General features: G+C 42.6%; 1 protein-coding gene and 1 pseudogene across 5 annotated transcripts; both read left to right on the top strand.

Annotated features, from left to right (window-relative positions):
• Window positions 1-58,742: 58,742 nt before the first annotated feature.
• On the top strand, window positions 58,743-221,612 carry SH3RF1 (SH3 domain containing ring finger 1). 5 transcript variants are annotated; one of them, XM_036425398.2, is made up of 12 exons: window positions 58,743-58,868; window positions 60,484-60,974; window positions 160,914-161,189; window positions 162,038-162,133; window positions 180,458-180,760; window positions 186,261-186,371; window positions 196,600-196,748; window positions 197,915-198,085; window positions 200,537-200,796; window positions 201,644-201,984; window positions 210,717-211,102; window positions 219,164-221,612. In XM_036425398.2, the coding sequence occupies exons 2-12, from the start codon at window positions 60,582-60,584 to the stop codon at window positions 219,330-219,332; spliced, it is 2,655 nt and encodes an 884-aa protein (XP_036281291.1). In that variant the 5' UTR covers window positions 58,743-58,868; window positions 60,484-60,581; the 3' UTR covers window positions 219,333-221,612. The 5 variants fall into 5 exon arrangements, with proteins under 5 accessions (XP_036281291.1, XP_036281294.1, XP_036281297.1 ...); XM_036425399.2 differs by lacking the exon at window positions 58,743-58,868 and adding an exon at window positions 59,084-59,198; XM_036425401.2 differs by lacking the exon at window positions 197,915-198,085.
• A 3,449-nt stretch (window positions 221,613-225,061) lies between these two features.
• Window positions 225,062-225,858, top strand: LOC118711809 (annotated as a pseudogene).
• The last annotated feature ends 1,887 nt before the right edge of the window (window positions 225,859-227,745 follow it).

Here is a 227,745-nt window from a genome sequence, read left to right as displayed (position 1 = left end):
AAACCAAGTTTCTTAGAAGCAGATCCCCACACAAGGATTTGTGTGCTGGTGATTTCCTAAGGAAGTGCCCCCAGGGGAGGCTGGTATAGAGGACCATGAGGCTAGGACAGGTTTTACAAAGGGTAGCTTCAGCTAATCTCCCGGGGAGGAATTTGAGGACTTGTTCAGATCCAAGGTAATGGGGGAAGGGCTTTCATAATCCCATATCCTCAGGCACTGGTTAAAAGCCACGTCCAGGAGGCAAAGCCCAGGCTCTGCAGGTGTGGACAAAGTGGCTTCGGTCGCCCGAGGGCAGTGAGTCAAAGGGAAGTCACTGGCGTTGAGTGTTGGAAGCAGAAGCACACTGAAGCCTAGAGAGCACACAAACGTTTAAAAAGACCCAAGGGGGACATTGTCCACCACAAACACTGTTGGCAAAATGTAACTAGAACATCAAAGACTGGATTTAATTTTTTATAAAGTAAGTCATTTAAGAGGAGAATGTCAAAATCGGGGCATAAATGGTCCCTCAGGTAAAAATGATTGAACTGGCACATGCTGGCTTGCGTATTTGTTTTCGTTTATATGGCACAGTCAGGGGTTCAGTTGCCACTAGGTGATGGCCACTGCAGTCTTCTCTGACATTCTGCATGCCCTCCTGTTAGCCCAAGACAATGCTAATCTTGTACTTATTACATTCCATAACAATGACTGATTTAATATTCCTTCCCTGTGAGGGTCTCAGTGCAATGACTGCGCCTTATTCATCTTTGCATTCTAATGTCTGCTTCAAGTCTAGCTTTCAGAAGGGAGTCAGTAAATTTTTTTGGAATGGGCGAATACAGAAACCCTTTACAAGCCTATGGAAATTCTAGAAAATAAATTTTATCTTCAGTATAAAGTTTGTGTCTTGAATTAACTAGACAAAAGCAATTAAAATGATAAGTTCCCGCTAGCACACCAATAAACGTTACTGAGCCTTAGCAGATAACTTTTACATTGGCACAGGAAGGTTTTTACCTGAAAATGGAAACTTAAACCTTTAGTTAAGAAAAGCATTCTTGATTAAAAGCTCTTGATTAAAAAGAACTCATTAATGAAAAACAATACTATTTTTATAAGGACTCCGCTCCTTTTATCTTGCCCTGGTTCGGTTTCACGCTTCAACAAATAGCACCCTTTGGCAGTCACGGCTGCTTGCACTGCCAAATGCGGTATCCGGGGCTGGCGATGCCCTTCCCTGACGTCACTCTGGAAGGGTCATCAGCTAATTAGCTGCATTAACTGGTCACCATCATTGTATCCAAGCTTCAAGTGGTGCCGTCTAATGGAATCACGACTTGAAAAAAAAAGTTGTTTTTTTCTTGACATAACAAAAATGGTCCTTAGGACAATTATAACGGAATGGAATGATTAAAGCTGACCTATAGATGTTCAGGAGAGCGGAAAAAACCCTCTTGCATAGAAATGAACACTTACGGCTTTTTCTCCAGATCAGACATGGAAAAATGTTCTATTTCTCAGATTTTAGCTTCTCCCTCTTCAACTCCCATTTCCTTCAATTGTGTCTGCCGTTCATCCACATATAGGACCAGTTACTGCTGCTGCTCACGAAACAAGTCTGTCATCTAGGCTCCTCTGCTCACATGTCTCTAACTTTGTTCTCTGAATGGTCAGCACCTTCAGAGGCGCGCAAGCCCCCCCCCCCCCACCACCCTCAAGAGGTCTCGAGTGTCCGACTTGAGAAGATGATGCTGTTCCAAGGCAATACCTAGCTTGCTTGAAATTTGTCACTTAAATCTATGTAAATTGATTTATGGTCAATCTTCCCATCATTTTAGATAAAAATCGCTCAAAGAAGCAACTCTCTGAATGGTACACCTCACTGCAGACTAGAAGGGGGAAGCACCATAGAAGAGGGGAAAAAACTCTAAATAGAGTCAACTCATGACTAGAGCCGAAGGCCATTACAAAATACAACATAGTCTTTAAGGAATATAGCACAGAATAAAGACTTGAATTGCAGGCACAGAACTTTGTAATGGAAATTCCACGTTTGTTTGAAATACGTACTGACCTAATCAAAACGTAACAAGGATTAACTCACTGAGTTGTGAGTTCCATAGTTGGGAAAGGAACTAGATTTAGCTCACAGTGGTTTCCTTATGGTATCCAGCTTGGAGCTTCACAAATTTATTGAATTGGAGTTTTCTTAATACTCTTAAGGCAGTTAATTTAAGTAAGAGGCTGCTTCTTTCAGTTCACAGACTTTTTATATAAAACAGTCATGTACCCTGAGGAAGTCCTTAGACTGAAGAAATTTGCTCCAGAAAGAGGTGATTTCTAGTCTGGTAACCTTGCTCAAGTTATAAAATAGGCCCTCCTTTAAGTATTGAGGTTAAGTGAAATAACGTACAGAATGCTGTGTTGAGATTGAGATAACATATAAAATATGTCTGGCCCACCGTGAGCACCCAATATATGTAAGTTTTCTTTTTTCCTTCTTTCAGGCTTTATCTTTGGTAGTCATGATGCATGTGCAACATGGTTGCAGACTCACAAACTACATAGATCAGAGTGAAAGGTACTCCCTAACTCAGGCATTCCAAATGTAACTACTTACAGCACTGAAAATACTCTACCACCCTTAATGGTTGAGATCTGTGCTCATTTTGTTACATTACTAGAGAACCGATGCACAAAATTCGTGCACTCTGGGGGATCCCTCAGCCCAGCCTCTGGCTTCTCACAGTCCAGGAGCCCCTGGGGGATGTCAGACTGATGGCTTAGGCCAGCTACCGGGCAGTGGGACATCTTTAGCGCTGCCACAGAGGCGGGAGAGGCTCCCACCACCACCACTGCACTCGCCAGCCATGAACCCCACTTCTGGCTGAATGGTGCTCCCCCCTGTGGGAGAGCACTGACCACCAGGTGGCTGCTCCTGCATTGAGCATCTGCCCCCTGGTAGTCAGTGCACGTCATAGCGACCAGTCGGTCTGCCATTTGGTTTATCGGCATATTAGCCTTTTATTATATAGGATACCCTATTAGTTAAAGGCCCCTGGGGTAATATATGGTCCTGTATTAATATTAGAAGTAGATACATTTCTCACAAGCAATAGATTGACACTCAACCACTGAGCCACACTGACTAGGCACGCACACACACTTTTTTTTTTTTTAGCCCATATATATATATATATATATATATATATATATATATATATATATATATATATATATTTTTAAACAGGCATTAAATAATAAAACACATTTCTAGCACATTTTCTTCCTAATGAAGTATAACCCAGTCTTATGGGTCACTATAAGAGTTTCATTCCCACTCTAGTTTCAGCACATTCTTGTCCCAACCTACTTAAGTGGGTATTAATAACACCTCCTATGTGAAATAATGTAGAAAAGGGAAAATGAAACTTTCATCTTAATTGAAATATATAAACATTTTCTTTTAATTGAAAGGAGGTAGGTATTACTCATTTGGATCAATATAGAATCTGTGTCCTTATTAAAATGTACACACATAAAAACAGATTTTAAAACTTTATTTTCTAGTTAAAATTTGAGTAATAACTATGGGTATAATTTATCAACAAACATTTCTGAGCTGCAGTTTGCCCTTAATAGAATGTTTTGTTGAGATTTATGAATTCATTATTATTGTAAATGATTTAATTATATAGTCTTGACTGTTTTGCATATAAAATTTTAATAAACAGGACTTCCAGTATCATCCAGGTTCAAAATGAAGCATAAAAGCTGTGGTTATATTATATAAATGATACATATTTATGATATATGCATCTCTAAGGTATCTACCTACTTTAAATTTCTAAGTGTACTAAATATAATTTCTTCTTTAAAGTCTCTCTAGATTGAATACCATAGGATTCTGACTTCCTTTTAAAATACTGAATTACTAGAAACATTTAAAATATATATATATTTTATTGATTTTTTTTTTTGTAGAGATGAAGGGAGTTAGAAACATCGATGAGAGAGAAACATTGATCAGCTGCCTACTGCACTTTCCCCTCTGAGGATGTGCCTGCAACCAAGGTATATGCCCTTGACTGGTATCAAACCTGGGACCTTTCAGTCCACAGAGCAACATTCTATCTACTGAGCCAAACCGGTTAAGGCACATTTTTAATGTCTTCCTCTAGAAAAGTTTTATTGCACAGGCACTTAATTCCCTCCTATGAGTAAAACAGTGCACTGGAGTCATTCAGGATAGAAGCTGGAATGAACCACGGAGATACGTAGTCTAGTCAAACACTCTTCTATGGCAAATGGCGAAGAAGGCCAATAAGATGAGATTAACTTCCCAAGGCTACATTGCTCTCAGGTCTTATGATAGATTCTTCTTGAAATCTTTGTCAGAGATGACAGTGTTTCAAGCAGATTTGAGGGCTACGTGAAGCACGATCACTTGCAAGAATTTTATCCACTCATAGCTCTCTGGCATCCCCATATTAAGGAGAATCTGTGGTCCTTGGATGGGAACTTTATGGGCCCATAACAAGAACAGCATCCATAGTGTCTTATTCTTTAGAATACTTTCAAATATTTTATTTAGACTCATTGAATTTGTGAGCTGAATGGTGACTTAGATATGTAGAGTCATTCTCAGTCTTGGCTACATAGTGGAATCACCTGGGGAGCTCCAAAAATCAATGCTGCTGCCCTGGCCAGGTAGCTTGTTGTAATACATTAAGGTTCAATTCCCGGTCAGGGCACATACAAGAATCAACCAATGAATGCATAAATAGGTGAAATAATAAACTGATGTTTCTCCCCCATCCCCTCATTCTGTTATCTCTAAAATCAATAAATTAAAAAATACTTTAAAAAAAATAACTGGTGTTGACTTAACCATGCAGGTTCTTATTTAATTGGCCTCAAGTGTGGTCCATGCATTAGGACTTTAAAAATATCCCCAGATGATCCAAATGTATCATGGGGGTTAAGAATCTTTGATCTAGAGCTATTTCTCAATTTTCCTCCACATTCATTTTGTAGATAAAAGGGAGACTTGGAGAGTTTGAGCATTGCTCATAATCACCAGCTGGTTAATGATAGCTTACAACTTCAATTTAGCCTTGTTTTCCTAAGAAGCAGGGCCAGTGACTGACCTTGAGATTCTCACCAGCGGGACTCCTTTAGGCCGACAGAACACAGAAGCATCTGTCCTTGGGGCTCCTGGAACGAACACACAGGACAAGCCTCTGTTGTTGGATCAAGACATCTCCATGAGGTTGGCATGAATCACCCTATTTTATAGATGATAAATTTCGTGGTCAGATAGATTTTCATAAGGTCACAGTTATTTTAAGTTCTATAAGAGCTTTTGAATAAAATCCTATTATATCAATAATTACTCTAAATTACATCCAAATTATTCTGTTTTATTACTAGAAACCATATCCCTTAGCACTTCAAACTTAATTGATTCACAGTCCCACTTATGAATTAAATGAAAGGAAGCATTCTTAAAATAAAAAGAAATGTATGAAAGGGTAAACACTTTTACCCTTGTGGCCATGTATAGTTAAGGTTTTGGGTTTTTTTTGTTTTTGTTTTTTTAGTTATGCCCATAATTCATTTATAATGACATCCATATAAGAGGATTTTCCTTAAAATAAAATACCCTAAGAAACTTAAAGTCTAACTGGAAATAGTGAATTAGCATGAGTAAAGTGCATGAGATCGTGTGTAAAAGGAGCATGCATAAATCACGCATTTGTAAGTCCTGTTCTGAGAGTGGAGGGTAATTATGGTCTCACTAAGAAGGTGTGTTTGAGTCAGCATTGGCCTATGAGGCCACTGGCATTTGGAAGACTGTTGGAGGAATTTCCCCTGTCACCACTAGATCTGTGGCTAGGGGCTGGCACTGCAGTGGAGGAAGGGGTGGCATGGAGCAACAATGCCTTTGGTTGATGAGAGGGGGGTGAGTGCCTAAAAAAGGGCCACACTTGGCTATGATTCACAGTGACTCACGCTCTGGCCTCTGAGGAGACAGTCACATATTTCACGCTGTTGCTTAGAACATTTCTTCTATCATAAACCCAATGATTATTGAGAACGGGCTGCTCTGAGTGGGCAACCACTTCCTTAGCACTCAGTCCCTTCCAGCTGCTGGCCAGACCCAGAAACTGGTGGGCTTATCCTCTTCCAGCCCCTTCTGAAGCTGGCTGTTTGCTGATGGCAGTCCCTGTCTGCTGTGCAGGGTAATTGTAATTGGGTATAGTCTTGGGATTTGACAGACTGCCCTTAAAAACTACTGCCTCCATCCTTTGTCTTTCTATAATGAAGGTGAGAGAAAAGGGGCATAAGAACTGTCTCTTTCATGGATATGATTGATTTCTAGAAAAAAAAATATACATATACTAATACATAGATTTATAGACTTCATTAAAAAAATCTTTTAATACATAGATATATAGACATCTCTTTATCTCTTGATCTGTGGGGGGGGTGTTTGTCCCTCTTTCAGCAAAGAAAAATATTGAAAGAGAATACAGGGTGGAGCAAAAGTAGGTTTACAGTTGTTATTATGGAAAATAATACAATAATTAATAAATAATACAAGAATAAATTGTTTTTGCATACTCACAACTGTAAACCCACTTTCCCCCCACACTGTGCATCACATTGGTAAATAGCAGTTGCCTCTGGAGAGTAGATGATTTTTCCCAATCTTTGTCACTGTGCTTCCTAAGCGTTCCATTCATTATGAGCTGTTTATGTAGCTCTTAATGAACACTCTGTAATTTTTTAAATAAAATGTAAAATATTTTCTTGTTAAGTGTAAACCATCTTATCCCTTTGATCTCTGGCTAACAGTCTGATTACCTAGAGCCACTGATTTACCTTAAAGCCAAGAAGATGGGTTACTTAAAACCTTATCTCTTCACAAGTAAAATGAAAAATTGTGGTTAACAAAGAAAGTTTACTTAGAGAAAACTGGGAAGGTTAAAGAGATATTGCTGGCTATAAAAAAGACAAGGTCGATCCTGGTGATGATAAAAAATGTTCTGTCTTGTTTTTATTGATGCCAGTAGCCTGGGGTGATACTGGTTTGTTTTTTTGTTTTGTTTTTTGGGAGGTTTGTTATCACTGGGAAAAATTGAGTAAAGGCTATATAGTATCTCTCTAATTTTTCTTACAACTCCTTGTGACTATAATTATTTCAAAATAAGTTGATTTTTTTTTTACAAGTTCCTAAAAAAAATATTGCTCTGCTACTTCTTAGGAGCATTAAAGGCAAAAAGGCTTCATCATTATTATCCATCTCAGAATCATTCTGGAGTGAATAATATAATATGCTCATGATTTTCTTGATACAAGTTTTGTTGCATTATCTTTTCATAATTTAAGCCATAGACATGCATTTCAATATAATGAAAGCTGGAAGAGCCAAGTATACTGTCAAATAAAAACATGTATTGTTGGGACCAAACCTTCATGGGTCTTGAGTTTCTATACATCTTGTGAGTGAGGTACTAACTGCTCTTCATTCTAGATACTATCTCCAAAGAGGTTTTGTTTAGCGAACAGCCTTGGGAGAAAGAGTGTGTCCCTGCAGGGCAAAGGACAGGCATGCCTATTGCCCATTTAAAAATATTTAGGTTCCCTAAGCTCAGAGTCCCTCTCTGTAACACAACCCATTGGGTATATAGGTGTCATCTGGATCCCTTCGTGCCACTGTAGAATTAGGACTCAGAACCAGTGCAAACAATGCTGACGCTCAGGCTACTTCCATTGCTAAGCTGTGCATTGTCCTTTGCCTCTGACCCATGAGTCTCATGTTTTCTACCAACATCCATGAAGCTGTACCAGGCTAACTTGTTAAGTTGTAAGTAGGATAAAAATTTCAGACCCTTCAGAGTTGTTGACAGTTTTGGTGATGAGTAGAGCGTTGACTTTCTGGAATAGGAAAGATGAGGGCCTTGCAGCTAGCTAATGGGATTTGAGGAATATCTATGGGAAATGGCAGGGAGCGTGGTTAATGAAATTTTATGGTCAAGGAGGTAATAAATGGTCTTCCACTTTATTTCCTACTAAAGAGGGGAAATTGGGAATTGGATTGCAGATCAAAGATAGATTCAAAGACAGCTTCCCAAATGGTGCCCTAGTGGTTTCTGCCTATGGCCGAGATGGAGGATTTCCTTGCCAATCTGGCAGGCAGCCTCAGATCCACACCTCATTGTAGTAACTTGTACCAATATTTGTCCTGGGCAGCAGGGCCAAAGGTTCTTCTCTTTTCAAATAAAATTTACTGAGATCTTTATCTACATTTTGTATGAAAGAAGAGAAATTCATGGCTGCTATGGCAGAGAGCAGGTAGATCACTAGAACTTGGTCTGGTTTGCGTGAAAGATGAGATACCTTGGGACATATAATGTTTATGAAGAAAGACAACAGCTGTGTGTCTTATGGCTCAAATCCTCCTGAAGTTCATCAGGACAACCTTAGATCCCTTTGGAAACTAGGGTGAAATGTCTCTCAGATTTCTTTTTTTCCAGTGGGTCCTGTCTACTATAGAGAAGCTTTGGCCATTTTAGGGGCATTTCCTCGAGACAAATTAGTTCCCACAGGAAACCATAGATGAGAGGCATTGACTAGTATTTGGGCTCTTACTACCTTGAATTGGGTCTATTTAAAATGCTGAAGCAGATGACAAACTTGAGAATGATAATCTGACTCAAAGAAATACAAATTCTTGTGGTCAGTCTTGCCACCCTGAAAAATTCACCTGACCCTGATCTGGAAACAAGATGAGAACATGAGATGTTATCTGAGTAAAGGGCTAACAGTTGTCACAAATTATGGTGACACACTCCTCAAAGATGGTCACAGCTGTGTGAGCCATGCTTGAATCAACAGAGGGTGCAGACCCCATGATCCCAGGAAACAATGTGGCTATAGCTGCAAAGTCAAGAGATCCCAAGGCTGAAATAAACAGTATCAGCCATGAGGACGTCACCATCCAAAATAGAGCCAAGAACAATGGAAGTTCACTGGGTTGAGCACTGAGCCACTGCTATACTGCCTGAGACTGAAAGTAAATGAAAAGCCTTGTTTAATGCACAGAGCCACAGATTTAATCTGCTCTGGCTGGCATGACAAAATACCATGACTGTCTGACTTAAACAACAGAAATTTATTTCTCATAGTTCTGGAGTCTGGGAAGAGCAAGATCAAGGTGCAGGCCATTTTGGTTCCTGGGGAGACCCTCTTCTCAGCTTGTAGCTGGTTGCTTTTTACTATGTCCTTGCATGGGGGTGGGGGGAGAGGAGAGGATGATGGATGTCTAGTGTTCTGTTCTCTCTTTCTCCTCTTATAAGGACACTAATCCTGTCATGGGAGACCCAGCCGCATGACCTTATGTTTACCTAACTCCAAAGTCCGCATCTCCAAATACCATCATAGTGGGAATTAAAGGTTCAAGACAGGAATTTTGGGGAGATACAAACATTCAGTTCATAACAGGCACACTCTGAACCTTAATGGCCCTGATTTTTCCCTCAGTCTACCCCGAACCCAATCACTTTAAGGAGAAAAACAATTAGAGTGATACTGATGTCTGTCTGACCATAAGACCATACTCACCTGTCTAAGTGATTTTTGGGGAAAGGAGAGACTTAAAATGTTATGGCTCTGTTGGATACGGGTCCTCAAAGCAGTATCCTGTCTAATTCTGTTCCCTCAAGGGCTCCCAATTTAACAGATGGGATTTGGGCAATAGAGAAGGGAAGCTAACATGCTCTTGTGCCAGGGTCCTTTGGGTCAACTCAGTGTACTATTGTAGATCCACTGATGAATACATAATTGTTTCAATGTTTTACATACTTGTATTCTAAATGTTCATAAAGTCCAGAGAGGAGTTCCCTGATAGAAAAGAGCCACATTTAAAAACTGCTAGTAAAACACATACTTTGTTCTTCACCCCACCTGCCTGACCCTCCTGGGTGTTGCAACAGAAACAGTATAGAATTCCAGGGGAGATAGCCTTGATTAAAAATTTAAAAGTGGCAGGGACCATAAGAGATGAATATATATATATATATATATATATATATATATATATATATATGAAAGGCTAATATGCTAAGTGTCCCTTTGACCGTCCGACCACTCACTGTGATGTGCACTCACCACCAGGGCACAGATGCTCATGACACACACAGCCCATTTACAAAGAAATGGCACCACGGATCTGGTGCTGGCAAAGCAACACTCAGCTTCTCCCAAGTGGGACTCAGATCCCACCACCACCCCAGAGTGACAGCTCACCAAATTGCAGCCAACACTGCCAATACCCCATGGTTCAAAATGTAGCCCACAGCTCAGCCCTGCCTGGAAACAGGTAATGATGTCACATAGCAACACCCAGTTTCCTCTCCCTAGTAACTAACATCCTCGGAGTTTCTTCAGCATAGAAATACTACTTGTTTTATAGCCAGGTGCAAACATTTTACACTTTAAACAAATGTCTGTGAAGTGCTTTTGTGTGCCTCATCTCATCTGATCCTCACAGAAGTCTTGGAGTAGGTAGATAGGAGACTCAGTAGAATCCTATTTTCTTTTCATTATCTGGGAAATGGAGATTTAGAAACTTGACCCAACTGAAAAGAAGTGGGAAATGGTGGAACTTGAAAGTAACTTCAGGTTTTCTCACTGCACAGAATGTAGTCAAACACTGCTATGGTTAAATATTTCACCCCTTGTTCTCCCTGCATGATCTACAATAATAATCTGCTTTGTGTTGGTATTTACTGCTGGGTTGCTGACAATTACCTGAAAGAGAAGTTGGGGTGCTTCACTGGATTGGGAAAAGTTTAGCTAAATCAGAAAGCAGGTCTAATTAAGCAAGTTTATCTGTAATATATAAAGCTCTTGCTGGCACTAATCACATTAGTGTGTTTTGATCTGTCATTGTCCATCATGAATTTGGTTGACACTTCTATTATAAAGGGTGAATAGTGATATTAAAATATTTCTTCTAATTAATTTCCTTTCAATGTGCACCAATTCATGCACTGGGCCTCTAGTCTCATTATAATAGTCCTGTACAGCCAATGATAAAGGCTAACCAGACCTGGAGGCTTACAGTAGATCGCTGCCAACTGAATTCAACTGTTAGTCCCATAGCCCCAGCTGTTCAGGCATCAAGACCATACCTGAATTGATTATACAGACCCATGGTACTTGGTATGCTATCTAGGACAGTGCCAATGTCATCTTTGCCAAACCACTGGCACCTAAGAATCAAAACCAGTTCCCATTCATGCTATATTTGCACTATTCCCTTAGGAGGATATAAATTTCCCTGCTACTTGCCACTAGTTGGTAGTCAGAATTTAGTGCAAATTCCTCTACCTCTGGTGCCCGAAGCTGTCATTGTGAAGATATCCTGTTGGCACATCAGAAGCATCAGTTTCAATGGCCTTGACTATGATATTATCATACATCTGCCAGCAGGTGAAGCTAATAAACTCTGACAAAATTTAGAGGCTAGCTCCCCAAGTAAATTTCCCTGAGACTGGTGGGGAGCTTAAAATGTCTAGTCGCCCTGGCAGTTAGGAAAAACTGCTGTCTCTTCAGCCCTGCCATCACCACCATAAAAAAGACACCCACCCCTGGACCTCTGTCACCTTGGAGTTCCAGGAGGTGAAAGTTCAGCTTCTGTGAAGTTTTGCCCCTCACCTCTTCCCCACATCACTAAGGCATCTCTGAAATTTGTACCTAGTTATGCGTGGGGCATGTATCTTCAGGCTAAAGAGAATTCCAGTTTTTCAGGAAGGTCTTCCTGCCTTCTCAAAATGTACAAGCTGCATGTCTCTGAGAATCAATCCATTCACCAGCCTGCCCCCAACAGAGCCTACACTAGTGTCACTCAGTCTGGTCCATGGTGGTAGCATCAGCATGTCGGAAAGGCAGGATCTGGGCCTACCATACACCCGTTGTCTGGGGAGGCGCTTGAGGTCAAGGCTCAGGGACTGTGCGTTATCAGGCCCTCAAGGGGATTCCTCAGAATTGCACCCCCTGTTGGTCTTCCCACATCCTGTCTAGCTTCCATTGCAGCCCCATCTCTTCTACATGAAACGGCTAAGATATTCTTTAAAAAATGCATGCTAACATCATGTGAATACCTCCACCCTCTGCCTTAAAAGTGCTTAAAGAGTTGGCCTCTGCCGAAGCCGGTTTGGCTCAGCGGTAGAGCGTCGATCTGTGGACTGAAAGGTCCCAGGTTCGATTCCGGTCAAGGGCATGTACATTGGTTGCGGGCACATCCCCGGTGGGGGGTGTGCAGGAGGCAGCTGGTCGATGTTTCTCTCTCATCGACATTTCTAGCTCTCTATCTATCTCCCTTCCTCTCTGTAAAAAATCAATAAAAATATATATATATTAATATATATATAAAAAAAGAGTTGGCCTCACCCTAGCTGCAACAGGAGGAGTCTCACACACACTCCCCACCCACCTCTCAGTCCCCACCCTGAGCTGCGGAGGAGCCAGGACAAAGGGAACAAAACTAAATGTGGAAGTCCCCAAGGCCTGCTCTGCTCCCATGGACTCAGCCCAGCCCTTCCCATTGTTAAGCCTAATGGGCCAGACCCTACAATAGTCTCCCCTTATCTATGATGTTCCTTCCTGTTGTCCACAGTCCAGAAATATTAAGTGGAAAATTCCAGAAATAAGCTATTTATAAGTTAAAAAGAAAAAGGATGCTCATAACCTTCATGGACTTTTTGCACTTTGGAAACAGTATGTGCCTCCTTGGGTCTTCAGTGTGTTCCTTTATATCCAGATACTTTGAACGAAGCCCCAGTGAACACCCTGCGTTAGCAACTCTCCAGCAAGCTGTGACATGCACCCTATCTTTGAGGCTCCACAATCCTAATGAGCCCTCAGAACTGTAAGTCTCTGTGACTGATTATTTCTATGGTTGGAGCCTCTGACAAAGGGAGGCAGCCTGCACTCTGAGGCAGTCCTTAGGGTTTTGTACTTGTCACCTCCATGACATGGTAACCAGATGCACCCATTTGAAAAGTTGCTCTTAACTTGCCCCTGGGCTCTTGTTGTAACTGAATGCCTGACCATGGAGGCCTTATGACTCTTCATCCTGTGTTCCCATTTTGTGTTGGATTAATTTTGACTCAATGAGTTAACAAGGCGAGACAGCCCAACAAGTCTGACTTGTCAAATGTGGATGGGACATTCAAGAACATAGCTGGCCTGGCTCCCATGTTGGCTTTAAATGAAAAAGTGGCATCTAGCCCAGCTGGCGTGGCTCAGTGGTTGAGCCTCCACCTATGAACCAGGAGGTCACAATTCGATACCCAGGCAGAGCACATGCCTGGTTGCAGGCTCCATCCCAATGTGGGACTTGCAGGAGGCAGCCAATCAATGATTCTCTCACATCATTGATGTTTCTATCTCTCCCTCTCTCTCTCTCTCTTCCTCTCTGAAATCAATTAAAATTCAAAAAGTGGCACCTATTTCTTCGGGGGAAACTTTAGCTCCACACTACCACCTGAAGCAAAGCTGCTGGCTCAGTAGGGTCCTTGACTCACAGTGCTTTTCCTAAGTGCCTGGGCTGGTTCACTGATAGTTCAACTAAGCCAGTACCTGATGGATGTCTGCCTCTTTTGTTTAACTTCAGCACCAGCTCTGAAGAACCAAAATGTGAGCAGAAATCAAGGGCATTCTCATAACTCAGGCCACTCCTCCTCCTGATGAAGCTAGTTATATTTTTACTGACTCTTGGGCCGCTGTCGATGGCTTAGATGTCTCTTTGAAAACTACACACTGGCAGATTAGAGACACCTATTGCTGTGGCTGTGAATTATGGGAACACACCATGGCTGCTGACAATTGTCTGGGTCATTCACATAGAAACCCTCACTCAGGGCCCGTTTTCTGGTTGGACTCAAACTGTCAATTGAGCTTTTGCCTCCCAGATTGCTACCTTCGCTTTCTGGATCCCTCATCGTACTGGACATGGCAGCACATCCACCATCAGAGACTTAGCACAAAGGAAAGAAAACTCTACGTTTCTGATGCAGAGGTCACCACCACTACATGTGAAGGTTGGGTTCCCGCCATAAATGACACATTTGTCTTGAGGTGAGGAGGGCCACATTGCATGGGGTGTTACCTCTATAAACTCCTGGCAAACTGAACCAATTGATCTTTCTAGAGGCTATTGGTAATGCCTCTTTGCCTCATCGTTGTTGACACATTTTAGGTTATAGTGTTGCTGTTGTAGTGGAATAGTTGACTCTGCCCACGCCACTCTGGCCCTTCAATTTATTTGCGACGAGCTTTAGTTTTCCTGGATGACTTCATTCCAGTGATGGTGCCCCTTTTACCACAAAAGCTATTCAACAAAGTACAGATAGTCGAGGTTTTCAATGGACCTTCCATGCTTCCTACAATCCACAGACATCTGAAACTGTTGACCAATGGAAATTTCCTCCTTAACACTCAACCCAAAAGATTTTCTGAATCAATCTCACCCCATCCAGATTCCTACACCTGTCTAAAGTATTTTGGTCACTGAGTCACCCCTCCCCTCTTATGAAGGTGATCATCTCCTCCTGGCTGCTTCCTAAATAATATCATGACAAAAGTGGTGGAGAGATATTTTTTGGAAATTCGGGATTTTGTCCTAACTATTCTTGGGTTGTAGTGCATTTTTTTCTTTCGCTTGAAAGCAACCCTTGGCTGGCTTTGTTTTTAAATTATCTGGGTGGCAGCCTGTCCAAATGGGGCCTTGGAAAATTAAACTTAATTCTGGTTCAGATCCATGAATTCTCTTGTTCGGTAGACATGTCCTAGGTCATTAGGATAATGACCATTCGGTTGGGTGCACTGCTCACTGAGTGACCCTATGGCATCCTACAGAGCTCAAAGTAGAGATGTAATGCTTTTCTAAGTTTTATAAAAATTCCCATATCCCTGTCACACCTAACTTGTCTAGACAAAAGGTCTGGGCATACATAGGAGGTGATTAGAAAAAAAAGTTATGATTACTGGAATGGACACAGTAATTTAATAGTGGTGGAACCTGGAAGGACACTAATGATCTTGGACCCTGAAAGTATGAAGAAGGGAAGGGCACTAATGATTATTATCTTTAGGAATCATCCTGGCGCCTTCCCCATGAAAGTGCCCTGGTCATTTATTGCCTTGCCTCTAACTTGCTGCTGGGTCTGCTATTCCCTGCCTAGCAATAATGACCAGAATTTGATCTCCATTTTTCTTAACCTTACTAAGAAGTTTAAGAAAAATAGCAGGGAATAGCTCCAGTTTTTGCAACACACATGTCAATAACTCCTTATGTCTTCACACTCTTGTTTTTTATTTTAGGCATCAATCATTCTGTATAACAAACATACGCCAACCTATCAGTGATTTGGAAAAAATGACAGGTTGAACTGACTGCTATCAGGCATTACAGTACCTCCAAAACAAGAATTAGACTCAATTACTCTACTGCAGTGAAAATGCTAATGCCTACCAGTCAGTCAGGAGGTTAAGTTTGAGGCAATGTCAACTGTGGTCCCCCATTCATGTACCAACTTGAGTGGCACCTACAATTGTTGTCAGGGCTGACCAGCAGACCCAGAGCAATACATGAATAATTACCTCTGACACAGGATTGCTGTGGAAGAGAGGGCTAAGGGACCACCTGGCTAAAAGAACCAGACAGCCTCTATCACCTGCCTCTTTAGGCTTAAGATAGTTTATCTTTTAGATGCAATTAGTAGGGTAAGTAATCTTGGGAGGACATGTTGTGTTGAGTGTCCTTTAAGCAAGGACACCTAAAGATTAAGCCTAATGATTCTGTAAACACCTGATGGTCCGCACATTCACAGACTTGTTTGGAAAGGTCAAGGAACAATTAGGGGCACCGCCTTCAGGCAACTCCCCTAGGTTGGAAATTTATTCTTACAAACTTTCCAACCAAGTCTCCTGTGTGCCCCTACAAATTGTAAAGACATTTTTTTTTCTAGGGCACAGTATGCTTTCCAGAGACTTTAATTCTTACGTGGAAGCCAGGTATTAACTTACCTCCCTCCTGAAAACATAGTGACATGTACTTTAGGAGTAGTCAAAAACAAAACTTTAGCCCTGGAAAGTATTCAGGTAACTTCAACTCACCAGCCAGAATTGTTATGGATGAGAGAATTGCTTAAGACTTCCTCCTGTGCAATTGTTCATACATCCTGCTCTGCTTGGAGTAAGCCTTGAGCCAAGGGGATTTCCAAGGTAAACTCTGATGTTTATAGGATTTGTTCAACTTGGAACTCAGGGTAGCAGGGAGGGAGATATGGTTGAGGCTGACTCTGTGAATTGGAGCTTGGAGTCTCATTAATACAGCAGCTTTTATGTATTGATAATACTATGTGAAACAATCTGAACAGATTTGATTTTAGCCTCTGTCAGATTAATCAGTGCAATGGCATGGTCATGGGAAAATTTACCAAAAGCTGAGACAGTTGGACTGAAGGGTAGCCCCTAAAAAGGTATGTCCATGTCCTAGTCCCCAGAACCTGTAAATGTGACCTTATTTGGAAAAAGTGTTACAGGTTAATTAAGTGAAAGATCTTGAGATGAGATCATCTTGGATTATTGAGGTAGGCCCTAAATCCAATAACAAGTGCCCTTATAAGAGAGACAACAGGGGAGAAAAGGAGAATGCCACAGGTAGATAGAGGCAGAGATTGGAGTGACGGAGCTTGGAGTCACCAGAAGTTGGGAGAGGCAAGGAAGGATTTGAGCCTTTGGAAGGAATGTGACTGTGCCAACTGTGTCAGATTGCTGGCTTCTGTATACAAATAAGTTTATGTTGTTTTAAGATACCCAGTTGGTGGTAATTCATTAGGGCACTCTCAGGAAAGTAATACAATGGTGTTGAAATGAGGGCTGGATATAGTTGGGGGAAATTTTTCCATGAGTATCTAATTTTTTTCTGTGTATCTTGCATACACGGCACTGGCTGCCCTTTACTCTAGATTGTCTTTACAAGGAACAGTCTTAGAAGATATCGTGTCTCCCTTTAGAGCAAAGGACAGGTATGATTACACCTTTCAAATATTCAGGTTTCCTAAACTCAGTCTCTTCCCTGTAATTCAATCTATTGTATGTTCAGATGTCATCTGGCCCTCTTCACATCACTTATGGGAATGTGGGGCTTGGGGAGCAGTGTAAAACGCTGATATTTTTATAAATGCTATTACTGTACATTATAAAAGGTCTGTTGTCTCTAACCCCAGGAGTTTCATATTTTCTACCAACATCCAGGAAAATGGCAAATTAACTTGTTAGTTTGAATGTAGGTTAACTCGCAGTCTCTTTATAGTTACTGACAGATACCATTTTTAAATCTGCTGTAATTAGTCTGCGAGTAACATTTTAGTTCTGTCTCCACCTTTTGTAAATGCCTAATTTAATTCTATCCCCCCTAACAGTTCTCTAAAATTATGTGTACATCATTTGTCAAAGAAGCACATAAATTGTAAAGAGGTTGATTTATTATAATATTTTATGTTTTCATCAGGGAAAGGGAGTAAAGAAGAGAGAAATTTTGCTTTTGAAAATCTGCTGAGTCAAGGGGTAAAGACATTGATGAACATCTGAACATGAACCAATTTTATTGTCTTCACAAAGTCATGTGCAGTCAGGAATGCTTTTGTTAGAATATATCATTCCTACTTGTCACCTCAATTAGACGGAGAGCTGACTTGTCGACAACTCTTCAAGCGAGAGACACATCCCGCTCCCAGTCTTCCCACCTCCCCCACCAGTCCCAGAGAGCTGAGATAAGGAATCGCATTGGTGCGTGTTGAACTTTATGAAATGACTAATTGGTGCCATTTGTGGTTAGATGTTGTAAATGCATCATATCAACAATCCTGTCATCATTCAGAACTGGGCAGAAGAAAGGAGTAGGAAGAATGTTTTACTTAACAAGTCTGAGCTGGCCTGGCAGGCTGGAGGCAAAGTCCTGAAACTGTCTGAGTTTGACTCTGGCACTACCCATTCCTTTTCTCCTTTTAGCATCTTTCCCTGGGATCTTCATGCTATCTCCCAGCTGCCTCGGGCTGTCATACCCATTGTGTGAGAGCTCTAGTCCTCCCCCATCCCTAACACATCTTCAAAACATACCTGCCCAGACTTTCCAATGGTTTATGTTGCAAACTAACACTGCCCCAGTCATCAATTAAAGCACGCGCAGGAGCCACAGTAGACCCAAGTGGGCAACGCAATGGATTGAAAGCCATATGCCAGACCTGGGAAACTACCTTTGATGGGTTAAATTGAGAAATGAATTTCTTTGTTGTGTACACTCTGCCTTTTACTTTGAGGAAAGCGGGAGAGTAGCCAGGAAGAGGTGGGAGAAGGTTCAGATCTTACTGTGATTTTCTCCCAGCTGTAAGACGGGGAGTGTGAGAAAACCAGAGGGCCAGACACCACACTGCACAACTCTCTTCTCAACCACACAAACTGCCACCTGCTTGCAGGACTTCACTCGAGACACGTTCACTCTGTGACTTCCACTCCCTGTGGGTGCTGGGACTGTGGATGGAGGGTGTGGGATCTCCCGGAGGCTCACAGGCAGGGATGCAGTACAAGTGAACGGGATCAAAATGGAGAAACAAACCAACTACCCTCAACCAACAGTGACAGCCATGGCATTTATCAAGATTGTCTCAGTCATAAGGGACACAAACCCAAATCAAACTGGTTCCATTAAAAATGGGTTTAATGACTGAACAATCAAAGTCCAGGGTGGGGTACATATCAAAAACTCAAGAAACTCCAGTGATGCCAGCAAGTCTCCCGTGTGTGTGTGTCTGCCTCTTCTCTCCCCTCTGCTTCTCTCTGACAGCCTCCTCCTCTCCCTCAACATATGGGTGTGTCCCCCCTGGTGCATGGGTCAGAGAGCTTCCAGCTTCTATCACCCTTGCTCAGCAATTGTAGAGGAGAGAGTGGTTTCCTGCAAGTGCTCATATATTATCCAAGGACTCTGAGTTCCAGCAAGTGGGGACCTCTTTCTGACCTGGGCGGCTGAGTCACTCACCCAACCCTACCCAGTGATAGCTTCACCAGGACTACTGGAATAAGGAAGGCTAAGCTCTCTAAAGGATGGTCAGTTTGTTGGAGAAGAGAGAGAGGGAGAGTGTGACTTGGAGAGCCGAGCCAATTTCAGAAGAGATGCTTGCTTCCAAAGGCCCACATGGACACAGCTCTGATATGGCTGTGAAAATGTTGGGTGCTTCCAGATCTGGACACCTGGGTAGCTCAGGTAGTTAAACTTAATCACACAGCTGGCCTGGGGTTTGCCTACCACTCTCTGGAGTTTAGCCAATTTCTTTTATTTTTTAAAAATATATTTTATTGATTTTTTACAGAGAGGAAGGGAGAGGGATAGAGAGCTAGAAACATTGATGAGAGAGAAGCATCGACCAGCTGCCTTTTGCACACCCCCTATCAGGGATGTGCCCGCAACCAATGTACATGCCCTTGACCTAAATCGAACCTGGGACCTTTCAATCCACAGACTGACACTCTATCCACTGAGCCAAATCGGTTTCGGCTGAGTTTAGCCAATTTCTGATCAATAGTGTCTTGGGCAAGCATTTTACAAGGTCCACTGTCAAACATTGCTGGGTCATGGGAAATTGAGTCCCTTCTGAGCTTCAAGGAGACCAGGACCCTTTAAGCATTGCTGACTATTTCTATATCTTAGGCCACACCTGTTGGCCATCATTAGGCTAGGGACAGAAAATCCTGGCATTCCTTCTCCCCACTCCCCATTCCTATGCTCCAGCGGATATAACTAAGGAATCAAAACACTTCCCCCTGAGCAGAAAGGGCCTCATTCTCCAGGCAGTGGCTCCCTTGTGTGTGTGTTTTTACTGAGGTGAGGGCCTATTTGTTATCCCTGTGCTGTGCTGTCACAAGTCAATTAATTGATAACCTCTTTTTATTAGGCCTTGACCAGCCAACCTAGGCAGTGCCTCCGTGGAATTCCCGTTGGTACGATTGCAGGCAGGCTGCACCAGATTGAAAAGGAATCGGGGGCCGTGTGTTCTCTGGGGGATGTGGCAAGCCCTGAGCATTGTGGAAAATTCTCTGTTGTTGTGTGGAAAAGGCATACGAGAACAATAGGTAACCTTTTTATCCAGATTTTTCCAGCTGTCAGTATACATCCTGTCTCTCCAGATTTTCTTATTTAAGGCTAAAGAAACTGAAACAACAAACTAGGGACCGTGACATTTGTTGTAAGTGTGAAAAGCATGGCTCCAAAGACGCCGATTTTCTGTAGGAAAAATGGAAGCCAGCCTTGGAAAGCAGCTCCTTTTTTAAAAATCTCAATTACAAGAAAACACTAACTTTATAAAAGAATATGGGAGATACAAAAACCAATAAATTGGACAGTGTAGAAAACTGAGTTTGAAATGTAAAACACAAGTTTAAGACTTTTCCCAAACCAAAGGCATGACGGTGAAGAACAGGAATGATATGAATAAAAACAATGAACAAACTTCAGTTACGGATACAAACCTGCAGGAGGTCCACGTAGTTTTAGAACTGAGCTCTACTGAGCTTTTAAGGAATCTTTGTCACGTGTACACCGTTTTTGAAGAATAGAAGAGAAAGAGGAAGTTTTCCCAACTCATCTTATGAGTCTACAAAAATTCTCAATATCAAAACCAGATACAAACAAGGAAAGAAAAAAGAATTATAGGTCCATTTTACTAATAAATGTAGAGTTTTAAAGTTCTCTATAAAATGTTAGTAAATCAAATCCAGAAATGTGTAAAACAAGAGTCCATCAAATAAATGCAAAGAAATAGGATGTCTTAACATTAGAAAATCTGATGTAATTCAACGTATTATCTGGTTAAAGAAGATAAACTATCTCAGTAAAGCAGAAAATGCTCTTGATAAAATTCAGCATTTATTCATAACTTGTAAAAAGAGAAATTTAGTAAATTAAGACTAAAAGGGAATTTCCTTAAACTAATTTCCTTAAACTAATGAAGCATTATCAGTCAAAAGTCTGTATCACACATGGTGTTTTTATGTTGAAATGGTAAACTTTTTCTTTAAAAAATCAGGTACAAAAATGCCAACTATGAACACAGCTATTCCACACCGCAGTGGAGACTGTAGCTGCCCAGGAATGTGGAGAAAACAATAGAAGAGATAAGGCCTAGAAAGGAAGGCACCAGCTTGTCATTATTCACAGACAACATGAGTTTTTACATTGAAAATCCAAGAGTACCTATAGAAAAAATTTTAACATGTTATTAAACACTTTACATGTTATATATAATAGCATATGCATATATGTTTAGCAAATAATATTGAATGCCTACCCTCTGCCAGGTACTGAGCTACATGCCCAGTATACAGTAGTGAATAAAAGAAAAAGGGACCCTGCCTTCACAACTTATAACTAGTGAAGGAGATAGGCAGTTAAACAACAAGGTAATAATACAGTGAGATAAATGTTATTATAGGAGAGGACTTTGAGATTCCAACAGGAACCTCTAATCCTGTTCAAAGAGAGGCAGGGAATCAAATACATCTTCCCAAAGCAATTGAAATATGATCTGAGGTTTAGGAATTGAAAGGCAGTTAGGCAAAGAGCCTGGGAAGTGAGTTCCAGTGGAGAGAGTGCCAGTTGGAGGTGCGAGAGCAGGACATGGTAAAGGTCTGTGTAGCTGGAGGTGGGGTGGGGGTGCTGGTGGTGTAGGTAAGGTGGGGGGTGAAGCAAAGGGCATTAGAGCCTCAGTCCATAGTGTGAACATGGTCCTAAGGGCAATAGAAGCCATCAAAGCATTTAAGCAGCTTCCATGCTAGTGAAGTGGAGAATGATTAGCGAAAGGATGTGTCAGACTGACGCTAAGAATAGTGGTTAGGGGCACGTTGCTGCAATCCAGGCAAGAGGTGATGGTAGCCTATACAAAGGGGAGGCTGGAAGGAGCTGGATTGATTTGGGATATATTCAGAAGAGAGGGTCATAGGCCTAGGACACTTGTTGGATACAATGTGTGAAGAGGGAATGACATTCAAGTTTTATGCTAGGATATACCAATGGCTGGAAGGAAATGTGCTAAAATGTTAAAATTGTCCATTAGGTGTGAACTTATGGTATTTGTTTTATTTTTTATATTCACCATTTCTCAGGTTTTTATAATAAATACTTTCATAATCAAGGAAAAGGGATGGCCCGGCCAGTGTGTGACTCAGTATTTGAACATTGACCTATGGACTTGGAGATCACAGTTTGATTCCCAGTCAGGTCACATGCTCACGTTGTGGGCTCCATCCCCAGTAGGGGGAGTGCAGGAGGCAGCCAATCAATTATTCTCTCTCATCATTAACGGTTTACCTCTCTCTCCCTCTCCCTTCCTCTCTGAAATCAATAAAAGTATTTAAAAAAAAAAGAAAGAAAAAAAGAAAAGGGAATGGATAACCATATTCTTGTTCCTAACATCTATTCCTTAGGACTCAGCTCAGGTCTAGCAAAACTATTATAATCCATGCTAACAGAATAATGGGTTGGCCATATGCTATTTTTCCATGTAAAATATTTTGCTTTTTAAAATTGGTAATTTCTGATGGCAATTTATAATTCCAAAGAACTTTATGGTTTGGGAGCTAGCAATTAATATGAAAAAGTGGAAAACCCCCAAGTTTTGCAGACCACTACTGCTTACCAGTGTAGTGGTCTTGAGAAAATTACTGAATATTTTTGGATACACCTCCTGTCACACTTCCAGTGTCAAGTGACATAATGTGTGTGAAAGCACTTGTCAAATGCCATACTCATGTTAGTAGTTATTTGGCATTACCTACAGGTAAAGTTGAAACTCCTTTCCTGGCATAAGTCCTTAAACAACCTTCCTGAAATTAACCCTTTAATTCTATCTTCTCACACTTTCCTCTTCTGTTAAGTACTCCCCGTAACTATCCTTCACTTTCTCAACCCCTTGTGCACTGAGTATTTGCAAAGACCGAGGCAGTGGTGCACATATTTTCAAAATGATGTCTTAGAGCTTAAGTGATCATGTGTTTTGGTTTGCCTGTTGTCCTGGCATCTCATACAGTTTACATTTATCTTGAACAACTGTGTCTATTGCTGTGCTCAGCTTCAGGGACTTTAGACCTACTTGCTCTGCTAAATCCTCGTGGACTTTGGATTCCATCCATGCGCTCAGACCTTGAACAAATAATCTCTCTTCGATCTTCAGTTTACTCATCTGTATATTGGAAGTAATACTATCCATCCTGTGGTTATTAGAAATAATATTCATAAAGTGACTGGCATGTAGTAAGTAGTTAATAAGTCAAGACCAATATTCCAGAGGTTCTGTAGTAATTAGCCTGATGATTTTGTATTTTCTAAAAAACAAGCAAAAATGCAATATTATCATCAATATGACCAGCTTTTTGGTGAAGAAAGAATATATATTTATTTTTAAAATAAAGATCGTTGTATTCTGTTTTTTTTTAAATATATATTTTATTGATTTTTTTTACAGAGGGAAAGAGAGAGATAGAGAGTTAGAAACATTGTTGAGAGAGAATCATAGATCAGCTGCCTCTTGCACACCCCCTACTGGGGATGTGCCCGCAACCAAGGTACATGCCCTTGACCAGAATCGAACCTGGAACCTTTCAGTCTGCAGGCTGATGCTCTATCCACTGAGCCAAACTGGTTTTGGCAGATCTTTGTATTCTTATACTACAGGCCCAGTGCATGAAAATCAGGGAGCTGGCCTAAGCCAGCAGTTGAACGTCCTTAAGCACTGCCACAGAGGCAGGAGAAGCTACCGCTACTGCGGCTTCTGGCTGAGTGGTGTTCCCCCTATGGGAATGCACTGACTACCAGGGGGCAGCTCCTGCCTTGAGCATCTGCCCCTGGTGGTCAGTGCCCATCATAGCGACCAGTCGTTCTGCCATTCAGTTGATTTGCATATTAGCCTTTTATTATATAGGATAATGTACAGTTTTCTGTGCTCAGTCTATGTAAATCCTTTCACAAATTGACGAACTCAAGTAATGGCCAAATATTCAATCAACACAAGAAGTCCTCCAAATCTTTACTGAATTTTAAACAAGAGAAAACCTCTTTCATTCATCTTTTATTTCTCTCAATTCATTTTATAGTTAAAACTAGGTTTTCAGGCACGATGGATAAAACTTGGCAATGCTGCAGGGGAAGGAAAGGTGGAGTGTTAACGACCACAGGAAAATGTATCCATCAATCTTCATCCCTTCCTGACAAAGGATGACATGCACTTTCAATTAACACGTCTCCCCTGGGAGGTACAGAATAAAAAAGAACTACTCACTGTGTAAATAAATGCAAAAATGCTTTTTAAAGTTATATTAAAATTAGGTTTCAACCTTTCAAACATCTGGTCTGTGAGTTGGGTCTCCAAACCTTCAGGAGCTACTTCCTCCCTTGGGATAAGAAATGTCAGCAGCAGTAGCTGTCAAGTGTTTCAAAGGGCTGAGCTGAGATAAGGCCAAGAGGTCCTTCCCCGCAGTCAGTCATCAAGGGAGACCAAGGCCCTGGAGGCGCTGATTGGCCTTTAGCAGTGAGGAAGGTCCAGGGCTGGACTTCTGGGGCAACTTGACATTTTTCCTTTGGCCTTTGAGGGAAGGAAACTTTTTTTTTTTGCTCCTTTCTAAGACCAGAGAAGCAAAATCCCATTGTTCATTGTCCCTAGAATTCTGACAAGAAAGGGTGTTCGGCAAGCATTTGACCAGCCTGCCTTGTAGGGTCATTGAACCAGGAAACAGGTCCACAATAGGACAGAATCACACAGTCACACATGATGTGAGGGAAAATCCAAAGAATCTGTCGGCACAGATGTGAACTTAGTTGCATAAGCTGCAATGTTCCTGTGGATTTTTTCTCTGAGAAATTGAGCCTTATCTCATGGCCAAGTAATTTCTTTATTGCTGCTTGGGAAGCCCTGTGAAAATAAGTCAAACTATCGATATGTCTGTATTAAATCTTTCTCTCCCTCTCTCTCTCTCTCTCTCTCTCTCTCTCTCTCTCTCTCTCTCTCTCTCTCTCTCTCTCTCTCTCTCTCTCTCTTTTTCTTCCTGGAGAGCTATAGGATCCCTTACCCATAATCTACTTGGATAATTTCAAGAAATTATTTCACTTTTAATTTTCTACTTTCAGATATCTTCCTTTGACAGTGAAGGAAGTAATTTGTTTACAAATAGGAATGGCTTTCAGATGGCTTTTTTCCCAGGAGAGAAATTTCCAAAACAGGCTATACATTAAGATAATCAGAGGCACTGTTTGCCAGAAATGGATCCCAGGATTTTAATGTTTTGAGGCCTTTATATAGAGCTTTTAAGACTTTCCAAACTATGTCTTCATCTCACCTCTATATTTAGGATTGAAATGGGATCCTGGAGAATTAGATGCCGTGGGTCTCCAGGGGAGCACACGCTGTAGCAGGGACACAGCACAGCAGTCACGTATTCAGGCAGCGTGTCCAAGGCTGAGGAGGACTCGTTCAAGTGAGCACATTGTGAGCCTGGAGCCAGAATCAGGAGCTGCCGAAAGCATTTGCACTTTGGACGCCTGGAAAGTGTGGGCGGGTTGGGAGTCATGCACGCACAGGTAGTCTCTGCAGGGCTCACGTCCTTTCCACTTGAAGTTCAGCCCCACACGTCCTGTGTTTTCCTACTCCGTAAACGTAGGCATGTTCCCATTTCTGCACTTTGTTTTTTAGCAGAAGAATTGGCACCACACCGATATTCCTGCACTTCACCGCAAGAGAAGCATGTGTATGGGTCTTATCAATTCATGAGCTGGAAACTCATACGAACTGTTTATAGTTCCTTGGGTGACACATGAAGTCAAGAAGTGACATTTTACCTGCGTCAGAGGCCTGAGGAGCAGGTCCTTTGGTTTTGATGTCTCTTTGTTTTACCACCTAATGAAGGGGCAGGATGTTTAAAAAGCACTGGCTTTTGCCCTGGCTGGCTTGGCTCAGTGGAAGGAGCATTGACCCGAGGACTGAAGGGTCTCAGGTTAGATTCTGGTCAAGGGCACATACCTTGGTTGCGGGCTCAATCCCTGGCCCTGGTTGCAAGTGGAAGGCAAGCAATCAATGTATCTCTCATTCACTGATATTTCTTTCCCTCTGTCTCTCCTCCTCCCTTCCACTCTCTCTGAAAATTAATGGAAAAAAATATCCTCGGGTGAGGATTAATGAAAAGCACTGACTGTAGAGACAAAAGCAGTTCTACCACTTATTTACTGTGTGATGTCTGGTAAGTACTTTCTTTGTACCCACCTGCTTATTTGGGACAAACATGCAATCTCCTTAGGGGGTTTTGAGAGTCTCCCAATAACAACACCTGGCTATGGTGGGCAGTCAGTAAATAGTAGTTTCCCTTCTTTGCCCCAGAGTTTGATCCAACAGCTCTGGGACATGTTATTCTAGCTTATTCACTAAATACAATAGAAAATGAAAACCAAGAGGTCCTTTTTGAACACCAGAAACACACAGGAGCATAGACACAGCCCCCATCATGCACTCAGTACTGTTAGGTGCACTGAGGAATATTTTAAAACTATGAGATATGTAAATAGCACCACTCAATAAGCAAGAAACAGCCTAATTATCAAGAATATATAAAGAATTCTCACAATTCAACAATGAAAAGGCAACCCAGTTTAAAAACGGTATAAAGATTTGAATATACATTTTCCCAAAGAAGATGGCCCACAACCACATGAGGCTCCACTGTCCACTAGGGAAATGCAAACCAAAATCACAGTGAGATACTACTTCACATCCACTAGATTGGCTGTAGTTTTTTTTTTTAAAAGGTAAGTGTTGGAAAGGATGTCGATACACTGGTACCCTTCCCACTGCTAATAGGAGTGTAATATAGCACAGCTGCTTTGTAAAACAGTATGGCACCTCCTCAAAATGTAAATTATGGAGTTACCACATGAGAGCAGTCCTACTTCTAGATATATACTCAAGAGAATGAAAAACATGTCCACATAAAAACTCATATATGAATCTTCAGCATTATTCATAATAGTCCAAAGTGGAAGCAACACAAAAGTGGTATACACAGACAATGGAATATTATTTAGCAATAAAAAGGAATGAAGTATTAATACATGCTACCACATGGATGAAACTTATACTAAGTGAAAACGTGCTAAGTGGAAGAAAGATCACATATTGTATAATTCCATTATGTAAAATGCCCAGGATACATTAACATGTAGAGACTGAAAGTAGGTTAGTGGTACCCAGCTGGTATACCTCAGTGGTTGAGCGTCGACCTATCAAAAGTTCGATTCCCAATCAGGGCACATACCCAAGTTGCGGACTCAATGCCTAATGTGGGGCATACAGGAGACAGCCATAACCAATGATTATTATCATTGATGTTTCTATCTCTCCCTCTCCCCTCAATCTTAAAAATATTTTTAAAAAGAAAATGGACAGGAAACAGTATACAAATCAGACAAAAGCTATTCATTAAAAAAAAAAAAGTAGATTAGTGAGTGCCTATGATGGGATTGAGGAGGGTTGTTGGGTAGTGAATTAGTTTCCAAGGCTGCCATAACAAAGAATCACAAATTTGGTGGCTTAGAACAGAAATTTATGCTCTCACAGTTCTGGAAGCTAGAAGTTGAAATGAGTGATGAAGAACTTAGGGAGAAGGTTCTAGGAACCTAGGAAAGAATCCTTCCTCATTTCTAGCTTCTGGTGTCTGCTTTCCTTGGCTTGTAGGAGCATCATTCCAATCTCAGTCTCAGTTTCGCTCTCAGTCTTCTGTGTGTCTCTGTGTCCAAATCTCCCTCTTATAAGGACATCAGTCCTATTGGCTTTGTGCCCACTGTAATTGAGAATGATCTCATTTTCACTTGAATGCATCTGCAAAAAAATCTGTTTCCATTTTAGGTCACATTCACAGGTTCTGGTGTTAGGACTTGAACATATCCCTTGGGGTGCACAAGTCAACCCACAGCATGCAGAAAAGGGGAGTGACTGCTGATGGGTATGGCATTTCTTCTGGGGATGACGACATGCTAAAATTGGTTGTGATGATGGTTGTTCAACTACAGATACACAAAAACTAATGAATTGTACACTTTAAATAGATGAATTGCGTGGTATGTGAATTGTATCTCAATAAATCTGTTATTTAAAAAACAGAACTATAAAACATGGTCCCTGCCCTACTGTAGTTTATGGTCTAGTGAAGAAAACCAGTTTGGCCATGTGAAACAAACAACAGAAGTCACTGTAGAATGGCATGTCAAGTCATGCAATGTGATGACAGATATTAGATGCTTGAAAAAGAGGGAGATGAATGAGAGCAGCATAATCCCAGAGATAAGTTGTGATTCAAATGGAACCTTGAAATATGAGTAGGATTTAAAATTCTCCAGGGATTTAGAGTGGCTTGAAGTTTCCTCACTATTCAGCGCTCTTTTAACTTCAGGTATTTACATGTGTGGTCCCCTCCACATCTTTCCTCCTCCCCGCTCTGGCCCCCTGGGCTGCTGGCTGCAGAAGCCAGGTCCCTGGCTTGTGGTACTGATGTTTCCTGGATGGCAGGGTGGGGTGAACTTTGCTGGCTCTCCCCTCAGTCCACATCACACCGGGACAGGGTGCAGGGGGAGGGGGCTTTGCTAAAACAGAGACTTCATGTGAGTCAGCTGACCCTAGGAGGGCAGTCTGCTGGTCTTTCAGATGCTCTGCTGGGAAAGAAATCTAATCTCTGCAAAAGGCAGGCAGGAGCAGGCAGGCCCCTTCTCTCTTTATTTATTTATTTATTTTAAATTAAATTATTATCTGTGTACATATTTTAACATTGCCTCCCCTTCCCATACATACCCTCCCTCCCCAGAGTTTTATGTCCATTGGTTGTACTTATATGCATGTATACAAGTCCTTCGGTTGATCTATTATCTCCCCCAGATCTCCCTACCCTACCTGCTATGATTTGACAGTCTGCTTGTTGCTTTACTGTCTCTATATCTATCTTTTGGTTCATCAGTTTATAATGTTCTTTATTATCCATAAATGAGTGAGGTTATGTGGTGTTTCTCTTTCATTGATTGGCTTATTTCACTCAGCATGATGTTCTCCAATTCCATCCAGGTTGCTGCAATGATGAGAATTCCTTCTTTTTTATGGCAGCATAGTATTCCATTGTGTAGATGTACCATAGTTTTTTGATCCAATCATCTGCTGATGGGCCCCTTCTCTTGCAAGGAGCCAGTACTCTGGAAGGACTGAGGGGAAGAAAGTATGTTGAAGTGTGGAGAAGAGCGGACACAGAAGCTCAGAGGCTCATGGGGTTCTTTGAGAGCCCTCCTGTGTGGACTGAAAGAGACCAATTTCCCTGGGGAGAGTCCAGATTTGTTTTTGTGCTGTTTTCTGGGCTCTATGTGGCTGAGAGCTGGAACTGAGTCTTCTTCATTACAGTGTCTCCCAGACAAAACACACCTCCTGGAGCCCTCAATAAATATTTAGTTGAATGAATTATTATTCATGTTATTTCCAGCTCTTAGGCACTGCTTACTATGCCACTTAATATTATTTTAATTTCTGAAGAGAAAGTAACAGGTATTCATTGTAGAACATTATGAACATAAATCTTAATAGAGAATGATTTTCTTACATTGTACAAAGGTCAAGTAAAAAGATTATAAATTAATTATTTTTAAGTAATGCTGTTAGCATTACCTAAGGCTATCATCATCATATTATGTAGAATATTATATTATACTACAGGCCAGGTGCATGAAAATTTATGCACTGGAGGTGGGAGGGGGGGTTTCCAGCCTGGCCTGCCCCCTCTCACAATCTGGGAGCCCTCAGGGGCAGGTGGAGATTCAGTGATCAGGGGAAGGCAATGCTCCCATCACACTTCTGCTACTGACACTGCTGGCAGCAAAAGCCTCAGCTGGCCCTGGTTACCTGAGCCTCAGGCAGCCCTGGGCAGCTGGGCAGCCCCCATCCCAGGCTTTCCTGTGCCCTGTCAGACGCTGAGGGGACTGGGGAACTCTGGAGGCAGAAATGCGTAGCAGTCTGACTCTCCTGGGGGTGGGCCCCAGGGCTGAGGGGACTGGGCACCACTATCTATGAGGGTGTGGCAGTCAGTTAACATATTCCCTTTTTATTGGCTGTGGGCACTGCCATCTTTGTTAGGGTTTGCTGGTCAATTAGTATATTCCCTCTTTATTAGATAGAATTATATTATATTATAAATTCCATTTTTTTTCAAGAAGCATATGGGGTATTTTATAATAAGTAACATATAAAAATGGCAAAGAATTCTCAAACTTAATTGAGCATTAGAATACCAAGATGTTTGGTCAATGCAAATTCTTGATTCTCACTTCTAGAGATTCCGATTAACAGGTCTGCAGAGGGGTCCAGGAATCAGCATTTTAAAAAATATTTTTATTGATTTCAGAGAGGAAGGGAGGGGAAGAGAGAGAGCAACATCAATGATGTTTCTCATCAGTGAGAGAGAATCATTGATTGGCTGCCTCCTGCAAGCCCCTGTTGGGGATTGAGCCCGAAACCCAAGCATCTGCCCTGACTGGGAATTGAACCATGACTTCCTGTTATAGGTTGATGCTCAACTACTGAGCCACACTGGCTTGGCATCAGCATTTTTAATAGACACCTCCAGTGATTCTTGATGCAGGTGGTTCCCAGATCACACTTTGAGAAAGTGTTCAATAGAATCCCCAAACTGAAAATCAGTATCAAAGAGAAGAAAACATATAAAAATGGTTCCTGAAAGGATCAATGCAATGTCTCTAATATTGCCTAAATTTATTTTGAGGTTCTGAGCAACTCTTGGAGAGGATAATTTATATGGCTGCCATTGGAAGAGTGAAAGTGTACTATTCCTGAGGAGAAATAGTTTTCTATCAATAGACACTACAGATGGTTTCTTCCTAAGTGGTTTGCCCAGGCTTACTCCTCAGGTACTTGCAGGGCTGGGCGCAGAAAGAGATGATTGCTGAGTGGGAGGTTGTCATCAGTGGCTCTGCTCTCAGAAATGCAGCAGCAGGTGTGATGAGAAACACACAGAGGTAAGTTCTGTACAAATATTTATTTGCCATTTACCACGTGCTGGAAACTCTGCAACATGCTCGTGGAAGAGAGAGGAGGAGAGAGCCCGTTCCAGAGAAGCTGGCCCCCTGGCAGGTGGGCAGCGTCACGGGCTGTAGACTGGATGTGAGCACTGTCTGACGGTGCGTGGGAAATGCCGAGCTGGTTGGACGGGGCAGGAAAATGTACCTTTCAGTAGGGTGAGCTTTTCAACTTGAAGAATCCGGGGTCTGACCTGACAGGAGCCCCCACCCACTCCCATGTCAGAGAGGGCACCCTAAGTGATGATGTCCTCTGTGACCTGTCTTTCCCATGAGTTAGGTTTCAGATTAGAGAATAAGAAAAAATTACTTTTAACCAAAATTACTCTTGTAAAATTCCTTATATTGTCCATAAAATAAAGTGCACATATACAGGGTGGGGCAAAAGTAGGTCTACACTTCTGAGTACACAAAATACAGAGCTTATTCTTGTATTATTATTATTATTTATTTATTAATTATTGTATTATTTTTCCACATAAACAACTGTAAATCCACTTTGCCCTACAAGGTAGAACCTTGAGATATGTAATAAGTAAAACAATGCAAAAGGAAAGTTTTTACTTATTTTAAATTATTGATACATCATTTAAGTAATTTCTCTCGTCCTACCTGCTTCCCAAGCATAAATGGCTGCTTCAGGTAAAATAAAATCATGTATGATGAGATGGCATTGAAATGAATAATGTCCTCAATAGAATTTTTCTTTTTTTACAACAAATGCAAAACCAGATTTTACATGAGAGGTTCTTACAGCCCTCTGAGCCTCTGAGCTTCTGTGTCCGCTCTTCCCCACACTTCGGTAAATGTGAATGCTTCACAGTAAAGTATAACTCAGTGGAGATGAGTCTAGCATTAAGCACTGAATTACTGGGTCCAAGAGATAGGGTTCAGGGGACTCGCTTGCATGAAGGTAGAATTTAGAGGGCCTCGAATTGCCAAATTCTAAACACTTCGTCCTTATGACATTCCCCAATTGCTGCTCCTCTGCAAGGCTCTTTGTAAGAGTTGGGCAGCACCCAGTTTAATTATTTGCTGCCTGGCCCGGGCGGAGGCACTGGTCTTCTATTTCTGATTCCAGTCACTTCTTTTGGGAAAGCAGCAGCGGAGACTGTGCAGATGATGTTCAAACAGGACCGTTGTGGAGCCTGCTATGTTTCTGCCAGAAGAACGGAAGGTTATCCCACATCTGCAAAGAGGGTGGGCACGCATAGATTTTTCTCAGGAGCAGCTTTGGGTCCACCTTAGTACTTACATGCTGTATGTGTCACCTGAGATCCCGAGTTTCTAAAATAAGGCAGAAATAGTTGTGGTCTGGACAAATGTTCTAAGCAGATGCTAGTGGTTGCCCACTATGGATGTAGAAACCATTCAGGAGGAAATTGTCTAATGGTGAACATCATGGTGTTAAAATGTACGGCCATGTGCCCAGCTGGTGTGGCTCAGTGGCTGAGGGTCAACCTATGAACCAGGAGGTTCTGTTTGATTCCCGGTCAGGGCATATGTCTGGGTTGTGGGCTTCATTCCCAGGGTGAGGTATACAGGAAGCAGCTGGTCAATGAATCTCTCTTGTCATTGTTGTTTCTATTTCTCTCTCCCTTTCAGTTCCTCTCTGAAGTCAGTAAAAGTATATTTAAAAATATATATATGTCCCTAATTGGTGTGGCTCAATGGATAGAGCATCAAACTGTGGGCTCAAGGGTCCCAGGTTCAATTCCAGTCAAGGGCATGTACCTTGGTTACTGGCACATCCCCAGTGGGGTGTGTGCAGGAGGCAGCTGAATCAATGTTTCTTTCTCATCGATGTTTCTAACTCTCTATCCCTCTCCCTTCCTCTCTGTAAAAAAATCAATTAAAAAATATATATGGCCATTTAAATAAGTCCTAAAAGGTATTATGTTTCTGACCTGGTCTATCTCTAACTTGTCATGGCTGGGTTTTGACCTCATGTCCACACTCTCCCTGATAACTGGACCTTGGCAGCTCTTGTGTTGGGGCCCCCCTTTTCAGTGTTGACAGCTCCTAGGGAGCTCACTTTGCTCATCAGCAGAGATAGACTAGCTCCTTTAAAATGAATTCCCTATGAATGGAATTCTCAGAAAGCATTGTCCCAGAGAGCCTAAATAACAGAATGAAATCTCAAAGGTACTCTAACCCATGTTATTTTCACTCCTCCTCCTCTTCATCCTTCTCCTTTCTCTTCTTTTTTATTTCAGAGAGAAAGGGGGGGGGGGAAGAGAGAGAGAGAGAGAGAGAGAGAGAGAGAGAGAGAGAGAGAGAGAGAGAGAGAGAAACATCAATGATGAGAGTAAATCATTGATTGACTGCCTCCTACACACACACCCAGGGATCGAACCCTCAACATGTGCCTGGGACCCTTCAGTCCACAGGCTGTCGCTCTATCCACTGAGCGAAACCAGCCAGGGCTTTTCATGCATTCTTAATACAAGGTTTCCATGTGCAACATTATTCTACTCTGACAGTAAATAGTAGCTGTGATTTGGCTGACATAAGAGGTCTACTTTATTATTCATTTTGAGGAGATTATGGCCTCACTTAGCTTTCATGCTTTTATCCAGTTTGTACAGACTGGTTGCCTTTGAAGTCAGTCTGCTGGGCCAACCCAGTCGTATGGATTTCTGTCTCCTGTTTTGGGATATTCCTGGGTCTTTACCAACAAGATTCATGGGCCAGTGTTTAGGTAGTTTTCTTGGCATGTAACCTAATACATACACCAAACCAGGGCCCAGCAGCGGCAGGTCTTGTCAGAGGTGATAGGGTGTAATTCTAAAGCTATAAGCATTTTACTAAGATGTCTTCATTATGTTAGAGACTCTCTACATAGGCCAGGTCCCCAGTCTTCCTACAAAATAGTGAGCCCATCATGTCGATGGATTGATCTTTGATTAGTCTGGAGACACCAAATTGAATTAGGGTCACTATAGAGCAGACAGAGCGTCTGAACTACTAGGTAGTGGCCCGGAATTCTCAGAGCTGGCATTGCCTGTAGAAGCACCTGCCTGCACCTGAAAGGGAACTGTGGGCATGAATTGAATGCTTGGGCACCCTTCTTTGCCATATCTGCCACTTGGTCCCTTACGTATTGGTCATTGAACCTGATGACATATGTAAGATTTCATACCTCCGGTAGATCAGGAAACTGAGGCCTAAGATGATTGGAAACTTGCCTTAGGTCATCTACCTCGTAGGTGGCAAACAGAATTAGGATCTGGGGCTGCTGCCATTCTTCCACATCAGCCTGTCATCCAGGGAATATTGTGAGAAAATGTATAATCACATTTCTAATTCTTATATGAAACTAACAATTCGTGTTGTGTGTGTAGCTACCTAGGTGCTTATGCTTGCTCTGCAAATGTGTTCCATGAGGTTTACTCAAATGAAGTGCTAGACATGTGGAGCAGTTGACTTGGAACTCTACTATCATTCCTTTTTCCCTCTAGGGTAGGGGTGTCGAACTCAATCAGAGAAGGAGACAAAATCTAAAATCCAGCCTAAATCGCGGGCCGAATGGTTTACTGAACAGTCATAAACTGTCATTGTGATGGAAACGCAGCGGAGTGCAGTGATGACAGCGCGGTGCGGGCCACATTGCAAGGCCTGGCGGGACGGATTTGGCCCGCGGGCCTTGTGTTTGACACATGTGCTCTAGGGCCTTCACAAATAGAAAGGCTTGATATAAGACTCACCAATCAAATGTGGATCTGAGCATAATGTTTATATTAATGGTTTAATATGAAGTGAATGGTTTTAAATATATATTTATTGATTTCAGAGAGGAAGGAAGAGAGAGAGAGAGAGAGAGAGAGAGAGAGAGAGAGAGAGAGAGAGAGATCAATGATGAGAGAGAATCATTGATTGGTTGCTTCCTACATGCCCCACACTGGGGATCAAACCTGCAACCTGGGCATGTGCCTTGACTGGGAATAAAACCGTGGCCTCCTGGTTCATAGGTCAGTGCTCAACCACTGAGCCACCCCAGGCATGGAATGAATGGTGTTATATTGGTAAATGGCTGAGCAGGGTTCCCAGGAAACCACGTTTGAGGATGAAGCTTAGCGCTGCAATCTGTCGGGGTCTTCTGCTCCCTCCTGAGATCCAGACGTTTGCAGCCCACTCTGTGCATGTACAGAGCAGCCACAGCGAACCTCAGGCTGGCCTCATCTTCCCAATCCCCCGAAGGGAGAGGAAGGAGGGAGGAGGAGTACTTTATGCACTGGGCACAGGAAGTGAAAGGGAGGTGGTGGCTGTCTGATGGCCAGCAGGCCCAAGAGAGCAACTAGCGACCTGGGGCCTGAGACACACAATCCTATCTTCTAGCAAAGCCTGGCCCAAGGAATGCCAGGCCTTCCCCCATCGCATTAGCCACCCCGCCCTCGCATGGGAAGGACAGCAGGTGTCCTCGGGCCATCTCACGGCTGGGAACAGAAAATCCCATCCTCTTTGGAAACATGAACAGCAATGATCCACGTTCTTGAGCATTTGAGCTATGTGGAGAGCAAGACTGAAAACCAGAAATAAACAAGAGGCTTTGAGCCAAGACGAGGTCACGGTGACAATCTTGTTATCCAAGCAGACTGTTCAGGGTCAGAGGATTCCAGGGCCTGTGAGTGTCTACCCAGAAGCAGGTGGCATCATCTTCTCTCAGCACAGAGATTTTCTTAGAATTTGTTTGGATTTAATTTCTATTAGCTTGCTTTTATTTTTTATTTTTTGCAGTGAAATCTAGAGCTTTATTGGAAAAGTATTGTCCTATTTTTGTATAAAATGATTCCAAAACATTATTTTACTGCTTAGTTTAGACTAACTTGCACAACCTTCCAGTGAGCGTTTGAACATGCAAACACTGATGTTGCAGCTACTACCCAATTATAGCGGCTGAAGGCATAATTTTGGTTTTGCATTTTATTTATGCAGTGATATAATTTTCCATAGTAATTACAAATTTACATCAGTTCTATTTCCAATTTGGTGCTTGAGCTTACTTTTTCAGCAGCACAAAGTATAACTATCACTCATTAATTACAGTCGCTAAAACTTACGTGGCACTTTTCACGTGCCAGGCACTGTCCTCCAAACGTAACTCGTTCAATCCTTCCTGCAATCCTGTAAGTTACTTGCTATTATTAGCTTCACTTTATAGGTGAGGAATGAGGTAAATAAAAAATTTGAAACCCATTGTGCTTTCATAAGAGATGGGGATACAGGCTGTATTGCATACTTATGTATTTATTATACACACACATGCACATTCACCATTTAAAAGTGTGTGCATGTATAATGAATAAATATATATTTCCTATATGCTTTCTGGCTCTCACACATACACAAACTCCCCCATTACTAACATTCCTCACCACAGTGCTGCTACATTTGCTACCATTGATGAACCTACACTAAAAACACAACACCCAGAGGTCAGAGTTTACTTTAGGGTTCACTCTTGGTGCTGTAATTTCTGAGTCCGGACACCTGTATACTGAGTTGAACCCACCATTAGAACATCAGACAGAGTAGTTTCACTGCCCTGCAAGTCCTCTGTGCTCTGTCAACCATCTCTCTCCCCCCAGTCCCTGGCAACCTTTGGTCTTTTTACTGTCTCCAAACTTTCCCCTTTTCCAGAAGGTCATATAGTTGCAACCATGCAGTATGTAGCCTCTTTTACCTACAGGCACTGAAGATGTCTCCATGTCTTTTCATGACTTGATAGCTCCCTTCTTTTTTAGCTCTGAGTTATTCCATTGTCTGGGTGTACCACAGTTTATCCATTCACCTACTGAAGGACATTTTGGTTGCTTCCAAGTTTTGGCAGCTGCGACTAAAGCTCTACAAACATCCTTGTGCAGGTTTTTGTGTGGACATAATTTTCCACACCTTTGGGTAAATACCAAGGAATTGCTAGATCACTTGGTAAGAGCATCTCTAGTTTTGTAAGAAACCACCAAACTGTGTTCCAGAGTGGCTGTGCCATTTTTGCATTCCCACCAGCAATGAGGGAGCATTCGTGTTCCTTCACAGCCTTGATAGCACTTGGTGTTGTCCGGGTTCTGGTTTATGGCAATTCTATCAGCTGCGTGGAGGTAATTCTCTGTTGTTTTAATTTGCATTTCCCTGATGACACAGGATGTGGAGCATCTTTCCATGTGTTATTTGCCAAGTGTATGTTTTCTTTGGTTAGGTCTGTGCTAAGTTGTTTGGCTCATTTTAAAATTGGGTTGTTTTCTTTCTTTCCTTTTTTTTGTTTTTGTTTTTTTGTTGTTAATCCTCACCCAAGAATATTTTCTCATTGATTTTTAGGGAGAATGGAAGAAGAGAGAAAGACAGAGAGAAACTGTTGTGAGAGAAACATCGATTGATTGCCTCCTGCATGAACCCCAATCAGGGCCTGGGCCTCAGAGGAGCCTGCAACCAACATTCGTGCCCTGACAGGAATAGAACCCTGGACCCTTTGGTCCATAGGCTGATGCTCTATCCACTTTGTCAAACCAATTAGAGAGGGTCGTTTGTTTTCTTATTGTTGAGTTTTAATAGTTCATTGTATTTTTTGCATGACAGTCCTTTATCAGATATATCTTTTGTAAATATTTTCTCCCAGGCTATAGCTTGTCTGTCATTCTCTTGACAATGACTTTTGCAAACAGAAATATTTATTTTAATGAAATTTATCTTACTCATGTGCCTTTGGTGTTGTAACTAACAAATCATCACCAAGCCCAAGGTCATTTGAATTTTCTCCTATGTTATCCTGAGTTTGTAGTTTTGTGTGACACATTTAGGTCTGTGGTTCATTTTCAGTTTATTTTTGTGAAGAGTGTATAGTCTGTATCTAGAAAACTTTTTTTCCCCTGTAGATTTGCAGTTCTTTCAGCATCCCATTTGTTGAAAAGACTACCTCTGCTCCATGATTGCCTCTGCTCCTTTGACAAAGATCAGTTGCCTATATTTATAAAGGTCTATTTCTGGGATCTCTATTTTATTCCATTAATCTATTTGTCTATTCTTTCACCAATGGCTTACTATCTTAATTATTATGGCTTTATAGTAAGTCTTGAAATTTCATAGTGTCAGTCCTGTGACTTTGTTCTTTTCATTTATTTTGTATTGGCTATTATGGGTCTTTTGCCTCTCCATATAAATTTTAGAATCAGTTTTCTTTTTATCAACAAAACAATTTGTTGAGATTTTGATTGGGATTGCATTGAATCTATACCTCAAGTTGGGAAAAACTCACATCCGGACAATATTGAATCTTCCTATGCATTACCATGGAATATCTTTTCATTTCTTAGTTCTTTGATTTCTTTTATTAGAATTTTGAAGTTTTCCTACTATAAATATTGAACATATTTTGTTAGAGACATAACTAAGTATTTCATTTGGGAGGATGCTGGTGTAAATGATATTGTGTTTTTAATCTCAAATTCCACTTGCTCATTGCTGGTGTATAGAAAAGCAATTGATGCTTGTATTATGAACCTCGTATCCTGCAACCTTACTACAATCACAGATTAGTTCTGGGAATTTTTTGGGGTTAATTTTTTTTAAAATTTTTTCCCTCATGGATAATCATGTCATCTGTGAACAAAGACAGTTTTATTTCATCCTTCTTAGTCTGTATACCTTTATTTCCTTTCCTTTCTTACTGTATTTCTAGAACTTCTGGTAGAATGTTGAAAAGGAGTGATGAGAGGGGACATCCTTGCCTTGCACCTGATCTTTTTGGAGTTTTTCACCAATAAGTATGTTTGCTGTAGAGTATTTGTGATGTTATTTATGAAGATGGAGTTGCACTCTATTTGTTGTTTTCTAAGAGGGTATTGGATTTCATGAGTGGGTATTGAATTTTGTCAAATGCTTTTCATGTATCTGCTGATATGATCATGTGATTTTTTTTGTTTGTTTAGTTTGTTGATGTGATGGATTACATTAACTGATTTTCAAATGTTGACCTACTCTCACAAACTTGAGTAAGTCCCACTTATTAATGGTATGTAATGCTTTTTATACATTCTTGGATTCAATTTGCTGTTTTGTTGAGAGAATTTTTGCATGTATGTTCATAAGAAATATTGGTCTGTCGTTTTTTTTTTAAATGTCTTTGTATGATTTGAGTATTACGGTAATGCTGGTCTCATGGAATGAGTTAGAAAGTATTTGCTCTGTTTCTGTCTGGTTAAGGAGATTGTGGATGATGATATAATTTCTTCCTTTAAATGTTTGGTAGTATTCACCAGTAAATCCATCATGGCTGGATGCTTCCTGTTTTGTAGGATTATTAATTATTAATTCAATTATTTAATAGATATCGTCCTATTCAGATTGCCTATTCATTTGCATTATTTTTGTTTATTATGAAAGTGCATTTTATTTCTCTAAAAAATACCAATTCATAGATTTATTATCCAAGGGGCTGTCACCTCCTGAGTTGCATTCTCTTACATGTCTCAGGCTCTCTCCCATGCTGTTGGGTGCTAGGTAACCAACCTGTAGTTATGTGTTCCTGAATGAGTCAATTATTTTTATTACAATTGGGTTGAAATTACCTGTGGGGCTCCTGCATGTTGTAAGGATATACTCTTTGACACCTCCACAAAAATTCTTAGTGTCCCAATTATACCCCAATAAATTATCTGTCTAGACTTAGTGGGACGCACACAGGTGACCAGGAGTCAGCAATAACGGCCTATCTCTTGATACTTCAATGTCTAGATAGCTGAACCGAACCAGATCACATGACACACAAAACAGAATTAGTATGCAATCACACATGGTTTATTGACCTATTCCTGGATGGGTCCTAGGCTCCAGCAAAGGCCACCTGGCCATGAACACTGAAGGACAGACAATGAAAACAGAGACAGGCAGGCGGCCGCAGTTGGTTCAGGCTCACACAGCAGAGCAGTCAGGGGCTTGTCTCTTGGAGCCATGGGGAGTTCTCTTATTCGGCAGGAGACCACAACTGAAGCTGGTCCCGGGGTTATATAGACCGCCGTAAACAAGTTGTGTCCTTATCAGTGTGGGCCTTATGCTGGGAGCAGGGCGTTTACACTTTAAGGGTGCAGAGTTTTTACATCAAGATATTGGGGTGTTCATTAATTTTGGAAGTTACAGAGTATTGGGGGTTTCCATACAGCAAACATTTCACACAATAATTATTTCATACATTAGAGGGGTTACATTATTGTAACACTTAGTCATATAAGAATACCAGAGGGTGAACTGGAAGGAAGAAATCCCCCTACTTTCAGTGCTGAAAGAGTTGAGGCTCTCATTTATCCAGCAAAAGATTTTAAATTCAGACTCTCAGAAAGCAATGCCATTGAAAACCAAACTTAAAAACCAGTCACCCATTTTAATCTTGTCCTGAATTTTTAACTCTTAACTTTAGCCTGGTTTTTTCAACCTTTAACCTTCGGCTCCTCCTCAACAATAAAAACAAACAAACAAACAAACAAATATATACTAGTAAATAAGAAGTCAGGCCTTTTACCTAAAAACAGGGAGGTCTGGAATTCCAAGGGAAACTCACCCAACTTCACCCTGTGCAAAACAATGCAAAACAATGGGCCCCTGCTGGTGCCAAGCACAAGGTCAGGTCTGCTGGTGGTCCTGGAGGGGCTTCTTTGGAGTCCTGCCACACGACACCAAGTAAGTGTCAACATAAGAGATGTTCAAACCTATAAGCATTTTTTTAAATATATATTTTTTATTGATTTTTTTTATAGAGAAGAATAGAGAGTTAGAAACATCAATGAAAGAGAAACATCGGTCCGCTGCCTCTTGCACACCCCCTATTGAGGATGTGCCTGCAACCAAGGTACATACATGCCTTTGACCGGAATCGAACCCACGACCCTTCAGTCTGCAGGCTGACGCTCTATCCACTGAGCCAAACCAGTTTCGGCAAACCTATAAGCATTTTTATGAGTTTATTTGGCCCAAACTGATGACTATCGCCAGGAATCAAAATTTCAATGGACTGAGAAAATGCTCCAGCGAATGGGAGTTTTGCACCTTAATTTATACATTACAATCAAAGGAAGAGACATTAGGAAGTTACATGAAATTTATTTGTGATATATTAGGGAGGCAGTGGACAGCAAAGCAGGGACATCTCTGAAATTGGATAAAAAGTAAAAGGAATAGGAACATTGGTGGGTATAGGGTAGTTAACAGTTAACAATGAACAAGATAACAATAACATTGAAGGCCTTTTTGGCCTCTGTTCTGGTGGTTGTGCCCTGAGGGATCTGAAAACAAAGGAGATTACCCTGACATTCCAAAGGCATGTTATCTGAAGTAAGGTAAAGTTAGATCTTTGTCAGGGAAGATACATGCCTAGGACATGACTACCTGCCCTGACCTGCTTCTATTTACTTATTTATGTGTTTATATATTTATTTACTTAAGTATGTATGTATGTATGTATGTATGTATGTATTTATTTATTTATTTAATGTTTTTATTGATTTCAGAGAGAGGATAGGAGAGGGAGAGAGAGATAGAAACATCAATGATGAGAGAGAATGATTGATCGGCTGCCTCCTGCACGCCCCCTACTGGGGATTGAGCCTGCAACCTGGGAATGTGCCCTGACCAAGAATCAAACCATAACCTCCTCATTCATGACTCAACACTCACCCACTGAGCCATACTGGCCAGGCCACGACCTATTTTTAGCTAGAAAACTAATTTCAGACCATTCTATGTGGCTGCTTTAGGACTCTGAGTTTGTAAGGCCATCATGTAGGCCTCCCCTGAGCTTGTCAGCTTTAGTATGTAGCCCCCTTTTTTGTTCAAATTATTAGAAACAAGAGAGAGAAATAAACTTAGAGCTCAACTTGGGAAATTAGGAAGAACAACAAATGAACCAAAGAGTTGAAGGAGAGAATAAAAATAGAAGTTAATGAATAGAAAAAAAAAAAGTAGAAAGGATAAGTACATCTAAAAGATGACTTTTTAAAATATATTTTTTATTGATTTCAGAGAGGAAGGAATAGGGAGAGAAAGATAGAAACATCAATGATGAGAGAGAATTATTGATCTGCTGCCTCCTGCATGCCCCCTACTGGGGATCGTGCCCACAACCCAGGAATGTGCCCTTGACCAGAATCACACCCGGGATCCTTCAGTCCCTAGGCCGACGCTTTATCCACTGAGCCAAACCAGCTAGGGCTAAAAGCTGATCCTTGTGAAAGACTCCCCTTAGGACATCAAGTCCCAGCCTGACGGAGGGAACGGCAGGGAGAGCGAGGGAACCACTGGCTGGCGGACTTGGCCAGGCTTCACAGGGTGCAGACAGGAAACATCTCTGTGTTCTCCCTCCACTGCCTCACGCATTTTTTGGGTCAGAAATATTTCCTTGCTCTTTGTGACATTTCCGGTAGATCCCATGGCTTTTCGCCCACTTTTGATTCTAAAAACAGTCCCATTTTCAGCTACGTTGCAGTTTGGTCCAATCTAAATGAAAACTTCCACGTCTCATGCAACTCAATGCTTTTTCCTCTTTCCCCAGCTCAGGCCTCGCCGCTTTCTAGACCAGAGGTGGAGAAGGGGTGTGATTATGCCCCGTCTCCCCCATGCCTCCTCCAGAGAGAGACAGGGAGTGTGTAGAGAGGAAAAGGACTATTGGCATGACTTCTTTTTTATTTTATTTTTAATTTATTGAGGAAACATTGGTTAATAACATTACATGCATTTCAGGTGCACAGCATTACAATTTGATATCTGTATCTTCCATTGTATGCTCGCCACTGGAAGTCTGATTTCCTTCGGTTCCCATACATTGTACTGTTTCTTTGGTTAGTCATACATCCTCTCTCATGACACATTTTCAAATTCTGGTTCCTTCTTGGTGTAAAGCCGTGAGTCTTTGGAGATTCCCTTCGGGGACCTTCACACCTACACCTTTCCGTGGAGCAGAGGATTACACTCAGCAGCCGACCTCTGAATCGGCCCAGGCCTTCCCCCCATCCCCACCCCCTGCCCTCTGCCTTTTGTTTTTTGTGGGGATTATTTTTTCTTGTGAGGGAGAGGGTTTGTTTAGTTTTGTTTTATTTTGGAATTCAGTTCACCCTAGCCCTCTTTCTGGGAATCATTTCGATGACTGAAGCCCTGCTATGTAATGGTACTATGAAAAAAATGTAAGCGTCCTTTTGCTGTCAGATGGCAAAAACCCACCTATTACATTGCATCCTTCCCTGCTTGTCCTGCTGTAGAGACTGCTCCAGTCCACCAGCCTCCTCCAGAGTCCTCAAGGGAAGAGTCAAGCTCTAGCACTCTGACGTGACCTTCAAATTTTAGGAGACGCAGGTCAGCCTCTCTCTCCTAATGAACTTCTGCTGGGCTTGGTCCTGGCCCCACAGCCAGGCAGAGAATGCCAGCCTCCTTTCCTACCAAAGGTCCGCTCCTACAAGCAGATTTCTTTTGTTGTTGTTGTTTTTGTTGTTGTTAATCCTTATCCCAGAATATTTTCTCATTGATTTTTAGAGAAAGTAGAAGGGAGAGGCAGAGACAGAGAGAAACATTGATGTGAGAGAAACACATAGGTTGATTGCCTCTTGCATGAACCCTGATGAGGACCCGGGCTGGGGAGGAGCCTGCAACCAAGGTATAGTGCCCTTGACTGGAATCAAACCCAGGACCCTTTGATCCGCAGGCCAATGCTTTATCCGCTGAGCCAAACCAGCTAGGGCTACAAGCAGATTTCTTAAAGCTTGTTTCCCAGGGCTTGCTGTGGGAGGTGAGGGAGCTGAGTGCACTGCTCTGCATGTCCATCTAGGCTGGCAACTTCTCCCTGGCTCACTCCCTTCCATCCCACTTTTGAACTCTTAGTTTTCTCCTTTGTCAGCTGGAGGAGTGTGTTGAGGTGAGTGATGAGGTACCACTGGCCATCCGCCTGGAACGCAATGTTGAATCTCATGCCATAACAAAAAAGTAAATTCCAGATGACTAAAGACTAAAATGTAAAAAAAAAAAAAAAAAAAAATAGAATGACAATTAAGGAACTATATGACCTAGGATTCCAGGATATTTTCCAAATAAGATAGAAGGAAATCTAGAAGCTATAAATAAAAAGACACGTATTTGAGTACAGAAAAAAAAAAATCATAAAGAGCTCTTTCCTGTGTCTTCTCTTTTCTCATTTCACTTTCTTTTTCCTTTCCTTTCTCTTCCTATTCCCATTCCCTCCCCTACCTGAACAATTCAGTCCTAAAACCATTAGGTGAGACTGAGGTAAATTTCCCGGGGTCTTGGGGGGTAGAGGGGAGGAGTGAGAGGAGGGAGGGAGAGGGGAGCACCTTAGGAATGAGCTCTCCTTACCTGATTGGGTGAGGAGGGCATGGGAGAGGATGTCCCAGGACAAGGTGACAGAGCCTGGGTGGGAGAATAATGCAGCTGCCCCCACAGAGCAGCAGACTGGAGTAGTGTGCCAGAGCCCTAGTTGGGTGAGGAGGGTTGCTGTGTAGGAGGGCAGCCCAGAAAGAAATGTCGGAATTGACCAGGCTAACGATGTCCACAGTGAGGTAATTGCGGGGGTAGAGGGTTATGGGTAGGAGAGGGCATAAAGGGGTTACATGGTGATGGAGAAAATTAAATTAAATTTTTTTTTAAAAAAAGGTGTTCACATGGAGGGGTGGCAAGGTGTGATTTGTCAGAGACCAAGCAGAACAAAGGGTGTATCTAAAAGGGAGGGCTCACACTGGGAAATGTACCAGTGTGGATGTCAGGGCACAAGCAAAGTGAGGAGGTGTCTGCATAGGAGGACAGCATGGTGCAGGGTACATGGAACATTAAGGATGAAGAAGTTGCCATCACAGATGGTTGGCTTAGACCAAAGTGTTGGAGCCTGAACTAGGTAGGAGTAAATCCTTGAGGGAAATCCTGTGTGGGGAGCAGAAAGGTAGAGCATGGGTGGTGTGAGAGAGGTTTCATCAAGAAGAAAGGGCCAGCATAGGGCATGGGAAATCTTATACAGAAGGATTGATAAAAAATAAAATAAAATAAAAAAAGGATGCATACTGAGGAAAATGAGAACCAAGAGAAGGAGTGGTAAATATGGAAAGAAGGGAGAAAATAGAGTCAGCTCTGTGGTATTGATTGAAATTAGAAGTATTTTGGGCTCATGGGTTTCAATGTATATAGATATAGAAATAAATGTGGACTCCAATGTGTGTGTGTGTGTGTGTGTGTGTGTGTGTGTTTTCCTTATTAGTCCACTGAGATGGCTTGAGGTAGAGATACTGCAAAAGCTATGAGTACAGTAGTACCAGCATATTAATTTCTGAAAACCACTGTCCACTAAAGTGAACCAGAGTTCCTTGGAGAAGTGAGATTCCAGGTCTGGAGCACGGCAATTCCAAAAGGAACCCAGAACATGGTATGGTTCCAAAATGCAAGGAGGTGTCCAAAGAATTTGGGGACATAGCAAAAGAGTAGAGAAGCCAGCTTGAAGTGGTGCCCACAAATCTGGGACAAATTGAGCATCAAAATAAGCAGTGAAAGAAATGCATATAACCCTTTGAATAAAATGAAAAAGCATGAAAATATATATATAACATAAATTAAAAGCTTGAGAAGAGAATATTGATTTAGCCTTAAAATACATCCTAAGAAAATACTGTAGGGAGAAAACATAACTTGACAGTGGAGAAAACCAGAAGACTTCTCCTTAGTCAAGGTATGAAATTGGACAACACCAAATCTAAATCACATGCCGCCTGCTGGGATGCCACATGAAGAACACAACATCACTCCCGTGATTGTTTTTTTTTTTTAAGGTGCATAATAATGAAGAATATTTTCAAACCCAATTTCTCCAAATATCTGGCCTATGATTATAAGAATTAAAGAAAGAGAAATGATTTCCAAGTAGAAGAAGATTAAAGCGGCATGATAATAAATGCAATGTGTGATTCTGAACTGAATGGGCCTTTGTGCAAACACTGTTATTGGTGATGATGTGGAAGTGGAGGAAGAGGAAGAAGAAGAGAAGGAAGAGGAGGAGGAGGAGGGAAAGGAGGAGGAGGAAGAGATGACTTACTAGTGATAATGTGTGGGTGTCAATGTCCCAATTTTGCTGGTTGTATTGTGGTTATGTAGGAGAATATCTTCAAGATGATGTGATAACATGTCATGAACTTACTCCCAGATGGTTCAATAAAATGAAAGTTTTTTATATAGTTCCTGTAATTTTTCTGTAAATTTGAGATTGCTCCAAAATGTTAAACAATTAAAAAATGAATTTATATGTAAATATAAAAAAAAATAGAGAAGGTGAAAAGACTAATTCCCAATTGGGAAAAAATGTTAGTAATGACAGTGTCAGATGCAGCTAACATCTTTAACATGCAAAGGGGTCTTTTGAAATGGATAAGATAAAGACTAACAAATAAGAGAAAATCCAAATGATAAACAATAAACAAAGAGGTTACCTCATTTGTTGCCAGGGCCATGCAATTTAAACTATTAATGCAATATCATACAGCACCTACCAAATGATGTCAATTAAAAAGAATGGTAGCCAGCAAGGGTGATTTGGGGATGTGGAATGAGTATTTTCATACCATGGTGATAGAAATCTAAGTTGCTTTGTTTTTATGGAATGAAATCTGGCAATATGTGTTAGAAATGTGCATTCCTCTTAACTCAGAAATTCCATCCTGAGGAATCTATCCTCTACCTAAGGACATAGAAATAAGAATGCTTATTGCAGCTTTGTTTTGAGTAGCAAAAACCAAACCAAAACAAAACAAAACAAAACCAAAATAATGAGTGGCTACTAATAGGAAAATGACTGGGAAAACTATGTGACTATTATAAAGAATAAGTTCGTTTTATGCAAGTTGACTAAAAAGGATTCCTAGAGTATATTTTTAAGAGAATAAAAAGCAAGATACAAAGAAAATATATAAGATATAATCTTATTTTTTTAAACAAAGTCAATTCTATAATACAGATACATATATTTTGTATACAGGAAGGGTAGATACAGATAAGGAGAAGATGATGAACTCTGATATATTGCTCCATTTTGACTAATTTCTATTGCTGTACACACAGTTCTCACAGTCTGGGCTAATTGATTACCGAGACGCTAGCAGTTTGGAGAAATTAATTGAGAAAGACTGCTACTGTGAAAATAGTGAGAAGTAACAGTCTGTAGCTTTAAGGCCAAGCCCCAACTGAGAAGGCTGGGATCTGAGAAAACAGCAGTTGGAAATAGGACAAGTGACTAACATGCTCAGGAAAAAAAAATGTTGATAGTGAGATCCAAAAAAAAAAATTAAGATAAATCCTACAGGTGATGACTATTTACCAAAAGTGGATGAAGAGGTGGTGAGTGGGAGAGGAAAATTCCAAACATGAGAGTCAGACCTCAGGGAATATCGCAGGCCAAGAATATGAAAAGACTTAGGATCAACTTCTTGCAGCACGAATCCTGTAAGTGGAAGATGGGTCTGGAGTTTATCTCAGAGACGTAAAGGTGTTGACAAAGCAGCATGGCTGGGTTGGGCCCTCATCTGCTCTTCCTCCTGTAAGGCAGTTCCAAACTCGCACTATTAAAAGGCCTGGGTAGCTTCTGGTGCCAGTAGAAAGGGAAGAGAGACGAGGAGAAAAATGATAACAAACACAAGATTAAAAATCGAGAATGCTGATGTTATTAAGAGAAAAATGCTCCTAAATTCTTCAATGTAAAGTAATCACGCCAATACTAATTCTAATATCTAAATTGCTTTGTTTTTATGGAATGAAATCTGGCAATATGTGTTAGAAATGTGCATTCCTCTTGACCCAGAAATTCCATCCTGGGGGATCTATTCTTTACATAAGGACATTGAAAAAGAATGTTTATTGCAGCTTTGTTTTGAGTAGCAAAACCTCAAAATAATGAGTGGCTACTAATAGGAAAATGACCTGGAAAATTATGTGACTATTATAAAGGATAAGTTAGTTCTATGCAAGTTGACTAAAAGGGGTTCCTAGAGAATATTTTTAAGAGAATAAAAACAAAATACAAAGAAAAATATATATATAGACTAAGACTAAGACTAGTTAAGATTTATTTAGTTCTTCCAAAGTGCCATGTAAATATAATATACCCTATTTCCCCGAAAATAAGACAGTGTTTTATATTATTTTTTTCTCCCCAAGTTGCGCTAGGTCTTATTTTCAGGGGATGTCTTATCTTTCCATGCGCTAGGTCTTATTTTCAGAGGATGTCTTATTTTCGGGGAAACACAGTACTAAGCACTCTCTTTTAAAATGTATTATCTCTCTTAAGCTTCACAACAACTTATGAGGTAGGTACATTATCTTCATTTTATAGATGATGAATCTAGGTTTTTAAAATCACATTATTAAATTTCTCAGAGCCAGGACTCAAAACCCAAGTCTGCCTGACTCTACAGTCTAACTATTATGTTTGTACAATAACAAACATTTACAACAATGGCCAGGAGTCATCTGTAACTGTTAATTTTTTTGTGTCTTTTATTTTAAAAATCAGGGAAACTTGATTTTTAAAATAAAAGACACAAACATTTTCCTCCAAGTAAAAGATGATTTTTCCAGAGTACCCCATGCTTCAAGGATTCTGGGTAGCTGAATCTTTAACTGTACTTTGCAGCTCCTTACTAGATTTCAGTAATTAGAACCCCACAAATTGATTGAAATCGAGTTTCAAATAAAATTTGTATGAAATACTATAAAATATATTGGTTGTAAATTCTGAGTACTATACATAAACTCTATCAATTGCATTTAAAAAAAATTCTTTAAAAAAATATATGATTTTATGGATTTTGTAGATAGAAAGGAAGGAGAGAGAGGGAGAGAGAGAGAGAGAGAGGGGAACGAGATAGAGAGAGAGACATTGATTGTTTGCCTCCCATATGCACCTCAACCAGGGGCCAAACTCACAACTTGGTTACGTGTCCTGACCAGGAATCAAACCTTTGACTTTTCAATACATAGGATGATGCTCAATCAGCTGAGCAACACCAGCCAGGATGATCTATTCCAGTTTTTTTGTGAGTCTATTTTTTTAAGCCTTTTAAATGTTTTTGGCAGGATTTTTTTCCCCTAAGTAATACTTCAATATTGACTTTTTCTTGGTAATCCATGTGATTTCCTGGAAGTTCCTGCTGAGTATATCCTTACTATGTAAACATAAAACTTGATTTCCCAGGAAAAGCATCAACTATTTGCCAATGCCAATAGACTTTATAAGCAATTTTTCACCTGGAAGGTCATCTTCTTTTATTCCATATTTTCTCTATTTCTTGTACAATCAATTTACAACCAATATATTTAATAGTATTTCATACAAATTTTATTTGAAACTCGATTTCAATCAATTTGTGGGGTTCTAATTACTGAAATCTAGTAAGGAGCTGCAAAGTACAGTTAAAGATTCAGCTACCCAGAATCCTTGAAGCATGGGGTACTCTGGAAAAATCATCTTTTACTTGGAGGAAAATGTTTGTGTCTTTTATTTTAAAAATCAAGTTTCCCTGATTTTTAAAATAAAAGACACAAAAAAATTAACAGTTACAGATGACTCCTGGCCATTGTTACAGAACTCTTAGTAAGCTTATTTGCAAATTCACTGCCTTACGACCTCCAGACCTTTTGAGTAAACATTCCTTCCTTTTCCTGGGGTAAAGAATCTGATTTAAAAGCTCTAGCCAGCATACCTGATCACCTTTCCTCCAATATGCCAAGTTAGCCATAACTTCTTTAAACATCTAACCTTTCCTTAACCCCTGTCACATTCATACAGCTACACATAACAATATATACAGTTCCTTTTCATTTATCAAAAGAAAGAATCCATAGGGAATAAAGATTTGACAGCTTCTGTTATAAGATAATTGTAATACTTAAAAGAGAGAGAGAGAGAAAGAGAGATGAGACAGATGGTGTACACTGGAGACATGTGGAGAAGTTTGCTTGAAAAATAGCTTTAGAAATTCAATTGAGACTGAAAAGAAATTATGCAAATCAATTTTGCATAAAAGCATCATGGAAAACAAGGAAATGATCTTAATCTTAAGTCTTTCACAATCTTGTGAAAGAGAAAGAATGTCAACTGGACTGATACCTAATCTCAGTTCTATTTCAAAAAAGCCTTTGTAGCAACTCATTTGAATTACAGAGAAAAACAGATTATTTTGAGTGAGATGATTAAAACCTATTTTCTATATTTCTATGCCTACGTCTGATTTGTTAACATCAACCATTAATACATATTTTGATGAATTATTCAGTGTTTTTATTATATATTATGTAATTTACATGGAGAAATATTTTATGTTAAATTTATTTGGTATTCTATTTGATTAATTTATAAAGCATAAAAAGGTGATGGAAATTTAATTTTTAAAATTGTTTATTACTTTAAAAATGATAAATTTTACATACTTGCCTGATTCACACATCACACATCACACACACATACACACACACACACACACAAATACACACACACACACACACCTGTTTAGGAAACTATGAGGACTCATACAATACATTATACAGATGATGTATAATAGAACTGTACCCCTGAAACCTATGTAAATTTATTAACCAATATCAACCCAATAAATTAAAAAAGAAAATAAAAAGCTATGAAGACAGAAATTCTGTAAGAACAATGTGAAGATTGGGGTGGAAATTTTGGCAGTATAGGGTGAGGTAATGAGAAGCAGAAAAAATAGTGAGGAAATATTTCAGTGAAAGGAAGAAAACAATCATTGAATTCAGGCAAGTCTTCAGAAAAACAGATTTGAAGTGCAGCATGATCAGTATCTTGGGTTAAGATAATTATGCTTTTAAGAAGATGAATAAACACACATTTAAAAAATGTATTTAAAAATATTTTTATTGATTTTAGAGAGGAAGGGAGAGGGAGAGAAACAAACATCAATGATAAGAGAGAATCATTGATCCATTGCCTCCTGCACACCTCCTACTGGGGATCAAGCCTGTAACCCAGGCATGTGCCTTGACCAGGAATTGAACCCTGACCTCCTGATTCATGGGTCGACGCTCAACTACTGAGCCACACCTGCCAGGCCTAAATACACAATTTCTCTAGTAACAAGAAAGTGAGAAAGTGAAGGGTTAGGCTATAGACAAAAGAAAATGTTAGGATGGGATTATTTATACTCATTATTAAATCACAGAATATAGGCTTATATGTTAGGATGGATACATTGAGTAAGGCCCCAGTGAATTCATTGTGTGTGTGTGTGTGTGTGTGTGTGTGTGTGTGTGTGTGTTTAAGTTGGCTTATTTAAATGCATTAGAAAAGTCAATCTTTATTTTTAATTTGGTCAGAAAAAGAGGAGTCTGAAAATCGATAAACAATCTTTAATATATAAAGATGGGTTACCAAAAGAGATTATGGAATTTCATTTCCCGAAGATGGTTAGATAGAGTGAGGGATATTTATCTACACTATATCTAATAGTTTGAGTTAGGTAAAGTTTGCTTTGAAGCAAAAAAGACCAGCTTAATGTTTAAACTCTTAAAATGATAATGGAATTTGACAAGGGAAGGCATTTTTAATGGAAATGAAGAAACCCTATTATTCAATATATTTTCCATATATAGGTTAAATATATTTTTCAACTTGGGTCAGAAATGGACTAGGGGCACCTAGTTTTAGGCATGTTTTCATTGAAATTTAACAGTGCTAAGCAACAGGACCTTCTGAGGCTTGATGTGGGTGCCCTGGTCCATTTTTAAATAATTTGGGGCCAGCCATGTGTGTTTCCCTCTACAGGCTAATATTTTGGCTCCTTTTAAAACTGAAATAAAAAAGAATAAAAAAAAATCTGGCCCTAGCCCATTTTTCTCAGTGTATAGAGCTGTGGCCTGTGGACTGAACGGTGCGGAGTTTGACTGCAGTCAAGGGCACGTATCTCAGTTGCAGGCTCCATCCATGCCCTGGTGGAGATAATTCCACTGCATCTTCCTCCACCTTTTTTTTTTTTTTTTTAATATATATTTTATTGATTTTTTATTTTTATTTTTACAGAGAGGAAGGGAGAGAGATAGAGAGCTAGAAACATCGATGAGAGAGGAACATCAACCAGCTGCCTCTTGCACACCCCTTACCGGGGATGTGCCCACAACCAACGTGCATGCCCCTGACCAGAATCGAACCTGGGATCTTTCAGTCCACAGACGGACGCTCTACCACTGAGCCAAACTGGTTTCGGCTTCCTCCACTTTCTTGAAACAGGTCTGAAGATTTGAGGAACTGTCTGACAGCAGAATATTTGGGGAGAGCTGAAGTTCTCTAAACTGACTCTAAATCCAAATCTGCCTCCAGGGAGTGAGTGGTTACAGGAGGCAACCAACTGATGTGTCTCTCACACATCGATGTTTCTGTCTCACCCTCTCCCTTCCACTTTCTTTAAATATCAATAGAAAAATATCCTTGGGTGAAGATTAACAACAGCAACAACAGCAACAACAACAACAACAACAACAAAAACACATATACATACACACAAAATAATAATAATAAACAAGCTAGTGTTTATTAAGAGGAGAAGCTGAGCACTGAACAGTGGAGTGGGCAGAGAAATAGGGGGCAGACTGGGACGAATAGAAGTGGCAACACTCAATGGCTCTCCCGTGTCTCCAGCACGAAGCTCCTCTATGCTTCTCCACAAAACCACAGCACTAGAGGGCCCTTTATAAGCTAGTTTTCCTAGACAGCACCTGGGGTGCCCCCTTTTCACTGTGCCTCTGGGCGACTCTAGGGTTAGGGTTTCTCAAAAAAAATTGTTGTCTCAGCATCATCCATATTAGAATCACCTGACTCTTGAACGCATGCTAGACCTACTAGGTAAGAATCTCTAGGGAGGATGCGACAGTGTCTGCATTTGCAGGTAATTCTGACTGCACGGAACCTCAAGAGCCACTCACTCCCTGGAGGCAGGTTTGGATTTAGAGTCAGTTGAGAGAACTCCAGCTCTCCCCAAGTATTCTGCTGTCAGACAGTTCCTCAAATCTTCAGACCCGTTTCAAGAAGGTGGAGGAAGATGCAGTTGAGTTACCTCCTACTCATTTCCTAGCTTCCATTCCAACTGAACTGAAATCCTTGGGGAGTGTCTATAAATATGCCATCTGCTCAGATTCCCCCCCCCCCCTTTTTTTTTTGCCAGACAGTAGAGTTTGCACCACCTTCCCACTACTGCAGACGAAAATAACTTTTTTGGGTCTGCCCGATTCTAACTGCTAGGAGCTTAGTTTCCTGACAGCTAGGCACCCCAAGACCACTTGGCTTTTCACAAGGGAATTCCATTATTCTTTGATATCCTTTATGCAGTTGGGATGGGAGGTAAACTTTTAATGCTGGAAAGAACCATAGAGTTAACCCAATCCACTCTATAACTCTATGGAAACAGGTGCAGGCAGATATGTATATAGAAAGAAGGCAGGAAGCAAACTTATCATTGAGTCCCTACTATGTGCCAGAGAGGTAGTACGCTAGATTTTTCAATGAGTTTTGTCAATTTTTTTTTTTTTAAAGCAGAGAACATTCTGTGCAGATAAGGAAGCTGAAACTCAGAAAATTAATTTGCAAAGTCATTCAGTGAACAGGTAGTATAGATCAAGGTTTGAATCTAGATTCTAATAAAGAGAACAATATTAGGTATCATTTATTAAGCACTTACCATGTATCAGGCATGGTTCCAAACATACCATTTTTATTAACTTAGGTAAAACTAGAGCCCCAGTGCATGAAATTTGTGCATGGGTAGGGTCCCCAGCCTGGCTGGTGATCAGGGCTGATCAGGGCCTTCATTCTGCACTGTCCCCTGGTGGTCAGTGCATTCATAGCAAGTGGTTGAACTCCCCAATTAATGTCCCAAGGGGACAATTTGCATATTAGCCTTTTATTATATAGGATAAAAGCCACAAAAACCTTGAGGTACATAGTAGTATTATGCCTTTTTGATAGGGGAAACTCAGGTAGAAGCATGCCTGATGATCACTCAGTTGACAGAGAGAGAAGCCTATGACTCCAAAGTTTTCTCCAGAATCAAGTACCCTAGAGAGAACAGAAGCAGAGAAGGTAGTTATTGTCCATATAGGAGATAAGCAGGCCTGAAGGGACAGATTTAAGAAGCATTCCTGTTAGTCTCTGGATCATCCATCTGTATGGATGGGAGGTGGGAGAGGGTGCTGGGTGGGGGCGGGGAGCAGAGGAAGAAGGAAAAATTGAAAATAACTGCATCACCTTGATTGCTTGCTTGGGAACTAAGTATATGCTGACAAGGCTAACTAGACCTAGAATGAAGACAAACTAGCATTGCCTTTATGTTCTGTGTTACATACATGGATGGTATTTAGCTGTTTCTCCAGCTTAACTGTGAAACGTCATGTATCCCCATCTTCTATATAAAAAAGCATTGATTGATGGATTGACTTTCAACAGAAATTGGGACATGGTCTGCCTGGTTTTCTGTGTGGAGGACAATGAAGTACTAATATGTGTGAAATATATATAAGGAATTAAGTATAGCATGATATTTATTATATCCCAAAGTTATACATATATATATTAAATATCATTCTATACTTGATTAATTCTGTATTTGAGATATTTTCTGGTACCCACTATGGCCTGGCTATAAAGGATACTGTGGTGAAGAAGACAGACCCAGAGCATACCTTCAGGGACCTTATGTTCAGATCCTTATATTTACTATATAGACAGTAAATAAAGAATCAAAAATTAGCGAAAGAGTATTATAAAGATAACAAAGTGCTGTGGTAGAGTATAACAGTGCAGGGTCCAGGTGATATACAAGGTCTTATAATATGTGGTAACCATTTGATTCCAAGTGTGATAGGAAGAAATTGATGAGTTTTGAGTAAGGGAATAAAATATATTCTGTTACGCATTTTTTGGAGTTCACTATGAATGCCATTATATTCAGGACCAGATTGCGAAGATAGAAATGGAAGCAGAAGAGCTGGTTAGGAAAGCCAGAGGCAGACTGATGATGACTTAAATATAGGTGAAATGAAGGCAAAGGGAAGTGGGTAGAAATTGAAATCTATTTGTGTGTGTGTGTGGGGGGGGCGGTTAGATGGCAGAGTTGTTGATAGAAAGGAATGGAGAGGAAGGAAGGGAGAAATCCCAGATAACACATAGGTTTCTAGTTTAAACAACTAAATCCTGGCCAAGCTTAGAGCATCGTCCTGATATGCCAAGGTTATAGGTTCAGTCCCTGGTCAGGGCACATACAAGAATCAACAGTGAGTTCATAAATGGGTGGAACAACAAATCAATGTCTCTCTCTCTCTCTCTCTCTCTCTCTCTCTCTCTCTCTCTCTCTCTCTTTCTCCCTCCCTCCCTTTCTCACTCTAAAATCAATATATAAAAATTAAAAAAACCAACAACTGGGTAAATAGTACTATTTACCATTATCATGGTAACTGGGAGAGGAATCAGTTTTGAAGAAAAATGGTGGTCAGATACATGTATGTATATGCATGTGTAAGTATGATACCACAGCTTACCAAATACTGTACTGTACTGGGAACTTAAAAGCCTGATTTGTGTCTTAACATCCTCAGAAAGAGCAATCACCTCTCTACACCCCATTTCCCCCATCTGCAACATAGGGATGATTATATCTGTCTTTGTTGCTTCAGAGGGATGCTGAGAAGATAAATGAGATAACATATATGAAAAGTACTTTGAAGTCTTGGGAGGATAAAAATACTCTACAAATTCAAGCTATCATTATTACACACAGGGTATGTTTGCATTTTTTATGTTTGTACTCAAAATCATCAGTATTATCACACTTATGTTCTTTCCTCCATGTTTAGTTCTCAGAAATGGCAAGGTGAACATCTCATTCCCCAACTGTCTCCTCACCTGTAGTTTTCTCTTGACAGGATTTTGCAATTATGAGTGTTGTCTCAGATGTTTTTAAGACCCCAGGGAAAAGGCGTTTTTCCCAGTTTGTCTCAGCCTGGGTAATTCTTGGCAGAAGACGCTAAGGATGGCATCTTTTCTAATAGAGATGCACAGATTATAGAGGACCAGCACGTGGTCTCATTGAAACCTCCAACAACACTCTAAGAAAGGTATTATTTTTTTCACCATTTGACAGAGGGGAGATGGCTCAAGGGGTTAAAGTAATTCTCCCCAAAATTCATTTTATAGCAGGAGTCATTAGTCTAACGAAAGACTTGTGTTCTAAAATATAGCGTGAACTAGCAACAGGGATGTTCAAGAGCTTGTAGCCAGGTCCCAGATAATACCCATGGATGTGTGTGTGTGCAAGCTTCTTTGATCCCTAGAACCTTAGACACAACATCTTTGGTTCTTGAATAATGTGGGTGTGACTACTGATTTTCCTGCCTGAAGCTTCAAGAGCTGTAACATGTCACCCATTGCTTTGTGCCAATGTTCTCTCTACATGTAAACAAAATAAGAACAAAACAGTCTGTTGCTCTCCAGAGTAATTAGTAGTGATGCATAGGATGGTCTTTTCCTTGGGAGACCAGTGCACTCAGTTTCCTCCGAGGTGATGTGCAAAAGGGAGGTCCTTGGAGTGGTAGAAAGAAAACTGGATGTGGAATCCAGAGACACAAATTTGAATCTTGGTTCAAAATGACTGACTGTGTGACCTGGGGATGGAGCATCAGTTTTTATTTTATTTTTTTTAAAAATAAAATTCACCATTTTAATTTTTAAAAAATGTATTTTGTTAATTTTTTTTACAGAGATGAAGGGAGTGGGATTGAGAGTTAGAAACACCAATGAGAGAGAAACATCGATCAGCTGCCTCTTGCACACTCCCTACTGGGTATGTGCCCGCAACCAAGGTACATGCCCTTGACCGGAATTGAACCTGGGACTCTTGAGTCCACAGGCCAACGCTCTATCCACTGAGCCAAAGGGGTTAGGACAGGAGCATTAGTTTTAATAACTGTAATCTGCATATAATAATATTTATATGTTCACTGGCTGTAACCTTCTAGTCAGCTTCACCTTCATCTGCACAGCTGCAGAAGCACAAGTGTATATATGGGTTAAGTAGTCACTTTAAGAGTGCCTTGTTTATAGATTATTTGACTAAAAATTCTCTATTCCGTTCATTCCTTCCCTTGTCTTTCTCAGCAAAAATGCAAATAATAGCAAAATATTATTTCTAGTAGTCATACAGTATGACTCACAGCATATTTATCTATTTAGAACAAAGCTAAGGAGGAATGACATACAGGGTTGCATGAGGATTGAGTTAATGCATCCGAAACGTTTAACACAGTGACTGGCACACAGTGAATGATGGGTCACTGTCAGCTTTTTTAAATTTTTCTTACTTAGGTGATTCTCATTTTCTTCAATGGTTCGTCTGTGGCCCTGAGTGAAGAAGAGAGAAGAATCTGGTTCCCTTTAAAAATGTCAGCCTAGTCAGTGGGCAGGTAGGGCTTTCTTGCATCCTACCTGCAACCCTCCCCCTTATTTCTGCTCAGTTTCTGCACACCTGGGAAAGTATCTGGTTAACTTTTTTTGGTAAATTGAATAATGACAACTTTGAGAGCAGTGGCAACATTTTAACTTGTTTTCCCTCTGAAAGGAGTCTGAAAAGCAAACCCAAAACCTGTGGACAACTAGTTTTTAAAACCACATTTCAGAGTTTACAGGTGTGTGCCTGAGGCAACCAAAACAAAGATTACAGCGACGGTGATGGCTGCCTCCCAGGCTCAGATAAAAGAGGCGCCTCGCAGTTAGCTAGGCGTGCCAGCTCACCTGAGGTCAGACTTTGAATTTCCCCCACTCACAGGGCGGCAGGGAGAACAGGGCCTCCCAGGGCTGGCTTTCAAACCCACACGACTGTTTTCCCAGGCTCTCTCCCTTCCCATGTTGAGTTTCTGGGTGCATAGTCCTCCCTACTGGCTTGGTGTGTGTGTGTGTGTGTCCCGGGGGAGACAGGGTGGTGCCTGGATGTGGGCAGCCGCTGGGGAGCAAGGCTGGGAGGCGTGGCCCCGGAAATCGCCGGTGGACAGCTGCCCCGGGACTGTCCCCCAACATGCCTAAGGGGTCACAGCACCAGCCGGTCCTCTCCCCAGGGTCTCTCCGGGGCCGGGCAAACAGCAGCGCCCTGGGGACGCAGTGACCGTGCTGTAGCTTCCCGCCCTTTCCCGGGACCCGCTCCCCTGCCCCTGGCCGCTTCCTCCTGGGCTCCGCCGCCCCTCCCAGCGGCGGCTCCCTTTCATAGGCGTGCGCCCCCAAACCCGCCGCCCCCGCCCCCCGGGTCCCCACGCAGGTGGCCCCGGCGCCGGGCGGAGGCGCCCGTGGGGAGGCGCTGTGGTGCAGGCGGCCCCGCGCACCCCGGGCGCCGGCTGCGGCTCGGCCTCCTCCTCCTCCCTCCGCCCTCCTCCTCCACCTCCTCCCGCTCCCTCCGCCCTCCTCCGCGGCTGGGAAAGTGGGAGGTGGCGGCGTGTGCGCGCGCGAGGGGGGCGCCGCGAGGAGGCTCCGGGGCCGCCGCGTCAGAGGCACGGCGATCGCCGCGGGGCCGCATCCGCATCGGCCGCCGCCGCCGCCGCCGCCGCGGGGCCGCGAACAAAGAGGAGGAGCCGGCGAGAGGTAAGGCGCGGGCACAGCCCCGCGGGGGGAAGGCGGGGGCCGGGCGTCCCCTTCCCCTCCCCTGCGCGCCGCCCGCGAGCTCTTCTCCCCACCGTCCCCGGGTCCCCGCGGGCGCCGAGCCGGGACCTGCGGGAGCCCAGCCCGCGGCCTCGCCCGCCGCCTCCCCGGCAGGAAGCTGCCCGGCTCCGCGCCGCCGGCTCCGGCACAGCCCGCGCCCCCGCCCGCGCCCCGCGCCCCGCCGGCTGCGCCTCCCGGGGACGCCCGCCCTTCCCCGCGGGGAGGCGGCCGCGTCCCGGGGACGCTCTGCGGGGCTGACTCTCACAACTTAAGGTGCGGGTTTATTTGTAAGTCCTTGGAAACTTCCAGCTGGGGTGGGTGGGGTAAGGGGGGGTTGGGGTGGGGTTCGGTGCCCGGTGCCCGGCCTGACCTAAAAGGAGGCGGGGATTCCGGAGATCCCCATGCGGGCACCAGCCGGGCCGCAGGCAGCCCCAGCCCCGGAGCCTGTGCTGCGGGCGCGGGGGCACCTGGCCCAGGCGTGTCTGTGGCCCCGGCTACCTGTGCGGCCGGCCGGGAGGGGTGCAGCCCGGGCCCCCTGGACCCCCGCCCCGGCCCTGTCAGGAGCAGCTGTGGACGCTCCCACCCAGACCTGCCGCCCCCTCTCCCTTGGACAGTCACGTTTCCATGGATGTTGGAGGCGGTGGGAGAGCGGCGCAGTCCCTGTTGTAAAGGCTCCCCCCAAACCCCCAATCCCGATGGCCCCGGGCTCATAGGATGCCCCCCGTTCCCAGGGCAGCTGCCCACGGCCAGATTCTTTAGGCGATCATTTTTTGCCAGGTTTTGTGAATGGGATGAGGACAGGCCGTTCAGAAATCCGGTTCAGAGTTTGTCCACCGCTACCTATCTATCTGAAGGCTGCTTTTCTATTTCAGCTGCTTTCAGGCAGGCAGGTCCGTAGTGGTTGGTGTCCTTTAGAATGGTCACAACCTTCAGCTCATTTTTTTTTATTTTTTTATTTTTTGGTTTGGGCAGGATGAAACAGGGCTATGTTTAAGGTCAGCCCAGAAACATATGTATCTAATACTTGGGATCATTTACCGCAAGTGATCACAGGAGGCTTGGTTTTTCTTCAACGCCCGAGTATCTTTTAGAAATTGGGAATTGGGTAGGGTTTGAAAGTGATTTCAGGTGCGGAAAACTTTCAGCGGCTTCCGTTCAGCTTGTCCTAGGAGTGGAGGGCTCTGTGAAGGCAGCTCCTAGCATTCGGGGAGCTGGAGAAATGACGGTCTTTATTGCGTTTCATAAATCCTATTTATTGCACGAGTCCCGCGGAGGGCTTCATAGCTGTTTCTGCACGGTGAACTCCTCTAACTGTCGCCAGGGATTCATTTGGAATTGTTTTTAAAAGCCTTTTTTTTTTTTTAATTGTTGGCTTTGGAGATCAGGAGCCACATTCCAAAGCAAAAGCTGCACTCTTTAGGGGAAGCACTTTTGTGTACTTTTTTGCTTCTTGGCTCCTCTGTGAGCCTTTTCCCCAGATAACAATAGTTGTGTGTTTTTTTTCCTCTTCCCTCCCTCTCCCCCCCTCCCTTTCCGCACTCCCCTCCCGGGACTCCAGAGCACAGTCTGAAATGGATGTTACATGAATCACTCGAAGGGCTGCATTGCATACCACTATGAACACTGCTGAAGCTCTTCCTCAGTAAAACGATAAAGATGGATGAGTCTGCCTTGCTGGATCTTCTGGAGTGTCCTGTGTGTCTGGAGCGGCTGGATGCTTCTGCCAAGGTTTTGCCTTGCCAGCACACGTTCTGCAAACGGTGCCTGCTGGGGATCGTAGGTTCCCGGAACGAACTCCGATGTCCCGAGTGCAGGACCCTGGTAGGCTCGGGCGTGGAGGAGCTTCCCAGCAACATCCTGCTGGTCAGACTCCTGGATGGCATCAAGCAGAGGCCCTGGAAGCCTGGCCCCGGTGGGGGCGGTGGGACGAACTGCACCAGCGGGTTGAGAGGTCCGAGCAGCTCCGTGGCGAACTGTAGCTCCAAAGACCTGCAGAGCTCCCAGGGCGGACAGCAGCAGCGCGTGCAAGCCTGGAGCCCCCCGGTGAGGGTGAGTAGCCTGCAGAGCAGTTTGCTTAATAATGGTGTGGGAATGACCACGTATTTTTTTATTTTTATTTTTATTAAATTATTATCTGTGTACATATCTTACCATTGCCCCCTCCCCCCCTCCCCAGAGTTTTGTGTCCATTGATGACCACGTATTTTTTTCTTTATTCTCCGACTTGATGTTTTCTAAATCAGCCTATGGCTAAACAAGCCACACATACTGTAACAGATAGGAAGTGCTGCTTCAGGGTATTTTTCTTTCCTTTTTGGAATGGAATTGGATATAAATAATCAATTTTCTTGTCTTTTAAATTTTTCTCCAGATAATTCCTGTTATCTTTTCAGAAGCAAATAGCAAATCATTGACACCCAAAACACAGCCTCTTTTGGTCACCAATTTAAAATGGAAATGTGTTATGGTTTTACTTTGTTGATGATTATGTATGCATGTGTACATCTGTGAATACGTGCTATAAACATGTGTGAGAGTAAATCACAAGTAGGAAGTCAGGCCATAATTTTTAGGTTGCTTAGAGCACAGAATTTTCTGGTTGGGGGAATTCTTGACAAATCATGGCCACAGGTAGCAGAGTTTTGTTGCTGTAGCAACACAATGTCATTTAGGACTATGCTAAAACAGCAAGAGAATCTAGCTTTATGTTGGGTTTTACAGAAAGTGAAATTAAATATTCCATTAAAATGTTTTTTCTTGGGTTTTGGGTTTGGGCTGAAATAATTTTAAGTGAAGTTAAATATTTGGATAGTTATTATAATTTAAATCTCTAGAAGGTAAGATATTCTGAATAAATCTGAATTTATGACACACCAATAAGATATGCTTTGCTCATCTTTATAATAATAAAAAGTAATTATGGGCTGCATACAATTATGCATATTTGTATAGTTAAAACAATTCCATTTATGTTGGAAGAAGCAATTTTGATAATTGGCCAAAATTGATAAAAAATATTTTTAAAGAATAGTTTATCTGGATGAGAATATATATTTTTCAAATATTTGCAGTACACACACACAACTGGCTTCTTTTATTTAATGTTGGAACAACCCATTGGGACATCATTAGATGGTATAAATTCATAAATGTGATGATCAGACAACTGTAGCTGACTACAGCCTTATAACCATTCCCTTCCTTCTCAGGCCATCTTTTAAAATGCTATATTTATATCACTGGATGTAACATATGTAAAGCATCTTAATCACTAGGAAACAGTTTCATCACTAGCAGAGTAAGATTTCTCTTTCGTCTCATATTTAAGATTTTTAAGATAGTAATGACTGGTTTATGGAGGTTTTCTTTTCCTGTTGGAAGCTCACATGTAAAATTGATCTGCTTATAGCACTTTTCTTAGACTTTTATTTTATAGAGTTTACTGATACCTTGATTGGTGGATATGGACTCATCAATATTTCAACTATAGAATCAGTGATCAAGTTGATCATTTCTGAGACACCTGACCCAGGTCTGCTTAGTTTAATTAGGGAGTAGATTTACTTCTTTGGAGAGATTTGGTTTCCTTGTTAATTAGACTAGAGAAGGCATAGCTTCTGGCTATGAGTAGAAGTGCCTTAGTGGTTGACACCTTGCCTTACCTGTTGTGAGGAATGCATTGAAGGTTTGATTACTGATAAAAAAGGAATTTAACAAGAGGGCTCAAGCATGCAGCTTGGCATTTTTCCTTTTTAACAGAAACTGACTGTGTAATGCTGTAATGTCCATTTGTTTGAACTGCTAAGCTCCCAAAATGGAGTTTCACTTTTCTTAGTGAAATTTTTGTGAGATTTGTTGATGCCAGTATTATTTTTGTGAGATTTCATTGATGTTAGTATTATTTTCCTGGCTTGCACGGTTTTCTTTAGCATGAGAAAAATTACTCACCAAGAAGGGCAGCTCACCTTGAGCCTTATAACTTGAATTGTTGAAGTCCATAAAACAGGAGATAATATCTGTTACTTGCTGGGTGGCACGGAGAGTGTTGGCTGAAACAACCTGGATTTTTCAGTTATCTGAGTGTTTGCAAATGCTGCAATACTTAAAAAAAAAAAAAATAGTCCCCCCCCCCAAGTCTAAAAAAACTTGTACTTTTTATCAGTACTTTTTATTTTCAAGTATTCAAAACAACCAGGTATCTCAAAGGTAAAACATCTCAGAAAATACTCCTTTAAAAAGTAGGAAATCTGTTAGATACAGACATGTGGAGGTTGTAATGCACTCCTTCGGACCCTTCCCTTAGGTGAGGGACCGTAATAAATACCAAACGCGCATCCTCCCTTAGATGTTCTGACATGACCAAGTGGCGTGTGAGCCTTTTTCCACATGTTACCCAAAGCTGAAAGTGATAACATGTGGAATGTTGCTTCAGTTTATTAGTTATGTTCTATGATCCGTTAGACTGTGACCATGTGGCTTCCTCATGTGTTTAGCCGAGGTAGATGGAGTGTTATCGGCAGATACGAACATTTCCAACGTGCGACACACATCTTGTTCCCAGAATTTTAGTGTTTCCTGTCTAATATGAAGGAGAAAATGAAACGGTGTTGGGCTGGAGTCACCAAGGGCGTCAGTCCATCGACTCTTTACCCCAAGTAAAGAATTGCTGTTGGTTTGAAGCCAAAGTCAAGCAGTGGAGTGAGCCACCGGGAGGGGGTGGCTGCAGATAATCTGTCTAATGGACTAAAAAATACCTGCAGAAGATAGATTTTTGTGTATATGCAAAGTGAGAGGAGGAAAGCATATTTAAGTAATTCCTATAGAAGTACTACCTCATGGCATAGTTAAATTTCTGCTTTCTGTGTGTGATCCCATTGTTCAGGATTTTTATCATTGCGTGTGTGTGTGTCTGTCTAAGTATTAAATAATGATTTCACACTGCCTCAAAGTGAGTTTATTCAGCAGAAATAGATCACACAACCATTGATTTACACTAATTTACACATCACTTAGTCTTAAAAAAAAAATCTAAAACATAGTCAGTACTCACTAAGGTCTAGGCACTGCCCTCGCTGCTGGATAGATAATGATGGACAAACCAGATACAGATTCTGCTTAGCAATTAATGAGTACGTGTCAGTCTCGTTGGAGAGACACAAAATAACAATAGCAATGCAGGTAGGTAATTAAACACAGTGTCAGAGAGAGCCATGGGAGAGGAAAGAGGGCCTGTGTAAAGTGTGAGGGTAAATTGTGTGTGTGTGTGTGTGTGTGTGTGTGTGTATGTGTATGTGTGTGTGTGTGTGTGTGTGTGTGAGAGAGAGAGATTTTAAAAAACTTCCTTGAAGAAAAGGTATTTGCACTGAAATGATATGATTGGAGATGGGGCTGGGCAGCCACAAGGGCAGAGGGGGTGAGTGTTCCAAAGGCCCTGACCAACAGCACAGGGTATGGCTCCTAGAAAGAATCAACAGAAGGTGAGTATGAACTAAGCAAGGGACAGGGATCGGACCTAAGACAAGGCCTCAGGTGCAGCAGTGTGCAAGGCATCAAGGGCCACCACAAGGCCACTGGGGTCAGGGCCAGATGCGTGGTGTAGCTACTGAGTGCTCTGCATCGGAATTAGAAAGACAGACCATTGGGACTGGAAATCATTGAGACCGGAGTGCACACACACCTTCAGAACAGAAGTGAAGCCTGGGGTCAAAGCCCTGAGAGACAGGAAAGGTAGGGCATTCTGGATACGGGGAAGGGGGACACAGATGTGATTTCCTCTTTCCCCCAATGCCCAGGACGCTTCAGTTCCTCCAGAGTCATACCCACACCTCCCTTCTCTCCCTCCCCTGATTGCTGACTATTATGGGCTGAATCGTTTCCCCCAGCATTCATAAGTTGAAGTCCCATCTCCCAGCCCCTCAGCATGCGGCTGTGTCTGGGGAGTGGCACCTCTAAAGAAGTGATGGAGGTAAAATGAGTGTGTATGAGCGTGGCCTAAAGACTGTTAATTCTCATTAGAGGAGATTAGCGGACAGACACTGAGTAAGGCCACGTGAAGATACGTGGAGAAGATGGCCATCTACAGGCCAAGGAGAGAGGCCTTCCGAAGAACCCAGTCCTGCCCACACCTTCATCTCAGAATCCTGGCCTCCAGGACTGAGGAAGTAAATGCCGGTTGCTGAAGCCAGCCAGCCTGTAATACTTGCTAAGGGTCGCTCTGGCAGAGCAATACACTCCCTGGGGATGTATTCCCGAAGGTCAGCCCACTGCGTGGCCTTTTGGTCGGGCCACTGCCAGTTCCATTCAGCCCGTTTTCCCATAGACCTGCCGCGGTCCTGCTCGGCGGAGGTGCAATAACCTTGAGAAATTCTTCAGTCCCTTCCCACCCTCTTAGATGCCCCAATGGCCTGGCATAGTTTTATAAAATGGACGGGAGGTTTATGTTTGGCAAGACACCAAAGGTTTTGGAGGAGAGGGAGGGAGGTGCTGGGAGAAGACAGGCTCTAACACTGTTGTCTCTCTCCAGTTCTCCTGTAAGTGGGGTCTAGAGAGCGAGCTTTGTTGGACGTAGCAGTGTCCACCTGAGGCACCACCCAAGGGGAAGGCAGCAGGAAGAGTGTGGCAGGAAGGGAGGAGGAGAAAGGCAGGGTGGCAGGAGACTCCAGGGAGAGCATGGAAAACTAGTGCTAGCCCTGAGTTGCCCCAGGGGCCGCCTTTGACCTCCAGTCGGCACACAGGTGCGTGTGGAGTGTTTCTGTCAGGCTCCATTCTGTGCTGAAGTCTGTCCTAGGGCAGAGGCGGCATTAGTGCATGTTTCTGTTGGAAATGTTTTGGGGGGAGTAAAACATCCAAGAAATAGCAAACGAGGCAGCATATAGTGAAATTGCAAACTATGGAGTAAGATGAGTAAGATAAGGAGTATGTCTGCCCAGCCAGCACATGCGTCTGTCAGCCTGTGCACTGAAGGGTTGCTGTTTGAGTCCCAGTCGGGGCGCACACCTACCTGGCTTATGGATTTGATCCCCGGTTGGGGCACTTAGGGAAGGCAGCTGATCCATGTTTCTCTCTCTCTCTCTTTCCCCTCGTCTCCCTTCCTCTCTCTAAGCATGTCCTTGGGTTAGGTTAGAAAAAAAGAAAAGGTGTGGAATAAGTCTCTATAGTGAGGTCTGGGTCAAGTCGCCCCTGGATTTAGAGTCTGGCCAAAGGGTAGATGGAGTAACTGGGTTAGAGTGGATGGGGACATAGAAGCACATACTCCCCTGGTGTGGAAGGTTCAGGCCAGATTCTGGTAAAGGAATGGGCGTGTCTGCACAGGCGGGGGTGGGTCCCTGCGTTCATCCACACTGGACCCAAGCACGACCTCTCCTGTGGTTTAGACGAGGGAGACTCAGCCATTTCCTAATGAGGAGAGAGGATCCTAGATAGGCTGCCTCCTGCACATTCCTTCCTGGGGATGGAGCCCACAACCCGGGCATGTGCCCTGACTGGGACTTGAAGCATGACCTCCTGGTTGTTAGGTCAGCGCTCAACCACTGAGCCATACTGGCAGGGCAGAGCCTACCGCTGATTCTTTTTCTGTTGCCTGTGGCCTCTTCCTCACCATCCCAAGAGCCCCTGGCTCCTCTTTGCCGCCCTCCATTCTGAACTCTCTTCCTCCTCCAGGAAGGATGCTCCTTTTCCCACTGCAGTGAGACACCCCCTCTGCTCCAGTAATCCAGCCCCCCGGCCACCCATTGCTTTCACATGGTTTAAGCTAGTGGTCGGCAAACTGATAAGTCAGCAGAGCCAAATATCAACAGTACAATGATTGAAATTTCTTTTGAGGGCCAAATTTTTTTAAACTTAAACTTCTTCTAGCGCCACTTCTTCAAAATAGACTCGCCCAGGCCGTGGTATTTTGTGGAAGAGCCACACTCAAGGGGCCAAAGAGCCGCATGTGGCTCGCGAGCTGCCGTTTGCCCATCATGGGTTTAAGCCAACCCGAGACAATACATGACAAGCCTTTTTTTATTCTAAGGTCAAAAGGCAAGTGACTTTGCAGTTCACTCTGCAGCAGGATTCTTCAGGAGGATCCACCAGAGGAGAGCAGCGTCACACGTGCAGTTTAGGGCAGCGTGTTGTCGATAGAAGCCTCACACATGGAAGCGGCTCTGCTAGGAAGGCTCCCTCATCGTGGAACGTAGCAGACCTTCCCTCTCCCAGAGCTTTTATCATGAACAGCGTGACTATCTCCCTCCCCTCTTTCTCCTACATCTCCTTTTTACGTTGCAGAGACTTCTAGAAGTAGTGACCTTCAGGAGAGCATTTCTGAGCCCCTCCACTCTTCCTGTGGCCCCGCAGTCCTTTGTAGTGTATGTGCCCGCCAGTGCCTTAGAGGGGATGGCAGTATTTGTTTCATGAATGGCAGCATATGGGTAAACACGGCCAGTTTAAACACAGATGTGTGAGTGGGCTCTTTGGGGGTAGCCGCGAAGGGAATGGAGGTGCCATTTCAACGGGCTGACAGTAGCCGTTAAGGAGCAGATCATCTGCATTGTGAGACATGGCAAAAGAGCAGTAGGAGGATGTGCACATCAGTCTTGAGTTACATTAAATATAGTGCAGAAAGGCAAGGGCTGTCAAGTATAAACATTTTCTTCTGTTAGCCTAAGGAAATAATAAATTTTTTAAAAGTATTTTTTATAAGAAAAGAAATCCTTTGGAAACACTGCCTGTTCAAATCCAGCAATGAATGGAGTGAATTTTCATTATTTTTCAAGTAGAGTAAGTGAACCTAAGCATTGAAATACAGAAATGAAATAAAGGTTTACTCTAGGGTGCTCCATGTCTAGGTTTTTTTGTTTTTGTTTTTGTTTTTTTAATTTTTATTTCAGAGAGAAAAGGAGAGTGGGGGGGAGAGAGAGATAGAGAGACGGAGAAACATCAATGATGAGAGAGAATCATTTAATTGATCCTACGGAGGATCGAGTGCACAGCCCTGGCATGTGCCCCGACTGGGAATCAAACCGTGACCTCCTGGTTCATAAGTGAACACTCAACCACTGAGCCACACCGCTGGGCCCATGTCTAGCTTTAATTTATGTGAGATACCCTCTCAAGCAATATAGTAGTAATAGAAGCAGAATGTCAATGTGGAATACTACATATAGCCCTGGTACACTTGTACCAGGTGTACCAGTTAATGCAGATTTTGTAATAAAAGGAAACATAATTTCAAGAGAAACTTCAGAAGTGCTGTATTCAAAGTAATGCCCGTCGCTAGCTACACATTTCCCCCATCTTTCAGGTAATTTGTGGATACTGTCCCAGTAGAAATTTTCTTGTTTTGAGGCAAACCATTCACAGACCCAATTTTCCACTTCTTCGTACATTTTGAAGTGTTGCTCAGAAAGTGCGTGTGCCATCGATCAGAAGATGTGGTAATCTGAGGGAGCAAGGTCTGGAAAAAGTGGGGGTTGGGTTAATACTTCCCAAGCAAGATCTTCTGACATGTCTTTAGCTGGTTTTGAAGTGTGTGATGGTGCATGAAGCAAAATTACTTTGCCGTGTCTTCTGGCATATTCTGGTCATTTTGCAATTAAAACGTGGTTCAAATTGATTATTTGTTGTTGGTAATGCTCAGTATTAATGATTTCACCTGTTTTTAGAAACTCAAAATATAGCATACCTTCCTGATTCCACCAAACGCAGAGCTTTGTCTTCTTTCCGAAGTGATTTTGCCTTGCAGTCGATGTTGATGGTTGACCTGGATCAACTGATGATTTTGTGCATTTGGGATTCTCAAAATATACCCACTTTTCATCACCAGTCACGATTTGATGCAAAAAAGACTCCCGTGCCTTTGAAGCAACATTTTACTGATGACTTTTCGGTTTTCCATTTGTCTTTCATTCCCAATTGATGTGGCACCCATTTTCCTTCCTTTAAAATCTTTCCCATTGCTTGTAAATGATCGGAAATTGTTTGCTGAGCAATGTTTGATCTTTCTGCAAGTTGTTTTTGAGTTTCACAGGGATCTTCATCCAATAATACTTGTAATTGTTGGTCTTCAAACTTTTTTGGTTGACTTGGACGTTTTTTGTCTTTCACATTGACAAAATCACTTTTAAAGCATTTAAACCAGTGTTCACAAGTATCTTGAGATGGAGCATGTTCACCATAAGCTTCCCAAAGTATACGATAATCTTCAGTAGCACTTTTCTTCAAAATAAAGTAATGAATTAAAACGTCCCACAAATGCTTTTTTTTTTTTGGCACAAAATTCAACATTTTTAAGCGTAAAAATATCTATGATGTTAACATCTTCAGCAAATTTGACATATGAAGTTTTTAAGCTTGCTGGCAATACAACAAAATAGCATACGTATCAAATCACATATATATCAATGTGTAATTCCATCTATTGAAAAAAATCTGAATTATTAACCTGTACATCCGAAGTGTGTTTGAACACTGATACTTGAAAGTTGATTTGTTAAAAGGAGATTCAGTCCTATAAAGGTAAAAATATTCTTTCACTTCTAATTATATCACTTCTTAGTTTTAAAGATCTTTAAATACATTTAAAAGTTCTTTAACTCATCAAATACATAGATTAAACATTAACATATGTAATAAAATTAAACTTCAAACCTTAAATATTTGTTTTGTTCAGCTTATGCAAAGTGACATTAGTGAGCAAATCTCTCCCTATTTTTTCCATGGTTAAACTTGTCTTTTAAGTACACTCGTGGATAAATTATTTCCAGCATTTCATGTGTTTTTACTTTTTGTCCCCCATAGTAGAGCACGATTGAAGAGTTTAAGTCCATGAGGCAAAATATTTTCATAGGCATAATTATTTTCATTCAGTATTATGTATTTCATAGTACGTAATATTATGTGCTGGTATGAGCACTTTCTTATTTTATAAAACAAGTCCAGCATACTAGAAGGTATTGGAAGCCTTGATTCTTTTGTACAAAGACAGGGATACTGCCGATACTGGTGTGGCTCAGTAGATGGAGCGTTTGTCTGCGGACTGAAGGGCCCCGGTTCGATTCCGGTCAAGGGCATGTACCTTGGTTGCGGGCACATCCCCTGTAGGGAGTGTGCAGGAGGCAGCTGGTTGATGTTTCTCTCTCATCGATGTATCTAGCTTTCTATCCCTCTCCCTTCCTTTCTGTAAAAAATCAATAAAATATATGAAAAAAACAAAGACAGGGATGCTGTTGGAAGTGAAGTGTTGGTTGAAAGGCGCCGTCATGTGACAGCTTGAAATGTTGACATTCCAAGATAGCCCACCTCCGGCACCAAAGAAGTATTGGGTCTCTGCGAAGGACTATGAAAATGTGTGCTGTGTGGAAACCGGGGACCACCTGTATGGTGGCAAGAAAGAAGGAGACCTGGGTTCTCGTCTTGCCTTTGGGACTGTAAGCCAGTGATTTCTCTTCCACAGGCCTGAGTTTCCTCTCTTAGACAATGAGGGCTTGTCTCGTAGCAGAGTCCCTTTGCTGCCTTGACATTTTGGAAATAATTACCCTAGCGAAGGCCAGCTTTGATAGCAAGCATTGAGAGCAAACTGAGATTGGGGTCTGGATATCCTCTCGGTGCTGTGAGATGAATGTGCCTCTCACAGTCACCCATGGGCACCAGGATCTGCCCTAATATCCCCTGAGAAGCCACACTGTGTCTGCCACAGGAACCTCCGGATGAGTGGGTGAGGAATCAGGGCGTGAGAAGAGAGGCAGAGCAGAAAAGCAAGGGCAGCTTGGGGAGCCTGGCCTAGGCTCAGTCTCTAAACTGATGGGCTTTCAGTGGCCTGGAATGATCTACCCCAAGGATATTTTTTTGCATTGATTTTTTTTTTTTTTTAAGAGAGTGGAAGGGAGGGAGGGGAGAGAGAGAGAGAGAGAGAGAGAGAGAGAGAGAGAGAGAGAGAGAGAGAGAGAGAGAGAGAGAAACATCGATGTGAGAGAGACACATCCTTTGGTTACCTTCTGCATGTGCCCCGATCAAACCTGCAACCCAGGGATGTGCCCTTGACTGGGAATCATACCTGCAACCCCTTGGTGCACAGGCCAGTGCTCTAACCATTGAGCACACCGGCCAAGGCAGGAATGATCTACCTTTATTCTGCCTGAATAGTACCTTCGTGTAAAGTTGTCACACTGCATGATATTTCAGCACTTAGAGATTGAAATGTAGTTGTCCACCTACGAAAATGTTCTCTTTGGAAGGGTATGGATTTACCCAGTCCCACTGCTTTTCCCATTCTCCCTGAGGTGAGAACACCCACTCGAAGGGACAGGAAGTTTCTGCTGAAAGGGGAGGGGTGGACACGGAGTTTCTTTGCATGGGGGAAGTGCCGTGAGGGGCTAAGGCGGGCTTTAATTTATCCCCTACACCGGGGCACTTTTGGGAGGAAAAGGGATGCTGCTGGTAATTTTGCAGAGTCAACAGCGGCCATCCGGGCCTGTCTGGGGCAAACAGGGCCGTGTGGTTACCCTCACCGAGGGCGGGGTGAGTGAGGCTGGGACATAGAAGAAGGTTTCACCAAGTGTGGGGAAGATGCCAAAGAACACAGAAGCTCTTTCAAAAATGTGCAGGGGAAGTGAGGGGAATTGATTTCTTCCTCTGAATGCGCCTTTCTGTGCGCTTTGTGGTTTTGCTGGAGCAAAAACGGGATGTGGTACAAAAGGCAGGGGGTTTTAGCATCAGGCCAACCTTCTTCTATTTCTTGTTATCTGTGTGGCTCTTGGGCATGCTATTTCCTTGGTCTAATTTCCAAATTTGTAAAACGATGACAATCTGCTTTCCAGGGCTGTGAGGATTACAGGAGATAAGAGATACTCAGGACCTAGTAGATCCTCAGTAAATGCCAGTACCGTCTGTTTTCACTCTTTCCAGATGTTAGAACTTTTAGTACCATATGTCAGTTATATTGTAAAATAAAATCTGTGTGTGTGAGGGTACACATGTGGGTGGGTGTGGTCTAATAATTTATTTTTTCAAAAATTTTCATTGATTTCAGAGAGGTAGGGAGAGGAAGAGATGGACATATCAATGAGAAAAAAAATCATTGATTGGCTGCCTCCTGCATGTTCCCTATTGGAGATCAAGCCTGCAACCTGGGCATGTGCTTTGATGGGGAATCAGACCATGACTGCCTGGTTCATAGGTCGATGCTCAACCACTGAGCCACACTGGCAGGGCTAATGGTTTAATTAGTCAATGTTTATAATGTTAATGCCGTAGGACAGTCGACAGTCGTCGGCAAACTCAGTTAGCAGAGCCAAATGCCAACAGTACAATGATTTAAATTTCTTTTGAGAGCCAAGTTTTTTAAACTTAAACTATATAGGTAGGTACATTGTTATTAACTTAATTAGGGTATGTAGTGTTTTGTGCAAGAGCCACACTCAAGGGGCCAAAGAGCCGCATGTGGCTCGTGAGCTGCAGTTTGCCGATCACTGCCATAGGATATTTGGTTCTGTTTTAAGCAGCCAACTTAAACTTCAGGTACACAAGCTGTTCATCAGTTAGTGACTGCAAATGATGTCACTGAATAGGTGGTTTGTTCTGGTCCTCCCAGTACTTGTAGTGCGACACGGTTCTCCGGGTCTCACCTGTGAAAGGAGACGGTGAACACCGTTATCTCTGGTACCCCTTCCTGTTCCCTCCTCCCTGGGTGAGAGACCCGGCCAGCAGGATCCAGTGTCTGTTAGACACTCTGTGACTGGTTTCATTGCTTCTCTCTCTCTCTCTTTTTTCTTTTCTCTTGATGATGTGGGGAAACTAATAGCTCAAATATTTTCTTTTTAATTTTATTTATTTTTATTGAATATTGGGGTGACATTGGTTAATAAAATTATACAGGTTTCAAGTATACATTTCTATGATACATCATCTGTATATTGCACTGTGTGTCCACCATCCAAAGTCAGACCTTCTTCTGTCACCATATATTTGACACTTAGCTCCTTTAAGAGTGTCTTGTATGGAGCTTTGGGAGGGCTCTGATGGCCATGTCTTTAAGGCAGAGAGAGAGAATCTTGAGTAACTGCAGGAAGTAATGTGCACGTGGAAGAGAGCTGTGGAGGAGCTGGAGGCCGTCACTGAGAAACGGTATGGAATGCATAACCAAGTTTTGTCTTGTTGAACGCCAAACTCCCCTTAAAAAGAAATGCCAAAGAGACCTTTTAATCATTTTAGAGAGGAGTCTCATTTTGGAACGTAATAGAATAAAAATGTAAGGTAGGAAAGAATTGTCAGTAATTTGTATATTCACTTCATAAAACCCTTAAAACATTATTAGGAGTTAAAAAGTATTATGAACATCCTATCTAATAAAAGAGTAATATGCAAATTGACCATCACACCAAATGCACAAAGATGGCTGCCTCCATGTGGACACAAGATGGCTGCCACAAGATGGCCAGCAGGGGAGGGCAGTTGGGAGGGACCTGGCCTGCAAGGGAGGGCAGTTGGGGGCAATCAGGCCTGCAGGGGAGAGCATTTGGAAGGGACCAGGCTTACAGGGGAGGGCAATTAGGGGCAAACAGGCTGGCAGTGGAGCAGTTAGGCATCAGTCAGGCTATCAGGGGAGTGGTTAGGGGGTCGGACCTAAAAGGCAGTCGGACATCCCTTGAGGCGTCCCAGATTGGAGAGGGTGCAGGCTGGGCTGAGGGACACTCCCCCCACTCCCACCCTGTGCACAAATTTTGTGCACCGGGCCTCTAGTTTTTTTAAGTAAGAAACAAGATCATTTCACTTGTGCATCTCCTCTCCACAGAAACTTCTTCCACTCCCTATGTCTTCCACATTGCTGTACCCAGAGTCTGACAGCTCCAATCATGTCATTCTCCCCAAAAGTCTGTTGTGGATCCCTATTACCTTGAACAGTAGTTTTCAAACTTTTAGTTTTTCGTTGCAGAATCCTTTTATGAAGGGAAATCTGTATAGATTTTGTCTGTATTTATTTATGTGCATCTATATCAATTTATATTTATTTTTTGGAGACAAAATTTTTATAAGTTCAGAATAATATTTAATTATTATCAAGTTGACCAAAGAAACTATTCTGATAAAGAGACCTTTGAAATTAAGCAGTGAAATATACATAAGAATGAATATTAGTGTTATTTAGCATTAGTAGTCAATATTTGGATTTTATTATAATAAAAAGAAAACCCTGATCCTTGCAGATAATCATAAATCTGTTGACATTTTATCCAGACTTATCCTTTAAAAAACCTGATTACCACATTTCACTAATTCCAAAATGCCATCAACTGTACGTTATTTTATGAATAGCACAGAAAGAAAAAAAATGTGCTAATTAAATTTGATTCTGGGGATAAGATGTAAAAAAAAAAAGAGTACCTCACAGTCATTGGAATTTAGTATTCCAGTCACTTCATCCTCTTAAAAATCAGTGGCTCTGGTTCTCTCAGTATCAGGACAAAGCTCCTAAGTATGTTCTAAGAAGCCTGCCTGGCCTCACTACCCTGATCTCCGCACTCCAGCTGCACGGGCCTTCTTTCCAGTTGCCCAGTCTTCCAGGTGGCAGATCAAGCCTCTGTTCCTCTGGAGAGTCTTCCTCGACACCAGGCCACATCCTTGAGCACTTGTGTGTTTCTCCCTGACAACACTTACCATGGTTGGCATCTCATTTGGCTCACATCTTAGTTCAGCTTATGTGCTTATTTGCTCAGCATCCAGCTCCGTGAGGGCAGAGAACATGTGCTTTTGCTCCCTTCTGTAACCTTAGTGTTGGGCACAGCATCGTTAGCAGAAAGCACTCAAACATTTGTTGACTAAGTTAAAATCACTTTGTTGCCGATTTTAGGATACTCTTCAATTCAGAGGATCCAGGAGATCCAAACATGTGAGAGTAGGTAATTAAGACTTTAATTTCAGAGTTGAATTACCAATATCTACCAAATTCTGTGTTCTTATCACAAATACCAAGTTCAGACAAAAAGCACCGAAAATTGCTTACTGTGTGTTAACCCTCTGGCTTGATGTTATCATCACAAGCTGGTCAATGTGTTTCGGGGGAGAACTCTTAGGTTCCAGGATCTGTGCCGAGATGGTGCATCTGAGCTTCTCCTGACCTTCAGGCTTTCTTTTTTCTCTCTGACTGTACCTGCCTTGTACAGTCACGGATCCACAGGGTTGATCACAGCTTAGCCTTCCCAAATGATGACACGTTTGTGAGAACGTCTACTGCTTTCTCAGTGATGACAGATGCTTTCCTCTGTGGCCGGCACCAAAACATGCTCATCTGGATTTTGGAAGCACAAGTTAAGACATTTAAAATTTGATACATAAAACACGTGAAGGTGTCGGTATTCCCTTTGTGTTACAACTTTTAAATTAGTGGGAAAATATTCCCATAGAGAAGATTTGAATGAAATGCCTGTGGAACCTCACTGGTCCATTCATTTGTAAAACCAAAGGGTGATTTGAAAACCACTGACTGGCTGGATCAAGTCCTAATTCTCGATTTACTCCTTCCTGACCTGCTCCTGGCTGCTCCTCAGTGGTACGGACACCGAGCGTTACTTGTACATCTTGCAGAAGTCCAGGATTTATCACTCAACCCCGGAGCAAGCGCTGGGCTCACACATCCTTGGCTCACATGACTGTCCCTCGCTCTTTGTCTTCATCTCAGCTCACATCCAGGACTCAGAAAGTCTTGGACCCAGGCAGGATACCTTCTTGTGATCTCACCAGATGGCTCAGATCTCCCTGTCCAATCCCCTTGCTGTTGGTTTTTTTTTTTTTTTTTTTTTTTTTTTTTTTTTTTTTTTTAAGAATAGAACATTTTCCTTAAAAAAAAATATTTTATTGATTTTTTTACAGAGGGGAAGGGAGAGGGATAGAGAGTTAGAAACATTGATGAGAGAGAAACATCGATCAGCTGCCTCCTGCACACCCTCTACTGGGGATATGCCCGCGACCAAGGTACATGCCCTTGACCTGAATCGAACCTGGGACCCTTGGATCCGCAGGCCGATGCTCTATCCACTGAGCCAAACCAGTCAGGGCCTGATAACTTTCTGATGGCTTTTGGAAATGCAGCCACAGTGAAGAGCCATACTGTACTTCAACTTTCAATAAGCTTGTATGCTTTTTTTTTAGTGGAGCTTCTATTTATAGTTAAAATATCCACTTCCTGACTTTGTAGGGTAAGAAAGGACATGGAGTGAACATGTTCTGAAGATGTCTTGGGGAAAGAAAAAAAAAAAGTCTTTGGAAAAGAACATTTCAAAAGCTTACTGGTCACTTATTCCAGTGCCTTGCAATCTTTCTAGCCAGGAAGTTCTTCTTCTTTTTTTTTTTAATCAAATACAAATTCCTGTCCTTGCCGTTCAATCACATTCCTCTCGCCCCATCCTTAACGGGAAGAAGCGCTCCCCTGTGCACTGTCCTTCATAACCTTGCAGGCGGTGGTGCCGCCAGCCTCCTCCCCAGCATCTTTATCTGGCCTAAATAACTGTTTCCTTTACGCGTCCTCTTAGGACCCATTTCCTAACGTTTTAATCATTCTAGCCGCTCTCCCTTGGACGCTCTCCAGCCTCCGCTGGTCTTGCTCAGGTTCAGGTCCAAAATAGCTCTTAGGCAGATAATAATAAAGTTCCTTCTGGGGAAGGGCTATCCCGTGACTCTCCTGAGAAAGCGGCTCGGTTTTTTTTTTGTTTTGTTTTTTTACCTGATCTTAGGCACCTTTAAAAATAACTCACCGCATTGCTCCTTTATGCCTTGCCTTGACCCTCACACAGTTCTCCTCGACTTATATCAGTTGGGGTTTCTCCCATTTGTTATTTGAGCCGTCCGTTTTTACTGCCATCCTAATTAAACTGCCTCCCGTGGTTTCCGTCATCCTTATGGTAGTATCAGGGATTTGTCGCTATCAACGGGGACTAAAAAATGTCAATCCAGGATGCTATTGCTTTAGTGGGTATTTGGAATGATACGAATGCTTCGTCTTAAACACATATATAACTTGTTTATTACATTTATTTTAGGAATCCTGTCCCCCCATTTGGTATTTGATTGTTCTCTAATGGACGGTGTTTTACTTTTGGCTTCCAAATGATCAGTAACTTGAGAGCTGGGACTCTTTATGTGTTAAACCTTCTTTTCTCTTATTCACACTTGGAAAAGTAGTAGCCGTTCCAGTCAGTAAATACATCCTGATAGGAGTGATAGATGGTTCACATTCCAGAATTCCAAGGTCCATTTGGACACATTCCAGTCTTCCTAAGAGAGAGTACCTAGCCACACGTATAGTTTTGGTGCACTTAATGGTATACATTTCCCATTATTTAAGTCAGCTATGAATGTATTACCCAAAGGCTGGGTAAACCCTCATGAAATTTGGATGTAATTGGGTCCTGAATAACAGTTCTCTTGAGAGTGGCCCTTGAAACATTTGTGTTGCACCCACCAGGGCAGTCTAGAAATCACGTTTTCCTAGTTTATTAGGAATAATGTTCTGCTGAATTTAATCAGAAGCCTTATAAAAGGCTGAAAATATGTCACCTGTGTTCTCGTATCCCCCAGGCACATCATCATTCTGACAGAGAGGAAAATGAAATGGAGTTACTAGGATGCATGTGATCTTTACCAAACTCCTTGTGATTTCTCGGCTTGAAAATCTCCGCGTTGGGAATGAAAATGTTACGTGTAATAATGGCCTCTGTTTTGATGCAGATTATTGATGCACATAGAAATTCCCATGTCAGGTGATTCTATGGATGGTAGGAAGCACAGGTCCTGATGTGGTTAGCAATAGCACCTTCCCATGCTCAATCCCAGAAGAGGCAACGTGCACATTCACAATGAAATTACAGTGAGGGAAGGGGGAAGAAAAGGGTAGTTAGAAGAATAAATCAGCCCCAAGACACTCTTGCAATTCTTCAATCATGGACCAGCCAACTCCGCTATGAAATTCCACAAGGACCCCGGGCTCTCTAGTTCAGATACCTGTGATGATTCTCTGTGATGGTTAATGTATCAACTATTTAACTATAATGCATAGATATACCTTTAGTTTATATTAACTCTCTAAGCTATGTGATAGCTACAAATAAGTCTAACTAACACAGGGGTAGGGAATCTTTTTTTCTGCCCAGGGCCATTTGGATATTTATAACATTATTTGCAAGCCATACATTCATATCAACTTAACAATTAGCCTGCTATATTTGGTCGAACATTTAATTAACTTGCTCCTAATGCCTTGGAAGGGCCAGACCAAATTATTTTGTGGGCCTTGCATGGCCCTCGGGCCGAACGTTCCCCACCCCCGAGTCCTAACATTTCAGTATAGATGAAAGAGAATGGCATATCTGGAGGATCAGCATGTTAGGAGGACTTGGTAACTTTAAAAATGTGTCACGCTGTGGTTTCTAGGTATGTTATGAATGAAGAAGGCTTTGTGTGGGAGGAGTGGCAATGCTATTGAATGTTTATATGTCCATTTGTGTGTGTTGCTAGGTTAAGTTTCTTCTTTGTAATCCTAGCTTTCTTCCTTTTTTTAAAAAAAAAATATATTTTATTGATTTTTTACAGAGAGAGGGATAGTTAGAAACATCGATGAGAAAGAATCATCGATCAGCTGCCTTTTGCACACCGCCTACTGGGGATGTGCCCACAACCAAGGTACATGCCCTTGACAGGAATTGGACCTGGGACCTTTCAGACCGCAGGCCAATGCTCTATTCACTGAGCCAAACTGGTTTCGGCAATCTTAGCTTTCTTTATTTCCTGGGCTGAGAAGCGTTTATTTTCCACATTAACCTGCTATGTAAATTTCTCAGCCCCCACTGGTGGCTTTTTCTCTCCTTCCAATTGTCTGGGCAGGGAGTACCCATCATTAACAACTAGTTAGTGTCTTGTCTTTGTTTAACTGCAGCCAGGCTATGGTCTACCATTTCCTTCTGTAACTGGGGGCTGTTAGCCAATTGGGATTTATCTACTATTGCTTATGTTCACTGATTACATATTGAAATTTGGAATGTCTGAAAAGGACGCATGTAGCAGTTGTTCAGTATACATTTCTTCTCTGTATCCTGGGCTGAAAAGATCACCATTTCTTGGCACTGTTATCAGACACATGGGCATGTTCGACCGGAGAACCAAGTAGGTGGGGGTAAAGATAGATCAAAACCAAAATTGATTTTCAGTTTGGTACTTACTATCAATTTTCCTGGTCCAGGTGAGTGTTATCTGACAGGTATGCAGAGTTGCTAATTCTTGGCAGCCATGCATTAGATAATACAATCTGCAAAGTCGGGATAATTAGATCACAACTGTCCATCAATAGTGTCAGAATGCAGCCATAGCTGTGTTAGCTGGACAGCGGAATCACTTTGAAATGGTCATGGGGTCATTTTAAGAGCTGATCCTATGGAATAATGTCTATCCAATCGAAGAAAGTGAATTATTGACTACCTGAACTTGGGGGGAAATATGTAACAAGATGTTTTGTGACCTTGAAAGGGTGAAGGAGTGGTTTAGTAACTGTGTTCTGTTTGTTGCATCCAGGTTAGCCATGGGTGAATTCATTCTGTCCTCAAAGAATTTGTTTTGCAGCGATGTCACTGTAAAAGGATGCCGTGGTAATACATGTCATAAGCTGAAACACTCATGCCCTACAATGTGAAAATGCAGGACTCCTTTTATATACTAAGTGCAACCTGAAACCTAGGTTGCCTTTACCTTCCACACGTCATGTGGTTCTTCAGTCTCTGGTCAGCCTACCGGGTACCCTATGCTAGTAGATGGTTTTCATTCCTGATAAATACAATTATTTGGCACAATCAAAGGTGACCTGAACAATCATACATAGTTTTTCTGTTTTGTTTTGTTTTGTTTTTAAAACATATTTTTATTGATTTCAGAGAGAAAGAGAGAGGGGGAGAATGAGAGAGAGAGAAACATCAATAAGAGAGAGAATCATTGATTAGCTGTCTCCTGCACACCCCCCAACGGGGGATCAAGCTCATAGCCCAGGCATGTGCCCTTGACTAGAATCGAACCTGGGACCCTTCAGTCTGCAAGCCGATGCTCTATCCACTGAGCCAAACTGGACAGGGCATACATAGTTTTGACTAGTGAACATGCTAGGCTTTTTTGGTAAGCTTCAAACAAAGAATGATATTAGCACTTTTGCTAATAAAATAAATACAGATGAAAGACTGGAACCATTTTTGGTAGACTGTGCAGCCTTAAATCATTCAAAAGTAATGAAGCAGTTTTCTGCAACAGATTGTGTTTCCTTACAAAGGAAGCCACCTTTGTTCCATGTCCCTGATGCATTCCTTGAAGGTGAGGTCACTGCATTACTGGTATCTTTTTCCTTTCAGAAAAAGGGAGATGTGGCCCGCTCCCAGTGCATTCCATTTCTCACAAAATAAGCTTAAATGTACCTGTCAATTAAAAGCTTTTGAAGGACAAAAGCCAATCTCAGAGGCTTTGTGAGCCATGAATTGACAATAAAAGACAGTATGCTTCTGTTTTTCACATAGCCTATTTAAGGACAAAAGAACTATTCACTCCTACATGACTTTCAAGTAGTTATAGTAAGGGTGGGGGGGAGGATGGTCATATTTTGGGCACAGTTTTAAGGCTGCTCCACTGCGATGATTTGAAACCTGTTTTCACTTATTCAAACTAAAAAGTCACTGAGTGTGCATCTGTGTATAGATTATATAAATGTCTTTATATTTATATCTTTAGATAGAATTACATATAAGAAGTAGCTGCCCCCCCCCCCCAAAAAAAAAAATCATCTAAGCTTTTAGAGCAGGGGTAGGGAAAGTCAGTTCCGTGGGCCATATACTAAGGCCCGTGAAATCGTTTGGCCTGGCCCTGCAAAGGCATCAGGGGTGAGTTAATTAAGTGTTTGACCAAATACAGCAGGCTAATTTTGAAGTTGCTAATTTTGTGTTGGCCCGAGAATGATGTTACACATATCCAAATGGCCCTTGGTAGGAAAAAGGTTCCCCACCTCTGATTTAGAGAATGCCGGGGTAAGCTCGAACTATCGAAATAGTCTCCTGACTGTAATCTTCCTAGAGCCATTCCCTTGCATCTCAGTTAGTGTGACATGACACTCTCTTGATCAAAAACTATGCAGTGGCCCATGAGACTGACGTGATATAACTGAGCCATCCATGCCTTTTCCTCCACCTTATTGGATGCTCATTCTGTATTTCGCTCCATCTATACAGATTCTCTTGCTGTTCATCAAACCACCAAGTCCTGGGGCCTTAGCACCTGCTTTTTGCCCTGCCTCAGAGGAAGGTATTCCCCCCAAATTTCAACATGGCTCACACCTTTACCTCGGTTTGATCTCTTCTCAAATGCCATTTCCTTAGAAGATTCTTCTCTAACCACCATATCCAAATAAGCCCCTCCCTCTTCTCCTGTCAGTCTTCCTGCCTTGCCCTGCTTTATTTTTCCTGGTAGCACTTATGTCTATTTAAAATTATTTATTTGTCTACTCCCCATCCAGTAGACAGGAAGGTCTATGAGGTCCAGGACTTGGGACCAAGCTTATCCCTGTCTGTATCCTCAGCCAATGGAACACTGCCTGGTGCATAGTAGACCCTCAATAGGCGTTTGTTAAAGGAACCATCAGCGAGTGAGGTTTACTTGATGTTATGGACGTTATGTTGGTCTCAGTTGCTCTGCCAACCTCATGTTGAGAAATGTGGCAAACAGGAAATGATTGTTAATCATGTCAGATGTTTAGGTTGGAACTAAGAATTTTATAGGGAAGAGAATTAAAGTGTCATAGTGGCTCGCAGAGTGATTCATTTTGTGTTGTTTTGTTTTTATGAAGATAAATGTGGAATGATTTGAAAAAATAATCTTTGCCATGAGTCTTTATTTTTTTTTTCTTCAACCCAGGAGATGAGCAACATGATTTCAAACGACAGCAGTGTCTCTGCTTTTAGCTTTCGGAAATGAATATGTACCCTTTGTAACCGACTGCGTTGGTGGGATTCAGTACTCATACATTTAAAGCTTACCCAGAGCACCAGATAGTAAGAGTATGGCAAGGAACAAGCTCTTTTGCATATATTGTATTTCTGCAAACTCCTGTGCTTCACATATTCTTGGGAAGAGAAGTGACATTGTTTTCTGTACCTAGAACTGTTTAAGAAGTGGGTGGAAACACCTATTAATCTTGGCTGTGTCGTGACTTGAGCATACTTCCTCCTATGAGGCAAAGTGGATTCAAATTAGCCTTCAGATATCCTTTCTTTTTTCCTCTGCAGAATAATGCAGCTGGATTGTGGGTGGATTCTGGTGAGTGTCCTGAGCCTGTTGATTAATGTCAGAAATGAATTTCCTTTTTCTAATCTAATCCTGGCGGCACACGTTACAAGTGGAATTCATTTAAACGTCTCTGTAGGCACTCATAAACATGACTGCAGTCACATGTTTCACCAAAGACCCTACTTAAGTCCGCACGTGCTTTCTCCCGCTTACTGACGCGGGGAGTCTCAGCCTGCTGAAAACCCCCTTTTCCCATGCTGCCTTCCGCGACCAACAGTGGCATTTCACCGACAGACACTCCTCTGCTTCCCCATGTATTGATCCTTGGTCTGCTTTCCGAGTAGAATTAGTGGATGTCTTCTCTACTCCCTAATGGGGAAACCACCAAAAGCTATTGTGGGCAGTTCTGCGAGGTCACTGTATAAGTAAGTAGGCAGCGAATTCAAGCTGGGGGAACGCTCCGTGTCAGCATCTGAATCATCACAGACACTCACCGAGCTGTTCCATTCCTGCTTTTGGGAAATGGGACATTTCACAGGGGTGTTCCCCTTTTTCTGTTCCCATGGGCAGCTACAGAGTTTTCTTCATCTGCAGGAATGTCATGCTCTCCCCTCAGACTCAGATCCCAAGGTCCACACCCCCTGAGTTGTCTCCAGTTAGGTAATGCCGTTCTCTCTGGCCCTCGCACAAGATGGGGGCCCCTCCCAGGCCTGTGTGTTACTGTTACTTGTAACCTTCCAGATTGCAGCCTGAGGGTCAGAACTCAGGCAGGGACCGCCAGGCTTCCCCGGCTCCCCGCTCTGGCTCCCACCTTCCCATGCGCCTCACATCCCCAGGCCTGTGGGTTCGTTCTGTGGTTCTGCTCACTTGTCACTGGTTAATGACAAGTGGATCAGGTACACACCTCTGAGGTCGCTGTGGACGCCGGCCACCATTCATTCCCTCTGTAAATATTTATTTGGGAAAAGCTCCCTGAGCTGGTTTGACTGCCTCCCCTGTGCAGGCGCTGCAGTCTCTGTGTAAACCCATGACGCTTGCTTTCTCTCACCCTCCCCCCTGCCCCACACCTTTTCACTTTTTGTTTGCCTTTTCTCCTCCCTCCTTGGCTTCCTACCCACTCCCAGCCCCATCTCCAGTTTCAGTGCCTGAGCCTTTGTCTTGGTCTGTTCAACAGTCCCTGATGCCCTTTTAAAATTTACTTAACTATGATACATTTGATTCACAGTGGAAAAACCCATAGGGAATAGAGAACGTAGTAGCCTAGCCTGGTCGGTGTGCCTCAGTGGTTGAGCATCAACCTATGAACCAGGAAGTCACTGGTTTGATTCCCAGTCAGGGAACATGCCCAGGTTGTGGGCTCAGTCCCCAGTGTGGGATGTGTTAGAGGCAGCTGATGGATGATTCTCTTTCATCATTGATGCTTCTATCTCTCCTTTTCTTTCTGAAATCAATAAAAAAAACACACAAAAAAACCTTTTTTTTTTTTAAAGAAAGAAAAAGGCAGCTTTAAGAGCACAACTCTCTAATGATCCTGAAAAACGGAACTTGATCTCCCCCGACCTTCCTCTTTCAAAGAAGAGCTATGAGATAATTTAAGTTTTTCTACAACGCCTTGCAAAATCATCCTATTTGCCAGGAATTATTTTATAGAGGAAAACATTTGAATTGGCTTTTAGTTCCAGAGTAAATAATTGCTAGTTAAGTGACTTACATTTGTGGGTCAGATCCAGGTAATGTAAATTTGCCTCTCTCAAAAAATAGAAATTGAGAAATGAAATTTGTCCCTTGGCAATCTGATTTGTAGAAAGTGGGGAACAATGGATTCCAAACAGGGCTTTTAAAATCAGTTCTAATTAATTGTGTGTGTAGATGCACCAGCTAAGATTGGGAGGCAATTAGTCTAATTACGTTTAAAATACAGTTGCATGCTTAAATAATATAATCACACCCTCAGGCCTGCCTATCTTTTTCTGCTTTCTGCTTTAGGCACGTAGTGAATTTTTTTTGCCGTATGTCCTTATCAGTGTCTTTTTATTAAAATTTTAAAATATTTTATTGATTTTTTTTATAGAGAGGAAGAGAGAGGGATAGAGTGTTAGAAACATCGATGAGAGAGAATCATCGATCAGCTGCCTCTTGCACACCCCTTCTGGGGATGTGCCTGCAACCAAGGTATGTGCCCTTGACGGGAATCGAACTTGGGACCTTTCAGTCCGCAGACTGACGCTCTATCCACTGAGCCAAACCGGTTTTGGCCATCAGTGTCTTTTTTAGAAGAACAAAGTGACAGAATACTCACAAGCAGGATTGTACATCTTCCCAGCTCAGCCCGGTATTTCAAAGATAATACCCACACAACACACGTTAGATGGAAAGATTAAGATATGCTGGGGGAAATGTAAAAGCCTCCATCCCCCTTAAATCTTATTTTTAGAAGGCTGAGTTAGTTCTCTCTGTATACTACCTTTGTCAGGCTCCAATTTGGAGGAAACTATAGCTGAGTCCTATTGTGATTGGTATGAAAGAATTTGAATTGCTGAGTAAAACCTAAGTAAGTAACACCTTGCCTAACAACATACTATTAGCATGAAAGACTCAGTTGCAGACGAGGGAGAGGGGCCGTTAAAATTGCCATCTGGGCTTCTGGAGTAGCTTTATACCCATCAGGTCTTCAGTTGGTACAGCTTACAGTGGATGTGACACTCCTGAAGAAACTGTGCTTTCCTTTCCAACTAAAGCAATTGATATTTGTGCAGGTGAACGAACAGAGATATTTTCCCTGCCTTTCATTAAAAACTAAGGTGACCATTTTTGTCCTCAGTAGATTGTTTTATGGGAAGACTCTATTGAAGGTGGTCTTGTACAAATACTGCCCTATTGCCCTTCCTTTGGTTTCTGATAGTGTTAAAAGTGATTTATAAATTACATCTTCATTTTATAGAATATCCTGCCGTTATAAGACTACAGTCTTTATTTCTGACCTTCCGTGGCGATTTTGCTTTTTCTTTCGGCAGTGTTGACTGTATTTCTGACCACATTTTTTTTTTTTTTTTTTTTAGCAGAAAACAAGTTTATTATCATTGCTTTATTTATACTGGATTATGTGGTTTCTCCATGTAGGTTTTCACACACTGGAATGGGATCTTGAGGATGGATAGCTGGTGTGTTAGGACAGTTGGAGCTTTGTTTTCTGGACTGTTTTTGCTAATCTATATCATCTATATCTATATCTATATATCTATATATCTCTATATATTATCTATATATCTCTATATATCTCTATATCTCTATATATCTCTATATCTCTATATCTATATCTATATTTATATCTATATCTATATATCAAACCCTAATATGCAAATAGACTGAACAGTGGAATAACCATTTGCTATGATGTGCACTGACCACCAGGGGGTGGGCGGAACATGGTGGCGTCAGCTGCGGCAGGATGATGGAGCAGGTGAGCGGGGGTGCCAGACCAAGGCAGGATGCAGGTCGCTGTCATTGGGGCGAGCCTCTGGTGGTTACTGAAAATTTTTTGCTTTAGTGCGCCATGGTCCCACCTGTTGCTCGCACTTGCTGCCAGGGCCAGCCCCTATCGCACCCACTGCTGGTGCCCGGCACTGGCCCTGATTGCTCGGCACTGTCAGGGGTGCGAGTGGTGGCTGCTGGCCCCGATTGCCCCTGAGGGCTTCTCTACCTCTCCCTACTCCTGAGGGGTGATTGGGCAGCTTGAGCCCTAATCGCTGTACACCATCAGCGGGTATGAGCATGGCCAATGTGGTGGTGGAGGAGTGGGGCTGCCATCAGACAGGGGACCAGGGAAGGGGGGAGCATAATAAGAGGGATTGGGTGGGGGTGCAGAGGATAGGCCAAGACCTGCCCCTGTGCCCACTGCAGCCTTGCAGCCCACAGTTCCTTTTAAGGTGCACAAATTCATGCACTGGGCCCCTAGTTCTGGTATAAGAACATAAGCTTACTACATCAGTGGGTTTGTGTGTACAATAGACAAACCTGGATGGAGATTTGAAACATGGACATTTGAATATGTAGACTTTTGGTCACCATGGCCTGTGCTATTGTTACGGGAGAGGAAGGTGCCTTATCCTCCCCTGTTGCTGCTGGGGGTGGAGTTCTCGGGATACCACTAGAATAAGCATTTCCAGAGGCCTCTTCAGGAGGATGTGATATGGTGTTGTGTAGGGCAGTGTATGTAATGACTGACAGTGAAAATTAGAAAAAGTAATATGTGTGGAAACAGTAAGAAAAATTGAAACAGTGTCTTGAAAAATAAAATAAAATAGTGGAACTATAACAGCAGAGTCCCTCCGTGTAATTTTAAGTTCAGACAAAAGAATGGCCGGAGTGTAATGGGAGCGCTAGAAGCCTGTAGCTAAATCAGAAATGAACAGGAATGCAGTTCAAAACCTCATTCACTGCTCTTTAGTCTGTTGTCCTAGAGACAGACTTAACATATTGACTTTGGCAACTTCGGGGTAGCTTGCCGCGTCTGCAGCTATTTAAGTGGAAATCTGAATTTGTGATTTGAAAATATACCTTTACTGTGGTCAGTGCAACAAATTACATTTGGGCTCGGGTGGGAATTCCCAGAAGGTCCTGAGTCATCTTCTAGAAAAGAATGAAATAAATGGATCCTATAATGAATTCTGATTCTAAAGAGTTCAAATAGGGAGATGCGGAAAAGGAAAGCAGGACTCATTGAAAACCCAGGGCAAGAGGCTGAGGAGACTGATTTAAATTTCAGGCACCCTCTCCCTTTGTAGCGTGTCTGAGGTACCTGGAGAATGTAGATAGCAAAATCACTAGTCACGGGGGTTCTTAACATATTGTTTAAAGGCTAAAATGAGCAATTTAGCTTAGAATGATCAACATCCCATCCAGTTCCAATTTTCAATGATTCCTAAAAACCAAGTGAGCTTTTCAGCTCTCTCTGACTCTGCCTGCCATGCTTTGCCTTTGGTGCTATTGTTAGTCTGTAGTTGCAGGGAAAATTACATTTCAAAGGTTTCTTGAAAAACAATCCAACTAGGGATTGTTTCAAAAGTGTCAAATGAAAAAATCACACATCATGGAGTTGGGAGAAGGGGTGTGCAGACTGGACAGCTATCATGAGAATGCATTCTCTTCCCTTCAGCGCTATTTTTCAAGACCACATGTATCAGAAACACTAGGATGCCGATTAAAAATGCAGATTCCTAGTCATGTTTGGTGGTGAGGTGGACATTGCTAAAGCTGGAATTGTTAAACGTTTTAAACCCTAGACAAACCGTGCCTTTTAGTTTCTTAGGAGAGGTCTTTGAACAGCTAATTGAATAAAAACACATAGAATATGCACACTGAGTAGCAGTGGCTGGTTCCCAGGTTGATCCTTACAGATGTCTGTTTTATTTTCCTAACAACGCTCGTGACTCAGAGTATGCATAGTAACCTCTCTTTATTTCTCTCTGTACTTGACTTCTGGACCATCAGCTGCTTTCTGTGTGTCACTTGCGCATGTGGCCTGCATTATTCCTCATTGTTTAATAGAAATATGTGAAGGTAACAAAAACAGTCCCTTTATACAAAGTAGGTAGAGATGCCGTTTTGGCGGAAACAGCGGACCATGGAGGTTGTGAGAAGGCAAACATTCCATGTTGAAGAGGGAGGTGAATAAGAAGAAAAGATTGAGGAAGCATTTCTGAAATGAGCCAAATGTATACTTTAATATTTAAGAGTTGGGCAAGAGCAGTGTCAACAAGTAAACTATCATTTAAAAAATATATATATTTTATTGATTTTCCACAGAGAGGAAAGGAGAGGGATAGATAGCTAGAAATATCCATGAGAGAAACATCGACCAGCTGCCTCCTGCACACCCCCATTGGGGACGTGCCCGCAACCAATGTACATGCCCTTGACTGGAATCAAACCTGGGACCTCTCAGTCCACAGACCGATGCTCTATCCACTGAGCCAAACCGGTTTTGGCTAAACTATCATTTCTGAGAGTGCATGAGAGATCAGTATGGAATCTAGAAACAGGAAAAGGCCAGGGAGAGGAAAAAAATTAGTTTGGGAATTATTTACCTGTTAGTTTTTATGCCTAAAATAGTTAGATATCCTAGAAATCAAATAGGAGGGAAAAGGACCGGGAAGCTGTAAACGCTGCTTTTGCAGTTGTAAAAGGAGGCAGAACCAAATGCCAATGATAAAAGGATTCTTTATAGCAGTGTGTTAGCGCAGCCAAAACACTGTCAGAGGCAGAAGGGAATATCCCTGCGCTAAGGAGCCTGTAGTAAGTTGTATTTAGCTCGTAGGTGATGAGGAGGAGTACACCCTGGTGCATGGTTGACTGAGCTGTGCCAGATTCATGGCGGCAATGACCTGTTCATTGTGGAAGCAGCACTGAGTTGATCCTTGACCGTTCTGTTATCAAGTCTGATCTTGAGAAAGCCCGTCCACCCTGAAAGACAGTAGCCCTTAGTTCTCAGCTTCTGTCCCTCACAGGTGTCTCTTAGGACAGATCTGTAAGGATGTGCTGTGTGTTTTGGGACAGGGGCGTCCCATCGGTTCCTGGCATTGGTACGTTGGGAAGGCAGTGGCGTATCTATGGCAGCTTTATATTCTGTGCTTTTCCTCGTGGTGAAGATGGCTTGTGGCCACACCATTTGGCCGGGGCCAGAGTTCCCCCGTGGACCGGACACCTGGCGGACTCCTTTCCCCTCTGCTGGACTTGGGCTGCCGCCCAATCCTGAAGATACTCTTCGCTATCAGCTATTCTTTTTGGAACCTCACACCTCAGCGTCGTCATTTCTCACCAGTCACACTGGAGGAAAAGAGAGGTATTCGAGCCACATTTTTCTGACGGTGTCCTGGAGTGGTGACCAGGTGCGTACGGAAGTCGTACTGTCCTCTGGCTCATCCCTTTGGTCTGAGGTGCAGTCTCTTGTCAAAAACGGGTGCTTTTAGCTTCCCATCTTCTAAGTCCCAGGAAGAGGAAGTTTTTATCCTGTTCCGCAGTTCCTTCTCTTTGTCCTTTGACTTGGGTGTCCAGAAACCTCTGACATTTCTCCTCTTTTCTTCTGAGTTTGTCTGAAGAATTCTGTGTGTACCTGAAAATGTGTCTTTTTTTTTTTCCTGAAGGGAGGATCCACACATTTTCCTCAGCTTTCCTAAGAGCTCTATAACCCCAAATGTTAAGAACCTCAGATCTGGAACAAGCTTATTTCATGTTTCCTGATTAAGACTATAGTATTCTCTCTCTGCAGTCTTATTACTAATTCCTTATCTATGCTAATAAAAGCCTAGGTAGTCCTCACGCGTGACGTTGTCACAAGATGGCCACCACAAGATGGCCGTGCGCACAGTGGAGGCAGGGCCTGGCGGCCATTGTGCATGGTGAAGCCTAGGGGGTCCCATGGCTCAGTGTGCTGTGGAGGAGGTGGGTCCTGGCGGAGGAGGTGGGTTGTGGTAGGGGAGGGCAGTTGGGGGTGATCAGGCTGGCAGGGGAGCAGTTAGGCATTAATCAAGCCAGCAGGGGAGCAGTTAGGGGGTGATCAAGTTGGTAGGCAGAAGCGGTTAGGGGCAATCAGGAAGGCAGGCAGGCGAGCAGTTGGGAGCTAGCAGCCCTGGATTGCGAGAGGGATGTTCGACTGCCTGTTTGGGCCTGATTCCTGGAATCACATCTAAATAGGCAGTTGGACATCCCCTGAGGGGTCCCAGATTGGACAGGGTGCAGACCAGGATAACTCCCCCACCCAGTGCACAAATTTCATGCACTGAGCCTCTAGTCAGTAATATATGTCCAACGGCCCTTCATCTTAAATATCTTATATCCTCTTTCTGACCTTTCTGGTTTCAGGGCTCTCTCCTTAATTTTTTAAAAACTCTATAACTCACCTGGATTTCATCATGCTACATGTGACTCAACTGAATGTGCCTGTCCCTTCATTAACCACCTTAGGGCCTTGTAATTCAAATCTGCATTTAAAAATATAAATTGTTGTTGATGTGGGCAATCAACTTATAGGGAAGAATAACCATTCCCCTTTGTGTAATCAGTCTTACTTTTCTCCTGAGTAAATAAAAAATGCCTTTGGATGATTATGCTCTTTAAAATGACCCTCTTTCTAACCAAATCATCTTCACTGTGTGTCTAGGAACATTTCAGGTTGGTTTTCCACATCACATCACTCCTTTTCCGTCTGTGCATGCTGTTCCCAGTTACTAGATGTCAGGTGCTGGTTTATTAGTAGACTACTGTGCATGTCACACAGCCAGTTGGCAACACATTTTTGGCTCCTTCTGATGAATCTCTTTCTAGTTGGCTGGCAAATGGAATCTGTTCATTGAGAAGAATGTGTGTGTGTGTGTGTGTGTGTGTGTGTGTGTGTGTGTGTTTATATATGTATTCCTGCGGAGGATGAGGCAGAAGCAAAAGTTGGGCTGGTTAAATACCGTCATCTCTCTTCTGTTTTCTTTTATTCTTTTTTCATTATTTTGTAGCTGAGGAGATTTGGGGTTCTGTTGTTCAGTTTTTATGCCTGTCAGTCAATTATTTGTTAGTTGTTGCATTTGCACACTTAGCCTTTTGTTATTAGAACTAGAGGTCCGATGCACAAAGATTTGTGCAAGAATGGGCCTTCCTTCCCCTGGCTACTGGCACCGCTTTTGCTTAGGCCCCGGAACTGCCTTTCTGCCTTCCCACGCTGCCCAGAAACCTGGAACGGCTGGAGTGGTGTGGAATGCCCGTGTCGTCACCATGGCTGCTGGGGCCTGTGCATGCAAATCAACCCACCATATTTGTTGGGTTAATTTGCATACTCACTCCTGCTTGGCTGGTGGGCATCATAACGGTATGGTCAATGGCTGGTAGGCATCATGAAGGTATGGTCAATTTGCATCTTTCTCCTTTATTATTGTAGATAATAAGACATGTGGAGAATGGTCACAGTGATTGGACAAATTCAAACCTCAGACTAATGAGAGGGCACAGTCCTCTCATTGTCATGTGCAAGTCCCAGCTTGGAAGGCAGAGCCCTCCCAGCACAGTTATAGCCAATAGCTATAATTGTAAGCTTGAATCTATGGTCTAAACTAGGGGTGTCGAACTCAATCAGAGAAGGGGCCAAAATCTAAAGTCCAGCCTAAATCGCGGGCCGAATGGTTTACTGAACAGTCATAAACTGTCATTGTGATGGAAACGCAGCGGAGTGCAGTGATGACAGCGCGGTGCGGGCCACATTGCAAGGCCTGGCGGGATGGATTTGGCCCGAGGGCCTTGTGTTTGACACATGTGGTCTAAACACATGACCCCATGTGCCTGAGTGATGTGGGCTTGTTAGAGTTCAGGTGCATGTCATTGAGTAGATTTGAAACTCGAGAGAATGTTGCAACCACAACCTTACTTTGCCTCGTGGAATCTGGCTATAAAATAAAGAGACAGCTTACAGGCTGTGGGGCTGTCACTAGCTCTCCATCAGAGAGGATAGTGTCCCACCCAGACCCAGCTTTCATTCTCTTGTCTTTTTTCAATCCTTCACCGCCCCCACTCAGGTTCACTCCAGGCTGTGCTGGCGTGGCACAAAGACACACTATAGAAACATATATTTATGTGTGCATTGCTCATGTTGTGAGACACTTGACCACGGTGATAATATGCATTAGCTTGCATGAGCGTCTCTAGGGTAAATAGTGTGTCCTTGCTGTGTGCCAGGCAGTGCTCTGGGGCTTTACAGGTACTGACTTGTTGAGTTCTCACAGCATTCAACAATTAGTACACTATGAGGTAGTTGCTGTTATTATCTCAACCTACAAATGAGGAATAGACACAGGGAGGCTAAGTCACTTGGGTAAGGTCACCTAGCTAATGAGTAACTATACTATTCAGAAGAGGTTAAGGTATGATGAAGTAACAAACAACCCTTACATTTGAGAGGCTTCACACAACCAACACTTATTTCTTACTCATGATACATGTTCAGTGTGTGATCGCAGGGGCCTCTATTCATAGTAGTTAGTTACATAGAGAACCAGGCAACACATACCAGTACTTCCAGGAGGGCGACTGGGGAACTGAGCTCTGGCTTTTAAAGCTTCCTCTTGGTAGTGACACAGTTTACTGCTGTTCGGATTCACCCACCAAATGAAGTCACTTAAAGGAGGTAGGGAAGTGTAGTCTGCCATGTGCCCAGAGGTAGAGAAGGGTTGGGATGTTTGTGACCAGCCCTAATAATTACCACGGTGGCGGGGCCCGGATTGGAGTCCTGGCAGTCTGGCAGCAGAGACTGTGCCATGGTTACAGCACAGTGACCGTGATTATAAGAAAACCCATGACAGGTGTCCTGAGGCATTTATAGTCCAGAACAGTTTGGACACGTTGGATGCAGAGGGCATATCAATGAAAGAAATTAAGGTAAAGTTTCCTATAATATGCTCATTAGTATGTGGTTTGTAATTATTAAGCACGCTTTTATGTGAAATGCAGTGTATGATAATAGGTAAGAATGTGGATTCTGGAATTAGGCTGCTGGGATTGAAATGCCAGCTGTCACAGATGACCTGTGTGACCTTGGGCACCTTGCTTAATGGCTTTGTGCTTCACTTGCTTCATATTTAAAGATATACAGTGTTTTTCTTGATTTCAGAAAGGAAGGCAGAGGGAGAGAGATAAAAACATCAATCATGAGAGAAAAATCATTGGTTGACTGCCTACTGCATGCCCCCTACTAGGGATTGAGCCTGAAACCAGGGCATGTGCCCTGATTGGGAACCGAACTGTGACCTCCTGAGCCAAACCGGCTTCGGCATGCTTGGGTATTCTTAATGTTTATAAATTTCCATCTGTATTAATTAAGAATTAAAGAAGTATCTTACTGAGTATTGCTTCCCACAGTTAGATTATAGGTAAGATCGTGTTTTAAGAATATCACCATAAAATAATTTGTTAAACTTAGCTATCCTATATAATAAGACCCTAATATGCAAATTGACCAAACAGTGGAGTGACCAGATATTATGGCATGCACTGACCACCAGGGGGCAGATACTCAATGCAGGAGCTGCCCTCTGGTGGTCCATGCACTCCCACAGGGGGAGTGCTGCTCAGCCAGAAGCTGGACTCTTAGCTGGTGAGCTGGTGAGCACAGCGGCAGTGGCGGGAGCCTCTTCCACCTCCAAGGCAGTGTGCAGTGCTAAGGAGCAGCGAACCCAGCTTCTGGGTCATGGCTGGCCAGCCTCTCTCACCTCCACTGTAGGCAGGTGGTAAGGAGTGAGGGGTCCTGGACTACGAGAGGGCACCGGCTGAGCTTAGTGACCTCACCCAGTGCCTGAAATTTCATGCACCGGGCTCTAGTTAAATATATTAATACCCAGAAAAACATAGGAAATCTAGATGTGGAAAATTTAAAACTAGAGGTTGGGTTTTGTTTCGTTTAAGCTCTAAAATCATGATTGTCAGTGGGGAACGGGGGGGGGGTGTGTGTGTAATTTTGCCCCCCAGGGGACATTGGCAGTGTTTGGGACCATTGTCATACTGGACTGGGGAAGGTGATGCTACTGACGTCTGGTGAGTGGAGGTCAGACGTGTGCTCAGAATCCTACAATTCACAGGACAGCCACCCTCCCCAACAAAGAATTATTGAGCCCGAGTGTCAATAGTGCCAAGGTTGAGAAACCCTGACCTAGAAATAGGAATTGATTTGCTATGGGTTTCTTTAAATAGAAGGAACCCTTAGAGTGCAGGTGGATTCCTGATGGAGTAAAAGCCACTGTAATGACCTTCTGGAAATAGCACGAGGCTGTTTCCAAACACCGCCAGGCAGCTTAGTCTAGCAAAGCTGTGCTTGGGGTAGAGCAGTTTTTATTAAAAGAGAAGTCTAGTGTCACCAGCGTGTTAATTAATCCTTACCCAGGAAAGCAGCAATTAGGATCTTTTTCTTTAGATGTCGTGACTGTTCTTCACCAAAACCGATGTTCTTTAACTGCGCTATGTGAGTATCTATTATACTTGAGACTTGTATGTCAATTCACTTCCTGTGAGAATGGGAAGATGGTGATACCAGGTCCCAGTCAGGGTCCAGGTCAGGGTTTCTCAGCCTCACACCACTGACCTTTTGGGCTAGATAATTCTTTCTTTGTGAGGTCTGACCCGTGCATTGTAGGATATTTTTTTAGCAGCATCCTTGAAATCTACTCACCAGATGCCAGTAGCACCTCCACTCCAACAATAGGGACAAGTAAAAAAATTGGCATTGCCAAGTGTTGCCTAGTGCAGGAAGGAGGGGAGGGGATTGCACTCAGGGAAGGTCAGAGTGATTTGGAGGAGGGTGCAGGGGTATTCACATGGACTGAACGGATAGGTTTAGCAGGGTGATGTAGGGACGGAAAACGATGACAAACCAGGAGTGCTTTTCAGCTTAAGGGGCACATAGAGAATCGGAATGATGGTTGGAGAACATCTCAGAGTACAGGATGGTAACGAATAGGGACAGAAAATGCTTTATAACTGCTGTGGGGTAGGGGCAAAAATAGAGAAATTGAGGGGGAAGGAAGACCCTCAGACTTACCTGAAAGCTAGATTTTCAATTATGTCCCTTAATGAAATGTCAACTCGCTGACAAGTATGGAAGAGTAATGGTTCTGTGAAATAATAGGGTAGAGGGAGGTGGTTTTCTGATTAAGTTGCTCATTATCTGGAGGCTATGAAGAAAATCAGTCAATGAGTTATTATGGTGAAATACAACCTTCATTTTCCCAGAAGCCAAACCGCCACAAAAAAAAAAAAAAATTAAACTAACCAGATTTGTTTTTCATGACTTAAACTGATGATTCTTGTTTATCTGAGTCAAGTGTAATGCAGTGAGTTAATACATACATGGTGAGCTTTCAATAAATGTTAGTTATCATTAGCTGTTAAAAATGAAGACCATGAATAATCATATTCAATATGGTTTTACTCTTAAATGATTTTACTCGAAGTCTTTGAAAATTGGTAATGCTACTATGATGTATAGACGGCATATTAGCTGTCAGATAGTCAGAATATTACATTAACCAGAACATCCCTTTTACCAACTATTTAGAGTAAACCACAGTTTTAATATAATCTGCTACATATTAAGACTTAATATTTACAACCAGGCAGTTTCCACCGTTGACCAGATTCATAGATTATATCATGCCCAGAATTTATGGATTAAACTAAATCCCTGCCTAATTGTTTGATGGGCATGAACCTTATTTGGAGGTTTGAGCGCATCACTGAAGAAACATACCTCAGAGCAGCCGACTCTTAGGACTAAAGCACAGTTAATAAAAATTACTGGACCAACTTGCTTTTATGTAGCTGTGATGTATGCACTATGCCCTTTCATTCACAGTATCTGATTTGTCAGGCTCAGCTCATTTGCCCCAGCTAAACCAGGCTCATTACTTCTGCGGGGTGTGATGTGACTTATTTTAACTTAAAGAGGTTGGACAGAGAGGGCCAGTGGAATGAGAAGACTTGGATTCAAGGGTCCATTTTAGCCATTATTTCATCTTTATTACATGACCTTTGGCAAGTCTTTTGATCTTGTTGAAGCTCAGTTTTTGACATTAAATGGAAATAATAATGCCTACTCCACACAAAGTTATTTTAAGAGTGAACTCATTTGAAGCCACTGAAAATCATGAGGCTTGATGACTTGGTCTCCCTCGTTGGCTTTTCATTTTTTATTTTTATTTTTTATTTTTTTTAGTTTCTACTTCTATTTTTTATTCTCCACATTACTACAATTGTGGGTTTCAAGACTAACTTCCTTGTTTAAATTTCTTCAGAGCATCTATTGAATAGATACTCATGTCCAAACATTTTAACACAGCCTACAAAGCAGTCTGTTGGGCCTAAACCCACTTTGTTACCTCATAGGTGCCCTCACTGGTCATGCAGGGTTAAGAATGCTCTAAGCAGTACTGCAGGGCTGCCTTTGTGCACCCATCCCCTCTACCTGTGTTTTTTCCTCTTCCCTTCGTCCACCTGACTAACACCCTGACATGGCACGCTCTCCCCTCAGCAAGGCAGTCAGGCCATCTTTTTTTTTTTTTTTTTTTTTTTTTTACCAGTATAATAAACTCTAGAATGGAAATATATCTCAATATGTGTTGGACGCATTTCCATTCTATCATTTCTTTTCCACTTTTCTTCTTCAAGACTAATAGGTTTTGAAAGACAGGGCCTCAAGCTTACATATCTTTATATTTCTGATGTCAGACAGTGCCCAACATGTAGTAGGTATCTGATAGGTACAGTTGAGCGAATCAGTAGTTGAAGAGTAATGGCTCCAGGCAGAAGTAGAGAAAGAAAAGTCATTGATCGTCGAGGACTGTGATGGGCACAGAAGTGGGCAGTTGGTGGAGGAGTCAGTGTCCTGTCAGAGCTTTGAGCAAACACTGATCTTGGCCATTTAGAGTCTGGAGTGTAGGAGAAATTAAAATTTTGTTTTTGTATTTATGAATAACAGATTTGGACCAACCAACATGATCAGATAGAGAGTAGTAAAGCAACGAAAATATAATAATAGGACACAATCATTGAATGTGTATGTGCCAGTACGATTCGAAGTGCTTGGCATATTTTAGCTCAGTTACTTCTCAGGATAATCCCATGAGGTAGGTATTATCACCTGTCCTGGTTATAAGTGAAGAAATGTGGGCACTGAGAAGGCAAATAAGCCCAGGCACAAAGCTGCTGAGAGGCGAGCTGGGACCCGCCCCAGAGCCAGAGCCAAGGTCTTTACCTATCTTTTATCACCTCACAGCAGGACACTCACTGGCCAAAGACATTGCTTTGAAACCTCTCCAGCCTCCTGTATTGTTTTTGCTTAGCGGCCATAAATTTAAATAAGTAGATCTCATTTTTATAGAAATTTTTAAAAAGAGGGAGCCAGTCATGTTTGAATAGTTATCAGTGTTAGAAGCTTAAAGTTGAGATTTTAACGTTAAGATTGAAATACTTCTCGGATTTTATGGAATAATGGGGGGGGGGGGACTACTTAAAAGGAATTTTCCATTTCTTCCAAATTCACCTTACTTTATTTTAATTGAATATTATTTTGGATTAACTCAGTGGATGAAGAAAGAATATCCTTTGCAGTGCACTTTATGAATCTGCTGTTTATGTATAGTGATGGAACGTCTATGGCTCTGTCTGAGGGCCAGCATTTTGAGTAAGAGACATTTTGACTATTTATAAACATGCTGGGGTTTGTTTGGACTTGGATCATTTAAAGTCCTATTGGGTTAAACATTATTTCTTTTAAATGACCCATCCATATAAATACAGTTAGAGGCTGCAGTATATTTCCATGTTTGTATTGTCTCAAGTAAATCTTAGTCATGGTTGCAACTTGGCATTCTTTCTACATTTGACATTTGCAAGTATATCTCGTAAACTGTCAAGGGCCAAGCTGAGGCTGGTTTCGTTCCCACTGTGATGAGAATGCTCTGAAGGGCTCAGTAATACTCTGAGGAGATATTCTTCGCATCAGTATTCTCGCTGTCTGGCCTCAGCCCAGGGAATGGATAGCGGTGTTAAGGCAACTTTCTGAAAACAGTGAGGTCAAGCAAAGTTAGACGTTTCAGTGCTTCGAGATGTAAGTTTTATAAAACTAGTGTGCATTGTGACCCTCAAAAGGGGACATAGTGTATGTGCATCCTTTCCTAAATGCATGTGACCACAGAATAAGGTTGGTTGGTTGATTGATTGATTGATTGATTGATTTTTAAGGTTTATCCATTTGCATTTTCAGGTGTTCCAAAGAACACAGTCAGTTTGAGGAACCAAAAAGTCTGGTATTTTAGAATACATTTATTACTGCTTAAATTGCTGTTTTCAGAAATTGTTTCTTTGTTCATTCATTATTCAAAGAAATGGACCAACCGAAGTATTAGAAAATTGAGTTGTTTGACAAAAGAACCGTTCTTAACTAAGTCCCACTATGAGTTTTAATTATTCCATGCAAGTCTCTTCATGTACTAGGGGAAAAAAGTAGAGAGTTGTAAAGATGAGTCTGTTTTCCCACAACTGAGGTCAGAGTTAAAATGTCATGATTTATTTTTATTGGAAAGCAGTGACAGTTGAGACAGAGTTCAGATATCTTTGGTTAACCAAATGGAGACTTAAGGGGTTCTGGAAAAACTCACTCTTTTGAGAGAAAGCAGCATTAACTGAACAAGAGTATAGCCATAGGTCAGCCGGTATTTCGCAGAATGAGTTATAACTATAGATAGGAACCTGAGGACTTTTTCTAGAGTAAGCCCTGAAATGCGATTACTATAGTAGATATCAAACTCTTTGTGAATCTAAGAGAGCTCTATTGTGTTTTAATTGTTTTATTTTTTTAAGAGTTCTTACTATTTTAGAGCAAGAGGAAAAGAGTGGGAGAGAGAGATAGAAAAGTTGATGAGAGAATCATCAATTGGCTGCCTCCTGCACACTCCCCCCTGGGGCCCGAGTCCAAAACCTGGCATGTGCCCTGAATGGGATTCAACCAATGACCTTTTGGTGCATGGGAATCACGCTCGGCCATTTGAGCCACACCGGACGGGCTTAATTGCTATTTTTAAAGATATTTTCTGGTTTTCACTCTTAGAAGTATATGGAATTTCTCTCAAGAACGGATTTAAAGAATCTTTTAACGCTACAAAATTATAGGAGATTTTTGTGGTGTTATTCAGCAGAGCTAGTCTAGGACCCATAAATTAAACCGGGGAAATCCCAAGAAAATTTCTATTTGTTTGTGGATATAGTGTATATCTGTGTATCTGTAGGGAAAAAAATACAATGTTACATGTACTCACATGGTTACAAATTGTGGCAGGCAGGATAATGTCCTTCTCCCCCAAAGATGTCCATCAAATCCACCAAACCTGTGATTACGTTGTTATGTAGCAAAGGGGAATTAAGATTGGGATGGAATTAAGGTGGCTGTATTAGCTGACCTTGAGATAAGGAGATGATCCTGGAGTATTCAGATGGGTCCAATGCAATCACAAGGGCCCTTAGAAGGCGAAGAGAGAGGCAGAGAAGGTCAGAGTGATGCCGTGTTGTGGAGGGCTCACACTGCTCTGGCTGGCCTTGAGAGTGGAGGAAGGACCCATGGGCCAGTGAACACAGGCAACCTCTATCGGAGCAAGAAAAAGGATTCTTCCTTAGAGCTCTGGGGGGGAATGCAGTCCTGCCGACACCTTGATTTTAGCCCAGTGAGACCCCCTTTTTGACTTCTGACCTCCAGAATTGTAAGATAATTTGTATTGTTTTAAGCCACAAAGTTATACTGGTTGGTTCCAGCTGCCACAGGAAACTAATATAGTACACATGTATATTGTGATCTGTTTAGGCCAGTGGTTGGCAAACTCATTAGTCAATAGAGCCAAATATCAACAGTACGACGATTGGAATTTCTTTTGAGAGCCAAATTTTTTAAACTTAAACTTCTTCTAATGCCACTTCTTCAAAATAGACTCGCACAGGCTATGTTATTTTGTGGAAGAGCCATACTCAAACGGCCAAAAAGCCTCATGTGGCTCTCGAGCTGCAGTTTGCTGACCACGTGTTTAGGCACATTATCTGTATTTGAATCACTTACAGCCAATATTTTCTGGTGCAGGCTTTTAGTTCTCATAGAAGGTAAACATTTAAAATATGTATTAATGAAGATCTGCCTGTGGCTCCTGGAAACAGCTGAAAAAGTAGCATAGAGAAACAGTTTGCTGAAGACAAGAATTGAAAATGCATTATGTTACTTTTATAGGAAAGAAAATCCTCAATAAAGTTCAGATCAGGCATTTGGGATTTAGAATCACTTCATGACTCCAGGATTTATGGAGTTCCCTTCATTGACTCTTGTGGCATTATTTAAAAACAGTTTTCCTTTTAAGTTTTCGGAATGAAAGCATTTTGGGATGGTGCAGATTCTGTTCAAGTATCCGAAAATGGTATATGTATCCATGCGGGAGATTCCATTAGAGCCATTTCATTGCCCTTTGACATTCCCCTTAAAAGTGGCGGGGTTTGCCCTGGCCAGGTGGCTCAGTTAGTCAGAGGGTCATCTCACACACCGGAAGGTTGCGGGTTCAGTTCCCAGTAAGGGCACATTACCTAGGTTGCAGGTTCGATTCCCTGTTGAGGCACATATGGGAGGCAAACGATCGATGTTTCTCTTCTCACATGGATGTTTCTCTCTCTCCTTACCTCTCTCTCTCTCAAATCAATAAACATATCCTCCGGCGAGGATAAAAAAATAAAATAGTGTCTGGGTTTATCTGGGTGGAACATTTCTGCTGCCTGGGGACATGTAGTGTCTCCATTCTCAAGTTGTTTCCAGCGGAGTAAGGCACACGGGGAGTAATTAGAGATCAATATGGTGGCATAGTAAACTGAATAATGCATAGAGGGTGTGGAGCACCCAGGGATCCGAGCTACCCCCACCAAATGTTGTTTCAGAATATGAAATGCTAATGAATATTTTAAAAGGGGCATTCTGTTGCTGTGGGCTCCATTACAAGTTGTAAGGCATAAATTCCAACCTGACACCCGTTGAGAAAACCACATACTTTTGGAGCCATGGATTGTCTCCATGAGTCATTTTGCCGTGTACCTATCAGTGAAAGATGAAATATTTGGAGACACACACAGTTTACTCAAGAAGAACATTTTTAAAATATGTGAAGTAGGGAGTAGTTCTTTGTTTCTCGTTTGCCACTTTTGAATCATTTTAGTTTTTTGAAAACGAGGTTATCTTTATCGGTCTGTGTTGTCGTCTTGTGATTTTTAAGTTCTCTCCTATTTTTATTGTTTTGTAATTGGAACTAATTGAACTCTTGATTCTTTTTGTGTGTGTTTTTAAAACCAGTTAGGTAATTGAGATAGTACACCTTAGGTTCAGAATTAGGGGTAAGTAATGTTGTTTTACTCGTTCAGAGCTTCTCCCAGTCACAGTTATTATAAGGCTTTAGCTTCACTGACTATTTTGGCACACTGTGTAAAAGATAGGTACAAAGATACATTTTCATTATTTGTAGTAGTTTCCTATAAAATTGATGGTGCATCATGGCCAAATATTAAAAAGGGTCCGGACCTAGACTTTTGCTGCTGGCTGTGCCTTTTCTGTTTTTTGGAGGGAGGGGTAGTCAGCATGTGACATGATTGATTATTTCATGTTTAATTCATCTAAGTTTTCTGGGTTTTTTTCCATCTCTTTTTTTTTTTTTTTTTTTTTTTTTTTAAAGTCAGGCCCCACCCTAGTTTTCCTTGTTAAAGCATTATATATATTTTGCTTTTCCCTGCTGTGGAATGGTGGTGGTATGGTAACCAGGAAACATTTTTATATATGCACAGGACAACTACTGCAAAAAGCAGAATCCTTTTGATTTATGACGTTGAAACTGAATTGTAAATGACGGTGAATGTGAAAGACAAACCAAGTAGGAGTTTAAATTCTTTTCAGAAACAAAAGACACTTTAAAAAAAATATAGCGTGCTTCTCATTGTCTGGAAAAGTTCTTCTTCATTTGCCAAAGGTATGTAACTACCCACCTCCTTCATTCACTTGAAGGGCATTAAACAAAGGAGGCACACCATGAGTCAGAACATTTGGTTGTTCCGATGTCATAGCATTGTCTGGAATAATGGCATTAGTCAGAATATTGTTCCTCCTAAAAGTGGTGATCAGAAGTACCTTAGCCTATTATCCCTTGCCTCATTGGTCACCCCATCCATCACGTCACATATTCTTGTCTCCAGTCTCGGTCAGAGAGGGCTGTCAGCAACCCGACAGCTCTGTGGGTCACATCTCCTCTGTCTGCCAAGAAAGAGTGTCCCTTCTCTCCAGAGATATCCTGTCTGCCCATCTCTTCTGTTATCTTGTTCCTTAGTAGATGGTTTCATCTCTGCAATTTTAGTCTCTCTCCCTTTCCATTGATTTTTATCTTTAAGCTCCTCAAATTCAATCTCTCTCTCTCTCTCTTTCTCTCTCTCTCTCTCTCTCTCTCTCTCTCTCTACCCATCTCTATCTCTATCTCTATCTCTATCTCTATCTCTATCTCTATCTCTATCTCTATCTCCATCTCCATCTCCATCTCCATCTCCATCTCCATCTCCATCTCCATCTCCATCTCCATCTCCATCTCCATCTCCATCTCCATCTCCATCTCCATCTCCATCTCCATCTCCATCTCCATCTCCATCTCCATCTCTCTCTATCTCTCACACACATACACACCCCCTCCCCTCAAATCTGCTGTTCCCTCAAGTGACCTCTCCTTCCATTACCTTCCTTTTATAGCCACGCCTTGACAGATAGTGTGTACTCCTCTCCACGTCCTAGACTGACTCACTTCCTTTCTCTCTTGACGAAATTGCACTCTAGACAGTTTTTTTGAGTTCTTAGTCACAGGATCCATCAGGTGTTTCTCAGCTTTATCCTCCTTTACATCTGGGCATGTGACCTTTTTGCACACACAGTTAGATTCTTGAAGCCACCTCTTTCCGTTCTCCTGTGCCTGGAACTCTGTCCAGGATTTCCTCTGCCCACCCCTTCTCTGGTGGTGACACCAGGCACGTGACTTTAGGGGTCAACAGGGTGGTGATGACTCTCAGACCGTGGCATGAGCTCTGGTTGCACATAGTCAGCTGGTGCTCCTACGTGTGAGGTTGGCCAGCACCCAAACCCAGTGTGTCTGACACACTGCCTATCTATCCTGTCCCATGCTCGTCTCTCTCCATGGTGCCTGGCTTTGTCCATGGCCCCACCCTCTTCCTGTCTCCCAGGGCTGACTCCCAGGGTCAGCCCGTCTCTCACCAGCACTTCCTTTGTCTTTGTCTTGCCTTTTGGATTCATCAGTGCAGAGCCTGCTGCAGGACTGTTCTCCCTTTCTCCAGTCTCTTCTCTTGCCCATTTCGCTGTTGGATTACTCTGCTTTTCAGTTCTGTCACACATCTTGGGCTGGCTCCCTAGGCCCTTAGCGATCCAGTCCCAACTCCCCGTTCCAACCTCATCTTTGACTTCCCGTTTCAGCACTCTGCTCCAGCTGGGTAAGCCACATGAGGCACAGTCTGATGTCTCTTCCTTCAGAACGCCCCGATGCTTTTCAGCAGTCCACGATAAGCCACCCAGTCCTCGCTGTCATATCTCCTGGGTGAGTGCAGTAACCTTGGACTCTTCGAATCCCTTCTTTTCTCCCTCCATTCTGCTCTCTGCTCACATATCACCTGACTGGTCACTCCCATAGAAATCCCCCAAATTACTTTCTATTTGCCACTGCCTGTCTCTTCCCTGCACGCTTATTGTGGGCCTGCCTGTCTAGCTCCTCTGCGGGAAAGGAAGCTCCGTGGCAGCAGGGAGTTTGCCTGCCCTGTCCCCAGGGCAGGAGCAACACTTAGGCCGTGCCCACCGTGTTCAGTAAACCTTTGTTGACCGAGTCAATTTAAGATATGAGTCACTTTAAGATACAGATAGAATCAGTTTAAGACATGAACCGAGTGAACGAGCACATGTCTGACACGTACCTGCCTCAAGTCATCCTGTCCCGTGAGCTGAGCACAGCACCTTGCACCTTGCACTCAGGGTATCCGTTACCTGTCAGTTGGAGTAGGTGTCTTTTTTTTTTTTAAACCCTCACTCCAGGATATTTTTTTTTTTTATTGGTTATTAGAGAGAGAGTGGAAGGAAGGGGTGGGGAGAGAGAGAAGCATCGATGTGAGAGAGACACATGGACTGCACACACAGGGCCCGAGGATTGCACCTGCAGCCCAGGTACATGCCCTTGGTCAGGAAAGGAACCGAGAGCCTTCAGTGCATGAGGACAGGTGGGAGGGGTGGGGGAGCCACACTCTCATCTCTGAGCAACACCGACTGGGGTGGATAGGGGTCCTTTATAACTTCTGGGAGAAAAGTTCCCCCTGGACATTTCATGTCTAGAAGGCCCCAGCGGAGTGTCCTAAGGTGGTCTGTGTGTTGGAGGACTGAGGGCCAGTTGGGAAGAAAAGTTGGAGGTGATATTGGGTGTGCCTCACCTTGGGGCAGAGCTGCCGGGTGGGGCACGGCCCTGGACCGGTTAGAAATGCACAGGGTTCGGGGGTGCCGCTTACACAGGCATTTGCCACCAGTGGGTCTGCTTCGTAGTCAGACAGCTCAGAACTTCTCATTTCATACCGAGTTTTCTCAGCTGAGCTCATGCAGTGGCGGCCTGGTAGGGAGCCGGATGGGACGTGGGGAGTAAACAGATTCCATAAAAGTTAAAGTGTCACGAGGTAGAGAGTTGTTAACGTTAAGTTCTCTCTCGCGTTTGGTTGTAAAATGCACTTTAGCAGGTGAAAGATTAACGAGGGAAGCCATAAACTGACTGAAATTTGTCCCTCAGATTGTGATTCCACTTTTATTGTGGCAAGACTTTGTTATTATTTTGTTACGGTATTTAGCCAACACTTGTTCATTTGGAGCTAATTCTATTATCTTAAATCCTTGTTAGGAAGGTGTCAAAATATACAGAGCAGCCAGTGATTTATAATGTAAAGCTTGTAATAATCACCGCATTGCTGATGTCACATTGCGGTGTGCTTGGCTTTGGGAGGAAATAGAAGCCAACCTTAAAAAAAAAAAAAAAGCAAATGGGTTGAATATATATTATCCATGCAATGGATGTTGGCACTCGATAATATTATAAGAAAAACTAGTAGTAGAGAATTTTTGAGATGGGTGAGGGGAGGAAGGATGAATTATATAGTAGTTTATTATGACTCTATTCTGTTTATCCAATAAGCACTAATTTATGCTTTAGCTTAGCAGCTCACTCTGTGTGTTCTATAAAGATCCTATATATAGGAACCCTCTAATAAAAGGCTATCAGAATTGTAGAATGCAGGTATTATGTGAATGGTGAATTTTAAAATTCATGGCAAATTTTAGGGAGCAACAGATGAAATGTTGTATCACCTTGGATTTAACAGCTATGTTCTTAATATTGTAAGGCATAAAAGATGTCCCCTTTAATTGTAAATGATAAGGTGTGTTACCTAGAGGCCCAGTGCACGAAATTTGTGCACTCGGAATGGGGGGTTGGTTCCTCAGCCTGGATTGCAAGAGGGCGCAGGCCAGGCTGAGGGACCTTGCCGGTGTACAGTCTGGACTGGGGAGGGATGCTAAAGGTTGGCCAGCTGGGGAGGGGCCACGGGAGGGTTCCAGGGCATGTCCTGTTCATCTCGCTCAGTCCCTATTGTCCAGACCCAGCAGCAAGCTAACCTATTGGTTGGAGCATCTGCCCCCTGGTTTTCAGTGCATGTCATAGTGAGCGGTTGAGCGGCCTTAGAATATCATTAGCATATTATGCTTTGATTGGTTGAATGGCTTACCAGATGACCAGACACGTAGCATATTAGGCTTTTCTTATATAGGATGAAATGCTGCCATGAAGAAGGTTTTAGCCCAATGCATGTATTTGGATGAACCTTCTTATCCAATGTTACTGTTTTCCAAAATTTACCAGGACAGAATTGTCAGTGTAGTTGGTTATGGTCAATCTTACGTTAGACATTGCTTTTCTTTGGTGGAGATCAACACCAGCAATTTGGGCAATTTATGAGTGTCATTTCTGTGGAGAGCAGGTCTCAAGAGGGCTTCCAAATCCATGTCTGTGCAAGGAGGACTCTTGGCTGGTAGATTGTCCATCACAGTTTGTTGGAAAGACCTGTGTGTGTGTGTGTGTGTGTGTGTGTGTGTGTGTGTGTTTTCAAATGCTCCTCAGAATTGTGATTATAAATACTGTCAGAAGCAGAGAGTGCTAGGAACCTTCCACTTGAAGGAAAAATAACAAAAAGAATCAAATCATGACTTGACTTGCCAGTGGTTCTGGGCTCAGCCTCTCATCTCAATGCCATTGAGGGTTACTCCTGCTCACCCGAGAGCACAGAGGGATGTCCTGTCAGCAGGTTGAAAGCTGTATAATATGCCACGTGTGCCTCTCATTTCTGAGTAACCACTTGAGACCTTTTGGTATTAAAGTTAGGCTGTGTTTATCTATTCTGACACGTGGTGTTCAAAGACTTTTAACTAACCCACAATTACTCTTCTGCCAGACCTCTCCCTGGAAGGCAAATTTCACCTGTGATTGACCTTCAGTATCATTAAATCTCACAATAATGAAAAACCTCTGCAGTGACCCTGTTCTCGAAAATTACAGATACTCACCTCATAAAAATGTATGGATTTGTGGGTTCTTATTTCAGATCGCGTTTTCGTGTAATTACAAATTCCTCTGTGCGTTACCCCACCAATAAATAATAAGAGATTGTTAGTTGGTTCAGGCTTTGGGTTGCATAATTGGGAACTCCCTGGGGCTTTCTGGGCCAGCTGTCTCACTGAGGAACCCAGCAGGTAATTCCGCCAGAGCTGGGTGCTCAGGTGCCCAGACTGCTGAACGGTGGGCAGGATTTCAAATGGCTAAAATGGCCAATGGCCAGGTGATGGTTGCTTTCTTGGAACAAAGCATGTGTTCCTCCCCCACCACCCCCTGTCCTACCCCTCAGCACCTGCCCACTCCCCAATCCACCCTTGCCAAAGTATGCACTCTAAAAGTACTAGGAAAAGGAAACTGTATCCCACAAGGAGAGGATCAAAGAGATTCATGGGGTTCATTCATTTTTGACTGAGGAAGCTAGTGTAAATATTTAATCTTAGAACGCGTGAAGTGACATGTATTTAAAATGAAATTTATTCTCCTGTGAAGAGCCAGCTAGCTGTGGACACCACTGGATGTTTTTCTGCCAGTTGTAGTTATAAGAAGATCAGCGAAAAGAAGCAAAAGTATGAAAGTTTAAATTTTACTAGTACAGTTGTGAAAATTAAGCACGGCTTTTATGACACACAGTAATGTCCTGCATTGGGCACTTCTCTCTTCGTGAGAGATGGGCAGTGCAGTGTGAGGTGTGCTCACAGATGATGCCCTTTGACTGATTTGAAGTAAACTTAGTTTTTCATTGGAACATAAACCCAGAAGTTTCTCCTTCCTCTGTTCTTCTTTCCTCCCTTCTGTGTTCCCCCTAATTGAGATGATCAGAGGCTAGTTTTAATTGATTGCATGGATGTTGATTGTTGATAAAAAAACAAACAAACAAACACCAGTCTATCCAAGTATCATTCTAGTCAGCTGAGACTTAATAAAAATCTGGGGATGAACAGCATGACATTTAAGTGGATAAAATGATTTTGCAGAGGGTGACAAGTAAGTTATTGATGGAAATGATTGCGTGATCGATAAGAGGAAATAGTAGAAGGGCACAAAGGAAGAAGTACTTTCATCTATATTTATAAACCCTTGGTTGCAAAGAGCAAGAATGCATGAAACAAACAAACAAAAGAATTCATGAACATGGTCCTTGAGCTTGGGCTCTTAGAATAGTCAGAGCAGCTGTCTGCTGGCCCTCGGCCCTTGGCCTGCAAACAGGCTAAAAGAGACAGAAAACAGTGGACGGGGAAGAACAAACACAAGCTGCCCCTTATACGCATCCCGCAAATATTTGGTAAGGGATTTCAGAGGAGAGCCTGTTCGTTTTTTTAGCCATCTTTGATAGTACTGAAATAATTCTCTTTCAGGAAGCACACCTTGAAAAGAAAGCGGTGGCTCCTTTATTTGACTTTGATTAGGAAATAAGGTGTTCTCGTGGATGACTATTTATCTAACTGGAGTTTATTATGTCAAATACCAGAACCTTTTTTTTCTTCTTTTTATTTTTTTTTATTTTTAATTCAGTCTTTCCTTCACTACGTCAAGCATTTCTCACATGGATGGAACGACGACTCCATCACACAGGTGACCCCATCCCGGGGGATTTAGGATCGCCTCCATCACCTACACTCCGGGCACTCCGAGCCTCAGCACAGGCCAGAGCCTGCTTACCTCTCTGTGCCTGGTGTGAGGTCAGGCTGTAGTCTCCATCTCCTCCACATTATTGTGCCACATCTGTCAGCTACTCCTCCTGACTTTTTTATGAGCCAGGAAGTCAGGTAACTGGACTTACAGTGAACTCTCTGTTACATAAGGAAGGGTTATCATGGGGTGTGTGGTGAGTTGTATTTGGGTGGAGGAATTCATTAATCATGAATTCATATCGTGCTGAAAGGTCAGGGCTGTGTTTCAGGGGGTGGATCCATCAAACATCTGACTTCTAAATATTATAGATCCCTAGGTTCTAAGGCATCTTGAAAGACAGTTAACTCTTTCATGCCCCTCCTGCATGCCCCCTACTGGGGATTGAGCCTGCAGCCCAGGCATATGCCCTGACCAGGAATCTAACCATGATCTCCTGATTCATAGGTCAATGCCAGGTTGGACTTCCTGGTTTAGTAACTTTTCTACCGCTGAAGTTCAGACTAGTGTCCTGGGCCCTTTGGCTGATGATTTTCTCTGATTTTGCCAGCCATTGCCTACCCTGATTTCCTGTTTCTGATTCACTGCCTGGTGACAGACATGCCTGATGGAGCCAGCTTTGTTGGTCATTTCTCTGTTGCCTCGTTGTTGGCTTTGGTCTAGCTTCTAGACTTCTCCCAGATTAATCTGTGTTCCTGATAATTGCCTTTATTGCCATCGGTCCTGTCCAGCCCGCCCTGCTCATGGTGGTTAACCAAGTCTTGTCTGACCATGTGAAAAATAGTCTCAGGCAGATTTTAAATTCTAACCTAGCTTCTTTTATTGAAGGCCATGGGAAGTCTACTAGACAAGGAAATAAATGGTATCTTATTTTTAAATGTAACTGTAAATAAATGAAGTGCCAAATGTATTTCATTTACCAAAAATGTAAACAGCAGGAAAAATCCTGAAGACTTAACCTTTCCAAAAATAATGTTTGAGTTAGTAATTAATGAATAATGCACAAGGAATGGAAGAATAATTCCCTTTAATAGATTTGACTGTATGTTTAAGAAATTTGTATTTATCCAAGTTATGAAGATAATTTCCTGTTGTTGTATTGCCGTTTATTGTTGTGAAATAAACCACCACTAGATCTGATTTCTTAAAACAACAGTTTATTATTTTTCATGATTCTTCGGTTGGCTGAGCTTAGCTGTGCAGTTTTTCTGTTCCATGTGCATATCAGCTGGGGTCACTCATTAGACTCAGTGAGGGGCCAGGCTGGGGCTGGAACATTCAAGGTGCTCCACGCTCATGTCTGGCACCCCAGCAAAGTCTTCCTGGGCCTTTCTTTCTCTCCATGGTCCATCAGCCTAGTCCACCTTCATTGCATGGTGGCAGTATCCCAAGACAGCTTTTATTACCTTTTTATTTTAACTTTTGAAAAACTTCATTTCTAACGTGATTTTATTAGTTTACTCTTTTAAAGAAATAGTTAAATACACCAATCCTAACATAAAAAAAGCCAGGGGCCGTCACGACTGAAACAACTGGACAGAGGACCGAACAGCAGGCTGTGTGGGGCGACAAGGCTGGCAGGGGGGTTAGTGAGGGACGATCAAATGACTGAGCAGCAGGCTGCATGGGGTGACCAGGCCAGCAGGGGGCAGTTAGGGGCGAACAGGTCGGTGGAAGAGGACAGTTAGGGGCAACCATGCCGGTGGGCGGGGGGGGGGGTACATTTGGGGGCCACCAGGTAGGCAAGGGGGCAGTTTGGGGTGATCAGGCTAGCATCAGGCAGAGGTGGTTAAGGGTGATTAGGCAGGCAGGCAAGTGAGCAGTAAGGAGCCAGCCGTCCCAGATTGTGAGAGGGATGTTTGACTGCCAGTTAGACCTGATCCCTGAGATTTGGCCTAAACTGGCAGTCAGACAGCCCCTGAGGGGTCCCAGATTGAAGAGGGTGTAGGCTGGGCTGAGGGACATTCCCCCTCCCCAAGCATGAATTTTGTGCATCGGGCCTCTAGCAGTTATATATAACAATTGTGTGTGTGTGTGTGTGTGTGTGTGTGTGTGTGTATCTGGTAGACTAAAGAAGATAATTTTTGCTTGGAATAACTAGACAGTTATATTGCTTTGCACATGTTGATATAATTTTCAAATTAATTGCTCTCATGAGATCTTCCTCATATATTAAGAGCATAACATGAGTCTTTGATATGAAAACATGAGGAGAAAGTATTTCTTGTTTCTAACAGACATTTTTATGCTCCATAGTAGTCATTGCATACATTATATCTATACTCACAATAATGACAAAATAAGTAAGGGCAGCTATAGAAAATTTACCCCCCAAAAGTGGATTTCAAAATTAAAAACACATTACTGTTTACATTAGCATGTCCAAAAATGAAATACTTATGTGTAAATCTAGCAAAATATGTATAAACTCTGTATGAAGAAAACTATTAAACTGAGATGAAAGAAATCAAAGCACAACTTAGTAAGCGGAGAGATACTTCATATTCATGAATAGGAAAACTCCATGTTGTCAAGATATCAGTTCTTTCAACTTGATCTCTAAATTCAGTGCAATCCCAATGAATTTTGTTATTTTGTGGATGACTTTTTAGATACAACTCCAAGGGCACAATCCATGAAGGAAAAGCTAAGAAGCTGGACCTTATCAAAATTAAAAATTTGCTCTTCAAAGGACACCGCCAAGAGAATAAGAAGATCTACAAGAATTAACACCTAACAATAAGAAAGCAAACAACCTTACTAAATAAAACTGAACGAAAGACCTGAACAGATACCTCACCAAGGAATTTATAGAGATAGCAAATAAGCATGTGGGAAAATGCACCCTATCATATGTCATCAGGGAAGTCCAAATTAAAACCACAGTGAGATAGCTACAGCACACCTTTTTAATCAGCCCAAATCCAGAACACTGACCAAATGCTGTTGAGGTGGTGGAGCAACAGAAATTCTTATTTATTGCTGATGATAATGCAAACTGGTACAACCACTTTGGAAGACAGTTTGGCAGTTGCCTACAGAACTGAACATACTCTTAGCTATGAGCCACAATTGTGCTCCTTAATGTTTACTCAAATGAGTCAAAACTTAGGTTCATACAGGTGTTTGTAGCATAAATGCCAAAACTTGACAGCAACCAAGATTACCTTTAGTAGGTGAACGTACAAATTGTGCTACAATGAATAGTTTTCAGTACCAAAAATAAATGAGCTACCAAGCCATGAAAAGACATGGAGGAATCTTAAATGCATATTGCTTAGTGAAAGAAGCCAATCTGCAAAAGTTACATATTGTGTGATTCCAACTATATATAACATTCTGGAAGAGGTAAAACTATGGAGACAATAAAAAGATCAGTGGCTGCCAGGAGTTATGGTGGAGGGATGGAGGAATTGTGCAGCAGTGAAACTACACCGAGTGGCCTGATGATGATGATCTCTGGACGCATAATAATCTGGCCACTCAGTATATATATTAGAGGCCCAGTGCATGAATTTGTGCATGGGTGGGGTCTGGCCAGGGGGAAGGGACATGGGTGGTTGGCTGGCCTGCCTGCCGGTTGAACTCCTGGTCGAGGGAACAATTTGCAATTAGCCTTTTATTATATAGGATATACACTGAGTGGCCAGATTATTATGTAGTATTCAGAGATCATAATAATACGGCCACTCAGTGTATATTGTGTATAATACTATAATATTAAGTGGATATCATTATTCATTTGTCAGAACCCATAGACTGTACAACATTAAGAGAGAATTTTAGTCCTGGCCAGTGTGGCTCAGTTGGTTGGAGTGTTGTCCCATACAAAAAAGGTGGTGGGTTCCATTCCTGGTCAGGACATATTACCTGTGTTGCAGGTTCAATGCCTGATCCAGGTACATGCAGGAGGCTACAGACTGATTTTTCTCCCTCACATCAGCATTTCTACCCCCTCCCTCTCTCTTTCTCCCTCTAAAAATTTACAATGAAAAGTTTTTAAAATATTATCTTAAAAAAAAAGTGAACTCTAACTTAAAATTTGGACTTTGAATGATAAAAATGTCAGTGTAGGAACATCAAATGTCACAAATGTACCCCTCTGGTGGGGGAGGCTGTGCATGTGTGCTGTCAGAGAGTATATTGGAAATCCCTTCTGATTAATGCTGAATTTTTTTTCTGTGAACCTAAAACTGCTCTAAAAGTGAAGTCTACTTAAAGGGGGAAGTGAAAGAAAATTGTGGGGGGAAAAAAAGAAGTTTGCTTAAATATTAAAAGGACTAGTGACCCAGTGCATGGATTTGTGCACATTGAAAGGAAATTAATTATTGCCAACTTGCAGCTCAGCAGTAAATCAGATTTGGGGCCGACAGTGCCTCAGCAACAATGTAACCCATGGCCTAAGGTGGAATCACGTGGCCCTGCGAGTAATGGGGCTCCCTCCTCTCTTGTTCTGGGGTGCATCATCCAAGAACTGCCACTGCCAAGTCACTGCAGCTTGGCAGCTCCTGTGTTGAACGTCTGTTCCCTGGTGGTCTGTGCATGTCATATGTACTGATGGTCAGATGATCGGATGGTCACTTAGCCTTTTATATATATAGATTCTTGGGGTTATTGTGTCATTCTTTTGTTTCAAGCTGGAAATTTTGACTTTTTAAAATATGATTAGATATTTCAGAGGATATTTTAGAAACTAGACATCACAGATATTACAGAAATATTTCTCATAAACACTTTTTGTGAAAGGCTAAGTGGGGATATTAATTAGCTACAGTTGGGAAAAGTTATCTAAATATGTTTTTTGCAGTTTTTCTAACATTTTTGGCATTAAGGTGTAAAAACTATTAGAAGTTAATATCACTCTTTTTGTTGTTGTTTTTTGTTAATCCTCACCCAAGGGTATTTTTCCATTGAGTGGAAGGGAAGGGGAGAGACACACAGAGAGAGAAACATCCATGTAAGGGAGACACATTGATTGGTTGCCTTCTGCACGTGCCCTGGAGCTAGAGCCTACAACCAAGGTACACACCCTTGACCGGAACCGAACCTGGGACCCTTCAGTCTGTGGGCTGATGCTCTATCCACTGAGCTAAACTGGTTACGGCTAATATCACTTAGAAAAGTCTTCTCTGTGATGTGGAGTTGGGAGTGGTGGCCATTCAGTCGGCGACTTCTGGTGGGGTCAGCTGGGGTCAGCAGGATTTTGTGCTAGTTTTATTGACCTCTGACAAATTACCCGAATTCACTGAAATAAAACCTGTGACGGCCTTCATCCACTGATCATACACATATAATTTATGTGTCCGTCATCTAGGCTCTCATTGCTCATGAAGCATTCCCACTTTGGTGGAGAAAAATGCTGTAGAAGAACACGAGGCCTTCATTTGGATTAAAGCAGCAAAGAACCACTTGACCTGGTTCCTTTTCACTGTGGCCAAGTGCCGATGTGATAACTGTGTATTCTGAGCTCTCCAGTGAAGGGTGGCTGATGTTGAATTTAGTTCCTTAGGGAATGGGGTGAAATGCCAAAACCTCCTTATGAGTGGACAGCAGAGTGGAGACTTTTTATGGGAGTTTGAGTTTCAGGATATAAGGGTTTTGTCTTTTGTTTTTATTTTCATTGTCTTGTGGAAATAAATAATTCTATTTTGAGGAAAGTATGTTTTGTTTCTTTTTTTTACAGCCTGACATTGAGGCTGCATCCCCAAAATAAAATAATAATTATGCAAAGTTGTGCACATTATTATGAGATTTTTCTTTCACAAACTAGGTAAATGCAATTCTATTTCAGTAGGGTTTTTTCTTTAATTTTTTTGTTAACATATTTTTATTGATTTCAGAGACGAAGGGAGAGGGAGAGATCGATAGAAACATCAGTGATAAGAGAGAATAATTGATCGGCCACCTCCTCTTGCACCCCCCCCCCCCCCCCCCCCCCCCGGGGATCCAACCATCAACTCGGGCATGTACCCTGACTGGGAATTGAACCCAGACCTCCTGGTTCATAGGTCAATGCTCAACCACTGAGCCATACTGGCTGGGCCTCTTTAATTTTAAGCACCCCATTAGGCCTAGACCTGTTTTGGAAATAATAGACTAGAGTCTGCATAATGTTTCATTATTGTTTATGAAATTAGCATTTGCTTTGATTTTTGCATCATGCTATAAATAATCATATCCAGAGTAGGAGCTAAGTTGTCACATAAAATATTTTGTCTTAGAGTAATTTAGAAGGAAAAAAACCTTGTTTTCAAAGGTGGTAAAACAATGGAAATAAACAGCAAGAGGAGCAGAAGGAAGAAAGTAAGAAAACAGAGTAGGGCAAAATAGCAGAAAGACTCCGACAAGATGAGTGTGAGGAGGAGAGAGGTATTGGTGAGGGAGGGGGGCAGGGAGGGACCTATCGGAGAGGAGAGATCTGAGGCCTCAAGGAAAGGCATGAAGACAGGAGAACACTGGACGCTTACTGAGTGCTGTGAGCTGTGTCAGCACTTCCTGGCTTATTACAATATTATGTATCTTACTTTCAACATTGTGCAGGTCAGGAAACTCGAGTGATTTATGTCACTGTGGGAGTTAACGATGGAACCAGGGTTTGAACTCAGATTGTTTAATTTTCTAGTACTATTTACTGACTCTGATCGCGGGCCAAGCTTGACATTGGGAATAATACAGTTACAGCCTAGGTGTGGTCCCTGTCCTCATAGAACTTAAATTTCACTGGGGAAGGTAGGGAAGTGATGATGCAGTTACAATGCATGGTGTTAAGTTCTGCAGATAGGAGAATTCGATCATATGACATCAGGAAATTCTGTTTGGTGTGCTTTTCATCTTTTTTTCCTCATTCCCCTCCCACCCCCCTCCACATACACACACACACCTAATCCCATGGTTATTTTTTTAGCCATAGAAATTAGAACCTTAAAACAATTCTTATATTTTATTCATGCCTGGGATTTTTATTTTTTTTCTTTGCATGGTTAGGGCTCACATCCTACTTGACTTTGCCCCTTGAATGTCAGATTACTTGCAGTCAGTGCTGGACAGCTTTCTAGGAGCACGGCCTGCGTGAAGGAGGTGGACAAGGCGAGCCTGCCGGCAGCTTCAGACCAGAAGTCTGATGCTTGATTCAAAACTCCATTTTCATCTCATTTTGTGCTTGGGATTGTTAGATGGCTAGTCGTCATTGACGGGCCTTTTAGGTTACGTGTATTTATTTGGTTTAATAGATAGGCATGGAAAGTATTTATTTACTAGATCATTAGAAAAGTAACATTTGACTTGATAGCAACGTTACAAGTGTTACTAAAGCTAACATAAAACAGATTGCACATATAACACATCTTTTTTTTTTAAAGGAACTTCTGTGTTTGTCTTACTAAAAAGAAGTGTAGCTTTATAGTGTAAAAATTTATTTTTCTCTCCCCCAATCCAGCGGTAACTATTTTCTTCTTCTGAAGACTTTCTTCTGGGGTAAAGTAAAAGTGAGAGGGCACAGGAGGGCACGGTGGGTTTCAGTGGGTAACAATAGGATGAATGGAATTCCTACAGAAGATAAAGTGGGTGGAGGGGCAAAGGTCATTTAAACTCTGGACAGAAACTGCTAATACTTGGGAGGCTTGGAGTCCGCCAGGAGGGGCCTGGACAAAGGAGGTTAGTGAAGGAATGCGATTTCCTTTTAGAAAAACAAAACAAACTCTCTCTCTCTCTCTCTCTCTCTCTCTCTCTCTCTCTCTCTCTCTCTCTCACACACACACACACACACACACACACACACACACACATGCACTGCAAAACCAAAGGCCGTAAGTAAGCAAGTCTGAGCTAAATCTTTACATTTCTAAGTGAAGTTCTTTTACTTGAGTATGTTTCGTTTTATCTGCTCTGCACCACAGACGTGAAAACTTGGCAGATCAGACGGGAGGCGCGTTTGTGTGGGTTTCCCCCGGGAGGTGCAGGAGGACACCCCCCGCGGTGTCATCATTAGCCCTGTGATCTGAGTCCAGCCCCGCTGGCAGGGCTGGCTGTTCCTTTGGCAAGTGGCACCTGTGTAAACAAACGCGTCTCCCGTGGTCCCTGTTGAGTCTTGGCGGTTTGTGACCCACCAGGCAGAGGAGGAAAAGGGAGCTTTCCAAACCATGTCCTCCGCAGAGGTAGACCGGCTGGGACAGGCCGGCCATCACAGGCTACTGTGGGGTTTACCTTCCCAGCGGAGCTCCCAGCAGCAGGGTCTGGTTAGCCCACCGTGGAGCTGACCGCAAGGCTAGAGCTCCGAGCTCCTCAAGGTCTTCCCCGGGTCCCTCTCCTATCCGTGCGGAGGCTATTCTAATCCTGCAAGGTGTTAGCGCATTGGGGTGACCCGTTGTAGAATGTGGGGACTTGCTTTAGCAGATGGTCGACGGTCCAGAAGTTCGCAGAGCTCATTGCTTCTCAGACGACTGCGCCATTCGCATCCTCCCTGGCCTTCGGTAAGAGGACAGCGCGGAACGTGATTTTCTCACACCTCCCATGGCTTGGTGTGTCTTTTGCTGCATTTCCTATAAAGGTTGGACCTCCGAGGGCGTCCGGGGGAACCCTGAGAGCCTGGCGCAGGTATTCTCAGTATAACTTACCTTCTTAGCACTTTTGCAGAGCGTGGCTCATGGCAAGTGCTCGACCCCAATGTTTCTTGACTTCATTTACTTAATGTTATTGAATTCTATGAGCAGGTGTGTGTGTGTGTGTGTGTGTGTGTGTGTGTGTGTGTGTTTCTTAATGTTAGACCCTGACGCAGTGTTGGCAGGCCCCTGGCAGCTAAATTACCACAAGGGGTCACGAGTCTAGGGGAACCTAAAGCATCCTGTGTAACCGGAGTAGTAGGTATGGCACACAAAGGTATCCTTTTCAGGGATTTGGAAGCGTTGTGTCATTTGTAGCAGTAAATAGTTCATAGGTCTTGTCGTATTTTTCTCTATATTCTCTTATAGTGTCCTGACACTCAAAAGTGCTCATCAGAAGGACTAAATTCCTTGGAATGACTGATCTTGAGAGAGAGAGAAACGTTAGATGTCTCTCAGGTTGCTGCTTTTGCTGCAATTTAGAATCCCATCATTACTGATTCCACTTAAAAAATATGTATGAAAAAGATGTATCTTGCTCCAGCCTGGTTGGCTCAGTGGATGGAACATCAGCCCACGGGCTGAGAGGACCCGGGTTCGATTCCTGTTGAGGGCAAGTCTCTCAGTCCCATCCTGGGCCCGCGTTGGAAGGCAACCGATTCTCACATTGATGTTTCTTCCTCTCCCTTTCACTCTCTCTAAAAATCAATGGAAAAAGAACCTTGAGTATCAGGATTTAAAAAAAAAAAAAAAGTATGTATTGTTCCTGTGTTGACAGTGAAGGGAAAACCAACTGCACGAGGCCAGAATTCTCAGCATCGCTGAACGATAAATGCCTCCCGTGAGCGGCAATGGCTTTTTCAGAGGCCTTTTTGCTAAGGGGGATTTGAGACGCTCTGGGGATATGGTTTGCTTGTTTTCTCAAGTCAGGATTTGGGGTTTTCCTGTGCGTGTGTGTTGTTAAGACATTCTTTCGATATCCCTGGTTTCCTTTCGTACCTCAAGTCGGAAGAATTCCTCGCAGCGTCAGTGTGCTGTGTTGGCAAATTTCAAGGAAAGGGCAAGATAGGAGGAATTTATTAGTCCACTTAAGGATGTCATTGGGCTGCTCTCGGAGTTACTAGCCGTGCTACTCTCTGAAAAAATACGCTGGAAGGTTTTTCTGACAGGGGAGTATTTGTCAACACTCTAATGAGGCCAAATGGCTTAAAAATAACCCCGGAAGAGTGGGCTCAGGGCTGCACTGTGCCCCTCGGGTGAGAGCAGTATATTTGACCTGCTTGGAAATAACCCTGCATTTTTAGGGGATCTGACCTTATTTGTACAAGAATTGCAGTTATTCATATAAAAGAGAGCTCGCTGGGGAGAGCGTTTGCCATGGTTATTACTAGCCTTATCAGGGAGATTTCAGAAATATAAATTAGTTTCTGTGATGGAAATCTGACAAGTAATTTCTGTTCCTCCGAAGGCATACATGTGGTATTAATTTCGACCTCATTCATAGGTCCTCGGATACCCTAACACATGAGAAGTGTGTGTAACAGAGCTAGGCCTATTGGCATTAACTTTCTTGCAGCCCTTGCCAACAAAGAAACACTATGTACTAAATTTGAATCTGGTTTCAAAACAAATGTCAAGATTTTAAAACACTGGGCTTACTGGAAATGTAAATAGCGCATTTAATGAAGCGATTTCTCTTGACTCGCTTGTTAGTCTGTCAGCACATCAGGTAACTCCGCATCGCTGGTGGATTTCCATTTTAATATGTGATTCCCATCTTTCCTCCACTCACGAATGACTGACACGGAGAAAGGAACTTCTGCCCTCTTATAAAGTCTTCTAGTCAACAGATTGACCTCTCAATATTATAAATTGGCTACAAATTCCAGAAACGATACATAGGAGCCCAGACTCATCAAAGGCAAGAAGTTGATGGTATCTGTGATAACAAGATTTAGTATTTTTTTGTTTTTGTATGTAAGTTGGGTACATACTAAATATCCAACTTCATACTCTAATTGTTTTTAGTGTTTGTAGAACATTAAACTTGGCTTACTTTGGCACATTTTTATGCTCGAGGGCTGTTGGAAGAAAAGAGATAGCATATTATTTTATCATAAAACTGTGCTATTCTGATCTGGAAGACTGAGCCTTTGGGGATAGGGTAATTTTTTAGTCCACTTTATTTTATTATTCTTAAGTTAAATTTAATTTTTTACCATCACCAATTATCCCCTAGGAGTAGGGTAATTGTGCTGGAAGCTTTGCTGCATTCGTTTGGTTAAAAGAAGAGGTACACCTCAACATGGAAAGAAACTACAATACTGAAGACCTTAGGAAAAGGGGTGGGGATGGTATTACAGTCTTTAGAAGCATCCTTCTTATTTTATCATATTCAGCGTGGGATTCGTTTTGGCTTACTTTATCTCATTTAGTAATCTACCGCAAAGTTTTACTTATCCCCGAGTTTCTTTCTCCTCAGGGTATAAGTTAGGGCACAGTAAATTAGAATGAGGGAGAGAGAGAAATTACTGGTTATTTTTGAATCTTTCTGTGTACTAGGACTATGGAAGGCACTTTCTGCACTGTAGTCTGGGAGGATGAAAACAGTATTAATTCCTGTTTTGCTAAAAGCAACTGCTCAAAACAGCCAGACTTTAAACTCTGCCTGTTAGTGTGCTTTCTTCTGTAATGTGCTCCTAAATAAATGTTTTCATAGACTCTCAGGCTGCTGGTACCTCCTCGGGAGTCTGGAAGAGAGTTCAGAAGAGCTGTCTCTTGACTAGAATAAAGGGGGAGTAGGGGAAGAGGATTGTTCAATCCTTCATTCAACCAATATTTTATATGCCAGATACTGTTCTAGGTGTACCTTCAACCAAAGTGGCTAAACAGCTTACATTCCTTTATATCATTTGGCTATGATTTATACATCTCTAGAAGATAATTCCTGTATCTGGCAGGGATTGGGGATCAATGAGAGACCCACCCCAGGCTATCTTTATTTTGAGGGAACGACAGGCAGCAGCGGGTTTTGAGTTGTGAGCTAATATTCTGGGATGCACTTTTAGCAGCTATTAATATGTGGCATAATTACAAAGTACGAAATACCAGCATGTCTTCAGGTGTGTTCTGTGGGCTTTGGTCAAAGTAATTTTCGGAAATGCTTTGTGAAGGGCAAATAAACAGGCTTCCTAATTGCAAAACTTCTTAGAGCCCTTAAGATGGTAAGGTGCACCGTTAGTCTTGTGCATTGTTTCCCAAGGGTATGTGGTCGTGGGCCCTTCTATCTAAGAACAGTCTAGCCCAGTGGTCGGCAAACTCATTAGTCAACAGTGCCAAATATCAACAGTACAATGATTGGAATGTCTTCTGAGAGCCAAATTTTTTTAAACTTAAACTTCAAACACCACTTCTTCAAAATAGACTCACCCAGGCCGTTGAAGAGCCACACTCAAGGGACCAAAGAGCCGCATGTGGCTCGCAAGCTGCAGTTTGCCGACCACGGGACTAGCCCAAGCATGTCAAACTCGAGGCCCTTAGGCCGCATGCCATGCTTATGTGGCCCGTGTTAGCTTTTGAGTTTGACATGCTTGGTCTCCTAGCCCAAACAGTGTTCAAGAGCACTTCCGTTACCATCAGATACAGAAAGCTATGTCTTCCTCCTTCACTCCCCCACTCCCGTTTTCTGCTTTAAAACACACAGTCCCCTTTCAACGTTTCTTTCCTCGAAGAGCAACCACCTCAGCATTAATAATGGTAAATTAATTGTTTTACTTCTGAGGTGCAAAGATCAAATAACTGATGACAGTAATGTACCTAAGGAACTCCAAGAGGTTAGGTTTTCTCTCACTTTGTCCTAAACTGTTTCTCTGCTTGTCATGAAGTTGCGAGGGTCAATTACTATGTCCTGTCTTTAGACATAGGCACTTACATAGGCCTGGGATAGACTGGTACTTGGGTTTCTGGAGATAGGGATTTCCTGCCATTGTGTTTTCGGAGGTTCAGACGATGGTCACTGTACTTTAAACTAAGGTGACCAGATGTCCCGCTTCGATTTTTAACAAATTTGTCCCGCATCCTGCGGCGTTTTCAAAAAGTCCAAAAATCGGGACTTTTTAAAAACGCCACGGGACAAATTGACATCACAGGAAGTTGCCATGGAAATGGATATGGTGTTATGAATACAGAATTATAACCGTGATTATAATTCCTTTATCTGGTAGAGATTGGGGAACAATTGTAACCGTGAATTGAGTGACGCTGCCTAAGGAAACAAAAGCAGGACGTCTGGTCACTTTACTTTAAACCCAAATAATAATTACAGGCTGGCTACAGGCTGAATACTTTTATTTTAAGTGACCCTTTCCAAAGAACCACATCCCTTCCTTCAGACGGGATGGCAAATCGAAACAGCATTGCGCACCCCGGCTCCATTTCCCATCCACACAGAGACTCCCTGTTCAAGGTGGTTGAATGCGTGCTCTATTCGCCTGGAAGTGTGGGCCCAGGGAAAACACAGAAAATACAGGTTGATCTCATACCAGGAACCAGCCTCCCACGGAGCGAGGTAAGCATTACCCTGAGGAAGCCAGGGGAAGAAGCAGTTTTTGTTAGAGCCCCTGTGCAAACACTGATCTTTTTTTAATATATATATATATATATTTTTTTTTTTTAATTGATATTTTACAGAGAAGAAGGGAGAGGGATAGAGAGCTAGAAACATCGATGAGAGAGAAACATCGACCAGCTGCCTCCTGCACACCCCCTACTGGGGATGTGCCTGCAACCAAGATACATGCCCTTGACCAGAATCGAACCTGGGACCTTTCAGTCTGCAGGCCAATGCTCTATTCACTGAGCCAAACCGGTTTTGGCAAACACTGGTCTTTAGCTCCCTAGCATCCACACTTCTGGCACAAGAGCAGGCACTCCATAAATATTTGCCAAATGCCTAGAACAATCGCTTCCTCTTCCGTTCCGTATCCCGAGGTCAGAGGTCAGAGGTAACCAACTGTGTATGTTCCGGGGAACTCAAGGTGGTTTCTTCAGGTGACGTTTGCCAGGAGCTGTGCTGTCTTTTAGACACTGTCTTGTCCAATTCTCAGAACCCAATGAAGCACATTTGCATTGATGGGCCGGAAAACGGAAGCTCGGGAATGCTAGATCCCGGGCCCTAAGGCCTGTCTCCTCCCTGCTGGGGCCGGGATTTGAATCCACATAGACTGGCCCTGCAGCGTTTGCAGTTTTAACCAGTATCCTGTGCTGCTAGGTTTCTTGACGCTCCTCTGTCGTCATGATGGATGGGGTTTCGGTTTCAGACCTTGTCCCCAGAACTTTTAATAGTAAACCTTCTGTTTACATTGGCGAGAATGAAACGTCGTGTGATTTTTGACTGGGAAATCGGAGCCGCGGGGAAGTCGGTCCGTGTTTTCTCTGTGACATCACAGGAAGTTGCCATGGAAATGGATAGGGTGTTATGAATACAGAAGTGTAACCGTGAGAGGGAGAGACGCTGCCTAAGGAGACAGAACACGGAGGAGCGGTGAAGTCGTTGTGGTGAAAGTGCCTTTTAGATTTCCAAGGAACGATGGACAAAATGAGGCCTAAACGCCTGGCCTCTCTCCGCATTCCCAAACACCAGTGTTAAATCCGTCCGTTAACGCTCCCCAGCTCTGTGACTACATTCAGAACTTGTTGAAAGTAAAATAATTCCCATGTGTGCTTTTCAGTTTAGCAAATATTGTTTTTTCTTTTCAGAGCCTCCCCAACCCAGGCCCCCTCTAATCCCTTCTTCCAGATATTCCCAGTGGAGATGAACTGTTTTCTGGTGTTTGCATCAACAGATTCCCAGTAGAGTAAGTTAGCACTGGTATTTGTTAATTGTTCCAGCCAATTCTGGCAGTTGGATGGAGGATGTGTAGTAAGAAAGTGTTATTTTTCCAACAGACACTTTAATTCCAAATCCCATCTTTCCTATTGCTGTTCAGTAAATGCAATAATAATAAAAAAGCTGTTTATTTAAAAAAAACATTGGACATATATCTTAAACCTTGTCATGGGAGAAAAAAATTTAAAAAATATATTTTATTGATTTTTTTGCAGAAAGGAAAGGAAAGCGATAGAGAGCTAGAAACATCGATGAGAGAGAAACATCGATTCAGCTGCCTCTTGCACACTCCCCACTGGGGATGTGCCACAACCAAGATACATGTCTTTGACCGGAATCAAACCTGGGACCCTTCAGTCCGCAGACCGACCCTCTGAGCCAAGTCGGTTAGGGCAGGAGAAAATTTTTTGATCTCTAGTAATTGGAAGTGGCACAATACTCTATCGTTGCTCAACATCTAAGTTCTTTATATTTACGTTGGGTCTTACTGGGTCCAGGGCACACAGAAGACTTCTGCTACTTACCGCTGTCATTTTACTCTGGAAGGGCTAACATTCTAGACAGGAACCTCATAGTACTTTTGGTCCCTTAAGCTCTAGAAACTTGCCAGTTGACTCATTTTAGATAGAACAGTGACACCTCAGTTCTTGAATGTCTCCCATCGCAAACAACTCGGTTCTTGACCAAGTTGTTCACGGGAAAACATGTCTAGGTTGTCCCAACAAAACTTTGCTTCTTAGCCTGACCACCCTTTCATGCCTACACCTCATCATGACAATACGTATCTCTCAGGCTACAGACAAAGGAGACAACGTGCCAACGTGAGTCAGTTTACCACTAAACCACCTATTGTTAACATCTCAGAAAATTGTGCTGTGAATATTTTGGTGGGGTTTTTTTGTTGTTGTTTTTGTTTTGTGCTGGAAACTTCGTTGCATTCCTTTGGTTAAAAGAAGAGGTACCCCTCAGCATGGAAAGAAACTACAATACTGGAGACCTGTTGCTGGGGAAATGGATGATTAGCACAATTTTGAGACATAAAGAGAAAAACAACCCATAAAGAGGCCATCAAGAATGCGGATGTTTATATGGATGTGCAAGTGCTCACAAAAGAACAATCACAGGCAATTGGAAGAAGTAGAAAAACTGTTGTTGATTGGATAAACAAAAAGCAATTAGCCAATGGGTGATAACATTCTGGGGCCATGATAAGTGAAAAGGGAAGATGCTGCATACTGACCTACTGACAGACACCCCTGGCAAGAGTGCTGAAAGTGGTTCTTTTAGGGCTAGTAGGTGGGTCGATAAATTTAAGAAAGAAGTGTTTGCTTATAGGTTAAACCATATACCTGGCATATATTGTATATAAAAAAGGCCAGAGCAAGGAATCATTTGGGGGTCTGGAACAAATTAATTTATAGTATTTCTAGTGGCAAAAAAATAATTTGGTTTTTGAACAAATCTCTTCTCAAACAGCCTTCTGGAATGAATTAAGTCTGAGAACCGAGGTACCACTGTACCACAGTTACTCTGCGATTAAAGTATTTTTCTCCTCTGTCTATTCTGATTTAAGTATTTTCCTAATCTGTGATTACAAAGAGAATAATGAATAGCAGTGGAGCTTTCTGTTAAGTAAAAGGGAATTTTAAAATGATAAAAGGAACACATAGAGAGTTGGTCACAGATGTGTGTGCCAGTGCTTGAGGTAACAGTAATATTTGACACATACAAAAGATTAAGGTTTATCTGTTATAGAATTTTCATACATATTGGTGAGCCTGCCACCCTATTTAAGAATTGAACATTACCAATACCAGTGAGGTTACTTGAATGTTCTTTCATTGTCCTATTCCCCTAGCAATGTGTGTTTTAACATGCACTTATCTTGTAAAAATTGAGTTGTGTAGTTTACTGCATAAGCACAAATAGTTTGAAGAAATGGTCACACATTTGCTGCAGCAATTTGTTTCTTTCCTTCAATATTATGCTTCTTAGTCCTCCACATTGTTGTGAGCTGTGGTTTATTCTTGTACTGATGTGTACATTTCCTTTCCATTCTCTACTTTGACTTATGGGTTATTTTGAAATGTTTTAAAAATTTCCCAACATGTGGGGATTTTAAATTTATCTTTGTATTATTGACTTTTAACTAACATGCTTTGTGATTAGGGGACATGGTCTACATAATACCTATTCTTTAGAAGTCCATTTGAAAATGTGCATGTGAAAAAAAATGTATACTCTTTCATTATTTGATGTACTACAAATAATGAAAGAGTATAGTATATCATTTTTACTATATCAAACATGCTTTGCAGTCTCCTTCTAAATAATGGGTTTATTAAATTTTCCTGTGTTTTTATTAAATTTTTCTCTATACATATTTGAGGCTACTTTAGTAGATGTATTCATATATAGAATTATTGTGCTTTCCTATTAAGTTAGATTTTAAAAAATCATTATGTGGATGCTTTCATCCTTTTCATTTTTTTTTTTCTGTGAAGTTCATAAGTGATGATAGTGTATTTTAAATAATTTTCATGTAGGTTAATATTTACCTGGTTTATTTACTCAGGGTTTCAGCCTTTCAAGTCTTTGCTTTATGTGTATCTCTTATAAATAGCATATTGCTAGATTTTATTAATATTGTTTTAAAACACATTAAATCCATCTAATGTTTAACTGATAGTATTTTACATTTATTGTGATTAATGATATGTTCGATATTGTACTATCATTTTTATACTTTTCATTTGTTTCAGTTTTTTATTCTCTCCTTCCTTTATTGTCCTTCTTTTTTAATTGCTTGAATTTTGTTTAGTTTCTTACTCTACTGCCCCATGCCACTGGTTTGGAAGCTGTGATGAAGATTCCTAGTTGAGCTCCTAAACTTATAGCCTCTTACTCTTGAGCACACAACTTAACCACATTTCCTATCCTCCTTTGCTGTTTACACATTGTCATGTGGCTGACGTTTAGCCAATGGAATTTGAAGAGACCTGATATGTGCTCTTTTGGGGCCTAGGTTTTTAAGGAGTACCTGAACCCCATCCATATTCTCCTTCACCGTCTGCTTTCTGGGTGCAGAAGGTGACGAGACCCTAAGTGTTGGTAGAGCCACAGATGGAAAGAATCTGAGGTCTGAATCTCTGTGGAGGAAAACCCCTTGCCATTCAGATATCAGACTCTGCTGAAAAATATTATGTTAAGCCACTGAAATCTGGGGGTTTCTTATAGCAGCTAATGCTTTCCTAAATAATGGCAAAATTATACACTGTTTTTATTCTTTTAATTGTACCCAAGAAATTGACTATGCATAACCAGCAGAGTCTAAAGTTAAGCCCGATTTTAAACCCTTATGGAATAACGCAAGGATCTTGAAACACAACTCCAATTATCTCCCTTCTATCTTATTTTTTTTTTTTTAAACCCCAGACATCATCACTGTTTGGATTTGTCTGCATTTTACTAATTTATTTGCTTACCTTGCCTTCTGGCAACTCAGCCTTGCTTTCTAGGGTTATTTTCCTTCTGGAAGTATGTCCATTAGAAGCCCTAATGGGTAAAACTCTACCGGTAATGAATCCTCTCAGTTTTTATCTGTCTGAATATATATTTATTTTTCTTTTGTCTTTTAAGGCTAGGTTTTAAGTGTAGATTGATGGCTATTTCCTGTAAGCACTTTAAAGCTATTTTCACTAACTTTTGGCCTCCATTGTTACTGTTTTTGTTGGAATTTGTTTTCAGCCTAATTGTCATTTGTTTGTTACATAGTCCATGTTTTTTTTCTCATTTAAAGTCTCATTTTTGTGTTTGATGTTCTGCAGTTCATTATAGTATGTCTATGTGTGGTTTTATTTATTTATCTTACTTAGTGTTCATTTTACTTAATGGACTTATTTGGACATTTATAAAGACTTATGTAAATTGGGTGATTTACAAAAAGGTCAATCATTTGATTTATTTCCACAGACCATGCATTTATTTTAATACTAATATGAATGTTCTTTGTAAATAGTTAACAAATCAGGATGCATGTGTTGGTACATATATATTATATTGAACATGACATAAAAAAAGCAGGAGCAAAAACAAAAAAATATATCTTTGGACATTTGAAAAAGTGTTTAATTTCAAATACACATTTATATTTTTCTGAAAAAATTACAGCATATAAAGTGTTAAGAACCTGGCCATTTAATACTCTTTTTATATGTAGACTCTATGAAGTGTAGAAGCAGAACACTAATATTAATATAACCAGGGATGTAAAGAGTATTTATTTGCCTCTATTCTAAGAATAAGGCCTTTCATTTGTGATTTAAAGCGTTGAAAGCTACAGTATCTTGACAATCAATTTCTGATTATAGAGAGCAAATGAGAGGTAGAGACAGAGGACCTTGTTTTGGACCTTTCCATAAGGTAATTTACCTTTTTTCCGCCGCCCAAAAATATTGCTTGAAAGGGTGAAAATATTTTAGATGGAATAATTTTGGACCAATTAAGTTTTCTAAAGCACTATTATGAACATTTCCATTTTTCCTTTCAGAGTGAAACATTCTGATTTTATATTTAGCAGTCAGAAGTCAGAGGGTTAGGGGTGGATGAGGATGAAAAGGCCAAACACAAAGGATTTTTAGGGCTCTGAAAATACTCTGTATACTGTAATGATGGATAGATGCCATTGTACATTTGTCTAAACCATATAATAAATAGAATGTACAACACCAAGAGTGAACCATAATATAAACTATGTACTTTGGATGGCTGTGATATGCAAATGTGGGTTTATAAGTTATAACAAACATACTACTCTGGTGGGGGATATTGGTAATGGGGGATGGGCTATGCATGGGGGAGGAGCTTGTTTTGGATTTTTCCTTAAGGTAATTTACCTTTCCCCCCCTTTACCAAGTGGGAAACCTTTGTACCTTTCTCTTAATCTTGCTGTGAACCTAAAACTTCTTTAAAAAGAGTTTTTAAATAAAAAATTATTTGGAAGCATTGAGGAGGTTATAAGATCATGAAGAATTATGGGACCAAGAGCCAGGAGAATGGAGGCCCCGTTTCTAATAATGTCGTCTCCTGAAATTAGATTAAGGGGATTCCAGAGTACTATTCCCACAACAAGCCTAAATCTCTTCTAAAGAATATAAATTATCTTAGTCGTCCAATTATTTCTACTAACAATTTTGCAAAAGCAGTATCTAACAATAAAAAATAAACAGTTAGAGGAAAGACATTAGCAAAACCCAGAAAAACAATAGCAATAGAAAATGCATAGAACCTTCATATATTGATGTTATCAGAAACAGACTTTAAAATTATTATGTTTCTTATTTTCAAGGAAAGACAAGTCAAAGGAACTGGAAAGTATAAATAAGAACCAAATGGAGCTGAAACCGGTTTGGCTCAGTGGTAGAGCATCGGTCTGCGGACTGAAAGGTCCCAGGTTCGATTCCGGTCAAGGGCATGTACCTTGGTTGCCGGCACATCCCCAGTAGGGGGTGTGCAAGAGGCAGCTGGTTGATGTTTCTCTCTCATCGACGTTCTACCTCTCTATCCCTCTCTCCTTTTCTCTGTAAAAAATTAATAAAATATATTAAAAAAAAAAAGAACCAAATGGAAATTTTAGAACTGGAAATTACAATAACCAGAGAGCAACTCAGTAGATAGGTTTAACAACAGATTAGATATAACTAAAGATAGAATCAGCAACCTATAAAATAACCGAAAGAAAATATGCAAAATAAAACAGAGCAAAGGGATGAAAAACAGAGATTAAGAGACATAAAGAATGTGCCTAGAAGTTTTAACACACTTGTAATTGGGAATCTTTGAAGGAAATGAGTTCTGAAATAGGGCACAGCAACATTTGAATAGAAAATAGCTCAAGATCTTTCTAACTGATAAGTAACTCTACCTACAAACTCAAGAAATTCTATGAATTCCAAGAAGGATAAATAAAAAGAAAATCAAGACCTAGCCATAATTGTAAAACTGATGAAAGCAGTAACAAAGAGAAGATCTTAAAAGCAGCCGAAGGAAAAAAAAAAAAGACAAATTACGTTTCAAGGAGCTGCACTTACACAAACAACTGATTTCTTAGCAGAAACAGTGGAAGCCAGAAACATTGGAATGACATCCTAAAAGCATGGAAAGGAAAAAACTGCCAACTTAGAGTTCTCTGCTCAATAAAACATTCTTCAAGTATGAGGATGAAATAAAGACATTTTCAGGCAAACAAACCTTCAGAGTCTGTCACCAACAGGTTTTGGCCAAAGGAAATATTAAAGAGTGCTATTTAGGTAGGAGGAAAATTATCCCGGATATTTAGAAATACAATTATAAATATGCTCTCTAGAGAAATCTAATAACTTTCGACTACCTAAAATAGTGACACTGTTGTGTTGGGTTTAAACGATACAGAGTGTTAACACACATGATAAATGGGTTTTGAAAAGGTGCTCAGCATAATTTGTCACAGGGAGAGGGGGAATACAATTTCCCTGAAAATAGTGAGATAGCATTACGCTCCACCAAGTGTGGCCAGGGTACATGGCAACCGGAGCTTTCAGAAACTATTGTTGGGGAACAGGAGTTGGTTCAACCCCTTTCAAAAGTGGGTGTCATCTACAAAAGATTATGCTATGCATACCCTATGATCCAGCAATTTCACTTCTTAGTATACACTTAACAGAAATGCATATAAAAGACATAGTCAAGAATGTTTATAACAGCACCATTCATAATAACTGAGACCTGGAAAGAATTCAAAATGGACCAGTTGTTGTATATTCATGTGGAGGAATAATGTCAGTGAAAAGGAATACACTGACAACTACATGTAAACACCTGGATAAATTGAACAAACTCAGTGTGAAACAAAAGCTAGTTGCCAACAAACAAACAAACAAACAAACAAACAAAAACAGGCTGCATGGTTCCTTTAAGTAACATTAAAAAAAAAAAATGAAACAGAACCATAATAATGTGTCCAATGTATGCTTAGGTAAAAGTCAGGTTGGTGGCTGGCTTTCGGGAAGGGGCAGGGGGCTAGTTATTAGTGGGATCATGAGAGAGGGAGGCTTCTAGGTTCCGGCAAATTCTGAGTGTCTCCCTTTGTGATAAACATGTGAACTGCACATCTTGTCTTGTGCATATTTCTGTGAATGATAATATTCATTAAAGTACATGCTAATCTTCCTATAATTTTCAAGCCATATAGGAAAATGTTTAGATGGATAACTAACTTAAGTTTATATGCTCTCACTGTGTGTGTCTGTCTCCGTCTTTTTAAAAAATACATTGAGGTTCTCTTGGTACCGTTTTCAGCAGCTCTCAGACCAGGTGCCAGGAGTAGGCAAGTCCTCTCATCCCCTTTTACCCCCGGGGCCCGAACATGAGCAAAATCCCTTAGGTTGCCTTAGCACAGCTGAGAAAAGATTTTACCCAGTATCCAGAGAGGAAAAGGCAAGGGGGAAAAAATTACCAGGAACAACAAAGGAACATCAACCTGAAATACAGTCTCTTCTGTGCAGATTTGAATCTCACAACAGCTAATTTATTCCCAAGGCTCGTGGACTCTGTCCTCTTCCATGACTGAGAGTGTCTGTTAACTTCTAAATGGAGATCTCATACGCTTGCAGTTCCCTGGCCAAGGGACCGTTCCTTCATGTGTCTGGCCGACACTGTAATAATTCCTCAGCTGTGCTAGAAGCCCAGCATCCTTGGTAACAAAGGCTATTTCTCTGTCCCAGAAGGAACCATTGTGGAATGGCAGTTTTAACTTGCAGACTTCTTATCTGTAGACACTGAAGACACACACAAGAGCCCCGAAATAGCTGCAGGCACTTGTTTATGTTTAAAAGAAAACACACACACACAGGCCCCAAATAACTCTCGTGGTGGCGGAGTCCTCGCTCTTGGTCTCTTGGAGGCAGCCTTTCTGCTGAGACTTTAAACTTCGACCTGAACTTACTGGGGGAGGGGGAAGAAGAGGAAAGGGAGCTCCCGTGGGTGGACTGTCCTGGACTGCTGTGGCCTCAGGTGTTTCACTTCCTTGCCCTCCTCTCTTCAGCGCCTCACTCCGCTGAAGAAACGGAACTTAGGGAAGTTGAGCGGTTTGCCCGAGAGCACACCACAGGGCACTGTGGAGCAGGGAGCGGTCCCCACGCTTGCTCTTTCCCGGTGCACCTGACTTTCTCGGACAGCGTCGGGGAAATACTGATATTTTATCTTACACCTAAGCAGTGGTCGGCAAACTGCGGCTCGTGAGCCACATGCAGCTCTTTGGCCCCTTGAGTGTGGCTCTTCCACAAAATACCACGGCCTGGACGAGTCTATTTTGAAGAAGTGGCGTTAGAAGAAGTTTAAGTTTATAAAAAATTCGTCTCTCAAAAGAAATTTCAATGGTTGTACTGTTGATATTTGGCTCGGTTGTCTAATGAGTTTGCCCACCACTGACTGACCTAGGGTATGGCAGGGATGGCCCTTGCAACAGAGAATCTGTGACTGTCCCAAGCTCTGCAGAGGGGCCCCTGGCAGCGGAGAGCAACCTTGTACTTGCCCTGGCACCCAGTTCTTCCCCTGCCCCAGTGCTGATCTCCTCTGGCTTTTCACGTGCAGGGCTGTGAGGAAAAGTAAGAACCCTCACGCTAACTCCCCAGGACATCCTGGCCCCCCCTCGGCCCCACGTGGCCCCCTAGAAATGAAAGGAGAGCGCCTTAATGGGACTGAAGTAACAGCACAGCATCCACTCCGGGTGCTGACGGCTTTACTGCTGTATGACACTTTTGACTAATTCCCGAGCTTCTTTGCTAAGTTGACTGCAACGGTTTAGGGAGGGCATTGAGTTCATTATTGTGATAAATGTCCGCTTTCTTCTGGGGGCACTTGAATGTTGCGTCAATGGAAACAGAACTGTGGCAACCACAGTGTGCTTCGTCTCAGACATTTGGAAAAGCTTCTACTTGAACCGGTAAGAGTCTCTTCAGAACAACGATTTCAGCCAAAGCCATCTTTCCCTCCCGAATAAGACGGTTTAATTGTATTCCCTTGAAATTCTCCTTTTCACTGTGTATATATGTGTGCGTATATTTGCTTCCCCACTGCACCTAATGTGTTGAAAATGTCGATGTGAGTACATAATTTTATTGAAAAGTCAGTGCCAGGGGATACATTGATAAACGGTTTCCTTATTGACCCAGCCCCCAAAATATTGGAGAAGTAAAGAGCATGTGTTTAACATTCCCCACGGAAAGCTTGAAGCGCGTGCGCGCACACACACACACACACACACACACACACCTGATAGAGGGAGTATGGAAGAAATTATTTTGCCAATTTTGGCCACTTTTGCACAAAGTTTCATTTAGAATGTATTGAGCTGTGGCAGGCAGGTTGAAATTATTAAGTAAGCCAGGAAAGCTTTAAAGATTTTTAAGTATGTCGATGTGTTTAGATGTGGGCTCTTTCCCTGTCAGGTTTTCAATGGACGATAATGATTCCAACTGCGTTCTCATTATTTTCTGTACTGTAAATAAGGGCAGGGTTTTCAGAAACGATTGGAGAAACACAGCGTATTGTTCCTCCGGGGATAGTACCATTGGAATAACAGTCTTTGTACAGTGCCCTTGATTTTGGTAATTTGGTTTTGCTGTTACCTTGCAGCCGTGAGAGGGTATGTGGAGGAGCCACATGGTTTGCAGTGAGAGTGATGAAGGGCAGGCAATGGTTGTGTCGTCGTTAATATTAAGGAGGAAGCTGCTCTGGGATGATGTATCTTCGCTGCCTTAGGATTTCATTTTGAAAACAGATGGGTCACAGGGAAGCTATTTTTCTCCAATCAGGCCTTTCAGTCAAAGATATTAGAGCAGCTTCCATGGCTCCTGTAGCAAATTGCCACAAACTGAAGAGCGTAAAACAATAGACATTTACTCTCTCACAGTTCTGCAGGTAAGAAGGCTGAAATCATCCTTGCCGGATGGCTCAGTGAATGGAGCATCAGCCTGTGGACAGAAGGGTCCTGGGTTCAATTCCGGTCAAGGGCATGTACCTCGCTTGCAGGCTTCATCCCCTGCCCTAGTTGGGACCCTGCAGGAGGCAATCAATCAATGTGTCTCTCTCACATCGAGTTTTTTCACTCTCTTTCTCTCTCTCTCCCCTTCCACTTCTCTCTAAAAATCAATGGAAAAATATCCTCTGGTGAAGTTTGTCCAAAGGGGGGCGGGGAGATAGAAGAAGGAGGCTGAAATCCAGGTGTTGGCGGGACCATGCTCCCACAGAAGATCCTAGGAAGAACCCTTTCTTCTTCTTCTTCTCCTCCTTCTTCCTCCTCCTCCTCCTCCTCCTCCTCCTCCTCCTCCTCCTCCTCCTCCTCTTCTTCTTCTTCTTCTTCTTCTTCTTCTTCTTCTTCTTCTTCTTCTTCTACCATATTTTATTGATTTCAGAGAAGAAGAGAGAAGGAGAGAGAGAAAGAGGAAAACATCAACGAGAAGAGAGAATCATTGATAGGCTGCTTCTTGCATGCCCCCTACGGGGGATCAAACCTGCAACTTGGGCATGTGCCCTGACTGGGAAGCAAACTGCGACCTCCTGGTTCATAGGTAGATGCTCAGCCACTGAGCCACGCTGGCCAGTCACCTTTCTTCTGCCTGCTTAGCTTCTGGTGATGGCTGGTAATCCTGGGTGGTTTTGGGTTTGCACTTCTTCCCTCTGTGTATGTCGCTCTGTGTTTTTACCTGGTCTTCACATAAGGACTCCAGTCCTTGGATTTAATTCCATAACAATCCAGCATGACCTTATTTTACCAAATTGCATCTGCAGAGACCCTGTTTCCAAATAAGTTCACATCCTGAGGTTCCAGGTGGACATGAGTTTCAGATTATTTAACATAGGACAGATCACCTGTCCTTATTTGTTCCAAAGCACATTTACTTCACTTTACTAATACCTCCTTTATTTATATCTGGAGTTAACTTGCTTAAGAGTGTTAACTATAATGTTGCAGATACCTGGTTAGATGTTGAATTTTAATAAGTCCTCCTTTACTTGGTTAGTTCTGGGCCATTGCTCTTGTGAACATGGGAAGTTGCTTATCAACTAGAAGAGTGGGAGAGAAAGTCTTGTCCTAAAGAAAACAATACTATATGAAACAAGTTAATTTAAAGCTTTTATTCAGAAACTAGAAAAACAGTTGCCAGTAGCCCTACTAGTTTAAGAAAGGATCCTTTTGTGTAAAAAAGAGAACTTGAGGTGTTGCAGAGAATCCTAATGGTCTGGGAGTAGAGATGGGCCTACACTTTTAAAGGACGGATTCTTTATTGACAGAATATTTTAATAGTCCAAGAAATTATATCTGTGGAAATACTGTTTTTGTTATTAACATTGGTATTTTCTAAAGAATATTTTGGAACATATGAAGGTAAAGGGGTATTTTTAAAATACGAGGTGCAATTTTCCTTACTTCTTGCACCTAAAAGGAACAGGATAGTTTATAGTGGGATCTGAAAGAAAGTAGGATTTTATATCAACACTAGTGGCCCGATGCACGAAATTCATACAAGAGTAGGCCTTCATTCCCCCTGCTGCCGGCACCAGGCCAGGACCTGGGCTTCCCTTGCAGCCCTGGCTTCGTCCAGAAGGACGTCTGGTCTAATTAGCATATTATCCTTTTATTATTATAGATTTCCTAGTCAGTCTTTGAGAATAACTTCAGTTTTGTAAAGTGAGATGCCTCAACCGCCTAAACAAATTTCTGACGGTGGATTTAGGCACCACTCTAAAGGTAAGTACTCAGAAAATAGGGCAGCTGTTACTTGTGTTGGAAGACAGATTCACTTCTTTCCTTGCACTATATTTCCATATAACCTGCAGGTTCCTAAGTCTGTCAGCTTTGTAGCATTCCTCTCTCCTTAGCAGTTAAGTAAAATGAGTCCCCATCCCATATGTTTTGGGAAGTCCAGGGTCCCCCCTGATGTTTCTGAGGATCTTGGGAAGGAAACGGGCAGTAGAGGGTATGTCTGTATGTGTGGAGGAAGCTTGTGACGTGCATTTTCCTGGACTCTGTAACTTTGGAATCCTATTCCCCCTGGGTTATGGGTGCCATGTATGCTTCTCCCCAGCCATGATTGCTGCCCTCTCCGGCCTCATTGCTTCAAGCAGGGGGGGAAAAAATCCCCTCTTCTCAATCCTCATAGCACCCTTTCCCCAAAGCTGGTATATATAATACTCTACTGAAGGCGTGGGGAATAAAGGAAACCAAATGAGAAAATAGTTTAAAACAGTAACATCTTCAAGTTCCTATCATTCTTGAAACCTAAAGCTTGGGACTGAGACTGTGGTGTTGGGCTCATCCCCACCATCCTAGACCCGTCTTTCTGGGGCCTTCATCCTGTCCTTCCCCCCCAGTTTCCTCCTGAGTGAGCAGAGACTGGGCAGCTCTTGATTCCTTTTACCTGCGTATGCAGAATAAGTCAACTGTCTCTCACCAATATGCCCCAGCTTTTAGGGTAGAGGATAGCAGTTGGTTACCGTATTTTAACTAAAATATTTTTCCTAAAAGAAAACTAATGCTCACTTTAAAAGTTTTAGAATTCTTTCTCTGCAGCACATCTGGAGTGTCCTGTTTGAGAAACGGAGTTGAATTTCTTCCTGCCACTGTTTCTCTCTTGGCAGGTGTCCCTGAGTTCAGGTGTGGGCTCCCAGCTGCAGAGGCTGTATCTTCTTGTTCATCTATTTTATGTTCAGTGTCTAGCATGGAGCTTGGTGTGTGGTAGGTACCTATTCCACACCTAGTCAGTGGGCAAAAAATGACACAACTCTCTTACCTCAGGTAATTGGGAAGTTAGGAACCTTTTCTCCATCAGCCTTCATCATCCAGAGATAGACATCATCTCTTCAGTGGCTCATAGTTAATTAGAGATTGCTGTGGATTGCATTGAAAGATCCTGAGGCTTAGCTCTCTTCAGCATATTAGGGCATTGTTAAATAGGAATGAATGGCTAACTAGTTGTGGGATGAGAGGGAAAAATAGAAGAACAGCCTCTTTATCCATAAGGAAGGAAATCTGAAATTCCCATTAAAACATGTCCCTGTCCATTGAAATTTCTTGTAGAAAGTTGATAATACAAAAAAGCACAGTTGGAAACATTTGGTGTGGGGAGGCTCTTATCTTAGTGAACCTGCAACCGCACTGTTTGAAAACTAAGGTGAGGCACAAAGAATGTGAGTCGGGGAAATAAAATCTTTTATCTTACAGATAATCACTCATAGTATGTCCGATCTTGTCCATGCCTGTCCATTTTCTCTCCTGTGGTCCAGTGTAGGCGGTGGTGCCCAACATATAATGTAGATTGTACACCTAGGGCACAGACTTTCCTGGCGTAGTCCACACTTTGCCAGCATGCAAAAATAACAAAACTCTCTGACCTCAGGTAATTGGGAACGTAGAGACCTTCTCTCCACCAGCCTTCATCATCCAGAGAGAGGCATCTTTTTTCCAGGGGCTCATAGTTAATTAGTGGGGCCTGTGGGTTGCGTGTAAAGGTCACGAGACTTAGCTCTCTTCAGAATATTACTGTGCTGTTCAACAGGAATGGCTCAAAGGAAGAGAATAGCCCTTCCTCATGGGGCTCAGGAAAGTGAAGTAGCTTGTGATGAAGTGAAACAGCCTGGACTCAGGCCCAGGTCTGACAGACTTCACAGCTCGTGTTGGCTACACACTGCTTTGTGGCTTCACCATCTGGTTTTCTAGAATGTTCATGTGGGGAGGGTCAGCTCTGTTTTGATACGTGCATGTATGATGGGCCCTGGTATTGCCGATGGAGCTAGAAACACCTTAAGGTTTAGAGTTGAATAAAGAGTCTTGCTGTGAGGCACTCAATAGATAATTTGTTCTGAAAATAGAGATTTCCTGCAAGAGATCTGCTATAGATGGGATGGATCTCGGAGGTGGGGGATGTAGGCCCCCAGCCAGCCTGAGGATGGGTAGGTACCTTGAGGTCTGGTTCCTTCTGTGAGTGAATTTCCATTAGTCACCAAGGATTGTTTGTTAATGCTCTCAGCCTCCTGGCTGCTAAATCCCAGGTGACAGGTTTAAGGAAAAGAATGACATCAGCTGTTACTACTTTTTAAAACAAACAACCCTTCCTGTTAGCCTTGCTAATGGAGACAATCTGTCAACTTTATCTGTGTAGTCTCATAAACTTCATGATATTATAGAAATAATAAGCCCCTTCCCTACATTTCTGTTATCTTACAAAGGCTTCCAACAAGTAGTCATGTCCTAACTCATTTGTTTCTCTTGTTGACATTTTACAAATTTAAGCAGTTACTAAAAAGTCTTGAAAAACACTAATATAAAAGCCATCTTTCCCTTTTTATGACACAAAAAGCAACTCTTACCTGCTCACTTATTTCAGAGTGTAATCTCTGTAAGGAAACAGTAAGCATCCAGGTGTCTGGACAGTCCGTGTACTGTTTATTCTTTACATTTCACCATGTTGTCTTGTGGGTGAAAAGGGCCTACGTGCTAAACTGGCTAGCTCAGGGAAGGCCCAGCTGGCAACCTTGCAAACTCAGTGACCTAACGTAACCTCATAGGGTGGTCTGAAATTAAAACTTTTTAACTAAAAGCAGTTTATGGTGGGTAGTCATGTCCTAGGCTGGTGTCTTCCTTGACAAAGATCAATCTTTACCTTAACTGAGCCTACCTATTGTCTTTTTGCACCTAAGATAACATATCGTTGGAATGTCAAAGTGATTTTCCTTTTTCCGGATCCCTCAAAGCACAGACACCACTCTGTGGAGACCACACATCCCCTCATTGTCATTGAGTTAATTGTTGACTGTTAACTATCCTGCACCCACCCATGTAAAAGAAGTGTGTGTCTATCATTTTTTTTTTTTAATCTAATCCCAGAGGTTTTCCAGCTTTGCTTTCTCTCACCTCCCTAATTTGTCAACAATGGATTTCAAACATCTGCTCTTTGGGTTGTAATGTTATAAAATAAGGTGCAAAACCGCCATTCTCTGGAGCATTATCTCAATCCATTGAGATTTTTGCTTCCCAGCAATTGTCAACAGTTTGGCTCAAATAAACTCAACAAAAATTCTTCACAGGTTTGAGTGTTAATTTATGCTGACAGTCTCCTCTCCGTCCTTTTGTAACAGAACCTGCTGCGAAGACAGGCAAGAAAGGAAAGACCCTTAGCAAATGGCCCATCCTTTGTGTTCCGGAAAAACATTACCCATAAGCCCTTTGTGATCACATGAGAGCAGGATTGAATCTAAAAATCCCCAAATTAATCTGTGATTGACTAATGAAATGTCTCTTTCATTTTTAAACTGTAGAGGTTAGTTTTTATGTTGTGTTAGTTTCCAAACTCTTAGAGTTTCCCATCATATTTTAAGGAAGTTTTGAATTTTGTAGGCAGTGTTAGGAAATTGAAAATACTTTGAAAAGAGAATATCTTGGCATTCTTAATTACTCATGTGCCGAAATATGTGGATCATGCTTCCTGTGTCCTCCTGTACAAGCACCTGTTCAATAAATGACTATTTTTGGCTGTCCTCTTTTGTAAATGATTGTACAATATTTTACCCGATTTTAATGTAAAAATCAGCTGTTTCTAACAAATCAGTTGTAATAACGTGTTCTCCCTTTTTTTATTTATCAAATAAAATACAAATAACTTTAAAATTATTAAGTTGATTGCTTTGAATCAAGGATATGGATATATATATATATATATATATCCATATCCTTACCTATATATATATATAGGTAAGTATGTCAAGCACATATATGTGTTTTCCAGAGTAGTCACCATTTCAAATGTTCTATTCAGTTCTCCTACATATGGTCACAAAATTCCATTTACTCATTGAACAAATATTATTTGAGTATGTACATTATGCTTGGCATAGCTCTAGACACTGAGTATATAGCAGTAAATAAAACAAACATGGTCCCTCTTCTCATTTTAATAGGAGAGATGCAATATACAACAAAAAAATAGATGCCTAATAGATTATCATAGGGATGTGAATAGATTGATATGAAACAGCCTATAAGTACTATAAAGAAAAATAAAGCAGAGCAAGAGGCTTTAGAGATTGGGGGAACATAAACATCAAACCATTTTTGTCAGACCATACATCTTAATATTTAGTAGAAAAAGTGTAGTCGGGGAAAAATCTAACTTACCAAGAACAGAATACAGCACCCTCCTTGCCCTGGGGGTTGGGGGGCTGATTATAGATACCGGAAGGGTCACTGGTAGGTGAAACTCTTCCTCCGGCTAGTGAGGGGAAATGCTAAATTTTGAAAGCAATGTTTTGTTTGTTTAGGTTAGAGTTGAAAAGTTGAGGAATAAAAATGTCTAAAAGTGTTGGGTTTAAGTTGTTTGAAGGAGTTATGTTAAAGTTGTTGATGCTGATAAAGATGAAGAACAGAAGTGCCTGAGTTTGTTTCATACACACACTAATCTGATGTAAAGAATATATATATTACCATACCACATTGTATGTGAGGGCTTTTACTGAATCTTACTGACCTAAGTAGGCAACAACCAAAGGCTGGACCAACAAACCACAACAAAAATCCAAGTTGGGGTGTGTGAGGGGAACCCCTGGGATCCACCTCCTAGAGGGACCAGACGTACGCTGGGTTTGTCTGCATCCTGAACGCTCATTCTTTTCTGTCCCCACATTTGCTTTGAAGCTCCACACAAATGTGGCGGGGAAGGGCAATTCACTGGAGTAGTTAGCATTCCTCGGGCTGTGGCAGTGTGTTTAGCTGTGGTGTTATTATTGTAACTAGCTAATTATGTAATGTCAACAATTCCATGAGGTGGAGGATCAGTGTTTACACAAGCAGGACTTGGAACATGAGCCTTTAGACTCTCCGGTTTGGGCACATTTTTCTCATTTAACTTCTTTTTTTACCCCCCTTTCCTCCTCATACTACATTATTCTTCTGGATGATCCCTTCCCGAATTGGGACACAGTAAATTGGAACCTAGAGAGGAAAGAATCAGTTAAGGGTTGGGTCCCATTTTGCTGCGTTTGCTTCTTTTGCCTCGGCTGTTGCACAGATGGTCTGGCTTCGGTGGCTCCGCCCGAGAACCACAAGTTTTCCTTGAGTTCTGCTGGCCCTTCTGTGCACTGTGTGTGCCCCTCTGTGCCATGGGTATGACCCAAGCTTATGCAGATTTCCGTTGCATTAAACTTAAGGCGTTCGGTCTATTCACACATTCCCCTAAAAAGCTTAGTGCAGGATGGAAATCCAGAGGATTTGCATTCACACTGTAATTTACCATGATTACGAAGGCTTCTGGTATGACTTAGTGGGTGGAACAGCATGTCTTAGGGAGGAAAAAAAAATACATAATTCTGACAAGATGCTTTTTGAAAAGTCCAACCAGCTGTTTCAAGTAGAACACTGTAAAATTTATTCAAAGTCAATTTTATTTCACTTGGAAGCAAATGTAGTTCAAAGAATGAGCTAAAGTAAACAGTGAAATTTAACTCACTCCAAGTTCGTGCGGTGTTGTCTTTGTACAGGGCTTTCAGCAGCTTTCTTTTCTGTTGTCAGGCTGTGTGCACCCTTCTCCTGAGTTATCCTTGCATAACCCGAGGGCTGTGGGAACTTCCTCCAAGAGGGATGTGATGGAAGGCTGGGTCTGTCCCCCGGGGCCTTGGGCAGGAGACGGGCCAAGGGATGAGAATATGGGCTATTGACTCACATATTATAGTTAATTAATTTTCTTTGGCCCCTGTAACAAATGACCATGAGCGTAGTGACTTAAGCAACACATATCCTATATAATAAAAGGCTACTAGGCAAATAGACCGAACAGTGGAACAACCAAACAACTGGTCGCTATGATGAGCACTGACCACCACGGGGCATGCGCAGAGCATGGCGGGCACCAGCTGCAGCAGGATTGGTGGAGGGGGTGCCAGTCGCTGTCATCGGGGTGAGCTTTTGGTGGTTACTAAACATTCTTTGCTCCCATTTGTTGTGGTCCTGCCTCGCGCTTGCACCTGCTGCTGGCACCTGATCGTTTGGTGCTGTCAGTGGGTGTGGGTGGCGGCTGCTGGCTGCAATTGCCCCTCTGGACTTCTCCACCTCCCCTGCTGCTGAGAAGTGATTGGGGGCCGGCAGCTGCCACTTGCACCCGCTGCTGGTGCCCAGTGCTGGTTCTGACTGCTCGGCACCGTCAGCGGATGAGAGTGGCAGCTGCTCCACCTTCCCCTGCTCCTGAGGGGCGATCAGGGAAGCAGCCACTGCTCATACCTGCTGATGGCACTGGCCCTGCTTGTACCCGTTGGGAGCGGCAGTGGCGGGAGCAGGGCTGCCAGCAGACAGTGGACCCGTCTCTGCGGCAGGAGGGGCCAGGCGAGGGCCCAGAGGATGGGCTGAGACCCACCCTTGTGCCCACCGCAGCCTTGAAGCCCGCAGTTCCTTTCAAAGTGCACAAACTCATGCACTGGGCCCCTAGTTTGTTATAATTATATAGGTCAGAAGCCCCACATGGGTCTCCCTGGCCTGAAATCAAGGCATAGGGATGGCTTTGCTGCTTTCTGGATGCTCTAGGAGAGAATTCGTTTTCTTGCATTTTCCAAGGTCTGGAGGCTGCTCATGTTCATTGGCTGGTGGTCTTCCATCCCATAGCCAGTAACGATGCATCTCTGCACCAGTATCCAAAGCCTGCAGGGTTCCTCCGCAGGCCTGTCAGCCTCTGACCGAACTCGGCGGGGACTGTTTTCTGAATCTAAGGGCTCTGTGACTACATCTGCCCCACCTAGGAAATTTAGGGTAACCTGCCCATCTCTAGGTTCTTCACTTCATCCCACTTGCAGAGTCACTTTTGCCATTAGAGTAACAACTTCTCAGGTGGTAGGGTCCTGGCTTTGCCACTCACCAGCTGTGTGATTTCAGGCATTCAGCTCTCCTTTTTGTCCTAATGTGTGTGAGTTGGGCTGAAAATCCTTTGGCTCCCTTTCAGCCCCAACATTTTAGGATTATGTACCTCAAACAAGGGCAGGTTCAGAGTTACTGTTTAAAAACAAACAAACAAACAAAAAAACTCTCAAGAATGTCATCTGTGAGAACCCAGGTCTTACACCTTTATCAACTTTGTGAGTACCTGTGTATATATTCACATTATACGTACACATAGGCAATGCTTATCATTCAAATATACAGGGGACTGTGACTATGAAGTACGTAGTTTAACCCCTCACCTCCCTAGAAACATGTTTACATATATCTAAGGAATTTGAAAGCATAGAGCTATTTTTAAAACACTTGAATATTTAAAAATAGTAGGTCACACAGCTAAGGCACAGTTAACATGTCCCTCACTGTACAACTGTTTAACATGTACAATGGCTTATATTAGACTAATCCCTTCAGTGTTATGGACATACACAATGGGCTATGAACGTTCTTTTTCGTTTATTTAATGAACTTTTATTGCAGATACAAATGTATTGTGTGCTCAGTAAAATCAGTGTGGGGATCTCTCAGAGTTTAATTTCATAACTTCTCTTTGTTTCTGTTCTTGCAAGTGTTGTCCTTTGTCTAGTTGATGTCATCTTATTTAAGTAGCGGATGAAAAAAAAAAAAACAAACCTCCTTTGGAACAAGTGGGTGTTTATAAAGTAAAATTCTCTAGGGTACAAGCTGAGGAAATCTTTAGGAAAATATCTCTATTTTATAAAAGACTTTTAAATTGGAGGACAAAGAGGTAAGCAAAACCCTAATTGTGAGTACACTTGTGACTACCAGGCAGCCATGTGCAGGGGTTGATGTAGGATGGCATAACCTCCCCAATTTCTTTTACGACTGAATTCTAATTTAAGGGCTCTTCTTAAGACAGCTTGTCATCCCTTAAATGTAACTGGCTGACACTGCTTTTGAAGAGTTGTAAAAAAAAAATCACCATTCCGTGTTCCTTGCTGTGGACTTGAAGTGGGTGTTTAGATAAAAAAGAAAGCGTGTCTTTGAAGAATAGTGATGAGAAGAGGAAGGGACCTGTAAGCCCCTGCCCACACTGGCCATTTTCTGGGCGGCATAGTGACAGGTGGTTAGCCAGCCCGCACTGGTTTACTGCTGTTGACCATGAGCTCAATGTATGTCTCCCATACATTGGAGAAAAGCGTGGCACATTGTAGCTTCCCTCTGTTGTTACCTTATCTCTTATTCCATTTGCTGTTCAGGGCTCCATTAGGGCTCCAACATAGAAAATTTGAGCAGGACATAAATACTCTGTTCATAAAAACTAGCATGCAGTGCCCACTGCTTGATAGCTACTTATAGGCACAGGCCTGGGTTCCTACCTTGAACAAGACAAACTCACTCTCTTTGAGACCTTATGGTCTAGTGTTTTGGGGTGGGTGGGGAGAGAGAATAAACAAGCCAACAAATGAATAACTAGTGTAACTGCAGGTGGTGATAAATGCCATGAAGGAAGTGAGCAGGGTCCCAAGTGCAAGGTGAGGAGATTAGGGTGGGTTCTGGTTGTTTGGGGCTGTTTTGATACAGTTACGGGAGGATTGATTGGGATGACATTGGAGTAGAGAACTGAACAGTGAGCAGGGATAAGCCAGTAAAGATTATTGCGGGCTTAGGAAAATGAGAGAAAGATCCTGAAGCAGAGAAGAGCCTGGAGTGCTCATGAGCAGCAGCAGAGCCAACTATTGTAGGGCCAACAGTTAGTTGGAGGTTAAGGGATGAAAGAAATTGGAGAGAGCGAGTTAGAAAATTAAGCAGGAGCCAGATTTTAGAAAGCCCTAACCCTAACTCTAACCCTACGGGAGGGAACTTGTGTTTTATTGTAAGTGGGAGGGAAAGCCAGTGGGAGATTATCAGACAATAGTGTGGACAATAGTGCTAGATGTTTAAGACGGACAATATCTAGAGAGTGTTGCCTTGGCTTAGGCTCGTAGCAGTGGAGGTTGCAATACGTGGACTGGTTTGGGATAGATTTTGAAGGTAGAGAGCCAGCAGGCTTGCTAGATGTGGAAGATCAGGAATGGAAGCATCATGGTAAAGCTTAGCGTTAGCACCCAAGCAGCTAGCTGAATGGTGGGGCTTTTTATCCAAATGGGAAAACCTGGTAGAGGATGGGTTTTGACCTTGGAAATCAAGAGGTCTATTTGAGCCTGGCCAGTGTGGCTCATTGGTTGAGCGTAGACCCACGAACCAAGAGATTATCGGGTTAATTCTGGTTAGGACACCCGCCCAGGTTGTTGGCTCGATCCCCAGTAGGAGGAGTGCAGGAGGCAGCCAATAGAGGATGTTTCTCTTTATCCTTCTCTGTTCCTCTCTCTAAAAATCAATGCAAACATTAAAAAAAAAAGAAAAAAAAAAGGGGCTATTTCAGACAACTTGGAAATGCCTGAAATATTCAAGAGGAGACGTGGAGTAGGCACTTGTAGCGCTTGGGAGAGGCGGCCGCTGAGGTCAGGCCTGGGAGACAACAGTGTGCCAGGTCTTAGCCCTTTACGTGAGGATCATTAAGGAACTTTAAAAAATCTATACTTCTGACCCAACACCGGAAATTTTTAATTGGTTTGGAGTAAGTGATTTAATTGGTTTGGAGTAAGGCTTTAAAAGAAGAAAAACTCCCTAGTTGATCCTAATCATGCAGCCAGGGTTGGAAACAGGTGGTATACATGGTTTTAAAAGTATGAGATCCCCTTGGGCAGTGGTCGGCAAACTCAGTCAACAGAGTGGCAAACCGCGGCCCGAGAGCCGAAGTTTGCCCACCACTGCCCTTGGGAGTGAATTTAGAGAGAAAAGAGAAACTTGGAGCACTGGAGCAACTGGGGAAGAAGAAACAGAAGCCATAGATCTATACCTGTCTCTCTACATAAAATGGCTCGGGAAATTAGAATGGAAGTATAATGCTGTATTAATATATCCTTACAAGTCAGATTGATGGTGATGGTATGGGTGTGCTCTTACGTTTTTAAAAGACGTTGTGAGAAAGAGAGAAATGCCTTTATTTTAAGCATTTTAAAATCTTATCTCTGGTTAATCAAGTGTTTGTGACTGCGGTTCTAACAATTCATATACTGTCTGCTTGCTACTCACCCCCCTCTCTTTAAAAACAGCTTGTAAATGACTGAATACTGGTAGTTTGAGTCACACTTTGGTTTCTTAAGTTTGCTTAAGAAGTAGGTATTTTAGGAACTTGACGTGTGGAGAGACTTCCATGTATTTCACAAGTTCAGTACACAAACCCCTCTTGAGTGGAGAGAAGGGATTTATGCTTTTATTTCTTCCAAAGCTAACACACTTAGCTCTCCAGGCTCCACGCACAGCATCTCAGGACCGCCAGCTCCGAGGCATAAATTCTCAAGGTGATTAATCAAACCACAAGGTCTGGCAGAAGGAGGGAGCGTGATTGTGGAGACAGTTTATGTCCTTCCTCTCTTTTCTTTCTTTCTTTTCTTTTTTAACAACTGCACTTACCATATATATTTCTTCAGTAAGATAATTTTTTTTCCAGAAAAAAAAAAAAAAAAATTAGTGCAGCTAACTAAAAGTCTGTATTTATTATAAAGATAGAATGCAGAGTGGAAACAAAACCTTACTCATGTCCTGTTGCTATTCCAGTGCAAGAGTCCATTAGGAGTAACTTGGAGTGGGAGTAGGGGAAGTGTATTGAAGTCTATCTAGTTTTTCTTCTTTTCATTTTCTTTCAAAAGCTATTATGTGGTTGGTAAAGGAGGCTTCCCTTGCATTTAAAATGCTTTATTGCTCAAGTTAGGTTGGGAGTGCAGGGTTATCGTCTAAATTATTCATCTTCTTTGTATGTCTGAATTATTTAATAAACAAGAGACTCTATTAAATTTTATGGTGAGTACATTAGAATTCTCCACACTACATTTTTTTCTTAAAAAAATTATTTTTTAAGTTATACCTGCTCCTGATAGAAAATATATAACCACACAGAAGATTCTACAGTAAAAGTGTCCCTTCTCATACCGTAGCCCCCCTCTCCCCCCACCCTCCACCCCCAGCTAAGTGATTACACTGGTCTCTGTTTTTTACTTCTCCTACCAGGTAGCTTTCCAACCTCAAATAATATATCTCTTATTTCTTGTGGGTTTTTTTTGTTTTTTTTTAGGCTTTGATGATTTTCAGATACCATGTAAAAAACTGTAGATTATTTCTGCATCCCAACTCCCCTTCCCTAACTCCTGATTTTTGTTCAGTGCAGTATTATTTTTTTTATGTTATCAGAGTTTATAACATTCTATTCTATGAGTATAATTAATTTTTTTTTGTTATCTGAGGAGATTGATTCTAAACACTGAAACCCCATAAAAACAGCATTTGCAGGATTATGATTATATAAACATTCTTTACTGCAGTGTGGTTGGCTCCATAAAGAAGGAGCCATACCCCATGTCCGCAGACGCTGCCTCACTGCACGTGGTGCTGACCCAGCCTCTAAACCCAGTGGCTACTCTTTTTTTTTTTTTCTTTTAATATATTTTATTGATTTTTTACAGAGAGAAAGAGAGAGAGAGAGTTAGAAACATCAATGAGAGAGAAACATCAACCAGCTGCCTCCTACACACCCCGCACCGGTGATGTTCCCACAACCAATACACATGCCCTTGACCGGCGGAATCAAACCTGGGACCCCTCAGTCCAAACACCAACGCTCTATCCACTGAGCCAAACTGGTATCGGCCAGTAGCTTCTCTTTACATTTCTTTTCCATTTTCTTAGCCATCCGTGTTTCTTCTATCACATGTCACCTCTGTGGCAATCTTCTGTTGTTTGGGGGAGGTAAGTAGAAGATACCGCCTTAGATAATTTTTTTTTCTTCCATTTGAAATGCACAGGGGATAAATTCTCTGAGGTTTATTCGTTAAAAAATATGGGGTTTTGTTTTATTTTGTTGTCCATACACTTATTGAACAGTTTAGCTTGCTAAGTTTTTCTGAACCACGTTGTCTTAGAAATTCAAAGGCGTTACTCTGTTCTCTATAATCCATCATTACTACCTGGAAATCAGATTCTAGTTCTAGAATGGTAAACTATGTTGGCCTAAATCTTTCTAATTTTTTCCTTATCTTTGCAATTTTGAAATGTAATGAAATGTGTATGAATCCCTTTTTCCTTCCTTACTAATCCTGCTTGGTCCTTACTGAGACTGTTCTAGCTGAGATTTTGTGTGTCTTTAGCTGAGGACAAATTTATTTCATTACTCTATTTTTTTTTCATGATGCTTCTCCCTCTTATTGTCTCTACTCCTTTTTCTTCTTCTTTTATGAAATTCACTTTAGATGGATATTGGATCTTTTTAGAGTTATCTTTCATTTCTCTTAACTTTTTAAATTTTTCACCTTTGTCTTTTTTCCCCTCTATACTTCCTGAGGAAGGTCACCACTATTTCTTTTAGCCATGCCCTATATATTTTTCAACCCAGCCTTTGAAATTTTTCTGATCCCATTTGCTTTCATTCTGCTTAGATGTTCCTGAAATTTTTCTATTATGCTAATGAATGTCTTCCCTATTTTCTAGAACTGCTGTGGTTTTATTTTTCAAAAGCATACTTTTTGTAAATTTCATCTGACCTTAGGAGGGAGGCCACTCAGGCAATTAAATGAATGTGCTTAGCCCACCCCACCCCACTGCAAGATACTGCCTTGGTTTAAGTCTCTTCCTTTGATTTCCTTGCCTAGGTCAGGTATAACAGCAAAAAAGGCAAGCAGACCCCATGGCAGTGCCCTGACCTTTTGCTTGGTTGGTACATATAGGCAAATGGCCACTAAAATTTCCTAAGCAAAATTCCTTCAAGTGGGACACCCAACACAGACTGCCATCTTGAACAGAGGCACAAGCTAAAAGTGGAGAAACGTCCCCCTGTTTCTCTGAATTGTCTAGTAGGTGGGAGGAAGAGGAGTTGTAACAACTCTTACAACAGGGGAGGGATTGATGTCATTCGTTTCAGTAAATATGCTTACTATATATAATGTATATACTAGACTCTGCAGGTGACACAAGAAGGCATAAGAGACCATCGCTGTCCTCGGAGGGTTATTATTTTAGTACACAAATGCATATTATAAAAGGTACAATAAAGCCAATAGAGCACTATAAACAAAACCTCCTGGGTTTCAAAAGAAGACTCTACATCCATATTGGTAAATCAGGAAAGACTTGGAAAATGTGGTATTTGAATTGTGTCTTGAAGGGTGAGTGGACTTCTGACAAGTGGACGTGAGGTGTTGGAAAGAGGGTTCTTGGGGTGGAGTGAGTGGCACAAAAAAGTCCCCGAAGTGGGAGAAGAGAAACCTTATTACAGGAACTGGAAGGAATCTAGTTTAATTAGGCTGTTGGATTCTTGTTGGAGAGGAGGTGGGGTCAGGATGTGGGCATCTTAAGTGCCAAACAAGGTTGGAACTGATTTTGGTAGAAAAGGAAGAAAAAGTGGATAAGACAAGACGATCTGGTGAATATACATTTTTAAGAAGATGAATCTGGCAGATTTCTGTAGGATGGAATGAAGAGGCAGCAGAAAAGCAGTCATCTCATGAGTTGATTCTGTGCTATGGGTTGGACTGTCAGGATTCAAAAATGGATGAGATACAGTCTTCTGTCCTCAACTTGCTCACAGTCAGTGAACATGAAAACTAGTTGCTTTGCCCAAAGAAACATTTAGTTAAATAATTTTTTAAATATACAGATGTGTATTACATGAATAGACACTTTCAAAACTATAATCTGTTGCCATGACATCTCACATTACCAATTTTCTTATTATCTCAATTTTCTATTATTATGAATATAGGTAGAATGATATTCTTATGCAATAGATATTAAATGTTTAATAAAAGTAGTCTCAGATGTACACATGTGGAATCTTGCTTAATTTTATATTTTTTGCTATATATTTAATTACCTAGAAATATGAAAATTAATATATCACTTTTATATAATGGTTATGTTGGTTGAAAATAACTGTAATTCGTATCCTACTGTTTAATGATTTAAGTGAAAATAAAAGAGTTGCATTTGAGCTTGTCAGAACTGGCTTAGTTAGTAAAGCTTTTCCCTTTACGTTTCTCTTATTTCTTATTTTTGGTGATTAATATACTTAAACTTGAATAATCTTTTTTTTTTTTTTTTGAGGGGAGCTTTAATAAAACTGCTTGTTTTAAAATAACTCTTGGTAAAATTATTCATTGCAAAATGGATATTTTTTTCCTTGTCGTAGCATTTCTTGCACAGTCATGTAATGGAGAATTTAGAAAGGAACGGCAATTGGTGTTTTCTAGTAACCCTCATTTCAGCAGCACAGACTATTGGCAAGTATTTTTTAAGCATCATTTTACAATAGACTTACTCAAAGGTGAAATAGCTTAGTTGAAACACCTCTGAGATTGTCTCTGCATTCAGTTAATACCTTTAATACTTTTTAAAGCCAGAATTTCAAATCACAATGCGTATTTTTAATAAAAAGACTTAATTATATTTTAAAGACCTTCTTTCTACCCTATGGGTTTCACAGGATTGGTTTTATATCATTGATCCATTTCAAAGTAAGAGGGTGTTATCCTGCGGTAATTATTCAGTCATCACTGTGTAAACCTCACATTTAATTGACTAGCAGTACACTCCTTTGAAGAGTAGTAACAGAAAAACACACATTAGATATTACTTTTTCAACATAAGCAAAGGTAGTGAGATGAAAGACAGCTTGGTGTGCTTGACCACAGCTGAGCATGCCTTTTTTTTTTTTTTTTTTTTTTCTAACAAGACTAATAGGTTGTGGTAGACTTTGGAGTATTGAAGCTGACTGGCTTCATTTGATTTGATTTGTGCAGGCTAATTCATATTCTCATTCCCCCCACCCCCAATGTCCCCTCCCTGCTCACTCTCCCATACCTCATTACTACCTTTATTCTTGATATTCCACTCCTAAAAAAGAAAGGACAAAATTATCACGACTAAAATTATTCTTTCAAATGGTCTGATTGCCAGAGAAATCCTAGCATTATTGGAGGTTGTAAATTATAATCTGTTCCTCTGCTTGTGGGCAGAACCAAACTTGTGAAGCTGTCCTGTTTTTAAGAGTTTCCAGTGTAAGATCATAATCCATTGTGATGTCCTTTAACACTCTTCGCCGTCAGGAAATTCCTTTATCCAGTTTAAATAATGCACACATCGGTTTAAGCCGGTATTTTTTCTTCTTCAGTGAACATGAAACTGACTGACTTTCTCTGGGTAAGACCTTTTCGTTGTATTTGAAAACTTACTTTAATACAACCCACTAATATATCGCAGTTTCTGCACCTTGTCTGTCATAATATTTTCCAGACACTTTTGTCATTTATATCTCTCCCCACTGAATACTGCAGTTCCTTTTGTTTATGGGACTCTGAATCTATCCTGGACATCTAGTGAGAGATTGGCTCATAAACACAGGGTCAGATTATAGCAGAAACCCTACATTACGGATACCTATCTCTGTACCTCAGGGATGGATTCCTTATGGGAAAGGAGCCATCTTCCTAAGCTCTACACTTCAGATTTCTCTTTTTTTCCAGTTTGCCACTGTCTTGATTGCCAGTGTAGCTTGTTATCTCTGTAATACTTTTTTATATTTTCCTCCATGCAGACCTGCTGTAAGTGGTCATTTCTAATTTTTATTTTTTTTCTCAAGTGCTGTACTCTGTGTGCGTGTGTGTGTGTGTGTGTGTGTGTGTGTATGTTTTTAAACATTTTAATATTGAGGTAAAATTTGCATATGTGAATTGCAGTTCTGAAACATGGAATGTATTAAGTTCTGAGGGATTTATTTTAAAAATATGTATTTTTATTGATTTCAGAGAGGAAGGGAGAGGGAGAAAGAGATAGAAACATCAATGATGAGAGAGAATCATCAATTGGCTGCCTCCTGCATGCCCCACACTGGGAATCGAATCCACAACCTGGGCATGTGCCCTGATTGGGAATCGAACCGGTGACCTTTTGGTTCCTGGGTCCATGTTCAACCGCTGAGCTACACCCTGCTGGGCCCTAATTGTGTTTTTTGATGAACAGAATTTTTCAGTTTTGATGAAGTCCTATTTATAAATCTTTATGGTTAGTTAAGCTTCTTTTTTGGCATACCTCATCCTTTAGATATTCTCCCTTACTTTCTGCTAGAAAACTTATAGTTTTGGCTTTTACATGTGATTCTGGGATTTATCTCTGATTAGTTTTGTATGTGATGTGTGGGGTAGGCATCAAGACTCATTCCGCCCCTCCCCCGATGGACTTCTAATTATTCTAGAACCAGATGTTGAAAAGGCTTTGTTTTCCCTGGTTGAGTTGCCTTAGCACTTTTATCTAATTGTCCATATAGGTTTGAGTGTTTTCTAATGTTGCTTTAATTCTGAAATTGTGAGTCATCTTTCCCCAATTAATGTCATGTTTAAATTACACAAGCAAACTCTCTGCAGGATATTCATGGAAGCACTGGACAAAAAACAATCTAAATCCAGGCAATTGAATTAGGTCAAGGCCTTTCCTGCCCTTTTTATTTAATTGTAAAACCTGCTCCCACACACCCTTCTCCCTCTGTGTCCCTGACTCTCCCTGCCTTCCTGCGTTTCTGTATGGAGTAGACCAGGCCATGCAGATGGTTATCCTTCCTATCTAGCCCCACATCGCGGGGGCAGGTGGGGGGCTTAGACAGGGCAAAGGGAAGGGCAGGAATCAAGCTGTTTTCTAAAGAGATAGAAACTTGACCTTTTACCAGGACTCATCCCTCCTCCTGCCTTACATTCTCAAGATAGTAGCTCCTCTTACTACAGGGAATTCTCTCAATAAATGTTCTTGCTCTTTGCAAAAATACTATTGTAACTATTAAGCATGTGATGAAACAGAAAACTAACATTCAGGGCCACGAGCGGTATGAATTTCCTGCATTTTAGCTCAGTGACTGCATCTCAATGGCTATGTTCCCTTGGAGAAATGAATAAGATTTGTTTTCTTTAATGATTTGTCTGTCTGTTGAATACTCCCTTTTTAAGGCCATCCAAGATAAAAGCCATAAATCATTTTCATGACTGTTTCCTCATAACTCCCGAGTGAGTCTGTAAGGAAAATATTTGTTTGCTGTGGTTGGCTGCATAATTCATTTCACATTTTTCAAACGCCGACAATTTGCTCAGTACAAAGCACTCAGCTGCCCGTTTCCAGAATGTATTGTTGTTTCCAGAGCTGACTGAAGTGGACACCAGTCAGCAGAACCGGCTCTCGTTTCCCCGGGGTTTCTGTACCACTTTTGTGTGCCCAGGTGCCCGGCACCCTTGGGGACTAGGAATGACGCCCCTCCTTCCGTGTTCCTGCTCCTCTCACGTCTCAGTGTCGCATGTCCCCCAAGTGCTGTGTGGGAGGCACTGAGGACAGTTTCAAAAGCAGAGGCTAGCCCTAACCAGTCTGGCTCAGTGGCTAGCTAGAGCATCGGTCTGCGGACTGAAAGGTACCAGGTTCAATTTCCGTCGAGAGCATGTACCTTGGTTGCGGGCACATCCCCAGTAGGGGGTGTGCAGGAGGCAGCTGATTGATGTTTCTCTCTCATCGATGTTTCTAACTCTCTATCCCTCTTCCTTCCTCTCTTAAAAAAAAAAAAAAATCAATAAAATACATTAAAAAAAAAAAAAAGTATGTTTCCTCCTGTTTCCCAGTTGGTCAAAAACAGCCTGTTTGTTGGTCAAAAAAAAAGCAGAGGCTAACGATCTGCCATTCATGTGGAGTACCAGGAACACATAAATATTCAAACCTGCTGAGCCTGACTCTCTCTAGAATTGTTTTTCAAGTTGCTTTTTCTTTTCTTTTTTAAAAATTATTTCAGAGAGGAAGGAACATAAATGATGAGCAGCCCAAATGGACTAAGCCACTCCATTGTGAGAGAGAAACATAAATGATGGGAGAGAATCGTTGATGGGCTGCCTCCTGCAGGTCCCTACAGGGGATCAAACCCGAAACCTGCGTATGTGCCCGGCTGGGGATCCACCGCAGCCTCTGGGTCCATGGGTTTGACACTCAGTCACTGAGCCGCTGCGGCCGGGCTTTCAAGTTGCTTTTGCTTTGGATGTGGCGTTTTTTTCCACGTAGGTGTCCACATTTTAACACGCAGCCCAGGAGAGATAACGTTAACAAAAAAAGTTTGGTTTCCTTTTTATTGCTATTTGGAGAGAGAGGAAGGAAGAGGGAGAGAAAGAATGTATGAGAGAAACATTGACCTGCTGCCTCCCACTCTCCTCCTGCCAGGATGGAGCTGGCCACTGGGCATGTGCCCTGATTGGCGATCTTTTGGAGGAACCACATCCAGAACAATTTTTTTCTTTATTTGTATAGCAAGAATTTACTTACCGACACCGAGGTAGAAGCTTATAACATAAAGATGGATGCCACGTGGTCCCACATTTCACGGAGGTTACCAGCTTTACAATCTACTGTGTTTCCCCTAAAATAAGACATCCTCCCAAAATACGACCTACTTACAGGTTTCCTTCTGAGTGAAATATAAGGCATCCCCCGAAAATAAGGCCCTCTAGGCTAAACATGAGAGATTTGGTCCACTGATTCTGAAAGAAATGGAGTCACAAGAAATTCACCAGGAAATTCAGGAATTTGATTGTTATGATGATGTTCCAGAAGATGATGACATGATGGTCATTGAATAAATGAGTAAATTCTTGATACTGTAGGATTCACAGTTTGTCTGGTTTGTGTTGACAACTCCGTACTACCGTATCGTATACAGGTAATAAATTTCCTTTATTTTCATTTCACAATAAATGTGTACTGTATTCTTCTTCATGGAAAAATAAGACATCCCCTGAAAATAAGACCTAGCGCATCTTTGGGAGCAAGAATTAATATAAGACACTGTTTTATTTTCAGGGAAACGGTAGCACGGGGGGAGCAGGTTGTAAACGGAGTGAGAGCAAGGCTGTAACAGCAGTGTATGCGCGAGACGTTCTGTGGGTACAGCACCTTCTGCAGACCTGGGGGCGGTGGGGAGACTCTTCCCCAAGGAGGCAGCACTGCCCTGCGCCCTAGAACACAGGCTGCCGTTCTCTCTGAGAACGAGTCTGCTTGGTGGCCTTACACCGGAATCACCGTACTTACATCTGGTTCTAGACAACAGAAGCAGCCCTCCAAGAAAGACATAGAGCTGTAAGTGAAAGAAATGCAGCGTGATTATCAGCTGCGGCTGTCTAATTGCCCACAAACAAGTGCTGGGGATGCCGGAGGTAGGAAGGAGGAGGGAGAGCAGGCCTTTCTGGATGAATGTTGGTGCCGGAGTGTCCTAGTCCATTTGGGCTGCTCTAGTAAAGTTCCACGGACTCGGGGGCAGGGCGGGGGGGGGGGTGGGGGGAGGTGCGTAATAAACAACAGAAATCACTTGTCACGGTTATAGATGCTGGGACATCCAGGATCAAGGCGCCAGCAAGGTTGAGTTCTGAGGAAGGCCCTTTTCCTGGTTATTGCCTGCAGCTTCTCCCGGCATCCTCACAGGCGAGAGGAGTTAGAGAGCTCCGTGGCGCCTCCTTTGGAAGAGCACTAATCCCATTCACAAGGGCCCCAGCCTCATGACCTCATCACCTGCCAGAGGCCCCACCTCCTAGCACCATCACCTTTGGAGGTCAGGAGAGCGGCACATGAATTTGTAGGGGGACACAACATCCGGGCGATAGTAAGGAGGAACAGCTTGAGGTTGCAGGCGATGACAGCAGCCTGGTTTGCCTGCTGAATGTGGGAAATATGATGTGGAACGGTCAGTCCAAACGGAGGACCATAAAACGCACTGTCTGCAACATTGATGGTATAAGTGGGGATCGTTTCCAGGTTGTAAAGACATGGGTGATGTGGATAAGGCGTTGTTTTCGATACAATGGTGGTTTTCTGCTGGTCCTCTTCCTGACCTCTGGTTCTTGGTGTTTTTATCCCCTTAATAATGAGTCTTTCCTAAACAAGTGCCCCTTAGTCCACTTCTCTCCCTACAGCATTGCCCTCCAAACTGTGCTCCAGGGTGTGCCCTCAGGATCTGCTAGACAAGTAGGGGAGAGGAGCCCAGGGGATGACTGTGCCTGACTCCGTCCTACACATTCACTCACCTGTTCTCTCCATTGTGGTTCATAGAGGAGAATTTAACAAAGAGTCTAAGATCTTTTTTGTTGTTGTTGTCAGAAAACTCTATTTTATTTCTGATGTTTGAACATAAATCTTTTTCCTTCAGCTAACTTCATTTATATTTGGTTCAGTATTTGACTCTTGTGGGAGGATGGAATTCTCAGTCCCTTCTGATCCTGCTTTGGCAAAATAACTTGTAATGTTCATCTTGGATGTTTGTTATAGTGAAGTGGAAATATTTCAGGTGACGGTTCAAAGATATTTGAGTGAGGATCCAACCTAGACATTTTGAAAAAAAACATTTAAGACTTATGAATGAAGAAAGAATGAAATACTGTTATTATATCCTGGTAGATATTTCACATTTTAGAGAAAAGCCAATATGTATTTCATTGTTCAAAGGACGTTTTTAAAAAATCCTTTCCTCAACCCATTTGCTACTTATTTCTTTGTGTGCATTACCTCCTATTACCGAGATTTTCTTGTGCCTCGATTCTTCCTGGGTCGTTTTTGAAATTCATGTTGGAATAAGCCTGAGCTTGTGCCAGTTTAGATATAACTAAATTACTAAATTTTACACAGTTTATTGCTGTTCCCGTGACCAGAGTATCTTCTAGATATTCTTTTTTAGTAGGTCACTGAATCTTTTTTACTTTATGGAGCAGTAAGAAATGCATGAAGGAATTTGAATTTCAGGAGGCCGTCTTGCATTTATATTTGAGCATTGGCATTTAGTGTCTATAAAATAAATTGTCGGTGAATGTTTTATTTACCTGTTGGACGCTCAGATAGATCATCAAGTAGCGCTTTGCCAGATATATTGGGATGCACTTGATAGTACAGAAATGGAGGGTAAAGCATTTCATCAGAAATATTAGTGTGCTGATCTCAGGAGGATTTTTAATGTCGGATAAAATACCCGTACATGTACCATAGAAGCAAAAATTCTCTGCGAAGTAAAACTGGCTCACTGTCATAGGAATTCTTTTTTTTTTTTTCCTATGAGCAAGAGAGTCATCATTTATCGAAATGTATTTTAGATTTAGAATTGTTACATTGCCTCCCCTGTCTAAATTGCCAAGTTTTTTTTATAAAGCTGGCAGTGTGAGTGACAGCTGCAAACCCCAGGTTAGACTGCGGAGTTGGCTTCTCTCTGGCTCTCTCTCCTTTTAAGCCTCCCTTTCATGTGGCGCCAAGTGAAATGTAAGCTCTGCGGCTCCTCGGGGGCCGTGGCCCGACAGGAGGGAGAAAGGCCGTTTGGAGAGCCTGCCGCAGGCACCGGGGGCAGAGGGCCGGGTGCTGACATGACTCCCGACCTTTCCGAGGAGATGAATGAGGAGGCAGTGCCTCCGCGAGCTCGGGTGCCTTTCCCCCACAAGGGTAGACCTAGCTGCTCAGCCCAGTGTTTTGACTTTATCCTGCAGATGTGGCAGAAGGAAAAATACGTTCTTTTATTGCTCTTCCAAGTCGTTAACCGCTTAGCCTGAATCATCGGCAGTCTGTGTGGGAAGAGGTCTTTTAAAGATCACTGAACTTGGCTTGATTTGAAATCAGAGCAGAATTCATTTCATTTCATGTGGGAAACCTTCTTTTGAGAAATTGGACGCAAACCGGCTTCTGAGCCTCTTTGAATTGAAAAAGAGCACCATAGAGAAACGCAGCCAGATGCACAAATGTCTGCTCCTGGGTTAGACTGCTATAAGCTTTATGACTCTTTCTCTGCGGTTATTGATCATTGAAATAGCCTTAGCACGTCAGTGTGAATGAGTGCATTTCAGGTTGCAGTCACGGAGATGTAACTAGGCCAGTGGTCAGCAAACCGCGGCTCGTGAGCCACATGCGGCTCTTTGGCCCCTTGAGTGTGGCTCTTCCACAAAATACCACGGCCTGGGCGAGTCTATTTTGAAGAAATGGCGCTAGGAGAAGTTTAAGTTTAAAAAATTTGGCTCTCAAAAGAAATTTCAATTGTTGTACTGCTGATACTTGGCTCTGTTGACTAGTGAGTTTGCTGACCACTGGCCCAGGCCGAAAACCGACTTCTGTGCATGGGCCACGAAGTTGCAATCACCCGAATGTGGTATTTTGTGGAAGAGCCACACTCAAGGGGCCAAAGAGCCGCATGTGGCTCGCGAGCTGTAGTTTGCTGACCACTGAACTAGGCTAACCATCATGAGTGCCCTGTGATAGGTTTTATCCTTGCTGCTCATTGTGATAAGCATGACGGATGATTGTAGGTGGAAACGTTAGTGCGTCTGTGAGGCCACTGGTGTGTAGCAGTGATCTGTGGAGGAATAAATTCCTTCAGTTCTCACATCAGCGTATCTCCAGAGAACCACACTGGGCAGTTGGGAATGTTACAGATCTCCTCAAGGAGCAGTTGAGAATGGTTTCTAAGAGTGCTAGCTCAGTGTCTCGGTGCATGAATTTGGGCAGAGTAGGCCAAAAAGAGCTAACTGAGGCGGGGGGAAGATAAGAGAACAGGCCGTAATGGCGAATAGAGTTATTTGTCACCAAGTTTGTAATAGGATTTTCAATTAATTCATGCAGGCATCCCGTGCCTCCCACTAGCCCTGTCAAGATGAACTACAGCCACATCTCAAACGCCATCCCCTATTAAACGGTGCATGTCTGTGAATTTGTAATTTCTTCTGTTCAACAAGAAGATGAATGGGTTCCACTCAGAAAACAAATGTGGGCTTCAGAAGTGCACGTTTCGAAAGCCCCAACACTTCCTAGGAGGAGCATTCTTTGCATTGTTCTGCAGTGAATATGTATGAAAATGTAATTGCTGTGTGAGTTCGTCCAAAAAAGAAAGGCATCCAGCTGCAGGGAGACAAACGCATTTTCAGGTGCTGTGTTTCCCCGGCGAACAGGCTGTTCGTTCTGGGCGATGATGATGATGATGATGATAGTTCACGCTCGTAGCACTGGCTGCCGGCTGGGCCGTTTGTAGTGGTTTTCATACATTCACACTCACTGAACCCTCACGATGATGACCCAGATGAAGGAAATGAGGCACAGAGAGATGAAGCTGCTCCAGATCACACAGCTTGTAAGTGGCTGAGCTGGGATTCAAACCCAGGCATTTGGCTCTGGAGTGTGGGCTCCCAACAGGTGCCCTTTGCTGTCTGATCGTGGTCCCATCAGCTGTGTTCCAAGAATTCGTTTACTGCAGTAGTTGTCAGTGCTCTGTCTATGGCTCGGTCACTCTTGCTCTCTCCCTCATAGTAATATTTTTTAAAAATATATTTTTATTGATTTCGGAGAGAGAAGGGAAGGGGAGAGAGAGAGAGAAAAACATCAGTGATGAGAGAGAATCATTGATAGGCTGCCTCTTACATGCTCCCCACTGGGAATCCAGCCCCCAACCCGGGCATGTGCCCTGACCAGGAATCGAACCAGGACCTCCTGGTTCACAGGTCGACGCTCAGCCACGGAGCCATGCTCGCTGGGCTCTCACAGTAATGTGGCTGTGTTTATTTACTGTTATTTCCTCAAGCCTGACCTGGGAAATATTGTTAAATTGTGGTAAACAGACTTCAAGAAAGACGTAGTAAAGAAGAGAATGTAGGGAGGTCTCTCCATGAGAGTAGACAGAGATTAGAAGAATCCTTCCATAAGGTTGGACCTTGAGTGGAATATAACTCAAAATCACAGGATTGTGAAGCACCCGAGTTCCTGATGGGGAAGCAAAGGGTGCAGCAGGGTTGTTGACAAGATTAGGCCAAGGATGGGGAGCAGGAGTCAGGCCATTTGAGGCAGGATCTTCAGGCAGGGGCCCAAAGTCAGAGAGTACACGAGGGTCCCAGGATTCTGGAAGGCTCGACTCCCGTCTTCCGGAGAACTGGCCTCCAGAGCAGCTCTCATTAACCAAACACAACATCCTACCGGCCAAGCCAAGCCAAGACGCTTGCCAATAGCATGTGGAGATCCAAGAATTGGCTTGGTCCCCTTCAGCCAAACAAAATTAACAACAACAACAAAAAAAAAGTTTGGCTTTTATAAGTAGGTCAGACTCTAAATCTCTGACTAGAAACCAAACTGTTTTTTGTTTTTTTGTTTTTTAACTACATTATGAAGTTTTGTTGCCATCCAGGGTGTAACACTTTCATCTGGTAGGGGGGATGCTAGGGAGTGAGTAGTAACATGAGTAATGCTCCCTCTTGCTCGACTTCATTAGAAAGAGGAAACTCAAAAAGTATTTCAACTAGTCGAGGCCTGTGCTTTGCACAGCGCTGTCTGCCTGCCAGCCCACTTCCTGTCCGTTTTCCATCTTGCTGCCAGACCCATCTGCCTGGCACACCACTCTCCTCATGGCTGGCGGTGCTTCCAACCTGGATGTGGCTTGTCACTGCCAGAGGGACGGACACAGCCATCGAAGCTCTTTCCCATGTCATTCAAGACTCTCCACCACCGAGCCTCTGCTCACCTCCCCTAACGTGACATTCCACAGTCCCCCCCCCCCCCCCCCGGAACACCCGTGTTCTGTGTAAAACCCCGGTCCCGCTGCACAGCACGCTCCGTGTCTTTGCTGGGGCTGTGTGCTCTGCCTGCCGTGCCCTCGCTCCTCTTTCATTCTTCCACTTCAGCTTTGCCTGGCTGGCTCCTCTGTATCCTTTAATTGGCTCAGGTGTCACTTCCTCGAGGAAGTGTTTCACTTTCCACCCACCGTAGACCTGTGCCTTCTGAAGCACCTCTGTCACATCTCGGTGGTTGAGTTCCGTATCCTAGCATAACTCTTATCGTTGACCTCGCTATCCTGTATTATAATTATACCTAATATCTTGTCCTTTAAGGATAAGAACGGAGCCCTGTTTCTCTTTCAGTTCTCAGCACTAGCATGTTGCCTGCGATTCATGTTTTCTGGATGAATGGATAAACGAATAACTACGTGAAAAGCAGGAGCCCGGTAATCTCATTCGGTGAAGTTATGATATACATGTTTGATTGGCCGTTTAGTCTTCCAATCAGGGATAGGCAGCTGTGTCCCAGGCAGGCCAGAGTTCTTCTTAAAGTGACAGCTCATGCTCAAGAAGGGGCACCTCCAGTGCCATTGGGAAATACCATATTTAACCCATTTGATGATTAGGTTGCCTTGGGGCTCCCACACACATTTTTTAATCCTGTCATTTAAAATCAGAATGCAATTAGTAACATTCAAAACCTCCACTATTAGCATATGAGCCCCATGGTGCTCTGTGACCAGGAAAGCGCAGAGTTGAAGGATTTTATGCAGATTGTGAACGACCACATGTCTGTCTGATCACAGATGATACCCTCTGAGAGGGCAGCAGCTGTGGCTCTCTGACTCACTGCTGTATTCCAGGCCCTGGCACATAGTAGACCCTCAATAAATACCAGAGCTCATGAGACAGTAGGTCATACTGTCCACACTAAAAGCAGTTGGGATCATGTGATACAAGGAATTCCCTTATAAGGACCGAAACTGAGACAAGCCATAATGGTTATGCTGAGAAGCAAATGAATCAGTCTGTAGTGAGTTCCTTTCTGGGCCAACAGTTCTTTTGAGTCCCAATTTCAATATCAAACAGTGTCTTATGTGTACATGTCAACCATGGTGAGGACAATTATGTGATACCATAATCAATAAAAAAAAAAAAATTAAAAAAAAACAGCAGTTGGGAAAGTTTTGCCTAAAGCCAAACTCTGATTCTTAACCACCAAGTTTAAGAGCAGTCACTAAGTGAATTGTGCTTCTATTTAAATTTTTTCTTCTCCATGCTTATCTTGTATCCTGCCGAATAAGGTAGTTGCTATCAGGCAATAAGTTCGGTTTTTTGTTTGTTCTTGTTTTTTACTTACATGTTTTTTAATTTTACACCAGGGAGCCAGACTCAGCAGTTGTATTTCCATGGATTCAATAAATACTCCAAACAAACCCCACAAAATGAGCCTTAGGAGCAGAAGGCTAACTCCCAGGGGGTGTGCATGGGTGGTCAACTCTTCTTATTTCACTGTGATATTTGTTTGTTTGCTGTTTCTTGGTGAGACACATGTATGATTTTTTTATGTGATATTTTTTCTTCCCGGGGTAAGATGTTGGTTTGATCTTGGCTTGAAAAGAATGATAATATCGTTAACCTTTCAGACACGTTGGGGATGTTTCTCCATTAAAACTCATCTCTTTTCTTTCAGGGTATACCTCAGTTACCATGTGCCAAAGCATTATACAACTACGAAGGGAAAGAGCCCGGAGACCTTAAGTTCAGCAAAGGTGACATCATCATTCTGCGGCGGCAAGTGGATGAGAATTGGTACCATGGGGAAGTCAACGGGATCCATGGGTTTTTCCCCACCAACTTCGTGCAGATCATCAAGCCGTTACCTCAGCCCCCGCCTCAGTGCAAAGCACTTTATGACTTTGAGGTGAAAGACAAGGAAGCAGACAAAGATTGCCTTCCGTTTGCAAAGGTAATGTCAGGGTGGCGTGGTGTTCCTCTTGCCAGCCAGTCCCCTGTACCTGGATACACAGCAATGGAGCTCGTATTTCATTTTGCAAAAAGGAAAAAAAAAAAAAAAAAGGTAAAATAGTGTAGAGTGAACTATACCACTGTGCTTTTAAAAACACCTGGAAGCAGTCTTCTTCAAGTCCCACAGAAAGGAGTTCTGTGCTTGGGTTGTTCTATATGAAAGGTAATTTTGGTTGATGCTCTGTGTGGTATCGTTTTCATATTTAGAGCCTAAATTCAATTCTAGGTTGCTATACAGGGTATGTGTGCCACCAGGGGTTTTAATTCACTGAATTATGAATAACAAAATGAAACAGCATTACTTCCTTATTTCCTATGTAAATTTCTTTGCTGGAAAGCACACAGGAATATATCAACTGAATTGATAATCCCTGTGTGCTTTGGAATTTTAAGTAGGGTATTGTGTTTTATGTAAAGAAAAACAGTGAGATATGCATTTAAATGGGCATTTGGTGTATTATCAGAGAGAAAGTGACAAGAGCCTGAGACTCCATCTAAAACATGGGTTCAAGAGGCTGGGGAGCACTAGAGGTTGCAATCTGTGGATCTAAACCAAGTGAGCAACCAACCCCTGATTAGAAGGGGTTCCTAGTTTAACAACTTTCTGGAAGGACACCAGGTTGACTGAAAGTTACCATTTAGTTCATCAAAATATTGGATTCATGTACTAAAGGCATGTCACAGGGCTTTTATTCGTGTATTCTTAAAACTTTAGTCCCTCTGTTGAAAAGATAAATTAAGTGACAAGCTTGATGGGGTCAGGTAGACTGATGTTTATTATTTCTTTAGGATGATGTTCTGACTGTGATCCGCAGAGTGGATGAAAACTGGGCTGAAGGAATGCTGGCCGACAAAATAGGGATATTTCCAATTTCATATGTCGAGGTAGGTTCATCTGTAGACATATCATGTTCGTATTTAGCTTAGCAAACCTTATCTTAATCAAGCCATTGGAGTATTAAGAAGTCCTAATAATTGTTTTGCAATATAGACATGAATTAAATCGTTGTGTTGCGTACCTTAAAAAATACAGTGTTGTATGACAATTATATATCAGTAAAACTTTGGTTGGGGGGAAACAAAAACTAGTCTCTGTCCCCGTTTTTAATCAGCTTTGTTCAGAAAGATTGTGGCCAATCTGAAGTGAAGTTTTTTTTTTAGAGAATATGTCTAAAATAGCATGGTTACCATTATTTTAAGGAATAACACGGATTAAAAATGAACCAGGGCCGAAACCGGTTTGGCTCAGTGGTAGAGCGTCTGCAGACTGAAAGGTCCCGGGTTCGATTCCGGTCAAGGGCATGTACCTTGGTTGCGGGCACATCCCCGGTAGGGGGCGTGCAAAAGGCAGCTGGTCGATGTTTCTCTCTCATTGACTTTTCTAGCTCTCTCTCTCCCTTCCTCTCTGAAAAAGTCAATAAAATATATTAAAAAATAAATAAAAAAAGAAGAACCAGGAAGTTGCAAGTTACCGTATGCCTTCATTCCATGATATACACTTGCATATCCTTTCGGCGAAATAATTTTGTTGTTGTTGCTGAAAACAAAATTGAAGGCAGTCTCAAAGAATGAAATACAGCCCAAACAATGATACAAAGTTAGCTGAGGTCACAGAAGGTTTCTGGAAGAGTGAGTTCTTAGTGGGTGTCTGTGTGATGGATAACCAAGAGAAATGGAAAGGATGAATTTTTATGGCAGGAAGAACATTCATACAGTGTTTGCAAAAGCCAAAAAGTAAGAGCACTGATTGAGGAACTGAATGCGATTCTGTTATTTAAGACATCAAAGCACATGAAAAAGAAAAACCACTATCACTTATTTTCCCATCTTTTTATCTGAGGCATTTGTTTTGGCATGATTCTCAAAGCTAAAATGACACTCGGTTCCCCTCCCCCCCTGGATAGTGTGATATTGCCAAAGTTCCCATGCAAAATCAGTTGGAAAAGTAATTCAGACCATCTATGAGCCTTGAACTTGTTCCATACCCTTCAGATAGTCTTGTTTATTGAAATATGTTTTCCTCCTTTGGAAGTAAACACCAAAAACAAATCTTAACTCTCAGTCATCCCTTCCTGTATATTATTTATGTAGTCTGATTCTGGGTCATAGAAAATGACCACAATTTCCAAGAATTCGACTAGTTACACTGCAGAGCATGGGTAAGCACAAGCTTTGCAAGGAAAGCCTGTCTTTACTTGTTAGGTATTATCAATATTGCATGCCAGAACTTGGTGTGTGAGGCAGGAAAAAGGATGGCTCTGCTTTTGTTATTGGGCGGGTGTAGAATTGCTCAGAGAGGCATAAAGACCCACCCAGGAGAAGTCCAGAGTCATTCAAGTCATTGGATTCTTTACTCTGTCTTAAGTTGGAAAGAGAAACTGCTGCCCGAGTGGAAGGGATTTTCATTCTTTTCTCCTTGCCTCTTTTCTTTCAAATGAGCATTTTCCTCATTTGAACCAGAACTTTGCCCATTGAGACCAGGTAAATAAATCATCCATCTCTCGGAGACTCTGGCTATTTCTTTGATGTTAGGCCATCAGATGGAAGTTTCTGGTGGGGAGGAAAGCCTGTGGGGATGAGTGACAGCTGGCTTAGCCGTTTTGCTAATACATTTCAATAGCAACCTACTGAAATTCAGCCATTTGAGTAAAGTTGAGACGGTCTTACGAGGCAGTCTCAGAGCAAAGCCAACTCTAGGAGTCAAACTTGGGGCTTTTTTTTTTTCCTCTGAAGAATGCTTTTCCTTTTGCTCCATAAACCACTTCAGGGCTCAGACCAACCCCAGTATAAAAACAGGCTGTGTTAGAAAAATTCATTTGTGAATTATTTTCTTTAGATCTTGTAAACATATATTTAAGTCTCCATCAATATTGTTACTTTTGCTTTTTTCACGGTGCTGCCAAAAACTGACCCCCCACCCCCACCCCAACCAGATGTTTTGAGAAGATCAAATGAGATAATATATCTCATAGGTCTAGCACTGCTGTGTCTTATGCACAGTGGTTTGAAGCTCAGATCAGACTGTGACTCAGAGGATGCCAGAGTGCAGTCATGATCAAATAAAAGACTCACCACCATGTATAATGAGGGAAATGAGTTTGGAATTGAATTCCAAGTTTCCAGAGGAATGTCTTCATTTGCTACAGGCTTGCCAGCAGAAGCTGGAACCTCCCCCACCACCCCAATTCCTCCGTTGGCTTTGGTAATGGGAAGGCCCAAGGAACTTGCATGTGTCAGAAACTAAACAGGATGGGCCTGGGGGTTATGATTCCGGACCTGGAGTGGATTCTCTGGGGTCAGAGGTTCAGCTATGGGATTAAGGGGTGAGGTAATTTGAAAGGAGCCGAGTGTTAGAGATAGGTAAAGGGAGAATTGGGTGGGAGAACAGAGATAGTGGGAAACACTCCTGGACTAGCTGGCCCTCCCTTCTTATCTTCAATTGACTTTTTTCTCCTCCCTCAACTTTCTGTAACTGTGGACTGTGGTCTCTACCTGTGTTAGGGAAGGTAATAAAATGGCGGTAGTGATCGAGTGAGTTGCAAACAGATGGCCTGTGATTAAAATACAGAATTCTTCAAGAGGAACTTGGTTGGGGGCACTGGGTAGGGGCAAGAATGGCTGTATAAATGGCTTTGCCTTCTGTCCCTGGGAGCCTTTGTTTAAATTCTTCAGATAGTGTTCTCTTGCTGTTTTCACATCTTCTCTTTCCTCCTGGGAATGCTTGCCTCAGACCCCTCTCCACCGAAGTCCAAGAGGTTGTGGATTCCAGTCTGTTTAGACCGGAGCTTCCTGGATTTGAGCCGGTTGGAAATGGTGAGGAGTAAGACTTCTTTGGGGAAGCACAGGAATTCTTGAAAACACGCTGGCAGGATATGTATAAAAAAGTATATTTGTCAAGAACTGAGTACAGTTAAAAAAAAGGATGTAGTATCTTGCTTCTTTCTTTGTTCAAAAATATCAGTGTTCTACCACCTAGAATGGAAAGATTTTAGCACCCTCATTAATTCGGAGCTGACTCATGCAAGTCTAGCCGTCATTTGGGCAAGGATGACATGATTCTTAGCAAGCAGAAGGTTTGAACGAAGTAAGTGCTAAACACCGGATTATGGATGGTTTTTCAAACACCTTTGTATATTGTAGGCTTATGACGAACATACATTTTCATTAAATTTATCATTTTACTTTGATTCCCAGTCATTTGTTTAAGATACCACTTACCCAGTCTTAAAAACATTAGCAACTTGCTCCTCTCCTGTAGATGTAACATAAAAATAAGCATTCCTTATGTGCATAAGGCATAAAGTAGGCGTGGCCTAACAGTCAAGTCCTCTTAGTCTTTATTGACAGCCAGAAAGACGGGCTCCCTGCCTTGTTCTTTAGGTCTCTGCTAACCTGTCACTTCTGACAGGCTTCCCCCCACCTTATCTAAAGTCATTCTTCCTCTTCCGTTTGCCGTACTTTACACACAAGGTGGTGTGATCATTGGGGGTGGGGGAGGTGACAGGGGGATCCAAGGGAGGGGACCCGACTTGGACTCTGAGCCCAGGTGGCTGAGATTCAAGTCTTGGCTCTGCCACTGATTGTCTGAGGGTATTTGGGCCTGCTCTCCTCATTTATAAAGTAATAGAACCCCTTCTTAGAGTGATCTAATTCCAATGATTTTTATACACAGTGCCTGGCACCTGGTACGAGCTGAGTATGTGATAACTACAGTGACCATCAGTGTTAGGGTTCCTCCTTCATATCACTTTTTATTCTCTGTAACTCCTTTTAAAAATATTTTATTGATTTTTCACAGAGAGGAAGGGAGAGGGATAGAGAGTTAGAAACATCAATGAGATAGAAAGATTGATCAGCTGCCTCCTGCTTGCTCCCTACTGGGGATGTGCCTGAAACCAAGGTACATGCCCTTGATCAGAATCGAACCTGGGACCCTTCAGTCTGCAGGCCAATGCTCTATCCACTGAGCCAAACCAGTTAGGGCTCTCTGTAACTCTTAAGTTATTTGTTAATGTGGTTACTGTCTCCCAGTGTTCCAGGCCGCCATTAGCATGTGAAGTCCTGAGGCGGCATCTTGTCTTTCTGATTTACCTTGGTCTCCTGAGGTTCTGGTACAGCACCTGCCCCTAGAGGGCTCTCAGAAAGTATTGGTTGAATGAATGAAAGAGCAGCTTAAGAACCTTTTGGACCAAAACCAAGAATGAACTGGTTTTTCGATGTTGCCAACTTTAATTTCTTTTTCTTCGGCATTACCATCTAAGCATATATGTTATCGTTGGTTTATCTTCCTGCTGTATTTGGAAGGTATTTTGTGTAACTTTACTGGGATCTTTTTAAAATGAAGCTGGGTGAGTGTTTGGTTATACCAAATTTAGAATTTTTCCAGACTAAGATAATGTTGAATTATTTTGGATACTCTGGAGATTAGATCATGGAGACACTATCTTTTATCTCTAATACTAGAGGCCCGATGAATGAAATTCATGTAAGAGTAGGCCTTCCTTTCCCCAGCTGCTGGCACCAGCTTCCCTCTGGCACTTGGGACCCGGGCTTCTCTTGTAGCCCCTGCTTCGTTCAGAAGGACGTCTGGTCTAATTGGCATATTACGCTCTTATTATTATAGAGAAGATTCCCTAATACTTTCTGAGATGAATTGCCACCTGCTTGAGATTATTCCTTTGGTTTTTCCTTATTGTCAGAGAGCCTCATTAAACACACAAACACACACACACACACACACACACACACACAAAAACAAACAAACAAACAAACAACAAAAACGTTATTAAGTTATAAATGACATAGAATAAACTGCCTATATTTAATGTGTACAATTAGACAAATTGTTTGTTGTTTTCAACTTATGGAACCAACCCAAAAGCAAATCTCAGAGGACTGTGCCATGGCGAGGATAGAATGAGTATTATCTGTCTTAAGGGAAAATCCTCTGTGTGGGCCCTAAGGGTCAGACTGCAACTTCCTCTCCTAAGGAGTTAGGGACCTGGTAAGTAGCATCTGTGTTCCAAGGAAGAAGAACGGAGGTTTGGGCACCTAGTGTGAAGTTGCCAAGGTTATCTTTATTTCTTAACCTAAAGCCTTTGCTCTAGAAAATAATGAGAGCAGAAGACTCAAATCAGTCTTTGATTTCATGATCAGAATTGACAGAACAATATAAAAAGATTCTGTCATTTGTATTTTTGTATGTATTCTTTTTTTCCTTTAACATTAAAAAGCTACATGTTCACCTCATCCGTTGCTGGTGGAGCTGTGAAATAGTGTAGTCACTTTGGAAGATGATTTGGCAGTTCTTTAAAAGGTTAAACATAGAGTTACAACAAAAAGAATAGTGAATGCTCAATTGATTGAAATCATTCTTATTAACAGATCAGTGGGGGGGGGGCAGTTGGGAAGACAGAATTACTATATGACTCAGCATCCAGATCCCCCCCTTTATTTCGGAGGCAAATTAATTTTTATAAAAGCAATTTAGAGAAATTGTTGGAAAGGCAGAATTACTGTGTTGCTTGTCACTCTAACTTTCTCCTTCAATTCTGAAGTAAATTAGTTTTTATAAGCGAGAGTTAGAGAGATTGTTAAGAACTCAGTAAGGGAGAATTATTCTGTTGCTTAGCACCAGATGTTCGTCTTTCATTCTGATTCTCTGAATACTTGGGAGCAGCATTTGTACTTTTTATTTTTTTCAGTGCTGTGGGCTCTGTCCCAGGGTGCAGGTTTTCATGTCTTCTGAATGTTAACAGCTTGATACAAGCCATTGTTGCCTTCCATTCTGCCACAGCGGCAGAAGGAAAATGAGCACTGGCTCCTGAATTTCTAAGGGCACAGGCAGGTCTCTGGACTCCCAAGAACAACTCCCTAATCTATATAGCTAGAGGCAACCGGACTAGGCTCTGGCTGAAAAGGAGTCCTTTAAATTAGGTAAGGAACTTTATTTAGGGCAGTTCATGCTCTAGCTGTTCTTCAGCAGCCTCTTCCTAACGTTAGAGTTGCCTTTTGTTTTCCATTGGGAAAACTTCAGGGAGCTGAGATCTAAAGACCAGTTCATGTTTATTGAGTTCTCCCCCGCACGAATGGACCGTCTCCGGTCCTCTGGGTAGCTTTTAGAGAACATAAAAACGCAGGTCTCCTGTAGAGCCTTAATCAGAGGGCCGAGGATAATGACCAAATGGTGTCTAATGTCCTCAAGGACTCCCCAAGGAGTCCTCAAATTCTTTAGCCTGGCCATTTCCCCCTCCGCATGCCAAGAGCCCCAGCTAAGTTGGTCTTCTGATCATGCGTGGAAAATAGATACCTTGGAACGGCTGCCTGTACAGCTCATCTGGGGTATTGCTCTGTACCTGTATCAGTGGAAAGCTCAACGTTTCTTCCAGCTTCCCATGAAGACTCTACGGACGTAAGAAGCCTCTCCTCCCTCGTTCTCACATGCATAAACAGAACAACTGTCCGCTGGCTGCGCGCGCCCACAGAATGCTCAGTTTGTACCATTCTTACACACGTGGCACATGCCAAGGATATCGTTCTGTGTGGAGATGTTTTGATGTTTTCCTGTGTTCCTTGAAAGCCGAATCTTACATAACAATATTTCAAGTCATTCATTTCTGTCATATAACCACATTCCAGAAAAGTTGGAAAGTAAATAACCTTTAGTCCCATCACATATAATTTTCTGAAACAGCCTTTCATTCTTTTTCTTTGTGCTTTAATGACATGAGACACATGGTCTTGCCTTTCTGTACATTATTATAGTACTGCTAACCATCAGTTGTTATGACCGTGTAATAAGCATTCTAGTAGCTAAACCATAATATGGTTAATCTTCCTCCACCCCCCCCTTCGCCCCCCCATTATTTAAACAAGTTAAGTGACTTGTTTGGGAGTCCACACCCAGTAATTGAGAAGTGAATCATGGTGTCTGTCCATCATTGCCCTGAGCTCCTGCACCAGCCTCAGAGCAGATGCATCTTAGTCTTTCGAATGTTGGGACAGGATCCCTATTTTTATAAAGACTCCCTAAGAAGTGTGGAGCACATTTTGATTTTTCATCAAGAATAATGAAGATTTTCAAGTTATAATGCATAAAAGGTTTGTTTTGTTTCATGCACACCCAGGGAACCACCCCCCCCCCAAAAAAAAGTTAATTTTCACAAATGATTCATTACTCAACACTTTCAAATATCTGAGGCTTTTTTTCAAAGAGGAAAATCACTCATTTAAAACCTTAATATTTTAAGGTATTTTAAATTTTATTATTTATTTTAAAATGTTATTATGTTGCTATATACTAGTACATCCTCAGTTTTGTTAGTAATTAAGGTTTTAAGAAACAGAGGAGGTTCACTGGGATTAACCAAGTGTTCAACCATGTCTGTACCTTGTGAAGAAGACCGAATGGCAAAACTGTGCTGTCCTACACTTTTGTGTGCACGTGACATATAATAACATGAACAGACCAAGGGTCTTGATTATTAAACCAACTAGTGGCCCGGTGCACGAAATTCATGCACATTAAAAGGGAATTAATTAGAGGAAATATTTTAATACTGCTATATGAACTTTCTCTATAATAGTGTCAGAGATGAAAGAAGATTAGTAAAATGTATATGAAAATCTCCCTCGAGTCGGGCAGATTGTGGGACACACAATCAAGTCCTCGCCCACCCACGTGCCTCATAATCTCTCGAGACCCAGACCAAGCCGGCCCCACCCCCGTCAAGCCCCAAAGGGTGAGGGGCACAGCCTCAGGTCCCCTGTCAAGCCCCACCAGGCGGGGGGTGCAGCCTCAGGTCCCCTGGCGTTGTGGTGGGAGGTATGGCCTTAGGTCCCCCAGCCCCAGCACCGGGGCAGCGGGCGCGGCTTCAGTTCCCCGGCTTTGGCGTGAGGGTGTGAGAACGTGATGGCCATTCGCATATTAGCTCTTTGTTATAAGGAGGGGGAACAAGTTTCCCAGTAATGAAATAGAATGTGTTTCAGGAAAAACTTTCCTAAGTGTTATAAAACGGCATTGCCTTCAATTATAGAGACTTGTGGCCGTGTACCTATTAGGTTTCCGTTTGTATGGAGCAAAAATTTGTCTATGTGCTGAGAAGAAGGAAGATTTAAAACAAAAGTATGAAGTCATGATCATTACTCAAAGCATTCTCTTTCTGTGCCAAATTCCTTCTTGGTGAACCCCCTTCCTCCATGTTCTCTACATCTCGCCTGTGTGTGTGTGTGTGTGTGTGTGTGTGTGTGTATCAGTGCTGGGGGACGATTCATTCACTGATTTATTAACCATTTACACATCACTGTGGAATTTCTGTCCGTGGGTCATTTCATATTGGCAAAAGTGTTCCTTAGAATTTAATTACGATTCCATATTCTTAACCTCCTGGGATATCTGTGTATTTCTTCTGCAGTATTCCTACACCTGGTAGTGAGGCCCCTGACAATGAATTGTGTCCATGGGATGTATCTTTTTGGCTTACAGACATTTCTTATTTATGCTGTGCATTGGATGAACAAATACCAAACAGGAAAAAGCATACAGGTGCTGGGTGTGTTGTCACATCCAGTGAGCACTGAGCTGAACTGAGTCAGATTTTTAAATTATTCATCAGTCTGTCTCCTCGGCAATATAATTAGCTTGTAGATCTATCTGTTGCTTCAGAAGTAGCATTACTTATTTATTAAGTATTGCTAAGTATTACTGCCTCTTTAACCTCATCTTTCGGCGGGGAGTTCTCCTCTTCCTTGACACGTTTTCTGCCTATTCCCTGTTCCCAGCCTCCCTCGCCTCTTGGTGTATGGAGTGTTTCTTTTCCTTTGCAGTTGCCTCCTCCTTCCTCCTGAGCTTTTCAGCAGCAGCAGCAGCTTGGTCACATCACATATATAATATTCTTCGACTGCATTCCCCTCCAGTTATGAAACTACCTCTTTCCTTTCTCTGCCAAAATCTTCACAAGAAGCACTTACATCCGCTCACTGCCTCTGCTTTCTTACTCCCTGCAATCAAGCCTTTGGCCCCTCAATCCCATGAAAGTGCCCTCCTGCTTGCCACCTCAATGCCTTTCTTTTTTTTTTCTTTTTTTCTTTTCTTTTTTTCTTTCTTTTTTTTTTTTTAAGTTCTTCTTTTGTTCTTTTATCCTTCAGTGACATCTACCTCTTTCTCTTTTTCCCTCCCTCCCTCCTTCTCTCCCTTCCCTCCTTCCTTGCAAAATTAAACCATTGTAACTACCATTCTTAGTCTCCCTAAAACTCTGTCTTTTTTTTTTTATTTCTGGGGCATTGGCTGGATGGTTGGTCAGGAAAACTTTGCAGCGTCTTTCCATGGCCTGAGAATTCTGTGCATTTTGCGCTTCCTCCTGTCCCTGCTATCTGACCTACATTGTTCTCCCTAAGTCAGAGAACACTAACTGGAATGACACCACATGACTTTTGTGTTTGGTTTGCAGAGTGGTTTTGTTTTAATTAGTTGTAAAGATAGAAAAAAATCAGATTTTATATAGGTCTGAATTCCCACGTTCCTTTTAAAAACAAATAAAAATCAGTGGATACTGGCAAGCAGCTGTCCAGTTGAAGTATAATATGAGTCACATGCCTATGGATACTGGTATGCCCCTGAGAGAGGGCAGACACCCCTGGGTTCACCCTGGTGTCCATGGCCACCGCTCCCTATTAGTCTCTATCTTGCCTTCTTCAGTCATTGACCTCCTCTGCTCAAGCTCTGCTGGCACGTGAATTCGCACCTCCTTCCCTCAATGTTAGAAATCCATAGTGCTGTGTCCGGGGTGCTCTTTTTCTCAGGGGGCTGTTTCTCTGTTTCTCCCTTTCCCCCCACCCATTAGTATGGCGAGCTTACAATAGTCATTCAACATTTGAATTGAGTAAAAGGCTCCATTGGGTTTGATTCAGAATAATTTTGTTTGGGGTTGAGAAGAGTTATTTGTATTTTACAGAGGCATAACACTTGACAGATTAAGTCCAACTCCATGTTACATATAAAAGCGAGACACACACATGAGATTATGTGACTTACCCAAGGCAACAGAGCAAAGGAAGGGCTGGCTGGCACCCCTCAGTGAGTAGTGAGAACAGCTTCCATTCACCTAGCCCTGTGGTCGGCAAACTGTGGTTCCCGAGCCTCATGCGGCTCTTTGGCCCCTTGAGTGTGGCTCTTCCACAAAATACCACGGCGTGGGTGAGTCTATTTTGAAGAAGTGGCGTTAGAAGAAGTTTTTTTGGCTCTCAAAGAAATTTCAATCGTTGTACTGTTGCTATTTGGCTCTGTTGACTAATGAAGTTTGTGGACCACTGGTCTAGCCCTTTAACCTGTTCTCGTTTCTGCCTGGAATATGCAGAACTGATCCCACCTTCCCCATGTATGCAGCTGAGAAAACTGAAGCCACCAAATTTAAATGGTTCACCCAAAATTCCTCAGCCCATGAGGGCCGAGACCTGACTCCAATCCCAAGCTTTTCCAGTGGCTTTCCTATGGTGGTTCTTTATTCAGCTCTCTAAGCTAACATTCTTTTTAGGCTGTCCATGAAACACACCCTCCCATTGTCCCTTACATCTCAAAGTCAGAAACGTGGGGGGAGAAAAGCACATTCTGGTTTATTTATTTATTTTTCACAGCCCAGGGCTCACCGAGGCGATGTTTCCTCTCTCTTACCTTGCAGTGTAGAAAGAAGGTTCCTTTGAAAATCCTTTCCCAGGGCAGGATGTCCTGTGGGGTGCATTTGGGGTCTGTGCTCCTCACTGCCCTCCTGCCAAAGGGGTGACTCTCACTGCTGTTGCCAGTGAGATGCTTCAAGGCTCAGGAGGCTTCAGAAATGTGGGCCCTAGGAAGTCAAGGGAGTCGTTTCAGTCATCCTTTTGTTGGTGTAAGAAAGGCCTGGACCTGTAGAAAGTCTTCCATACGTTTATTTGAGCCAAACTGACAGTTGCAGGGAAGCAATATTTCAGTGGATTGAGAAAGTGCTCTGGAGAGTGGTGGTTTTGTAGCTTATATTATACATTAGAATCAAAGGAGGAAATGTGGGGGGATGGGGGGTTGCATGAAATTCACTGGTGATAGACTAGGGCAATGGTCTGCAAACTCATTAGTCAACAGAGCCAAATATCAACAGTACAACGATTGAAGTTTCTTCTGAGAGCCAATTTTTAAAAACTTAATCTTCTTGTAACGCCACTTCTTCAAAATAGACTCACCCAGGCCATGGTATTTTGTGGAAGAGCCACATTCAAGGGGCCAAAGAGCCCCATGTAGCTCAAGAGCTGCAGTTTGCCAATCACGGGACTAGGGAGTAGGAGAAAGCAAAGCAGGGAAGTCTCTGGGACTAGATAAAGAGTAACGAGTAAAGTGGGAGACACATGCTTCTTTCACATTTGTGGGTACAGGACAGTTAATAATTAACATTTACAGCGCTGTGGAGATGGTTCTCAGGGAACGGGATCATAATGAGGGGCTGTGTTCTCCTGCTGTCATGTGAAGTTGCACCCTGAAGGGTCCAGAAAAGGGATTGCTCTGACACTCCAAGGGTGTGTTATTGTAAATGCAGAAAGACAATAGACAGACTCACTTAGGGTAAAGCTTGACCTTTGTCAAGGAAGCTACAGGCCTAGGTTGTGACTACCCACCATGCCCTGCTTTGGGGAATTTTCCTCCTAGGTGGTTATTTTTAGTCTCTTGTGTGTAGGGCCTTCTGTGGAGGCCTCCCTGAGCTTGTCCGGTTTAGCATGTGGCCCCTTTGTGTTCAGCTAATCGTTGTGCTTAGTGACCCTCTGTGTCTGGCCACCTTAGGTGCAGCTTTGACTAAAGGAAATACAAATTCCCCATTGCCATTATCTAAAAAACATTTTGCAAAGGGTTGTAATGTGAGGGAAAGTATTCTCATGTCTTTTAGGAGGAGGTCAGTGCATGGATTTCTGTCCCACAGTTCTTTCCAGTGTCTGTTCTGGGGAGGGCACGCTGGACCTGGCCGTGCAGCAGAATGCTGAAGTGCTCCACTTCTCTCTTTCTCTCTCTCTCTCTCTCTCTCTCTCTCTCTCTCTCTCTCTTTCTCTCTCTCTCTCTCTCTCTCTCAAAAATATTTTTTTTTATTGATTTTAGAGAGGACAGGAGAGGAGAGATAGAAACATTAATGATGAGAGGGAATCATTGATTGGCTGCATGCTCCCCACTGGGGATTGAGCCCAGAACCTGGTTATGTGCCCTGACCGGGAATCGAAACTGTGACCTTCTGGTTCACAGGTCAACACTCAACCACTGAGCCTCACTGGCCAGGCTCTCTTTTCTTTTTTAAGTTAAATTTACTGTGGTAACATTGGTTTATAACATAATATAAAATTCAAGCATATAATTTTAGACTACAACATTTAATCATGGCTTTATGAAGGTTGAATTTGGGTGAGATGGACCGTTAGCTAAGTGGTGATGGTACCGCCACTGAGCCATGTGGGAAAGCAAAAATGCTAGCCCCACCTGATTCTTGACACAAAACCAATGCTTCACAGGGTCAAATATTGAGATGTAAAAAGAAAGCAAAGAAAGAAGGAAAGGAAAATACTAGGGAAAAAAAAAATTTTCTTTTTAAAAATAATTATGGCATAAGATTTTCAAAGCATAATGTTAAATTGAGATGCCATATTGGAAAAAAGATTGATAAATTTGGCTCAGAATATAAAAATGTATGTACAGCCAATATATATCAAATTTAAAAACAAATTGAAACAGTATTTTTACTTTGATGGATAGATTTTTATATATATAAAAAGCCAGCATTTGGAATGCCAGAATGAGCAGAATGACTGGAACAACCAATTGCTATGATGCCCACTGCAATCGACCAACCTCCAGCAGCCCCTTCCCCACTCCCACCCCCGGCCATCCCACCCCCCGATTGGCCCATCTCACCCCACCCCAGTCGGCCAGGCGGCCAACTGCCCACAGCCCTTCCCCCATGCCGGGCTGGCCCCAATCAGTCCCCCATCAGTGCTGGCTGGCCGGACCCCACCTGTGCATGAATTCGTGCACTGGGCCTTTAGCACACATATAAATATATATATGCATTCATATTGTGTTAGAGAATGATTTATGTAATACCTAAAGAACACATATAAATGTATAAGAAAATATCAATAATCTAATAGAAATATGGATAAAGTATGAGAATAAGCAAATCCTAGGGGGGGAAAAATAGACAATCTCATTAATAAATGGAGAAATACAAATGAAAACAGTTTTCTTCCTCTTCAACTAATAGAAGTTTTAAAATTAATGATAACACTTAATACCATTAACAATAAAGGAAACAGGCCTTTTTACACACTTTGGGGAGGTGATGAAAATTGACCTTTTTTTTTTAGTTCAATATGACAGTATCCTTCAAAAAAAAAAAAAGTCCTACGTCTACACTTCAATATAACAATTTCAAATAAAAATGTGTGTTGGCTATACATACACTTTTATATTATAAGCCAAATTTATCCATCTTTTTTCATTATGGCATCTCAATTTGGAAGTTTTCCCTGAAGATCTGCTTGCCCAGACTTGCCAGGCTGTATTACATGATGACATGTGTGCACTGCGGGACAGCAGACTGTCAACCTGTGTCTGTTGATGTGAAAAGGTGCTCAGGAGATTCTGTTAGAGGCGAGGATAGTAATTTTGTTAAGATTAGTGGAGTAGATGGATATTTAACAGCATCCATGTAGGAAATATGTTACATTTATAGTATATTACATTTATAATATGATTTTTTCAAATCCTTATTTGCCTTTTATTGAAAAACTGTTAGGTTCTGGGAACTCTAGTGTCTTTGTATTCTCTAGTGTTCAAAAACTAAAGCCTGGTTCATCTCTATAGCGTCCTATAAAATAGTCAATATTCAAGTTAGTTTGCATTAAAATTTTTGTTCCCCTTTTAAAAAATGTAAGTCCCAGTTGTTAAAAAAAAAGGCCATATTCTCTTTAGCGAAGAGGACAGCCACATACACAAAAATTATCTTGGTATTTCTTAAGCTGCCTTGTGGTTGTCATTATTTTGTCAATATTTTCTTTTTCATGTTCATGGATACTTTTGATAATCTCAGAGATGAATTCTTTCTAAATTTTAAGGTTTGCCAAGTGCTAAGATCAACACATCCAGCTAGACCATAGTTTTCACACCTGTATGCTGAATTTTACCTTGTATCCAATCTAAGTCTTATCAGATATTCCTTACCAGGTGTTTGGAAGAAGGTATGTTAGTATATACATTTATTCTGCAGGTGATGAGTGCACTCCTAAACTAAAGGTCACGGCTAGATAAATGTCATGGGAAGGCTAGGCTACTGAGCTCAAACATTCACAAATGAACTTTAACAAAATCCTATTAAAACCTGTGAGGTCCTTGCTTTCCTGTTGTTACTCCAGGTTAAGTCAAACTTACAACAAAAGCCTCTTTAGGTTTCCGCCTGATTTACTTAATGCCTCTACCAAATAGACCTCACTTTATGATGTTCTTTGCGACTTGTAAGGCAGCAAATACTATCCTTAATACTAACCTCTGCTGCTTTAGAAGAACTCTAAAGTAATTTTAAAATACGACAACATTCTGCTAACAAATATTAACATCCATGTGTGAAAGGGAAATGCAGGAAAACTATACTAGGCGATTTAGAGGAATAGAAATTTAGAGGGATGAAATGGGAAAGTGATCGCTGTTTAAAGTGAGCTCACTATCAGTGTGAGGAGCGAAAAGAGACAAAAGATCACTGGCTCCAACTTCCTTAGTTCATAGATGAGGAAGCTGCCAGCAAGAGCAGTCACAAAGTTAATGGCTGGGCCTAGAACTGTGGTCTTCTGCCTGCAATTTGCTGGTTGCATCAGACTGTGTATCCATCTGCATACACATGTTTGTGCACATAAACTGTTTTTCTAAAAATGCCAACCCTATGGCTCAGCAGTTCCACTTCTGAACATATTACTCAATATCCACCAAAAAGACATGTACAAGAGGATTCATGGCAGCATTGCAGTTAATGACCAAAATCTATAAGAAGGGAGGGAGGGAGGGAGGGAGGGAGGGAGGGAGGGAGGGAGGGAGGGAGGGAGGAAAGAAAGAGGGAGGGGGAGGGGAGAAAAGAAAGAAAAGGGAAGGAGAGAAGAAAGGAGGGGAGGGAAGGGGAACCTAAAATAAATCAACAGTAGGGTGGATAAACTATGGTATATCCACACAATGAAATATTACACAGCAGTTAAAAAGAATCACTGATTCATGGAGCAGTATGGATAAACCTGGGTTGGGGATGGGTGGATGGGGAGGGAGCATGTTGTTGTGTGAAAGAAGCCAGACTTGGGAGATTATGGAGCGCATTTGTGTTCTGTTTATTTGTCTGTTTATAAACTCCTTAAGGTCAGGGATCATTTCTCTGCACCTGTAGCTCTCTGGCACCTAGCACGTTATCTGGTACATAGCGGGTGCTCAAAGGGTAATTGTTGTAATGGAAAATATATGATATAGAAAAAGCCACATGGCAAGTTTTGTTTTTGTTTTTTTCTATTGAGAAAAGCATTAGGAAAAATAGGGAACAATAATTAATTCTCAGATGTTTTTATGAGAGCACAGCCTATGAAATATCAGGACAATGTTAACTATAACTGGCACTTGGCTAGGTATAACTATAACTAGACTCTGGTAACATCTCAGACTTTTCCAATACAGAACCTGCTATGGGAGCCTATGGTTTGTCTTAGAATGAATTCAGTCATGATACCAAGCAGATGGAATAGCTTTCTCTAGTCATCTTTGTGGCCTCAATGAGGAGGAAGTTGACTCAGTCCCTTCCCGGTTTCTATTCCAGTGCAACAGAAGTGCTGCTGAGCTGATGAGTGGGGGTTAGCACACTGGTGAGGTCATGCTTTTGAGGATTCATGCCTTAGGGACCAAATGAGCTTACACTGGAAGAAGGCTTTCTCCGACTCTGTCCTCTGGCATTGCCGGGTGGCTGGCCATCTCTTTGGGGTGATGAGTTTGGGATGAGGGGAATGGAGTAGCTCTTATGTCTTGCTTTGATTTCAGACTCCTCCTTGTGTAGGAATGAGGGCCCAACCACCACATGGCTTGCTGAGGTTTATTAGCACTCCACACCAAGGTTTGGGCAATCCCTACCACAAAAATAAGACATTACATTGCTCCCTTGAGGTATTTGATTGTCTCGGAGACCACCCAGAAGGCGAGGTGGCTAAACTAAGGTGGGACTGGTAAATTCTGGATCTCCTGGTCGAATGCCATCGCACTGCTGTTGTAAGACTACCCTTCAAACGTACCTCACTTCTTCATCCCTAAACACGTAGCACCATGAGACGTGGCTTCTTTCTCTTGCCGTGGGGCCCCCGGCATTGAGAGATGGTACCATGGCATTCCTGCCTGCTGTTCCAGGCTGTCACATGGAAGAAGTCCTATAAGTGAAGGAAAGGTCTGCTTATGTTTGAAAAAGATGTGCCCTATTACTTACAGATCAGACAGGCCTGGTGAATTCGTGTCCTTGGGGGAACCCAGGGACAAACTGTTCATCAATTTGCAATCGTCTATAGAAGCACGGCGTGTTGAGCTGCAGTTAACACAGCTTTGTGAGCAGCCACTTGCGCCAGAGCAAGTTCACTGTTAATTAAATGCTGACCGGCTGGTAGGACATTCGCATCAACAGGATGAAAAGACATGGTCCTCGCCAGTTAGGTGGGTGAAAAGTAGCATTTGGTGATGCTGGTTAACCTAAAGGCATTTGTGAAGTGCTGAGCAGGCAGTGCGGAGGTGGGAAAGGCTGTGTTACTTTTCCTATTACCTAAATGACCTTTAAAAAGTCTATTTTGTATCTCCGTGTTTCATGAGAGTTAAATTATACGCAGTGTTTTCCCATTATTCTATTATCTAGGTAAGTTAAATGCAGCTTGTTTTCACTGGAGCTTTCCCGGGACATATTTTACCTCAGGGAAAACAAAACCCTCCAGTTCCCTCCTTTCTCACTGGTGTTATCTGCCCCGCGTGCAGCTTTCCTCCTGTTGGGCCATTACTTCCTTCACACCCAGGCAACTTGTCAAATGCAGCGAGGTAGCTCGCCAACAGGATGTGAATCTCATGTTTTACCCTCTTACGGTTTAAAATTTAATAATTGACACGATGATGTGAAAAAAAATACATATCAGGAGTTTTTACCAACCATTTTGTGAGGCTCCCCCGAATTTATTTGAAAGTAGATGAGTTAACATCTCTGGTTTCACTCTTCATTGTCTCGCTCATTTCCACCAAGCCCAAAAGCTGCCCCTTTGGATGTTCAGTTGTGCTTCCAGCAAACCCCCAGCCATTGCTGGGCAATAGAGTCATCAGTTGGACAACTATACCCTTTCTAATTGCTCTTCTCTAAATTTCATCAGTGAGCTAAAATAAGTCTTTATTTATTCATGGCAATTTTAAAAATTCTGAAGATTTTTGGGAAAAAAATATTTCTTAACCTTGTCAGTCTTGCATTGAACCGTTTCTTCTTCTTTAAAAAAAAAAAAAATATATATATATATATATATATATATATATATATTTTTTTTTTTATTGACTTTTTTACAGAGAGGAAGAGAGAAGGATAGAGTTAGAAACATTGATGAGAGAAACATCAATCGGCTGCCTCATGCACACCTCCTACTGGGGATGTGCCCACAACCAAAGTACATGCCCTTGACCAGAATTAAACTTGGGATCTTTCAGTCCACAGACTTACTCTCTATCTACTGAGCCAAACCGGTTAGGGCCGAACCATTTCTTCTTGATTTAGCATCCCAGTATTGAGAGAGAAAAAAATATCTCACATGGAAAAAATATATACCCACTTGCATATGCAAACTTCAAAGTGGTGATGTTAAATTTTAGATGAAAATGTGTTGAAAAGAACCCTGGCCTGGTGGCTCAGATGGTTGGAGCATCATCCTGAACATCAAAAGACTTTGGGTTTAATTCCAGGTCAGGGCACATACCTAGCTTTCAGGTTTGATTTTTGGTTGGGTCACGTATGGGAAGCGACCAATTGATGTTTCTCTCTCATATCAGTATTTCTCCCTCTCCCTCTCCCTCTCAAATCAATAAATGTATCCTCGGGTGAGGATTTTTAAAAAGCATGTTGAAAATAAATGTCAGTGAGTCCTTGAGAATTGCCTAACCGGAACTAATTTGTTGGTTTGCAGTTTAACTCAGCCGCTAAGCAGCTGATAGAGTGGGATAAGCCTCCTGGGCCAGGAGCTGATGCTGGAGAAGGCCCCTCGGCAGCAGCTCAGGGCAGCACTGCCTCAAAGCACTCCGACACCAAGAAAAACACCAAAAAGCGGCACTCCTTCACGTCCCTCACCATGGCCAACAAGTCCTCCCAGGCGTCCCAGAACCGCCACTCCATGGAGATCAGCCCCCCTGTCCTCATCAGCTCCAGCAACCCCACGGCCGCCGCGCGCATCAGCGAGCTGTCCGGGCTCTCCTGCAGCGCCCCCTCTCAGGTAGGTCACCCAGAAGGCGGGAGAAGGGGTCGGCCACAGAGTGATCCAGTCACGAACCAGTGTGCTCACCAGCCAGGAAATTTTGTGTGGTGTAGCCTTCGGAAGGTGGTAGCTTTCTTGGGGAGCAAAGCCTTTCTGGTTTTGCCGGTGGAAAAATGGAGAAGGGAGACATGATTTGAGCATATTCCACCCAGAGCGACACAGGCATTTTCAAAGGAAAGATCTGAAATTATAAGATAAATTAAATAATACTTCTCAGTCTCACTAAGCACTCAGTTTTACAGAAAGCTGCTTTGGGAATTCTTGCCAACCAAAACGTTTATCTCTATCCAAACTGAAGATGCTGTGGTTGAAACTCAAGAAGTTTGCAGTTGCCTACATCTGTGTAACTTATTTTGGTATTTGGTATTCTTAGAGTTCTAGAAAAGGACATAAAGAAACATTTAAGGTAGAAATTGGCCTAGCATTTTTTTTAAAAGCTCATTAATTCATCAAGACTTTGGACTGTCTAAAAAAAAGTAGCGACATATTATTCTTGTGTTAATAAAAAGGCTCAAGATGATGGGAATATTGGTTTAATCATTTGACAAACCTTTGCTGGGTGCCTTATTGTAGACTCTTCGTGGAACTCCGTGTATCAAACAAAATAAGATGCAGGACTTTCTCGTTTTAGGCTTAATTCTGGACTGCAGCATGAGCACCGCTCTGCCCTGCTGTAGTCATCCAGTTAGATGATAGCTGTATTCTTTTCAACCAAAGTCCACAGAGCCTGGACAAAGTAGCCTGCCACAAGTGGGACAAATGTCTTTAAAGTCTCATGTTTTATTTATAAAATGTACGCATATTTTATATTCTACTCCATAGTATTTATAGCTGTGATTTAAAAAAACAAAAAAAAAACACACACATAAAAATAAATTGTCTTTCCTTAAAGGGAAAAAGGAGAAAGAAGAGGGGGGGGGGGAGAGGGAGAGGAAGAGGAAGGGAGGGAGGGATGAGAGGAAGAGAAAGGAAGGGAGAGAGGAAAGGAAGGAAGGAAGGGAGGAAGGGAAGAAGGAGAAAGAAGCCAGCAGCCCTGGTCAGTTAGAGCATCATCCCAATACACCAAAGTTCAACCAATGAATGCATAATAACTGGAATAATCAATGTCTCTCTCGCTCTCTCAAAATAAATAAATTAAAATTCAAAAAAAGCCAACAAACATATAGTCCTTATCCTCAAGAAACCTACACAGTTTAATAAGTATCTGTTTTGGACCACAGACTAAATATTTACAACACTTTTTGGTATTCCTTGATAATACTACTAAAAATTATTTTCTCTCAGACTCATTTATTTGACCTTGCTCCTTTAGATTCACACTGTAGGTTATGAGATAAGTGCTTTCATTCTCTGAATGGAATTGTGTTTTGTTGTGTTTTAGGTAGTAGGGCCATGAAACTTTTGATCTTATGAGGGAAATAGGACACACACACACACACACACACAAAGGACTAGAACATGAGGTGATGAGGGCAGAGGTCTTTGTTTTGTTCACTGATACGTTCCAAAAGGCAGACATACAATAAGCACGCAATAAACTACTTGTTGAATGAATGAGTCACTTGAACAATGGGTAGAGAGCTACGTGCTATTTTACATGTACTAACTAGCTGTCTAAAAAACAGACCAAATCAGAGCACCTAGTACCAACTGAGGTTCCTCTGGAGGGATTCCAAATGGAAGATTTTGAATGAGGTTCTGAGGGAGGAGGCTAGTCAAGGTGGCCATTCACTAATAGAAAACAGGATCATTTGAGTGTGTTTTTTTTATTGTGTGACCAAGCAACATTTTCACAGCGATGTTTTCTTGAAATAAAAGATAAGTGTTTGCTAAGTATAATGGCAGCTCACCATGGGGATTGCTTTAAAAGAATAGACAGTAATCCTGGCAATAGAGGAAATTAGAAGAGAAAGGAAGATAACACAGCGTTTAAGTGTTTGCTAGCGAACATGGCAGTCGGGTGTGAGCTCCCTTCATGCTGATGATAAAGGGGGAGCGGCTGTTGTTTTGGTTTGAGCAGCCTAGGACACAAGGCTGGTTCTCTGTTCCCTGAAAGCAGTTTCCCCTTCAGCCATTCCCCACTCCTCTTCCCTCGTTCCAGTCCCTCCTGTTTCCAGTGGTAGCATGTGGCCTGGGGCGAAGTTATGTCTGGAAGAGGATGGGAGGTGTTTGAAGTGCCGCCTGCCTGGTTCCTCCCGCCTAGGTTTACAGAAAACAGTCCTGTCTGGGTGCCGTGTACATGGGAGGGAACCACAATCCACAACAGAGCGATGAGTACAGGTAGCCCGTGGGACCAGCAAACGCTCTCCTGCCGGGGAGATGAGTGGAGATGGGAGAGAGGCGCGGGAGGCCATTTACAATAGCCCTCTCCTTCTCTTCTCCCCAGAAAGGGACCTCAACAATAGAGCTGACTGAGGCCCATGGCCAAATATGTCTCCTTCCATTGGCCTGATACGTCTGTCTTCCTTTTCCTTAATTAGGTTTGGTTTCATTTATTTAAAAATTCAAAGTAAGAGGCCTAAAGAAGTGAGTGTTGTGATCTCACCCAAATTCAGTGCTGGAGCGATGGGGGTTTCTAGCTCACCTTTTCACCACATGGTAGGTCCTTGTCCTCCTGTTTCTGGATGGCAAATTCCAAATTCCAGGCAACAGGATGGACAGTGAACTGAAGAAAGGAGCAAAGGGCTCACTTCCTATTTTACTCGGCGGCTAAGGAGTGAAGGCTGCCCTTCCCAGTATGTGAGCTGACAGATTGTGTATGGGCCCCGCTGTCCAGGTGGGTCCTCAGAACAGATGTGCACAGATGTCCGTGACTGACACCTGTAAAAACATGCGATGCCACAAGCAACCCAGACATTGTGTCTGCTCCTCTGGCCACACCCAGGGTACTTTTTGGCCTCTGCCAGCTGGAGGAGTGATTCACGAGAGGGAGAGTTTTTGTGGCATGTCTACCAATATGTTGCCAGTGGCTCCGGGGGGAGGCAAGAAAATTCACCCGTTTGTTTCCTTTTGCTCTCCCCACCTCTTTCCTCTCTGCAGAGCCCTTTCCAGTAGAGAGACTGATCTGAGGTTCCCTGAGCAAAGAATGAGGACAGCGTCCAGTCAGGTTGTCCCGAGGCAGGACACGCACACCCTCAGCCACTTTTCTCCTGCTTTCAGTCATTCTTTGGGGACCATTCCCTCTTCCTTTGCTCCAGTGCTAGGATGTTGAATGGAGGCTGGCAAGAGTCTCTCGAATTCGGTGCTTCACTCCTACGGTTGCTGCCAGAGACCTTAGGGCAGTGTTTCCCAACCTTCTCTCATGATGAGAATCACCTGGTGGAGTTGTTAAAACTCAGATCCCTGAATCCCAACTAAGAAGTGCTAAACTAGAATTTTTGAGAACATATAGGTAAAATTGCCTACCTAACTTAGTGCTCTGTATATAAAATCTGTCTTAGAGCACTAGTTAAGTATACAATTTTACCTATATGTTCCCAAAAATTCTAGTTTAGCACTTCTTAGTTGGGATCCGGGAATCTGTGTTTTAACAACTCCACCAGGTGATTCTCATCATGAGAGAAGGTTGGGAAACACTGCCTTAGGGAACCTCTGTCCAGCTCGTCACGGGGTCCAGAGACCCGAAGTGCCTTCCGTGTCCTAGATCATGAGTTTATTAGCAGCTAATTATTCTGACTCCCAATCTGGGGCTTTTACAGAAACGTCAGTTCATCGTGAGGTCCTTTTTAGATATTGGTAGGGTCAGGCCCAGGAAGCTGTATTTTCGGCGGGTTTTCAGCTGTCCTGGATACTGGCGCGCACTTTGAAGCGAGCGTCATTGCATTTCCTAAGAAAGACTCCCATCTTCTGTGTGGCGCCCACTTGCAGAAGCCCTGGGAGTGTGCATATAAAAAGATTTATTGGATGAAGTGGCAGCAGGCCGCGAGGTTTTATTCGAAGAATGAAAAACCACTGTGCTTCCCATTACAAATTGATTTGAAATAGACTTTGATTCACAGAAGAGAGAAAGTGAGGGTTTGAAGAGAAACTCCTGTTAGCGGCACCCCTTGAATCTGCTTCGGTCAACCAGAATCTGAGCTGACAGGCATCGAGGTGGTTTTCAAAGGACATGGGTGCCATGTACAGATTTATTGGTGAAAATAATTCAATGCTGGGATGCTGATTCTCCCGGCCTCGGCCGGGGCCAACCCAGTGGGACACTGAATGTTCCTGCAGGCCCTCTGGGAACTAACTAATCACGGAGCTTTTCTTTGTCCTGATAATCTCTCTTTTAATTTATGGGAATTGACGAAAGTATGTTTGGGATTAAATTTTTATTACAAAAGGTCTGGCGTGTTTGGTACAGCATTGTTTCCAGGGGAAGACAAGGTACCAGCAGCCAAGAACATTTCTTTAACCAGTTGTACGCCATACGCGTCTATGGATGAAGCTGCAGATCTTTTTTAATTAAATTCAAAATATTGTGGTTAACTGGTTCAGTCGTGAAGGCAAAACCTAGTTTCTGCAGGAGCCCCCGTCCCCAAGTCTGCACCAGCCAGTCACAGTGTTGCATTCTGCAGTCAGACCTGTGTGCAACTTGACTGAACGTGATCCAGTAAACAAACGCAGGCAATGAACTGACCTGAATCACTCCACTCCTTTCTAGTAAATTAACCTGAGGTGGTATCATGGATAAGACACTGTGAAAACTGGGTATTTGACTTGACATCATTCCCATAAAGGTTTTCTCAGGGATTGTCTGCTGTAGGCATGTCTATAGGAAGCTGCATTTTCATTATGTGTCCCCACTGAAAGGTAGAAATCATGAAAACGATTCTGAAAATAGCAGAAGAGCTTAGGCCTTTCACATAAATTTAACATATTGATAGGCAGGTGAGTATTCAGCCACAACCCAACCCGATAGGATCTTGAGGGGAATTGCCAGGAGGCTGGTGGACCTAAGGCCTGACCGTCTGAAAAGCCAGTTGGGTTGGCGGTAGCATCCCCGGTGAGGGAGCATGTTCCTGTGAAAGGCAGCCGTAGTTGAGTTCTGTATGTAAAACATGGCAGTGGCCAGTGTTGATCATGTGATTTCCTAGTGGCTTCATACAAATTAGGTAAGCAGTAAATTTGGGTTGAAAAAACTGAAAGGGTTTCTGCCTTCCAAAAAAAAAAAAAAAATACAGATTTTATTTTTTAAATTGTTATTTGCTTTCCCAAGGTTTAGCTGGAATAATCTATTGTATTAAATATAGCCTTTTGCTCAGTGGTTGAGCTTTGGCCTATATGAACCGGATTCCTGGTCAGGGCACATGATAGGGTTGCAGGCTTGATCCCCAGCTGGGAGCGTGCAGGAGGCAGCCGACCAATGATCCCCTCTCATCATTGATGTTTCTATCTCTCTCTCCCTCTCTGAAATCAATGAAAAAATAAATGTTTTAAATATAGCCTTGTTATTAACTTTTTTTTTCCTTTGCAGGTTCATATAAGCACCACCGGGTTAATTGTGACCCCGCCCCCAAGCAGCCCAGTGACAACTGGCCCTTCGTTCACATTCCCATCCGATGTCCCCTACACAGCTGCACTTGGGGTGAGTATAGTCTCTCCCATCTGTTTCTCTCTCAGGGATTAGTTACGTTAACCTGGCACACTCCACCTCCGAGCACCTGCAGTTTACATGACACATGCTATCGATAGGTGGGGTGTGGCTCTTATGTTTTATCTGTTATCTCTGTTAATCTCACACACACACACACACACACACACACACACACAAAATAGAATCTCTTGCCTGCACTCTGTCCAAATTCTTAACAGTGAGGATCAGTGGCCTGAAACTATTAGGACTCCTTAAAATCCTCTTAATTTTCATCATGGTTCATCCTGATTTCCTGAAGGCTTCACCTTCATTCTTTTGAGTTTCTAGAACTTGCTTAACTTCTTACAAAAACACATTAATAGAAATCCTGAGGAAGCTGGCTAAATGGTTTTCTTGAGTCATGTGACACGTCGATTTTAAATGCCTGCATGTACGATTCACCTTTTCGTTTCTTGTCTTCTACGGTATAACCATAGCCATGGCTGCCCAGAGATCCCTGCTGCCTTGGAAGAGCCCTTACATTACATTTGATTTTCTTTCTGCAAGCATAGCATCCTGCAGACAGAATCTAAACACTAATTGCTTTAAAACATCCTTAACGGGGGAAATTAATAGGAAGAATGAGGGCAGCCAAGGGAGAGAGACACCAAGACGAAGATCACTCCTGAGACGATACAAGCAAGTACAACCTCAGGTAGCAGAAACACAGTTGTTAAATCCCTGTTTCCAGAAATTACAGGCAATTGAATGGCAAGGAGACATCTCTCACCCCGGCCAATGCCTTGGCTTATACTTTCAGACTTTCTGCCAGTGCGGAGTTGAATGAGGACAAAAAAGATCACTAAATCAGATGTCCCTAGTGAGCCCCACCCTTGTAAATTGCTTTGCCCAATATCAGCTGGTGGTGATGCTTTCAGAGAAATGGTGTTGCCCAGTGGCCAGGGCACAGGCCGGGGTTGGAAGCCCAGTTGAGCTACTTACTGTTTTATGAGCAAGAAAAGTTACGTGGCCTCTTTAGCCTCAGTGTTCTTACCTGCAAAAGGAGACTAACAGTACCTGCTTCAGAGAGGTAGAACCTAGAATGTAGAGAGAGAAGGGTGACTGTTATTGATCTGGTTATGGACCTCTTCGACTGTTTCAAGATCGGCCTGTGACATGTGCCACTGGTTTGCTCTAAGAATGCCATGGAGGGCCTGGTTCATTTTGTCATTCAGTTTTCTCTACTCTTCGTACCAGGAATAGTGAGGCTTCTAAGCAGCTGGTTTATTCTTAGGTTGTGGATGTTATATATGTTGTAAAGATTCCATTTCCCTCTGCTAGAGTGCTTAGAGCCAAATTGGTACCCTTCTCTTACTGGGACCTCACCACGTTATTAGTCAAACTTGGCTCCGTCTAGTTTTACTGTTTTCACTTTCCTTTTGCCCCATTTTTCTTCTTTTATGTTTGTCTTGATACATTTTATAAGTCATTGAAAACTGACTTTGAAACAAGATGGGATATAAATAAATGCAGTTATTACCTAGCTTGATTTAGAATTCTGAAAAGGTTTTATCGAGTTAAGCATGCTCTTGTTTTTACATAGAAGTTAATAATGTCCTGGCTATGCCCTGGCTAGGTGGCTCCATTAATTGGAGCGTCATCCCATGCACCAAAAAGGTCGCCAGTTCGATTCCAGTCAGGGCACACATACCTAGTGTGCAGGTTCGATCGGGATGCATATGGAAGGCAAGCAATGTTTCACTCTCTCTAAACATCAGTGGAAAAACTATCCTTGGATGAGGATTAACAGCAAAAGATTAAAAAATAAGTAAAATAATTTTTTTTTAAATATGTCTGGTTAAAGATTAAAGTACTAGGGTGTTTTTTTTTGTTTTGTTTTGTTTTTTAATGTTCCCAGTACATTATAGTTTCCTTGACAGTACAAGTGTTTGGATTGAGAGGGTGAGTTGCATTAATCCATCTGGGGAGATGGTGAAATTCAGTTAACTTACCAACATGGGTTTTCCCTGGGATTCTGGTAGCACTTGGGTGGTTTTTTTTTGTTTGTTTGTTTTTTATTGATTTTACATAGAGAGGAATTGAGAGGGATAGAGAGTTAGAAATGTCGATGAAAGAGAAACATTGACCAGCTGCCTCCTGCACACCCCCCACTAGGGATGTGTCCGCAACCAAGGTACATGCCCTTGACAGGAATCGAACCTGGGACCCTTGAGTCCGAAGGCTGACGCTCTATCCACTGAGCCAAACCGGTCCCAGCACACTTGGGTGTTTTGATTGGAGTCAAGTACTATAATCACCCTGCCCTCTCACCCCCGGAGAGGACCCTCTTTCCCCCCTTCCCACTTGAACAACCAGTTGGTATTCCCATTTCAGGTGGCTGCTTTGCATGGAAAAATTCATACTTGATTTCTTTTTGTCTTTTTTTTTTAATGTTTTTTTTATTTATTACAGAGAGAGGAAGGGAGAGGGAGAGATAGAAACATCAATAATGAGAGAGAATCGTTGATCGCCTGACTCCTATATACCCCACACTGGGGATCGAGCCTGCAACTTGGACATGTTGCCCTGACCAGGGATTGAACTGTGACCTCCTGGTTCATAGGATCACAGAGCCACACTGGCTGGGCCTCTAAATTTATTTCTTAACAGGGGAAAAAAGCGGATTTTCCTGATCTTCGGAAAGTTAATTAGTGGAAAAGACACAGAGCTGAGTCTCACCCCTTGTGGGTTAACATTTTTACCATGCACGAAATGGCCAGTCGCTCTTAGCTGGAGGTGCACTGTCAGGCCCGTAAAGGGGGAAGGTCACAAGAGAGCATGAATATACAAAAATTAATACACATTTAATGATTTCATCCTGGGATTCCAGGAGAAAGCTTGCATGTTATTCAAGACGAAGGTTTATTAAATGGTAGTCTACTGTGCCAATTTCACTTAATGAAAAACGAATTATGAACAGACATATCTGTCATCCCAGGAGATGTCTAGGTCTCAAAGCCCCTGGCAGGTTGGCAGAAATATTTTGCATTTAAAATGTTGGGTTTAAGTGGAAAAAAACTCTCAGGAGCAGGTACCCTCTGCATTTCTCCTTAATCATGGGTATTCTTTTTGAAATTTGAGGTATTTCCCAAGACTTTGAGCAGTATCGCAGCAATAGTGTGTAGCCTGGTAGGGAGGAAACCATGCTTTTCATGGCGTGGGTTTATAGGTAATAAATGCCCCCACTACAGTAGAAAATGAAAGCTTTTTCTACGATTTGATCATTTTTAATCTTCTATGCCAAATGAAGTTATGAGCATATTGTCTCATACATTTCACAAGGAACTGTTAAAATGTTAAATAGCTAATCTTAGGAACAAACTGTTATTACATCTATCTGATTCAGACATTAGTCTATTATTAGTAGTGAGGGTTTTTGTAACTATTATAATTTTTGCAGGGGAGGAGGATGAAGCTCTTAGTCGGGTATCTTCTGTACAGTGGCAGGGGAGCTTTTAAACGAGTGACTCATAATCCCTGACCCTCTGTGCTGGCTGAGAGGTGTTTAGCTGTAAGATGTCACAGGGTGCCCAGGTAATTAAAAGCCAAATATAGACTATAGCCAACTTATAAACAGATTACATTCTAAAAATGTGTTATACCCTATTTTTTTATTTTACTTACACACACACACACACACACACACACACACGGTTAAAAGATACAACATTAGCCTTGCCGGTATGTCCCAGTGGTTGAAGATCGACAGTGGTTGAAGGTCAACATGTCAACCAGGAGGTCATGGTTTGATTCCGGGCAGGTTATGGTCTCAGTCTCCAGTAGGGGGCATGCAGGAGGTAGCCGATTAATAATTCTCTCTCATCATTGATGTTTCTACCTTTCTATCTCTCCCTCTCCCTTCCTCTCAGAAATCAACAAAAATATGTTTAAAAAAGTAAATAAAATGTAAATGATGTCAGATGAGCCGATGTATAATTAATTCATTATAGTCCAGAATTTACTGTAGTCGACAGGATCAGGGAAGGCCTCTGGAAGTGAAGGGATGGGCCTGCCATCCTGGCAGTTTGAGAGGAAGAAGGAGAGCCTTTGGAATTGGCAGGAGTTGCAGACCTCAGGATGAGCAGTAGGATGTGGCCAACACCGTCATAGCAACAGAAAAGGACTCCAGCATCTCAGACACTGAGGCCCTTTGATCCATTGCTCGTTGTTCTAAGGGATGGAGGCACAGCATGTTTTCTCACTGGTGAAACACTCACGGGGGATTTGTTATCTCTGTCTGCCGAGCCCAGTGCCGGCAGCACAGAGATGAGTAAGGCAGGCCGTCTCGAACTTCCCCGTCTCACGAATCACAACAGTAGCTGCCATTTCTGAGCTAATGTGGTGCTCCCGGCACAGGAAAGGCAGCACACCCAAGCTAGGTCTAATTACAAGGCCGCCTCACGGGTCCATGTATTAACGCCTGGAGACCTTATGTAATTTATACAAAGTCAATTAACTAGTACAGGTATCTCTTCTTACAGACCAACCACAGAACAACAAACACACCATTTGTTAGCGAAATTCCATTCCCCAAGAGATTTTTTTTCTAGTTCTTAATTCCGCTTTCCCCTTTAGACATAATCTTCTCAGCATTGGCTTCTAGCATTTTTAAATAGATTCTTCCATGTTTTTCTTCAGAGCTGTACCCACAATTGACTGGTTTAATTCCAGTGAACGTCCACCTGAGATGCAAGACTCACTCCTTTTCATCTTCATCTTAATTTTATTGGATTCTGACACCTAAGTTATTATTATTATTTTTTTTTAATCACTAGTATCAGCACGTTCACCTTTCTACTTCCTACCCATTGCTATAAAAAGTAAGGTAAAATACTTAAATAATTGTACACACACTGCTGTGTGCAGATGGCGATGCTGCTGAAATCGGTAACACGGTTGGCTGGTGGGCGCGTGCCCAGCCGTAGCTGGGCCTGTTGCATCACCAGCCGGTGCCCCTGCGTCTGTGTCCGGTCCACAGACAGGCTGTGCAGAGAGGTCCGTGTGTGGGGTTGAAAGCGGGTTGACTAAAAATCAGATTTAAAGAAACAATTATGAGTCTGGGGGATATTCAGTGGTATTTGCCCAGAGGATCCAGAAATGCCTGAAGTCTGTCCTTCGGTCACTTTTTCATGTTGGGAGGTGTGTGAGGGAGATGCATCCAGTAAGGGACAGTTGGAAAGAAAATGAACCCTCCATTGTCCGTTGACCTTATAGCTAAAACCCAGTGCAAAGCGCTTTATAGGTAAGACTTTGCCCCCGTTTAAACCCCTGTGTTCATTGCAGTGTTATTTATAATAGTTAAGATTTGGAAGCAGCTCAGGTGTCCATGAGTAAAAAGCTGTAGTACATTTACACAATGGAATACCACTCGGCTATAAAAAAGAAGGAAATCTTGCCTTTTGCAACAGCATGGATGGGCCTGGAGAGTGTTCTACTAAGTGAAATAAGTCTGTCAGAGAGAGACAAGTGAAATCTAATGAACAAAATAAACTAACAAGCAAAATAGAAACAGACTCGTAGATAAAGAGAATAGACTGACAATTGTCAGAGGGGACGGTTTGGGGGGGCTGGATGGAAAAGGTGAAGGGATTAATCAAAAAAATCCACAATCCTCGTAGACACAACAGTGATTAGCAGAGGGAAAAGGGGGGTGGGTAAGAAGAGAGTAAAAGGGGGAAAAATGGTGACAGAAGAACTGACTTTTGATGGGGTACACACAATACAATATATAGATGATGTATTATAGAATTGTATACCTAAAACCTATATAATTTTATTAACCAATGTCCCCCCAATAAATTCAATAAAAATAAAAAAATAAGAAATATTTCTTTTAATGGAGGTTAGAATTTAAAGTATGAAGCTACAAAACAGGGAAGAGATATCATTTCAGTACTTAATTATAAGTGTCCAGATTTTGATACTGGGTCTTATTTCAGTGTCAATCCTGATGAGAATAACTTTCTTACTGAAGTTTGGAATCCTATCTGTATTTAGCTCACTGGACAGATTTTTTTTTATTTTAAATCTTCACCTGAGGATATTTTTCCCATTGATTTATAAAGTGGAAGGAAGGGAGGGAAGGGGAAGGAGGGAGGGAGAGAGAGAGAGAGAGAGAGAGAGGTCGATGTGAGAGAGACACATCGATTGGTTGCCTCCCACGTGCACCCTGATTGGGCATGGGATCAACCTGCATTCCTTGACTGGAAATTGAACCCATGACCCTTCACATGGGCCAACACTCTACCCACTGATCACATGGGTCAGGGCTGGACAGGTGATTTTACTGCTTGCTGTATACATTAAACCCAAAGCAAAAGAAAAAGAAATAAAAAGACTTAATGGTCCTTGCCCTCTGTCCTTAGCCAAATCCAGATCATGTAAACACTGTCTGGGCTACTTTCATGAAAGGGCAAGAGGAGGAGAGAACACCCAAGAGAAGGGGTCCCACACCCAGTAATTGAACTTTTCACGCACAGTGTCCAGTAGCAAATGTGGCTGGTCAGTGGCCTGCAGTCCATTCTGAGAGAGGTGCTCGCTCTAGCAAAGGGGAGAAATAGAGGGCTGCCTTATATGGCTGAGCCTGGGTTTGAATCTGTGTTTTTCCGCCCCCAACAACCATGCTTCTACCATATATAATTTCATCGTCTTTCAAGATCAGAGAGTCTTGGGAAGGAACCTGGACACTCAAAATACGACCAGTTTACAGTAGCTGACCACGAAGGCCTGTATTTGAGCTAAGTGTTGTTCAGAAGTAGTCATTCTGGCCTCGGATCATGACCTCATACTGGCCACCGGAAGGTCTGGATCTACAGAAACAGGAAGCTCATTTATTTTTTTTTAATATATTTTATTGATTTTCTACAGAGAGAAAGGGAGAGAGATAAGAGAGCTAGAAACATCGATAGGAGAGAAACATCGACCAGCTGCCTCTTGCACACCCCCTACTGGGGATGTGCCCACAACCAACATACATGCCCCTGACCGGAATCGAACCTGGGACCCTTCAGTCCGCAGACCGACGCTCAACCACTGAGCCAAACCGGCTTCGGCAGGAAGCTCATTTTTAATGCACATCAGAACAACGTCGCGTGTTCTGCATCCCTATTTCTGTGGCCTGGGCCATTGCGATGGACAGCTTTACCTCGGTCACACGGACTTGCTGAGTTTCCGTAAAGCTGCATGGGATGAACACGTGTGATGCCCCTGTGAAGTGACCCAGGCAGCATCTGGTGAACATGGCATTTCCCTGTGGTACCTGGTTCTGTACAGCGGTACACTAACGGCGTATTATTAGCAAAGTGTCGCCTGTGCTCCTGGCAGGGCCTTGGACACGTTGGTGTCTTCCTCCTGGGGGAGAGTGCTGTTGGCCTCTGCGGCCGCCGCCCAGGCTGTGAAATGACGGGCCGGTCTGCGGGTCGGCTCCGTGTTAGGGAAAGGCTGTGGTTTGCGCTGTAGACATTTCAGGTCTTGCAGGATAGCAAACTGCCTGAAGCACAACACACAGTGGGTTACCTTTTGAACTTCCACATCACCAGATTATTTCAGTGGAGGTTGTTTATAAAGCAACCCACAGAACTTCCTCGTCTGTCACAGCCCTGGGCTCGCCAGAGCCCTATCATTTTACCAGCCCTGCAGGGCTGAGCAACATCTAGGAATCTGATTTTAATCAGACTCTCCCTCTTGGCCTTTGTCTGTGTGCTGCTATACCCAGGAACACATATTATGTACTCACAGATGCACATGTCCCCAAAGATGGGTAACCCAGTACTGGGAAAAACCCTGTCCAATTTTTTTTTTTTAATATTGTCTATTTCAGGCACAATCTTTGGGGTCGTTTAAAATATCCCCTTTTATCCATATTTTAAATGCTTACTGTTTACTCTTTGTAAAAGTAACATGCATGAAACATTTGTTTACTGTAATTATGAACTACAAGGGGTGACCTAGTTTTACATTTTGTTCACAAAATGTGATGTATATTTTGATCAGACCTGTCCATGTCCTTGCCTTCTTCTTAGGACCAATTTACAATAATACGACCTCTTTTTTATTTTTTATTTTTATTTTTTAATATATTTGATTTTTTACAGAGAGGAAGGGAGAGGGAGAGAGAGTTAGAAACATCCATGAGAAAGAAACATTGATCAGCTGCCTCCTGAATACTCCCCACTGGGTATGTGCCTGCAACCAAGGTACATGCCCTTGACCGGCATTGAACCTGGGACCCTTCGGTCCGAAGGCTGACGCTCTATCCACTGAGCCAAACTGGTTAGGGCCCACCTCTGTTTTAATAAGTTAAAATATAACAAGCAATTTTCATTTCTTTTCCTCTTGAAGATGGAGTTCTCAGAGAATGAGAAGTGGGGGTGTTTGGTTCTGTGCCTTCCACACTCTGCTCAGGAATTCCTAGGAGCCTCGATCGCAGGGCTCCTGTCACCCACATGCCATTTGTCTTCTGCCTCGAGGCCACAGCCATGCTGTTTGGAGATTGGGTTTAGAAGGGTTTAAATGGAAACCAGCTAAGTAGTAATTTTATAATCTCCAGTGATATGTTAGTGGCTGTGCAGTCTGGACTTGTTACCTCACCTGTCAAGCCACTGGTGTGTCACTGCCCAGGTCACATTTGCTGAATATCTTACAAAGGTTTAGCGTTCCTTCTGTCCGTGTTGTCACTAGGAGGAGATGAAATGGAACAGATGATTGTCCTTCTCCGGGTTAAAGGGTTTGAAGGCTCTGAGCCCAAGTCTGTGCCAATTCCAAAGCTGTGACAGAATCTGAATGCTGCCCTCGTTCCTAGGGCGAGCGTGAAGAACTTCCAGGAAGCTCTGACTCTCTGAGCCGCCCTGGGCCTTGCCCGGGTGAGCACTGTGTAAGCAGCTCTGTGCCCCATTGATTTCTGCCCTGGCTGCTCTGCACCACCTTCAGCTGCTCTGTGGGAAAAATCCTTCCAGAAAGTCACGTTAGCAAAAAAAATAAAAAAAAATAAAAAAAATGAAATATGAGTGTGTGAGACAGTTGCAACACGCATGTCTAGAAATTGGAAAACTGTCCCACTCTGTTTATTATGTTTGTGGAGCTATGTACTTTAATAGGGAGATGCAGTCAGTGTTGTGGGTGAGATTCACATTTTTACTTCATAAAAATAAGACACGCAATGACTGTTAGGATCTATGTCTAGAAGTCATTGGATTCTTCTCATTAATATGCTGATGTGTCTAAGCCATCTGCGCTTTCACAGGTTACGTTCTTCTCTCCTCCTTTCTCCTTGGATTCGGTTTTTACATCGAGTGGCTCAAAGATTCAGGGAGGGTGCAGGCGGGTCTTTCTGTGCCTGTGTTCCCAGGAGTTTCAGTGTACAGACCCTAAAGAATTATCCGGGGTGTGTGGATCAGAAGGTAACAATTGCTCCATTGATTTTCAAAAGGCATGGAATCCTGTAGGCAGAGCCCCATTTGCCTGTGCCCATAAAAGAACCAGCAGCTTTTCACTGGTGTACTTGTTAAAGATTACCAGCCTTGATAGTCCTAAATTTCAAACGCTGGCAGAGTTAAGAAAAGAATAAGCAAAAAGTAGCAACAACGGCCCAGTGATTGCGGCTTACTATTGTTTGGGCTTTGTGGAGACCCGGGCATCAAAGGGAATTTTCTTCTGAAGGGCAGCGCTTGCGATATAGTATAGCCCTATTGTTTTGCTTTGTGTTTTAAGTTTCAGGTTACAGAAACAATCACAAATTAATTCCCAGCAAGCTGTGAGACATTATAGCTGTCCCTTTGAAAGGCATTTGGATGCTTGGCCAAGTCTTATACTTAAAAGTCTTATTCATCTTAAAATTACATACCGTTGTTTCATGTGGTGTTTTTGTGTTATTGTTTTGTTTTGTTTTTTTCTTTCCCTCCCCCCAAGCGGGATTACTTACCTGTTTGTGGGGAAAAAAAATTGCCATGGCTTTAAGATCTTAAAGGAGAACAAGATTGGAGTCTTGCAATGGGGGGGTGAGGAGGGGAGGGTTTGTTTATTTATTTTGTTTTAAGGAAGCTTTCATCTTAGGTAGCTTGCTGGTTCTGTTCTGTTTGGATTCCATTGAAGTCTTTTCCCATGGATTTCTGATTCCTTTTCCTTCCCACCTTCCATAAAACATGTAAATAAACATTTTGTTCCCCTCTCTTTCTCATACCAGACTATGAACCCTCCTCTGCCCCCACCCCCTCTCCTGGTCTCCACACCTCCGGGCGCTGCTGCTGCTGCTGCTGCTGGAACGGGACCGAGGCCCACCGCGGGGCCCACTGACCAGATTGCACATTTACGACCTCAGACTCGCCCCAGCGTGTAAGTGAGGGTGTCATTTATTGCCGCTTAAACGTGCGTTTCAAGCTCAGCCCAAAGAGCAGAGGCAGAGAAACACCTTTCTGATATGAGCTGCTGACAGGCTTATGGCTTCCAAAGTGGTTTGTGTTCTGCAAACTTCTACCCAGTCATGCATATAATGAGGAGACCGCCGAAACAAAATGGGCCTGATACAGGCGCTCGCTAGGCAGCCGTCCTGCGGAGGGAGGGCCTTTCAGAGTTTAGGGAGACAGATGTTTGCTCCTTCGTAATGTTATTATGTGTACGGAGCTGCCTTTTGAGCCTTTTGTCTTGTTTTCATTGGAATACTACGGAATGAGAAGGCACCCCATACAAACTAGGTCTGCTTGTAGTATGCATGTGAAAAGCTGTAAGTCCCTAGAATCCAGAAAAGTCTAGTCACCTCATTCAGAGTTCATTCATGGCAAAATACAGTGTGGTTTTTGTGCGTCTTATATTGTGTGAGTTTATACGTGGACCAGGTTGGCCCTGGGAAGAACAGTTGGTTGGCATAGCCTGCCCGGTTTCCCTGTGGTGGTGGCACAGTCACCTTGCCTGGTGGGGCTCTTCCGTACGCCCTGTTGACTGTTCCCATCTCAGTCCTGTTCCCGGCCGAGCACACAAAAGCAGGTGCAGCCCCAGCCTCTGGGTTCTGCCTGTGTGTGGAAGGCCGCATGCTGTGTCTCACGGTGGGGTTTCACACCATCTGTCCCCCTTCGGGGCTCCTCCCCAAGCCTAACAAGTGCCATGTGAAGAGCTCAGTTTTCCCAGTGGGCACCTAATCCCCAGCAGCAGGGTAGGCACTCTGGGAAGCTGCCTAATTCTTTCACACCCGGCAAGTACCATTTGGCGGGGTGGTCACCTTCACGCTGGGGGGACCAGGCGGGCGGCAGTTCTTCATCAGGAAGGCCTCTGCCTTTCTTTCTTTTTCTTTTGGGGAGGGAGGGGAAACGGGGGACTCTGCCTTTTCAATGTCGATGGCAAAACCTCTGTCAGCGGATAAGTACCAATACTGCTGACAGGTGTAAGGACTGCACTTTCTGTTTTCATTTGTGCAAGATATTCAGGACTTCACACCAAAGATGAGCTTTGAGCCTCCGGGTTTTGGTAGTTACTCAGCCCGAAATCAGATATTCTTTCTATTCCAGATATGTTGCTATCTACCCATACACTCCCCGGAAAGAGGACGAGCTGGAGCTGAGGAAAGGGGAGATGTTTCTAGTGTTTGAACGTTGCCAGGATGGCTGGTTCAAAGGGACATCGATGCATACCAGCAAGATCGGGGTTTTCCCTGGTAATTACGTGGCACCCGTCACAAGGTATGGCTTTGAACAAGCGATTCACTGAGTCCCAAACAGAGAAGCTTTGTTCTCCTTTGTGGCGCTCAGCCTGTCCAGATTCCTTCTCACGTTATAATTGCCTGTTACACAGCCAACATTAAAAACAACAACAACAAAAAAAACACCCGTATCTGTGCTTGCTGTGATCCCTTCTAACTCTAAAATACTTGGCTTACTTTTCACACGGCTCTATGTGAAATTGTAGGTTTCCACGAATAAATGCACTGGGTTTTAAGTTATTTGCTTTAAGTAACATGTAGAAGACCATTTTCAATACTTTGCTGCTTGGAAGAACATAATGTTTCATCTAAACAAAAACTATTTCCTTAATACTCCCATGTTTCTATAATGCTTGCTATGCGCCAGGCAGGCAGATCTCTAAATGCGTTGCACACGTTAACTCCCAAGTCCTTGAACAACTCGTTGTGGTGGTTTTTGTTATCATCCCCTCTTGATAGATGAGGAAATGGAGGCACCAAAAGATTACATAACTGGTCTGAAATCCCATAGTGATGAAGTGCTCAGACCTAGGTGGTCCGCCTCTGGGTTCTAAGAGCCTGATTACCTCTGAATTCTGGCAATTAAGTTCTGTAATACCAGTCAGAAATAAAATTCCTTAGCTGTGGTAGAGATTCTCTATCCTTCTTAACTGAAGGTGATTTTGCTTCCCTAGGGGAATTTGGCAACGTGTGAACACACACTTGATTGGCATTATGGAGGGTGGGGAGGGAGAAGAGCGGTTGTTGTTGGCACCTAGTGCACCGAAGCTAACAATGCTGCCGAAGGTCCTGCAGTGCACAGGACACCTCCCTCAGAAGGGAATTAGCTGGCCCCAGATGTCTCGGAGGTGGAGAAGCCCTGTTACAGGGTAATGGGAAGTCGGGGCTGTTAGATATACAAACGTGTCCTTTATTTCATTTCGAGATAAGCCCATCGTCTGGTCACTGAGGAAAGTAGCCTTGGAAACTGAATAGAATGCCCTTAATGGCAGCGACATTCGGGGAGCCTCAGTTTCTGGTCACCGGGCCCTTAAATGGTCCAGGTTTAACTGTGATAAGTCATTCCTTAAACCCCCTGATTCTGAATAAATGGCTTAATGAATTGACATGTTTGTCAGCTGTTGGCCTTGACTTGTACGTTGGCCAGCAGCCTAATCAAATATAAATCACTGTGGTTGCAGATGGTGCTAGTTTTCATTTGACTTGCAGATTTTTAATCGATATAGACCTTCTTTTCTGTGTATGTTAAAGTCTACATTCAGGATCCAGAAGGTAAATCCAGATAGGCTCTTCCTGATGGGGAAAACACACACACACACACACACACACACACACACACACACAAAAAAAAAAAAATCCCCAACAAACCACAGAAACAACTAGGGAAGTAAAATGAACCAAAACCAAAATATTAAGCTAATAGAGGAAAATATTTTCATAAGACTCAAAAAACAAATTATTTAAAGTCTCTGGAGAGTTGCTTACTTAGAGTTAATTTTTTGTTACTCCTCATGGTACATAATGAGAACGTTCAAGTTAATGAAGTAGTCTACTTAGGAGAAAGTTACTATAAATAGAATCGATGTTTAAATGAACTTAGAATATTAAAAAAAACATTACACAAAACTATGCCAAACCTAATTTAATTAAATTCAACCAATAAGTATTTGTTTAGAACTGGCAGTGCCACTGTAACTACAAATCCTGGAGAAATGGAAAAGAGCCATTGCACACTGGCCCCGTCTTCAAGGAACTTTGACTGAGTCAGGAATACTTAATAAGACATTTTCTAAAAAACAATACACTCATTTTTGTAATCAGGGTTGTAGGAAAGAGAAATCCACATGAAAAATAATGGTAAAGTCTTCAGCAAGGCTTCTTGAAATGATAGGATTTCTGCTGGATCTTGAAATAAACGAGATTAAGGTTAGTCAAGAGAAGCCAGAGAGGACATTCCAAGAGTATGTGTATATGTGTACGTACACCCACATGCATGTACACAAGCCCTTGGGTGACGTGGGGCTGGGGGCAAGTAGGAGAAGGGCAGAAAACATAGGCAGGGCCATGGGCATGTGATTGTCATGGAGGTCACAAGCCTGGCTTGTTGGGTAGCAGGAGTAGGAGAATCCAGGGCCTCAAGTCAGTAGAGGGGTTCGGCCTTGGTGTGGGACGCTGAGCCCAGTAACTGGATGTTCTTGAGCAGAATACAGTGCATGGTTTTCTGTGACTCAGAATACATTTCAAGACCGTTCTCTGCCTCAGGGCCATTGTGAGTTTGAATTTGCTATTTTTACACTTCGTAAAAATAATCCTATTCATTTTTTAAAATGTTTTGTCGTAAAGCTTTAGTCTTTCCCCCCACCCCCCCTTTCATTGTTCTGTCCCCCACTTCGCTAATGGATGGAGCTATCTGTTTTTTCTGTCTCAGCAGGGCGATGACAAATGCTTCCCAAGCTAAAGTTCCTGTGTCTACAGCTGGTCAGACAAGTCGGGGAGTGACCATGGTCAGTCCCTCCACGGCAGGAGGGCCTGCCCAGAAGCTCCAGGGAAATGGAATGGCCGGGAGTCCCAGTGTGGTCCCCACAGCTGTGGTGTCAGCAGCTCACATCCACACGAGTCCTCAGGCTAAGGTCTTGTTGAACATGACGGGGCAGATGACAGTCAACCAGGCCCGCAATGCTGTGAGGACAGGTAAGGAGGAAACCGGACTGGGAAGCATCAGGAAAAGGGTCATCTGCGTAGTGTCAGATCTTCCATGACGGATGTTGACAAAAGCAGATGTGAAGTAAGATAACAAATAACAGGAAATAGAAGTAGACAGAGTCCAGTCAGTGGCACTTTACGTCTGCTGACTTTGGCCAAGCCTTCCCTGATCTGTAGATCCAAAGCCTGAAAGAGACTAGGCTGATTTTAAGAATGGCAGCAGTATTTGAAAAATACTTATGTAGCCAGGACCACATGATCGCCAATCTCACTGTACATCCACTGCAGCTAAGTGTGCAGATGATTTTTTTTATGAATTTAGTGACAAGTCTATTTTAGACTCAGTGGGACCTTAAATCGGTTTCTTTTTTTCTATAACGTTGAATACCTACCAAGAGTCTTGGGTAACAATGGGAGTAAACTTGTGATTTTTCTATGGGGGGAAAAAAAAAAGCAAAAGAAAGAAAATGGTTAATAAGAAAAGAGAATAATTTTAAAAAGGACCAGAGGCCAGTGCCATTTGACAGGGTACACCACCAACAGATGCTGGCTCCGAGTCTCTCATTCTGTGGAAAGGCCTTCTTTCTCTAACTGAAGGGCCTCGGGGTTACAGCTAAGCTCCTAGGCACTCAACAGACTCCAATCTGGAAGGGAAGTGCATCCCGGGACCCCGCTAAGATTAAGTGCTTTTAAACCGCCACACATCCCTTGTTTATTGTATGGACGCAATAGCAACCTTTCATTACGGACGGATGCAATGAAATGACTCACATTTTGATGAGCAGCATTTATTGGAACGTTGAATCTTACCGTGTTCCCTGCTGTCATTTACTAGTTTTGGCACACAACCAAGAACGCCCCACGGCAGCGGTGACGCCCATCCAAGTACAGAACGCCAGCGGGCTGGGCCCCGCGCCCATGGGCCTGCCCCATCACCCTTTGGCTTCCTCACAGCCTCCGCCTCCCATGGCTGCCGTCAGTATGGGCCGAACCGGTGCCCCCTTAGCCTGTGCTGCGGCCGCTTCGATCACCTCCCCCAGCATCACCTCCGCCTCCGTGGACACCGAGCCCAGCAGCCAGATAATGGCCATTCTCTCTGGACTTCCCGCCTCTCCCGACGGCGCTTCATTGGCTTGTGGGAACAGCTCAGCGGCCAAACCAGACAAAGACAGTAAAGTAAGGCCACCATCCTGTTTCTCTGACGGTGATGTGTCCCATCATTTCTACTAATGAGGGGACCCGTTCAACATTCCTTCAAGGGCTTATCTGTGCGTGCTCCTGTGCCAGTTGTTAGATTCGTGTTTCTCTGCATTTCAGCACCCACTAGTAGCCAGGCCCTGTATCAGGTGCTGGGGAGATCCCAGTGGATAAGACTTCATTGCTTCTTCACCTGTGGCTTACATCTCATGGAGGAATTTCCTTTTCCTTTCCTCATCCTGTCATCATCTTGCTGTCCTTAATTCTTCCTGTCCAAGTCAGTTTGCTTTTTGTTAGCAGTGCTGCAATAGCTATATATATGTGCAGATCGATAGGTGATAGATAGATATTTAACATGTAAAGGGGATGAAACTGTTGATGAGAAGTGTTATTTGTGGATTTGTTTATTTTTTTATACCACTAGTGTACTTGATTATCATCAGCATGAATAGTGTTTCTCTTGACTTGAAATTTAGGGGGAAATTGTTTTTATAAATCCTTTGATCTTTTTATAAGTCTCTCATTTGGGGCCAGATTTCAAAGAAAATATTCTCGGGAGGCTGTCTGGAAGACTGACCTATTGTTGGGTTTGGAGACAGGTGGTTGGAGTCAGGGGGAGTTGGTGGTGATTAACTGTGAACAGAAAGAGACGAGCGATAGCGAAGTCTGGAGAACTGCATTGTGTTCATGACCTTTCCCTCAGTGTGTCATGCATTTCTCCTTTTAAAAAGCCCAGTTCTAGGAAGCTCTCGGGTGATTATAAACAGCCACCTGGTCTGTGGTAATGGATGCTGCTCTATTTAAAAGGTTAGGTAAGCCTGTAAATGGGGCTTTATAAGGAAATAAATGTTACGGCTTTACTAAAAAGTTAATATTTAATCGTTGGGTTAACATGAGCGTTTTTGAAAAAGATTGGTATCTGTCCAGCGTTTATAATTAACTACATTAAACTTGTACTCAAGCTGACATGTTCAACTTGGTCAATACCTTTAAAAGAATAATTCCATAGTTTGGATTTTAAGAAGTTTGGAACAGTGTGTCTCTAGGCCCTTGACTCTTCAGCCCCTGACTTCCCAGAAGAGAATTTGCTGAGTCTCTGAGGCTTGGGAGGGCCTATGCGAGGCAGAACAGTGGCTCCCGAAAGATGGCCATGTCCTACTCCCTGGAATTTGAGACTATTTCCCTCCATAGCAAAAGGAATTTTGCAGGTGAGGTTAAAGTAAAGGTTTAAAGGGATTATCCTGGATTACCAGGGTGGGATGTATGTAATCACAAGGGTCTGCATGAAGGGGAGGCAGGAGGATCAGGGCCAGAGGAGAAGTGGTCTAGTAGCAGAAATCAGGTGATTCCGAGGGAAGAGCTCACAAGCCAAGAAATGCAAGGAGCTATAAGAAGCTGGAAAAAGCAAGGAAATAAACTACCCCCTAGAGCCCCAGAAGGAACGCAGCCCTGCCAACTCCTTGATTTCCGGACCTGATTTTTTTATCCCAAAGTTTGTGATAAACCGATACAGGACCTTACTTGGGTTAATCTGTTGAGCACCCATCCTCAGCAGATGGCCACTGGCCCGTTTGGATACCATATTGACCCTGAGCGCCCTAGATCCAGAGTGTCCATGCCATTTTCTTTTTTGAGATGCTATGGAGAAATTATTGATCTCCTTCCTTATAAGATGTCTTAAAGTATTTCAGGGTCATCTTTTCTTTTGAGCCTATATTCTTGAAGTTTTTTCCGCTGTTCCTCATGTCACAGGTTACAAGTTTTCCCTTCCTAAATCTACCCCTTCATGTAATGTTCCAACAGAGACTTTTTCTGGTTGATGGAAGTTCATTGAGTCCACGATTAATATGACCAGAGTGTGTCATTCAGCCCACTTTTCTCCATCCTGTCCTCCAGGATATCGTGGAAGAACTTTTCAAACCTCCATCGAGACACAAGCGTCTTTTACATCCTCCCGTCCAAACAGTCCCCCAGTGGCCCCGACATGTTGGCGCTACTTGTTGTTTGCAAGCATGTCCTGGAAGAGTCTAGCCCTCAGAGTCTCATTTCCGTTCCTGAGTAGTCCTTTCATTTAAAACACTATTAAAACAATTTTCCAGATAGTCTGCAAAATACATTGTTGTTTTCTTTTTGAAAATTAGGACTACACACATGCTCTTCTTTGGCCTGTTGGGTTGACCCAATCTCAGGTCCACCCGGATCTATCAAAGATTATTGGTAGCATTTCAGGTGTTAATTTTCTTAGTGCTCTGGGGTAAATTCAACCTGCCAAGAGTAGTCATTTGATCTCTTTATCCATTTCCCTCTTAGCAAGGTTTGTTCTTCCTTTCCCGTCTGGAGATTATCCTTGTCTTTCTTATCATCTGAGAACCACCATCTGTCCCCAACAGCAGGTCTGTGTCTTTCTTGTTCTCAGTTCAAACATAACTTTTAAGCAATGTAGGCCCCCCCCCCTTTTTTTTTTGTCTTTAGCATTTTTGCAATTTTAAGCTCATATGGACCATGCGAATGTTCTTTCATATGGACCCTTCTCTTGATCTTTTTGTAGCAGTCCTTTAAAAATTTGAGCTCATTAGGCTGCCCCCTGGGGGATCACATCAGTACCGTTAGATGGCTCTCCATTTTCATCTGCTGGGATGATTTGCAATTGTATAGTTAAAATTGTATTCTGGAGAGCCCTCCCTCTTGAAGTATCTTTCCTTTTGAGTTTCAGGTCAAGCATATATTTTCTTTGAACTTTGAAAATCAGTTCTTTTAAACTTTAGTGTTCGAATCTTACTATAGGGAACTTCTCTTTGAGTGCTTACCTCTAAGTTCTTAATGTTTCTGCTTCACCAGCCATAGCTCTCACCCCCTACCTGGCTGCTTCCTTGTGCTCCTCCCCACCCCCACCCCCATCATTTGTTGATCAGAATTAGAGCCAAAGTTGCAGTTTGTTCAACTTTCTGTGAGTGAACTTATCAGAATGTCAAGGACAAAGTGTATCAGAAATTCTAGTTTCAGTTGAAACTTCCAGCAAATGCATAGGCATTTGACCATTCCCTCCTTATTTCTTCCTCCTTTTGTCATTTCAAGATCAGCCACTGACTTCCACTCTCCAGGCAATGTCGGTGTGTCCCCCAAATGATAGCGTGTCAGTTGCCCTCTTCTTTCCTCTGTACCCGAAAGCTCTGCCATGGCTGGTGTGCTGGTGAGGACCTTGTCCACACACACATGGGGCCATGGCAGCTCTGCCTCCAGCTGTTCCTTTGAACAGTATTTTATTTGAAAACCCTCTGTCACAGTCTTTTTGTCCTTGACTTAAGTCTCTAGCTAATTTGGCCTGGTGCCTGCCTTCTGTGCTTTGATAAGTAGGCATCTGAAGTTCTGTAATATCTTCCCAAACATCATCTCAGTTATGTCTGGTCAGAATCCCGGGCCTTTCTGCCATTGCTGTTGTTCTTTCTGTGAGATCTCTGTTATCTTTTGCAGTTAACAGTTTAGCAGCTTCATCCGGACATTTTTCTAACTTCATATTCTGTTTAAAGGTTTCATTATTTGGTCAGCTAGTCTCCAGGATAATGTGTTTGCCAATCCTTACGAGATGCTCATGTATATGTATGTATGTATGTGAGTGTGTGTGTGTATGTATTTTACTATGTTTTCTTATAATAATTTTAATTATATATATTTATTTAGAAGTTAGAGAAAATCCAAACAGAAAACCTAAATATAATCCAAGATTTCAAAGAAAGTCATTAATATTATTGTGTATAAGTGTTTTTCCCCCTAGATACCTAAGTGTAAGAAATCTTATTTTGGTATAGTAAGCCTTCATTTAGAAAATAAAATAATTTTCTTCAGCATCAATAATGTAATTAGCTGTTTTTATACTCTCTAAATTCTGTTAAAAGATAAACTGGGGCATATTTTACAAATTTAAGAGTTTATTTGAGCAAATATCTATTAAAACCAGGCAGCGCCCAACCAGAGGTTGGTCAGGAGCACTCACCAAGAGTCAAGAGCAAGACTTGTTTAGAGAAGACAGGAAGCAAAGCCAGGAAATTGCTTGATTGGCTACAGTTTGAGCAAGTTGCCTTATTCGGAAAGCCTAGTTGGTGTGATTGGTGTCCTTAGGTTTTGTTTTCTTAACCTTGAGGTATTGACAGATTTAGGTTTTGGTTGGCTGCTGCAGGCTGCTCAGGCCTTAGAAGCACCTCAGTCTAATGGCCACTAAATTAATTTAACAGTTTTAACCCTCACATCAGAAAGAGAAGAAACCACCTCTACTGCCGCCTTCCACCCCAAGTGCTTCCATGTCCACCCCCCCCCCCCCCCCGCCTTCCTTGTCTAGGGATGCTTCAGAGTCTTCCCTGACGTTGACACTTCTTCCCATAGGAGTTAGCAGGAGTGGTGTTGGTTCTCTGCCACATCCTCGGTTTGTTCCTGAAAGACAGCGTTTTTGCAAGAAGTCTCAACATTCAGTGCCTCAGACCTCCCACCCAAATTTCTGATGACTCTCCCTTGAGCTAAACACAGGTTTTCTTCAATCAATCTGCTAAAGTTTGAGGACCTTTGCTGTTTTTAAGTGCCCATTTTCTCCTATCCTGAACACATGTCCTTGAAGTCCCTATGGATCCCCCTTTGCTCACATCGTCTTCCTTTCTTTCCAGTTTTTATTTTACTGTCAAAAATGAGATGGTCTGGTCCAGCATGCATGGCTCAGTGGTTGAGTGTCGACCTATGAACCGGGATGTCATGGTTCGATTCACTGTCAGGGCATATGCCCAGGTTGCAGGTTCAATCCCCAGTGTGGGGTGTACAGGAGGTAGCCTGTCAATAATTTTCTCTCATCATTGATGTTTCTATCTCTCTAGCCCTCTCCCTTCCTCTCTGAAATCAATAAAAAAATATATTTTTAAAAAATGAGATGGTCTGTGGGCTTCGCCATTTCATTTTCTCAAGTGATTGGAGTCACCGTTGCTGCCCTGCCAACCACTGGGACTCAGTCATTCTCTCTCCCCTGACCCTGCTTTATTTTTCTACAGAGCACCAGTTTCACAGTCTAGAGCAGTGGTTCTCAACCTTTTTAATGCTGTGACCCTTTAATACAGTTCCTCATGTTGTGGTGACCCCCAACCATAAAATTATTTTCGTTGCTACTTCATAACTGTAATTTTGCTACTGTTAATGAATCGTAATGTAAATATCTGTGTTTTCTGATGGTCTTAGGCTCTGCAGCAGCGGTCCTCAACCTGTGGGTGGCATTTTATTTTGTACTCATTTTTTGCCATGTGACTAATAGAATGTTATTAAGTTGATGTTCAGAAATTAATTTTATATGTAAAAAATATTTTTTCTGTTATCTGGTGATTATTTTCTGACCCAAATAGTTCTTTCCTCTGCCCCATTTTATTTTTATTTTTTTTTTTTGTCTGAGAAACTATTATTTTTTTTAATATATTTTATTGATTTTTTACAGAGAGGAAGGGAGAGGGAGAGGGATTTAGAAACATTGATCAGCTGCCTCCTGCAAACCCGCTCCTGGGGATGTGCCTGCAACCAAGGTACATGCCCTTGACCAGAATCAAACCTGAGACCCTTCAGTCTACAGGCTGATGCTCTATCCACTGAACCAAACCCGTTAGGGCAAAGCCATTTTAAGTCATCAAATCTTCTGATGAGAAAATGATGACCATAACATTTCATCTATGAATAATTTCTTGGGAAACCCGTAAGAGAATTATTAAGGTTTATGTTCAAAGATATGCTCCCCCTTTTTTATGCATCTCACATTACGTTTAAAAAAATGCTTTGCTGAGATGTAGTCTTTATTAATTCATCTGTAGTTTTCTACCCCTGGGTTTTGAAAAAAACAAAGGCGCCCGGAGATAAGTATCTGAGTTTGCAAAACGATCTCTTTCATGTGCACACTGTTCTGCTAACATAGAACACGTCGGAATATGGCATTAAAAGCACAGCGTCTGAGAGCAGGGCAGCATCTTTGCCGTGTGACTCCCAGCCCCTACCCGCGCACCCCGAGACAGCCCCTAATCCTCCACCGTCTGCTCCGCGGGTCATCGGCAGTGGCTGATGATGGGAACACATCCCGAGAAGCCATTAACGCAATCTGTATTTAATGTGTTTAATCATTTTAGATGAACCAACTCATCTTTCTTCTTAATCACTTTAGAGCTGCTCCCTGGGCTCCCTTCAGTTAACTGGTATTTTTCTGAGTGCCCAGGCTGAGCTTTTAAGAAACATTTTTAGCTGAGGCTTGCTGAGATTGCAGTTTATCAATGGACTTGATGTTCTCAGTAAGTCTGAGGGGGTCCTGGGATTAGAGAGTGTATCCTGGCGGAAACAGCTAGACGCGGAGGCCGACTGCTGCTTTAGATCTGGAGCCAGTGAGTGGTATTCTTTCCCTGTCCATATTCCCCCCCACCCCCCACCCCCCCGACCCCAGGCTCCTTAAAGAAGTGTGGCAGCAGCTCCAGCAGGCTTCCATCAGCCCACTTCATTGGCCTGGGAGTGTAGAGGGAAATCTTTATCGCCACTGGATGGTCCAGAAACATCCCCTTCCTTCTTTAGCCCTGGGATGAGCTACATATTTCCTCTTCCTCCCACCTGCCTCATGCTCTTGCCGTCTTGGCCCCTCAGCTCAGGAGGTGGTGGACTCTGTACCAGGCAGGCACTGGGTGGGATGCCCAGGTGTGTGAGCTCCAGGCACTGCCCTCAAGCAGGTCGTCCAACTTTCTAGGCTCATTTACTAGAACGCATAGAGTGAGTGAGTGTGAAGCGAGTTACATGAAGCAATAGCTAAGGAAGGTGTGTTGAGGCTGGACCTTAAAGAGATGCAAAAGCGTCTTCCTCTGGCTGGGGTGGGGAGAAAAGGGGGTCTGCAGTCGATGGATTGGCTCTTCTTGTCTGCAGCCTGCATTGGGCATGGACTGCACTCCTGCTGCCTTGCCCCTCCCTCTGTTTCTGACCCATGAGCAGACGCACACTGTGGGTGTGTTAGGGCGGTAAACGGGCCTGTGGTGCAGTCTCCCCGGGTGCCTTTCATTGTCTGATAAATGATTACGTCTGTCGCTTCCTTTTTTCCTGCCGTTGGATGTCGAATGGAACTGTGTCATTATGGAGTCGAACTCTTTTCCCCAGTGGATTTCCACCTGGTATGAACTAACTCATATTCCCAAGAAAAATTTCTCATTGATATATCTCATTGTGATATCTCATAATTCTATTTTTCTGCTAGTGGACCTTAATAATTCCAACTTGTTTATAGAGTTTTCTAAAGAATGGCTTCTAAATGAAATGTTTTATTTTCAAGTCATGTTTCCATTCAGAGGATTTTATGACATAGTTGACATCTTAGTAAAACAATTTAAAATGATGATTGTGCCGAAACCGGTTTGGCTCAGTGGTAGAGCGTTGGTCTGCGGACTGAAAGGTCCCAGGTTCGATTCCGGTCAGGGGCATGTACATTGGTTGCGGGCACATCCCCTATAGGGGGTGTGCAAGAGGCAGCTGGTCAATGTTTCTCTCTCATCGACGTTTCTAGCTGTCTCTCTCTCCCTTCCTCCTCTCTGTAAAATATCAATTAAAAAAAATAATAATAATAAATAAATAAAAATAAAATGATGATTGTTACCTATGTTTAGTCATCAGAAAGAATATTGAGCCCTGGCTGGTGTGGCTCAGTTGGTTGAACTTTGCCCTGTGCACCTAGTGGTCATGGTTCGATTCCTGGTCAGGGCACATGACAGTGCTCAGTCCCCTACAGGGGGCGTGCAGGAGGTAGCGACTGGATGTTTCTCTCATTGATTTTACTCTCTTCTCCTTTCCTCTCTAAAATAAATCAAAAAGTATTTTATTTTAAAAAAAAGAAGAACACTGACATTTAAGGCTTGGGGATGAAGGGGGAGCTGGTTTTCTGAGAGGAGCAAAGAGCAAAGATGTCAAAAGAAACAGAGATTCAAGAGATAGCTTCTGTGGAGGGCTATTGCTGGGGAAAATTCTTATTTGTACATTTACTTGCAAAAAGAGACACACAGTGGTTTTCATTGTACTGAAGTTAACTTTTTGTAGATTTTTTTTTTTTTGGCTTTCTGAACAAGGAGGTACTTGTACAATAGAAATGGTTTGACTTCTATTCTTTTTGACTTGTTAAATTTTATAAAGATGGCATGTGTGAAGTAGGTTAGCCCTTAACTCTGATCAAGACATCACTATAATAAGTATAAGAAGTCAAGTCTGTGGGTAGAAAGTAAAATGCGATTAGGTTTGTGTTTAATTCAACATGCAAGAACCAGAGACAGGATAGGCCAAATTTCAGGGCATTAAATCCATAGTCGGAGATCTCCATTTTGTCCTAAAAATATCTGCTTCTGCCTTCACCACACCTGAGAGATGAATCGGTGAGGTTTTTTTGTTTGTTTGTTTTACATCTTTTTTATCTCCTTTTCCTACCTCAGTAGAAGATAGTGATGAATAATGGAATGCCCCAAACAAGTAAAAACTTGCAGGCAGAAAAGAAGAAGAAAGAGAAGCAAATGGTTGGTTTAATACCACTCCGAATCGACAGGTAGATCATGGATAACCAAATAGCCACAGGAATAATCTTAAAAGGTCAAACCAAACGTTGAAGCTGTAGTGCGCTGTAGATTACAACGCAATGGTACTGTCAGTTTTCAACTAATGCACTTTCTTTCTTCTTTTTTTCTTTCTAGAAAGAAAGAAAGGGTTTGTTGAAGTTGCTTTCTGGCGCCTCCACCAAACGGAAGCCCCGAGTGTCCCCTCCAGCCTCACCCACCCTGGAAGTGGAGCTGAGTGGTGGTGGTGGTGGCGGCGGCGGCGGCAGCGAGTTGCCTCTGCAGGGAGCCATGGGTCCCGAGCTGCCACTAGGGGGCGCCCACGGCAGGGCGGGCTCCTGCCCCATGGATGGAGATGGTCCCGCCCAGGCAGTGGCTGTGGGAGCAGCTCTGGCCCAGGAGGTTCTTCATCGAAAAACTGGCTCCCTGGACTCTGCCGTCGTTCCCATCGCTCCGCCTCCTCGACAGCCCTGCTCCTCCCTGGGCTCCGTCATGAATGAGTCCAGGCCTGTGGTTTGCGAAAGGTGAGTTCAGTGCTTTTCCAGCAGAAAACTAAGAAATGGGTGGCAAGCTTTACGCTGGAATATTTATCCTGACGTTTAAGATATTTTCCCACATCCTCCTCTCTGTTTTTTTTTTAGACTAAGTATGCAATAACAACCAAGCATTGGTTTTCTCTTATCACTTGCTGGAACATACTCTAGTCCCTGCTTTTTCTTCCTGTGAGTCTTTCTTTCCTGGGTGTAGGCCTCCCGCCTTCTTTTTATGTATTTTTTTCAGACAACCAATCCAGAACGGTACCTGGATAAAAAAAAATCTGCCAATCACCGGAGACTTGTTCAAATCTGTATCTTCTTCTTATTTCTCTTCTGTCTCCAGCAATGGCACCCTAGTGTGTCATCCTTTGCCTTTTTTTTACTACTACCTGCTGCTTGTAAAGCAACCAGAGAATTCCACCAACTAAGAGGATTCTTTTTATTCTTCCTGAGCCAGAAGAGAGTGGCTCTGTCCTCGAGACCTGCCACTTCTCCGCACCCAATGACTTGGCTCAGCCACACTCCGAGCAGTGAGCCCTGTTTGAGGGATTCTGGCCTTGAGTAACTATCGCAGATGTGAGCAGTTCTGTTGGATACCGTCCCTGGGGGTCTGGGAATGCATTAGGAAAGAAAATGTACTTAATCAGACAAATACCTGCTAGGATTCTGTGAACTGAAAACGAAGCACTGTTGGTTCCCCAGGAGAACCTCATGAAATACACTGAAAACAGCGGACTGTTTTCACACAACGCATAACTATATAAACATTTTTTTTCAAAGAGTGTCCTCTGATTCATTGTTTCTATAAGCGTTAGGCACTGTGGACCTGCATTTCACAAGCAAAGCAGATTTCTCATTTGTGGAGGTGTTGCCTCTTAGGTAGCATTTCCTATTGCGGATCCAAAATCTTACCATCCAAGTGTTACACTTTCAAATGACTTCAACGCACCTAACTCGGCATTTCAGATGAACATTTGTTCCCACCAAAATAAACTGCAAAAGTATAAACTTCAAACAACCTACGTGCATTAAGTACAAAGTACACAACTTATTGCGTGTTTTTATAGTGAGGTGGGATAATTTTCTGTAATGGTAATCCTTATAAAACACGTCTTTGCCCATCAATGACATCATCCCGTCTTTCCCCTCATCTGCTGTGCTCTTGGTGAAGCTTTGGGGTTTTTGTCCTGAATCCGTGCCCTCCTGGATTCTCACAGTAGCCTCTTTCTCTGCAACCTCCCTCTGCTTTCCAGGGATGGAGCCGCTGTGCCTGGAGGGAGTCCAGCGACTTGTTTACTTTCTTTTGGCCACAAAGGCTCCGCCTCTCCCCAGCCCCAGGCATTGAGCTGCAGTTTTCCCTTCATGCCTTGAATCACTCTCTTCTTTTTTCCTGTCATTTGTGGTGTTTGTGTGACTGTTCTGAGTGCCCATTCACTTTGCCCAGACTCTCCCTTGGCACCGGCCCGGGCACCGCTCTCCCGCCCCCTTTTATGGGATCCTTTTCAGTCGCCAGATGTCCTCCATCTCCTTGGCTTCTGTGTCCCAGCCCCTTCCTCGGAGAGGAGCCTGTTTGGAACAGCAGGCTCCCGCTGCTCGGTGCCTCTGAAAAGGGGAACAGACAGGTGATGGCGGTTCGGGGAGTGCGGGACGCACATCAGAAAAGGGGGTGCGGAGACTTTGATGATGGGACAGATGGGCACCGGCGCTCTGGAATTCTCGGCACCGTTTTTTATAGGACCATTCCCATTTTTACAAGTAGGAAAGGGGCCTTTGGGGAAGATTTCTGCCCAAGTTTATATTTTTATAACCCACATGTTCAGTGGAATATTAAATGCTAAAGCCTGACCCGCTTTTCACAGCCCCTTTGCCTTCCTAGCAGGATGGCGGTGATATTTATTTAACTTGGAGTCTCAGGTCTGCCAGGCCGTAACAACGAAGGGAAAAAATATGTGGAAACAAGTAGTAGGGGAAAACATCCTATTATTCATTGGGAATGAAATATTTTGCCAACTGTATCATTTTGATATTTCAAAACTCGCAGCACAAAAGTGCAGGAAAGATGACCTTTCCCACCAGTATGATTCAGAAAGAGTTTCAGGACCCTAGATTCCTTGACTCACAATCTGAATATCCACAACTCCTGCCCTGACAGAGTACAGAATGCCTGTGGTTCCCTTGGTAGAATTTTTACTGATACAATTTCATGGAACTGTTTTTCAATGGATACTATTGGCACAGCACAAGATAGGATCCAGCTGCAGATTATAATGAGAATAAGTGTACAGTTCCTTCTCAAACCCTGACCGTGTCCCATTGATCTAGAGGGAAAGACTGTGACTAGGGCAGCCAGAGCTGTCTGTCAGAGAAAGAAGCCTCCGTGTGACAGGAAGACTAAAAGAGTCTCACAGCGAGGAAGGGGGGACAGGGAGGTGTGCTGACGGGTCCTGGTGTCAGCTGAGAGGATTCTCTGAGGAACCAAAGGATTCTTTTGTGTTTATCCAAGAGAAGGAAGGAAACAAGCAAGAAATAACTCTCTATCCCAGAGGCAGCAAATGTATAATTGATGACAGCAGAAAAAATAGAGCAAGTATTTTGGGCTCTATTTTGGATGAATTGAGGGAAAAGGAATCAGAAATTACCAACAGAAAGTGGAAATTAGATTATTTCAGAAGAGATGGCAAATAAAAGAAAGCATATGTGACAGCTTTATTTTGTCTTCTAAAAAACACACAAGTAAAAGGCTTAAGGAGACACAGCAAGTCATCTCTGTGTTTATTTTTAAGTTTAGGAATTGAATTGATAACCACATACCTATAAGTCCGTCTCCTAAATTAGAAAAGAACCCGTGATCTTTGATCAGGGATTAAACGAAAATGCTTGGAAACATCCAAATTGGATAGAGTTGGATTTATAGAAAGGTAGCCGGCTTAACCAGCATGATCAATTGGAGTCAGTGACATTGAACTCACAGGGTGAAGCAATGGACATAATCTGCTTGGACTGCAAGCAAACTGCAGAGAGAGCTTGTATGGTTTTGCTAGTAAAATACTTAATTGGCTGTTCGATTGTTATAGCAACTAACAGAAAGCAGTGGATGGTTACCCACCCAGACCAGGGTGATGGGCAGGTGCTTCCCAGAGCCACAGGGGACCCAATTTGGGCTGTACCAGGGGAGATTAGAAACAAAAAATGTATCAACTACAGAGTATGCAAGAGAGGCCAGAAAAAGTAAAGGAAATGGAAAACGTATACCATTAAAGATTGCAAGTGCCCATTTAGATTGAAGCCAGAACACCACAGCCCAAACCAGGAAGATGGGCATTGGGAAGTCAGTGGAACTTCTTCACATCACAAACTTCTCTTCCTCCCATTCCACATGGACACTGTCGTCAGAAACTGAGCCAGGGGCCACCAGCCACAGGGCCAGAGGCCCATCCACGGCCGCGTCTGTGAGCCACACTGCCTCCCAGGGCTCCGTTCAATGGGAGCAGGGGTTCTTTCCAACAACCACAGTACCATTTTTCTCCAATCTTTCCATTATTTTTAGTCACTCATTCATTCATTTTTAACATCATAATAAGAAAATTTACATAAAATACGCCTTCCTTCCGTTTCAAATTCAGTGGCATTAAGTACTTCCACAATGTTGTATAACTATCGCCACGATCCATTTCTGGAACTCTCCCATCATCTTAAACAGTTTCACCATTAAACACTAACTCCCCACCCCATCTCCCAGCCCCCGTCAACCACCTTCTACTTTCTGTCTCTCTGAGCTTGACTAGTCTATGGATCTGTGAAATTGGGAGACATTATCCTTTTCTGCGTGGCTTATTTTACTTAGCATAATATTTCAAGGCTCATCCATGTTGTGTACTATGTGTCAGAATTTCATTCCTTTTAAAGGAGCTTTATTCATTTTAAAAAGCAGTTTTGCCGTATAATGAGGCCTTTCCTTCCTATCACTCAGCATGCTAATTAAGAATTATCATATGCGCTGTGCCAAGTAGTGTGAGACAAGTGAATTACCATCATCTCACCTCTCCTCAAGCAGCTTACCGTCTAGTAGATTAAATGTGATAGGGATGTAGATGGCAATAATACCATGTAGACTGGGCCCGGTGCCATAAAAAACATACATGAGACCTCTGGAATCTGGTCAGGCATGAAATTACTTCCAGTTGTGGGGCTTGAGAAGGTTTCACAGGGGAGCATTGGAGAGCCTGGTTGGGTCTCGATAGGCAGAGAGGTCCTCACAGGGAGTTCCCAGGGATTAACGCCGATGTAACTCACTACAACCCATGAGCCAAGGTATGGAGTGGGGGAGGTAAAGGTCACATTTGGGGGACATGCTCGGGTTTAGACAGGTGTTTGGTACGTTCGTGGAGATAATAGTAACTGCAGCTATGAAGAGGAGTCCTGAGGATTAACCTTGCAGGCATTGAGAAGATGGGAACGATTTTTGAGTGATAGGTAGCTGCAGATGGAGCTGACAGTTAAGGAAATGAATGTGTCCAGTGTAGAATGGAATGGGGACCAGAAGAGATTGAGGCAGAGAGGACTGGTAGGTTATTTGACCAGGTGGAAGGTAATGAGTTCGTCCACAAGTGATGGTGGCCATGACCATCAAGAGGAATGGATGGGGTGCAGATTTTGAGGGTGGATCAGCAGGTCCCATGGAGGTCATGGGAGAAAGAAGTCTTTGACTCCTGAGGTTCAGACCGTCCCAAGAGCCCTGTTCCACTGAAGACAAGCATGATCCGAGTGAGGCTCAGGGGGTAGCAGCAGACGGGGTGGGCCGCCACAGCTGTGCCTCACATCTGTTTGTTGGTCTGTAAACTTTCTACTTGGCAAACCCTCTCTGTGCTTTAGATGGCCGTCCAGTTGTGCCCAGGATTCAGCTTTAAGAGTTTGTATTAGAAATCTGTATAGAAATCTGTATGCAGACTACCTCACAAGGCTCCAGGCCAGAATCAGAGCTGGACGATGTCTGAGGAGAATGCGCCTGCTGCACCTGGGAGTCTTCATGCAATCAGGGCTGTGTCACAGTTTCCATTATGCACGTGGTGTCTCCTTCCACCCCCCAGAGGCTTAGAGCTCAGCAGCGAAAATGTGCTTCCCCTGGGGACGGAGCGGGAAGATTATGTTCTCAGCCCAGCAGCAGTTCTGGTTCAAAAAAATGTTGACAAAACTGGTTCGGTGCATTTTGTAAAATGCAAATACACATCTAATTCACTTCAAGTTTTTTGAGAACTATTTTTGTTTCATTTTCCCTTGAAGGCAGAACTGGTGGGGAGCACATTTCATCAAACATCTACTCTGAACGGGATCTGAGTCACTTGTGCACTTTTTCCTCCCCCAGAATTATAAAGCTTTGCTTAAATTTTAACTTTCCTCAAATGGCAATCGTTTACATTGCTTTTTTACATGGGTTTTTAGCGTGTTGGCAACAGACGTGAGAAATCTCATTTGGATCCCTGCCTTCAGATAAGTCCGAGAAGAAGGTATCAGTCTTGCTTTTATCGATGTAAAGGTTTAGAAAGAATTCCAAAACCTTAAAGTCCACCATTCTAAAGCTTGTCTGGTCTCATTGTCAGGCAGGGTTTCCTTTAGGCTGTGTTGTGTCTGTTTCTCGCGTAACGGTGGCCAGCTGCCTACTGGTCCATTCTTCATCTCCTTGGAGCGCCAGGCCCCTGCCTGCTTTGGCCGAATGATCGTGCTGGGGGATGTGAACTACGTGAGCATCACACGTGTGATCTCACTACATTACGTGATAACACCTGTTTAACTCACCACAGTCCTGCTCTACAAACAAGGAAACGGAGACCAAGACACCCAAGGCAAATGGCCCAACGTCAGTCTGCTCCAAATGACCTTTCTGGCTGTGTCAGACTCCAGGCCCGGGCTCTCCCCAGTGCCATGCCTCTGCCCTCATCCCATGTTTGAATTGAACCTTTTTAAAGAAACAGTAAGCCAGCCTCCTTGCTGTGCTTTTGCTTCCATCTTGGAGGATAATTTGCTCTGTTGCCCAAAGTCGCTCTGGAATCGTTCGGGCAGCCACTAGACCTTTGCAGAGATGCCTTTTTAATAGAGCAATAGCCTGGGACTCTCCCTGTGGTCCTTCTTAACGAGAATAGATTCTGTTTCTCATGAGTAGGAGATTGGTGAGACTAGCAATCTTCTGGAAGGGCTAAGCTCCGATGGGTTTTATGAGTTTGGGAGCCCTGTATAGAATTTGTTCTGCTGGTCATGTGTTAAGCCGTAACATTATTTATGTACAGTCAAGATTGGGTCCTATAATCTACTGCTGTGTAACAAATTACCCCCAAAACTTAGTGGCTTAAAGCAATAAACGTGTATTACCTCACAGTTTCTGTGGGTTGGGAAGTTGGAGGCCGCTTATCTGGATGGCTCTAGCTTAGGATATTTCTCGAGATCACACCCCAGATGTCAGCCTGAACTACAGCCATCTGACGGCTGACTGGGCTGGGACTGCCTTTCACGGTGGCCTGCTCACATCACTGTAGGCGGGCTAGTTTTTGTTTTGGGGAAAAGACCTCAGGTACCCACCATGTGGTCCTCTCCCTAGGAGTGATGGATTTTATCACAGCATGGCAGCTTGCCTTTTCCCAGAGCACATGATCCAAGAAAGAGTGAAATAGGAGCCCCGTGCCTTTTATGACCTAGCCTCCCAAGTTACACACGGTCGTTTCACGGCGTATTATTGCTCACACCGTGTATCACCATCGTGGCTGGAGGAGGCTACGTTAGGTGTGACTACCAGGAGGCAGGGCTCCTGGGGCCAGCTTGAAGGCTGACTACCATGCACCACCATTTCCCCCTGTGGTTGGGAAAAGCAGGAGAGGTGTGAAGGGGAGCATTAATGCTGGAAAAATAAAAAAGGGGTAAAAGGATATAAAGCATAGCGCTGGTTGGTGTGGCTCAGAGGTTAAAGTGCCGGCCCATGGACCAAAGGGTTGCGGGTTCGATTCTTGTCAAGGTCATGTATCGGGGTTGCAGGTTCCCCAGTCCCGGTAGGGGCACATGCCAGAGGCAACCGATCAATATATCTCTCTGATTTCTACATTTTTCTCTCTCCCCCTTCATCCTTTCCTTCTGCTCTCTCTAGAAATCAATGGAAAAAATATATCCTTGGGTGAGGATTAAAAAAAAAAAAAAAAGATATAGAACATAACCCCTCCCTCCCCCCCTTTTCTGGCTTCCGTGGCTGCTAACCATCATTTTGCAGAAGTAGACCAAGGAGCATGGAAATAGGGTAGATAACATTAAATCAATAGGGCTTCTGGGGTTTCTAAGTGATAACGACTCCTTTTCCTGCTGAGGGGAGTTGGGGGCCAGCTGAGAAGCAGACACAGTTATTGCACGAAGAGAGAAATCCCAATGTCAGCCTTGTTCCTGATAGTGTTGGCCTGAACTTGTGGCCACAGTCTTCCCTTCCCTGTCTAGACCTTAGGACAACCTGCCCGAGGGAGAATGTGAGTGTGTAAAGCAGGTGAGCTTCCTCTGATTTGCTGCCTCGCCCCTGCCAAGCCCCAGTGTCAGGGACACAGAGAGGCCACCGTGGAGACCCCAGTCCAGAAGGCAGGCCCGCTTGGCCGCTCGGAGCTTCCAGCATGACGCGGAGGCCGGCACAGCCTGGGCCTGAGGCAGGCAGAGCAGAGAGCCCCGGCGCCTCCAGTGTCCCCAGTCAAGTGAATCCACTCCTTTCTTCTTGAGAAAAGAGAAGGCTGGGCCATTTCCTCCAGGGAAACGGGATACAGTTTTTCTTCTGTGCTATAAACGTTTGAGGGCGACAAGATGGCTCTCTGTCAAGGGCGTTCATATATAAACCAGCCCGGGTCATCCATAGTGGGCTGTTCAGCATGCCCAGACCGCCAGTACCAAGCCTCTGCTTCACAGAGCACAGCTGCACTCTGAGGGGTTTTGCAGACATTCACACAGTGCACGCTGCGTCCCCTTCTGCGTGTGTACACCATTCCTGCCGCTGCTCGGAAGGGCCTCCCCTAAAACCTCTCTCTCTCTTTCTAGGCACAGGGTGGTGGTGTCCTATCCTCCTCAGAGCGAGGCCGAACTTGAACTTAAGGAGGGCGACATTGTGTTTGTTCATAAAAAGCGAGAGGACGGCTGGTTCAAAGGCACGTTGCAACGCAATGGGAAAACTGGCCTTTTCCCGGGAAGCTTCGTGGAGAACATCTGAGGAGATTCACACCTCGGGAAGGCCTGCTATCCCGTCACTGCACAAGACGGCACAGCGCGGTGTCACGGAGAGCACATCGGCGGACTTCTAGGTGGCCGGGAGACGAGCGAGAGGACAGGCGTAGGGCCCCCCGCACATGCAGACCAGCAGGCGGCGTGAGAGCGTGGTGGTGGGTTTTGTCGCTCTGGATGTGGATGAGGAAGGCGTGCCTTGTACTGTCTGATTGACTTCACAGAGAAACTGTTTTTAAAAAGATATATAGCTAAAATGGACAATTGTTTACAAGGCGTAACTAATTTATTTGCTGTTTTAAACTTGAATTTTTCTCGTTATGGATCAATTTCTTTGGGTTATGGTTTTAAGGAGATATTAATTTATGAAATGATAGCTAAGGAGAAGCTGGATTCTCTCCTGTTGAGAGCAAGAGATTCTTTTTAACAGAGAATGAACTCCCCCTTTCCTACACCGATACTTTTTTTTTTCTTTTCTTTTCTTTTCTTTTTTTTTCTTTTTTTTTTGCTTTTTGAAGACAGAAATGCCAGTTCTCTGATTTGGTTTTCCTCTTTGGGAAACCAAAACGTGCAACTGAATCAGTACCAATAAGGGCCTGGGGTTGAGAGACAGAAACTCAAGAAAAGAGTCGTTAGCGATGGCTTGTCTTTCCGTTTTGGTCAGGAAATCGCCTTAAGACCTAGGCCTCGATTTAATTTTATGAGTTTTTTAAATTTTCCTAGAGGGAAATCAATGAAGTAGTAAGGAAGAGGAAAGCACAACCCTTGAACAACAACAACAACAAAATGTATTCAGAAATCTATTTAGTTTTATAAGAGAAGCAGCTTGATTTCATTGGTTGGCCATTGGGACATCTGAGGTGGGACTCCTGTCCGAGAATGGCTGTGAAGTGTCATGTGCCCGTTTTGCCTTGCGTGGTCTGCATGCCCAGGACATGGTGAAGCGTCTGTGAGGTGGTGGTGGTCCGTGGTGCCCTCGTGCGGAAGTCGTGGCTGTGAGCAACACTGTGAAACGTTTACATCCACCCATCGTGAGTCCTTCCCCATGTGTGCATGTGGCTGGGTTGGTTCCCACGGTAATCTCTGCTGTGCATGGTCTGTGTATTTCGTTGCAATTTCCCGTCATCGAGGTGAGTGTGTGCTCGGAATTGACCGATGCAGGAGCTGGAAAGAAAACAGTACTCTTTTTTTTTTCGACCCCAAAGCCACTACTGACCGATGTCTCTGAGTGCACTCCCTTTCTCTCTGGCCAAGGTATCCATCAGCCGTGACACAAGTCATTAGTGAAAATGGGCCTTTATCGTGCTCCCAGCTGCGGAGGGATGGCAAGGGTGAGCCAGGAGGCGGCCGCCTTCACTGTTCTCTCGCAGCCCTGGCAGGCTTGGCACGAGGGAGGGTGCCCACACCTTACAATTGTGGTGGGATCCAGCTGAGCCTGTCTTTTTATATCCCTCCTTTGATGTCACCGGCCTCTTCCCATTGCATTCCCGTGCCACGCAGTCCTGGGTCTGAGTAGTCCTAAAAAAAAAAAAAAAAAGAGGAAGACAGCCTGGGAGTGAATGGAATCATTGCCACAGTTTCCTCATGAGCAAACAAACACAAAAACCTTTTTATTTCTTACTTTTAAGAATTATAACTGGGAAATAGAAACGAACAGAAAAGTCTTCTTGCAACAGTAGGAGGTTTCATGGTATTAAAAAGATATACGATGTGGTTGAAATGAAAATCATTCCTGAATTAACCATTTTTTTTATAAGACACTGTACATTATGTTCCTGTGTGTTGAATTAAAAAAAAAAAATACTTGGATATTCATGTAATATATAAAGGTTTGGTGAGATGAGCTTTAGTTAGGAAAAAAAAGCTGTTATCAGCTTTCATCTGTGTAAGTTGACACCAATGTGTCATAATATTCTTTATTTTGGGAAATTAGTGTATTTTATAAAAATTTTAAAAAGTAAAAAGACTACTACAGGTTAAGATAATTTTTTTACTTGTCTTTTCTCCATATTTTAAGCTATGTGATTGAAGTACCTCTGTTAATAGTTTCCTGGTATGAAGTTGGTTAAAATCTCATCTGTTAATAGATCACTTAGCAAATATAATGTATGGCTTTTTCTATTGGTTTTGGGGGGAGATAGTAGCTGGAGATTTTGTAACAAAGGCTCGTTCCACATTGATAGGGTGATGATTAAATTGCCATTTATCATGTTAATAATTTGAAGACTGGAGGAAAGGTTCAAGATTAAAATTTGATGTTCATCCTTTACATGCCCCTTGTGTCAGTCCTTGGAATTCTTTTTTTTTTTTTTTTTTTTAATCTGGGACATATTGTACTTAGTTTCTACTTCATAAAAATTCCTTGCATGCACCTCAAACAGAAAATGCCTACAATAATCGTTTTGGTGGTTTGACTACATTTTACCTCTCCAACTAACAAACGTTCTTTGGTTAGTTCCCCCAAGAAGTTCCAAGTCTTCTTAGAGCTTGTGGAGGTGTAACCCTTCTGCTCCCGCCCCCTCGCTATGGTGACTGCATAGTCTTGACCCCTTACAGTCTCATCTCAGCCATAGGAAGAGCACCAAACCTGCAAGCAACTGTGTGGGAACCCATGGGTCTCCGCAAGGCCTGGGAACACAACCTGTGTTTTTAATCTTTCATGGAAGGCCAACAAGTTGTAAGGTTAGAAGGACCATGTATGTCATTAGAGTATATATGTTTTCCTCTTTTAACTTTTAGTTTCTATCAAATTACTGATCAGAATGAAAAATCAGGAATTCTAGGTTGTATCATAGCTTTGCCAAAAAAACTCTCCTTACAACGGCTTGGACAAGTCAGTTATTTAGTTTTTTCCGGTTGCTGCTCTGAGTACCCTCCCTGGGCGAAGAGGAGCCAAGGAGACAATGTCACTGTTTTGAAACGTGGTATTTTAATAGGTGGCCTTACTTTCATCTCTGGTTTCAGATATTTCCTCTCACTCCCTTGGAGGATATGCATATAATGCCTTTACTGGGGTCTAATTGGATTTAGAAGGAACAAAGAAAGGTGATGTTTGCAACTGCCATGCATTTAGTTTTCTGTTCATAATGATAACAGGACATTTTTCATGCCTCTGTAAATTCAGGTGAAAATTTCAATCCAGAACTCTAATCGTTAGAATTCAAGCTTAGAACATGTTTTCCACACACTAAGTTGTACAGCTCAAATTATGTGTATCCATGTGAAGTTTTTATAAATGTTTTCAATTAGTTAAACAGTGTCCTTAGCAAGATATCATCTTATTGAAATGACTCCTTTCCAGGAAAAAGAATTTGCCAACCTACCACAGTAATTGAGAGGATATTTACAGAAGGGATTAGCCAGTGTCCAGGCTTACCAAGGTCTCACCGCTCCCTCCCTCTGGTGAGCTCCTGGCTGGAGGGGCTGTGCTGGGGCCTTTGCTTGTTCCCAGCAGGAAATCACCTGGGACAGGGCAGCTCTTCCAGTGGAAATCAACCATTGTGAACCGTGACAGCTTAAAAGACCCTCCCTCTGGTTTACAACTGAACGTTTCTCTTGTGTTTTCTATTAATAACTTTCTGACGTGGCTCTTCCCATTTCAAAGCACCATCTTGATTTAATTCAATGCAAATTCCTATTGTACTGCAACGACCCAGATCCCCAGGAACCAGGTTGAAGGGACCTGCAGAGAGTGGCATTAATCTTGGAGCCGTCATCCAATACTATTACTGTTGGGTCGGACAACTTTTAGCCTTAATGCCACAATATAGCTGTTGGAGGCAAGAGAGTCAACAACAACAACAACAACAACAAAACAAAACAAAACAAAACAACCCTAAGACTTCCTTCACAGAGCAGAAAGTGTGTGAGCAAGCAGGATGTAACATTCTGAGTCCTTGAGGCACTGTGGCTAGAGGCTTTCTCCATCCCTTTCTGCAGATTCTCAAGCTTAGCTTTCCAGAAATCCAGTTATTTTTGAAAATGGAGTCTTTTGAGAGAGAGACTGTTAAAGATCATTAGATCATAAAACCTAATTGGTAAGGCTAACGGTCTAATAGCAGTTGTAAATTTATCTTTGATGGCTATTTCAATGCTTGGACACTGAATATATATGTTATGAGAGCGTAGAGGATAGGGGCATAAACTTCATCAGTATCTGTTGTCTAGAGCAGTGCTGCCCAGTAGAACTTCTGCTCTGGAAAGCGGCGGAAATGTTTTAGATCTGTGCTCTCCGTTCTGGTAGCCACTAGCCACATGTGCCTCTCAACCCTTGAAAGGCTGCTGTGACTGAGGAACTTAACCTCTCATTTGATTTCATTTTAATTAAAATTTATAAATATCCAGATGGGTATACATGGCTACGGGATGAGACAGTGCAGTTTTGGAGAATAAAAACCTATTGTTAAATGAGCATGCAGAAAAGGGATAAAGGAAAATGTTACACTCTATCTGGCCTCTGCTTTGGAGTCACCAACTTATAAGTTAAAGCACACGGAACCTGATTGTGTTAGAAACCCTCCCAAGATCATGTGAAAACATCTTAACTTTGAGCAGTAGAGATTACTTCTTTAATTTAAAAAATATATATATTTTTATTGATTTTAGGGAGGGAGAGGGAGAGAGATAGAAACATCGATGATGAGAGAGAATCATTGATTGGCTGCATCCTGCACGCCCTTTATGAGGATTGAGCCTACAACCCATACGTGTGCCCGTGACCAGAATCAAACCCGGGACCCTTCAGTCCTCAGGGCGACGATCTATCTACTGAGCCAAACCAGCGAGGGCTATTTCTTTAATTTTGATTGTTTCTTTCTTCCTCTGCTCTATCCCTGGCTCCCCACCCTACCCCCCTCCCCGAAAAAAGATGAAGCTAAATATTAGATTTAAGAAGAAAATGGGGGATTCTGCCTGAGCCTTGTGGTGTGGCTAGTGGCTTCTATGCAAGCAGAAACCCTGTAAGTCCTCAAACGCCAGGTCTCATCTTGATTGTAACTTTCACTGTGTTCTTGGATTCACCAGGATAAACACGGGACTCCCAGAGCTGTTCAGATGATGGGATGATGTGTCGACTGTGAACGTAAGGAGCATTATCTCCTCAGACGGAGGTCCAGGTTTATAGAGGGGGAGGGGGAAAGGAATGCTCACCCCGTAATTAAACATGAAATGCCACCCCTAAAACAAAGGCCTTGCTGCTTATTCCCCAGCCCCTGAGCAAGGTCAGTTCAAGTGAAGGCCAGCGCCTTATCTTTCCAATCACATCCATTTCATTTCCTTGGCTGGCGAAAATTGAAAGCTTAATGGAATTACCTTTTCCCTTTTTTTAAGCACTCAAGGGTGCTACAAGACATAAAGCAAAAACGTCCCTTTGAGTAAAACCAATTTCCTTATAAATTATATCACAAAAGCACACTCAATATACTCCCTAAAGGCAGAAACAAAGTCAAGACTGATGCTTGGCTGCCAGCTCACCCTTTAATACACGCTAATTCAATCATCACCTGCGTCTCCATTGTAAACCACCACCCCTCCCTTTTCCGGTTTTCCTTTTGAACTAAGGTTTAATAAGATGTTCTGTAAAGAAAGGATACTGATTGAGAATCCTGATTTTTTTTTTGGGGGGGGGGGTGTGGAATTTGTGGGTAAAAGTCCTCTTTATATTTTAGAAGATAACAGATGACAGCACCACCGAATCTTGAGGGTCTTTTGTGTGCCATGATGGCTTTAAACCACTCCGTGTCCAGTGAGACCCTCTTGGTTGTGCAGTTCCTCTGTGTACAGTAAAAGAAGATGGACAGAGCCTGGCCAGCGTGGTTCAGTGGTTGAACATCAACCTACGAACCAGGAAGTCACGGTTCGATTCCTGGTCAGGGCACAAGCCCAGGATGTGGGCACAATCACCAGGAGGGGGAATGCATGGGGCAGCCGGTCAATGATTCTCTGATCATTGATGTTTCTATCTCTCCCTCGCTCTGCCTCCCTGAAATTAACAAAAACATTAAAAAAAAAAAAAACATAAAAAGGTTTGAAACATGGCAGACATGGCCAGCAACAAACTACCAACACTGTCGAAGAGCCCCTGGATCTTATCAGGCGCAGCCTGAATGAGCGAATTTATGTGAAAATGAGAAATGACAGCTTCGAGGTAGATTACATACTTATGACCAACATTTAAATATGATATTAGGAGATGTGGAATAAGCTGTGACTACTATAGAAATGGATGAGGAAACATATGAAGAGATATATACATCAACAAAACGAAATATTCCAATGCTTTTTGTCTGGAGAGATGATGTTGTCCTGGTTGCCCCTCCATTGAGAATTGGTTGAAACAAAGAATATATCCTGTGTGGAAATTAGGAAACTTTGTATGATTGCGTCTTTAAAGGTAGAAGATATTCAAAAGAGAAACCTGCGTAAATTTTGATATTAAGGAATGATCAAGGATTCTTCTGCTCCTGAAATGAGTTTTATTTGCACATACCTCACAGACTCTTAAGCTAAATGACGTTTTTATTTTCTCCAGCCCTTCCAATTAATGTGATCACCAACACACACACACACACACACACACACACACGTAAAAAAGATGGACATAGAGAATAACTTGAGAGTGCTTAAAAGTGGCTCATATGTTATGTAGACCCAACTACTCTCAAGCAGCCAGGCCCATGCACCTGTTAGGACACAAGTCTGAGGTAAGGAGCAAGGACTAGTTCCTCCGTTCCTTCTGGAAGGAAGAGCTGGGCCCTTGCAGACAGGAGGGACTGTGGAAAGCTGCCCGTGCCCTCTTCCTCTGGTCACCACGGCACCGGGGCCAGCTCCATTTATAGCCCACACGGCTCGCTCGGGGGTAGCAATTGTGGACTCCTGTGATGTGGCGATGGTGGCAGAAATCAAAGCGGGGCTTGAGTTTCTACTCTTTAAGTTGAAATGCCCTTTCCTGTGATTTATTTACCCACCAAGACAGATGTGCGGCACCGGCAGGTTATCAAGTCAGCAGCCCCTGTAATAAAACCGAAGCGAGTGAACCTTTCAAGAAGAAAGAAGGTCGAAAAAGAAACGCTGCACAAAAGCAAAGCTGCGATAATCTCCCCTCCATCTGCCTTCTCCGTGGCTGAGGCTTGGAGAAGGCAGGCCCAGAACTTGCAGAGTCAGACGTTAGCCTTGGGTTCTGAGTTCAACTGTTCCTCACCCTGGAGAAGGCCTTTTTTCTTGCCTTAAGGGAAACTGTGTTTTGGGCTATTTATTTATTTTTTTTCTTACCGCACTGCCTCTCTGTCTCTGTCTGTCTCCATCTCTCCTGGCCCCTGCCCTTCTCCACCCCCTGCCCCAGCCTTGCTTTTCAGTGTAGGTGTTGGGCGATGAAGGGTGGTGACTAGTGGAATAGCCCATGAACGAGTGTCCTCAGCTAGAAATGGTCTGCCAATTACTCCCCTTCAGTCCATCTGAAGAGCCACTGAGATTTTTGTTGTTTGTTGTTTGTTTGTTTGTGCCTTTTCTCTCTTTCGTTTTGTTGTATCAAGTTATCAGGGTCTGGGATAAATAAAAATAAAAATAAAAATAAAGATAGCACAGCTGAATCAGAGGGGAAAATTACTTCAATGATTCCATTTTCAATTCGGATTCTGAAGGAGCTGAATATATTCCTTAGTTGTCTGAAATGAATACACATGTGCCCTACTGTATTTCAAAATTACCATGTATTTATTGAGTGGATTCTCACAAACCACTGTGTTTTTAGCTAGTGATAGGTATTATGAAAGATACAGGATCAAGGCTTTTTTAATCCAGTTTCTTTATTTGGAGATAAGTTACAAGAACGTATACACTAAAAATGGTGAAAATAAAAATAGGTAAAATGTAGGGTCATCGAGCATAGGAGACTTTCAAAAGGAAGGATAATTCAGAAAAAAAAAACAAAAGCCATTGTCTTGTCCTCTAGGAGTCTACAGTCTGGTTGGGAAGAAAATACAAACTGAAAACTATAAGAAAGATTAGAGGACAATGCATCATGATAGTAACTTCAAATACAGTGGGATCAAATACAGTGCAGCTCAGAGGAGAGGGAGAGGCAGGACTAAGTTTTACTAGTAGATAGAAAGGCAATAGAACTAGGACAATGAATGGAGATACGTTGAGGAGGTATCAGGAAGTGAAGGACTTTCTGGGGACAGGACTTCGAGCACAATAGCTCCACTGCAGTGGGGCCAGAGATGGAAAACCCATGACTTGGACAGAAATGTGGTTTTTTGTTGTTGTTGTTGTTGGTGGTGGTGGTGGTGGTGGTGGTGGTGGTGTGTGTGTGTGTGTGTGTGTATGTAGTTTAGGTCAGGTACTAAGAAATGCGTGGGTCTTATTTTTTATTTTTATTTTTATTTTTTTGCAGATTTGTGTTT

The sequence above is a fragment of the Pipistrellus kuhlii genome, unplaced genomic scaffold, assembly GCF_014108245.1.
Source record: "Pipistrellus kuhlii isolate mPipKuh1 unplaced genomic scaffold, mPipKuh1.p scaffold_m20_p_8, whole genome shotgun sequence".
NCBI lineage: Eukaryota > Metazoa > Chordata > Mammalia > Chiroptera > Vespertilionidae > Pipistrellus > Pipistrellus kuhlii.
The sequence above is the reverse complement of the archived record's forward strand: the minus strand, read 5'-3'. Positions and strand labels throughout refer to the sequence as shown.

Coding starts and splice junctions, on each gene's coding strand:
- SH3RF1 (XM_036425398.2), top strand. CDS start 60,582: ATGGATGAGTCTGCCTTGCTGGATCTTCTGGAGTGTCCTGTGTGTCTG. Junction 162,134..180,457: donor TTCCAATTTCATATGTCGAG/GTAGGTTCATCT, acceptor GTTGGTTTGCAG/TTTAACTCAGCCGCTAAGCA. Junction 200,797..201,643: donor CCGCAATGCTGTGAGGACAG/GTAAGGAGGAAA, acceptor GTCATTTACTAG/TTTTGGCACACAACCAAGAA.